Below are 288358 nucleotides of genomic sequence, written 5' to 3'. Positions count from 1 at the left end.
CACCAATACTTGGAGAGAACAATGAAAAATTAACATTTTATGACCTTATCTCTTCTATATCCCACTGAGAGAGTAATTTATTCTACTGGCTGTGTTAATACAGCTTGGCCTTGAGGCCCAAAACTTTCAGGATGGGTGGGGATACCACAGGCTAAATAAACTATGTCACATGCCAAAATAATGGTAATGGAAATACTTGTAAACAATTTAGTACACTCCAGCAGGTAAAGTGGATTATTGGGAACAAATTAAAGGGGGGACATTTTTTGAGTAAACTGTCCCTTTAAGGCCCTTTACATCAATAAGTGGTAAGAACTGACCAAAGTTTTACAGATCATGTCCGCTCCGGAAACTGGGAAAACTTTATTTGGATGGATGAAAAGCAGGTAATACACAGCTGATCTATGGCCGTTCGACAACAGGTAAATTGAAGCTTGACTCGTGCTGCAATGTTTGAATAATCTCCTATCACTACGGTCACACTGTGATCCATCAGGCATGTACTGCTTCTTTCAAGTGATTGAAAAGAAGTGTTTGAAAGCATAGAAGTGATACGTTATTTGTGCTGAATTAACCTGTTTGTTAGTTATTACGGCATAGTGCTGTGCCTGCATGAACTTTCTATTTTCCAATGTGGATTACAAATATGCATCAGTTGGGATTGTGTTTTTTTTATAATGGATCCGGATAACGGACTTCTTTAAGGACTGATTACAGAGTATCTGTATACAAGGGTTGTTATACTTTTATGCAGAGTTTTGATGTGATGTTGCTATAATCAAATATATTATTCTGTTATAAATGTACTACCTTGTTTTTTTTTTCTCTTTTTTCACCTATGGCAATGTTCATTACTTATGAGTTATAGTCTGTTGCTGGAACATAGGGGTCCTTTTTCTCTTTATAGTTTTATATGGGACATTGACCCCTACCGTGCACTACAAAAAAGTGTATCCTATTAAGGAACACTATATTTTTTGTATAGACTCTCATATATTTACACTAGTAGTGCTGGCACATTGTTCTTTATATATATATTTACATATATAAATACATATATCTATAGTGTACATATATATATATATATATATATATATTTATATATATAAATATATATTGCAAACTGTCTATACCAGCTATTAGATTTTTAGGGCTCATAAGGGAGCATAGGATAAAGCACAAGTTTACATTTGACATGTTTAATGTCCCTTAAAGGTATTTTAGCACTCTGTATACATTACACATATTAGTGTGATTCATGAGTTTGAACTGTCACACTGAAGTTAGACACGACTAATGGAATCATGATCTTCTTATGATAATGTATGAACATGGGAAAGAAAATCACTTAAACCTGAACTAGAGTTAAAAACACAATGGCCCCTATTTAAGAAAGGTCTTGCGGACCTGATCTGACACTGCGGATCAGGTCCGCAAGACCTCGCTGAATGCGGAGAGCAATACGCTCTCCGTATTCAGCATTGCACCAGCAGCTCATAAAAGCTGCTGGTGCAACGCCGCCCCCTGCAGACTAACAGCCAATCAGCCGCCAGCAGGGGGGGTGTCAATCAACCCGATCATACTCGATCGGGTTGATTTCTGGCGATTCCTGTCCGCTGCTTCATAACTGCTGTTTCTGGCGAGTCTAAAAAATCGCCAGAAACACGGGCCCTCAAGCTCCTTACGGATACATTATCATACTTATTACATTGGAATAAAGAAAGCGTTCTTTGCATTTCACTTTAAGTATTATAATAATATTATTAATATAAGGCTGCATAGTTTAGATTAATAACTTGCTGTAACAGACTTTTGTATCCTGTTCTTTCAATGAAAACCATTAAAGAACTGGCTTAGCTCTGAGATTTATATGGAATATGAAAACACTTAATAATACAAACCCTGCACAAAGAATATTCTTTTGATAACTCACATAAAGTGACCTACAAATAGGTTTTAAAGTAAAAATCCAGACTTTTAACTTATTTTCAAACAAAAGATTAGGTTTATAATTGCTATAAAAAATGCAGTACCTTTCAAAGTAATATTAGATTATAATAGACATTATCCAATTGTAGAAGAAAATATGTCAAATAAAAGGCATTGGGCTCCTGCAAGTAATTAATCTGTGCTCAACATTTTTACCATCGCACGCCCAGTGTTATTATAAGTGTAACAGTACATTTAAAGTTATTTTTTTGATGTGTTTGTGACACTTTTTTGACGCATTCACATTTACTTTAAAATGGGTGGAATTTAATTTGCATGCAAATGGTGACAAAAAAACAATTTTAGCAATTGTGACAGAGACCTATGTGGCGCTCTTATTGTTTTGTACTACTAATCTGCACCATACAATACAAGTTGACACAATTTTTCCAACTCAAAGCAAAGAGACTGTAACCTCATATTTAGAGTAAATAAAAAATGGTGGAAATTTGTTTTCTCTCTTATTATATATTTATCTACATTACATCCTTTATTTTGCCTCTTGGCTCACAAATCCAAAAATATTTACTATCTGGCCCTTTTACAGAAAAAGTTTTCCGACCCCTGGCTTAGTTGACTGTCTTCTATTGCCTCAGCTTAAAGGGATGCAAACATTTCTGTCACCCTTATAAAAGTGCAGCATTTAAAGGGATAGTCAAGTCCACATTTTTTTTTCATGATTTAAATAGGGCATGCAATTTTAAACAACTTCCCAATTTACTTTTATCACCAATTTTGCTTTATTCTCTTGGTATTCTTAGTTGAAAGCTAAACCTAGGAGGTTCATATGCTAATTTCTTAGACCTTGAAGACTGCCTCTAATCTGAATAAATTTTGACCACTAGAGGGCATTAGTTCACATGTTTCATATAGATAACATTGAGCTCATGCATGTAAAGTGACCTAGGAGTGAGCACTGATTGGCTAAACTGCATGTCTGTCAAAAGAACTGAAATAAGGGGGCAGTCAGCAGAAGCTTAGATACAAGATAATTACAGAGGTAAAATGTGTATTATTATAACTGTGTTGGTTATGCAAAACTGGGGAATGGGTAATAAAGGGATTATCTTTCTTTTTAAACAACAAAAACAGAATTTATGTTTACCTGATAAATTACTTTCTCCAACGGTGTGTCCGGTCCACGGCGTCATCCTTACTTGTGGGATATTCTCTTCCCCAACAGGAAATGGCAAAGAGCCAGCAAAGCTGGTCACATGATCCCTCCTAGGCTCCGCCTACCCCAGTCATTCGACCGACGTTAAGGAGGAATATTTGCATAGGAGAAACCATATGATACCGTGGTGACTGTAGTTAAAGAAAATAAATTATCAGACCTGATTAAAAAACCAGGGCGGGCCGTGGACCGGACACACCGTTGGAGAAAGTAATTTATCAGGTAAACATAAATTCTGTTTTCTCCAACATAGGTGTGTCCGGTCCACGGCGTCATCCTTACTTGTGGGAACCAATACCAAAGCTTTAGGACACGGATGAAGGGAGGGAGCAAATCAGGTCACCTAAATGGAAGGCACCACGGCTTGCAAAATCTTTCTCCCAAAAATAGCCTCAGAAGAAGCAAAAGTATCAAACTTGTAAAATTTGGTAAAAGTGTGCAGTGAAGACCAAGTCGCTGCCCTACATATCTGATCAACATAAGCCTCGTTCTTGAAGGCCCATGTGGAAGCCACAGCCCTAGTGGAAGGAGCTGTGATCCTTTCAGGAGGCTGCCGTCCGGCAGTCTCGTAAGCCAATCTGATGATGCTTTTAGTCCAAAAAGAGAGAGAGGTAGAAGTTGCTTTTTGACCTCTCCTTTTACCAGAATAAACAACAAACAAGGAAGATGTTTGTCTAAAATCCTTTGTAGCATCTAAATAGAATTTTAGAGCGCGAACAACATCCAAATTGTGCAACAAACGTTCCTTCTTCGAAACTGGTTTCGGACACAGAGAAGGCACGACTATCTCCTGGTTAATGTTTTTGTTAGAAACAACTTTTGGAAGAAAACCAGGTTAGTACGTAAAACCACCTTATCTGCATGGAACACCAGATAAGGAGGAGAACACTGCAGAGCAGATAATTCTGAAACTCTTCTAGCAGAAGAAATTGCAACCAAAAACAAAACTTTCCAAGATAATAACTTAATATCAACAGAATGTAAGGGTTCAAACGGAACCCCCTGAAGAACTGAAAGAACTAAGTTGAGACTCCAAGGAGGAGTCAAAGGTTTGTAAACAGGCTTGATTCGAACCAGAGCCTGAACAAAGGCTTGAACATCTGGCACAGCTGCCAGCTTTTTGTGAAGTAACACAGACAAGGCAGAAATCTGTCCCATCAAGGAACTTGCAGATAATCCTTTTACCAATCCTTCTCGAAGGAAGGATAGACTCTTAGGAATCTTAACCTTGTCCCAAGGGAATCCTTTAGATTCACACCAACAGATATATTTTTTTCCAAATTTTGTGGTAAATTTTTCTAGTTACAGGCTTTCTGGCCTGAACAAGAGTATCAATAACAGAATCTGAGAACCCTCGCTTTGATAAGATCAAGCGTTTAATCTCCAAGCAGTCAGCTGGAGTGGGACCAGATTCGGATGTTCGAACGGACCTTGAACAAGAAGGTCTCGTCTCAAAGGTAGCTTCCATGGTGGAGCCGATGACATATTCACCAGATCTGCATACCAAGTCCTGCGTGGCCACACAGGAGCTATCAAGATCACCGACGCCCTCTCCTGATTGATCCTGGCTACCAGCCTGGGGATGAGAGGAAACGGCGGGAATACATAGGCTAGTTTGAAGGTCCAAGGTGCTACTAGCGCATCTACTAGAGTCGCCTTGGGATCCCTGGATCTGGACCCGTAGCAAGGAACCTTGAAGTTCTGACGAGAGGCCATCAGATCCATGTCTGGAATGCCCCACAGTTGAGTGATTTGGGCCAAGATTTCCGGATGGAGTTCCCACTCCCCCGGATGCAATGTCTGACGACTCAGAAAATCCGCTTCCCAATTTTCCACTCCTGGGATGTGGATTGCAGACAGGTGGCAGGAGCGAGTCTCCGCCCATTGAATGATTCTGGTCACTTCTTCCATCGCCAGGGAACTCCTTGTTCCCCCCTGATGGTTGATGTACGCAACAGTCGTCATGTTGTCTGATTGAAACCGTATGAACTTGGCCCTCGCTAGCTGAGGCCAAGCCTTGAGAGCATTGAATATCGCTCTCAGTTCCAGAATATTTATCGGTAGAAGAGATTCTTCCCGAGACCAAAGACCCTGAGCTTTCAGGGATCCCCAGACCGCGCCCCAGCCCATCAGACTGGCGTCGGTCGTGACAATGACCCACTCTGGTCTGCAGGAGGTCACCCCTTGTGACAGGTTGTCCAGGGACAGCCACCAACGGAGTGAGTCTCTGGTCCTCTGATTTACTTGTATCTTCGGAGACAAGTCTGTATAGTCCCCATTCCACTGACTGAGCATACACAGTTGTAATGGTCTAAGATGAATGCGCGCAAAAGGAACTATGTCCATTGCCGCTACCATCAAACCTATCACTTCCATGCACTGCGCTATGGAAGGAAGAGGAACGGAATGAAATATCCGACAAGAGTTTAGAAGTTTTGTTTTTCTGGTCTCTGTCAGAAAAATCCTCATTTCTAAGGAGTCTATTATTGTTCCCAAGAAGGGAACTCTTGTCGACGGAGATAGAGAACTCTTTTCCACGTTCACTTTCCATCCGTGAGATCTGAGAAAGGCCAGGACTATGTCCGTGTGAGCCTTTGCTTGAGAAAGGGACGACGCTTGAATCAGAATGTCGTCCAAGCAAGGTACTACAGCAATGCCCCTTGGTCTTAGCACCGCCAGAAGGGACCCTAGTACCTTTGAGAAAATCCTTGGAGCAGTGGCTAATCCGAAAGGAAGCGCCACGAACTGGTAATGCTTGTCCAGGAATGCGAACCTTAGGAACCGATGATGTTCCTTGTGGACAGGAATATGTAGATACGCATCCTTTAAATCCACCGTGGTCAAGAATTGACCTTCCTGGATGGAAGGATTGTTCGAATGGTTTCCATTTTGGACGATGGAACCTTGAGAAACTTGTTTAGGATCTTGAGATCTAAGATTGGTCTGAACGTTCCCTCTTTTTTGGGAACTACGAACAGATTGGAGTAGAACCCCATCCCCCGTTCTCTTAATGGAACAGGATGAATCACTTCCAGAAGATAACCTTGGGAGACTATTTCTAGCGCCCAAGGATCCAGAACATCTCTTGCCCAAGCCTGAGTGAAGAGAGAGAGTCTGCCCCCCACCAAATCCGGTCCCGGATCGGGGGCCCGCATCTCATGCTGTCTTGGAAGCAGTGGCAGGTTTCTTGGCCTGCTTTCCTTTGTTCCAGCCTTGCATAGGTCTCCAGGCTGGATTGGCTAGAGAAGTAATACCCTCCTGCTTAGAGGACGTAGCACTTGGGGCTGGTCCGTTTCTGCGAAAGGGACGAAAATTAGGTTTATTTTTGGCCTTGAAAGACCTATCCTGAGGAAGGGCGTGGCCCTTGCCCCCAGTGATATCAGAGATAATCTCTTTCAAGTCAGGGCCAAACAGTGTTTTCCCCTTGAAAGGAATGTCAAGCAATTTGTTCTTGGAAGACGCATCCGCTGACCAAGATTTTAACCAAAGCGATCTGCGCGCCACAATAGCAAACCCAGAATTTTTCGCCGCTAACCTAGCCAATTGCAAGGTGGCGTCTAGGGTGAAAGAATTAGCCAATTTAAGAGCACGAATTCTGTCCATAATCTCCTCATAAGAAGAAGAATTACTAATAATCGCCTTTTCTAGCTCATCGAACCAGAAACACGCGGCTGTAGTGACAGGGACAATGCATGCAATTGGTTGTAGAAGGTAACCTTGCTGAACAAACATCTTTTTTAGCAAACCTTCTAATTTTTTATCCATAGGATCTTGGAAAGCACAACTATATTCTATGGGTATAGTGGCGCGCTTGTTTAGAGTAGAAACCGCCCCCTCGACCTTGGGGACTGTCTGCCATAAGTCCTTTCTGGGGTCGACTATAGGAAACAATTTTTTAAATATGGGGGGAGGTACGAAAGGTATACCGGGCCTGTCCCATTCTTTATTAACAATGTACGCCACCCGCTTGGATATAGGAAAAGCTTCGGGGGGCCCGGGGCCTCTAGGAACTTGTCCATTTTACATAGTGTTTCTGGAATGACCAGATAATCACAATCATCCAAATTGGATAACACCTCCTTAAGCAGAGCGCGGAGATGTTCCAACTTAAATTTAAAAGTAATCACATCAGGTTCAGCTTGTTGAGAAATTTTTCCTGAATCTGAAATTTCTCCCTCAGACAAAACCTCCCTGGCCCCCTCAGACTGGTGTAGGGGCCCTTCAGAAACAATATCATCAGCGTCCTCATGCTCTTCAGTATTTTCTAAAACAGAGCAGTCGCGCTTTCGCTGATAAGTGGGCATATTGGCTAAAATGTTTTTGATAGAATTATCCATTACAGCCGTTAATTGTTGCATAGTAAGGATTATTGGCGCGCTAGATGTACTAGGGGCCTCCTGTATGGGCAAGACTGGTGTAGACGAAGGAGGGGATGATGCAGTACCATGCTTACTCCCCTCACTTGAGGAATCATCTTGGGCATCATTTTTACTAAATTTTATATGACATAAATCACATCTATTTAAATGAGAAGGAACCTTGGCTTCCCCACAGTCAGAACACAATCTATCTGGTAGTTCAGACATGTTAAACAGGCATAAACTTGATAACAAAGCACAAAAAACGTTTTAAAATAAAACCGTTACTGTCACTTTAAATTTTAAACTGAACACACTTTATTACTGCAATTGCGAAAAAGTATGAAGGAATTGTTCAAAATTCACCAAAATTTCACCACAGTGTCTTAAAGCCTTAAAAGTATTGCACACCAAATTTGGAAGCTTTAACCCTTAAAATAACGGAACCGGAGCCGTTTTTATATTTAACCCCTTTACAGTCCCTGGAATCTGCTTTGCTGAGACCCAACCAAGCCCAAAGGGGAATACGATACCAAATGATGCCTTCAGAAAGACTTTTCTATGTATCAGAGCTCCACACACATGCAGCTGCATGCCATGCTGTTCTCAAAAACAAGTGCGCCATACCGGCGCGAAAATGAGGCTCTGACTATGATTAGGGAAAGCCCCTATAGAATAAAGTGTCTAAAACAGTGCCTGCCGATATTATTTTACAAAAAATACCCAGATTAAATGATTCCTCAAGGCTAAATATGTGTAAATATGATCGATTTAGCCCAGAAAATGTCTACAGTCTTAATAAACCCTTGTGAAGCCCTTATTTACTGTCTGAATAAAAATGGCTTACCGGATCCCATAGGGAAAATGACAGCTTCCAGCATTACATCGTCTTGTTAGAATGTGTCATACCTCAAGCAGCAAAAGACTGCTCACTGTTCCCCCAACTGAAGTTAATTCCTCTCAACAGTCCTGTGTGGAACAGCCATGGATTTTAGTGACGGTTGCTAAAATCATTTTCCTCATACAAACAGAAATCTTCATCTCCTTTCTGTTTCAGAGTAAATAGTACATACCAGCACTATTTTAAAATAACAAACTCTTGATTGAATAATAAAAACTACAGTTAAACACTAAAAAACTCTAAGCCATCTCCGTGGAGATGTTGCCTGTACAACGGCAAAGAGAATGACTGGGGTAGGCGGAGCCTAGGAGGGATCATGTGACCAGCTTTGCTGGCTCTTTGCCATTTCCTGTTGGGGAAGAGAATATCCCACAAGTAAGGATGACGCCGTGGACCGGACACACCTATGTTGGAGAAAATTCTGGTGTTGACTGTCCCTTTAAACGTATCCATTTTTGGCTGAAAATATAAAATATGAAGTAAAGCTGTCTAACTTTGAATTAATATACCAATATAATATGTGCCCCTTTATATGTCCCTTTACTTATTAACCCCTTAATGACCGCAGCACTTTTCCATTTTCTGTCCGTTTGGGACCAAGGCTATTTTTACATTTTTGCGGTGTTTGTGTTTAGCTGTAATTTTCCTCTTACTCATTTACTGTACCCACACATATTATATACCGTTTTTCTTGCCATTAAATGGACTTTCTAAAGATACCATTATTTTTATCATATCTTATAATTTACTCTAATTTTTTTTATAAAATATGAGGAAAAAATGGAAAAAAAACACACTTTTTCTAACTTTGACCCCCAAAATCTGTTACACATCTACAACCACCAAAAAAATCCCATGCTAAATAGTTTCTAAATTTTGTTCTGAGTTTAGAAATACCCAATGTTTACATGTTCTTTGCTTTTTTTGCAAGTTATAGGTCCATAAATACAAGTAGCACTTTGCTATTTCCAAACCACTTTTTTTCAAAATGAGTGCTAGTTACATTGGGACACTGATATCTTTCAGGAATCCCTGAATATCCATTGACATGTACATATTTTTTTTTAGAAGACATCCCAAAGTATTGATCTAGGCCCATTTTGGTATATTTCATGCCACCATTTCACCGCCAAATGCGATCAAATAAAAAAAATTGTTCACTTTTTCACAAATATTTTCACAAACTTTAGGTTTCTCACTGAAATTATTTACAAACAACTTATGCAATTATAGCATAAATGGTTGTAAATGCTTCTCTGGGATCCCCTTTGTTCAGAAATAGCAGACATATATGGCTTTGGCTTTGCTTTTTGGTAATTAGAAGGCTGCTAAATGCCACTGCGCACAATATGTGTATTATGCCCAGCAGTGAAGGGGTTAATTAGGGAGCATGTAGGGAGCTTCTAGGGTTAATTTTAGCTTTAGTCAACCCCAAGTATTGATCTAGGCCCATTTTGGTATATTTCATGCCACCATTTCACCGCCAAATGCGATCAAATAAAAAAAAAAACGTTAATTTTTTCACAATTTTAGGTTTCTCACTGAAATTATTTACAAACAGCTTGTGCAATTATGGCACAAATGGTTGTAAATGCTTCTCTGGGATGTCCTTTGTTCAGAAATAGCAGACATATATGACTTTGGCGTTGCTTTTTGGTAATTAGAAAGTCGCTAAATGCTGCTGCGCATCACACGTGTATTATGGCTAGCAGTGAAGGGGTTAATTAAGTAGTTTGTAGGGAGCTTGCAGGGTTAATTTTAGCTTTAGTGTAGATATCAGCCTCCCACCTGACACATCCCACCCCCTGATCCCTCCCAAACAGCTCCCTTCCCTCCCCCACCCCACAATTGTCCCCGCCATCTTAAGTACTGGCAGAAAGTCTGCCAGTACTGAAATAAAAGTTTTTTTTTGTTTTTTTTTAAAAGAAAAAAAAAAAGCATATTTACATATGCTGTGTTTAGGATCCCCCCTTAGCCCCCAACCTCCCTGATCCCCCCAAAACAGCTCTCTAAGCCTCCCCCTCTGCCTTATTGGGGGCCATCTTGGGTACTGGCAGCTGTCTGCCAGTACCCAGTTTGCACACAAACAAATGTTTATTTTTTTTTATCTTTTTCTGTAGTGTAGCTTCCCCCCCCACCCCCCCACAGACCAACCCCCACCACATAAATGTCACCTAAAGTTTTTTTTTTTACATTCTAGGTCCCACTTTTATTTTGTTTTGGGACACATTTTTCTGTAGTGTAGCGGTTCCCACCCGCTCCCTCCCCGTGCACGCGCCCGCCCCCGCGCCCGCGCGCGCTCCCGGACTCCCCCGCCCACGATCCCGCCCCCTCCACATGACCAGGGCCATCAATGGCCGCCACCCAGCTCCCACACCGGCTCCCACCCACCAACGATACCGGCCATCGATGTCCGGTGCAGAGAGGGCCACAGAGTGGCTCTCTCTGCATCGGATGGCCGTAGAAGGTTATTGCAGGATGCCTCCATATCGAGGTATCACTGCAATAACCGGAAAGCAGCTGGAAGCGAGCAGGATCGCTTCCAGCTGCTTTCCACACCGAGGATGTGCAGGCTACGTTCTCAGGCATTAACTGCCTTTTTTCTGAGGACGTACCCTGCACGTCCTCGGTCATTAAGGGGTTAATTCAAAATTAGCTATTAAATTACCTAAATCTCAATATAAGTTTAAAAAACATACAACCATTTGTTATGCATTGCCAAGAGGGGTTTGCATGCAACCCGCTTAAAGTGACAGTCTACACCAGAATTGTTCTTGTTTAAAAAGATAGATAATCCCTTTATTACCAATTCCCCAGTTTTGCATAGCCAACACTGTTATGTTAATATACTGTTACGGTTGCCTCCAGGCTGGCTGGAAGTTGGACCGTAGAAAAGGATGCTCCTAGCGCTCACCAAAGAATCATCAGCACCATAGTCAGCAATCCCTGTAGTGATATTAGCTGAAGCTGTCCCCTACAAACATGAGTCAAAGCTGCAAGTTAGAGGGACAGAAAATAGGTCTGATGTGCTGGAGCACACAGCCTCCTTTTTATTGAGGTTACATGCAAACAGGACACTCTCAGGGGGAGGCATAAAATCCCCCATCACACATTTGATATTAGATAGAGAGACACTCCCTTTGACAGGCCACAACATTTACTTCAGCAGATAACATTACACACAATAAAACAATGCAGTCCACCTTATCAATACTAGTCTGATTAGACAATGGGAAAGTTGATCACTAAACCTAATTAGAGCTAATCCCAGCAGACTTGTATGTAGAATAGGTTTCTTGAAGCTGAACAAAATTTAACTCTTAATGGCACACAATGAAACTGAACCAAGTGGGAGAAAGCCAGGGACAAGTCATTTCACAGGTCTGGGGACATAGTCTTAAAGGGGGCATTGTTCACCAGAGTCACAATATGTCCCCAGACGTTTCCCAAAGGGCCACACACACCCAACAAAAGTCAATATACTCTCAGGGGCACAATCTTCCAGGGGCCATAGTCATGAGGAAGGAGGCTGGCAAATAGGCTTCTCCAAAATCCAGGGAAGCAGGGCAACCTTCCATTTAAAGGGCCAGTCACAAATAGCAGTTTGTAACATATCTCCCCTTTTGGAGGGAGACTAACAAGGCACCTGACCTTCTGTCGGTCAGTGCCTAAGTTAGTCTCGCAACCCACCCACAAATAAACACTAGCAGCAAAGCAGCCCCCCCACAACAAGTAGCACTGGCCTGTAGGTTCCAGGTTATAGGATGAAAGTGTAGCATCCTCTGCCTTCCTGGCGCAGCTGTGCAAATAGCTGATGGTACTTGGGGGGCAGAGGCCAGCGGCACTCTGCCCTGGTGCCAGCGCTTCTGCTGGGGTGAGGGGTTTGCAGGCCAGTCCTGTAACAAGGGGGTCTGTAGGGCAGAGGCCAGCAGCGTTCTGTTCTGATGCCAGCTCTTCTGCTGGGGGAATTGGGGCATAGTCCTGCCCGGTAGCAAAGGGAACGTGGGGGTCAGTGGGGGTTAACATCTCCACTGTTAACCCTGGGCCCAAGTTAGGAGTTAGCTGGGGAGGGGGAGATTGGCTTACCTCCTCCTCCTGATACTCCGGTGGCCGTTGGGAAGGGAGGTCGATGCTCTCCGCTTACTGTGGAACATGCTGCGGCTGGGGAGAGAGACCGGTTGTCTCCTCTCCCTGGAAGGCACACTCCGGCTGGGGAGGGAGGTCGATGCTCTCCCCTCCCTGTAGCTGGGTCTGTCGCTGGGGATCTGGGCCGCCTGCCCAGCATCCCTGTAGGGCCGGTAGAGAGACTGCGGTCCCATCTCCACCTGCCTGCTGGGGGTCCTCCCAGGACCAGTCTATGAGGCCTGCTGCCTCTGGTATCTCTGGCTGGGGAAGGGGACTGGTTGTCTCTTCCCTCTGCACGGTATACTGCCGCTGGGGAGGGAGGTCGCTGCTCTCCTCTCCCTGTAACTCTGGCTGCCGCTGGGAAGGGAGGTCGTTGCTCTCCGCTCCCTGTGACTCACTTTCTCGCTGGAGACCAGGTGTCCAGACCCTCAAACTCCACAGTTGGCGCTCAAAGGCTCGTGCCGCTTTGTTCTCCGTATCCAATTCCCGGATGATGCGACTGACTACCTCCTGTGCAGGGTCTGGACCATATAGGACTAGCCGCCTCTTTACCTCTGGAACGAAATCCGCGCCCTCATAGCGACGGATCAGGTTGAGGTGCTCTTCACAGGGTTCTGAATAGTGTCTTGTCAGCTCCATGCTGCTGTAGGTAGGGACGCTGCGCAGTGGCTAGCGTTGCCCTCAATTACTCTCCTACGATACCAGTGCTGTTGTGGTGCTGCTCCTTGCGCTAGGACGCCAATCCCACCGCTGCCGCCAAATGTTACGGTTGCCTCCAGGCTGGCTGGAAGTTGGACCGTAGAAAAGGATGCTCCTAGCGCTCACCAAAGAATCATCAGCACCATAGTCAGCAATCCCTGTAGTGATATTAGCTGAAGCTGTCCCCTACAAACATGAGTCAAAGCTGCAAGTTAGAGGGACAGAAAATAGGTCTGATGTGCTGGAGCACACAGCCTCCTTTTTATTGAGGTTACATGCAAACAGGACACTCTCAGGGGGAGGCATAAAATCCCCCATCACACATTTGATATTAGATAGAGAGACACTCCCTTTGACAGGCCACAACATTTACTTCAGCAGATAACATTACACACAATAAAACAATGCAGTCCACCTTATCAATACTAGTCTGATTAGACAATGGGAAAGTTGATCACTAAACCTAATTAGAGCTAATCCCAGCAGACTTGTATGTAGAATAGGTTTCTTGAAGCTGAACAAAATTTAACTCTTAATGGCACACAATGAAACTGAACCAAGTGGGAGAAAGCCAGGGACAAGTCATTTCACAGGTCTGGGGACATAGTCTTAAAGGGGGCATTGTTCACCAGAGTCACAATATGTCCCCAGACGTTTCCCAAAGGGCCACACACACCCAACAAAAGTCAATATACTCTCAGGGGCACAATCTTCCAGGGGCCATAGTCATGAGGAAGGAGGCTGGCAAATAGGCTTCTCCAAAATCCAGGGAAGCAGGGCAACCTTCCATTTAAAGGGCCAGTCACAAATAGCAGTTTGTAACATATACTTTTTTACCTCTGTGGTTACCTTGTTACCTTATTTCAGTTCTTTCGACAGACTTGCATTTAAGCCAATCAGTGCTGACACATAAATAACCCCAGGGAAAATTAGCATATGCCCTATTGAAATCATGAAAGTTTAATTATGACTAGACTGTACCTTTAAGCAGAAAACTCATTGGCTTATACTCACTGGCTTATAGGTACTTCCTATATATGATGAGCATTAACAGAAGCTACCTTTTAACCAGTGAACTTTAACAGGAAGTACCTATCACACAATTAGTATTAGCAGGAAATGCCTACTAACCAGTTGGAATTAATTGTAATTACATGACTGATACAGGCTGGGTTCGTTGTGCAATTGTGCCATTATAAAATGCTTTAATATTTTAGAATATTTTCTTTTTGCAATTTATGTCCCTTTACTTATTGATACAGACATAGCTATTAAATTACCTAAATCATTAAATTGAACCTGCCATGCTATAACGCAAAGAAGCACAGTTTGCTATAAGAACATCATTTCTCCAACATAGGTGTGTCCGGTCCACGGCGTCATCCTTACTTGTGGGATATTCTCTTCCCCAACAGGAAATGGCAAAGAGCCCAGCAAAGCTGGTCACATGATCCCTCCTAGGCTCCGCCTACCCCAGTCATTCTCTTTGCCGTTGTACAGGCAACATCTCCACGGAGATGGCTTAGAGTTTTTTAGTGTTTAACTGTAGTTTTTATTATTCAATCAAGAGTTTGTTATTTTGAAATAGTGCTGGTATGTACTATTTACTCAGAAACAGAAAAGAGATGAAGATTTCTGTTTGTATGAGGAAAATGATTTTAGCAACCGTCACTAAAATCCATGGCTGTTCCACACAGGACTGTTGAGAGCAATTAACTTCAGTTGGGGGAACAGTGTGCAGTCTCTTGCTGCTTGAGGTATGACACATTCTAACAAGACGATGTAATGCTGGAAGCTGTCATTTTCCCTATGGGATCCGGTAAGCCATGTTTATTACGATCGTAAATAAGGGCTTCACAAGGGCTTATTAAAACTGTAGACTTTTTCTGGGCTAAATCGATTCATTATTAACACATATTTAGCCTTGAGGAATCATTTTATCTGGGTATTTTGATATAATAATATCGGCAGGCACTGTTTTAGACACCTTATTCTTTAGGGGCTTTCCCAAAGCATAAGCAGAGCCTCATTTTCGCGCCGGTGTGGCGCACTTGTTTTTGAGAGGCATGGCATGCAGTCGCATGTGAGAGGAGCTCTGATACTTAGAAAAGACTTTCTGAAGGCGTCATTTGGTATCGTATTCCCCTTTGGGCTTGGTTAGGTCTCAGCAAAGCTGATACCAGGGACTGTAAAGGGGTTAAAGTTCAAAACGGCTCCGGTTCCGTTATTTTAAGGGTTAAAGCTTCCAAATTTGGTGTGCAATACTTTTAAGGCTTTACGACACTGTGGTGAAAATTTGGTGAATTTTGAACAATTCCTTCATGTTTTTTCGCAATTGCAGTAATAAAGTGTGTTCAGTTTAAAATTTAAAGTGACAGTAACGGTTTTATTTTAAAACGTTTTTTGTACTTTGTTATCAAGTGTATGCCTGTTTAACATGTCTGAACTACCAGATAGACTGTGTTCTGAATGTGGGGAAGCCAGAATTCCTATTCATTTAAATAAATGTGATTTATGTGATAATGATAATGATGCCCAAGATGATTCCTCAAGTGAGGGGAGTAAGCATGGTACTGCATCATTCCCTCCTTCGTCTACACGAGTCTTGCCCACTCAGGAGGCCCCTAGTACATCTAGCGCGCCAATACTCCTTACTATGCAACAATTAACGGCTGTAATGGATAATTCTGTCAAAAACATTTTAGCCAAAATGAACACTTATCAGCGTAAGCGCGGCTGCTCTGTTTTAGATACTGAAGAGCATGACGACGCTGATAATAATATTTCTGAAGGGCCCCTAACCCAGTCTGATGGGGCCAGGGAGGTTTTGTCTGAGGGAGAAATTACTGATTCAGGGAACATTTCTCAACAGGCTGAACCTGATGTGATTGCATTTAAATTTAAGTTGGAACATCTCCGCATTCTGCTTAAGGAGGTACTATCCACTCTGGATGATTGTGACAAGTTGGTCATCCCAGAGAAACTTTGTAAAATGGACAAGTTCCTAGAGGTGCCGGGGCTCCCAGAGGCTTTTCCTATACCCAAGCGGGTGGCGGACATTGTTAATAAAGAATGGGAAAGGCCCGGTATTCCTTTCGTCCCTCCCCCCATATTTAAAAAATTGTTTCCTATGGTCGACCCCAGAAAGGACTTATGGCAGACAGTCCCCAAGGTCGAGGGAGCGGTTTCCACTTTTAACAAACGCACCACTATACCCATAGAGGATAGTTGTGCTTTCAAAGATCCTATGGATAAAAAATTAGAAGGTTTGCTTAAAAAGATGTTTGTTCAGCAAGGTTACCTTCTACAACCAATTTCATGCATTGTCCCTGTCGCTACAGCCGCATGTTTCTGGTTCGATGATCTGATAAGAGCGGTCGATAGTGATTCTCCTCCTTTGGAGGAGATTATGGACAGAATCAATGCTCTCAAATTGGCTAATTCTTTCACCCTAGACGCCACTTTGCAATTGGCTAGGTTAGCGGCTAAGAATTCTGGGTTTGCTATTGTGGCGCGCAGAGCGCTTTGGTTGAAATCTTGGTCGGCTGATGCGTCTTCCAAGAACAAGCTACTTAACATTCCTTTCAAGGGGAAAACGCTGTTTGGCCCTGACTTGAAAGAGATTATCTCTGATATCACTGGGGGTAAGGGCCACGCCCTTCCTCAGGATCGGCCTTTCAAGGCAAAAAATAAACCTAATTTTCGTCCCTTTCGTAGAAACGGACCAGCCCAAGGTGCTACGTCCTCTAAGCAAGAGGGTAATACTTCTCAAGCCAAGCCAGCTTGGAGACCAATGCAAGGCTGGAACAAGGGAAAGCAGGCCAAGAAACCTGCCACTGCTACCAAGACAGCATGAAATGTTGGCCCCCGATCCGGGACCGGATCTGGTGGGGGGCAGACTCTCTCTCTTCGCTCAGGCTTGGGCAAGAGATGTTCTGGATCCTTGGGCGCTAGAAATAGTCTCCCAAGGTTATCTTCTGGAATTCAAGGGGCTTCCCCCAAGGGGGAGGTTCCACAGGTCTCAGTTGTCTTCAGACCACATAAAAAGACAGGCATTCTTACGTTGTGTAGAAGACCTGTTAAAAATGGGAGTGATTCATCCTGTTCCATTAAGAGAACAAGGGATGGGGTTCTACTCCAATCTGTTCATAGTTCCCAAAAAAGAGGGAACGTTCAGACCAATCTTAGATCTCAAGATCTTAAACAAGTTTCTCAGGGTTCCATCGTTCAAGATGGAAACCATTCGAACTATTCTTCCTTCCATCCAGGAAGGTCAATTCATGACCACGGTGGATTTAAAGGATGCGTATCTACATATTCCTATCCACAAGGAACATCATCGGTTCCTAAGGTTCGCATTCCTGGACAAGCATTACCAGTTCGTGGCGCTTCCTTTCGGATTAGCCACTGCTCCAAGGATTTTCACAAAGGTACTAGGGTCCCTTCTAGCTGTGCTAAGACCAAGGGGCATTGCTGTAGTACCTTATTTGGACGACATTCTGATTCAAGCGTCGTCCCTTCCTCAAGCAAAGGCTCACACGGACATAGTCCTGGCCTTTCTCAGATCTCACGGATGGAAAGTGAACGTGGAAAAGAGTTCTCTATCTCCGTCAACAAGGGTTCCCTTCTTGGGAACAATAATAGACTCCTTAGAAATGAGGATATTTCTGACAGAGGCCAGAAAAACAAAGCTTCTAGACTCTTGTCGGATACTTCATTCCGTTCCTCTTCCTTCCATAGCTCAGTGCATGGAAGTGATCGGGTTGATGGTAGCGGCAATGGACATAGTTCCTTTTGCGCGCATTCATCTAAGACCATTACAACTGTGCATGCTCAGTCAGTGGAATGGGGATTATACAGACTTGTCTCCGAAGATACAAGTAAATCAGAGGACCAGAGACTCACTCCGTTGGTGGCTGTCCCTGGACAACCTGTCACAAGGGATGACATTCCGCAGACCAGAGTGGGTCATTGTCACGACCGACGCCAGTCTGATGGGCTGGGGCGCGGTCTGGGGATCCCTGAAAGCTCAGGGTCTTTGGTCTCGGGAAGAATCTCTTCTACCGATAAATATTCTGGAACTGAGAGCGATATTCAATGCTCTCAAGGCTTGGCCTCAGCTAGCGAGGGCCAAGTTCATACGGTTTCAATCAGACAACATGACAACTGTTGCGTACATCAACCATCAGGGGGGAACAAGGAGTTCCCTAGCGATGGAAGAAGTGACCAAAATCATTCTATGGGCGGAGTCTCACTCCTGCCACCTGTCCGCTATCCACATCCCAGGAGTGGAAAATTGGGAAGCGGATTTTCTGAGTCGTCAGACATTGCATCCGGGGGAGTGGGAACTCCATCCGGAAATCTTTGCCCAAGTCACTCAGCTGTGGGGCATTCCAGACATGGATCTGATGGCCTCTCGTCAGAACTTCAAAGTTCCTTGCTACGGGTCCAGATCCAGGGATCCCAAGGCGGCTCTAGTGGATGCACTAGTAGCACCTTGGACCTTCAAACTAGCTTATGTGTTCCCGCCGTTTCCTCTCATCCCCAGGCTGGTAGCCAGGATCAATCAGGAGAGGGCGTCGGTGATCTTGATAGCTCCTGCGTGGCCACGCAGGACTTGGTATGCAGATCTGGTGAATATGTCATCGGCTCCACCTTGGAAGCTACCTTTGAGACGAGACCTTCTTGTTCAGGGTCCGTTCGAACATCCGAATCTGGTTTCACTCCAGCTGACTGCTTGGAGATTGAACGCTTGATTTTATCGAAGCGAGGGTTCTCAGATTCTGTTATTGATACTCTTGTTCAGGCCAGAAAGCCTGTAACTAGAAAGATTTACCACAAAATTTGGAAAAAATATATCTGTTGGTGTGAATCTAAAGGATTCTCTTGGGACAAGGTTAAGATTCCTAGGATTCTATCCTTCCTTCAAGAAGGATTGGAAAAAGGATTATCTGCAAGTTCCCTGAAGGGACAGATTTCTGCCTTGTCGGTGTTACTTCACAAAAAACTGGCTGCTGTGCCAGATGTTCAAGCCTTTGTTCAGGCTCTGGTTAGAATTAAGCCTGTTTACAAACCTTTGACTCCTCCTTGGAGTCTCAATTTAGTTCTTTCAGTTCTTCAGGGGGTTCCGTTTGAACCCTTGCATTCCGTTGATATTAAGTTATTATCTTGGAAGGTTTTGTTTTTAGTTGCAATTTCTTCTGCTAGAAGAGTTTCAGAATTATCTGCTCTGCAGTGTTCTCCTCCTTATCTGGTGTTCCATGCAGATAAGGTGGTTTTACGTACTAAACCTGGTTTTCTTCCAAAAGTTGTTTCTAACAAAAACATTAACCAGGAGATTATCGTACCTTCTCTGTGTCCGAAACCAGTTCCAAAGAAGGAACGTTTGTTGCACAATTTGGATGTTGTTCGCGCTCTAAAATTCTATTTAGATGCTACAAAGGATTTTAGACAAACATCTTCCTTGTTTGTTGTTTATTCTGGTAAAAGGAGAGGTCAAAAAGCAACTTCTACCTCTCTCTCTTTTTGGATTAAAAGCATCATCAGATTGGCTTACGAGACTGCCGGACGGCAGCCTCCCGAAAGAATCACAGCTCATTCCACTAGGGCTGTGGCTTCCACATGGGCCTTCAAGAACGAGGCTTCTGTTGATCAGATATGTAGGGCAGCGACTTGGTCTTCACTGCACACTTTTACCAAATTTTACAAGTTTGATACTTTTGCTTCTTCTGAGGCTATTTTTGGGAGAAAGGTTTTGCAAGCCGTGGTGCCTTCCATTTAGGTGACCTGATTGCTCCCTCCCTTCATCCGTGTCCTAAAGCTTTGGTATTGGTTCCCACAAGTAAGGATGACGCCGTGGACCGGACACACCTATGTTGGAGAAAACAGAATTTATGTTTACCTGATAAATTACTTTCTCCAACGGTGTGTCCGGTCCACGGCCCGCCCTGGTTTTTTTAATCAGGTCTGATAATTTATTTTCTTTAACTACAGTCACCACGGTACCATATGGTTTCTCCTATGCAAATATTCCTCCTTAACGTCGGTCGAATGACTGGGGTAGGCGGAGCCTAGGAGGGATCATGTGACCAGCTTTGCTGGGCTCTTTGCCATTTCCTGTTGGGGAAGAGAATATCCCACAAGTAAGGATGACGCCGTGGACCGGACACACCGTTGGAGAAAGTAATTTATCAGGTAAACATAAATTCTGTTTTTTGATAGTACCCTTTAAGGTGCGAACATTCTCAATACAACTTTAAAACACATACAAAAGAACATTTCATACTGAAAATAATCAAAAAGATCCTCAGAAGTATTTGAATGTTAGTTACCAATTTGTTATGCATTGCCAAGAGGGGTTTGCATGCAACCCGCTTAAGCAGAAAACAGCAAACTTAATAAGGAAATTATATAACCTTATTCTGGGGTTAATGATGAATTCTCCTGAGAGACTCTTAAAAGGAAAATCGAGCAGAATGCTTTAGTTTGCTATGAGTGACATAAACCTGTCTTTTTAGCCTCAAGCGTGTTGTAATGGAAACCTCAACGCACTGGATTCATGTAGCATGTTCAGTTTGACCTATTCAACACTGACATTACAATTCTAACATTTTAGGTATACTTACTTGACTCCAATTATCAAAGTTCAGTAAGGAAAAATATTATGTACTGTACTAGACCTGACAAATGATTCCCCAGATATGATGTGAATATTATCAATAATTAATAGCTTTTTCAGTTTTTAAATATTTTATGCTACAACAGCTTGAAATATTTCAGAAGCACAGATTATTGTAGAAGAACGGCATATGTTAGGTACATTTTTACTCATCTCCCATATTAGAATTTCCATATGTGCACTATAAAATATATTCACTTCTTTAAATGTTATTTTATAAAAGAATGTGTGTGCCTATTCACATAGAGGGCTAGATTACAAGTGGAGAGCTAATGGCGCGCGATAAATAACCAGCCATTACAAGTGGCTGGTTATTGCTACCGCAAGCTCGCAGTAGCAATTAGCGCTTACAAAATTAACCAGAGATCAGGGGCCCGATCCGATATGCAGCGTTGCCTGCAAAAGCCGGCGACGCCGAAATTTGCGCTGATTTGGTATCACATATACGGCGTAACATAGAAGTTATGCCCGTATATTTCTGCCTTCGCCCGTAGTTTTTTGGGCCATAGGCAGGTATACCAAACCAGCGCAGTTTGGTATCCAATATACAGCGTAAGGACTTACGTGGCGAAAATTGAGAAATCTTACTCCATTTTCACCTCGCCACAAAATGCAGCCATAGTAAGCCTTACGCTGTCTATTGGAGCCCCGTAACTCCCTAAACTACCTGCTAAATAAACCTAACACCTAACGCATGCGCAATGTCTATCTACCTGTCAACCGCGATCCCCCGCCGCAATCCCTAATAAAGTATTTAACCCCTAAACCGCCGCTCCCGGACCCCGCCGCCACCTACAATAAAAGTACAACCCCCTAATGTGATCCCGCAAGCTCGCAGTAGCAATTAGCGCTTACAAAATTAACCAGAGATCAGGGGCCCGATCCGATATGCAGCGTTGCCTGCAAAAGCCGGCGACGCCGAAATTTGCGCTGATTTGGTATCACATATACGGCGTAACATAGAAGTTATGCCCGTATATTTCTGCCTTCGCCCGTAGTTTTTTGGGCCATAGGCAGGTATACCAAACCAGCGCAGTTTGGTATCCAATATACAGCGTAAGGACTTACGTGGCGAAAATTGAGAAATCTTACTCCATTTTCACCTCGCCACAAAATGCAGCCATAGTAAGCCTTACGCTGTCTATTGGAGCCCCGTAACTCCCTAAACTACCTGCTAAATAAACCTAACACCTAACGCATGCGCAATGTCTATCTACCTGTCAACCGCGATCCCCCGCCGCAATCCCTAATAAAGTGGACCCCGCCGCCACCTACAATAAAAGTACAACCCCCTAATGTGATCCCCCTACACCGTCGCCAGCTACATTACATACCCCCTAAAGTGAGCCCCTACCCCGCCGCCATCTACCTTACCTACCCCCTAAAGTGAGCCCCTACCCCGCCGTCATCTATCTTACCTACCCCCTAAAGTGAGCCCCTTACCCTGCCGCCATCTATCTTACCTACCCCCTAAAGTGAGCCCCTTACCCCACCGCCATCTACCTTACCTATCCCCTAAAGTGAGCCCCTACCCCACCGCCATCTACCTTACCTACCCCCTAAAATGAGCCCCTACCCCGCCGCCATCTATCTTACCTACCCCCTAAAGTGAGCCCCTTACACCGCTGCCATCTACCTTACCTACCCCCTAAAGTGAGCCCTTACCCCGCCGCCATCTACCTTACCTACCCCCTAAAGTGAGCCCCTTACACCGACGCCATCTATTTTAAAAATATTAACCCCTAATTTAATCCCCCTACACCGCCGCCAGCTATATTAACTATATTAACCCAAATTATATTAGGGTTAATATAATTAATATAGTTATTATATTATATATATTAACTATATTAACCCTAATTATATTAGGGTTAATATAGTTAATATCGTTATTATATTATATATATATTAAGTATAATAACCCTATCTAACTCTAACATCCCTAACTAAATTATTATTAAAATAGATCTAATTAATATTAATATTATTAATTAAAATATTCCTATTTAAATCTAAATACTTACCTATAAAATAAACCCTAAGATAGCTACAATATAATTAATAATTAACTTGGCATTTATTTTAACTAGGTACAATAGCTATTAAATAGTTAATAACTTTTTAATAGCTACCTAGTTAAAATAATTACCAATTTACCTGTAAAATAAATCCTAACCTAAGTTACAAATACACCTACACTATCAATAAATTAAATAAACTACAAATATCTAAACTAAAATTCAATAAAATAAACTAAACTAAATTACAAAAAAAACAAACACTAAATTACAAAAAATAAAAAAATATTACAAGATTTTTAAGCTAATTACACCTATTCTAAGCCCCCTAATAAAATAATAAAGCCCTCCAAAAGAAAAAAAATTCCCTACCCTATTCTAAATTAAAAAAGTTCACAGTTCTTTTACCTTACCAGGCCTTAAAAGGGCCTTTTGCGGGGCATGCCCCAAAGAAAACAGCTCTTTTGCCTGTAAAAAAAAAACACAATACCACCCCCAACATTACAACCTACCACCAACATACCCCTATTCTAAACCCACCCAAACCCCCCTTAAAAAAACCTAACACTAACCCCCAGAAGATCTCCCTACCTTGTCTTCACCCAGCCGGGCAGAACTCTTCATCTGATCCGGGCGATGTCCAATCAAGCGGCAGTGAAGTCTTCTTCCATCCGGGCGATGTCTTCAATCAAGCGGCAGTGAAGTCTTCTTCCATCCGGGCGATGTCTTCAATCAAGCGGCAGTGAAGTCTTCTTCCACCCGGCGAAGTCTTCAAGCAAAGCAGCATCTTCAAACTTCTTTCTTCGCTCCTCCGCCACGGAGCATCCATCCTGCACAAAGACTGAACTAGGAATGAGGTACCTCTGGCTGATTGAATCAGCTAATCAGATTGAACTTGAATCTGATTGGCTGATTCAATCAGCCAATCAGATTTTTCTACCTTAATTCCGATTGAATCAGCCAATCAGATTCAAGTTCAATCCGATTGGCTGATTCAATCAGCCAATCAGATTTTTCTACCTTAATTCCGATTGGCTGATAGAATCTTATCAGACAATCGGAATTCGACGGACGCCATCTTGGATGACGTCATTTAAAGGTACCTCATTCCTAGTTCAGTCTTCGTGCAGGATGGATGCTCCGCGGCGGAGGAGCGAAGAAAGAAGATTGAAGATGCCGCTTTGCTTGAAGACATCGCCGGGTGGAAGAAGACTTCACTGCCGCTTGATTGAAGACATCGCCCAGATGGAAGAAGACTTCACTGCCGCTTGATTGAAAACATCGCCGGATGGAAGAAGACTTCACTGCCGCTTGATTGAAGACATCGCCAGATGGAAGAAGACTTCACTGCCGCTTGATTGAAGAGATCGCCCGGATGGAAGAAGACTTCACTGCCGCTTGATTGGACATCGCCCGGATCGGATGAAGAGTTCTGCCCGGCTGGGTGAAGACAAGGTAGGGAGATCTTCTGGGGGTTAGTGTTAGGTTTTTTTAAGGGGGGTTTGGGTGGGTTTAGAATAGGGGTATGTGGGTGGTGGTGGGTTGTAATGTTGGGGGTGGTATTGTGTTTTATTTTTACAGGCAAAAGAGCTGTTTTCTTTGGGGCATGCCCCGCAAAAGGCCCTTTTAAGGACTGGTAAGGTAAAAGAACTGTGAACTTTTTAAATTTAGAATAGGGTAGAGAACATTTTTTATTTTGGGGGGCTTTATTATTTTATTAGGGGGCTTAGAATAGGTGTAATTAGCTTAAAAATCTTGTAATATTTTTTTTATTTTTTGTAATTTAGTGTTTTTTTTTGTAATTTAGTTTATTTTATTTTATTGAATTTTAGTTTAGATATTTGTAGTTTATTTAATTTATTGATAGTGTAGGTGTATTTGTAACTTAGGTTAGGATTTATTTTACAGGTAAATTGGTAATTATTTTAACTAGGTAGCTATTAAATAGTTATTAACTATTTAATAGCTATTGTACCTAGTTAAAATAAATGCCAAGTTACCTGTAAAATAAATATAAACCCTAAAATAGCTACAATGTAATTATTAATTACATTGTAGCTATCTTAGGGTTTATTTTATAGGTAAGTATTTAGATTTAAATAGGAATATTTTAATTAATAATATTAATATTAAGTAGATCTATTTTAATAAGAATTTAGTTAGGGATGTTAGAGTTAGATAGGGTTATTATACTTAATATATATAATATAATAACGATATTAACTATATTAACCCTAATATAATTAGGGTTAATATAGTTAATATATATAATATAATAACTATATTAACTATATTAACCCTAATATAATTAGGGTTAATATAGCTGGCGACGGTGTAGGGGGATTAAATTAGGGGTTAATATTTTTAAAATAGATGGCGGCGGTGTAAGGGGCTCACTTTAGGGGGTAGGTAAGGTAGATGGCGGCGGGGTAGGGGCTCACTTTAGGGGGTAGGTAAGGTAGATGGTGGCGGAGTAGGGGCTCACTTTAGGGGGTAGGTAAGGTAGATGGCGGCGGGGTAAGGGGCTCACTTTAGGGGGTAGGTAAGGTAGATGGCGGAGGGGTAGGGGCTCACTTTAGGGGGTTATAGATTTAATATAGCTGGCGTCGGGGTCCGGGAGCGGCGGTTTAGGTGGTTAATACATTTTTTATTGTTAGGATAGTGAGGGGGGATAGCGGATAGAGGGTTAGACGTGTCGGGCTATGTTTGGGAGGTGTGTTAGACGGGTGATTTTATAACTTTAGTCAGGTTTAGTAGGCGCCGGCAGTTTCTAAAGTGCCGTAAGTCACTGGCGACTCCAGAAATTTGTACTTACGCAGATTTCTGGACATCGCTGGTTTGTCAGACTTACGGCACTTTAGCATCTGACGGCGCCGTATATAGGATAGCTCGAGTTGCGAGCTGAAACTGCGGGCGGCGGGGGTTCCCTCGCTTGCGCCGAAAACTACGATCTTTATCGGATCGCGACGCTGATCTCTGGTGAATTTTTTAAATCTCCCCCAAATGCCCCCAAAGTACAGTGTATTTTATAAAAAAAATAAAAATTGTTGCATTTTTATTTTTTAATAAAACAACTGCACTAGGCAGTATTTGGGGGTAAAGTTGGAGGGTGTGGATTGTTAGAAAAAACTGAAAAGTGCCTTTACATTGCGGTCTATGGGAACTGTGTGTTCCCAGTAAATATATATGTATATGCTAGCTTATATACATACATATACACATATTGACACATAAATATATATGTATATGCTAGCTTATATACATACATATACACATATTAACACATAAATATATATGTATATAGCTTATATACATACATATACACATATTAACACATAAATATATATGTATATAGCTTATATACATACATATACACATATTAACACATAAATATATATGTATATGCTAGCTTATATACATACATATACACATATTAACACATAAATATATATGTATATAAGATAGCTTATATACATACATATACACATATTAACACATAAATATATATGTATATGCTAGCTTATATACATACATATACACATATTAACACATAAATATATATGTATATGCTAGCTTATATACATACATATACACATATTAACACATAAATATATATGTATATAAGATAGCTTATATACATACATATACACATATTAACACATAAATATATATGTATATGCTAGCTTATATACATACATATACACATATTAACACATAAATATATATGTATATGCTAGCTTATATACATACATATACACATATTAACACATAAATATATATGTATATAAGATAGCTTATATACATACATATACACATATTAACACATAAATATATATGTATATGCTAGCTTATATACATACATATACACATATTAACACATAAATATATATGTATATAAGATAGCTTATATGCATACATATACACATATTAACACATAAATATATATGTATATGCTAGCTTATATACATACATATACACATATTAACACATAAATATATATGTATATGCTAGCTTATATACATACATATACACATATTAACACATAAATATATATGTATATAAGATAGCTTATATACATACATATACACATATTAACACATATATATGTATATGCTGGCTTATATACATACATATACATATATTAACACATAAATATATATGTATATAAGCTAGCTTATATACATACATATACACATATTAACACATAAATAAATATATGTATATGCTAGCTTATATACATACATATACACATATTAGCACATAAATATATATGTATATGCTAGCTTATATACATACATATACACATATTAACACATAAATATATATGTATAGGCTAGCTTATATACATACATATACACATATTAACACATAAATATATATGTATATGCTAGCTTATATACATACATATACACATATTAACACATAAATATATATGCATATGCTAGCTTATATACATACATATACACATATTAACACATAAATATATATGTATATGCTAGCTTATATACATACATATACACATATTAACACATAAATATATATGTATATGCTAGCTTATATACATACATATACACATATTAACACATAAATATATATGTATATGCTAGCTTATATACATACATATACACATATTAACACATAAATATATATGTATATGCTAGCTTATATACATACATATATACATATTAACACATAAATATATATGTATATGCTAGCTTATATACATACATATACACATATTAACACATAAATATATATGTATATGCTAGCTTATATAAGCATATGCATATATATTTATAATTTGCTGCTATCGCTGCGTGACTTACCCCCCCCCCCCCCGCTTCGCTGCACTTAATTTCTGTGCCGTGAATGACGGCATCAAAACAAAGCTCTCATTGGAGCCTATGGAAGCAAGCTCGCGTTCGCAGTGCTGACAACTTGTAATACCAAAAAGAAAGCGATATTTAGCGCTCCACTTGTAATCTGGCCCAGAATGTTCAATTAAACTATTAATATTTTTTCTATAATAAAACAACAAGGCAATGGCCTAGATTTATAGAAGTTTGTGAGGTTGTAGAGAAGTCTTGCTGTAAAGGCAAAATCATGTTCAAAATTCACTGAGCATTGATTTAACTATCTATTCCAGTGTTTCATAAGTGGTTGTTTGTTCCATTAACATTTATAGGTGTGTGTGAGCTTTCCAATACAACAGTGTTTCCAAATTCCAGCCCTCAAGTATCCCTAACATGCCAGATTTTCATTATATCTGTACTAGAGCACAGATGAAATAATCAGCTCTCAACCATTAGCTGATTATTTCACTTGTGCTCTAGTGAAAATCTGGCCTGTTAGGAGTACTTGAGGACTGGAGTTGAGAAACACTGCAATACATGTAGGGATGCCACTTTGGCCATGTTTTCCTAGATACTTATGAGTTATGCATGCTGCAGGGTAAGCAGGGGGGAACATGTATTGAGTCTCTGGACATCACACGAATAGTGGTGGTGATCAGCACAATACATTTTCCTTCCTGCACACCCTTCAGCATGTGTAACTTGTAAGTGTACAGGAAAACATGACCGTGGAGGCAATCATAAAAGTATGATATCTCATACATCAAACGTGAGTCTAGTTTAGAAATATCATAATAATAATGACAACAGCAACAATTAGAAAACACTTTTGCAAAACAGTTCAAGTAAATGTTTGTGGTTGTAAAATATTTGAATGTCTGTTTTGTTATGGTAAAGTAGTTTTACTGGATAGAAATAAAAGTGTCTCCAGTGGCCAGTTGTGGGCAATCTAGAGGCATGGGGGCCGATTACCGCAGGCTCGCCGGAAACAGCAGTTATGAAGCAGCGGTCTTAAGACCACTGCTCCATAACTGGTCCGCTGCCTCTGAGGCTGCGGTCTGCAATCCACCGATCCTATACGATCGGGCTGATTGACGCCCCCTGCTAGCGGCCGTACCATGCAGCATATCATGTCGGACAGACATTGATAATTCAGCCTCATGGTTGGGATTTTTCATCTATTCTACAGCCCAACATGCTGAATTTATAAAGACTCTCTTGCCCCTGCAAAGTATCCCGTCTCATAGTCATGTCTCGCTATTTCCAAACTGACGTTTTGTTTATTTTATATTATTTTTCTTTAGCTCTTTTTTTTTTGTATATGACTATTTCTTTCATGTAAGCGGCAAGAGTCCATGAGCTAGTGACGTATGGGATATACATTCCTACCAGGAGGGGGAAATGTTTCCCAAACCTCAAAATGTCTATAAATACACCTCCCACCTCACTCATACCTATTCTAGGGCTCTCTGTAATTGGTCGCAGAGATTCATCTCTGCCTCCCTTTGCAGATCGACATTATACTCCTCTACCATTACCTCTGCTGATATGTTTCAGTACTGGTTTGGCTGTCTGCTATATGTGGATGGGTGTTTTCTGGTAAGTATATATCATTTTTTAAGACACTCTCAGCTATGTTTGGCACTTTATCTTATAAAGTTTTAAATGTATATTGTATATATTTGCCATGAGTAAGGTCTGTGTATTTCCCTTTGCAGTCTAAACAGTTTCAGCTTGGGAATTATGTTTATGGGAGTTTTAGGCTTACCTGGGGTTCCATTTAATTATAACATGAAGTCTTTTTTTTTTTTAAATTTCACGGCTTAGGCTTGTGATGACGCAGAATGTTACTTTTTATTGCAACATTTTTGTTGCGAAGATTTTTGGCGTGAAGTCGCGTCTGTTATGACACGAGTCGCATCATTTATCTTTGGCGGCAAAAGTTTTTTGCTCTGCATTTGTGCCGTTTTTGGTGCCTTAAATTTGTTATATAAGTCTCTCCCTCTTTTTGCTCTCTGCTCTCGTTTGATCTTAGAAGGCTAGGTTGCTTGCTTTTGATTTTACTTTTGTATACAATTTTTATCATAAACATTTTTTCACATTCCTGAAACTGCTATTTGAGGAAATTGGATATTTTGTTTAAATGTTAATTTTACTTTTTTGTTACATTTTGCAAGATGTCTCAGACTGATCCTGCCTCTGATGTTACTGTAGGAACTAAGATGCCTGAACACAATTCTTCCAAAGCTAAGTGTGTATGTTGTAAATTAGCTGATCTTACTTCTTCAGCTCAAAAATGTGGCACTTGTTATGAAAAACTATTACATACTTATAATGTTTGTATAAGTACAAATACATTTACTGTTTTTTTAAAAAAAATATATATATATATTTTATTAAACCATATCACAAGACATAAGAAAGAAAATGACATACATTTCATGTCCATAAAACAGATGACAAATTATGATATGTTAATACAGAAACAATAAGTAATTATATGAACCACCGAAAAATAAATGTAAACTGCATGTCTTCCAAGAATTAATCTCAATTCGGAAATGTTTCAAAGTTTCTAACACCAATACAGAGCAATTCCTGTATATATTATCCCAATCTCTTTTGGTACTATCATGCCTGGGAACCATACACATTTTTCTTTTATCCCCCAAAAACATAAAATAGACAACAAAAATAATAAATATATATGCATAACCATAAATGATAAATAAATCACTCCATCCCTCTATACCATTACTTTTTTTAACACAGTCTTCAAATTATTATGTTACTGATGAAGCTGGTATCCATGAAAGAGGAAACACACCAGTTTTAGCAGCTGACATAAATGGTTTGGTGTTGAATAATGGAGATAATAACTGTTTTTGAATCACCAATGTTTGAGCTTTGATCAATTGTAACCATTTGGGTCTTATTATCATTTAATAAATTAATATTCTGAGTCTCAAACGTAATATGTTGTAGGAGGGTACTTATAAAATTAGTAAAACTGGGTGGAGAAGTATCCTTCCACTTCTTCAATATCATGTACCGCATTATCATTATCATTGTACAATAGCTATGGTAGTAGTTCGGCCTAATAATTGCCGAATCCATCAGAAAAAAAATATATCTACCATTAATCTTGAAATGATCCGAAAAAAGTTTGTTGTACCAAAATTTAATTTGGACCATAATAGTGATATTTTTGGACATTTCCAGAATATATGTAGAATATCTGCTTTATCTAGATGGCATTCAGAACAGTAAAAATCATTATTTGGAAAGAATTTTGCCAATTTAGAGGGAGAGAAATAGACATTGTGAATCAGTTTGACATGTGATTCTTTCCAACCAATGGGAATTGTAAGTTTTTGTATAAATAAAACTGTGTCTAATATTAATAGAGTCCACTGCTGGAAAATGCAATACCCAGAAAGCTTGAATTTTATTTAGATATAACTGAGCCTGTTTAGAAAGCAAAATATCATACAATAACGATATAGAACATTTGCCTACAGAAAATTTCCTGATAGATAGATTGATCTCGGACCATCGACACAGTAGCTCAATTTTCCAAATTTTAGAATTAATAAAATTACGTATCTGAAAATATGTGAACAGATCATTCCTAGATATTTGAAACCTACGAATAAGGTTATTAAAGTATAGTAAATGTCCGGTAGGAGAGAAGAATTGATGCAGATATATCAACTCCTTTTGGGACCATGATTTAAAAACTGCTTGTTGGATTCCTGGTATAAATTCTGGATTCCCACATATTGGAAGAAGGGAAGAACATTTATATATTCCCAGGTTGGAACAAATCTTCTGCCATGCAATGATAACATTCTTAAAAGTTATTACATTTGTTAGAATACTAGGGAGATTCCCTATTGTACAATGCAAAATTGCCTTGAGGGAAAATGGTGAAATTATTTCAAATTTACTAAGATTCGTTAGCCAGTCCATAGTGGTCCTGGCTAACGTTACAAAACTGTACAGATTAATATCTGGAAACGGCAGCCCAGCATTCTCTTTTTTTTTAGTAAGTTTTGCTATTGATATGCAGGCTTTTTGCTTTTTCCATAAAAATTGTGAACAAATTGAATACAATTTATTTATTTGCTGTTTAAAAATAAAAAGTGGTAAATTCTGTAACAAATACAGTATTTGTGGAAATATAATTGTTTTAATCAAGGTAGATCTGGCTGACCAAGAAATGGGAAGATCCATCCAGTTTTTAAGATCTGAGATAGATTTACTAAAAACCTGTGGAAAATTCATCTCATACCAAAATTTTGGATTCTTATGAAGTTGTATCCCCAAATATTTTATATGATCTGTTGTTTTAAAAGGATGATGTAAATAGCTATATGGCTTCTTCATTATCCACATCAATTTTCTTTCCCCCAGATTGATCTTATAGCCTGAAATCGAGCTAAAGATAGTGAGCATGTCTAATAATAAAGGTATTGATTTTTTTGATTTTTCCAAGAAAACCAGTAAATCGTCAGCATACAATAATATTTTAATCTTTTCAGTACCAATTTTCAGCCCTATCAATTCAGACCGAAGCCATATAGCGAGGGATTCTATAGATATATTGAACAATAACGGGGAAAGGGGACATCCTTGACGAGTCCCACAACCTAATAAAATTCTAGCTGAGGGGTTACCATTAATCAATAGATAGGAATAGGGATTTGTATATAGTTTCTGAATAAAACCTACAAAACTACCAGTGAATCCAAACTGGAGTAATGAATCTAGCAGGTGATTCCAAGAAATGGAGTCAAAAGCCTTTTCTGCGTTTAATAACAGCAGAGCTAGATCTGTGTCAAACATCTTCTTTTTATTGGATTTTGTAGGTAATTGTTGAGGGAATGTATTCCAAAAATAATCCAAAATGACTTCCACTTTACGCAAGTTTAAAGACATATTCCTTCCCTGTATAAAGCCCGTTTGATCAGGATGACAAATACATCTACTGTTAAACCTCCACAGTCTAATGTACATGATATTCCTGTAGATATTAAAGATTATATGGCTGCAGCCATAGCCATAGCCATTCTGCCTTCAAATAAACGTAAAAGGTCTCTCCTTACTTCTCATAAATCTGATGAAGCCTGTATTGATCATCTGCATACTGAAGTATCTTCTGCTGATGAGGATTTCTCTGGCTCAGAGGATCCTACTTCAGAGTCTGAAATTGATAAATCAACCTTTCTTTATAAGATTGAATATATTTGTTCTTTATTAAAGAAAGTATTGTTTACTTTGGATAGTGAGGAATCTAGTCCTCTTGATAACAAGAATAGCAAACATTTGAATTCTGTTTTTAAAACATCTGAGGTTGCTCCTGAAGTTTTTCCTATTCCAGATGCTATCTCTCATATGATTACTAAGGAATGGTCTAAACTTGGTGCTTCTTTTAACCCTTCTTCTAGGTTTAAAAAGTTATATCCTTTACCTGTGGATAATTTAGAGTTTTGAGAAAAAGTCCCTAAGGTTGATGGGGCTATTTCTACTTTGGCCAAATGTACTACTATTCCTATGGAAGATAGTACTTCTTTTAAGGATCCTTTAGATAGGAAGATTGAATCTTATCTTAGAAAAGCATATTTACATACTGGCTATATTCTTAGACCTGCCATTTCTATGGCTGATGTTGCTGCTGCTTCAAATTTTTGGTTGGATAGTTTAGCTCAACAGTTAATAGATCCTGAATTGTCTAGCATTGTTCTTTACTTCAACATGCTAATCCTTTTATTTGTGATGCTATATTTGATGTCATTAAGATTGCTATTAAATCTATGTCTTTGGCTATTCTTACTAGAAGAACTTTATGGTTTAAATCTTGGAATGCTGATATGGTGTCTAAATCTAGATTACTATCCTTATCATTTCAGGGTAGTAATTTATTTGGTTCTCAATTGGATTTTATTATCTCCACTATAACGGGGGAAAGGTAGTTTTTCTGCCCCAAGATAAGAAATCTAAGGGTACATTTAAAGCTCCCAATCGTTTTCGTTCCTTTCATCAGAATAGAGAACAAAAAAAACTCTCCTTTCCCTAAGGCCTCTGGCTCTAATTGCAGACCATCTCCAAATTGGAATAAATCCAAGCCTTTCAAAAAACCTAATCCAGCCCCTAAGACTGCATGAAGGTGCGGCCCTCAATCCAACTGATGGGGGGCAGATTGAAATTATTTCAACACATTTGGACAGTCTCTGTTCAAAACCAGTGGATTCAGAATATTGTTTCTCAAGGGTATCAAATAGGTTTAAGAATAAGACCTCCCATGGGAAGATTATTTCTTTCTCATGTTCCAACAAACCCTGTGAAGGCTCAGGATTTTTTCGCAAATGCGTTTCAGACCTGGAGCTTTCAGGCTGATTGTTCCAGTTCCTCTGCAGGAACGGGGTTTGGGTTTTTATTCAAATCTATTCATTCTCCCAAAGAAAGAAGGTTCGTTCAGACCAATTCTAGATCTTAAATTTCTAAATCGTTTTTGAGTCCCAACTTTCAAAATGGTGACTATAAGGACTATTCTGCCTTTTGTTCAGCAAGGTCATTTCATGTCCACAATAGACTTACAGGACGCTTATCTTCATATTCCGATTCATCCAGACCACTATCGGTTTCTTAGATTCTCTTTTCTAGACAAGCATTACCAATTTGTTGCTCTTCTGTTTGGCCTAGCGACAGCTCCGAGAATCTTTTCAAAAGTTCTAGGTGCCCTTCTATCTGTAATCAGAGAGAAGGGTATTGCGGTGTTTCCTTATTTGAATGATATCTTGGTACTAGCTCAATCTTTTCATTTAGCAGAATCTCACATGAAACAACTAGTGTGGTTTCTTCAAAGACATGGTTGGAGGATCAATTTACAAAAGAGTTTCTTGATTCCTCAGACAAGGGTCACCTTTTTAGGTTTACAGATAGATTCAGTGTCCATGACGCTTTCTCTGACAGACAAGAGACGAATGAAGTTAGTTTTAGCTTGTCTAAACCTTCAGTCTCTATCATTCCCTTCAGTGAATATGTGCATGGAAGTTTTAGGTCTCATGACTGCAGCATCGAACGCTATCCCCTTTGCTTGTTTTCATATGCGGCCTCTACAGCTTTGCATGTTGCACCAATGGTGCAGGAATTAAACTCAGATATCACAACTGATATACTTAAATCCCAGCACTCAACTCTCTCTGACTTGGTGGTTGGACCATCACCTTATTTTTCAAGGGGCCTCATTTGTTCGTCCTACCTGGACTGTGATCACAACAGATGCAATTCTTACAGGCTAGCGAGCTGTCTGGGGGGTCTCTGACAGGACAAGGGGTTTGGAAACCTCAAGAGGTGAGGTTACCAATCAATATTTTAGAACTCCGTGCTATTTTCAGAGCTCTTCAGGCTTGGCCTCTATTGAATACAGAACTTTACATTCCTTTTCAAACAGACAATATCACAACTCACAGTCCTTCAGCAATGAAAGAAGTATCTTGGATACTTTCTTGGGCGGATCCAACTCTAGTCAAATATCTGCGATTTATATCCCAGGTGTAGACAATTGGGAAGCGGTTATCTCAGCCATCAGACTTTACATCCGGGGGAGTGGTCTCTCCATCCAGATGTGTTTTTTCATCTTGTACAGATGTGGGGTCTTCCAGAAATAGATCTGATGGCCTCTCATCTAAACAAGAAGCTTCCCAGATACCTTTCCAGGTCCAGGGATCCTCAGGCAGAGATGGTGATATCCAAGATCATAATGGAACAATCTCATGTGTTTCTGATAGCACCAGCATAGCCTCACAGGTTTTGGTATGCAGATCTTGTCCGGATGACCAGTTGCCAGCCTTGCCTTTTCCTTTAAGGCCAGATATTCTGTCTCAAGGGCCGATTTTTCCATCAGGATCTCAAATCTCTAAATTTAAAGGCATGGAAATTGAACGCTTAATGCTTAGTCATAGAGGTTTCTCTGACTCAGTGATTAGCACTATGATACAGGCTTGTAAGTCTGTTTCAAGGAAAATTTATCATTGGGTTTGGAAAACCTATATTTCATGGTGTTCCACCTATATTCCTGGCATTCTTTCAGAATTTCTAGGATTTTACAGTTTCTTCAGGATGGTTTGGATAAGGGGTTGTCTGCAAATACTTTGAAAGGACAAATTTCTGCTCTTTCTGTCTTATTTTATAGAAAAATTGCTAAACTTCCTGACAAACTTCTCCTTGGAGTCTCAATTTGGTTTTAAAGATTTTGCAGGCTCCCCCTTTTGAGCATATGCATTCTTTGGACATTAAACTACTTTCTTGGAAATTTTATTTCTTTTGGCTATCTCTTCTGCTTGAAGAGTTTCCAAATTGTCTGCTCTCTTTTGTGAGTCTCCTTATCTGATTTTCCATCAAGATAAAGCTGTTTTGTGGACTTCATATACATTTTTACCTAAAGTTGTGAATTCTAACAACATCAATAGGGAAATTGTTGTTCCTTCCTTGTGTCCTAATCCTAAGAATACTCTTGAAAGGTCTCTATATTCTTTGGATGTGGTAAGAGCGTTGAAATAATATGTTATGGCTAGTAAAGATTTCAGAAAGACTTCTAGTCTATTTGTTATTTTTTCTGGTTCCAGGAAAGGTCAGAAAGCCTCTTTCATTTCTTTGGCATCTTGGTTGAAACTTTTGATTCACAAAGCTTATTTGGAGGCGGGGCAGTCTCCGCCTCAGATAATTACAGCTCATTCTACTAGATCAGTTGCCACTTCTTGGGCTTTTAAGAATGAAGCTTCAGTTGATCAAATTTGCAAAGCTGCAACTTGGTCTTCTTTGCATACTTTTACTCAATTTTACCATTTTTATGTGTTTGCTTCCTCTGAAGCAGCCTTTGGTAGAAAGGTTCTTCAGGCAGTTTTCTCAGTTTGATTCTAATGCCTTTTTTTTATTTTTTTTAAAGAAAACTTAATTATTTTGGATTTAATTTATCAGTGGATTTAGCTGTTGTTATTTTATCCCTCCCTCTCTAGTGGCTCATGGTTTTCCACATCTTGGGTATTATATCCCATACGTCACTAGCTCATGGACTCTTACATGAAAGAAAACATAATTTATGTAAGAACTTACCTGATAAATTAATTTCTTTCATAGTGACAAGAGTCCATGAGACCCACCCTATTTTTTGTGGTTATGATTTTTTGTATAAAGCACTATATTTTTTCAAGTTCCTTTTTTGTATGATATACATTCCCATACGTCACTAGCTCATGGACTCTTTCCACCATGAAAGAAATTAATTTATCAGGTAAGTTCTTACATAAATTATGTTTATGTAAGTGAACAGTTACCAGATAAATGCAGCTCCATTAATTAGAGCAGGTACAAATCTGCGCTGCATATTCATTTTACAAAAGAGTTTGAGTCTAGGTCAGTATTTCATGTAATTTTTTGCTGGGTGACGTTATGAAGTAGCTGGGTGGGAGCAGTGTAATACTTTGCAATATTATATTTTCTTTTAATTAGAAATGTTTCTTAAGCAACCCAACTTACAAATTAATTGCATAAGAAAAGATAAAAAATTTTAATGATAATTTGTGCAACAAAGTGAAAACAAGTTAATATTAGCTAATTTTAGTTAAATATTGGCTTAAATTTTAGCTGGTTGGTCAGTAAAATCAGGCAGGTGGTGTGTTCATTCTTGTATGATTAAGATAGAGCATGTAATTTTAAGACACTTAGGCCTAGATTATGAGTTGTGCGTTAGCCTTAAAAAGCAGCGTTAAGAGGTCCTAACGCTGCTTTTTAACGCCCGCTGGAATTACGAGTCTTCCAGGTACAGGTGTACCGCTCACTTTTTTGGCCAGACTCAGAAATACCGCAAATCCACTTATGTCAATTGCGTATCCTACATTTTCAATGGGACTTGCATAGCGCCGGTATAACGAGTCTGACCAAAAGTGAGCGGTAGACTCTCTCCTTTCAAGCCTGGTACCACAAATAAAAGTCAGTAGTTAAGAGTTTTACACTACAACGCCGTAGCATAAAACTCTTAACTAAAGTGCTAAAAAGAACACTAACACCCACAAACTACTTATTAACCCCTAAACCGAGGCCCCCCCACATCGCAAACAGTAAAATAAATATTTTAACCCCTAATCTGCCGAACCGGACATCGCCGCCACTATAATGAACATATTAACCCCTAAACCGCCGCACTCCCGCATCGCAAACACTATTTAAATATTATTAACCCCTAATCTGCCGTCCCTAACATCGCCGCCACTTACCTACATTTATTAACCCCTAATCTGCCGCCCCCAACGTCGCCGCCACTATAATAAAGTTATTAACCCCTAAACCTAAGTCTAACTCTAACCCTAACACCCCCTAACTTAAATATAATTTAAATAAATCTAAATAAAATTACTACAATTAACTAAATTATTCCTTTTTAAAACTAAATACTTACCTATAAAATAAACCCTAAGATAGCTACAATATAACTAATAGTTACATTGTAGCTAGCTTAGGGTTTATTTTTATTTTACAGGCAACTTTGTATTTATTTTAACTAGGTACAATAGTTATTAAATAGTTATTAACTATTTAATAACTACCTAGTTAAAATAAAGACAAATTTACCTGTAAAATAAAACCTAACCTAAGTTACAATTACACCTAACACTACACTACAATTCAATTAATTACCTAAATTAAATACAATTAATTACAATTAAATAAAATTATCCCCCCTTAAAAAAAACTAACACTAACCCCCTGAAGATCACCCTATCATGAGCCGTCTTCACCCAACCAGGCCAAAGTCCGCAACAAAGCCGGGAGAAGTCTTCATCCAACCAGGCAGAAGTGGTCCTCCAGACGGGCAGAAGTCTTCATCCAGACGGCATCTTCTATCTTCATCCATCCGGCGCGGAGAGGGTCCATCTTCAAGACATCTGACACAGAGCCTCCTCTTCTTTCCACGGCCGACGACTAAATGAAGGTTCCTTTAAATGACGTCATCCAAGATGGTGTCCCTTCAATTCCGATTGGCTGATAGAATTCTATCAGCCAATCGGAATTAAGGTAGAAAAAATCCTATTGACTGATGCAATCAGCCAATAGGATTGAAGTTCAATCCTATTGGCTGATCCAATCAGCCAATACGATTGAGCTGGCATTCTATTGGCTGTTCCAATCAGTCAATAGAATGCTAGTTCAATCCTATTGGCTGATTGCATCAGCCAATAGGATTTTTTATACCTTAATTCCGATTGGCTGATAGAATTTTATCAGCCAATTGGAATTGAAGGGATGCCATCTTGGATGACGTCATTTAAAGGAACCTTCATTCAGTCATCCGCCGTGGAAAGAAGAGGATGCTCTGTGTCAGATGTCTTGAAGATGGACCCGCTCCGCGCCGGATGGATGAAGATAGAAGATGCCGTCTGGATGAAGACTTCTGCCCGTCTGGAGGACCACTTCTACCCGGTTGGGTGAAAACGTCTCCCGGTAAGGTGATCTTCAAGGGGTTAGTGTTAGGTTTTTTTAAGGGGGTATTGGGTGGGTTTTAGAGTAGGGTTGGTTGTGTGGGTGGTGGGTTTTAATGTTGGGGGGGGAATTGTACTTTTGTTTTTACAGGTAAAAGAGCTGATTACTTTGGGGCAATGCCCTGCAAAAGGCCCTTTTAAGGGCTATTTGTAATTTAGTGTAGGGATGGGCTTTTTTTTTATTTTGGGGAGGCTTTTTTTATTTTGTTAGGGGGATTAGATTAGGTGTAATTAGTTTAAAAATCTTATAATTTCTTTATTATTTTCTGTAATTTAGTGGGTTTTTTTGTACTTTAGTTAATGATAGTAATTTTATTTAGATTTATTTAAATTATATTTAAGTTAGGGGGGTTAGGGTTAGACTTAGGTTTAGGGGTTAATATGTTTATTATAGTGGTGGCGATGTTGGGGTGGCAGATTAGGGGTTAATAAGTGTAGTTAGGTTGCGGCGACATTGGGGGCGGCAGATTAGGGGTTAATAAATATAATGTAGGTGTCAGCGATGTTGGGGGCAGCAGATTAGGGGTTTATAAGTATAATGTAGGTGGCGGCGATGTCCGGAGCGGCAGATTAGGGGTTAATAATATAATGCAGGTGTCGGCGATGTCGGGGGCGGCAGATTAGGGGTTAATAAGTGTAATATTAGGGGAGTTTAGACTCGGGGTTCATGTTAGGGTGTTAGGTGTAGAAATAAATGTATTTTCCCCATAGGAATCAATGGGGCTGCGTTAGGAGCTTTACGCTGCTTTTTTGCAGGTGTTAGGTTTTTTTTCAGCCGGCTCTCCCCCATTGATTCCTATGGGGAAATCGTGCACAAGCACGTTTTAGCAGTTCACCGCTAACGTAAGCAGCGCTGGTATTGAGGTGAGATGTGGAGCAAAATTTTGCTCCACGCTCACTTTTTTGTGGCTAACGCCGGGTTTGTAAAAACCCATAATACCAGCACTGTCTGTAAGTGAGCGGTGAGCATAAACAGCCTCTAACGCAAAACTCGTAATCTAGGCGTTAATTTGCTTCAATTTTAAAATGTGCTTCGTTCTTTTGGTATCCCTTGTTGAAAAAGAATATGCACATAGTCTACACTAGTGGGATTTGCTGATTGTTGTCTGCACATATTTGTCTCCTGTGATTGGCTAACTAGATGTGTTCATTTAGCTGCCAGTATTACAGTTACAATGAAGAGAGACCATTTGGATACATGAGTTGAATACTCTTGTTCCAAATTGTCTCAATGTAGCTCTTGATTTAGCGGCATTTCAATAAGTTCAGTGAGGATCAAGATGTTATTAATTATCATAATTCTATTACTAAGTTTCAATATTTCATTTTAATTCAAATATGTAGAGATACATAGGGATAATTTTGAACAGTTTAATTTAAACCTGTATACATATTATAATGTTTTAGTATTTTTAGGTGAAGAAAATTAATCTTCCATTAAACTTTATTTATAGGAGAAAAGGGTTTGATACAAAGATAGTTATATTTGAATTGGTTAGACATATACTGCAATTTTTTAATACTATTGTCTGCATTGCAATATATATTGTGTTTTCCATTTTGAATGTATGACATATGGTATATTTATATGTAATTTTAAAATAGATACATTGGGGCATATGTATCAATACGTATTGCTCGCCGTATTCAGCAAGGTCTGGTGGACCTGATCCGCAGTGTCGGATCAGGTCCGCCAGACCTTAAAGGGACACTGTACCCAAAAATTTTCTTTTGTAATTCAGAAAGAGCATGCAATTTTAAACAACTTTCTAATTTACTCCTATTATCAATTTTTCTTTATTCTCTTGCTATCATTATTTGAAAAAGAAGGCATCTAAGCTTTTTTTTTGGTTTCAGTACTCTGGACAGCACTTTTTTATTGGTGGATGAATTTATCCACCAATCAGCAAGGACAACCCAGGTTGTTCACCAAAAATGGGCTGGCATCTAAATTTATATTCTTGCATTTCAAATAAAGATACCAAGAGAAAGAAGAAAATTTGATAATAGGAGTAAATTAGAAAGTTGCTTAAAATTTCATGCTCAATCTGATTCATGAAAGAAATTTTTTGAGTACAGTGTCCCTTTAATAACTATGGGCCATTGTGTACTTATTTTATTATATTGAGGGAAAATACCACTAAAACCACTAGATGGCAAATCCGTATTGTTATATATTGAACTCCAAACGATTCACAGAACGTAACTTTTCTTGAGAAAGTCTGACCGGGTGTTCTGTCGAAAACTCCAAGAAATCAAAAAGTCCAAGAGGACGTCACTTCTATTTTCACTGTTTGGTTTTGCCTCTATCTTGGTGTCGCCCCGCTGATCCTCTGGCATCCACCCCAAGGGAACCTTGGGAAATGAGGTTTACAAGGGGGCTTTACCCCCCTTGAATCCCCCAGGTGGAGACAAAATAGATAGTGAAAATAGGCGATTACAGTGCCTATCTGATTGGTCCATTTCTCAGTGAGTGACAGGATGCACAACCAATCAGTTGTATGGAATCACCGGAAGTGACGTCATCTTGGACTTTACGATAGAACACTGGCTGTCAGAAGAAATGAGTAGAAAGCCATTCTGTTTTGCCTAAGCGGAGGTCTATGTGTCTACCTACGTCATCACCAACGTGACTCCCCACCGGAAACAAGTAATCATTGCAGTGATAGATGACAAACGGATGGGAGTTAATACTGACTTTGGACTAGTGGGGGTTTATTGTGGACAAGGAAGAATCTTCAGACTTGAAGTAAAGCAGAGATTTCTGCTGAGATGCTTGATTTTTTCATTATTAGGGGAGTGCAATTTTTTAGCGTGTGGAAGCGATATTTATATTAAAGAATTTTACCTTGAATCAAAGTTGCGCTTGTTGGGCTTTTGTCTTACAGTTGTCTTTGCTACACTGGTAGAAATAGTTGAAATAGATCTACCTTACTCTGAGCAGCACTTCGTACAAGAAATACAGTGATTTGGACTTAACACTGGAAGATCTGTCAAGTATTGTTCTGTTTTCATCTATCAGAATGTTTGGTGATTTTATTGGTGTATATTGAGAGCACAGATCTTTACAATTTGCATTTAAGGATTATTGATATGGATTTTGATTTTATACCTATATTATTTATTTGTTTTTTTTTATATTGGGTATATATTTTTGAGGAGTGGTATAAATACTTAGAACATCTACTTTTTATTTTATGTTATTAAGTTCCATTTTTTATAAGCGCTTTTAATAACTTATTTGCTGAATAATGAAGCAAAATTGATCATAGAAGTAAATTGGAAAGTTGTTTACAATTGCATGTTCTAGCTGCTTGTGCAATGTTAAATACTGAGATCACGGGTGAACACGTTTGCGTTAGCTAACACTGTCTGTCTGACTGTTTATAAATGCTGGCCTAAATTGAAGTAACTTTGAAATTAGTCAGAATTTTTTTTAACCTCATTTGAAATTTATAAACAGAAAAGTAAAACAGCAACTTACTGGGAGTCAGGTATGCGTGAAAACAAGGACTCTGCCAAACATCCCCCAGTCACAATGAAACAAAATTGATGTCCACAGCACGGTAATCCTTCTTAATCTTTTATTAAGCACAGATTTAGAAAAAAAGCGATGTTTCGAGTAAATTAACTCTTAATCATGCTTGTTTCAAAGTATTCTGTTACACTTTTAAAAAACATTCAGTTTTGCGCGAAACTGAATGTTTTTTAAAAGAGTGTAACAGAATACTTTGTAACAAGCATGATTAAGAGTTAATTTACTCGAAACGTCGCTTTTTTTTTTGTCTGTGCTTAATAAAAGATTAAGAAGGATTACCGTGCTGTGGACATCAATTTTGTCTCATTTGAAATTTAATGTTACTATATTGTCTTTTTTAGTATACATTTGTTGATTATACAATGCTAATGTATTTAATAGTTCTTTAAAAAATACTGCCAGCTAACTAGCATTTAGTTAACAAGAATTAAATAAATATCAGTCATAAGAAATAAGAATTCATAACATGGTATGTTTACAAAGTAACAAGCATAAAGGAACACCAAAGCGGAAAATGTTCTGAAAGACAAACAATATAAAGAACATATACATATACTTGCAGTATGTAGTATATGCTTACTGGCATCACTACTAGAAAGCTAAAAGTACAATATTTATTCCCTCACAAATAGTATCCACCCTTTAAAGAAAGTGATTGTAAAGTTTAATGATTTAAAGCCCAGTATTTAAAAACAATCTTAAAAACAGGGGCACTTTAAGTCATTAAAGTGAAGGTCAATTTCAGGCCAATGGACTACTGACATCTATTGAATAACATATCATTCTAGTCGCTAACTTTATATTTGTCTTTACATTTTGTTGCATATAATTTTTATTAACGATTTTACATATATAATAACAGTTTGGATAAACACACCGTCGTTTCATAAAACAAAGGAAAACAAAAGTTCTCTAAAATTACAGTACATTGTATGTTCATCTGAATTAACAGAAAATAAATTGTTTTAGGGGGGTGGGGAATCCAGACCAGATAAATTGAATAAATCTTATCACATAGTACATAAATAAATGCAAATAGAAGGAAAAGTGAAAGGAAATAGAATAGGGGAAGTGTGAAATGAGAAAAGAAAAAAGAAAACCTCTCTGCATAAGGTTCAAATATTTTTTACTTTCTATAGACCCTTCTACTAGTTATGCTCTACATCCGTAAATTCGCCAGGGCTGGACACAAGAAGGCCAATAGGACCAAACACAAATGAAGCATCTCTCAGCATTAACTTGCTCTTTGTTCCCAGATAAAAATGACGTTAAGTATTAAGTCTTTTTTGCCCGCTAAACTAAAGTGTCTTTTTTCTAAGCACAGGACATGGTTTAATTCGGCCTCCCATTGTTGAAATGTGGGAGGATGCTGTTGTTTCCAGAGTCTAGGTATAATGCGTTTGGCACAGGTGAGCATTAGTTGTAATGTTTTTTTGCAATAAGCGCATCCCATATTGGGAATATGGTTAAGTAAAATCATGGGGGCTGTAAGGGTAATTTGTGTGCTCAATGTGAGATTGAGACATTGTTCTAGCTGGGACCAAAATGCCAATAGCTTGGGGAAGGACCACCATATATGAGAGGGTGCACCAACCTCTCCACATCGCCTCCAGCAACCAGAATTAGCCCCTGGAAATATCTCATGTAGTTTTTGAGGAGTAAGATACCAGCGTGATAGGATTTTATAATTTAACTCAGCTAAGGACAGGGAGACAGAGGAGGAGTGAGTCAGGCGGAAGCCTCGCTTCCAAGTATCTCTTGGGAATTGGGTCTGGAGTTCCAGCTCCCATTTATAGGTGTATGTAGGCATTTTATTAGGAACTGAATTCTTGAGGATCTTATATGATTGTCTTTACATTTTATATTTTATAAAAAATTATATTTTATAATACTCTCTATGTGCAGTCCGACTCCTCCCCTCAACCACTTCCTTATTCTTCAGTAGTGTCTGTCAAAAGCTTGTGCACAATGTATATATAATGTTCAAGGATATATGCTTCACTAGTTAGAAGTTTCCATTTATACTTACATTTTGATACCCCCTTAAAAGTTATATAGTTCTAGACCTGAGAGGTCTACTAAAAAGACCTGCATCAAGGGGTCCCTCGACACCACAATTTTTATTTTCAATATTATCTTTTGGCACATATAAGTGAAGTTAAATTAGATGATATTATCATTATCCAAAAAAAAAAAAAAAAAAAAGAGGTCCGTTAGTAGAGACCCATGAGTGGTCTCCTTAGTCATAAATGTCCACCTATAGCGTGAATAATTCCAGTTATTTCTAGAGGTCCAAAAGTGGCCTCTTGCTTCATGCAGGTGGTCTCTAGATGACATACTTTACCTATATTACTCACATGATAGTTGTATTTTCTTATTTGTATTTCTCATGTTTTATTCGTTGTTTACCTAACATTACTCCATGTGATGTATGTTTTGCTTTTACATTGTTGTATGTCTTTGAAGAAACCTCAATAAAATATTTAAAAAAAAAAAAAAAAAAAAGCTTGTGCACAATATTACCAACAAACTGTGCATGCGTATGTGCAGCCGAATCGCGCATGCGTCAAATGCGATCAAATAGTTTGAGTTATTGACAAATTATAAGTTAAAATATTCAGTGCAGGGTATATTCCATATCGGCAAACATAATTACAGCAGAGTTATCAAAAGATTGCTGTAACTTACATTTAGCGCGATCGTTCTGAGTAACAATATGTAGCCAATTAACAAGCAGGAAGCGGAATATGCATGTGCGTCTCATGAACGAGCATGACAGATGTATGACACTATTGACGGACTAATGCATGCGCATAACTTAGTGATGACATTGCAAAAAAAGGGGCTGAACGCCCGGGGGGGGGGGGGGGGGGAACAGACATTGGAGAATTGAATCTTGCATTGCTGTCAATCAATGTAACCAAGATGGCGGGTGGACGAAGAAAGTGTAACGGGGGATGAATAGAAGGTAAAATATTGACTGTAGGATTCAAAATTATGCAAAATGATGAATGAACATCAACATAATTTGTAATCAGCTGCAGATTGGCGTGAGCGAGTCACCCGGACTTGACCTTCACTTTAAACTTTACAATGACACTTCTTTTTTAAAATACTTACCATTTTGTTACGGTAAACAGACTGCCAATCCTCCACCCGAATATTCTTCTGTATTTAGCATATCAATGACGAATCAAGACTTCCTCCAATCATTGCGTGCCCCACAAGCTGGATGCCAAAGGGGGCACGCAACGATTGGAGGAAGCCAGATTCATCATCGATATGCTCAATACAGAAAGCGATGTGGGTGGAGGATGGGCATTATTTGTTTACCGTAATAAAATGCTATTTAAAAAACGTAGCGTCATTGTAAAGTTTAATTACTTAAAGTTCCACTGTTTTTAAGATTATTTTTAAATACTGGGCTTTAAATAATTTATGGAAATCTAACTTTTTTGGGACATCTGCCTTTTTTTGTGGACATACGTTTTGGGTGTTTTTAGAAGATTGCATAGAAAAACTTATAGAATTGGGTGTGTAGATCCTCTGTAATGTACCTGTTTCATATATTGACAATTCAATTCTTGTTTTCTCTAATGCTTTAATAGTTCTTGCGTAAGTGAAATATTTCAACACCTCTAGCAATGATGACATTTAGTTTAAATGTGTAGAGGTAGTAAGATGTCACTTACTTGAGTTGTCTCTCTGTGTAAGATAGTTGTCTCATTTTTTAATGTTTCTATTTATCTTAAAGGGACACTGAACCCAAATTTTATTTTTCATGATTCAGATAGAGCATTCAATTTTAAGCAACTTTCTAATTTGCCCCATTATCAATTTTTCTTCATTCTCTTGCTATCTTTATTTGAAAAGCAAGAATGTAAGATTAGAAGCCGGCCAATTTTTGGTTCACAACCTGGGTGGTCTCTGCTGATTGGTGGATAAATGCTGTCCAGGGTTCTGAACCAAAATTTGTCTGGCTCCTTAGCTTAGATGCCTTTTTTTCAAATAAAGATAGCAAGAGAATGAAGATAAATTGATAATAGGAGTAAATTAGAAAGTTGCTTAAAATTGCATGCTCTATCTGACTCATGAAAGAATTTTTTTTGGTTTTGTATCCCTTTAATTTTGAAATTTATGTACAAAATAATTTTTCGATATAATATATACTGAATGTACCTGAGTACCTTGAAGTACTAATAATAAAAAAAAAAGGTGGGAACTGGTTGTATAATAGGTCAGGAAGGCCTTATCCTAACAATAATTATGTTGAAATTGTTTTTATTAAGGTTTTTCAAAATAATAATGAACATAGTACACAATACATAATCATGTCGTCCTCGTCATCATACCTCCAAATATATTGCTATATCATTGTCGGGAAAGTATACATTTCAATAAAAAAAATGTCTATTAAGCTAATACAATCTAAGTCTTCATTTTGCTCTATTGTTTTGCTGTAAAATGGAGCATAGGAGTTGAAACACAACTTTCACCTAAATAAAACAATAAATGTTACATCATTCCATTAACCAATATTAAATAAGGATTTAGTATTAAATAAGGATTTAGTAAATAACAAGGTCTAGTGAGTGGTTATTGCTAACAATTCTTATAGCATACCTGTGGAGAAGAATTCTCCAACAACCCAAATCTAGTTGGGTGGAGGTACCATTTGAAGGCCACCTTCAAATTGTTTTTCTTTGAGTGAGGCATTTTGTGAAAACAAGAGGCCATTAGTCAAATTAGTGATCCATGTCCTGTTCCCATTTCAAGATAACCTGTGATTTTTGTTCTTTAAGGGTGCTATTGAAGATAGGATACAAGATGGATATTTTCCCCTGATTTGGAATCTTAGATAAGCATAAAGCTTCAAATATAATATTAATTGGGGTCTTAGCAAAGCCCAGGACCTCCTGTACCCTCGACTTCAACTGCAGGTTATGGTACCAAATATTTCTGTCATTAGGGTCAAGGGCCCGGTATTGCTCCAATGATAGGGGTTTGTCCTCTTTTATAGCATCCACTAGTCCCTTATTAGCCCATTTCTGCTGTACCTGTAGGTCTATTGAGGAATTTAGAAGTATAAGAGGTGTTAATTTAGATTTGTCCTGTATTAGGAGGTATTTTACTATTAGTTTGTGCCATAAGAATATTGCGTGTGAAATCACCACGTATTTGCTAGCCAGAGGTTGGCTGTAGCTTCTCTGAGGTATATAGAAGTGTGAGAATTGGCGCTGATACCTACCCCAAGCCGAGTACTAATGCTTCTAGTTCTTCCTTCATCACTCTTGGCATAGTGCTCAATACCAGGAAGCGATCCCGGCCCTCGGATTTATCCTTGTCTCTTTTCTGTGAAGGAATATTGTATAAGCTAGTGTAATAATCTGCAAACGTCTTCGCAATACAAAGGGGATCGTTTGTGTTGCTATTATCTGGGAGTTGGAGCTGTGGGACCGTAGTGTGTCTAGTTAGTTCTTTGAGCTTATTGGCTAACATTTTATCAGGTTTATTTCCAAAGATATAATAGTGAGTGTCTATTATTTTTATAGATCTGGCTGCCTCCTTATTCAGCAGCTGATCAATTTAATCATTCAGCTGTCAAAGTTTTGTTAACATTTTCTTATTTGTGTAGCGTGTAAGTTGGGATCTAACTGTTTCTGCCTCTAGTTATAATTGTGATAATTTAGCTTTGTTTTGTTTATTCTGTTTACCTGATTCTGCCATTAGAAAGCCTCTAACATAAGCCTTCAAAGCTCCCCATACGTGAATCGGGTTAGTGGTGCTGCCTACATTAATGTTTATAAATTCCGTTATGTGTTGCTGGAGTTTTTGTAGGATAACAAGGTCGTGTGGTAGTGGTGTTGAGTGACCAAGATTTGGTTCTGCAAGGGTTAAGAACCCCGGATAGGGTGACTCCCACTATTGAATGATCGGACCAGGGACAATTTTTAGAGTTGATTAAAAGGGGGACCAATAATTGACTCATAAAGATGTAATCTATTCTGGATTGTGATAGGTGCATCAGTGAAAGGAGTGTAGTCTCTAGCTCTCCCGTTTATTGCTCTCCAGCAGTCAACTAGATTATGATCTAGGGAAAAGTCTTTTAGAGTGTTATGAGAAGGTCTGGAAGAGTCTGGTGCCCCTGTCCCCTTGGTAGTTCGGTCTAATTTGTGATCCAATGTTAGATTAAAGTCACCCCCTAAGAGAGACTTGTATCTTTTCCATTGTGTTAATTGTTTACTTACTTTGGTCAAAAAAGCTGACTGATGCTCATTAGAAACGTAAATGTTGGCTATGAGAATTGGAGTATTCTGAATTAAACCCCTGATTAATAGAAATTGGCCCTCTTTGTCTCTAATGACTTCTTCCTCCCTAAAATTTAGAGAAGAATGAAGAAGAATCGTCACCCCACATTTTTTCGAGCCACTAACAGCATGGTACTGAGTCGTATATAATTTGTCCCAGTACTTTGGGGTGTATTCTTTCATAAAATGGGTTTCCAGTAGTAGGACTATATGGGCTTTTAAGACTTTGTACATGGTAAAAGCTTTTTTCCTTTTGAGTTCAGAATTCAGGCCTCGAACATTGTGTGAAATAATTTTAATAGACATTATGCTGGTGCGAGAGAGGGCTTAGCGGAAGAGTTCCTGGAAATATTAGTGTTTAAGGGAAAACAAGAGATGCTCTGATTACCATCTAGCTGGAGGTGTAAAATGTGGGAACTCATACTGTGCACTTGTGGTGTAGAACCCCGACCCACCTCACCCACAAGCTGCTCAGCTGAAAGGGAACTGCAAGACTCAAGTTTCATCTGCAATGAAGACAAAGTATTAATTGCTGTGGGTATGTGACATACAGATCAGTGAGGGACAACTGAGTGACGACAAACAAAACAATATTAGTAGAGCAAGTATATAAACATAATAACTAAAAACAAACAAAAACATATAAGCATCCATAAATGTGTTAGGCCTCCTAATCCAGAACAACCGGGAGGTTTAAAGGGTTGAAAGGCCCCAGTAGTCTTGAAGCACACTACAACACTGTATGAAATCTTAAATCAAGTGACTGAAAAGTAGGGGTAGGAGAGGTTGGGGTGGCTTAGGAGGGAAGGGAGGAAAGGAAGGGAGGTGAGAGGGGGTGAGGGGGTAGGGTGGGAGGGGACATTAGCTCCTGAGAAAAATACGGAGACTGTTAGGATAGAGGTGGTATATGGGTTACCACTCAACAATAACTAAATCTAACCAACAGTATAATTATGTTAGCAAACATGTAAGCGCTTCAATCATATCTTACACTAACACGTAGTAAGAGTATGTTAACCTTTATCGTAGCCAAATCTATAAACTCAATTTAAATACATAACCATAAACTAAGATCAAGAGTGTTCATTTTTCTGCCAAGAGGGATTTGATTTGAGTGTAGACTCTCTTAATATCCTAAGTAGGATAGCGTGATGCTCCTTGTGGATAGTCCCTATAGTTCAAGTTATGGATGTTTCCTCTTCGGGAGATGAGTCGGGAGTCTTGTCGGCATTTTGACTTTGCTTAGTTTTTTCATTTTTCCTAGATTTTTTAACTGGTGTCCATTCTCGTTGAAAAGCTTGTCTGTGAGCATTCATGTTTAGTGGAGTGCTGGGGGGTCAAATTGAATCTGTAAACGTTGTAACATAGCGATGCCCTCTGACAATGTCGCACATGAGTAGATAACATTTGAGTGGTTAAATACAAGTTTAAATGGAAAGTTCCAACCGTATTTTATTTGAGCTTTAGCAAGAGCTAGTGTGATAGGCTTAAGTTCTCTACGTTTCATCAACGTAATGGGGGCAATATCTGCAAAGATCTGTATAGAGTGGCCTTCGAATTCAATGGTCTGCCTCGCTCTAGCCTCTTTAAGGATGAGTTCTTTTATATGAAAATAATGGAGTTTAAGGACAATGTCCCTGGTAGATGATTGTTGAGGCTTAGATAGAGCCCTATGTACCCTGTCCATAAGGAACATGTCGAGTACAATGTCCGGAACAAGTTGGTGGAAAAGGTTCGACATGGCCTCCTGCAGATTTTTATATGATTCCGGTAGGTTTATGATGCAGAGGTTAAATCTGTGGGATCGGTTTTCAATATCTTCAATTTGTTCTACGAGTTTACTGATGTATTCAGTGTGCTCCGATAGAGCAGTTTGGATTTGAGGGATATCTTGTTTTAGATCGGACAGCGCAATTTTAAATTCTTCCTGAAACAAAGATTTTATCTGCAACAAAAGCTCTTTATTTTGGGAGTCTGTGATACTTGTGGTCGGGATTTCAGTAGCACTTGCATTCAGGGTATCACTATGTGATGGGGAACCCCTATCTTGTTTGTGTTTCATTTGCGACTTGTTAAGGCATTCCTTTACTGTTTGTGTTTTGTTCTTCATTTTGTCTTTTGATGATAATAAGCAATCTCTTGAAGGAGTGGCGGGGTATAAGGATGGCAGTAATTGTTGGTAGAATGATCTCAGGAGCTAGTTGAATACTGCTGTGTGCCTAAGAACACATAAGGCTGCAGTGTGTTATTATTATTCCATTATTGGAAGCTATTGGGTGAATTGGGACCTGCAACTCCCACCCCCACCCCCCCAGCTTACATATCTTACACCTTCAGTGCAGATGATAAAGGGGATCTTAAGTATAGGAGGTGCTCACTAATACCTGATTAACAATTCCCTTGCTTAGATACTGTGGAGCCTTGAATATGGCTCCTGAGACTGCTCCCAAATTGCTGCTACGTAAACAGCACTTTCAGGCCCAAGAGTTAAAGATGTTGTCTGCAAGGCTCTACAAGGGAATTCCAGTGGGCTATATGTTATTAGCTACATGTATTAATTTGCTTCAATTTAGTTTATACAGAACAGAGTCCTAACTTAAAGGGACATTAAACACTTTGAGATGGTGATATAAAATGATAAATTGTATATAATAAAACAACTCTGCAATATACTTTCATTATTTATTTTGTCCTCTTTGCCTGTAATTCCATTCTGAAATTGTGAGCTTTTCAGTTCCTGTTAGAAATGGAAGTGCAGAACACTGTTAAATCCAGCACAACCATTGGCTGCACACTCTAGTGACCTATTTATAACTGACCCTAATTGGCCACAGCAGAGAAGGTAACACAAGTTACAACATGGCAGCTCCCATTGTTTTATAGACACTAAAACTTTACACTAATTTTGTCACTTTTTGAACAACTAATGAAACTTTAAAAAAATACATCTACATGTTAGTCAAGGACTAATCTTTTCTTTGAATGCATCATTCTATCTAGCATGTATTTAGTGTTTAATGTCCCTTTAAGTTATATTGTAACTGCAGGCTCCGCAAAAGAAAGGTTTCACTTTAAATAAATATGCAAACAGTGTCTCTTAAAATGGCGTCTTTTCCCGCCAACTGTGAACAAGCTCCGAATGTATTTTTTATGTGGCAGAGGGTACTTTTGGGGTCTGCTCTTTTCACAGGGATTCCACCTCAGAAGGGCCGGCACGTAGATGTGACCGGAGTGAGCCCTGGTGCTATTAGACCCGGTCTTACCGCTCAGTGATGTCAGGTCTTGGAGTGGATTCATTCTCCCGGTGAGCGTAGATGTTACCTGCAGACTTACGGCGTCCAGACCTCCGTTCACAGATGTGAGGGGATTCCTGCTAGGAGAGGATATTGCTCCCAGAACACCGGTATCCCATCCAACTGCCGGAGCGGAGCCCCAACCCTTTGACGGTGGCGGGTAGCTCAGAGGATCTCAGTGATGCCGGTTAGACATGAGGGCTAGTGGACTGCTCTTTACAGCTTATAAATAGACCTCAGTGTTAGCTGAATCCCTTTAGGATGTAGAATTTTGCTCTAACTAACGAGTTATTTGATCTTATTTATCAGCAAGCCGGAGCTCCTCAAAAACACATCTTGCTCCAACGGCTGCTGGGCACGTCCCCCATCCTAACAATAATTATAAAGAGTTACAACTAATTTAAGAGGGGGGGGGGGGAACATAGCCCACACATCAGTAGAGTGAAATGTAGGGCAAAGACCACGAGTGAGGAGATGGGTGGGACACTAATACTGTTATCAATTTAAGAAATAGAACAGAAATTATTCCTAGGATATATATATATATATATATATATATATATATATATATATATATATATATATATATATTTATATACACATATACACTCACAATTTTATAGTAAAAAAAAGAGATGGCTGAGTTAAATTAAATGCAATTGTGGTTACGAAATGGACCACTAGGTAGAGCTGTTGTATCATTGAAAATCATCCTTTCTTCAAGTTATTAGCTCTTATTTGGAGTGCATATTGTGGGTATGAAACAATAATAATATATGGATGGTTCAAATGAAACTGCTAAACCCTATTCACTCTCCTAACACTGAAAATGAGTAACCAAACCTTCATCAAAAAATGCGGCATCAGTCTTTATAAAATACATCATTCACATAGATTTGTCCTGTAAGCCTTTTTGCTGGAAAAATTAGAAGTGGTAGTTGAGACATAACATTTTAAACATGTGTATGGGCATATATGTATATATTTGTGTGTGTGTATATGTGTGTACGTGTGTATATATGTTTGTATGTATGTGTATGCGTGTTTATATATGTGTGTGTGTGTATATATGTGTGTATGTATGTATATACATATATACACACACACTCATATACACACATACAGGGAGTGCAGAATTATTAGGCAAGTTGTATTTTTGAGGATTCATTTTATTATTGAACAACAACCATGTTCTCAATGAACCCAAAAAACTCATTAATATCAAAGCTAAATAGTTTTGGAAGTAGTTTTTAGTTTGTTTTTAGTTATAGCTATGTTAGGGGGATATCTGTGTGTGCAGGTAACTATTACTGTGCATAATTATTAGGCAACTTAACAAAAAACAAATATATACCCATTTCAATTATTTATTTTTACCAGTGAAACCAATATAACATCTCAACATTCACAAATATACATTTCTGACATTCAAAAACAAAACAAAAACAAATCAGTGACCAATATAGCCACCTTTCTTTGCAAGGACACTCAAAAGCCTGCCATCCATGGATTCTGTCAGTGTTTTGATCTGTTCACCATCAACATTGCGTGCAGCAGCAACCACAGCCTCCCAGACACTGTTCAGAGAGGTGTACTGTTTTCCCTCCTTGTAAATCTCACATTTGATGATGGACCACAGGTTCTCAATGGGGTTCAGATCAGGTGAACAAGGAGGCCATGTCATTAGATTTTCTTCTTTTATACCCTTTCTTGCCAGCCACGCTGTGGAGTACTTGGATGCGTGTGATGGAGCATTGTCCTGCATGAAAATCATGTTTTTCTTGAAGGATGCAGACTTCTTCCTGTACCACTGCTTGAAGAAGGTGTCTTCCAGAAACTGGCAGTAGGACTGGGAGTTGAGCTTGACTCCATTCTCAACCCAAAAAGGCCCCACAAGCTCATCTTTGATGATACCAGCCCAAACCAGTACTCCCCCTTCACCTTGCTGACGTCTGAGTCGGACTGGAGCTCTCTGCCCTTTACCAATCCAGCCACGGGCCCATCCATCTGGCCGATCAAGACTCACTCTCATTTCATCAGTCCATAAAACCTTTGAAAAATCAGTCTTGAGATATTTCTTGGCCCAGTCTTGACATTTCAGCTTGTGTGTCTTGTTCAGTGCTGGTCGTCTTTCAGCCTTTCTTACCTTGGCCATGTCTCTGAGTATTGCACACCTTGTGCTTTTGGGCACTCCAGTGATGTTGCAGCTCTGAAATATGGCCAAACTGGTGGCAAGTGGCATCTTGGCAGCTGCACGCTTGACTTTTCTCAGTTCATGGGCAGTTATTTTGCGCCTTGGTTTTTCCACACTCTTCTTGCGACCCTGTTGACTATTTTGAATGAAACGCTTGATTGTTCGATGATCACGCTTCAGAAGCTTTGCAATTTTAAGAGTGCTGCATCCCTCTGCAAGATATCTCACTATTTTTGACTTTTCTGAGCCTGTCAAGTCCTTCTTTTGACCCATTTTGCCAAAGGAAAGGAAGTTGCCTAATAATTATGCACACCTGATATAGGGTGTTGATGTCATTAGACCACACCCCTTCTCATTACAGAGATGCACATCACCTAATATGCTTAATTGGTAGTAGGCTTTCGAGCCTATACAGCTTGGAGTAAGACAACATGCATAAAGAGGATGATGTGGTCAAAATACTCATTTGCCTAATAATTCTGCACTCCCTGTATATACATACACACACACACACACATGTATATGCATGTACGTGTATGTGTGTATATGCATGTATGTGTGTGCAAAAGACGTTCCTTCTTAGGAGGATTAGGACACAAAGAAGGTACAACAATTTCCTGATTAATGTTACGATCAGTAACAACCTTAGGAAGAAAACCTAGTCGTGCGTGAAACTACCTTCTCTGCATGGAAGATAAGATAAGGAGCAGAACACTGTAAAGCCGAGAGTTCAGATACTCCACGGGCAGAAGAAATAGCAACAAGAAATAAAACCTTCCAAGATAATAACTTAATATCTATGGAATGCATAGGCTCAAAAGGAGCCCCCTGTAAAACAGAAAGAACCAGATTAAGACTCCACGGGGGAGCAATAGGCTTAAAAATAGGTCTGATCCTGACCAAAGCCTGACAAAAAGATTGAACGTCTGGAATATCAGTCAGATGTCTGTGTAACAGAACCGACAAGGCCGAAATCTGACCCTTTAAAGAGCTGGCCGATAAGCCCTTCTCCAATCCTTCCTGGAGAAAGGACAAAATTCTGGGAATCTTAACTTTACTCCACGAGTAACCTCTAGATTCACACCAATGGAAATATTTACGCCAGATTTTATGGTAAATCTTCCTAGTCACTGGTTAGCGAGCCTGAACTAAGGTCTCAACAACCGCATCGGAGAAACCTTGCTTGGATAAAATCAAGCGTTCAATCTCCATGCAGTCAGCTGCAGAGAAGCTAAGTTCGGATGAAGGAAGGGACCTTGAATGAGAAGATCCTTCCTCAACGGAAGTTTCCAAGGTGGTAGAGATGACATTTCTATCAGATCCGCATACCAAATCCTGTGAAGCCACGCAGGAGCTATAAGAATCACCGGAGCTCTCTCCTGTCTGATTCTCGCGATGACCCGAGGAAGGAGGGCACACGGTGGAAACAGGTATGCAAGACTGAAAGACCAAGGAACTGCCAGAGCATCTATCAGTTCTGCTTGAGGATCTCTGGATCTTGATCCGTATCTTGGCAGCTTGGCATTCTGGTGATACACCATTAGATCTATTTCCGGTAGAACCCATTTGAGGACAAGACTGGTAAATACCTCCGGATGAAGTTCCCACTCACCCGGATGGAAGGTCTGTCTGCTTAGAAAATCCGCCTTTCCCGCATCCAGACCTGAGCGAATAAGGACAGTTTGCCCCCTACCAGGTCCAGACCTGGATAGGGGGCCCATCCTTCATGCTGACTTGGATTCAACAGAAGGTTTCTTAGCTTGTTTGCCTTTTGCCCATTGAAAGGGTCTCCCAGAGGGCTTTGGTTGGGAATAGGCACCCTCCTGGCTAGAGGAAGTTGACAAGGAATTTCCTTTGAAGTTTCTGAAGGAACGAAAATTGTTTTGTCGTCCCTTTTGTCTGTTCTTCTTATCCTGGGGAAGGAGATGACCCTTACCTCCAGTAATGTCAGAAATAATTTCCTTCAAACCTGGTCCAAACAAAGTCTTTCCCTTATATGGAATAGCTAGAAGCTTGGACTAAGAAGAAACGTCCACAGACCAGGGCTTTAGCCACAAAGCTCTGCGGGCTAATATGGAAAAACTCAAACTTTTACCAGATAACTTGGTAATCTGCAAGGAGGCATCTGTAATAAAGGAATTGGCCAATTTCAAGGCGTTGATCCTATCCTGGATCTCCTCCAACGGAGTCTCTGATCTGAAAGATTCAGATAGAGCATCAAACCAGTAAGCAGCGGCACTAGTCACTGTGGCAATGCATGCGGCCGATTGTAAAAATAGGCCCTCGTGTACGTAAATCTTTTTAAGTAACACCTCTATTTTCTTATCCATAGGATCTTTGATAGCACAACTATCCTCTATGGGAATAGTAGTATGTTTGGCTAGAGTGGAGTTTGCCCCCTCCACCTTGGGAATCGTCTGCCAATCTTCCTTAATAGCATCCGCTATAGGAAACATCTTCTTAAAAGTAGGGGACGGAGAAAAAGGAATGCATGGTTTGTCTCATTCCTTAGCAATAATCTCCGAAGTTCTTCTAGGAACTGGAAAAACATCTGAGAAAGAAGGAACTTCAAAATATCTGTCAAGTTTACCCAGCTTCTCAGGGGCCACGACTACTGAGGAGTCGCAATCATCTAGAGTGACTAAAACCTCCCTGAGCAACAGACGGAGGTGTTCTAATTTAAATCTGAATGATACCACCTCAGAATTAGTTAAAGGGGTGGTATCGGACTCAGAAATTTCACCTTCTGATAACATCTCCATACCCTCTAGCTCAGCTCTCTGGGAGGGTACATCAGAGATCGCCACTAATGCATCAGAGACTTCACTGATCCCATTAGTATCCCTCCTTTTACGCTTGCCCTGTAACATTGGAAGAGCTGACAAAGCATCAGAAATTGTAGATGACATCAGGGTAGCTAGGTCCTTTAAGGAGACCTGCGAAGGGGTAACAGTACAGGACGCTGCTTGCGCGGGCATTAAATCTTGGGACATTTGAGGAGAAAGATGCAGCATACTGCGAAACTCATCAAGAGACTCCTGGTAAGTACCCGCCCTAGAAAGGTTTTGCACATGTAAAATATCTTTGTAACTTAGAGCCCTCTCAACACACGAGGGACAGAAAGGGACTGGTGGTTCAACATTGGCATTCAAGCACATAGAACAGTTGTTAGATTGCATGGCTTCCATGTCTAACTCCATAACAGAAATCAAAACACAAATAATAAAAAACGTTTTTGTTTTTTTGATTACTTGTATAAAATAATTTTGTAGGGCTACACCTAATAAAAATAAGCCGTAGACTAATTTAATGGGAGAGAATTTTGAATGCAAAAAACCCCTTTGCCAAAAAACGGTACTGTGCCTTTAAGAAATAAACCGGTAACAATTTTTTTCTGCTCAAATACAATAATAGCCCAAAAAAATGGAAGATTTGTATTGAAAAACTTATAAAAACACCTCTACACCTCAGCCGCACTGCTGAGGTGCCTACCTGCCCCACTGACAAACCGGAGCTCTGAAGAAACGATCCGGAACTCTGCCACACTCAATTCTGCAACCGCATGCCTATTCTGTGAAAAAAAGCCATGCGGTTGCAGAAAAAATGGAAGAACTTTTGCTCCGGAGCTGAAGGACTGCACACTGAAGCAGGAAACAGCGCGGGAGACGAAGCCCCGCCCCTCATGGACGTAATTGCAATTGCAAAATGGAGCCAAAATAAGTTAACAATTTAAACACCACCAAGAACCACATGTGCAAAATAAAAGTTATCCTTTTATTCTCCTCAGCCCTTGCCTGTAAATAAAGCTGTCTAAATATACTCTCTAACTTAGAGAGTGTCTTGCCCCAGCATAAACTCTACTGAGGGTACCCCAGTCAGATTATGCCCACATGGATAGAAAAGTGCTGACTTTATTCTGAGTCTCCAATCAAGAGAAAAAAAAGTTAGCACTTACCTTATATGCTGACCGACAGCAGGCCAACCCATCTGGTGTAAGAGGTCTTCTGCCTCTCAGAGCCTTGTTGAGACTGATTAGCCTGAGTTCTTACTGTTCCTTAGGCTGTCAGAATTAGGGCAGCGCAATAACATAGGAGGCGCATTGAGAATTATGTCCCACTAGTTCGTATCGCTTTAAAGCCACCAATTGCTCTACTGTAGAGATTGATCAGGTCTAGGCTACACCCTGGAGCAAAGCAGCACTCACTGGCACTACTTTGAAAATAAAAAACTCTTGATTGAAGAATCTTTTCTAACACCTCACTTTGCCATCTCCTATCACTAATGCAGGCAAAGAGAATGACTCGGTTGGGAGGGAAGGGAGGAGCTATTTAACAGCTTTGCTGTAGGTGCTCTTTGTCGCCTCCTGCTGACCAGGAGGTGAATATCCCATAAGTAAGGAAGATGATCCGTGGACTCGTCATGTCCTTAAGAGGAAAGCTGCATCAGTCTTTATGAAATTTGTCATTCACATAGATTTGTCCTGTAAGCCTTTTTGCTGGAAAAGGAGCAGTGGTAGTTGAGATATAACAGTGTGTATGTGCTTATATGTATATATTTGTATGTGTGAGTATATATGTGTGTATGTGTATATGTTTATGTGTATACGTGTGTGTATGTATATATATATGTGTGTGTGTATATATGTGTGCATGTCTATATGTGTGCATATGCGTGTACGTGTGTGTATTTATGCGTGTATGTGTATATATGTTTATGTGTGTGTGTATATGTGTTTACGTGTGTGTATATATGTGTGTATATGTGTGTGTGAATATATGTGTGCATGTATATATGTGTGTGTGTATATACGTGTGTATATGCGAGTATGTGTGTATATATGTGTGTATATGCGTGTACGCGTGTGTATATATGCGTGTATATGTGTGTGTATATGTGTGTGTGTATATATGTGTGCATGTCTATATGTGTGCATATGCGTGTACGTGTGTGTATATATGCGTGTATGTGTATATATGTTTATGTGTGTGTGTATATGTGTTTACGTGTGTGTATATATGTGTGCATGTATATATGTGTGTGTGTATATACGTGTGTATATGCGAGTATGTGTGTATATATGTGTGTATATGCGTGTACGCGTGTGTATATATGCGTGTATATGTGTGTGTATATGTGTGTGTGTAGAAATGTCACATGACTCCTCTTCCACACACACAGATATAATTTTTTACAATAAAATACAAGGAAATGAGGTATATATGAATAAACCACAAACAAATCCAAAGTAGGAGGACAGCACATATTTCTCCCGGGGGGGGGGGGGGGCACGGAAAGAGACTAGCCAAGTCTCAATAGCATATCCAAAATACAAACTGTTTCCAGCCACCAGTTTCTTAAAAAAAACGACCTTTATTCTTATAGCAGGGTCCAAGGGTACAAACAAACAGACAACAATTCAAGCCTGCAATAGGCTCTTAGTTATGTAATCCGCCATGACATGACTAAGAGCCTATTGCAGGCTTGAAACTTTGTTTGTTTGTACCCTTGGACCCTGCTATAAGAATAAAGGTCTTTAAAAAAAAAAAACTGGTGGCTGGAAACAGTTTGTATTTTGGATAAACCCCAAACACAGCAATATTTTATATGTGTTTACCCCCACAGGTTGGACAATCTGTCATTGTCTGGTCATGATGGTATTTGCGGGTCACACAATGCCCTCCCAAAAGCTTTACCTAAGCTCCCTCTCTTTATTCCAAATTTCCACATGTATATTTTGCACAACCTAGCATTAATCTTACCCCTTGGCTTTCATTAACATAAAAATCAATAATCTTATCTCTTTAGCTGCTAACACATGTAAACAGAAGTGATTTGACCCCTTGACTGCCACCTCTTCTTTCTGCTTCATATTTCTAATGTGTTGTGGCATAGAAGACCTTCTACATTTAGCTAACATACACAGATTTTAAAAAAACTGGATATTTAAAGGGACACTCAATCAAAATGAAACTTTCATTATTCAGATAGAGCATGCCATTTTAAACAACTTTCCAATTTACTTCCATTAAACTTTTTGAGTCACCAGCTCCAACTGAGCATGTGCAAGAATAAGTGTGTATGCATTTGTGAATGGCTGATGACTGTCACATGGTACGTGTATGCATTTGTGATTGGCTGATGGCTGTCACATGGTACAGGAGGAGTGGAAAAAGACATAACTTTTAAAATTGTCAGAAAAAAATCTACTACTCATTTGAAGTTCAGACTAAGTGCTATTGCATTGTCTTGTTATCTTGCATTTGTTGATTATGCAAATCTACTGTGTTGACTGGTCCTTTAAGTGTCCAGTATTTTTTTGAATATTTTACTGGACAGCCTACTTTACTGGACAGCTTACTGGACTGTCCAGTTTAATACTGCATTGTTTCTAAACCGTGGTCCTCAAGTACCCCCAACAGGCCAGGTTTTCATTATAGCTGAACCAGTGCAGAGGTAAAATAATCAGCTGATGGGTGAGAGCAGGTTAATAACCATGGTTACTGATCAGCTGATTACTTCACATGTGCACGGGTTCAGATATAATGAAAACCTGGCCTGTTGGAGGTACTTGAGAACCATGGTTGAGAAACACTGGAATACTGGACACCTGGCACCCCTACCACCAACTCATTTTGTCAGCTCCCTCATAACAGCAAAAAATTTACAGGTAACATTACTGTGTGTATGATACATTGATAGGATTAGGGCAAGAGTTTGGATTAGGATGTTCTCATTTGCAATGCCTTTAAAACCTCATCAAAGGGTTTATAAATAATGATTCCCCACCCATCCACCACTTAACATAGCACTGCCCGTTTGTCACTTGCAACCATAGATGTGAGCAGCATGATGCGCTAGGGTGTGCACCCAGAGTAATTCTGCTAATTATTATATTATATTATTTCTAGAATTATTAGATAATATATATTAGTGCCTGGGTAAACAACTGTGTATGTGTGTGTCTATTTATTCTAGTTAAATCTTGTCAGGTGATGTACATATGTATATTCACATACAATGGGCATATTTGGTTTCTAGATGTCTTTATATGAAAAATACTTTGATTAATGTGTGTTAGGGTAAATTTGTTAGTGTAAATAAAACACCCGGGACAGATATCAACTGCGTAGGGGCAGGAGCTACCCACACACAAAATACAACCCATGAGTGTAATTAATATCTCGAAACACAATTTGACAAATCTAGAACACAGGGTTTTATCACTAGGTTTAAATTTTGCCCCCTCTGCTACAATTGATCTTTTCCAAACATGAATGGACATCAATGGTCTGATCCGAAATTTGACCCTCAAAAAACATTTTACAAAGAGGATTTATGAACCAGCTGTCCAGCCTGAAACCTATACCTCAGGGTATTTGAATGAAGTGGATGTAGCAAGATCGCTCCCTTTAAGTGAATTATGTGACCTCAATAGTTTGGAAAGCCTGTAAGAAGTGGGATGCATTTCACAATTAGATAGAGAAAAATCTTCAGTAAACCTCCCCAATTTTAAACGGCCATCTAGATTCTATCCTATACAGTATAGGGGCTCCCTACTAATGACTTTCCTAAAGAGGGTAGAAAAAGATCTCACTGATCTAGCATATACAGATAATACGGCCAACCACTCCCATAAGGGTAATTTATTATGGAAAGAAAAACAGGCCCTCAGAAACCTTCAGTCTAATAAAAATATCATAATCAGGGCAGCTGATAAGGGGGTAGTAATGGACCGTGCATGGTTCATGAGAGAAGCCTGGAGACAATTAGAAGATACATCACAATATGCGGTATTACAGGGTGACCCTATGGTAAAATACAGAAGAGAAATTAGCCATCTGATAGATGAGGGCAGTGACCTGGGTATTTTCAACCAGGATACAGACTCTTTTTTATTGGTGGATCAACCTGTGATACCGATATTCAACCATTTACCCAAAGTGCATAAGTCACTTGAAAATATGACTGGCAGGCAAATCGTAAGTGGAATAGGATCTCTCACAGAACCACTTTCCCAATGGCTTGATGAGATATTGTACCCCTTAGTGGAAAGTCTATACTCCTATTTAAGAGATACCAAAGAGCTGCTGGTATTAATGCCAAACATGAAATGGGATGAGAGCTCAGGGTGGCTTACTATTGATGTAAGGGCTCTATATTCATCAATCCGTCATGAGGTGGGTTTAAAAGCTATTAGATTTTTTCTAGAGAGATCTCAAAAATGGTGTCCATCTTTCTGTAAATACATTTTAAGAGTTACCCTGTTTCTTCTAATCCACAACTATTTTTCTTTTGAGGGTAAATTCTACTTCCAGAGATGTAGGACAGCGATAGGGGCCAAATTTGCGCCCTCATACGCCAACCTTTTTATGGGTTGGTGGGAGGTGTCCCACATCTATGGAGATAGAAACCGATTTAGATCATGCATGTCTTTTTATAGGAGGTAGCAAAAGGCGGAGGTGTTCAAGTTTAAATCTGAAGGACATGACATCCGAATCTGTCTGGGGTAATGCACTTCCTGAAAGTTCCCCCTCAGACAGAAACTCCCTACCCCCCAATTCAGAGCCCTGGGAAGGTATATCGGAGATAGCTATTAAGGCATCAGAAGTTGCAGGGACCACGTGGGCCTCTGTCTTGCTACGTTTGCCTTGTAGCACTGGCAACTTAGATAAAACTTCTGTAAGAGTGAATGACATGATTGCAGCCATATCCTGCAGAGTAAATGACGCAGACGCCGTTGAAGAACATGGCAGCGCTTGCGCGGGTTGTTAAAGGCTGTGACGCTTGGGGAGAAAAGTGCGGTCTACCCTCAATCTCATCAGTCTGAGGAGAGTCATTAGACGTATCTTTATTAAAGAAAATTTGCTCTTTACACTGTAAAGCCCTCTCAATATATGGGGGACAAAGTGTAACAGGGGGTTCCACAATGGCATTCAAACACATAGGGCATGTACTCTGTTCAAGGTCATCAATTTTTTACAACCTGAACAGAGAGTAATTTTGGTCAAAAACACTGATAATATGATTATCGTACTGTATCTTTAAGAAAACACTGATAATATAAATATCTTACTGGAGGTATATTATTTGATGTTTTACTTTGTGAATTTAATGTATTTTTGAAAATATACACTTATTTCAAATCTGATGACTGCAACACACTCCAACAAAGTTGGGGCAGTCGAATGTTTACCACTGTGTAACATCAACTTTTCTTTTAATAACACTTATTTAGTGTTTGGGCACTGAAGACACCAGCTGCTTAAATTTAGCAAGTAGAAAATTCCCCAATTCATCTATTATGTATGTTTTCAGCTGTGCAACTGTACGGGGCCTTCGTTGCCTTCTTTTGCGCTTCATAATGCGCCACACATTCTCATTCAGAGACAGGTCAGGACTGCAGGCAGGCCATGCTAGCACCAGCACTTTCTGCCTATGCAACCAAGTGCTTGTAATCCGGACAGATCATGGTCTGGCATTGTCCTGCTGGAAAATGCAGGACGTCCCTGGAAAAGACGATGTCTGGATAGCAGCATATGTTGCTACAAAATCTATACATATCTTTCTGCATTAATGGTGCTCTCACAGATGTGCAAGCTAACCATGCCATGGGTACTGACACCCCCCCCCCATACCATGACAGATGCTGGCTTTTGGACCTGATGCTGATAACCGCTTGAATGGTCCTTTTCATCTTTGACCCAGAGAACACTACAGCTATTTTTTCCAAAAACTATTTGAAATGTTGACTCGTTAGACCACAAAACACAATTCCACTGTGCTACTGTCCATCTCAGATGAGACCGAGCCCAGAGAATTCGCCGGCTCTTCTAGACAGTGTTAATGTATGGCTTCTACTTTGCACAGTAAAGCCTTAACTTGCATCTGTGGATGCAGCAGCAAATGGTGTTGACTGACAAAGATTTACTAAAGTGATGTCTGAGGGATCTGAGATCATGCGCATTCAAAAGTGGTTTTCAGCCTTGCCCTTTATGCATCGAGATTTGACTGGATTCCTTGAATCTTTTAATTATATTTTGCACTGTAGAAGGTGAAATGCCCAAAATCCTACCGATTTGTCTTTAGGGAATGTTGTTCTCAAAGTGTTGGATTATTTACTGATGCATCTGCTAGATTGGTGAGCCTCGGCCCATCCTTGCTCTTGAAGGACTATGCTTTTTTTGGAGGCTCCTTATATACTATGATTACACGATTGCCTCAACTGTTTCACATCACCTTCTTATTTCAATTGTCAAGTCACTAATATTCCTAAATTGCCCCTGTCCCAACTTTTTAGGAAAGTGTTGCAGTCATCAGATTTGAAATGAGTCAATTGAGTTTTTTAAATGACTCTTTTTGTTTGTTTTTTTGCATTCTCCATACTGTCCGAACTTTTTCAGAATTGGGGTTGTGTGTGTATTTATATATATACACAGTATATATATAAATATATATGTGTGCGTTTGTGCAACTTGTTGGGTGTTAGCATGCAAGCTAGAATGATAATTAGTGCTCCCCTTAACGGCCGAGGACGTGCCAGGTACGTCCTACAAAAAACTACCCTTAACGACCAAGGACGTGCCTGATACGTCCTCTGGGGTTTGAAGCTCTGGAAGTGATCGTGATCGCTTCCAGACGCTTCAAGGGTATTGTAGTGATGCCTCAATATTGAGGCATCACTGCAATCCCCTTTTTTACCCACCGATGCACATGATGTAAAAATGTATAGGAAGGATGGACACAGAGGGGGGAATAAATGGTTTTGCAAGGGATCTGGGAGGGGAATAGGGTATTGAGTGGGGGGCAGCTACACTACAGAAAAGTTTTTTTCTTCTTAAATATATAAATAAAACACATTATTTGGGGCATATTGGGTACTGGAAGACAGCTGCTAGTACCCAAGATGGTGGCAAATAGGTAGAGGGGGAGGGTTAGAGAGATGAATGGGGGGGGATCCATTACTGCAGACTGAATTAAAAAAAAAAGCCTTTTATTTTAGTACTGGCAGACTTTCTGCCAGTACTTAAGATGGCAGTGACAATTGTGAGGTGGGGGAGGGAAGAGAGCTGTTTGAGGAGGGTCAGGGAGGGATCAGGGGGTGGGATGTGTAAGGTGGGAGGCTGATCCCTACACTAAAGCTAAAATTAACACTGCAAGCTACCTAAATAACCCCTTAACTGGGCATAATACAAATGTGGTGGGCAGAGGCATTTAGCAGCCTTCTAATTACCAAAAAGCAATGCCAAAGCCATACATGTCTGCTATTTCTGAACAAAGGGGATCCCAGAGAAGCATTTACAACCATTTGTACCATAATTGCACAAGCTGTTTGTAAATCATTTCACGGTGCGCAGCGACATTTAGCGGCCTTCTAATTACCAAAAAGCAATGCCAAAGCCATATATATCTGGTATTTCTGAACAAAGGGGATCACAGAGAAGCATTAACAACCATTTGTACCATAATTGCACAAGCTGTTTGTAAATCATTTCAGTGAGAAACCTAAAGTTTGTGAAAAAGTGAACAGTGTTTTTTATTTGATCGCATTTGGCGGTGAAATGGTGGCATGAAATATACCAAAATGGGCCTAGATCAATACTTTGGGTTATATATACATGTCAATGGATATTCAGGGATTCCTGACAGATATCAGTGTTACAACGTAACTATCGCTAATTTTGGGGAAAAAAAGTGCTACTTGTATTTATTGACCTATAACTTACAAAAAAAAGCAAATAACATGTAAACATTGAGTATTTCTTTTGGTGGTTGTAGATGTGTAACAGATTTTGGGGGTCAAAGTTAGAAAAAGTGTTTTTTTCCCATTTTTTATCATATTTTATATATTTTTTTATAGTAAATTATAAGATATGATGAAAATCATGGTATCTTAAGAAATTCCATTTAATGGCGAGAAAAACGGTATATAATATGTGTGGGTACAGTAAATGAGTAAGAGGAAAATTACAGCTAAACACAAACACTGCAGAGATGTAAAAAACATAATTTATGTAAGAATTTACCTGATAAATTAATTTCTTTCATATTAGCAAGAGTCTATGAGATAGTGACATATGGGCTATACAATCCTACCAGGAGGGGCAAAGTTTCACAAACCTCAAAATGTCTATAAATACACCCCTCACCACACCCACAATTCAGTTTAACAAATAGCCAAGAAGTGGGGTGATAAAGAAAGGAGTAAAAAGCATCAACAAAGGAATTTGGAAATAATTGTGCCACCATAAAAGGGGTGGGCCTCATGGACTCTTGCCAATATGAAAGAAATGGATTTATCAGGTAAATTCTTACATAAATTATGTTTTCTTTCATGTAATTGGCAAGAGTCCATGAGCTAGTGACGTATGGGATATCAATACCCAAGATGTAGAACTCCACTCAAAAGTCACTAGAGAGGGAGGGATAAAAATAAACAGCCATTTTCCGCTGAAAAAATAATCCACAACCCAAAATAAAAGTTATTCTTATAATGAAAAGAAAAACTTAAAACATCAGCAGAAGAATCAAACTGAAACAGCTGCCTGAAGAACTTTTCTACCAAAGGCTGCTTCTGAAGAAGCAAATACATCAAAATGGTAGAATTTAGTAAATGTATGCAAAGAGGACCAAGTTGCTGCTTTGCAAATCTGATCAACTGAAGCTTCATTCTTAAAAGCCCACGAAGTGGAGACTGATCTAGTAGAATGAGCTGTAATTCTCTGAGGTGGGGCCTGACCCGACTCCAAATTAGCTTGATGAATCAAAAGCTTTAACCAAGAAGCCAAGGAAATAGCAGAGGCCTTCTGACCTTTCCTAGGACCAGAAAATAAAACAAATAGACTAGAAGTCTTCCTGAAATCTTTAGTAGTTTCAACATAATATTTCAAAGCTATCACCACATCCAAAGAATGTAAAGACCTTTCCAAAGAATTCTCAGGATTAGGACACAAGGAAGGGACAACAATTTCTCTACTAATGTTGTTAGAATTCACAACTTTAGGTAAAAATGTAAATGAAGTCCGCAAAACCGCCTTATCCTGATGAAAAATCAGAAAAGGAGATTCACAAGAAAGAGCAGATAGCTCAGAAACTCTTCTGGCAGAAGAGATGGCCAAAAGGAACAACACTTTCCAAGAAAGTAGTTTAATGTCCAAAGAATGCACAGGCTCAAACGGAGGAGCCTGTAACGCCTTCAAAACCAAATTAAGACTCCAAGGAGGAGAAATTGATTTAATGACGGGCTTAATACGAACTAAAGCCTGTACAAAACAGTGAATATCAGGAAGTTTAGTAATCTTTCTGTGAAATAAAACTGAAAGAGCAGAGATTTGTCCCTTCAAGGAACTTGCAGACAAACCCTTATCCAAACCATCCTGAAGAAACTGTAAAATTCTAGGAATTCTAAAAGAATGCCAAGAGAATTTATGAAAAGAACACCATGAAATGTAGGTCTTCCAAACTCAATAATAAATCTTTCTATAAACAGATTTACGAGCTTGTAACATAGTATTAATCACTGAGTAAGAGAAACCTCTATGATTTAGTACTAAGCGTTCAATTTCCATACCTTCAAATTTAATGATTTGAGATCCTGATGGAAAAAACGGACCTTGAGACACCAGCAACACAAACGATTGTTCCATGATGATTTTGGATATCACTCTTAGAAGAACTAGAGGCGGGAAAATGTAAGCAGGATGATAACACCAAGGAAGTGTCAACGCATCCACTGCTTCCGCCTGAACATCCCTGGTACCTTGACAGGTATCTGGGACGTTTCTTGTTTAGATGAGAGGTCATGAGATCTATCTCTGGAAGAGCCCACATCTGAACAATCTGAGAAAACACATCTGGATGGAGAGACCACTCCCCTGGATGTAAAGTCTGACGGCTGAGGGGGCGGAGCCAACTGCAGTGCTGGCCGGACGTGTCTTGGTGTAGCTCCCGGGCCCAAGATCCTAATCCAGGGGTCTATTCATGTATTACAACATCCCTTTATTACCTAAACCTATGCAGATAGCCCCAGGAACTGTTATATTGCTCCTATTTCCTTTTTAAGGGTCCGGTGAGACTGCACAGGTCACTATAGCTGGCCTATACCGAGGTGTTATGAGAGGGAGCCGCCATATTGAGAACACTATCCTTTGGCCTTCTGAACACTTATCTAACATGGCGATTGAATCTATATTTCCCACAATTTCCACCCCAGCTCGCAACAAGAGTATCACGGCCTGCTTTTTGGAAGAGCTGCGGCTCTTACTTGAACACCACCATGCTTCCTTGGCTGACAAACTATATGTTGCGCTTAGCAAAGATGGCGCTTGCCAACTTCGACAGCCCGATTGTACTGAGCCCGTCTTGCCTGAATGTGGAGGGGGTGACGCTAAGGGGCCCCGGCGCTCACCCCCTGCCTGTAACACAGCTCGAGATGGTGGCGCAGCAAAAGAGCCGGGTCATCTTTGTTTTCCAGAGGCTAGAAGGGAGGTAAACTCTGCCGCGGCTATGGACGCCCCTTCACCTGCTAGTATAACCCTGCCTGAAGCTTTCACGCCGGTCTTGACGCCAGGCCATGGCAGCGGGTCTTTGAAGCTACACAATGCAACTTTGGATATAGTTTTAGACTCACCGCATGCTCTCCTACATGCCTTGGGACAACACTCACCGACTCCATTACAGGATGGTGCAACACCCTACATAATCTATTCCCTGTTGAGTCATTGGGCTCCTGATGGCAGGCCACAAGCTGTGAGGGTTTACATATATGCCCTGCTGAGACATTGGGACCCTGGTGGTAAGCCACAAGTTTGATAGGGTGTACATATATACTAGCAGATGTCCCTCTGGAGCACTTCAAAGTGTGGCGCTACTGTATATGCCTTGCTGCCTACTAACTGCTGATTAACATACTGGACATACCGCCATATAGATAAGTTTGCCTTTAATCTGCACCTGTCTTCTTGCCATATGGAGATCCTGTCTTTTACTGAGCAAAGCTTGGTTTTTCATATTGCTGCCCTATTATGTGAAGCATTACTATATATCTTGTACACTTCTGTGTTTACTTTTGGTAGCAAATTAAGATGGAAATGCTCTTCTTTTATATTAATCATTTATTGCAATTGAAGTTTTTCTAGCTCATTTTATTTTATATTTTATGATGGCGGGTTGAAGGTGTTTGCTGTCAATTGTATATTCTCTATGTGCATACTACATATGTATTTTCGCTATGAAGAAAAATGTAGGTTTAACTGTAGTGGCATTACACTATTCTGCTCATTTCTTTGCTGGATATGAAGCTCGGACACTGTCCACATTTATATATTGACTGGCAGGTGAAAGACGTAAGTTTCTGGGTAGCACTCAGCTCTATATGTCTAGATGGACTATGTTGGTGTGATGTCATATTATGGTCATTTAAGGCTGTTTAGTATACATGTTATTTGCTATGCGCTATCTACTGTCCTATGCCAAGTTATTATATAGATATAAGACAGCCCATATACCTTAGCTATGCACACATAGTCCATTAAATGTTGTCCTGCCCCCTATGGCTGGGGGCTGAACCCCCTTCATCTACAGTTCGCCAATTCCACAACTTCGCCACACAGATAGGATCAAGGCTACCCCCTCTCACACCTCTGTTACTTTCTTATTTTTAGTATGCCATTCCCTCCCCCCCACATAATGTACCTTCCTAATTGGAAGAGCTACTTAAGCGGTTTAGCTTATTTGTACCGCAACCTTCTATTTTGCAAGTATTATTGTGATATTTTTCTATTTCATTTGCGCTAGCTTTCTTTTTTGCCTTAATAAGAGGTATGTATTGTGCATCGCTAAATCTTTCTGAGATCAACTGGTTGAGATTATATTTCTAAGAGTATATTAGATGTTGGGAAAAATATTTGAAAATGTCCTAGTTTCCTAGCACCAAAAAATGGAAAACTTGAGGTTTATTCTCACTGTATGTTTACTACTTTGATATGCAACAAACTGAACCCTATGTGAAGAAATAGCGGTTATTGTAACTTCTTTACTTTTATGTCATTTTTTGTTGTAATGCCTTTATACCTCAATAAAAATATTTAAAAAAAAAAAAAGTCTGACGGCTGAGATAATCGGCCTCCCAATTGTCTACACCTGGGATATGCACCGCAGAGCTTAGACAGGAGCTGGATTCCGCCCAAGCAAGTATCCGAGATACTTCTTTCATAGCTTGGGGACTGTGAGTCCCACCCTGATGATTGACATATGCCACAGTTGTGATATTGTCTGTCTGAAAGCAAATGAATGGTTCTCTCTTCAACAGAGGTCAAAACTGAAGAGCTCTGAGAATTGCACAGAGTTCTAAAATATTGATTGGTAATCTCGCCTCTTGAGATTTCCAAACCCCTTGTGCTGTCAGAGATCCCCAAACAGCCCCCCAACCTGAAAGACTTGCATCTGCAGTGATCACAGTCCAGGTTGGTCGAACAAAGGAAGCCCTTTGAACTAAACGCTGGTGATTTAACCACCATGTCAGAGAGTGTCGAACATTGCGTTTTAAGGATATCAACTGTGATATCTTTGTATAATCCCTGCACCATTGATTCAGCATACAAAGCTGGAGAGGTCTCATGTGAAAACGAGCAAAAGGAATCACATCTGATGCTGCAGTCATGATGCCTAAAACTTCCATGCACATAGCCACTGAAGAGAATGACTGAGACTGAAGGTGCCGACAGGCTGCAACCAATTTCAAACGTCTCTTGTCTGTTAGAGACAGAGTCATGGACACTGAATCTATCTGGAAACCTAAAAAGGTGACCCTTGTCTGAGGAATCAAGAAACTTTTTGGTAAATTGATCCTCCAACCATGTTTTTGAAGAAACAACACTAGTTGATTTGTGTGAGATTCTGCAGAACGTAAAGATTGAGCTAGTACCAAGATATCGTCCAAATAAGGAAATACTGCAATACCCTGCTCTCTGATTACAGAGAGTAGGGCACCTAAAACCTTTGAAAAGATTCTTGGAGCTGTTGCTAGGCCAAATGGAAGAGCAACAAATTTGTAATGCTTGTCTAGAAAAGAGAATCTCAGGAACTGATAATGTTCTGGATGAATCGGAATATGAAGGTATGAATCCTGCAAGTCTATTGTAGACATATAATGTCCTTGCTGAACAAAAGGCAGAATAGTCCTTATAGTCACCATCTTGAAAGTTGGTTCTCTTACATAACGATTCAAAATTTTCAGATCCAGAACTGGTCTGAATAAATGTTCCTTCTTTGGGACACTGAATAGATTTGAATAAAACCCCAGACCTTGTTCCTGAAAAGGAATCAGCATGATTACCCCTGAAGACTCCAGGTCTGAAACACACTTCAGGAAAGCCTGAGATTTTACTGGATTTGCTGGGATACGTGAGAGAAAGAATCTTCTCACAGAAGACTCTGAATCCTATTCGATACCCTTGAGAGACAATGCTCTGAATCCATTGATTTTGGACAGAATTTATCCAAAAATCCTTGAAAAACCTTAATCTGCCCCCTACCAGCTGAGCTGGTTTGAGGGCCACACCTTCATGCGGAATTAGGGGCTGACCTTGCTTTTTTTAAAAGGCTTGCATTTATTCCAATTTGAGGAAGGTTTCCAATTGGAAACAGATTCCTAGATTTTTGTTCCTTATTTTGATGAAAGGAACGAAAACGGTTAGAAGCCTTAGATTTACCCTTAGGTTTTTTATCCTGAGACAGAAAAAAAACCTTTCCTCCAGTAACAGTTGAAATAATAGAATCCAACTGAGAACCAAATAAATTATTACCTTGGAAAGAAAGAGATAATAATCTAGACTTAGATGTCATATCAGCATTCCAAGATTTAAGCCATAAAGCTCTTCTAGCTAAAATAGCTAAAGACATGGATCTAACATCAATTTTGATAATATCAAAAATGGCATCACAAATAAAATAATTAGCATGTTGCAGTAAGCGAACAATGCTAGATATGTCAGAATCCAATTCTTGTTGCGCTAAATTCTCCAACCAAAAAGTTGATGCAGCTGCAACATCAGCCAAAGAAATTGCAGGACTGAGAAGATGACCTGAATATAAATAGGCTTTCCTTAGATAGGATTCAAGTTTCCTATCTAAAGGATCTTTAAAAGAAGTACTATCTTCCATAGGAATAGTGGTACGTTTAGCAAGAGTAGAAATAGCCCCATCAACTTTGGGGATCTTTTCCCAAAACTCTATAGAAATTGCTGGTAAAGGATACAATTTTTTAAACCTTGAAGAAGGAATAAAAGGTGTACCTGGCTTATTCCATTCCTTAGAAATCATATCAGAAATAGCATCAGGAATAGGAAAAACCTCTGGAGTAACCACAGGAGGTTTAAAAATAGCATTTAAACATTTACTAGTCTTATTGTCAAGAGGACTAGCTTCCTCAATATCCAAAGTAAGTAACACTTCTTTTAACAAAGAACGAATATACTCTATTTTAAACAAATAAGGAGATTTGTCAGTGTCAATATCTGAGGAGGGATCTTCTGAATCAGATAGATCCTCATCAGAGGAGGATAAATCATTATGTTGTCGGACATTTGAAATTTCAGCAACTTTACGAGACGTTTTAAAAGACCTTTTACGTTTATTAGAAGGCGGAAATGCAGACAAAACTTCTGAATAGAATCAGTAACAAATTCTTTAAAATTCATAGGTATATCATGTACATTAGAAGTTGAAGGAACTGCAACTGGCAATGTACTATTACTGATGGATACATTCTCTGCATGTAAAAGTTTATCATGACAAATATTACAAATGACATTCGGAGATATAATTTCCACAATCTTGCAACAAATGCACTTAGGTTTGGTAGAACCAATGTCAGTCAGCAAAGTTCCAACAGATACTTCTGAGGCAGGATCAGATTGAGACATCTTGCAAATTGTAAAAGAAAAAACAACATATAAAGCAAAATTATCAATTTCCTTATATGACAGTTTCAGGAATGGGAAAAAATGCAAATAGCATTGCCCTCTGACATAAAAAAAGGCAAGAGGCTAACAGCAATGGGGTATAAAACTAATGTAAAATTTGGCGCCAAGTATGACGCACAACGAAATCTGGAAATGACACACTTGCATCACTAACGACGCAACCGTGTGTAAGGCTTCCGCGTCAACTACGACGCTGGAAATGACGAACTTGCGTCAACTAACCTACTTTTTGCGCCCAAAAAATTTTTGCGCCAAGAATGACGCAATAAAGTATAGCATTTGGTGCACCCGCGGGCCTAATGCTGCCCGCAATTTTGTAAGAAAAAAGTAGTCAAATTGAAAAAAAAACACTAAACCCCAGGTAAGAAAAAAAATATTTCTAAATATGCTTATTTCCCAAATATGAAACTGACAGTCTGCACAAGGAAATACATGAACCTGACTCATAGCAAATATAAGTACAATACATATAGAACTTTATATAAAAGCATAAAGTACCAGACCATAGATGGGGTGTCTTAAGTAATAAAAAACATACTTACCAAAAAAGACACCCATCCACATATAGCAGATAGCCAAACCAGTACTGAAACAGTTATTAGTAGAGGTAATGGTATATGATAGTATATCGTCTATCTGAAAAGGGAGGTAGGAGATGAATCTCTATGACCGATAACAGAGAACCTATGAAATAGACCCCCGTTAGGAAAATCATTGCATTCAATAGGTGATACTCTCTTTACGTCCCTCTGACATTCGCTGTACTCTGAGAGGAATCGGGCTTCAAAAAACCTGAGAAGCGCATGTCAATGTAGAAATCAAGCACAAACTTACTTCACCACCTCCAGAGGAGGCAAAGTTTGTAAAACTGAATTGTGGGTGTGGTGATGGGTGTATTTATAGGCATTTTGAGGTTTGGGAAACTTTGCCCCTCCTGGTAGGATTGTATATCCCATACGTCACTAGCTCATGGACTCTTGACAATTACATGAAAGAAATAGCCCTTGTCCCAAACAGTCAGAAAATGGAAAAGTGGTCTGGTTAGTAAGGAGTTAATCTAGCCCTAAATTAGAGGTAGGATCCAGGTCATTCTCAGTAAAACAAATGGTTTATGTGTATTTGTAAAATGTGTGTTTCTGTAAGTTAGATTTAGCAGGGTCAGATCAGTCCCTCTTTTTATTATAACTCTCTAAGTTCAAAGATCTTCAGGGCACTTATTTATTTATAAAATATTTTACCAGGAAGGATACATTGAGATTTCTCTAGTTTTCAAGTATGTCCTGACAACGGGAAGCTTTTAATGCTATGGCTGGAGTTTCTGATTTTGAGCTGGAAATCTACAGGTTAATCTTTAAATCAACAAACCCCCCCCCCCCCCCCTTTGACGTGCAATTTTTGACCAAGTGAATGAAATATATATGCACTTTATTCTTAAGTGTAGTCAAACTTGGAAATGTTGTAAAGGTAGTAACAAACAAACACAAACACACTAATACACTGAAACACACTCACACATAAGGATTCACATATAGACACTCTAGCAGACACGCAAAGAAATACACAAACACACTCAGACACCCACACAGACACTCAGCGCTTGTTTACATTGACCTGAGAAGTAATGAGGTAGACTACAGTTCTGTCAAAAAATAAATTTTACAAGACAAAATATGGAGTTCTGATGATCTTTTTGTCAAGGAAGATGCCAATTATGTGATGACAACAGCATGCAGTGGCTAAAAGGAAGGGCCCTGAACTGCATTAACAATAATGTAAAGGTTAAGTGGTGGATTGGTGACTTCCCGGAAAAAGGTCTCAATAGTCTCAAAGTCTGTAAGAAAGATGTGAGTAATCAGATGTAAGGTCAAAATGTAATAAAAAAGAAACAGACAATGGACACACACACACAAACTCAAACTTGCACCTACACCCAATCAAACACCCACAGACAGCCTCAGAAAACACACAAAGACATACACACACACAAAGAGACACCCAAAGAAAAGATAGGACATACACACAGACACCCATGGAAAACACACAAAGACATACATACACACACACCCTTACTGAGACATCCACACAAAACACATTAAGATATACACACATCCACACAGAGACAACTACAGAAAACACACAAACATATGCACACACACACACTCACAGAGACACCCACAGAAAATACACAGACATATGCACACACCATCACAGAGGCACCCACAGAAAACACACAGACATATGCACACACCCTCACAGAGACACCCACAGAAAACACAGACATATGCACACACCCTCACATAGGCATCTATAGAAAACACACAGAAATACATAGACATACACACCCACAACCTCACAGAGACACCCACAGAACATGCACAAAGACATATGCACATACTCTCACAGAGACATCCACAGAAAACACAGACATACACACACACCCTCACAGAGACATCCACAGAAAACTCACAAAGACATACACGCCCACCCTCACAGAGGCATCCACAGAAAATACACAAAGATATACACACACACAAACACACACCCTCACAGAGACATCCACAGAAAATGCACAAAGAAACACGCACACACCCTAACAGAGGCATCCAGAGAATATGCACAAAGACATACACACACACCCTCACAGAGACATCCACAGAAAACACACGACATACGCACACACCCTCACAGAGACTTCAACAGAAAACACAGATATACATATACACGCACTCTCAAAGAGACATCCACAGAAAATACACAAAGACATACATACACACCCTCACAGAGACACCCACAGAAAATGCACAATGACATACGCACACACACCCTCACAGAGACAGCCACAGAAAATGCACAGACATACACACCCTCACAGAGACATCCACAGAAAATGCACAAAGACATACACACACACACCCTCACAGAGACATCCACAGAAAATGCACAAAGAAAGACACACACCCCCTCCCAGAGAGACCCACAAAAAATACATACACACTCAAAGAGACACCAACAAAAGCACAAAGACATAAACACAGACACCCACAGAAACGCTAACAGGAGGTAACATTTCTGCACATTGCCATCCCCAAATCAACAGTGTGTGACATGCATGATAAAAAATAGCATAAATTAAGAGATCACTTTTCAAAGAATCATATTTGTAAATACTTCTGTGAATTCAAAATGGCACATTAATGATCTGTCAGAATGGGTAGATAAAGAAAAGTACTTTTAAAAGGTTTTCCCATCTGTCAGATGTACTTATAGATTTTGAAAATCCTGTACTCTATATGGTCTTGGTGGAACCATAAGCTGTGTTACTCAGTCTCATACCATTAGATCTGGTTAAATGAAGGATTTAGGCTTGTTTGTATGTATTTCAAAATTAAGTCAGCTGTAGTGTAAACGGAACAGTGTAAAGTTAACCTGTCTCATTTCAAACACTGAGCAATCTTAGCCTGAGAGCATACCATTTTATGCAGATGTAAAAATCTTAGATAAAATGACTCCTGGCATCTGGAAAGTCCTTGCATAAAGGGGCAGTAAACTGGAATGTAATTAATATATATATATAAAAATAAAAAAATCATATCTGCCAAAAGGGCACCTACCATTTGTGTATTGATAAGGAAACATTTCTGGAGTCACCCCTTTCACCCCCTGATGGTGGCCCTGCATTCTAATACCCTGCACCCAGGCCGCCTACTTCAAAACTTATTTTTTGTGAGCTAACAGTTTGAACTGTTCTTCAATTGGTGCTCTAGCCGTAAAGCACTTTTTTTGTAGCTAGAGCGCTGATTGTACATTTTAAACCATCAGCTCACTAAAAAATATGAGTTTTGAAGTCCGTCGCTGGAGCGCACAGTATTAGATTAGCACGGCTAGATTAAAAAGTAAGTTACATCACATCTTCATTAGAAGTGATCAGTCCCTGTAAAATATTGCTTAGATTCTGTACCTGGGTTTAAAGCATGTCAAGTTTATAATCACTTTAAATAGGTCTTTGGTAAAGCTTCTGGTATCCTTGTTATCATTCATACTTTGATCTGTTACTATCAATGCTTTCTTCAGATCCATAACAAGCATTTATTTGAAAAACTGTGAAAACTTGAACTGCATGATCTCTTGAATTGAAGAACAGTATTATCTCTTTTATGTTAAATTTGAACCAGTCACACTCAACAGAAGAGTCAGTAGCTTTATGGCTACCAAAAGCACTTGATAAACGCTGTATTAGTTTTGCATTTTAAAATAACAACACATACCATGAACAACATAACATAGATATTTGATCTGTCTCAGAAAAAGGTTAATAAATCAGCTACATATTTAATAAAAATTTCCTAAAGATTTGTTTGTGTTTGAACAATATACTGACTGCTTTGAGGTTTAAACTTTTAGCAAAATGCTCAAATCTGCCAAACAAGCTGCTGCAAAGTGCAATGAAAGTTTGCAAAATAAGTAGAAAAGCTGTTTGTATTAAAGTGTGTAAATAATGTGTATACATTAGTTGCAATAATGTTGTGTTCTGTCATAATAAAATGCCATGTCCTTCTTCATACATGTTTAGTGGATGTGTGTGTGTGTGTGTGGAGGCGCAGTAGCTCCCTGAAATTAGTTTTTGCAGATTGGGATGTCGATCTGTTAGTGTGTGTGGAGGCGCAGTAGCTCCCTGAAATTAGTTTTTGCAGATTGGGATGTCGATCTGTTAGTGTGTGTGGAGGCGCAGTAGCTCCCTGAAATTAGTTTTTGCAGATTGGGATGTCGATCTGTTTTAGTTAACCATTCAGCCACCAAAGTTTCCTTAGACTCAACAATGTTCCACTCTGTTTTGCTGAGTTACTGGTGGCAGCGAAATTCTTTGTTTGCTGGTGATTCTGTTGTCTTGCCTTCTTCATGGACTCCAGCATTCTACCCATGGCCTTCTCCTTCATGAGTTGTATTGTCTTTCTAACATAATTTTTTTTTCTCTCAGAACCTCTTTTCTTTCACTGCATCTTTGATGTCCTGTTAATTTAGTTTATAATTCATGGACTCTTTAAGGGACATTTCTTGTTAATATTTTCAAGAGATACCATCCAGTAAAAAAACATTGACTCCTTCCATTTGTTGAGCTTGCTGTCTTTAAACCTCTGATTAAAAAAAGGGCCCAATAGTAAAAACCACTGGTTGCTGCCATGCCATAATTACAGGCCTTTATTTGTGTTGTTGGTAAACTTTACCAGTGTCATACTTATCTGCTTTGCTCTGTGCGCACTGTAGAGTTCAGGTGTGCTGCTGATCTGGCACGCTGTTGGCTGATCGTGCTGTGTAGCTTTGGGCACACTGTTTTCATAGCGTGGTCAGTTAATAGCAGGAGCGATGTGTGGGCACTGTATGCTTCTTGTCCAGGTGCACAATGGTTTTATTGTGAGCACGCTTTCTCAGATGCAGATTTTGAGCGTTTCTGCCTTCTGGTTTCTTAAAGTGATTGTAAACTTTAGCTAATCAAATGCCATATATGTAATCATTGAAATTAAAAAAGTATGTGAAGACCTTTTTTTATCTTTTAAACTAGTCATGAAAAGGGTTAAATCCATGCCTATAGTAATGCCTCTTTTACAGTTATGCCGGCCCACTGGGATGGACTCTTTTTTGTTTATTAAAATTCAAATGAACATCCAATCAGTGTGTGTTTCATATGACAGTCTTCAAGTCCAGCCCTTTGAAAGCATGAAGAGAGAGGGTATGACTGCTATCTATGTCACAACCCAGCAAAAAGAGGAAATGAAGAAGGGCGGAGGAACAGAAGATACCAAGTAGGATTATAAATCTTTTATTATAAAATATATACGCCTAGATTTAGAGTTCTGCGGCCAAAGGGGTGCGTTAGCTACGCTGGCTTTTTTCTGGCCGCACCTTTTAAATACAGCTGGTATTTAGAGTTCACAGAATGGCTGCGTTAGGCTCCAAAAAAGGAGTGTAGAGCATATTTACCGCAACTTCAACTCTCGATACCAGTGGTGCTTACGGACGCGGCCAGCTTCAAAAACGTGCTCGTGCACGATTCCCCCATAGAAAACAATGGGGCAGTTTTGAGCTGAAAAAAAACCAATCAGCCAATCAGATTGAGCTCGCATTCTATTGGCTGTTCCGATCAGCCAATAGAATGCGAGCTCAATCTGATTGGTTGATTGGATCAGCCAATCGGATTGAACTTGATTCTGATTGGCTGATTCCATCAGCCAATCAGAATATTCCTACCTTAATTCCGATTGGCTGATAGAATCCTATCAGCCAATCGGAATTCGAGGGACGCCATCTTGGATGACGTCATTTAAAGGAACCGTCATTCGGCGAGTAGGCGTCGGTTGAAGAGGATGTTCCGCGTCGCTTGGAAGAAGATGGCTCCACTCCGCTCCAGAAGAAAGAAGATTGAAGATGCGGCTTGATAGAAGACTTCATCCCGATGATGGACTTCCGACTTCAGCCCGATGATGGATTTCTTCAGCCGCCGCTTGGATCCAGACTTCAGCCCGAGGATGGACGTCACTCTTCAGCCCCCCGCTTGGGCTTGGACCAACACTTCCAAGGACCGATCGGTGAACCTGGTATGGTGAAGATAAGGTAGGAAGATCTTCAGGGGCTTAGTGTTAGGTTTATTTAAGGGGGGTTTGGGTTAGATTAGGGGTATGTGGGTGGTGGGTTGTAATGTTGGGGGGGGGTATTGTATGTGTTTTTTTTACAGGCAAAAGAGCTGAATTCTTTGGGGCATGCCCCGCAAAGGGCCCTGTTCAGGGCTGGTAAGGTAAAAGAGCTTTGAACTTTTTAAATTTAGAATAGGGTAGGGCATTTTTTTATTTTGGGGGGCTTTGTTATTTTATTAGGGGGCTTAGAGTAGGTGTAATTAGTTTAAAATTGTTGTAATATTTTTCTAATGTTTGTAAATATTTTTTTATTTTTTGTAACTTAGTTCTTTTTTATTTTTTGTACTTTAGTTAGTTTATTTCATTGTATTTATTTGTAGATATTTTATTTAAATAATTTATTGATAGTGTAGTGTTAGGTTTAATTGTAGATAATTGTAGATATTGTATTTAAATAATTTATTGATAGTGTAGTGTTAGGTTTAATTGTAGATAATTGTTGGTATTTTATTTAATTAATTTATTGATAGTGTAGTGTTAGGTTTAATTGTAACTTAGGTTAGGATTTATGTTACAGGTAATTTTGTAATTATTTTAACTATTTTAGCTATTAAATAGTTCTTAACTATTTAATAGCTATTGTACCTGGTTAAAATAAATACAAAGTTGCCTGTAAAATAAATATTAATCCTAAAATAGCTATAATATAATTATAATTTATGTTGTAGCTATATTAGGGTTTATTTTACAGGTAAGTATTTAGATTTAAATAGGAAAAATTTATTTAATAAGAGTTCATTTATTTTGTTAGAATAAAATTATTATTTAATTTAGGGGGGTGTTAGGGTTAGGGTTAAAATTAGCTTTAGGGGTTAAAAAATTTATTAGAGTAGCAGTGAGCTCCGATCGGCAGATTAGGGGTTAATACTTGAAGTTAGGTGTCGGCGATGTTAGGGAGGGCAGATTAGGGGTTAATACTATTTATTATAGGGTTATTGAGGCGGGAGTGAGGCGGATTAGGGGTTAATAACTTTATTATAGTAGCGGTGCGGTCCACTCGGCAGATTAGGGGTCAATAAGTGTAGGCAGGTGGAGGCGACGTTGTGGGGGGCAGATTAGGGGTTAATAAATATAATATAGGGGTCAGCGGTGTTAGGGGCAGCAGATTAGGGGTACATAGCTATAATGTAGCTGGCGGCGGCGTGCGGACGGCAGATTAGGGGTTAATAAGTGTAGGTAGCTGGCGGCGACGTTGTGGGGGGCAGATTAGGGGTTAATAAATATAATATAGGGGTCGGCGGTGTTAGGGGCAGCAGATTAGGGGTACATAGGGATAACGTAGTTGGCAGCAGTGTAGGGAGCGGAAGATTAGGGGTTAAAAAATGTTAGTGTACTTTAGAGCACAGTAGTTAAGAGCTTTATAAACCGGCGTTAGCCCAGAAAGCTCTTAACTACTGACTTTTTTCTGCGGCTGGAGTTTTGTCGTTAGATTTCTAACGCTCACTTCAGCCAAGACTCTAAATACCGGCGTTAGAAAGATCCCATTGAAAAGATAGGATACGCAATTGACGTAAGGGGATCTGCGGTATGGAAAAGTCGCGGCTGAAAAGTGAGCGTTAGACCCTTTCCTGACTGACTCCAAATACCAGAGGGCGGTAAAAACCAGCGTTAGGAGCCTCTAACGCTGGTTTTGACGGCTACCGCCCAACTCTAAATCTAGGCCATAGTCATTTAAAAAAAAAAAAAAAAGTATGAGGTTTTGCTTGTACACTAATATATTTTTAATTGCAACATTCTTAAAAGGACACTAAACCCATTTTATTCTTTAATGATTCAGATAGAGCATACAATTTTAAGCAACTTTCTAATTTACTACTATTATCAATTTTCTTTATTCTCTTGCTATCTCTAATTGAAAAGCAAGAATGTAAGTTTAGAAGCCGGCCCATTTTTGGTTCACAACCTGGGTTGTCCTTGCTGAATGGACAGCACAAATAAACAAGTGCTGTCCAGCGTCTGAGCAAAAATTGTCTGGCTCCTTAGCTTAGATGCCTTCTTTTTCAAATAAAGATAGCAAGAAAACAAAGACAATTTGATAATAGGAGTAAATTAGAAAGTTGATTAAAATTGCATGCTCTATCTGAATCATGAAGAAAAAAAAAATTGGTTTTAGTGTCCCTTTAAAGTTTGAAATTTACCATTAATTTATCCATGGCTGTAGCTATCAAGCAATGATGCCTGGACTAACAGATTTACAAGTAGCTCAGAGAACATCTCTACTTTATACACCACAATTCTGTGACATCATCCAGGAGAAAGGTTGTGAACATAATATATAGAGCCCTTTGCAGATAAATTTGGGTGGTACACATGCATTTGGAGGTGTATAGCACCCCTCTGCACCCCCATAAAACTGCCTCTGTTCATGACAGTTTTATGGAATCCCTCTGTGGTTCTGTAAGATCCATATAAAATTTACACAATACAAACTGATCTACACTTTATTTAAAAAATGAAACACAAGATTACATAAATACATATAGCAAGACTCTAAATTCCTATAAACAGATTCATGAAGAATTTGCAGAATCAATATTATAGGCCCTATCTGATTCACACCTACATCCATGTGAATATTTATTCATATCTTCCAATATGTGGCATAATATTGTACAATAATCATACAATTATGGGTCTCTTGACAATATAAAAATAATAATGATAAAAATAATAATAAAAGATACAGTACTGGTCTGGTGTAAAAAGGTGTTCATGTTAATAGTGAGTAGAACTGCTTAGATATTTATTAAATTACCACTCAGACAACAAACACGTGGTCTGCTATTGCAGTTGAAGTGTTTCAGTTATTTTCCCATATTAGGTTAGATTACAAGTGGCACGCTAATGATAGCGTAGGATGTGATAAGCAATATCACTGGACAGTGCAAACATTAGCACACAACATGATATTGTCAAGTCCATGGTAAGAACCATTTACAAGAGAAGAGTTAGGGAGGCCAACATTGCTCTAGCACAACCTATACTTTAAATGAAGATCACATCCACACTAAATAGAGCTCATTTTAGATTGTAAGTTCCCACGGGAACAGGGCCCTCAATTCCCCCTGTATTTGTTTGTTAAACTTTGTCTGGTGTCTTTTATATTGTATTGTACTGTACTTTTATCTTTGTACCCATGGACAGCGCTGCGGAATCTGTTGGCGCTTTATAAATAAAGAATAATAATAATACATTTTACAAGTTTAAAGTTATAGGTTGTGCTTGAGATTTTAAAAGGGTTTAAAAAATGATATGGTATATGGCAAGGAGTTTCACAGGAAATGCCTTTAATGTGTGTGTATATATATATATATATATATATATATATATATATATATATATATGTCTAAATATGTGTATGTATACATGGTTGTATATGTGTATACATGTGTGTTTATATATGTAAATATGTATGTGCACACATATACACATATAAACACATGTTAACACATATATAGACATATACACTTTTGAGTCCTTCTTTATATATATATATATATATATATATATATATATATATCCTACAGATCATTTTGTATCTGTCTTGCGTCAGATAGTGGAAGGGGCATTATTACTTCTAAAGTGGCAGATAGCCTTATACCGGAATGCCCTGTGTCCCTGGAATACTGGGGCCACCGTTTCTTTGATTCAGCCCCACCTCATTCCCCTCTCGGGTCGCTCTGGTCGGACCCTTGCTGTAGGGGTAGCGGGAGGTGCTGTTCTGAGGGTTCCTACAGCCTGGATCCATTTGGACTGGAAAACCGACGCCCGCAATGTAGAAGTGGAGGTTATGCAAAACATCCCTGCCGAGGTCCTGTTGGGAAACGACCTCGGCCACCTTGTTTCCGCCTTTTTGAGGAATACCTCTTGGGATACCTGCCCTGTGACTACCCGCCAGCAGGCCAGATGCCAAGCCACCTCACCAACTCTGGGGACCCAGGTAAGATCTACTGCCCCGACTCCTACCTTACCCCGACTGCCCGTCCCCACTAAACCCGAACTTGCCGACACCCCCTCGTGGGAACCCCCTTCCGACCTCACCAAAGAGACCTTGAGCGACCCGACCCTGGCCCCTTACCGAGACCGAGTAGGTGATGACGCCCAGGTTCCAGTGGGAGGGTGAGCTCCTGTACCGGATCTCCAAGAGGAGAAAAGGATCGGTGCCCAAACGCCAGCTGGTTGTACCGAAGAAGTTTCGGTCCAACCTGCTGAAAATAGGGCATGACATTCCCTGAGCCGGCCACTTAGGAAAGCAAACCTTTTTCTGGCCAGGCATTACAGCCGATATTAAGGAATACTGTAAATCCTGTGAGGTTTGCCAGAAGGTAGGAAAGACGGGAGACCATATGAAAGCCTCCCTCCATCCCCTGCCCATTATTGATGAACCCTTTAGCCGAGTAGCAGTAGACATCGTGGGGCCATTAGCTCCGCCCAGCCCCTCAGGAAAGAAAAAAGAAATGGGATGTATAATATCTGTGGCAGCAGGGAATAATGCACACCTAATAAACGTTTCGTCCCCAGGAAACAGTTATGAGAGATTACATATATACAGGTTGTAGGTGGTGCAATAGATGCTAATTCCCACTGTTAAGAGAATATTACAGTAATAATAAAAAGGATGTATATACATATAAAATACAATCAGATAATGACTGATCTATAACTAATAATGCGTTCAAACACTCAATAAAATTAAATACATAAGTTTATTAATGTGGTATAAACAGTAAAATTGAATATATAAGACACAGGTGTCAGCATTAAAAGTAAATTTATGCTTACCTGATAAATTAATTTCTTCTATGGTAAGACAAGTCCACGGATTCATCCTTTACTTGTGGGATATTATCCTCCTGCTAACAGGAAGTGGCAAAGAGCACCACAGCAGAGCTGTCTATATAGCTCCTCCCTTAGTTCCACCCCCCAGTCATTCGACCGAAGGTACAGGAAGAAAAAGGAGAAACTACAAGGTGCAGAGGTGACTGAGTTTAAATCCAAAAAATATAATCTGTCTTAAAATGACAGGGCGGGCCGTGGACTCGTCTTACCATAGAAGAAATTAATTTATCAGGTAAGCATAAATTTACTTTTCTTCTATAAGGTAAGACGAGTCCACGGATTCATCCTTTACTTGTGGGATACAATACCAAAGCTACAGGACACGGATGAACGGGAGGGACAAGACACATGGTTAAACAGAAGGCACCACTGCTTGAAGAACTTTAGAACTTTTCTCCCAAAAATAGCCTCCGAAGAAGCAAAGGTATCAAATTTGCAAAATTTGGAAAAGGTATTAAGCGAAGACCAAGTTGCAGCCTTCCAAATCTATTCAACAGAAGCATAATTTTTAAAAGCCCATGTGGAAGCCACCTCTCTAGTAGTGAGCTGTAATTCTTTCAGGAGGCTGCTGTCCAGCAGTCTCGTATGCCAAACGGATGATGCTTTTCAGCCAAAAGGCAAGAGAGGTAGCCGTAGCTTTTTGACCTCTACGTTTTCCAGAATAGACAACAAACAAAGAGGATGTTTGACGGAAATCTTTGGTCGCTTGCAAGTAAAACTTCAAAGCACGAACCACGTCCAAGTTGTGCAACAGACGCTCCTTCTGAGAAGAAGGATTAGGACACAGAGAAGGAACAACAATTTCCTGATTGATATTCCTATTATTAACAACCTTAGGAAGGAATCCAGGTTTGGTACGCAAAACCACCTTATCAGCATGGAAAACAAGATAAGGCGAGTCGCTTTGCAATGTAGATAGTTCAGAAACTCTTCGAGCCGAAGAGATAGCAACTAAAAACCAGAACTTTCCAAGATAGAAGCTTCATATCTATGGAATGCATAGGTTCAAACGGAACCCCTTGAAGAACTTTAAGAACTAAATTCAAACTCCATGGCGGAGCAACAGGTTTAAACACAGGCTTGATTCTAACTAAAGCCTGACAGAACGACTGAACGCCTGGAACATCTGCCAGACGTTTGTGCAGTAGAATTGATAAAGCAGATATCTGTCCCTTTAAGGAACTAGCTGATAGCCCCTTCTCCAATCCTAGGAAAGGACAAAATCCTAGGAATCCTGATCTTACTCCATGAGTAGCCTTTGGATTTGCACCAATAAAGATATTTACGCCATATCTTATCATAAATTTTCCTGGTGACAGGCTTTCGAGCCTGAATCAAGGTATCTATGACCGACTCCGAGAAACCCCGCTTGGATAAGATCAAGCGTTCAATCTCCAAGCAGTCAGCCACAGAGAAACTAGATTTGGATGCTGGAACGGACCTTGAATCAGAAGGACCTGTCTCAGTGGCAGAGTCCATGGTGGAAGAGATGACATGTCCACCAGGTCTGCATACCAAGTCCTGCGTGGCCACGCAGGTGCTATCAAAATCACCCAAGCTCTCTCCTGTTTGATTCTGGCAATCAAACAAGGAAGGAGAGGAAATGGTGGAAACACATATGCCAGGTTGAACGACCAGGGTACTGCTAGAGCATCTATCAGTACTGCCTAAGGATCCCTTGACCTGGACCCGTAACAAGGAAGTTTGACGTTCTGACGAGACGCCATCAGATCCAATTCTGGTGTGCTCCATTGCCGAATTAATTGTGCAAACACCTCCGGATGGAGTTCCCACTCCCCCGGATGAAAAGTCTGACGACTTAGAAAATCCGCTTCCCAGTTCTCCTGTCCTGGGATATAGATTGCTGACAGATGGCAAGAGTGAGTCTCTGCCCATTGAATTAATTTGGTAGCCTCTATCATCGCTAGAGAACTCTTTGTTCCCCCCTGATGATTGATATATGCTACAGTCGTGATATTGTCCGACTGGAATCTTATGAATCTGGCCGACGCCAGCTGAGGTCACGCCTGAAACGCATTGAATATCGCTCTCAGTTGTAGAATATTTATCGGGAGGAGAGCCTCTTCCTGAGTCCACAAACCCTGTGCTCTCAGGGATTTCCAGACTGCACCCCAGCCCAATAGGCTGGTGTCCGTCGTTACTATGACCCACGCTGGCCTGCGGAAACACATTCCCTTGGACAGATGATCCTGTGACAACCACCAAAGAAGAGAGTCTCTGGTCTCTTGGTCCAGATTTATCTGAGGAGATAAATCTGCATAATCCCCATTCCACTGTTTGAGCATGCATAGTTGTAGTGGTCTGAGATGCAAGCGAGCAAACGGAACTATGTCCATTGATGCTACCATTAAGCCGATTACCTCCATACACTGAGCCACTGATGGCCGAGGAATGGAATGAAGAGCTCGGCAGATGGATAAAATCTTTGATTTCCTGACCTACGTCAGAAAAATTTTCATGTCCACCGAATCTATCAGAGTTCCCAGGACTGGAACTCTTGTGAGAGGGATAAGTGAACTCTTTTTTACGTTCACCTTCCACCCGTGAGATCTTAGAAAATCCAACACAATGTCCGTGTGAGACTTGGCTAGTTGGTAAGTCGACGCCTGCATTAAGATATCGTCCAGATAGGGCGCCACAGCTATGCCCCGCAGCCTTATAACCGCCAGAAGGGACCCTAGCACCTTTGTGAAAATTCTGGGAGCTGTGGCCAACCCGAAGGGAAGAGCCACAAACTGGTAATGCTTGTCCAGAAATGCAAACCTGAGGAACTGATGATGATCTTTGTGGATAGGGATGTGTAGATACGCATCCTTTAAGTCCACGGTGGTCATATATTGACCCTCCTGGATCATTGGCAAAATAGTCTGAATGGTCTCCATCTTGAAGGATGGGACTCTGAGGAATTTGTTTAGAATCTTGAGATCCAAAAATTGGTATGAAGGTTCCATCTTTTTTGGGAACCACAAACAGATTGGAGTAGAACCCTTGCCCCTGTTCTGTTTTCGGAACTGGGCAGATCACTACCATGGTATAAAGGTCTTCTACACAGCGTAAGGGGAATCTCCCCCTTGGGGGAGAATCTTTGAAATCCAGAAGATACCCCTGGGTTACTAAAGCCCAAGAGTCCTGAACAACTCTTGCCCAAGCATGAGCAAAGAGAGAAAGTCTGCCCCCTACTAGATCCGGTCCCGGATCAGGGGCTACCCCTTCTTCTTCTTCTTGGTCTGTTTAACCTTGTTCCAAGTCTGATTAGGTCTCCAGACTGACTTGGATTGAGCAAAATTCCCCTCTTGTTTTGCGGCAGGGGAAGAGGAAGAGGGACCACCTTTGAAGTTCCGAAAGGAACAAAAATGATTTTGTTTGGTCCTTATCTTATTTGTCTTACCCTGAGGAAGGGCATGGCCTTTTCCTCCAGTGATGTCTGAAATGAACTCTTTCAGTTCACGCCCGAATAGGGTCTTACCCTTGAAAGGGATGGCTAACAGCTTAGCTTTTGATGACACATCAGCAGACCAGGACTTAAGCCATAACGCTCTACACGCTAAAATGGCAAAACCTGAATTTTTCGGCGCTAATTTAGCTAGTTGAAAAGCGGCATCTGTAATGAAAGAATTAGCTAGCTTGAGAGCCCTAATTCTATCCAGAATATCATCTAATGGGGTCTCAACCTGAAGAGCCTCCTCCAGAGCCTCGAACCAAAAGGACGCTGCAGTAGTTACAGGAACATTGCACACTATAGGTTGGAGAAGAAAACCTTGATGAACAAATATTTTCTTCAGGAGACCCTCTAATTTTTTATCCATAGGATCTTTGAAAGCACAACTGTCCTCAATAGGTATAGTTGTACGCTTAGCCAGGGTAGAAATAGCTCCCTCCATCTTAGGGACTGTCTGCCACGAGTCCCGCACGGTGTCTGATATGGGAAACATTTTCTTAAAAGTATGAGGGGGAGCGAACGGAATACCTGGTCTATCCCACTCCTTAGTAACAATGTCCGAAATCCTCTTAGGGACCGGAAAAACATCAGTGTAGGCAGGAACCTCTAGAAATCTGTCCACTTTACACAATTTCTCTGGAACTACAATAGGGTCACAATCATCCAGAGTCGCTAAAACCTCCCTGAGCAATAAGCGGAGGTGTTCTAGTTTAAATTTAAAAGCCGTCATATCTGAGTCTGTCTGAGGGAACATATTTCCTGAATCAGAAATCTCTCCCTCAGCCAGCAAATCCCTCACCCCCAACTCAGAGCATTGTGAGGCAACATCAGATATGGCTAATAAAGCGTCAGAGGGCTCAGCGTTTGTTCTCACACCAGACCTACTGCGCTTCCCCTGCAACCCAGGCAGCTTAGATAAAACCTCTGTGAGGGTAGTATTCATAACTGCGGCCATATCTTGCAGGGAAAAAGAATTAGACGCACTAGAAGTACTTGGCGTCGCTTGTGCGGGCGTTAATGGTTGTGACACTTGGGGGGAATTAGATGGCATAATCTGATTCCCTTCTGACTGAGAATCATTCTGCAACATACTTTTAGTAGCTAAAATATGATCTTTGCAATTTATTGACCTTTCAGTGCATGAGGGACACATTCTAAGTGGAGGTTTCACAATGGCTTCTAAACATATTGAACATTGACTTTCCTCAATGTCAGACATGTTGAACAGGCTAGTAATGACTACAAACAAGCATGAAAACACTTTATTTAGTGAAAAAAATAACAATCTTAAAAAACGGTACTGCGCCTTTAAGAGAAAAAAAGCATACAAGTTCTGCAAAACAGCTTTAAAATGCACCAAATTTTAATTTTTTTTGCAAACAGACACAATATATGTAGTTAAGATTGCCCCACAAGGAATTTTAACATTTAACCCTTTGATGTGCAAACCGGATTGAAATTAGGCTTAAATCCGGAAAAATAAAAACCCCTCAGCACCTTGCCACAGCCCTGCTGTGGCCCTACCTGCCCTCAGGGATAGTAAATATGGGGTTAAAGCTTCGATTTGGCCCAAAACATTCACCAGGGCCCTCAGGAGTTGGAGCTTGCTGCTTGCTAAGAGAAAATAACTGCGTATCTGAGGCGCGAAAATAGGCCCCGCCCATCTCACTCGATGTCTCTACAGCCTCAAAGAACCGCACCAGAGTGGTTTTCAACTAGCCATGTGGGTTCTGAGACCCAAAAAAATAAGCCAAGCCAAAGTGTACCCTCAATAAAGTTGCCCAAAACGTTATTGCCCACAAAACGTTAAACAGCACTCCCAGTTCATAAAACGTTTGCCCACAACATTTACAACTCAGTGTCAACCATTTTTGTAATTATCCCCTTATGCAAGCTTAGTAATGCCCTTCTTATTAGCTCTTAGGATTACTGCTTACCCTCATGGGGATACTGTCAGCCTTTCTGAAATACACAGTCTCTCCAGAAAAATATGCTGAACATACCTCACTGCTGCAAAGCATGAAAACGTTCCTCACACTGAAGTTTCCTGTACTCCTCAGCCTCTGTGGGAACAGCACTGGACCTTAGTTACAAATGCTAAGATCATCATCCTCTAGGCAGAAGTCTTCATCCATCTGCTGCCTGAGAGTAAATAGTACACACCGGTACCATTTAAAATAACAAACTCTTGCTTGAAGAAATTAAAAACTAATATTTTATCACCTCTTTCACTTTGCCCTTCTTAGTACTTAGAGTAGGCAAAGAGAATGACTGGGGGGGTGGAGCTAAGGGAGGAGCTATATAGACAGCTCTGCTGTGGTGCTCTTTGCCGCTTCCTGTTAGCAGGAGGATAATATCCCACAAGTAAAGGATGAATCTGTGGACTCGTCTTACCTTATAGAAGAAATATGTACTAAAATGTCAGTTAATAACATGTATAAAACTACAGACATACGATCTGGTAAATACCGTTATAGATCTGTGCCTGTACAATGAATATTGCCTAAGTGGATAGCTTAATAAACTATTACAATATAATAAATGATGATGACATATACGTCTAAAATGTGCATACGAAGTGACTAATAACTTAACGTTGTTAATGGTTACTATGTAACTAGTGATCATAGAATATTCAGATGTATATAAAATAGATGCCAATGTCTTTGGAAGCAAAAAGCGTACAACTTTGTTAATATTATACATGTGCAATTTCAAAGTGTGGTGCTCTTATGCACAACCTTCAGCAGTTAATGCCCAATCAAAGTACCTGAATATCTTTGTCTTCGGTCGTTCCGTTTCTTAGAGAGTACTCACAATGCACTGTGGTTTATCAGGACTCCGATCCTCAAGAAGATAGTCAGTACTGAACTTAATAGTGTGATTTGTCCATCTTTCCGGAGTTAATGGTGTGTTGAAATAGTGATCTTATTTTGATGATCTCCAGATGATGTTGTCGTTTGTCAGCCTGAAGTCGGTATCCGGCTAGTCTCCGTTCCTTCCTTGGGTGGTCTTTACGTTCAGCCCCTAACAAAATAATGAAAAAGTCCAGCAAACACGGTATAAATATTGGGTGCAAACTATAACAGGGCACTGCACAACCCTGTATCCATATGCAAAGTTCTGAAAAAGAATAGCAGCACTCCAAAAATGATAATTACTAGTCCTTTATTGTAGCCAAAAGCACAAGTGAAGCAGCATGCTTCACTTGTGCTTTTGGCTACAATAAAGGACTGGTAATTATAATTTTTGGAGTGCTGCTATTCTTTTTCAAAACTTACGTTCAGCCCCTATCAGTCACCGGCTAGCCACCAAACTTCCCTTTATTAGGATGAAATGCTTGCTTAGTCTCTGGTCTTGTCGGGTTAAGGTATACTCCGCTCTCTTCGTGATCCTGTGTGTCGGGTGATCAGGTTTCTACGTGTTTCGGCTTGGAAGCCTTTTTCTTCAGGCTGACAAACGACAACATCATCTGGAGATCATCGAAATAAGATCACTATTTCAACACACCATTAACTCAGGAAAGATGGACAAATCACACTATTAAAGTCAGTACTGACTATCTTCTTGAGGATCGGAGTCCTGATAAACCACAGTGCACTGTAGATTCTGGGGACCGAGAGCTTTAAAATGACACCCTGGAAGTGCCACCGCTCCCCCGGGATCACCCCAAAAACCGCCACCCCTGGGTACTGGGAATCTGTAGGACTATGGCTAATATGGCCGGCGCCAGCCTGTCTGGAGGGGCGGGAATGGCGGGAAAACTGTGGCATTGTCTCATGTCTTATCAAGATCAGTTGTATATATAAAAGATGTGTGTTTGTCCCATTAAAGTCAGTTCTTATTTCACCTGAATGCTAGTCTGTCTAGTCATTTAGGTGGGCTCCTGCTAGAATCACTTTCCTGTGCTACATAGCAGCTTGTTCCAGGCAGCGGAAGGACCCCTTTGGCGGAGCTACCCAGTCGGGGTAGCCGGGGATCCTTCACACCCTGTGATGCCCATCTTTCACTATTTGCCGAAATTACATAAAAACACCATTAAACCTCCAGGCCGTCCCATCGTGGCGGGCATAGGTTCCCTTAATGAAAATATTTCCAACCTAGTGGACAGATTTTTACAGCCCATTGTTACAAACTTGCCTGGATATTTGAAAGATACAACAACAGAAATCAAACAAATTGAGTGTATTGAATGGAAGAACTCTCATAGGTTCATGACAATTGATGTATCAACATTGTACACATCCATTCCTCACACTAAGGGCCTTAATGCTTTGGAACACTTTTTATACACTTCCTCTTTATACGATGATGACACAATACAATGTTTGTGTTTAACTGTGGAGTATTTACTCACACACAATTTTTTTCTTTTTGAGGGTCAACACTATCTCCAAAGATGTGGCACAGCCATGGGCGCCACGTTTGCGCCATCCTATGCGAACCTCTATATGGGGTATTCTGGGAGCTGTGCCACATCTTTGGAGATAATAATCCTTTCAGACACAACATTATTTATTTTAGAAGATATATAGATGATCTCTTAATAATATTGGATGGGGATGATCATCTTGTTTCATAGTTTCACAAGTATTTTAATACAAATTATTTCAATCTTTCTTTTACTCTTGAACACAATGTCACACAAATTAACTTTTTGGATATCACCCTTTTTGCACGTTCTAAATCTATAGTTGAACTCTATAGAAAAGCCACTGCAGGCAACACTATTTTACACTACACTTCCTGTCACCCCCAACACACACTTCAATCAATTCCCTTTGGGCAATACATACGCACAAAAAAGAAATTGTACCCAAGAAACAAGCTACCAGAGAAATGCAGAAGCCACTCAACAAAGATTAGAACTTGTGGCTATAGTACCAAATTACTAAATACAGCTAAACAACAAGTTGATTGTATACCAAGAAAGAATTTATTACAATACAAAACAAAAAAATAATAATTTTAACACCAAACCCACTTTCATTACCACATAAAGCAGGGACTATACTAAAAAAGGAAATTTCATGCAGAGCTGTCTTCCAATCCTCAAAAGTGACAAAAATTAAATGTAATTTCATCTAAAGGTTGTAACTTTACCACTAGAAAGGCTAAAACACTCAGAACTATTCTTTACCCCTCTATGTTACCTTAATAGAAACAAAATTCCTGGCTCTCCACACGAGTAGGTTGTTATAAATGTAATGGCAACATATGCAAAACTTGCAACTACATTAAAACAGGCACATTTGAATCAACGATAACCAAGGGAAAATATGACATAAGAAACAACATAACTTGTAATACAACACGTCATATACTTGTTGACATGTAAAGGTTGTGATAAACAATATGTAGGCCGTACTAAACGTGTCCTAAGAGACAGAGCTCTTCAACATCTTAGAGACATTAGTAAACCATAGTAACACCCCCATAGCTAAACATTTTAGATATGAACATCAATCATATGATATGTTTTTACAAATACAAGGTATTGATCATATTCCAAAGCCCAGGAAGGGGGGGGTGACAGGGAGAGGTTGTTGGATCAAAAAGAGGTACTGTGGATCTTTAAACTTCAATCTAAACACCCAGATGGTTTAAATTCCATTATGGATGTGAATTTGTTTTATTGAAGTAAATTTTTCATGTTTTTGGTTTTCATTAGAGGTTGCAGGGAAAGATAGGAATAAGAAATAACAATGGAGAAAAAATGTTTACGAATTTAATTTATTTTGTTAAAAGTATTCCCAATATAATGCTGCAATGTATCTTCCCCCTTTTCTCTCTTTTTTCCCCTGAGATTGTTGATTCTCTTGGATATGTACATATGTAAAGAAATTGATTATGATAATTACAATATATATATATATATATATTAAGTCCATATATAATGGCTGTTTTCTATACAGCCATTAGTCATATAAAGTTGTACCTTTAAATGTAATTGAATCAGGTGTCTCATTAGAGACCCTTGGCTTTAAATAGTGGACTTGTTGGAGTCTGTGTGTATGCCAGTGAACAAGGGATAGGCCCGAAACATGTTTGGCACTCTTTTTCACCAGACCACAGAATTTTTCTAAATGATTTTATGTTTTTTTTTTTTGTATTTTTAACGTGGTTTAAAATAAATGCTATTTTGTATTACTTTATATACAGGGCTTTCTTGGGGGGGGGGGGAGGTGCAGGTACTCTTTGATAAGAATGGGCATTCAAATGCCTCGTTAGCAAATAAATGTGGAAAAAGGCGGCTGCTCGCGGCATTTGGTCTTTTTGGAGCTGGTCATTTTCTTGTAAGAGTGCAGCACACTATAGATGCTGAATAACCGTCCAAATGCCCATGCCTACTTATTGATGTATAATACATCATTATATTGTGCTAATAGTATCTACAATGTATGTTTACATACATTACAAAGTGTACTTACATTTGAGGAAAACAATTCCCTTGTCAGCTCTCCCCCTCTCATTTACACAGCCCCCACCTTAACCACTTACCCGAACTCCCTCACTCAGCCCCCTACTTACCCTCTCAGCTCCCCTCACTCTCGTACCCACACAGCCTCTTCCTCATGCTCTTAGCTCCCCTATTCCTCACAAACAACCCCTTTCTCACCCTCTCAGCCCCCTCTCCATTATTCACAATTTCTCCTCACCCACAATCACAAACAGCTTATCCTTTCCCTCTCAGCCCCCTCTCACATGCATAGCCCTTCTTCCTTGTCTTCTCTAAGCTCCCCTCACTCTCTTACACACAAAGCCCCTTCCTCACCCTCATAGCTCCCCTATTCCTCACACACAGCCCCCCTCCTCACCCTCTCAGACCCCCCTCTCCCTCATTCACAATTGCTCCTCATTATCAATCACAAACAGCTTATCCTTTCCCTCACATCTCCCCTCTCCCTTACACACTGCCCCCTCCTTCCACTCTTAACCTCTCTCTCCCTCACACAACCCCTTCTCCCTCTCTCACCCTCATGCACCAGCCCTCCTCACAATCTCAGCTTCCCTCACTGACAAACAGCCACTCCTTTCCCATGTAGCCTCCCTCTTTTCACACAACTCCCTTCTCACCCTCTCCGTCCTCTCTTCTGTCGTACAGCGCCCTTTTCACCCTCACAGATACTCCCTCACACACAGACCCTTCCTCACCTTCTTAGCCCATTTTCCTTCACAGACCTCCTCCTTACTCTAGCAGGCACCATCTACCACACACAGCCTCATCCTCAACCTTTTTAGCACCACTCTCCCTCACACACAGCCCCATTCTCTTAGCACCTTTTATCTCACAGATCAGATTCCTTAACCTTTCAGCATTTACCTCACCCATTCAGCTCACCTCTTCTTCACAAAGGCATTCCTCAACCTCTTAGCCCCCACCTCAGCTATCCACTCCCTCATAAACATCCCCTTCCTTCTCTCAATCACAAATAGCTTCTTCTTAACTTCTTAGCCCCCTCTCCCTCACATGCAGCCTCCTTCTTATTATTTTGGCCTCCTTCTCCCTCACATGGGGCTTCTCACCCTCTCAACCCCCTTTCCCTCATGCTCACGCTCCCTTTCTCCCAAACACCTTTTCCTTACACACTCAGCATCCTTCTCCTTCACACAGCTACAATCTTATCCACACAGCCTCTCTTAAACCCCTTTATCCACCTTTCCTCTCAGCATCCCACTCCCTCATGCAAAGTCCCCTCTTTTAGCCTCCCTCCCTGACGCATAACTACCCTCACCCTCCCTCCCACACAGCCCCCACTTAACCCTCACAGTCTCCTCTTCATCCATTCAGCTTTCCTCACAAAAAGCCCCCTCCTCACCCTTTAGCCTCCCTCCCACACCCTCTTAGCACTTCTCTACCTACCTTACTCATGCCTTCCCTCAGCCCTTCTCACCCTTTCCCTTACACAGCCTTCTCCTCATCCTCTTAGCCAAATTCTTTCTCACACAACCCCCTTCTCAGCATCTCTCTCCCTCACAAAGCTCCCCCTAACCCTCTCAGCCCTCCCCTCCCTCACACCCATCCACTTTCTTAACCTCTCTCCCTCACATACAGCTCCCCCTTACCCTCTAAGCCCTCCTTTCCCTCACAAAAAAAAAATCCTTAACCTTTTAAGGGCTCCTTCCTTTTAAACACAGAGCTCCCTCCCAATCCTCACTAAACCTTCTCAACCTTAGCACACACTCAGACAAACGTTGGCTCATGTTAGCTGTCAAGAGCCTCCTGTATCAAACACAGCCGATACTCACATCAGCCACGGCTCCCATCATGGGCCACTCCTGTACTGGTCTACTCCCGCTTCCATCCAGGGCCCCTCCTACTCTCATTTAGGGTCAGCTCCTCTCATGGGCCCTCACACTTCCACCCTCCTGTCTATTTGCCCTCTAACTTCCATCCTGGGTTGCTCAGGTTCTGGGTCCCTGTCACTCCACTTCTGGACCCTCCCGCTCCTCTCCTGGGGTCTCTGGGTTCTTCCCACATAGTAGTGGGTCTGATCGCACCTGCTGGGCTCCACTGAGTGACAGTGCTCCTGTGCTTGGTTGCACCATGGAAGTTCTGCCACTGGGAAGGAAAGATAGGAAGAAAAGATAGGGAGGGGAAGTAGCAAGAACTACTTTAGAACATTAGGACCCATGTGAACTATTAAGGAGCATATACTCCAGTATCTATAAAGATAATGAGCAAACATAGGTATGGTAGCTAGACAATGAGTAGTCTCTCTACTGTATTGTGAGGTTAACCTACTCCAATGCAGTGAATCATCTCCATGCTCTGAAGGTAGCACAATACCTGATAATACCAGTGGTAATGTCCTTAGTAGCAGATATTTATGATAAACTAGCATACTCAGGGTGATTAACTAGAGGAGGCGTAAACAAGTAAGACAAGTCACAAAACTACAAACTGACAAACCACTCGCTTAATAGAAGTGACTTCCTCAGAGATGACTCAATAGGGAAACCTTAAATAATACATTTAAACAGGAATATTTGTTTATAGTCTAAATATGGACAGCAAGATAAAATTGGCACCTGGGCGTTATAAATAGTTGTCTCATATTTAGAGGCAGGCATGTCATAGGTTATCATCCTTTGTTGGGAAGGTGAATCATAATAACAGATCTTAAACCAGTTAGCACTGCAGTAAGTTCAGATAAGTAATAGCAATGGAACCAAGTGTCCAGGTACCCTTTTTAAGTAAGTTAACACCATTGATTTTAATCAATATCTAGCTTAGCAAGTCCTGCAAGTGTATTCAAGCTTCCAACCTTGAAATAGGAAGTCAGTTGTACGAGGCAGGAGTGAAGCTTGTGAGTTTTAAGCAACTGTCTTAGTAGAAGCCTCCTATTCAAGATAGCCGATAAGTGACTGCATTGGCTTTTAGTTGTAGGTACCGGAGCGGCATTCGCTACTCATGGGCGGGAAATCCCTCTGTAGACTGGGCCACTCTGACTGCTGAGGTATTTCACTATTAAAACCTATCGAGGGGTCTTTGAGGCTAGATTTTTGGTTGCAATGCGAGGGAAGACTGGGTTTACCACAGAGGTCCCTTCTGTCTCCTGGGTGGACAGCAAGCCCAAAATGGATCTCTGTTTTCCCACACACTTAGTCTGCTCCTCTCCAGGTCCACCACTCTGCAGTCATCTGGTGCAAACAAACCAAGGTTTGTCAGGTGCCTGGTTATGTGTCCCGAGTAAGTTTCAGGAAGTGAGCATGGGGAAGTGTGCCATTATTTATGCTGAACTGTATACCTACTTACACGAAGCACCCCAGGAGCTGCTATTGGTCTAAGTGAGTGCACTGATTCTGGATACTACTTATATCTGTATATACAATATATTTCTATAGCTGTATATATATATATATATATATATATATTATTTTACAAAAAAAAATCAGATCTATATAGAAATATATACAGTATTTTAAAACAGAATTAACATTTTCTTCCATGTGAAAAACAAAGGAATTTAAAGTATTCCTAACGCACCTTCGGCTATAACGCGGTTGATCTAGCGCAGTGTCGGGTTAGCGGAAGAGTGATAACTAAAGGTTTTTGCTGAGCCCCTTTGAAGTCTATTGGGAGAGGGATTAGCATGGTCACTATATAAGAAGTCCTAAAGTTAGTGTGCCTGAGTCTTTTGCTCTTTTGTGTTTTTTTAATATACATGTGGAGAACAAAGCTTCTGTGAGTATGAAAGGGACAGGAAACCCCAACATTTTATTTCATGATTTGGATAGAACATACAATTTTAAACAACTTTCCAATTTACTTCTATTATCAAATTTGCTTAATTTTCTTGTTATCCTTTGCTGAAGGAACAGCATTGCAATACTGGCAGCAAGCTAAACACAACTAGTTAGCCAATCACAAGAGACACATTTGTGCAGGCACCAATCAGCAGCTCCCACAGTGTAGGATATGTGCGTATTCTTTTTCAATAAGGGATACCAAGAGAATGAGGCACTATCTGAACCATGCAAGTTAAATTTTTACTTTCTTATCTCTTTAAGACCTAACTTTTGGCATGCTCTGCAGCAGGTCATCAGCAGTTGCAGGGAAGAGAGATTGTCAGTAGGTAACAAAGCAAAGGAAGACATACTAGAGTCCAATTCCAAGCAGGGTCTGACCAGGTGTCTGTATGCTGTGATGCCTGGAATATATAGAGAACACAATATAGGGATTTGAACATGACTACGCTTGAGACATAAATGTTTTTTGTCAAAATAGTATCTTGTCTGATGCTCTTTCAGCCATTATATTTTTGCAGAAAGACTCTACTAGTAAACACATTGTGTGTGTGTGTGTGGGGGTTAAAAACAAAGCATTGAAAGATAATTTTTACATTATACTGTCCCTTTAACAAAAATCATGATAAAAACATTCTTATTATATGGCAACTTATTTTTTTTTGTAAAGATATGTTTAGCAGAGTTTGTTTAATGGGTTGCTTCGTCTAATATTTAATTAACATTTAAATCATGTGGGTGTAGAACATAGACTTGGATCTGATGTGGTCATTGCTGTCTGGAGTTTCAGAGCATTTAGGTTTCTCCCCTAAACCGGGTAGACAGACAGTATTTCTGTCTAACTCTAATTTGCAGCCATATAGATAATCATTTTCAAAATTTTCTCATATTTCTACAAAATTACAAAGAAAGAATCTTCTAATGAAGTATAACACTACACCACGTACACGTATGACACAGGTATCCCAGCTTCACGCCGGTGATGACGTATTCACTCTTCCTGTCAACCCTCCGCGGAAGTGACAGTTAGTTGCCATAGTAACTCTTAGCGCTCAGGAAGATGGCTGCTCAGGGAGTGGATTGTGCAGCAGGGATACAGCATGGCAGTGCTTGTGTCTTTCTGCAGCCATCGGTGGTTACAGGGGGCCCAGAATTGTATAAGCCGCAAGATACAGATATTGGTTTTCATCGGTATTATACTAAATTATGTAGCCTTCGGCCCTCAGACTCTGAGAGCTTCCGTACAGAAATAAACCTCCTCTTGGACCAGCTTATCTCGCAGGACTACGTACCTGGAGCCGCTGAAGTGCGGGAGGAGGTAAATAGATAATAAATATCATGTGTTCAACACATTAGGGTTAAATGGACAGTGTAGTATAAAGATATTTATCACTTAATGTGTGTCCAATGACTTTTTATACCAGCTGCAGAGTATAAAATATATGATAAATTGCTTCTTTAGTTTTATTTTTGTATGAAAATGGTTTTGTCCTTTGAACCCATAACCTATTAAAATGGGTTGAGCTTACAGGGAAAACAGAAATCGTTATTTTGTCACTTTCTGTACACACACATACTTTATATTGTCTCTGTATAGACAATATAAAGAGGTATGCGTGTGTACAGAAAGTGACAAAATAACGATTTCTGTTTTCCCTGTAAGCTCAACCCATTTTAATAGGTTATGGGTTCAAAGGACAAAATCATTTTGATATACAAAAATAAAACTAAAGAAGCAATTTATCATATATTTTATACTCTGCAGCTGGTATAAATAGTCATTGGAAGACCCCCAATACTTAGAGCAATTTAAAATTAAAATGTTATTACTTACCTCTCCTAACCCCCTTTGGAAATTTACTTTTTTGCTGGCTATGTTTTGACCGTGCACTACTGTGTATTTAACCCCTGCAAACTGGTTAAACACACACTCAAATTTCTGCTGATCCAATCAGCAGCGCTAGTTACACATCTGAGTTGATTGGATCAGCAGTGGGTTCCACTCGAAATTAGCAATGCTCTACAGGTCTACACTTCCCCTAGCAATGAAAGAAGTGTCTCTAATACTTTCTTTGGTGGAATCCAACTCTTCTAATCACTGCGATACATATACCAGGTGTAGACAATTGGGAAGCGAATTATCTCAGCCGGTGTTCTGGTAAGAGGGCGAACTTTGTAAAAGAGTGAACCATGTCATTTCCTGTGACGTTTCATCAGCTGTTTCAAACATTTTGGAGCTAATGCGCATGCGTGCCAGCGTCATCACATACCTGGCCGCATACGTCACTGCTAAAATATTAAGTGATGTGAAATTCAGGAACCCTTTATAGAGCGCATGCGTGTGATTTTGTATCACAAATGGTGCGCTTATGGAAAGCTGTTTATTCGGCAATATTCTTGGGTATTATATCCCATCAGTAACTAGCTTGTGGACTCTTGCCACCTATATGAAAGAAAACATAATTTATGTAAGAACTTACCTGATAAATTAATTTATTTCATGGTGTCGAGAGTCCACGAGACCCACCCATTTTTTGGGGGTTATGATTTTTTTTTTTGTATAAAGCACATTATTTATCCTGTTCCTCTTTTATATGCTTTTACTCCTTATACACCTCACTAACTTGGCTATACGTTAAACTGAGGTATGAGTGAGGTGGGAGGTGTATTTATAGGCATTTGAGGTTTGGGAAACTTTGCCCCCTCCTGGTAGGAATGTATATCCCATCAGTAACTAGCGCGTGAACTCTCGCCACCATGAAAGAAATTAATTTATCAGGTAAGTTCTTACATAAATTATGTTTTTTTTAAAATACTCATAAAACAGAGGCACTTTCATTCATTAAACTTTACATTTAAATACCTACCTTTTACCTTATGACAGCAGACCGGCGATTTTCCTCCCACAGCTCCTGCTGCACAGCAATGACAAATCCGGCTTCCTCCAATAATTGCGTGCACCACAAGGCGTCCAACCCGTGAGGCCACGCAATGATTGGAGGAAGCCGGCTTCGTCATCGATATGATAAGTACAGCATGAGAAGCGTGTGGAGGTTCGCCTGTCTGCTGTCATAAGGAAAAAACATAATTTATGTAAGAACTTACCTGATAAATTCATTTCTTTCATATTGGCAAGAGTCCATGAGCTAGTGACGTATGGGATATAGAATCCTACCAGGAGGGGCAAAGTTTCCTAAACCTCAAAATGCCTATAAATACACCCCTCACCACACCCATAATTTAGTTTAACGAATAGCCAAGTAGTGGGGTGATAAAGAAAGGAGTAAAAAGCATCAATAAAGACATAAATCATAACCACCATAAAAAAGGGTGGGCCTCATGGACTCTTGCCAATATGAAAGAAATGAATTTATCAGGTAAGTTCTTACATAAATTATGTTTTCTTTCATGTAATTGGCAAGAGTCCATGAGCTAGTGACGTATGGGATAGCAATACCCAAGATGTGGAACTCCACGCAAGAGTCACTAGAGAGGGAGGGATAAAAATAAAAACAGCCATTTTTCGCTGAAAAATTAATCCTCAACCCATAATATAAGTTTATTCTCATGAATGAAAAGAAAAAACTTAAAACATAAGCAGAGGAACCAAACTAAAACAGCTGCCTGAAAAACTTTTCTACCAAAAACTGCTTCCGAAGAAGCGAATACATCAAAACGGTAGAATTTAGTAAATATATGCAAAGAAAACCAGGTTGCGGCTTTGCAAATCTGATCAACTAAAGCTTCATTCTTAAAGGGACACTAAAGGCAGAATAAAACTCTTCTTTAATCGATATATTCATATTTAACAATTATATATGTAAAGCACTTACTGTGTCATATTATTACCGTTATTGAGATATGCTTCTGTAAAATTTTATTGTTTTCCAAACCCACTGCTCTCAGTTTCTTTAGCAGACACGAATCAGCTACGATAACCTGAGTTATCAAAATGTCGGTATTCATCTGTAATGCGCATGCGTGATCTTATGAAATCGTCATATGATATGTCACTCTCCTTCTATACATCAAGTGCAGTCTCAAAGGTACATTCTGCGCATTCGCGCAGGTTACTGAAATGCAGTGCGCATGCGCACAGTGACGAAATGGGCATATAATGTTATGCGTGTAAATATATCGTGATTGGACATAGTTACCGCAATGCAGTGCGCATGCGCACAGTGACGAAATGGGATTATAATGATATGCGTGAAAATATATTGTGATTGGACATTCGTTTGGGTAGTGAAAGGCCCATAATAGGGGGTTTGGCTTCGGTGACATCAGAATCGCAATATAAAATATAATTTTATTAGTGTTGGAGACTTCGTTTTCGTGTATAAGTAGGTAAGTGCTGAAATAGTAACTTTGGTGCTACGAATCTGATTATCTAATACCGCTTAAAAAAGTAAACTTTTGGAATCCTTTAAAAGCCCACAAAGGGGAGACTGATTTAATAGAATGAGCTGTAATTCTCTGAGGCGGGGCTTAACCCGACCCCAAATAAGCTGAATGAATCAAAAAGCTTTAACCACGAAGCCAAGGAAACGGCAGAAGCCTTCTGACCTTTCCTAGAACCAGAAAAGATAACAAATAGACTAGAAGTCTTCCTGAAATATTTAGTAGCTTCAACATAATATTTCAAACTCTTACCACATCCAAAGAATGTAAGGATTTCTCCAAAGAATTCTTAGGATTAGGACACAAGGATAGGACAACAATTTCACTATTAATGTTGTTAGAATTCACAAACTTAGGTAAGAATTTAAATGAAGTCCGCAAAACTACCTAATCCTGATGAAAAATCAGAAAAGGAGATTCACAAGACAGAGCAGAAACTCTTCTAGCATAAGAGATGGCCAAAAGGAACAACACTTTCCAAGAAAGTAGTTTAATGTCCAAAGAATGCATAGGCTCAAATGAAGGCGCCTGTAAAGCCTTCAAAACCAAATTAAGACTCCAAGGAGGAGAGAATGAATTAATGACAGGTTTGAAACAAACCAAAGCCTGAACAAAGAGTGAATATCGGGAAGCTTAATGGGTTTATAATCCCTTTAAGTAATCTTTCTGTGAAATAAGACAGAAAGAGCAGAGATTTGTCCCTTCAAGGAACTTGCAGACAAAACCTTATCCAAACCATCCTGAAGAAACTGCAGAATTCTAGGAATTCTAAAAGAATGTCAAACGAATTTATGAGAACACCATGAATATAAGTCTTCCAAATTCGATAATAAATTTTCCTAGAAACAGATTTATGAGCCTGTAACATAGTATTAATCACTGAGTCGGAGAAACCTCTATGACTAAGCACTAGGCGTTCAATTTCCATTCCTTCAAATTTAATGATTTGAAATCCTGATGGAAGAGGCCAAGATTGGCAACTGGACATCCGAACAAGATCCGCATACCAAAACCTGTGAGGCCATGCTGGAGCTACCAGCAATACAAATGACTGTTCCATGATGATTTTGGATATCGCCCTTGGAAGGACTAGAGGCGGAAAAATATAAGCAGGCTGGCAACACCAAGGAAGTGTCAATGCATCCACTGCTCCCGCCTGAAGGACCTTGGACCTCGACAGGTACCTGGGAAGTTTCTTGTTTAGATGAGAAAACACATCTGGATGGAGAGACACTCCCCCGGATGTAAAGTCTGACGACTGAGATAATCCGCTTCCCAATTGTCTACACCTGGGACATGTACCACCGAAATTAGACAAAAGCTGGATTCCGCCCAAGAAAGTATTCAAGATACTTCCTTCATAGCTAGGGGACTGAGTCCCACCCTGATGATTGACATATGCCACAGCTGTGATATTGTCTGTCTGTGAACAAATGAACGGTTCTCTCTTAACAGAGGCCAAGCCTGAAGAACCCTGAAAATTGCACGGAGTTCCAAAATATTGATTGATAATCACGCCTCTTGAGATTTCCAAACCCCTTGTGCTGTTGGAGATCCCCAAACAGCTCCCCAACCTGAAAAGACTTGCATCTGTTGTGATCACAGTCCAGGTTTTACGAACCAAAGAGGCCCCTAGAACTATACAATGGTGATCTAACCACCAAGTCAGAGATAATCAAACATTGGGATTTAAGTATATTAATTGTGATATCTTTGTATAATCCCAGCACCATTGATTCAGAAATACAAAGCTGGAGAGGTCTCACATGAAAATGAGCAAAGGGAAGTACATCCGATGCTGCAGTCATGAAACCTAAAACTTCCATGCATATGGCTACTGAAAGGAATAATAGAGACTGAAGGTTCCGACAAGCTGAAACCAATTTAAATTGTCTCTTGTCTGTTAAAGACAGAGTCATGGATACTGAATCTATCTGGAAACCTAAAAAGGTGACCCTTGTCTGAGGAATCAAGGAACTTTTTGGTAAATTGATCCTCCAACCATGTCTATGAAGAAACAACAGTAGTTAATATTCAAGTGAAATTCTGCAGAACTTAAAGACTGAGCAAGTACCAAGATATCGTCCAAATAAGGAAACACCACAACACCCCAATCTCTGATAACAGAGAGTAGGACACAGAGAACCTTGAAAAGATTCCTAGAGATGTCGCTAGGCCAAAATGGAAGACCAACAATTGGTAATGCTTGTCTAAAAAAGAGAATCTCAGAAACTGAAAGCAATCTGGATGAATCAAAATATGAGGATATACATCCTGTAAGTCTATTGTGGGCATATAATGCCCTTGCTGAACAAAAGGCACAATAGACCTTATAAACACCATTTTGAAAATTGTTACTCATACATATCGATTCAAATTTTTTTAGAACCAAAACTGGTCTGAATGAATTTTCTTTCTTTGGGACAATGAATAGATTTGAATAAAACCCCAGACCCTGTTCCTGAAACGGAACTGGCATGATTACCCCAGATAACTCCAGGGCTGAAACACACTTCAGGAAAGCCTGAGCCTTAACTGGGTTTGCTGGAATGCGTGAGAGAAAAAAACTTCCCACAAGTGGTCTTACCCCACTTCTGTACCCCTGAGAGACAATCTCTGAATCCAATGATTTTGGACCAAATTGATCCAAACATCTTAGAAAAATCTTAATCTGCCCCCTATCAGCTGAGCGGGAATAAGAACCGCATCTTTATGCGGATTTGGGGGCTGGCTTTAATCTTTTAAATGGCTTGGATTTATTCCAATTTGAATAAGGCTTCCAATTGGAAACAGATTCCTTGGGGAAGAATTAGATTTCTGTTCCTTATTAAAGAACGAAAATGGTTAGAAGCTTTAAATTTACCATTAGATCTTAATCTTGAGGCAAAAAAACTCCCCCCCCCCAGTAACAGTTGAAATTATTGAATCCAACTGTTGAACCAAATAATTTATTATCTTGGAAGGAAAGAAAAAGCACTCTCGACTTAGAAGTCATATCAGCATTCCAAGATTTAAGCCACAAAGCTCTTCTAGCTAAAATAGCTAAAGGCCTAGGTTTAACATCAATTTTGATAATATCAAAAAATGGCATCACAAATAAAATTATTAGCATGTTGAATCAAGTTAACAATGCTAGACAAATCATGATCTGATACTTGTTGCGTTAAAGTTTCCAACCAAAAGATTGAAGCAGCTGCAACAACAGCCAAAGATTGCAGGCCTAAGAAAAAGACCTGAAAATAAATAAACTTTCCTTAGATAAGATACAAGTTTCCTATCTAAAGGATCTTAAAAGAAATACTATCTTCCATAGGAATAGTAGTACGTTTAGCAAGAGTAGAGAGAGCCCCAACTTTGGGGATTTTTTCCCAAAACTCCAATCTAACTGCTGGCAAAGGATGCAATTTTTAAAACCTTAAAGAAGGAATAAAAGAAGTACAAAGCCTATTCCATTCCTTAGAAATCATATCAGAAATAGCATTAGGAACTGGAAAAACCACAGGAGGTTTTATAAACAGAATTTAAACGTTTACTAGTTTTAATATCAAGAAGACTAGTCTCCTCAATATCCAATATAATCAAAACTTCTTTAACAAAGAACGAATGTACTCCATTTTAAATAAATAAGTAGATTTGTCAGTGTCAATATATGAGGAAAGATCTTCTGAATCAGATAGATCCTCATCAGAGGAGGATAATTCAGTATGTTGTCGGTCATTTGAAATTTCATCAACTTTATGAGAAGTTTTAAAAGACCTTTACATTTATTAGAAGGCGGGATGGCAGACAAAGCCTTCTGAATAGAAACGGCAAAAAATGGTTATAATTTCACAGGTATATCTTGTACATTAGATGTTAAAAGAACAGCAGCAGGCAATGTACTATTACTGATGGACATATTCTCTGCATGTAAAAGTTTATCATGATAACTTATTACAAACCACAGCTGGAGATATAATCTCCACAAAATTACAACAAATGTACTTAGCTTTGGTAGAACTGTTATCAGCCAGCAGGATTCCAGCACTGAAACAGGATCATATTGAGACATCTTGCAAATGTAAGAGAAAAAACAACATATAAAGCAAAATGATCAATTTCCTTGTATGGCAGTTTCATGAATGGGGGAAAAAATGCAAACAGCATAGCCCTCTGATAGAGAAAAAAAGGAAAGAGGCATATAGGAATGGGGTTTAAAATAATGAAAATATTTGGCACCAAGTATAACGCACAAACAAACAGAGATTTTTTTTTTGGCGCTAACAACATCCGGAAATGATACACTCGCATCATTAAAGACGCAACTTTATGAAAGGGCTCAGTGTCAACAAAGACGCCGGAAAAGACGAATTTGCGTCTTTGAACGTAACTTTGCGCCAAAAATGACGCAATATAGTTTGGCATTTTGCGCCCTCGCAAGCCTATTTCTGCCCACGAATTTAAAAAGACAGTCAATTGAAAAAAGACTATACCCCAGGTAAGAAATAAGTTTTCCTAAAAAATGCATTTCCCAAATATGAAACTGACAGTTTACAAAGGGAAATATACTGAAACCTGAATCATGGCAAATATAAGTACAATACATATATTTAGAACTTATATAAATACATAAAGTGCCAAACCTTAGCTGAGAGTGTCTTAAGTAATGAAAGCATACATACCAAAAGACACCCATCCACATATAGCAGATAGCCAAACCAGTACTAAAACAGTTCTTTAGTAGAGTATATCGTCAATCTGAAAAGGGAGGTAGGAGATGAATCTCTACGACCGATAACAGAGAACCTATGAAATTGATCTCCCGTGAGGAAAACCATTGCATTCAATAGGTGATACTCCCTTCACATCCCTCTGACATTCACTGTACTCTGAGAGGAATCGGGCTTCAGCATGCTGAGAAGTGCATATCAATGTAGAAATCTAGCACAAACTTACTTCACCGCCTCCATAGGAGACAAAGTTTGTAAAACTGAATTGTGGGTGTGGTGAGGGGTGTATTTATAGGCATTTTGAGGTTTGGGAAACTTTGCCCCTCCTGGTAGGATTGTATATCCCATATGTCACTAGCTCATGGACTCTTGCCAATTACATGAAAGAAAGGTAAGTATTAAAAAAACCCAAAAAAAAACATGCTTAAATGAAAAGTTTAATGAATGAAAGTGCCCCTGTTTTTGTGAGTATTTTTAAAAACCGAGCACTTTCTAATTAAACTTTACATTCCCTTTAAAATTGTGACCCCTTGTTTTGGCATCATTTTTTGGGGAAAATGCTTTCAGCTTCCACTTTATTAAGTCACTTCATATATTTAAAGGTTTCTATCATGTCACCTCTTTTCCTTCTCTCCTCTAAACTATACATGTTTAGGACATAGAGTATTTCTTTGTGTATTTTATATTTTAGACCATGTACCATTTTAGGTACAAAAAAGAGAGAGAAGTTTGACAGTACCCAGCACTCACAAAACACTATATAGTAACAGTATGCATTGAAAACCGGATTGTGTCCAGAACTGGTTATTAAAACGTAACTTTTACTAATGATAGGATAAAATAATAAAGGTTGGTAAATAGTACCAAATGTGTAACATAAATATGTGAGACATACATTTAAAACTTAGATTAAGAAACAGATCAGGACTGTGTGTGTGAGACTTCAAAAACAGAATTACTTCTCTGGGTAATAGTTCAAATACACCGTAACCCTCAGGGCTCAGAGAATACACGGATTGCTCTAAAGCTAATCTAAAAAGGGGATTGACCCCAACAACATTACCTAATCTGAGCAATACTGGTACCTAGAGCAGGAGAGGAAACGGTTTATAAATGACTGATTAAGGAAGGCAATTGCCACATCAATATAAGCTTAGAAAAGTCCCAGGTAAACACAAATTAGCAAGTCTCATGCACACAGACAAGGCCTGATGTACATTTCGCCGCTAGCGCGGCTTTCTCAGAGGCTAACCAGAGTCAGGGCCCCAACCCAGTATTTGTATCGTCATTGACCAATAGAAATTGGTTCTAAGCACACACCTCTAGATGCAGCCTATCACAAGAGGCTTAATGTAATTGGTTAAAGATTCATCACATGATCGTATCAAGCAGGTGTCAGGATAGTAACATGTTGAAACAATTTTGTGATATAAGGTATTAGATATTTGCTACATTGTTTCAAAATCAAGAATAGGTGTCAGGAGCATTGAAAGATGACAGCAACCGTTCCATCCCAACATGATTTACTTAACTCGATTGTAATTTTCAATCATGCAGGTCTAGCTTAATCAGAATTGTCACTCCCACCTGGTCAAAGATTAATTCTATCCCCCAATTGGATTCGAAAGTGTCTTACAATACAAAAATCTGTGTTTATTACCAATAACAGATTTTCATTCACACCTTTCAACACACATATAATGAGATTCATCCTTCCTATGTCACACATAGGAGAATCCTCAATTGATGCATAAATCCTCTCCATGTATGTTGATAGAAAATTTGATTATGTTTTTCCAAAAACGATCATAAGAGAATGATGTTAACATCCTTCCTATATCACACGAAGGTGAATACTCTATTGATGTAGAAAAATAAATAAATAAAACCTCTCCATGTATATTGATAGAAAATGTAAATTTATTTAAGCTGTAATTGCGTTTTTCAAAAAACGATCATGAGAGAATGATGTCAAAAATCATTCACAAATTGACTTAAATAAGACACACTCTTCTTATCTGTCAGAGCAAAGAGTAATGTTAACACGAATAAGTATATTGACTCTATTGAGACGGAGTCTTCTTGTGTGTCCCTAGTAGATTAAGTGCATAAAATAGCTTGATATTAAAAATCTATATGTAAGATTTATGAATAATATCACGTAATGCGTATCACATTTCGAATAGCGAATCAAAAAAGGGGGGGGACATTGTTTGCAATATTTCAGCCAATATTATCACTATAGTGCAGATCCTGCCCATTAGTGGATTAACCAAATTTAATTGCGTTTTTCAACAAATGATAATAAAAGAATAATGTCAACACTAATCCACCAATTGACTTAAATTGAACATACTATTCTTATTTATAAAAGCAAAGAGTATTGTTTCTTATGCCTCTCTATGTATATTGATAGAAAGTTTAAATTTTGCGTTTTTCAAAAAACGATCATTAGAGAATGTCAAAACTCATTCACAAATTGACTTAAATCAGACACACTCTTCATATCTGTCAGAGCAAAGAGTAATGTTAACACGAATAAGTATACTGTATTGACTCTATTTTAACAAAATCTTATTGTGTGTCCCTAGTAGATTAAGTGCATAAAATAGCTTGATATAAAAAATCTGTATGTAAGATTTATGAATAATTTCACGTAATGCGTATCACATTTCAAATAGCAAACCAAAAAAGGGGGGACATTGTTTGCAATGTTTCAGCCAATATTATCACTATAGTGCAAATCCTGCCCATTAGTGGATTAACCAAATTTAATTGCGTTTTTCAACAAACGATAATAAGAGAATAATGTCAACACTAATCCACCAATTGACTTAAATTGAACACACTATTCTTATTTATAAAAGCAAAGAGTATTGTTATGCAATCATAAGATGAAATATGCTAAAGTGTATCTCTTATTACAGTGGTTATAGTTTTAATTTATTTTGTACTGTAATTTCCCAAACGTCATCTGCTACAAGTATAGGACTATCATTCGTGCCAGTATGGTAGTTTATCCCTATATGGGTTGTTACAATAGTGTTATTGTTCCTTCTGTCATGGATTATTGATCTATATGCACATAAAAAGTCACCTATTGTTCATTTACAGGAATGCCGCAAATCCATCCTGTTCGTTAATCCCATTGGGTGTAAGGGTATTAAGCCAAAAAATCCAGTGGCATTCAGATTGGAGCAGCATTTGTTCTATATCTCCTCCTCTTATGCCTGGTTTTATAACCTGTAATGCAGAAACTTTTAGTCGTGGTCTAGGACCATGTTTCTTTAAGTAATGTCTTGCTACCGGAGTAAGTGTTTTATTTTTACCTATATCAGTAATGCAATTTTTAATGCTATTGATATGTTCACCTATTCTGGTGCGTAGTTCTCTGGTCGTAATACCCACATATCTCAAACCACATTCACACAGTAAACAGTAGACCACATTTTTGGTCCTACAATTAGCGAAACCAAGCATCCGTTTGGTTCCAGCACGTGTAGAAAATTCTCTTTCATCATGTATATATTCGCAGAAGCTACATGAGCCACAAGCATAAGTTCCACTTAATCTTTTGGTACTTGGTTTTTTCCTAATATAATGACTCTGTACCAGTTTGTTCCCTATTGTTGGTGCTCTGCGCCAGCTGGTGTTAATTCTTTGGCCTATACATTTAGCCAAAACTGGATCTGATTTCAAGATGTTAACATGTTTATTAAGTATCTCATGAATGTGCTGATGTTCTGAGTTGTAGGTTGTAACAAATCTTACAGTATCATCAAGTTTTGTGTTTTTCTTTTTAGGTATGAGTAAGGAGTCTCTTGAGGTTCTTTTGGCACGTTGGATTTTTCTTGTGTAACCTCTCTCCTTCAGACGCAATTTGAGCAATTTGAGCTCTTTCGCTCTTTTCATGAAAACAGCATCATCTGTACAATTCCTCCTGATTCTGAGGAATTCCCCAGTAGGAATTGCTCTTTTAGTTTGTGTAGTATGACAGCTGTCATACTGTAGCAAATAATTTGTTGCTGTCTTTTTTCTAAATAGATCAGTTTTCAGCATATTTCTCTCATCTTTATAGATCATGACATCCAAGAATTCAACTTCGGACTCACTTGTATTATAGGTCAATCTTAAATTTAGATCATTAGTATTTAAAATTGATATGAATTCTTTGAATTTATTTATGCTGCCTGTCCAGATGATAAACAAATCATCTATATAGCGACTCCACATGCTTATGTACTGTGTGTACTGTGACATATCCTCTCCAAAAACTATTTCACGCTCCCACCACCCCAAATAGATGTTCGCATATGTGGGGGCACAGCTAGAACCCATAGCGGTCCCCTGTGTCTGTAAGTAAAATCTATAGTTGAATACAAAGTAATTGTGTTTGAGGACAAAGTGTAATAATTTTATTATAAAATCATTACGTTCTTTTTTGTCATTAGCTTGCATGTCCAAGAAATATTTGACTGCATCACAGCCTTTGTCGTGTTTGATAGATGTATAGAGTGACTCGACATCACAGGTTATTAATAGAGTTTCTGTGTCAACTGTTATGTCATTTATTTTCCCAAGTATGTCCATTGTGTCCCTGGTATAGGAAGGGAGGGAAGTCACTATATCTCGTAAATATAGGTCAAGAAATCTACTCGCTTGTTCACATAGACTCCCTATACTCGAGACTATAGGTCTGCCTGGTGGTTTTGTTCTATTTTTGTGAACCTTAGGTAAGAGATATAGTGTTGCAATTTTCGGATTCTTTACATCTAAGAAGCAATATTCCTTTTGACTGATAGTGCCGTTCATTTTGGCTTCTGTTATTAAGCTCTTATAATTTGTCAGGAATTGAATTGTAGGGTTTGAGAATACCAATTTATAACATTTCTTATCACTAAGTTGTTTGTTAGCCTCCTGTATATACTCCTCCTTGTCCCAGATAACTACATTCCCCCCTTTGTCTGACGCCTTAATCACCACATCCTCCCATGTTTTAATTTCTAGGAGTGCTTCATTTTCTGCCTTCGTCAGATTGATAGTTTTCTTGTCATCACTAATTCTCAAAAAGTCTGTCATGACCATATTTAGGAATACCTGTAAAGGTGCTATTTTGTTAATACTTGGCATGAATTTAGATTTTATTCTAAGTTTCTTATCCAAAGTAAAGCCTGTTATATAGGAAGGATGTTAACATCATTCTCTTATGATCATTTTTTGAAAAACGCAATCAAATTTTCTATCAACATACATGGAGAGGATTTATGCATCAATTGAGGATTCTCCTATGTGTGACATAGGAAGGATGAATCTCATTATATGTGTGTTGAAAGGTGTGAATGAAAATCTGTAATTGGTAATAAACGCAGATTTTTGTATTGTAAGACACTTTCGAATCCAATTGGGGGATAGAATTAATCTTTGACCAGGTGGGAGTGACAATTCTGATTAAGCTAGACCTGCATGATTGAAAATTACAATCGAGTTTAGTAAATCATGTTGGGATGGAACGGTTGCTGTCATCTTTCAATGCTCCTGACACCTATTCTTGATTTTGAAACAATGTAGCAAATATCTAATACCTTATATCACAAAATTGTTTCAACATGTTACTATCCTGACACCTGCTTGATACGATCATGTGATGAATCTTTAACCAATTACATTAAGCCTCTTGTGATAGGCTGCATCTAGAGGTGTGTGCTTAGAACCAATTTCTATTGGTCAATGACGATACAAATACCGGGTTGGGGCCCTGACTCTGGTTAGCCTCTGAGAAAGCCGTGCTAGCGGCGAAATGTACATCAGGCCTTGTCTGTGTGCATGAGACTTGCTAATTTGTGTTTACCTGGACTTTTCTAAGCTTATATTGATGTGGCAATTGCCTTCCTTAATCAGTCATTTATAAACCGTTTCCTCTCCTGCTCTAGGTACCAGTATTGCTCAGATTAGGTAATGTTGTTGGGGTCAATCCCCTTTTTAGATTAGCTTTAGAGCAATCCGTGTATTCTCTGAGCCCTGAGGGTTACGGTGTATTTGAACTATTACCCAGGGAAGTAATTCTGTTTTTGAAGTCTCACACACACAGTCCTGATCTGTTTCTTAATCTAGGTTTTAAATGTATGTCTCACATATTTATGGTATACATTTGGTACTATTTACCAACCTTTATTATTTTATCCTATCATTAGTAAAAGTTACGTTTTAATAACCAGTTCTGGACACAATCCGGTTTTCAATGCATACTGTTACTATATAGTGTTTTGTGAGTGCTGGGTACTGTCAAACTTCTCTCTCTTTTTTGTACCTATATATCTATCAGACAGTCAGCACCCCCCTTCTCCTACACTTCACCAGTGATACTAACTGGTATATAATGAATACTGAATAGATTATATATCTACTATTATTTCAGCATACTATATTATGAAGGGGTTGATATTTGCTTAAACTAACACCATTGCCACTATTTCCATTTACCATTTTAGTAGCCCTCCTTTGGACAGTAATAAAGTGATTGTCCTGCACATGTTAGATGTACGCTCCCATACAAGTCCCAGCACATGCATCCTGATTTGATGCTTTAATTCCCTTTACAACATGGGTTACACATCCCTTTAACAAGAGTGTAACAGCCCTCCAATTATGAAAGTCTTGATTTGTAATATTGGTTTTAGTGCTTTTATGAACAGGTTTTTTGTTTCCACATATAGTAGGGAACATATCAGTGCAAAATTACATGTTCCATTTTTTTAGATCATGTCAGTTTTGCTGTACTCTCATTAGAACTCTATGTTTAATCCCTGAAAAGGGTTTAAACGCACAGGTAAAATCCTTCCTGGGATCCGCAGAGAACTGCTGGTCCCACACAGGAAATAGCCAGTGAGCCAGTCATCAGTGGCAGTTGTGCAGCCCTGCCAATCACTTGCTATGTACATGTTTGCGGCTCTCAATGGGGACTTTACTTATGTCTTTAACCACTTTGTGGGGATTAAATGCCTTGGGTTCAAGTGTGAGTAGTCCAAAAATGTTATGCTCTAACATATTAGTGCATGTCATATTTGTCCTACAGTATCTCTTTAAGTATATGCTATCTGATTAACATATACTCATTACATTACTTGTATTGTGTGCTTTATATAATTAAAGAGATACTAAACCCAAATTTTTTCTTTCATGATTTAGCTAGATCATGCATTTTTAAGCAACTTTCTTATGTACTCCTAATATTTTTCTTCATTCTCTTGCTATCTTTATTTAAAAATCAGGAATGTAAACGTTTAGGAGCCAGACCATTTTAGGTTCAGCACCCTGGATAGCACTTATTGGTGGCTACATTTAGCAAACCAATAAGCAAGGATAAACCAGGTTATGAACCAAAAATGGGCTGGCTCCTAAGCTTTACATTCCTGTTTTTTTTTTTAAAATAAAGATTGCAAGAGAACGGAGAAAAATTGATAATAGGAGTAAATGAGAAAGAGCATGCAATTTTAAGCAGCTATCTGAATCATTAAAGAAAACAATGTGGGTTCAGTGTCCCTTTAAGTATATCCTATCTGATTAACATATATGTATTACATTACTTGTATTGTGTGCCTTATATCATTAAGTATATCCTATCTGATTAACATATATGTATTACATTACTTGTATTGTGTGCCTTATATCATTAAGTATATCCTATCTGATTAACATATATGTATTACATTACTTGTATTGTGTGCCTTATATCATTTTCTTTTTCTTTTAGGAGGTTTGTGCTTTACTTGTTCAAGCATGTCATCTTGTTCATCTCACCCAGGAACATCTTGTTAGCAAAGTGTGTCAGCTTATCCATTATTTGCTCAACAGACTTCAGGTAAATAATTGTAACAGTATTTGTAAAATATTCTATAGGCAAAAAACAAAACAAAACACATTCATCTTAGGTAACTGGGATCATGTGCTCCAAGCCTTGTGTCACGATTAATATATAGCATTGAAGATATATTGTACTAAATTATTTTCTACTTTTCATATAATAGACTGCAACATGTTAAATTATCTTCCAGTAAAATGTGAAGCAACCCTGTTTAAAGGGATATGAAAATGCATTCAATGATTGCACCATTTTCTTATTGCTTGTATTTAACTGTTTTTAAACCCCTCAAAGGGACTTACATTAAACACCACTTGCTGTTATGTAAAAGTTATTTTCCCACACTCCCTAGCAAAGCCAAAGGGGAAATCTAACCCTTGATTTCAGAATGCTGCAAAATTGCAAACTGCCTAAACAAGCTATTTGATTTTGAAGTATTTTGAAAACCTAGCTTACAGGACACATTTGCTTTTTGGCCTCCTTTAGGTAGCGTGGGGCAAGCACAATTCCTTTTTGTGTTTTAAAAAAAAAAAAGTCTTTAAAGGGACACTGAACCCAAATTTTTTATTTTGTGATTCAGATAGAACATGCAATTTTAAGCAACTTTCTAATTTACTCCTGTTATCAAAGTTTCTTCCTTCTCTTGCTATCTTAATTTGAAAAAGAAGGCATCAGCTTTTTTTTTTTTTTTTTTTTTTTTTTTTTTTTTTTTTTTTTTTTTTGGTTCAGTACTCTGGACAGCACTTTTTTTTTATTGGTGGCTGAATTTATCCGCCAATAAGTAAGATGGGCCGGCATCTAAACTTACATTCTTGGATTTTAAATAAAGATACCAAGAGAATGAAGAAAATGATAATAGGAGTAAATTAGAAAGGTGCTTAAAATTTCATGCTCTATCTGAATCACAAAAGAAAAAATTTGGGGTCAGTGTCCCTTTTAAAGTGATGGTAAATCCTAGAGTTTCAAAAACGCTAGGATTTACCATCACTAAAAATAATTAATCCGTTAAAAAAAATATTAATAAAAAATAAATAAAACTGATGAAAATTGTGCCTTTATTTTGTCAAGGCTTCACTGCTTAGCTAAGGGGCTCTGAAGGCCCATGGCACTGCTCATTTTTTCAATGAGGTAACGATTCCATCTCTTAGCCAATTGGCACTATTAATTCAACTGCACTTATCCATCTAGATAGGGTACTAGGTATAGTAAATAAACCTGCTTGTAATTTGTTTGCATTGGAATATGTTTGCTTCTATTGTAGAAAAACAACAAAGCAATGTTAAAGCAATACTAATGATTGCTGTAAGCCATTTTGCTATCAATTACTGATTGGAATCTCCTCTAATTTTGATAACATTTGCAGTCATATATGTATGAACAGTTTTAACCCCTTAAGGACCAGCGCTGTACCCTGTACGATGCTGCTGTCCTGGGCCTCTCTCTGCCCCGATCTCGCCACTTTTAGCGAGTGTGGCAGTGCAGAAATAGACTTGCAGAGAGAGGCACTTTGTGTCCCTCTCTGCCATAGGGTAGCGGTGGTGCAGATAGTTGGTGGTGTGGGAGGGTTAGGAGGGAGGCGGGTGGGTGGCTCCATCGCTGCAGGGGGGTGGGAGGGGAGGGAAAGTGTGGGACCGCTACACTACAGCAAAAATCAATGCTAAGAGGGAGGGGCAAGGAGGGGAATAGAGGGTAGGGGAAATGATCTAGGTGGGGCAGGTGGTGTAAATGAGTGGGGGCAGCTACACTCCTGAAAAAATGTTTTTTTTATTTGATTAAATAAAAAGGAAAAATGATAGGAAACTGGGTACTGGCAGACAGCTGCCAGTACTTAAGCTGGCGGAAATTAGTTAGAGGGGGAAGGATTAGAGAGCTTTTTGGGAGGGATCATGGAGGTGGAAGTTAAGGGTGTAATCATACACTGAAGAAAATAATAATTAAAAAAAAAAAGTGCTAAAACTGCACACTAACAGACTGCCAGTACATAAATGTTATAGCCAAGTATCAGAGTCCACAGCACAAATATGATGAAAAATATATTTTCTTTATTGTAACTTCAACTTGGCACAATATGCATATGACGTTAATCTTGCATAATTGAAACAGAATACTATCCCTCTTATGTACACTCTGTTTCGCGCCATTCAGGAAATCATTACATTTTCTGATCTGTTATTGCCACCTACTGGTAGGAACAAACCATTACAAAGCATATTCAACATTGATAAATTGCATTTTCTACAATAATAAAATACATGTTTCTTTTGCATAATTTTCAATCCAATTTTGATACTTATACTAGAATAAGTTATAATATAATTTAAATTTTATCTATACACTATTGACAAGGATTACTCTTTGACCACTACATTGTATATTAGACCTATTATATTTATTTTTCAAGAAGACAGACCGCTTGGTAAATTGGCCCCATTGTGTTAAGCTCATATCTAGTACATTTCTCTTTGTTTTCTCCAACATTGGTGTGTCCGGTCCACGGCGTCATCCTTACTTGTGGGATATTCTCTTCCCCAACAGGAAATGGCAAAGAGTCCCAGCAAAGCTGGTCACATGATCCCTCCTAGGCTCCGCCCACCCCAGTCATTCTCTTTGCCGTTGCACAGGCAACATCTCCACGGAGATGGTTAAGAGTTTTTTGGTGTTTAAATGTAGTTTTTATTCTTCTATCAAGTGTTTGTTATTTTAAAATAGTGCTGGTATGTACTATTTACTCTGAAACAGAAAAGGATGAAGATTTCTGTTTGTAAGAGGAAGATGATTTTAGCAGACAGTAACTAAAATCGATTGCTGTTTCCACACAGGACTGTTGAGATGAAGTAACTTCAGTTGGGGGAAACAGTTAGCAGACTTTTCTGCTTAAGGTATGACTAGCCATATTTCTAACAAGACCATGTAATGTTGGAAGGCTGTCATTTCCCCTCATGGGGACCGGTAAGCCATTTTCTTAGTTAAATATAAAAGAATAAAGGGCTTAAAAAAAGGGCTTAAAAACTGGTAGACATTTTTATGGGCTAAAACGATTGCTTTATTGGGGCATATTATGCAGATTCTAGCTAATAATTGGCATTATAATCTTGGGGAACGTTTAAAAAACGGCAGGCACTGTGTTGGACACCTTTTTTAGTCTGGGGGCCTTTCTAGTTATAGACTCAGCCTCATTTTCGCGCCATTACTGCGCAATTGTTTTTGGAGAGCAAGGCATGCAGATGCATGTGTGAGGATCTAAGAATCACTGAAAAAGCTTATAGAAGGCGTCATTTGGTATCGTATTCCCCTCTGGGCTTGGTTGGGTCTCAGCAAAGCATATAGCTGGGACTGTATAGGGGTTAAATTTGAAAACGGCTCCGGTTCCGTTAATTTAAGGGTTAAAGCTCTGAAATTTGGTGTGCAATACTTTTAATGCTTTAAGTCTGCTCCAGTGAAGTCGGGTGAGGACAAAAAATGATAATCCAAATGCGACAGACCAATAAGTGTCTTGCAGTGAAAAGTGGTCTAAAATTATATAAGTGAATCCTAGTACTCCGGTAAAAAATGTGTGAAATTTGGGGATTCAAAAGTGAAGATGTTGAAAAAAAGAGAAAAAGAGTGAGGATGTAGAAAAAACTTTTTGGTGTAAAAAGGTAAAACGATATAATTCCACAGATTAAACAGTCAGTAATAGTCTGTGTGCAAAATTTACAAAACACCAATCCGTTGAAAAAAAGTCATAAAATACAAAAAATACAAAATATAATAAATCCAAGTGTAAGTCAGAGTAGGAGACTTGGGGTGCTGGCTCCTTAGTGCAGCGTGAAGCGAAATTGAGACAACGGTCTCAACAAGTGTGGGGAAAAAACTTCAGAGTGTATGAGAGGAAATCGTCAATCAAAAACCTGTGGAAAAAGCAAATAACAACAATGTGCAGAAAATCAAAAACAATCAACTAAGATTGAAATTAAACTCACCAGTACTGGTCTACGTGTTTCGGCCCTATATAGGCCTTTATCAAGACTGGTTGTACATGTATACTGGCGATCTTTTATAGCGTTCACGCTATGAGGACCCGGATGTAGGAAATTACTCATCACTTCCGGTTTTTTGTCGTGTTACGATATCTAAATGGAATACTTTCCAAAGTGTGTTCTTTTTTCTACCTTTAAGATCCTTTCCTACCATGTTGTCTAAATATTGTAAAGACCCGTTAGTAGGTGGTATATACAGAATATGTACAGATTAGCCTCCGTTCGTGCAGTGACGTCACTTCCGGTCGGCGTGAGACTGCCTTGATATGCAGTGTATTCTAATGTTTTTAGCTGATGATCAGGTGCACTTAGTTGGTGCTTACTACTATTTAGTAAATAACCATTGATTCTAAACAAAAGTTATAATTTTGTGAAATTTTGGTGAATTTTGAACAATTCCTTCATACTTTTTCACATATTCAGTAATAAAGTGTTTTCAGTTTGAAATTTAAAGTGACAGTAACGGTTTTATTTTTAAACATTTTTTGTGCTTTGTTGACAAGTTTAAGCCTGTTTAACATGTCTGTACCATCAGATAAGCTATGTTCTATATGTATGAAAGCCAATGTGTCTCCCCATTTAAATTTATGTGATAATTGTGCCATAGTGTCCAAACAAAGTAAGGACAGTAATGCCACAGATAATGATATTGCCCAAGATGATTCCTCAAATGAGGGGAGTAAACATGATACTACATCATCCCCTACTGTGTCTACACCAGTTATGCCCACACAGGAGGCCCCTAGTACATCTAGTGCGCCAATACTTATTACCATGCAACAATTAACGGCTGTAATGGATAACTCCATAGCAAATCTTTTATCCAAAATGCCTACTTATCAGAGAAAGCGCGATTGCTCTGTTTTAAACACTGAAGAGCAAGAGGACGCTGATGATAACTGTTCTGACATACCCTCACACCAATCTCAAGGGGCCATGAGGGAGGTTTTGTCTGATGGAGAAATCTCAGATTCAGGAAAAATTTCTCATCAAGCTGAACCTGATGTTGTGACATTTAAATTAGAACATCTCCGCGCACTGCTTAAGGAGGTGTTATCTACTCTGGATGATTGTGACAATTTGGTCATTCCAGAGAAATTATGTAAGATGGACAAGTTCCTAGAGGTTCCGGTGCCCCCCGACGCTTTTCCTATACCCAAGCGGGTGGCGGACATAGTAAATAAAGAGTGGGAAAGGCCCGGCATACCTTTTGTTCCCCCCCCTATATTTAAGAAATTATTTCCTATAGTCGACCCCAGAAAGGACTTATGGCAGACAGTCCCCAAGGTCGAGGGGGCGGTTTCTACTCTAAACAAACGCACTACTATTCCTATCGAAGATAGTTGTGCTTTCAAAGATCCTATGGATAAGAAATTAGAGGGTTTGCTTAAAAAGATTTTTGTACAGCAAGGTTACCTTCTACAACCAATTTCATGCATTGTTCCTGTCACTACGGCAGCGTGTTTCTGGTTCGAGGAACTAGAAAAGTCGCTCAGTAAAGAATCTTCGTATGAGGAGGTTATGGACAGAGTTCAAGCACTTAAATTGGCTAACTCTTTTGTTTTAGATGCCGCTTTGCAATTAGCTAGATTAGCGGCGAAAAATTCAGGGTTTGCTATCGTGGCGCGCAGAGCGCTTTGGCTAAAGTCTTGGTCAGCGGATGTGTCTTCCAAGACAAAATTGCTTAACATTCCTTTCAAAGGTAAAACATTATTTGGACCTGATTTGAAAGAGATTATTTCAGACATCACTGGGGGAAAGGGCCACGCCCTCCCACAGGATAGGTCTTTTAAGGCTAAAAATAAGCCTAATTTTCGTCCCTTTCGCAGAAACGGACCAGCCTCTAATTCTGTATCCTCTAAGCAAGAGGGTAATACTTCACAACCCAAAGCAGCCTGGAAACCAATGCAAGGCTGGAACAAGGGTAAGCAGGCCAAGAAGCCTACCACTGCTACCAAAACAGCATGAAGGGATAGCCCCCGATCCGGGACCGGATCTAGTGGGGGGCAGACTTTCTCTCTTTGCTCAGGCTTGGGCAAGAGATGTTCAGGATCCTTGGGCGCTAGAAATAGTTTCTCAAGGTTATCTCCTGGAATTCAAGGAACTACCCCCAAGGGGAAGGTTCCACAGGTCTCAATTATCTTCAAACCAAATAAAGAGACAGGCATTCTTACATTGTGTAGAAGACCTGTTAAAGATGGGAGTGATACATCCAGTTCCAATAAGAGAACAAGGAATGGGATTTTATTCCAATCTGTTCATAGTTCCCAAAAAAGAGGGAACATTCAGACCAATTTTGGATCTAAAGATCCTAAACAAATTTCTCAGGGTACCATCGTTCAAAATGGAAACTATTCGAATGATCCTACCTACTATCCAGGAAAATCAATTTATGACTACCGTGGATTTAAAGGATGCGTACCTACATATTCCTATCCACAAGGAACATCATCAGTTCCTAAGGTTCGCTTTTCTGGACAAACATTACCAGTTTGTGGCACTTCCATTCGGATTAGCCACTGCTCCAAGGATTTTCACAAAGGTACTAGGGTCCCTTCTAGCGGTTCTAAGACCAAGGGGCATTGCAGTAGTACCTTACTTGGACGACATCCTGATTCAAGCGTCGTCCCTGTCAAAAGCAAAGGCTCATACGGACATCGTCCTAGCCTTTCTCAGATCTCACGGATGGAAGGTGAACAAAGAAAAAAGTTCTCTGTCCCCGTCAACAAGAGTTCCCTTCTTGGGAACAATAATAGATTCCTTAGAAATGAGGATTTTTCTGACAGAGGTCAGAAAATCAAAACTTCTAAGCTCTTGTCAAGTACTTCATTCTGTTCCTCGTCCTTCCATAGCGCAGTGCATGGAAGTAATAGGATTGATGGTTGCAACAATGGACATAGTTCCTTTTGCACGAATTCATCTAAGACCATTACAACTGTGCATGCTCAGACAGTGGAATGGGGATTATACAGACTTGTCTCTGACTATTCAAGTAGATCAAAAGACCAGAGATTCACTCCGTTGGTGGCTGATCCTGGACAATCTGTCACAGGGAATGAGCTTCCGCCGACCAGAGTGGGTCATTGTCACGACCGATGCCAGCCTAGTGGGCTGGGGCGCGGTCTGGGAATCCCTGAAAGCTCAGGGTCTATGGTCTCGGGAAGAGTCTCTTCTCCCGATAAACATTCTGGAACTGAGAGCGATATTCAATGCTCTCAGAGCTTGGCCTCAACTAGCAAAGGCCAAATTCATAAGGTTTCAGTCAGACAACATGACGACCGTTGCATATATCAATCATCAGGGGGGAACAAGGAGTTCCCTGGCGATGAAAGAAGTGACCAAGATAATTCAATGGGCGGAGGATCACTCCTGCCACTTGTCTGCGATCCACATCCCAGGAGTGGAAAATTGGGAAGCGGATTTTCTGAGTCGTCAGAATTCCATCCGGGGGAGTGGGAACTCCATCCGGAAATCTTTGCCCAAATAACTCAATTATGGGGCATTCCAGACATGGATCTGATGGCGTCTCGTCAGAACTTCAAGGTTCCTTGCTACGGGTCCAGATCCAGGGATCCCAAGGCGACTCTAGTAGATGCACTAGTAGCACCTTGGACCTTCAACCTAGCTTATGTATTCCCACCGTTTCCTCTCATCCCCAGGCTGGTAGCCAGGATCAATCAGGAGAGGGCCTCGGTGATCTTGATAGCTCCTGCGTGGCCACGCAGGACTTGGTATGCAGACCTGGTGAATATGTCATCGGCTCCACCATGGAAGCTACCTTTGAGACAGGACCTTCTTGTTCAGGGTCCATTCGAACATCCGAATCTGGTTTCCCTCCAACTGACGGCTTGGAGATTGAACGCTTGATTTTATCAAAGCGTGGGTTTTCAGATTCTGTAATAGATACTCTGATTCAGGCTAGAAAGCCTGTAACTAGAAAAATTTACCATAAAATATGGAAAAAATATATCTGTTGGTGTGAATCTAAAGGATTCCCATGGAACAAGATAAGAATTCCAAAGATTCTATCCTTTCTACAAGAAGGTTTGGAGAAAGGATTATCTGCAAGTTCTCTAAAGGGACAGATCTCTGCTTTATCTGTTTTACTTCACAAAAGACTGGCAGCCGTGCCAGATGTTCAAGCATTTGTTCAGGCTCTGGTTAGGATCAAGCCTGTTTACAGACCTTTGACTCCTCCCTGGAGTCTAAATCTAGTTCTTTCAGTTCTTCAAGGGGTTCCGTTTGAACCCTTACATTCCGTAGATATTAAGTTACTATCTTGGAAAGTTTTGTTTTTGGTTGCAATTTCTTCTGCTAGAAGAGTTTCAGAGTTATCTGCTCTGCAGTGTTCTCCGCCCTATCTGGTGTTCCATGCAGATAAGGTGGTTTTGCGTACTAAGCCTGGTTTTCTTCCGAAAGTTGTTTCCAACAAAAATATTAACCAGGAGATAGTTGTACCTTCTTTGTGTCCGAATCCAGTTTCAAAGAAGGAACGTTTGTTACACAATTTGGACGTAGTCCGTGCTCTAAAATTCTATTTAGAGGCTACTAAAGATTTCAGACAAACATCTTCCTTGTTTGTTGTTTATTCTGGTAAAAGGAGAGGTCAAAAAGCGACTTCTACCTCTCTTTCCTTTTGGCTTAAAAGCATTATCCGATTGGCTTATGAGACTGCCGGACGGCAGCCTCCCGAAAGAATCACAGCTCACTCCACTAGGGCTGTGGCTTCCACATGGGCCTTCAAGAACGAGGCTTCTGTTGACCAGATATGTAAGGCAGCGACTTGGTCTTCACTGCACACTTTTGCCAAATTTTACAAATTTGATACTTTTGCTTCTTCGGAGGCTATTTTTGGGAGAAAGGTTTTGCAAGCTGTGGTTCCTTCCGTTTAGGTGACCTGATTTGCTCCCTCCCTTCATCCGTGTCCTAAAGCTTTGGTATTGGTTCCCACAAGTAAGGATGACGCCGTGGACCGGACACACCAATGTTGGAGAAAACAGAATTTATGCTTACCTGATAAATTACTTTCTCCAACGGTGTGTCCGGTCCACGGCCCGCCCTGGTTTTTTAATCAGGTCTGATGAATTATTTTCTCTAACTACAGTCACCACGGTATCATATGGTTTCTCCTATATATATTTCCTCCTGTCCGTCGGTCGAATGACTGGGGTGGGCGGAGCCTAGGAGGGATCATGTGACCAGCTTTGCTGGGACTCTTTGCCATTTCCTGTTGGGGAAGAGAATATCCCACAAGTAAGGATGACGCCGTGGACCGGACACACCGTTGGAGAAAGTAATTTATCAGGTAAGCATAAATTCTGTTTTTGCAACTTCTTCCTATCTGCACCATTTCTTTGTAGTTTTAAAGTATCTATAATTTGCCATTTTAGCTGGATTATTTGATATCCCTGTTCTAAAAAGTGATTGGCTACTGGTGTCTAAAAATCTTAATTTCCAATATTCAATCTGTGTCGTCTCATGCGTTCTCATGATTTACATGTAGATTCCCCTTTGTAAATTTTATATATATACAGATTCATAGGTTAACAGAGTATTCCTTGTCAGTAGTATACAGATAAAATTTAAATTATATTTGAACTTTTTCTAGTATAAGTATCAAATTAGATTGAAGATGTTGCAAAAGAAACGTGTATTTTATTATTGTAGAGAATGCAAATTATCACTGTTTAATATGCTTTGTAATGGTTTGTTCCTACCAGTAAGTGGCAATAACAGATCAGAAAATGTAATTATTGCCTGAATCGTGCGAAATAGAGTGTACATAAGAGGGATAGTATTCTGTTTCAATTATGCAAGATTAACGTCATATGCATATTGTGCCAAGTTGAAGTTATAATACAAAAATATATTTGTCGTCATATTTGTGCTGTGGACTCTGATTCTTGGCTATAACATTTCAATACTGGCAGATGCCCTGTCTACATCGGTACTACAGTTCATAAGGAGAAGCTGTTGCAAATTTGTAGTACCTAAGATGGGGGTGACCAGTGGGGGTGAGGGAGGGAAGAGAGCTGTTTGAGAGGGATCAGGAGGTGGGAAGTGTCAGATGGGAGGGTAATCTCTACACTAAAGCTAAAGTTAACCTTACAAGCCACCTGATTAACCCCTTCACTGCTAGGAATAATAAAAGTGTAGTGTGCAGCTGCAATTAGTGGCCTTCTAATTACCAAAAAGCAATGGCAAATCCTTATGTCTGCTATTTCTGAACAAAGAGGATCCCCGAGAAGCTTTTACAATAATTTGTGTTATGATTGCACAAGTGGTATGTAAATAATTTCATTGACAAACGTAAAGTTTGTACACAAAAAAAAGTCAACTTTTTTTTTTAAATTTTTTTAATTTGATCACATTTGGGAGTGAAATAGTGGCATGAAATTTACCAAAATGTGCCTAGATCAATACTTTGGGTTGTCTACTAAAAAAAAAAAAAAAGTATAGTTTTGATGGGTAAATCTAAAAATAAAAACCAAGGCTTTATTTCTGTTTAAATTTAATAATGACATAAATACTCTTGTCTTTTGGTGAAGTTTTAGTCTAAAATACCTGGTCCTTAAGGGTTAATAGAACCTATTTTTATATAGTGCTTTTCATATGCATCATACACATGATCTGTATTTGGAACATAGTAGCAATACTGTTTGACAAAGCACAGACTGGGCAGAGTGAGATTGCACCTTGGGTGGGTACAATCCTATATGATGGGCTATTAAGCCCCATCTATTTCCAGTTGAGCCCTTTGTATTTTAGTTGTGATAATAGATTTGTCTTTACAAAACAATATGCTATTCTTTATTAAAGTCTATCACACAATATATTTGTGCCTTTATAATAATAAGGCAATCTGCTATTTATACTAACTGGAATAATGCAACTGTCGAGTGGCTCCTTTATCTGGAGTATGACTTGCATCAATGTCTTTTGATGTTAAATAACCTGTGATGATGTTTGCCTTTGGTGATAGGTTATTGTTGATGAACGCAATCTGGATTTTCTGCTCTCATTTTCAATTTCTGCTCTGAAGCAATGCAGCTCCTGGACCCATGCTGATATTCTTCAGGCTTTGGCAGCTTTAGTTTATAACAATGCACCAAACTGCCAGAAGGTAAGCTGTACTATTTTTGTACTGGGTTATTTAAATTATACATTGTTATAGTCACTAACGCTTTACACTTTATTTAAAGGGACACTCGAGTCAAAATAAAACTTCATGATTCAGATACAGCATCCAATTTTAAACAACTTCCAATTTACTTCTATTAACAAAATGTGCACAGTCTTTTTAATATTTACACTTTTGGAGTCACCAGCTCCTACTGAGCATGTGCAAGAGTTCACAGCAAATACGTATATGCATTTGTGATTGGCTGATGGCTGTCACATGATACAGGAGGAGTGGAAATAGACATAACTTTGCAATTTATTTAAATAAAATCTACTACTCATTTGAAGGTGAGACTAAGTGCTATTGCATTTGTTGATTATTGACTGGTCCTTTAAATCCTTACAGCTTGATGTCAGAATATTGTTTTTTCCACTCTGTAATATTTGTGATGACTGTTTGGTACATTACACATTTTAAACTTGCCAAATTAATGTTTAAACAAGAACTTTAGGGATTTTTACCAATTTATATATTTAAAAGGATACTAAACTTAAGCTTGTTCTTTCATGATTCAGATACAGCAATTTTAAGCAACTTTGTAATTTACTCCTATTATCATTTTTTTCTTCATTCTCTTGCTATCTTTATTTGAAAAGCTGGAATGTAAAGCTTTGGAGCCTGCTTTTTTTAGGTTCAGCACTCTGGATAGAGCTTTCTTATTGGTGTCGCTTTTTGGTGCTGGACCAAAAATGGGCCGGCTCCTAAGCTTTACATTCTTGCTTTTCAAATAAAGATGGCAAGAGAACGAAGGAAAATTGAAAAAAGGACTAAATTAGAGCATGCAATTTTAAGCAACTTTCTATCTTAATCATTAAAGAAAAAAATCTGGATTTAGTATCCCTTTAAAATGGCATGCTATATCTGAATCATTAAAGTGAATGTAAATTTTGATGCAAAAGTGCTCGGTTTTCTTTCATGTAATTAGCAAGAGTCCATGAGCTATTGACGTATGGGATATACATTCCTACCAGGAGGGGCAAAGTTTCCCAAACCTCAAAATGCCTATAAATACACCCCTCACCACACCCACAAATCAGTTTTACAAACTTTGCCTCCTATGGAGGTGGTGAAGTAAGTTTGTGCTAGATTCTACGTTGATATGCGCTCCGCAGCAGGTTGGAGCCCGGTTTTCCTCTCAGCGTGCAGTGAATGTCAGAGGGATGTGAGGAGAGTATTGCCTATTTGAATGCAGTGATCTCCTTCTACGGGGTCTATTTCATAGGTTCTCTGTTATCGGTCGTAGAGATTCATCTCTTACCTCCCTTTTCAGATCGACGATATACTCTTATATATACCATTTCCTCTACTGATTCTCGTTTCAGTACTGGTTTGGCTTTCTACTACATGTAGATGAGTGTCTTGGGGTAAGTAAGTCTTATTTTCTGTGACACTCTAAGCTATGGTTGGGCACTTTTAAAGTTCTAAATATATGTACAGTATTCAAACATTTATTTGCCTTGACTCAGGATGTTCAACGTTCCTTATTTCAGACAGTCAGTTTCATATTTGGGATAATGCATATGAATAAATCATTTTTTTCTTACCTTAAAAATTTGACTTTTCCCTGTGGGCTGTTAGGCTCGCGGGGGCTGAAAATGCTTCATTTTATTGCGTCATTCTTGGCGCGGACTTTTTTGGCGCAAATTTTTTTTTCTGTTTCCGGCGTCATACGTGTCGCCGGAAGTTGCGTCATTTTTGACGTTCTTTTGCGCCAAAAGTGTCGGCGTTCCGGATGTGGCGTCATTTTTGGCGCCAAAAGCATTTAGGCGCCAAATAATGTGGGCGTCTTTTTTGGCGCTTAAAAAATATGGGCGTCACTATTGTCTCCACATTATTTAAGTCTCATTATTTTGTGCTTCTGGTTGCTAGAAGCTTATTCACTGGCATTTTTTTCCCATTCCTGAAACTGTCATTTAAGGAATTTGATACATTTTGCTTTATATGTTGTTTTTTCTATTACATATTGCAAAATGTCCCACGTTGAAGCTGAGTCAGAAGATACTTCTGGAAAATCGCTGCCTGGTGCTGGAGCTACCAAAGCTAAGTGTATTTGCTGTAAACTTTTGGTATCTGTTCCTCCAGCTGTTGTTTGTACTGTTTGTCATGACAAACTTGCTAATGCAGATAATATTTCCTTTAGTACTGTTACATTACCTGTTGCTGTTCCGTCAACATCTAATATTCAGAGTGTTCCTGATAACATAAGAGATTTTGTTTCTAAATCCATTAAGAAGGCTATGTCTGTTATTCCTCCTTCTAGTAAACGTAAAAAGTCTTTTAAAACTTCTCATTTTTCAGATGAATTTTTAAATGAACATCCTCATTCTGATACTGATATTGGTTCTTCTGATTCAGAGGATTCTGTGTCAGAGGTTGATGCTGATAAATCTTCATATTTATTTAAAATGGAATTTATTCGTTCTTTACTTAAAGAAGTCCTAATTGCATTAGAAATTGAGGATTCTAGTCCTCTTGATACTAAATCTAAACGTTTAGATAAGGTTTTTAAATCTCCTGTAGTTATTCCAGAAGTATTTCCTGTCCCTGGTGCTATTTCTGAAGTAATTTCCAGGGAATGGAATAATTTGGGTAATTCTTTTACTCCTTCTAAACGTTTTAAGCAATTATATCCTGTGCCATCTGACAGATTAGAATTTTGGGACAAAATCCCTAAGGTTGATGGGGCTGTCTCTACTCTTGCTAAGCGTACTACTATTCCTACGGCAGATGGTACTTCCTTTAAGGATCCTTTAGATAGGAAAATTGAATCATTTCTAAGAAAAGCTTACTTGTGTTCAGGTAATCTTCTTAGACCTGCTATATCTTTAGCTGATGTTGCTGCAGCTTCAACTTTTTGGTTAGAAGCTTTAGCGCAACAAGTAACAGATCATAATTCTCATAGCATTATTATTCTTCTACAACATGCTAATAATTTTATTTGTGATGCTATCTTTGATATCATTAGAGTTGATGTCAGGTATATGTCTCTAGCTATCTTAGCTAGAAGAGCTTTATGGCTTAAAACTTGGAATGCTGATATGTCTTCTAAGTCTACTCTGCTTTCCCTTTCTTTCCAGGGTAATAAATTATTTGGTTTTCAGTTGGATTCTATTATCTCAACTGTTACTGGAGGGAAAGGAACTTTTTTACCACAGGATAAAAAATCTAAAGGTAAATTTAGGTCTAATAATCGTTTTTGTTCCTTTCGTCACAACAAGGAACAAAAGCCTGATCCTTCATCCTCAGGAGCGGTATCAGTTTGGAAACCATCTCCAGTCTGGAATAAATCCAAGCCTTTTAGAAAACCAAAGCCAGCTCCCAAGTCCACATGAAGGTGCGGCCCTCATTCCAGCTCAGCTGGTTGGGGGCAGATTACGTTTTTTCAAAGAAATTTGGTTCAATTCCGTTCACAATCTCTGGATTCAGAACATTGTTTCAGAAGGGTACAGAATTGGCTTCAAGATAAGGCCTCCTGCAAAGAGATTTTTTCTTTCCCGTGTCCCAGTAAACCTAGCGAAGGCTCAAGCATTTCTGAAATGTGTTTCAGATCTAGAGTTGGCTGGAGTAATTATGCCAGTTCCAGTTCTGGAACAGGGGCTGGGGTTTTATTCAAATCTCTTCATTGTACCAAAGAAGGAGAATTCCTTCAGACCAGTTCTGGATCTAAAAATATTGAATCGTTATGTAAGGATACCAACATTCAAGATGGTAACTATAAGGACTATCCTGCCTTTTGTTCAGCAAGAGCATTATATGTCCACAATAGATTTACAGGATGCATATCTGCATATTCCGATTCATTCAGATCACTTTCAGTTTCTGAGATTCTCTTTCCTAGACAAGCATTACCAGTTTGGGTCTCTACCGTTTGGCCTAGCTACAGCTCCAAGAATTTTTACAAAGGTTCTCGGTGCCCTTCTTTCTGTAATCAGAGAACAGGGTATTGTGGTATTTCCTTATTTGGACGATGTCTTGGTACTTGCTCAGTCTTCACATTTAGCAGAATCTCATACGAATCGACTTGTGTTGTTTCTTCAAGATCATGGTTGGAGGAACAATTTACCAAAAAGTTCATTGATTCCTCAGACAAGAGTAACCTTTTTAGGTTTCCAGATAGATTCAGTGTCCATGACTCTGTCACTAACGGACAAGAGACGTCTAAAATTGATTTCAGCTTGTCGAAACCTTCAGTCACAATCATTCCCTTCGGTAGCTTTATGCATGGAAATTCTAGGTCTTATGACTGCTGCATCGAACGCGATCCCCTTTGCTCGTTTTCACATGCGACCTCTTCAGCTCTGTATGCTGAACCAGTGGTGCAGGGATTACACAAAGATATCTCAATTAATATCTTTAACACTGATTGTACGACACTCTCTGATGTGGTGGACAGATCACCATCGTTTAGTTCAGGGGGCTTCTTTTGTTCTTCCGACCTGGACTGTAATTTCAACAGATGCAAGTCTGACAGGTTGGGGAGCTGTTTGGGGGTCTCTGACAGCACAAGGGGTTTGGGAATCTCAGGAGGTGAGATTACCGATCAATATTTTGGAACTCCGTGCAATTTTCAGAGCTCTTCAGTCATGGCCTCTTCTAAAGAGAGAATCGTTCATTTGTTTTCAGACAGACAATGTCACAACTGTGGCATACATCAATCATCAAGGAGGGACTCACAGTCCTCTGGCTATGAAGGAAGTATCTCGAATTCTGGTATGGGCGGAATCCAGCTCCTGTCTAGTTTCTGCGGTTCATATCCCAGGTATAGACAATTGGGAAGCGGATTATCTCAGCCGTCAAACGTTACATCCGGGCAAATGGTCTCTTCACCCAGAGGTATTTCTTCAGATTGTTCAAATGTGGGGACTTCCAGAAATAGAGCTGATGGCCTCTCATCTAAACAAGAAACTTCCCAGGTATCTGTCCAGATCCAGGGATCCTCAAGCGGAAGCAGTGGATGCATTGTCACTTCCTTGGAAGTATCATCCTGCCTATATCTTTCCGCCTCTAGTTCTTCTTCCAAGAGTAATCTCCAAGATTCTGAAGGAATGCTCGTTTGTTCTGCTGGTAGCTCCAGCATGGCCTCACAGGTTTTGGTATGCGGATCTTGTCCGGATGGCCTCTTGCCAACCGTGGACTCTTCCGTTAAGACCAGACCTTTTGTCGCAAGGTCCTTTTTTCCATCAGGATCTCATATCCTTAAATTTAAAGGTATGGAGTTTGAACGCTTGATTCTTAGTCAAAGAGGTTTCTCTGACTCTGTGATTAATACTATGTTACAGGCTCGTAAATCTGTATCTAGGGAGATATATTATAGAGTCTGGAAGACTTATATTTCTTGGCGTCTTTCTCATCATTTTTCCTGGCATTCTTTTAGAATTCCGAGAATTTTACAGTTTCTTCAGGATGGTTTGGATAAAGGTTTGTCTGCAAGTTCCTTGAAAGGACAAATCTCTGCTCTTTCTGTTCTTTTTCACAGAAAGATTGCTAATCTTCCTGATATTCATTGTTTTGTACAAGCTTTGGTTCGTATAAAACCTGTCATTAAGTCAATTTCTCTTCCTTGGAGTTTGAATTTGGTTCTGGGGGCTCTTCAAGCTTCTCCGTTTGAACCTATGCATTCATTGGACATCAAATTACTTTCTTGGAAAGTTTTGTTCCTTTTGGCCATCTCTTCTGCCAGACGAGTTTCTGAATTATCTGCTCTTTCTTGTGAGTCTCCTTTTCTGATTTTTCATCACGATAAGGCGGTGTTGCGAACTTCTTCTTTTAATTTTTTTACCTAAGGTTGTGAATTCTAACAACATTAGTAGAGAAATTGTGGTTCCTTCATTGTGTCCTAATCCTAAGAATTCTAAGGAGAGATCATTGCCTTCTTTGGATGTAGTTAGAGCTTTGAAATATTATGTTGAAGCTACTAAGAATTTCCGAAAGACTTCTAGTCTATTTGTTATCTTTTCCGGTTCTAGGAAAGGTCAGAAGGCCTCTGCCATTTCTTTGGCATCTTGGTTGAAATCTTTAATTCATCATGCTTATGTCGAGTCGGGTAAAACTCCGCCTCAAAGGATTACAGCTCATTCTACTAGGTCAGTTTCTACTTCCTGGGCGTTTACGAATGATGCTTCGGTTGATCAGATTTGCAAAGCAGCAACTTGGTCTTCTTTGCATACTTTTACTAAATTCTACCATTTTGATGTGTTTTCTTCTTCTGAAGCTGTTTTTGGTAGAAAAGTACTTCAGGCAGCTGTTTCAGTTTGAATCTTCTGCTTATAATTTCAGTTTTTTTCATTTAATCTTTATTTTTGGGTGTGGATTATTTTTCAGCGGAATTGGCTGTCTTTATTTTATCCCTCCCTCTCTAGTGACTCTTGCGTGGAAAGATCCACATCTTGGGTAGTCATTATCCCATACGTCACTAGCTCATGGACTCTTGCTAATTACATGAAAGAAAACATAATTTATGTAAGAACTTACCTGATAAATTCATTTCTTTCATATTAGCAAGAGTCCATGAGGCCCACCCTTTTTTTGTGGTGGTTATGATTTTTTTGTATAAAGCAGAATTATTCCAATTCCTTATTTTTTATGCTTTCGCACTTTTTTCTTATCACCCCACTTCTTGGCTATTCGTTAAACTGATTTGTGGGTGTGGTGAGGGGTGTATTTATAGGCATTTTGAGGTTTGGGAAACTTTGCCCCTCCTGGTAGGAATGTATATCCCATACGTCACTAGCTCATGGACTCTTGCTAATATGAAAGAAATGAATTTATCAGGTAAGTTCTTACATAAATTATGTTTTTAAAAATTTGATTATAAACAGGGGCACTTTAATTTATCAAAATTTACATTTCACTCGTTGTGAAAAAATACTTAACTTTTAATCTTGACAGCCGCTCCAGCTTCCCCTGTTCGTCACAAAGTCATTTCTGACATCAGAAATGATGGATCGGTCATCCTCCAATCATGGCTTCCCCCCAGGGGGAATCAGTGTCTGATTCGAAAGCCGTGATTAAAGGAAGCTGGATTCTTCATTTTAGACCCAGGAAGAGACTTTGCAATGGGCGGAGGAAGCTGGAGCTGCTGTCAAGTTTAAAAAGGTAAGTATTTTTTCACAACGAGTGAAATGTAAATTTTGATGAATTAAAGTGCCCCTGTTTTTAATCAAATTTTTAAAAAACGTGCACTTTAGCATCAAAATTTACATTCACTTTAAGGAAAAAATTGGGTTTAATATCCCTTTAACATTTTTTCCATATTTGTGTGTGTATGTATGTTTTATATTTACATTTCTAAAATTCAGGGGCAAAAAGATTTTACTTAACGTTAAAGGGATAGGAAAGTCAAAATTAAAATTGTGTGATTCAGATAGAGCATATGATTTTAATATACTTTTAAATTCACTTCTATTTTCAAATGTGCTTTGTTCTTGTGGTATCCCATGTTGAAAAAAAGAATTCACACACATCCTACGCTTGGAGGAGCTGCTTCTAATTGGTGCCTGCATACTTGTGTTCAGCTAGCTGCCAGTAGTGCAATGCTGTTCCTTCAGCAAAGGATAACAAGATAATGAAGCAAATCTTATCCAAATCCCTGAAAGAAAAAAAATGGTGTTTCCTGTCCCTTTAAGTGTTAAAAAGGTTCAAAATTTAAAAAATTAAAAACTTCCTGTCCCCAGAAAAAATTAATCATATATTGTACTTTAGCTAGTTGATGGACTTGTTGTGCATTTTGAGTCTTTGCTTTAACCCCTTAATGACACAGACATACCGAGTGCATCACTTGCCCTTAAAAGGTTTTCAACCCTGTGGTAACGCAGGTCTCGCTGAAAGCAGCGAGACATGCTATAACTACGTACTGTTTAACCCCTTAGAGTTAAAACGACAGCGGCTATCATTAAAGGGACAGTCAAGTCGAAAAAAAACTCATGTTTCAAATAGGTCATGTAATTTTAAACAACTTTCAAATTTACTTTTATCACCAATTTTGCTTTGTTCTCTTGGTATTCTTTTTTTTTTTTTTTATTTATTTATTGATAACGTACACACATTCATCTTGTTACAAGCCTTGAAACAAGATTACAAACAATATTGTTTACAGCGGAGAGACAAATGTTAACAAATTAAATAGCACTTAAGCCAATGACAATAATTTGTAAGTGGGAAAAAAAAAGAAAAAAGAAGCACAGCTTAAAAATAAAAAGTACAATGATGTCTCAAGGGGGTGAGACCAAGGAAAGTTATAGCTTGTGTGTCACGTAATTTGAGTTTATCCAAAGAATATATAAAGCTAATCTCTATAAGGACGTAAATACATAGATATCTGTCCTAGGTTTAAACATAATTTTAAGTGATGTCACTACGGGGGGGGGAGGGTAGGGGAAAAACAAAAAGAAGGAAGACACAGAAAAAAGAAGAAAGAGACCGAAAAAGAAAAGAAAAAAAAACAAAAAAAAAAAACTGCATTGCCCCCCAACCCACTCTGCTCCTTCACTATTCAACCCAGGCTGCTGGGTATCTGCCCGCATTAATCAATTCAAGCATGTAGGCCGATTGGCTAAGGGGCTTAATTAACTGCTGCTGTGCCTGAACAGGAAGTGACAATATTACTAGGCCCCATTTTTCTAAGAATCTCTTTATATGAGCGTCATTATACTTAGATATTGCATATTGTTCCACCATACATTGTTTCAATACATCTTTTTTAAATTTTATGAAAGAAGGGAGGTGGGAGAGCTTCCAAGATGTCAGAAGCGCATTCCTAGCTAATAGAATTACAGTATTAATTAGCTTATAGTTCTTCTGCTGTTGTGAAAATTCAACTAAGAAAATGACCATTTGGGCCTCTAGCCTAATTTCTACATCTAATATTTTATTCAACCAGAACTGTATTTTCAGCCAGAACTGATGAACTTTGGGGCATAACCAGATACAATGTAAGAGATTTGCTTGTTGAGCCTGACATTTCCAACATCCAATATCTTTTCTATACCATTTAGACAATTTGTCAGGGGTAATATATGTAGCATAAATCATTTTTAAGTGCCTTTCGCGCCATGCTAGGGCATTTCCTGTTTTATTCAACAAGTTCAGGCTTACTTGGATTTGTCGAGGCCTAAGCTCTGGAAAGGTATTATTCCAAATAGATACTATTTTCTCCAGTTGGGCCTCGTGTTTAGGGAGCGACATCAACCGGTAGAATGAAGAAATTGACGAGGCCCCGCTAGTATATTGGTTCATTAAGCTCCTTAACGGGGGATATGTCCAATTCGAGCCGAATTTAAGTTTAAGATCTGTAATGTAATGCTTTATTTGCAAATACGCAAAGTGATCGGTTTGAGGAAGCTCATACTCTGCTCTGATGTCGAGGAATGATCTAATTATTGTACTGGGAGTAACTAGCTGTTTTAAAGAGGTCAGCCCTTTCAATTTCCACCTCTCAAAAACCTTATATGTGAAGCCTGGAGCAAATCCTGGGCATCCCTGAATTGGGAGATATTCCGAAACAAATGGGATTGTACCAATTTCTACACAGAACTTCTGCCATGCCAGGATCACATTTTTAAACGTCGGCATTTTAGCAATTAGCGGAGGCAGTTGTGGAATTGGGCAATGTAGGAGAGCTTTTAAGTTAAATGGGTGGACAAGGTTTGCCTCCCCAGCAGAAACAGTAAAAAATTCTTTCTCTGAAATCCAATCAGCCGCCAGTTTTGCGATTGAAGCAATATTATAGTGGGTAATATTCGGGAAAGCAAGGCCCGCCGAATCTTTAGAAAATGATAATGCACTTAAAGCAATTCGAGGTCTTTTCCCTTTCCAGAGGAATTCATTAGATGATCGGTTAAATAATTTTATGTCTGTCTTATGTAAAAGTAAGGGAATATTTTGAAGAAGGTATATTAACTTAGGTAAAAGTATGATTTTAATAAGCATTATCCGTGCTGAAAGAGAAATAGGAAGCAAGGCCCAGTCATTCAATTTCTGCTTACAATAATTAAAAAATTTAGCATAATTCAACTCATACCATTCGTGAGAAGATTTTGACAGTGTTATTCCTAGATATTTTATTTGAGTAACTTCTCTAAATGGGTGATCTAGTGCATGGCAGGCAGTTCTGTGTATCCATAGTAGTTCGGATTTTTGAAGATTAATTTTGTAGCCAGAGAAAGACGCAAATATTTGCACTGACTCTAATAGCTTAGGAAGGCTTTCTTTTAGCCCAGATAGGAAAAGGAGTAAGTCGTCCGCATACAGGGCAAGAACATATTTTTGATTGCCAATCTGGATACCTTCTAGCTGTTGCCTAAGGAAAATCGCCAATGGTTCTAATGATATATTGAAGAGGATAGGCGAAAGGGGGCATCCCTGCCTAGTACCTCTCTGTAAAATAAAGCGATCCGTAATAGTACCATTGATGAAGATTGCTGAGGATGGACTGTTATAAATAGCCTTAATCAAATTTATGAAATTTCCGAAAAAGCCAAACTTTTCCAGAGCCACAAAAAGATGGTCCCAGCAGATATAGTCGAAAGCCTTTTCGGCGTCGACTGATAGGATAGCAGCATCTTCTTTTTTTAGTACTTTCTTATTATTCCGCAGGTAGTCCAGAACCAGCATAACCTTACGAATGTTTTTTGTCGGGCTTCTCCCCATCATGAAGCCAGCCTGATTATCATGTATAATATTATTTAAATGGGGAGCCAATCTTTTTGCAATTATGGACGTAAGAAGTTTATAATCAAAGTTTAATAAGGAAATAGGTCGATATGAAGAAGGAATTTCAGGATCTTTTTCTTTTTTAAGAACTAAAGCTATATTAGATGTCGCGAAGTACTGGGAACATGGGATATCTGCGGAAAAATAAGAATTAAATAGCTTATGTAAGATAGGAGCTATTTGATCTGTAAGGATCTTATAGAATTCGGCAGGGAGCGAGTCGGGGCCGGGGGCTTTATTAAGTTTGGCATTTGTAATACCAGTAAGAATTTCTTGTATAGAGATCGGAGCATTAAGTTGATTAATTATCTCCTGTGGGAGTTTAGGTATCTTAACATTCTCCCAGAACCTCTCTTTTGATTCTATATTGGGGGGTTCAGCTTTATAAAGATTTTTAAAGAAGTCTATAAACGTATGTTGAATGTCTTGGTTGGAGGTAAATCTGTTTTTCCCAGATCTAATTGCAGTGATATAGTTAGACGATCTCTTTTTAGTGATTTTAACGAGATATTTTGCTGCTTTCCCTGAGTAGCCACCATAAAGTGATTTCTTTCTAATATCTTCAGATATCATTTGTTGTTTAAGAAAGATATCCCTTTGTGTTTTTAAGTTTGTATATTTTTCTCCAAGCTTTTTGGAGGGAACAGCTATGAACGCGTTGTATGCGTTCCTCACACTATTAGAGAGTTGGATTTCTTTCTGTAAAATTTTTTTTTTAAGGGCACACATGTAAGCCTTGATCTCCCCACGTAGCACAGCCTTTCCAGTCTCCCAGAGTATTTCTGGCTTGTCCTTATAGTCATGGTTATAACTCTCAAATTCCCTCCATTTGTTAGCTAACCAATTTTGGAAATGAAGATTACTATGTAAATGGTTGGGAAAGAAGAAATTGTTATTCGGTCTGGGTGTGAGGGATTTAGAGTTGAGTTCTAAAGCTATCACCGCGTGGTCAGAAAGAACTATATCTTTAATATCGGCCTTTACCTCCTTACCACTTAAGTTTTCAGAAATTAAAAACATGTCTATGCGCGACAACGCTTGATGTCCTTTGGATAGACATGTGAAAGCTTTAACATCTGGGTTCAGGCTTCTCCAGATGTCATATACACCTACTTTGTGACAGAATTTTTGTAGTGTTCGTGTTTTCTTAGCTCGCATAGTGCTTTTAGATCTACTTAGTCTGTCTAAGTTGGGGAACATTGTTAAATTGAAATCCCCTCCAATCACCAGATTGCGTCCGCTGTATACTATTAATTCTGATGCTAAGTCCTCCCAAAACCTGACATCAGGTTGGTTGGGGCCATAAATGTTACAGAGAATAAAAGAGCTCTTCTCTATTTCAATGTCAAGAATTTGATAACGGGCCTCTGGATCAATTTGGCTCTTATTTATTTTATATTTTAAATTTTTGTTAATCAATATTGCCACTCCTTTCTTCCTAGCCTGTGACGGGGCAGCGACCACCTCCCCCACCCATCTAGATTTGAGTTTGTCAATTTCATGGCTTTTTAGATGAATCTCTTGAAGCAGAGCTATGCCAGGCTTATGTGATCCCAATAATTTTATTACGGCTTTCCGTTTGATAGGTGAAGTAATTCCACCTACGTTCCAGGAAAGAATTTTGATCGACCCTATGTCCGAGCCAATTTTACTAAGATATTGCAAAACATTTTATAACCAGCCATCAATTTATAAAGTAAAAAGCAATCACAGGCCATAAGATATATTAAAGCAAGAGGGCAGAGGGGTGGGAAGGATGCAGAAAAAAAAAAAAAAAAAAAAAAAAAAAAAAAGAATTAAAAAGGAATAAAGGAAAACAGGCCCCCCCCCCCCGTTTACATACCAAAAGTAAAAATACATCTTTACATACATACTCTTGAAAAAATCTTCTTTTCAACAATAATTTTACAATAAAAAAATTACTCATGTTCCAACATAAAAATGACTTCAGTCAATCAAACCAATCCTTAACATTCAAGGGATACCATTATCTAAACAAAACTTCTGCGCTTCTACAGTATTATTTAGTATACTTGTTTGACCCTCAATAATCATGATTAATCTTGCCGGATAGACAAGCCTAACATTATAGTTTGCTTTCAAAAGTCGAGAACAAAAGGGAGACATTTCTTTCCTCTTATTCGTAGTTTCGGAGGAAAAATCTTGAAAGATTAATACTTTTTGTTGCTCTAATATTAATGGATTAGCTTTTCTGTAGTATTTAAGAATATTAATCTTGTCCTGGAAGTTTAGCATTTTAACCAATATGGGTCTGGGTCTAGTAATACCTTCAGAATTTTGCCGTCGTGGGCCCACTCTGTGAGCTCTTTCAATAATCATTGGTATCGGGGGGGCTGGCATTTTTAATAATTGAGGGAGTTTAATTGAAATGAAATCAACTAGATCTGAATATTCTGTAGTTTCGGGAAGACCAATAATTCTTAAATTGTTCCGCCGCGAGCGGTCTTCTAGGTCCTCTAATTTGGCTTGTAATAGAGCTATTTGAGACCGAGATTCTTTATTGGACTGCTCACATTTATATAGTCTATCTTCAGAGTCTGAAATTCGAGTCTCAATTTCCTCCAATCGAGCTGTAAACTGCCTCACTTCCAGAACAATATTATTTATATCTTGTTTGATTTCTTGTTTAACAACCTCTAATTGCGGGGAGATCATCCTTGAAATCTGCTCAACTAAGTTCTCTTGGTATTCTTAGTTGAAAGCTAAACCTAGGAGGTTCATATGCTAATTTCTTAGACCTTGAAGGCCGCCTCTAATCTAAATGCATTTTGATAGTTTTTCACCACTAGAGGGCATTAGTTCACGTGTTTCATATAGATAACATTGAGCTCATGCACGTGAATTTACCTTGGAGACAGCTCTGATTGGCTAAAATGCAAGTCTGTCAAAAGAACTGAAATAAGGGGGCAGTCTGCTGAGGCTTAGATACAAGGTAATTACAGAGGTAAAACGTGTATAATTATAGCTGTGTTGGTTATGCAAAACTGGGGAATTTGTAATTAAGGGATTATCTAACTTTTGAAACAACAAAAATTCTGGTGTTGACTTAAACTTTAAGGGGTTAAGGAAAACTAACATTAAACTTATTTTTTTTTAATATGCACCTCATATCATATGTCAGCAATTAAGCATTTTAAAAATATGTACAGTAAAGATATTTTAAGATAATTTTACACTGGAATTTGTTAGCAGAATTTACTTGACTTTTTTTCAACAACGATTGGTGGGATTCGAATTCCTGCTTTCCATTGCTGTGGGCAGCTAGGGAAAGATATAAATGAGCATATACTCTGATCTAAGCAATTCAATCTCACCATACACAAATATGATTGAGGTAATGCAGCTTCTCTCGGGGGAGTGGAAAATATAGGGATATTCAAGAGCAAAAGCATGGACATTAAATAATGAATGTGCATTACAAAGTTGTTTATTTGTTTTAATTAAATCTTCTGTGAGGGATTGAGATTTGAGTTTAGTGTCCCTTTAAAGGGACATGAAACCCAACAATTTTCTTTCATGATTCAGATAGTCATTTTATCTTGATTTAATAAATGTGCTTAGTTCTCGTGCCATTCTTTGTTGAAGAAGATGTCTAGATAGCCTGCATGTGTCTGGAACACTACATGACAACATTTGTGCCACACTGCTGCCATCTAGTGTTCTTGAAAATGTCTAACAATTGATTTATTCTTGCAAAACTGTTGCCATCTATTTCTCCAGATGTGCACACTCCTCCCTGCTTTTTAACAACAAGTTAATTTAATATCAAGTAAATTTGATGTAAGAAATAAATTGGATTTTTACCATTTTTTACACTATCGGAATCATGAAATAAAACATTTTAGTCTCTTTAAATGCACTATATTACAAAATTGTTCTTTCGACTTTGATATTTGACCTAATACTACTTTTGGAATTGGTATCTGCCCTAACATGACCCTTTCAAATTATGGCCATGTTGCCATTTGTTTGAAGCAAATTGACCTATTAGCCATCTAAGCAGGCACTAAAAGCTTACACCATATTTGATTGTTTTGCAGTATCTTCCTGAGTTGTTGGGACAACATGGGATCTTGGTACAGTTATGTCATCCAAGTCAGTCAAACCCAGATCTGTTGAGAGCTGCAATCCATAGCATGGCCAATCTTTGCCTTAGGTAAGTATATTTCAGCATTAATTAAAGTTGTAGTAGTCAAAGTATCACAAATATTGCAGATCTGAGCAGTTTATAATTCATACCAAGAATGATAATTTATTTCTTTGTTGAAAATACTTTAAATACTTCTGTTACATTGTTGTCATATTTAATGTTGTCATATTTAATCTCACGTGAATGGTTAAAGGGACACTGAACCCAAATTTTTTCTTTCATGATTCAGATAGAGCATGACATTTTTAAGCAACTTTCTTATTTACTCATATTATCAAATTTTCTTTGTTCTCTTGCTATCTTTATTTAAAAAGCAGGAATGTGATGCATAGGAGCCGGCCCATTTTTGGTTGAGAACCTGGGTTATGCTTTCTTATTGATGGGTAGATGTAAGCCTCCAATAAGCAAGCGCTATCCATTGTGCTAAACCTAAAATGGGCTGACTGCTAAGATTCACATTCCTGCTTTTTAAATAAAGATAGCAAGAGAACGAAGAAAAATTGATAATGGGAGTAAATTAGAAAGTTGCTTAAAATTGCATGCGCTATCTGAATCATAAAAGAAAAATATGGGTTCAGTGTTCCTTTAAACTGATATACATGTTAGCTTTCATACATTCAAGTTATCCAACTACTGAATTCAGGTACAAATCCCTAAATCCTGGAATTCCAAAATCCAAACTTATTCTGAAATCCATACTTTTTAATTTAATATTTGTTTTTACAATTATCAAAAATTACTATTTTCCCCACATGCAAGACACAATCCTCTCTTGCCTGTGTCTTTGGTTTGTTTTTTTGTGTTCTAAAATGCAAATAACAGTCTATATTTATTTAAAACAATAAATATTGCCATTCTGATTACAGCACTGTACTATCGTTCTGAAGGTACTATGTATACTATTAAAGATATAAAACTATAGTTGACATATATAAGCTGTATTATGAAATCTAAATATTGCCTAAATGACATAAGATATTATTGTTGTTGTAAAGTTTCATGAATAAGTACCCGGTTTTTAAAAATACTATTAAAACAGGGGTACTTTCATTCATGTAACTTTACATTGTAGTGTTTTTTTTAAATACTTACCTTTTTCTCTAGCAAACACAGCCCGCGATTCTTTGCCCGCAGCTCCACTTCAATGACGAAACTGGCTTCCTCCAATCACGGCGTGGCCTCGCGAGATGGATGCTCTGGGGTGCACGCCATGATTGGAGGAAGCCGGTTTCGTCATTGCTGAGGTAAATACAGACGAACTGCGGGCGGAGGATTGTGGTCTGTGTTTGCTAAAGAAAAAGGTAAGTATTTTTAAAAAAAAAAACCTGCTGCAATGTAAAGTTTCATGAATGAAAGTGCCCCTGTATTTTAATTTAAAGGGACAGTCAAGTCCAAAAAAATCTTTCATGTTTCAAATAGGGCATGTAAATTTTTTTTTTTTTTTTTTTAAAATCTTTTATTTATGACCAAGACATAATAACAAAGAACACTGTGCATATAGTTACACCTCACAGGGCGAGAGAAAAAAAAAAAAAGGAAAGATCTGTTAATACACAGTTTTACATTATAGTTTAGGTATACAATTTTTATAAAAGCAGCATGCTCTGATACTGGTTCACTATATTCAGAACGAATGATATGCAAATATATGCATCTTAGATATAATATGTACATAACTATTTTATTCGAGACATGCTTAGATCCACAAAAAATAATGCTCATCGTATACGATTTATATAACCACATTGTTGGATTTCTCCAACATTGGTGTGTCCGGTCCACGGCGTCATCCTTACTTGTGGGATATTCTGTTCCCCAACAGGAAATGGCAAAGAGTCCCAGCAAAGCTGGTCACATGATCCCTCCTAGGCTCCGCCCACCCCAGTCATTCTCTTTGCCGTTGCACAGGCAACATCTCCACGGAGATGGTTAAGAGTTTTTTGGTGTTTAAATGTAGTTTTATTCTTCTATCAAGTGTTTGTTATTTTAAAATAGTGCTGGTATGTACTATTTACTCTGAAACAGAAAAGGATGAAGATTTCTGTTTGTAAGAGGAAGATGATTTTAGCAGACAGTAACTAAAATCGATTGCTGTTTCCACACAGGACTGTTGAGATGAAGTAACTTCAGTTGGGGGAAACAGTTAGCAGACTTTTCTGCTTAAGGTATGACTAGCCATATTTCTAACAAGACCATGTAATGCTGGAAGGCTGTCATTTCCCCTCATGGGGACCGGTAAGCCATTTTCTTAGTTAAACATAAAAGAATAAAGGGCTTCAAAAAGGGCTTAAAAACTGGTAGACATTTTTCTGGGCTAAAACGATTACTAGGCATATTATGCAGATTCTAACTAATTATTGGTATTATAATCTTGGGGAACGTTTAGAAAAACGGCAGGCACCGTGTTGGACACCTTTTTCAGATGGGGGCCTTTCTAGTTATAGACAGAGCCTCATTTTCGCGCCATTAATGCGCAGTTGTTTTTGGAGAGCAAGGCATGCAGATGCATGTGTCAGGAGCTAAGAATCACTGAAAAAGCTTATAGAAGGCGTCATTTGGTATCGTATTCCCCTCTGGGCTTGGTTGGGTCTCAGGAAAGCATATAGCTGGGACTGTATAGGGGTTAAATGTAAAAACGGCTCCGGTTCCGTTAATTTAAGGGTTAAAGCTCTGAAATTTGGTGTGCAATACTATTAATGCTTTAAGACACTGTGGTGAAATTTTGGTGAATTTTGAACAATTCCTTCATACTTTTTCACATATTCAGTAATAAAGTGTTTTCAGTTTGAAATTTAAAGTGACAGTAACGGTTTTATTTTAAAACGTTTTTTGTGCTTTGTTGACAAGTTTAAGCCTGTTTAACATGTCTGTACCATCAGATAAGCTATGTTCTATATGTATGAAAGCCAATGTGTCTCCCCATTTAAATTTATGTGATAATTGTGCCATAGTGTCCAAACAAAGTAAGGACAGTAATGCCACAGATAATGATATTGCCCAAGATGATTCCTCAAATGAGGGGAGTAAACATGATACTACATCATCCCCTACTGTGTCTACACCAGTTATGCCCACACAGGAGGCCCCTAGTACATCTAGTGCGCCAATACTTATTACCATGCAACAATTAACGGCTGTAATGGATAACTCCATAGCAAATCTTTTATCCAAAATGCCTACTTATCAGAGAAAGCGCGATTGCTCTGTTTTAAACACTGAAGAGCAAGAGGACGCTGATGATAACTGTTCTGACATACCTTCACACCAATCTCAAGGGGCCATGAGGGAGGTTTTGTCTGATGGAGAAATTTCAGATTCAGGAAAAATTTCTCATCAAGCTGAACCTGATGTTGTGACATTTAAATTTAAATTAGAACATCTCCGCGCACTGCTTAAGGAGGTGTTATCTACTCTGGATGATTGTGACAATTTGGTCATTCCAGAGAAATTATGTAAGATGGACAAGTTCCTAGAGGTTCCGGTGCCCCCCGACGCTTTTCCTATACCCAAGCGGGTGGCGGACATAGTAAATAAAGAGTGGGAAAGGCCCGGCATACCTTTTGTTCCCCCCCCTATATTTAAGAAATTATTTCCTATAGTCGACCCCAGAAAGGACTTATGGCAGACAGTCCCCAAGGTCGAGGGGGCGGTTTCTACTCTAATCAAACGCACTACTATTCCTATCGAAGATAGTTGTGCTTTCAAAGATCCTATGGATAAGAAATTAGAGGGTTTGCTTAAAAAGATTTTTGTACAGCAAGGTTACCTTCTACAACCAATTTCATGCATTGTTCCTGTCACTACGACAGCGTGTTTCTGGTTCGAGGAACTAGAAAAATCGCTCAGTAAAGAATCTTCGTATGAGGAGGTTATGGACAGAGTTCAAGCACTTAAATTGGCTAACTCTTTTGTTTTAGATGCCGCTTTGCAATTAGCTAGATTAGCGGCGAAAAATTCAGGGTTTGCTGTCGTGGCGCGCAGAGTGCTTTGGCTAAAGTCTTGGTCAGCGGATGTGTCTTCCAAGACAAAATTGCTTAACATTCCTTTCAAAGGTAAAAACCTGATTTGAAAGAGATTATTTCAGACATCACTGGGGGAAAGGGCCACGCCCTCCCACAGGATAGGTCTTTTAAGGCTAATAATAAGCCTAATTTTCGTCCCTTTCGCAGAAACGGACCAGTCTCTAATTCTGTATCCTCTAAGCAAGAGGGTAATACTTCACAACCCAAACCAGCCTGGAAACCAATGCAAGGCTGGAACAAGGGTAAGCAGGCCAAGAAGCCTACCACTGCTACCAAAACAGCATGAAGGGATAGCCCCCGATCCGGGACCGGATCTAGTGGGGGGCAGACTTTCTCTCTTTGCTCAGGCTTGGGCAAGAGATGTTCAGGATCCTTGGGCGCTAGAAATAGTTTCTCAAGGTTATCTCCTGGAATTCAAGGAACTACCCCCAAGGGGAAGGTTCCACAGGTCTCAATTATCTTCAAACCAAATAAAGAGACAGGCATTCTTACATTGTGTAGAAGACCTGTTAAAGATGGGAGTGATACATCCAGTTCCAATAAGAGAACAAGGAATGGGATTTTATTCCAATCTGTTCATAGTTCCCAAAAAAGAGGGAACATTCAGACCAATTTTGGATCTAAAGATCCTAAACAAATTTCTCAGGGTACCATCGTTCAAAATGGAAACTATTCGAACGATCCTATCTACTATCCAGGAAAATCAATTTATGACTACCGTGGATTTAAAGGATGCGTACCTACATATTCCTATCCACAAGGAACATCATCAGTTCCTAAGGTTCGCTTTTCTGGACAAGCATTACCAGTTTGTGGCACTTCCATTTGGATTAGCCACTGCTCCAAGGATTTTCACAAAGGTACTAGGGTCCCTTCTAGCGGTTCTAAGACCAAGGGGCATTGCAGTAGTACCTTACTTGGACGACATCCTGATTCAAGCGTCGTCCCTGTCAAAAGCAAAGGCTCATACGGACATCGTCCTAGCCTTTCTCAGATCTCACGGTTGGAAGGTGAACAAAGAAAAAAGTTCTCTGTCCCCGTCAACAAGAGTTCCCTTCTTGGGAACAATAATAGATTCCTTAGAAATGAGGATTTTTCTGACAGAAGTCAGAAAATCAAAACTTCTAAGCTCTTGTCAAGTACTTCATTCTGTTCCTCGTCCTTCCATAGCGCAGTGCATGGAAGTAATAGGATTGATGGTTGCAACAATGGACATAGTTCCTTTTGCACGAATTCATCTAAGACCATTACAACTGTGCATGCTCAGACAGTGGAATGGGGATTATACAGACTTGTCTCCGACGATTCAAGTAGATCAAAAGACTAGAGATTCACTCCGTTGGTGGCTGATCCTGGACAATCTGTCACAGGGAATGAGCTTCCGCAGACCAGAGTGGGTCATTGTCACGACCGACGCCAGCCTAGTGGGCTGGGGCGCGGTCTGGGAATCCCTGAAAGCTCAGGGTCTATGGTCTCGGGAAGAGTCTCTTCTCCCGATAAACATTCTGGAACTGAGAGCGATATTCAATGCTCTCAGAGCTTGGCCTCAACTAGCAAAGGCCAAATTCATAAGGTTTCAGTCAGACAACATGACGACCGTTGCATATATCAATCATCAGGGGGGAACAAAGAAAGTGACCAAGATAATTCAATGGGCGGAGGATCACTCCTGCCACTTGTCTGCGATCCACATCCCAGGAGTGGAAAATTGGGAAGCGGATTTTCTGAGTCGTCAGACATTCCATCCGGGGGAGTGGGAACTCCATCCGGAAATCTTTGCCCAAATAACTCAATTATGGGGCATTCCAGACATGGATCTGATGGCGTCTCGTCAGAACTTCAAGGTTCCTTGCTACGGGTCCAGATCCAGGGATCCCAAGGCGACCCTAGTAGATGCACTAGTAGCACCTTGGACCTTCAACCTAGCTTATGTATTCCCACCGTTTCCTCTCATCCCCAGGCTGGTAGCCAGGATCAATCAGGAGAGGGCCTCGGTGATCTTGATAGCTCCTGCGTGGCCACGCAGGACTTGGTATGCAGACCTGGTGAATATGTCATCGGCTCCACCATGGAAGCTACCTTTGAGACAGGACCTTCTTGTTCAGGGTCCATTCGAACATCCGAATCTGGTTTCCCTCCAACTGACGGCTTGGAGATTGAACGCTTGATTTTATCAAAGCGTGGGTTTTCAGATTCTGTAATAGATACTCTGATTCAGGCTAGAAAGCCTGTAACTAGAAAAATTTACCATAAAATATGGAAAAAATATATCTGTTGGTGTGAATCTAAAGGATTCCCATGGAACAAGATAAAAATTCCTAAGATTCTATCCTTTCTACAAGAAGGTTTGGAGAAAGGATTATCTGCAAGTTCTCTGAAGGGACAGATCTCTGCTTTATCTGTTTTACTTCACAAAAGACTGGCAGCTGTGCCAAATGTTCAAGCATTTGTTCAGGCTCTGGTTAGGATCAAGCCTGTTTACAGACCTTTGACTCCTCCCTGGAGTCTAAATCTAGTTCTTTCAGTTCTTCAAGGGGTTCCGTTTGAACCCTTACATTCCGTAGATATTAAGTTATTATCTTGGAAAGTTTTGTTTCTCCAACATAGGTGTGTCCGGTCCACGGCGTCATCCTTACTTGTGGGATATTCTCTTCCCCAACAGGAAATGGCAAAGAGCCCAGCAAAGCTGGTCACATGATCCCTCCTAGGCTCCGCCTACCCCAGTCATTCTCTTTGCCGTTGTACAGGCAACATCTCCACGGAGATGGCTTAGAGTTTTTTAGTGTTTAACTGTAGTTTTTATTATTCAATCAAGAGTTTGTTATTTTAAAATAGTGCTGGTATGTACTATTTACTCAGAAACAGAAAAGAGATGAAGATTTCTGTTTGTATGAGGAAAATGATTTTAGCAACCGTTACTAAAATCCATGGCTGTTCCACACAGGACTGTTGAGAGCAATTAACTTCAGTTGGGGGAACAGTGAGCAGTCTCTTGCTGCTTGAGGTATGACACATTCTAACAAGACGATGTAATGCTGGAAGCTGTCATTTTCCCTATGGGATCCGGTAAGCCATGTTTATTAAGATAGTAAATAAGGGCTTCACAAGGGCTTATTAAGACTGTAGACTTTTTCTGGGCTAAATCGATTCATTATTAACACATATTTAGCCTTGAGGAATCATTTAATCTGGGTATTTTGATAAGATTATATCGGCAGGCACTGTTTTAGACACCTTATTCTTTAGGGGCTTTCCCAAATCATAGGCAGAGCCTCATTTTCGCGCCGGTGTTGCGCACTTGTTTTTGAGAGGCATGACATGCAGTCGCATGTGTGAGGAGCTCTGATACTTAGAAAAGACTTTCTGAAGGCGTCATTTGGTATCGTATTCCCCTTTGGGCTTGGTTGGGTCTCAGCAAAGCAGATACCAGGGACTGTAAAGGGGTTAAAGTTAAAAACGGCTCCGGTTCCGTTATTTTAAGGGTTAAAGCTTCCAAATTTGGTGTGCAATACTTTTAAGGCTTTAAGACACTGTGGTGAAATTTTGGTGAATTTTGAACAATTCCTTCATATTTTTTCGCAATTGCAGTAATAAAGTGTGTTCAGTTTAAAATTTAAAGTGACAGTAACGGTTTTATTTTAAAACGTTTTTTGTACTTTGTTATCAAGTTTATGCCTGTTTAACATGTCTGAACTACCAGATAGACTGTGTTCTGAATGTGGGGAAGCCAGAATTCCTTCTCATTTAAATAAATGTGATTTATGTGACAATGACAATGATGCCCAAGATGATTCCTCAAGTGAGGGGAGTAAGCATGGTACTGCATCATTCCCTCCTTCGTCTACACGAGTCTTGCCCACTCAGGAGGCCCCTAGTACATCTAGCGCGCCAATACTCCTTACTATGCAACAATTAACGGCTGTAATGGATAATTCTGTCAAAAACATTTTAGCCAAAATGAACACTTATCAGCGTAAGCGCGACTGCTCTGTTTTAGATACTGAAGAGCATGACGACGCTGATAATAATGGTTCTGAAGGGCCCCTAAACCAGTCTGATGGGGCCAGGGAGGTTTTGTCTGAGGGAGAAATTACTGATTCAGGGAACATTTCTCAACAAGCTGAACCTGATGTGATTACGTTTAAATTTAAGTTGGAACATCTCCGCATTCTGCTTAAGGAGGTATTATCCACTCTGGATGATTGTGACAAGTTGGTCATCCCAGAGAAACTATGTAAAATGGACAAGTTCCTAGAGGTTCCGGGGCTCCCAGAAGCTTTTCCTATACCCAAGCGGGTGGCGGACATTGTAAATAAAGAATGGGAAAGGCCCGGTATTCCTTTCGTCCCTCCCCCCATATTTAAAAAATTGTTTCCTATGGTCGACCCCAGAAAGGACTTATGGCAGACAGTCCCCAAGGTCGAGGGAGCGGTTTCCACCTTAAACAAACGCACCACTATACCCATAGAAGATAGTTGTGCTTTCAAAGATCCTATGGATAAAAAATTAGAAGGTTTACTTAAAAAGATGTTTGTTCAGCAGGGTTACCTTCTACAACCAATTTCATGCATTGTCCCTGTCGCTACAGCCGCGTGTTTCTGGTTCGATGAGCTGGTAAAGGCGGTCGATAGTGATTCTCCTCCTTATGAGGAGATTATGGACAGAATCAATGCTCTCAAATTGGCTAATTCTTTCACCTTAGACGCCACTTTGCAATTGGCTAGGTTAGCGGCTAAGAACTCTGGGTTTGCTATTGTGGCGCGCAGAGCGCTTTGGTTGAAATCTTGGTCAGCTGATGCGTCTTCCAAGAACAAGCTACTTAACATTCCTTTCAAGGGGAAAACGCTGTTTGGCCCTGACTTGAAAGAGATTATCTCTGATATCACTGGGGGTAAGGGCCACGCCCTTCCTCAGGATCGGCCTTTCAAGGCCAAAAATAAACCTAATTTTCGTCCCTTTCGTAGAAACGGACCAGCCCAAAGTGCTACGTCCTCTAAGCAAGAGGGTAATTCTTCTCAAGCCAAGCCAGCTTGGAGACCAATGCAAGGCTGGAACAAGGGAAAGCAGGCCAAGAAACCTGCCACTGCTACCAAGACAGCATGAAATGTTGGCCCCCGATACGGGACCGGATCTGGTGGGGGGCAGACTCTCTCTCTTCGCTCAGGCTTGGGCAAGAGATGTTCTGGATCCTTGGGCGCTAGAAATAGTCTCCCAAGGTTATTTTCTGGAGTTCAAGGGGCTTCCCCCAAGGGGGAGGTTCCACAGGTCTCAGTTGTCTTCAGACCACATAAAAAGACAGGCATTCTTACATTGTGTAGAAGACCTGTTAAAAATGGGAGTGATTCATCCTGTTCCATTAGGAGAACGGTTTTGCAAGCCGTGGTGCCTTCCATTTAGGTGACCTGATTTGCTCCCTCCCTTCATCCGTGTCCTAAAGCTTTGGTATTGGTTCCCACAAGTAAGGAGGACGCCGTGGACCGGACACACCTATGTTGGAGAAAACAGAAAAACCGCCCTGGTTTTTTAATCAGGTCTGATATTTTATTTTCTTTAACTACAGTCACCACGGTATCATATGGTTTCTCCTATGCAAATATTCCTCCTTAACGTCGGTCGAATGACTGGGGTAGGCGGAGCCTAGGAGGGATCATGTGACCAGCTTTGCTGGGCTCTTTGCCATTTCCTGTTGGGGAAGAGAATATCCCACAAGTAAGGATGACGCCGTGGACCGGACACACCGTTGGAGAAAGTAATTTATCAGGTAAACATAAATTCTGTTTTTTGGTTGCAATTTCTTCTGCTAGAAGAGTTTCAGAGTTATCTGCTCTGCAGTGTTCTCCGCCCTATCTGGTGTTCCATGCAGATAAGGTGGTTTTGCGTACTAAGCCTGGTTTTCTTCCGAAAGTTGTTTCCAACAAAAATATTAACCAGGAGATAGTTGTACCTTCTTTGTGTCCGAATCCAGTTTCAAAGAAGGAACGTTTGTTACACAATTTGGACGAAGTCCGTGCTCTAAAATTCTATTTAGAGGCTACTAAAGATTTCAGACAAACATCTTCCTTGTTTGTTGTTTATTCTGGTAAAAGGAGAGGTCAAAAAGCGACTTCTACCTCTCTTTCCTTTTGGCTTAAAAGCATTATCCGATTGGCTTATGAGACTGCCGGACGGCAGCCTCCTGAAAGAATCACAGCTCACTCCACTAGGGCTGTGGCTTCCACATGGGCCTTCAAGAACGAGGCTTCTGTTAACCAGATATGTAAGGCAGCGACTTGGTCTTCACTGCACACTTTTGCCAAATTTTACAAATTTGATACTTTTGCTTCTTCGGAGGCTATTTTTGGGAGAAAGGTTTTGCAAGCCGTGGTGCCTTCCATTTAGGTGACCTGATTTGCTCCCTCCCTTCATCCATGTCCTAAAGCTTTGGTATTGGTTCCCACAAGTAAGGATGACGCCGTGGACCGGACACACCAATGTTGGAGAAAACAGAATTTATGCTTACCTGATAAATTACTTTCTCCAACGGTGTGTCCGGTCCACGGCCCGCCCTGGTTTTTTAATCAGGTCTGATGAATTATTTTCTCTAACTACAGTCACCACGGTATCATATGGTTTCTCCTATATATATTTCCTCCTGTCCGTCGGTCGAATGACTGGGGTGGGCGGAGCCTAGGAGGGATCATGTGACCAGGTTTGCTGGGACTCTTTGCCATTTCCTGTTGGGGAAGAGAATATCCCGCAAGTAAGGATGACGCCGTGGACCGGACACACCGTTGGAGAAAGTAATTTATCAGGTAAGCATAAATTCTGTTTTTCTTAATCTTATTAATCGGGTTTAATTCTAATATTTTATATGTTTTGGGATCACTCAATATTCTGTTTGTTTCTGTTATGTAATTAGTTTTATTCATAATTACAACCCCCCCACCCTTATCTGCTGGCTTTATAATTACATCTTTATCTTTTTGTAGTTTGTCTACAATTTCTTTTGTCTTTTTTTGATAAATTAAAATTGGGCCTCGATTTTTTTTAGGGTTGAATTCTTTTAGATCTTTTGTGGACCATCTTTTCAAAGGTTTCTATGTTGGATCCTTTAGCATATGAAGGGTAGAATTTGGATGTGGGTCTAAGGTTAGTATAAGTTTTCTTATCGTCATTATCTGTTATAATTTTAGGGAATTTTGATGGATTTACCTGTCTTTCTATGGGATTCCTCAAAAAATAGCGTTTCAGTGTTAACTTTCTGATGAATTGTTTTACATGAATATGGGCATTGAATTTGTTCAGAGTAGTAGTTGGCGCAAAAGATAAACCTAATGATAATATCCCTTTTTCATCATTATTCAATTCTTTATTGCTCAAGTTGAAAATACCTGTTACCAGTAGTTATCTCACTCTCTTTGCCTCTCCTTCTATTCTTTCCTCCTCTTTGTCCTCTAATTGTCTTTTTCTTAGATTTAATGGAGTGTAAGTTCTCTCTCTTTTTTTCTAGAGCTGCAAGGTTCTTTGAAGTGCCCTCCCTTGGAGGGCTGTTGCCTAAAAAAATCTTTCTCATTATTGATTATCCCGATCTCACATTCATTATCTAAGGTTGCAAATCTATTGTTGGTTTCTATATGCCAACTGTCCATCCTAGATCTATTTCTCCTATTGTCATAATATTCATCATTTGAGTCGTAATATGAATTTCTTGATTGTCTTGTATTTTGCCAATAATTATGATTATTGTGATTTCTATTCTCATAATATTGAGACCTATACCCATTCCTATATGTATCCCTAAAATTTAGGGGCATTCTGTTACCGTAATAGTTTTCAGAATTTTCTTGGTATTTTCTATTCTGATAATTAGGATTGCGACGGTATTGTTGAAAAGGAACCTTATATCTATGTGTCCCATAATTAGAACGATCTCTCCAGTTGGTATTAGACTGATATTGCTCAGGGTATTGTGTATTATAGGCATTCTCATGCTGACCACTTTGTATGTTTCTATTCCCATATGTCTCAAAATTTCTTTTTTGGTGTATTAGGTGGTATATGACCTCTAGAATGTTGTCTATTAATATGTTTATGTTTTTCCCAATCATCTGATTGTGTTGTTTCTTTATTAGCATTCTCAATTTTATCTTTCAATTCTTTGGTTTGTTCCAATACAGGTAGTCCCTTGATATTACATATGGATCTGTAGCAATATGTAATTGATGTATGCCCGCTCTTTGTTAATAAGAGCCAGTTTTCCATTTTTCCCATGGCCCAACTCCAGCCTACCCTTCTAACCAATTCTGAAATATAATGTCTTAATTGCAGGTATGCGTAAAATTTGTTGTTTGCTAGATTGAATTCACTCTTCAGTATGTTCTCACACAGTTTATGTCTGCCCTGACAATTTGGTGAACTTTCACTAGACCCCTAGAAGACCATTTGTTAAAAATAGCAGCGTTCAGGCCTGGGCAGAAGTTAGGATTGCCCTGTATAGGTAAATACTGTGAGGTGCTACACTTAACTTTTAAAAGACTTCCTATCTTCCACCATGCTTTGATGGGATTTAGCATAGTTTTAAAATTCTTGATTTCGGGCGGGAGTAATTTAGGCTCACAGTGGGCCAATCCTACAGGGAGAAAAGGGTGGCAGATATTTTCGTCTAGTTGATTGTTGGTCGCATAGTTTTTGGAGAGAAACCAGTCTGTCACCGTTCACGCAAGGAAAGCGAGGTTATAAGCTCTTATATCTGGCAAGGACAATCCTCCAAATTCTTTACCTACTGAGAGTTTAGGTATTGAGATTTTTGATCTCCTTCCCTGCCAGATAAAATTTCTAATTGCTGAGTTAAAAGACCGAATATCTTTTTCAAACATCATTATAAAAGTTTAGGAAGAAGGACCATCTTAAATAACGCAATTCTCCCGGAAAGTGAGATTGGTAAATTTAACCAGACTTTCAGTTTCTCTCGGATCAAGGAGAGAATTGGCGTTACATTCATTTTATATAGATCTGAGGGATTAACTGGAATAATAATTCCCAGGTATTTGAATGATTCAATTACCTCTTTGAATGGGCAATCACTTAATGAATCCTTTTTTTTTCTGAGCCACAGAATCTGATTTAGATGCATTTATTTTGTATCCGGAGAAAAACCCAAACCTGGTTATTATATGCATCAGTTTGGGTATATTCTTCTTTGTATTTGAAATATAAAGAAGGATATCATCCGCATAAAGCGCAATTTTTATTTCATATTTAGATATTGTGACCCCTTGGAGAGACTGTCTGATCCTTATTGCCAAAGACTCAAAGCTATGTCAAAGATGAGAGGAGATAGGGGACAGCCCTGTCGTGTACCCCTGTAAATTCCAATATCTGATGATAAAAAATGATTGATTATTAGTTGTGTGTGGGGATTTTCATATAGATTTTCTATAAAATTTAGAAATTTGCCTGAGATTCCGAATTTTGCCAAGGATGTAAATATATGGCTAAAGTATACCGAGTCAAAGGCTTTCTCAGCGTCAATTGCAATTATTGCAAGGTCTGAGGTGTCCCCTATCTCCTCCCCGGCAGCTGTCTTCCGGGAGAAATATTCTGTTATTGCTAGTACTTCTCTGATCTTAGAAGCCGAGTTGCAATGTTTAAGAAAGCCGGCTTGATCGCTATGGATGATGTGAGCGAGACCGCTTTGAAGTCTATTTGCTAATATTGAGGCTAAGATTTTATATTCAGTATTCAGAAGAGCTATGGGCCTATAAGACTCTCTTTGGGTTGGATCTTTCCCCCCTTTAAGCAATAATCTTGTATACGAAGCCGTAAAACTAGATGGTCTATTTTTACCATCTATAAAATATTCGTTAAATAGCTTGCAGAGATATGATACCACTTCAGAGGCTAAAATTTTATACACTTCATTAGGGAGCCCATCTGGGCCTGCCGCTTTATTAGATGCTAATTAAAGGATCGTTTTGCTAACTTCTTCCTCTGAAATCGGTTTGTTCAAATTAGAGATTATTTCCTCAGAGACTGTGGGACAGGTTATTTTGCTCCAAAATTCTTGGGACTGATCCAGATCCGCAATTCTAGCGGAATAAAGATCTTTATAGTATTTTGTAAAACTCTCCAGGATATCCTCAGATTTTGTGAGAATGATCCCTTCTTGTTGTATTCTATCTATAAATGAGGGCTTTTTTTCTCCTTTGAATAACCTAGCCAGTAGTTTCCCGGATTTATTACCGAATCGATACATTTTTGCCTGAAATCTGAGATCTTTTTGAGTTTCAGTGAGCGATGTCAAGGCATCTCTTTCTTTTTTGGCTTTAATATATTTGGCCCAGTTAAAAGGTGACTTATATAAGAGAAAATTGTTGTATGAGTTTGTGACAAAATTGGTAGCTTGCTTTTCTCTGTTTTTCATAATTTTAGTTAGTTTGGCTGCATACGCTATTATTTCTCCTCTGATGACTGCCTTAGCAGCGCCCCAAAAGATTTCCGGTCTGTCTAAATATTCTGCGTTAAATTGAGTGAATTCTTTGAATTTGTCATTTAGATATTTTTTAAATTTTGCATCATTAGCCAGATGATAAGGGAACCTAAATCTCGGGGGGGGGGCTGTTTTTAAACTATTTAAATGTATCTCAAGAAAAATGGGAGCATGATCTGAAATGATTATGGGTTTAATTCCTGTTTTTATATTCTTTGAACAAAGTCTCTCGTCAGCTAGAAATAGATCTATTCTGGATAAAGTTTTATGTACCCTAGATAAGCAAGTATAGTCTCGGACATCCGGGTTTTGTATCCGCCAAATGTCTTTGAGCAACAGATTCTGGAAGAGGCTCTTAAATATTTTTGTTTCTAGTTTGTCCTTTTTAGCCTTTAGTTGTCTACTGCTATATCGCAGTCTATCCAAAGGAGATTGTGGGGCCATGTTAAAGTCCCCTCCTGTTATCAAAAACCCTTCTGTGAAAGACAAAATAGTGGATTGCATTAAGTTCCAAAACTCGTAATCCAGTTTGTTAGGTGCATATAAATTACACAATGTATATATTTGTTTGGCTATACGGATTTTTATTTTTACAAATCTCCCCTCTGGGTCGGCCCTTGTCTGGAGTATCTCATATTCTAGTCTTTTGCCTAGCAGTATTGCCACCCCTTCCTTCTGACACTAGGTGAGGCGATAACCTCTTTTATCCAGGAGCCTTTTAGTTTCATTACTTCTAAATTTAGATGTGTTTCTTGCAGAAAGATGATATCTGTCTGTAGTCTTTGCATGTGTGAGACTATAGCTTTTCTTTTTATAGGAGCTGAAATTCCTCCCACATTCCATGATATTAACCTAAACTTATCAAGTGGTTTCGCCATATTTCTTTATCCGCTTAGAGTGGACAGAACAAAAAGATAATGAAGTGTGGGAGGGGGGAGAGAGAGGGAAGAAGAGAAAAAAAGTAAATTTTATATATATATATATATAATAAAAAAAATAAAAAAAAGAGGGGGGGAGGATTGAAACTCTATTGTAAGATGGAGGACAACCAACTCCTCCTTTTTCCCGCTGTCCCAAAAGGGATCTCTTTCCAAAAATTGTGATTTTAATATGATGACCCTATTATGCTTATGTAGTAAATTATGAGAGAAAAAAAACAGTATTACAAAGACCGGAATTATTCCTATACTCTTAAATTTGAACTGTATGACCTTACTGGGAGAAGCTTATCCTACTAACTCTACTTCAGTAAATAACCTTTCTGCCTCATTGGCATTGTCAAAAAAATGTGTGTTATCTCCAATGACTACTTTGAGTTTGGATGGATAAATTAGCGTTGCCTTGTAACCTTTTTGAATGAACTTTGTACATATAGGTGCTAAGTCTCTCCTTTTTTATGGAGGTTTCTGCTGAGTAATCCTGAAACAATAAAATTTTAGCACCATCTATATTGATAGGTTGCTTTTTTCTTTACTGTTGCATTATAAAGACTTTGTCTAAATAATTCAAAAGCCGAGCAATAACTACCCTAGGCTCCTGTTTGTTTTATTATCGTCAAAGGGAGGACCAATTCTGTGGGCTCTTTCAATTATTATCTGTGTATTTGATATTTCCAATAGTTGACCTAGGGTTTCTGTTATAAATAGCGTTAAGTTTTCAAAAAAAATTTCCTCTGGTATACCAATTATCCTTATATTATTTCTTCGTGACCTATTTTCTAGGTCTTCTAGTCTGAGCTGCATTTTTAGTAGCTTAGTTCCTGCGTCTTCTAATTTAAAGCCTTGGGCCGCTGACACCCTCTGCTCTGCCTCTTGCAGTCTGTTTGAAAATTGCCTGACTTCCTGAGATAGTCGATCTATATCGAGTTTTATTTCATTTCTTAAGGTATCAAATTTAGGAGTCAAGGCTTCTGATATATTGGTAACCAAATTTTGTAGATTCAGTACCTCGCTCGTTAGATTAGGGTTGGTTGCAGAGTGTACCTCCGCTAGAGGCTCAGCAATACCTTTCGATTTCTTGTCTCTATGTCTGCCTGTCATGCTTGGAGATATAGTCTTAGAAGAAGTATTAAGAAATGTATCCATGTGCCAAATGTGCGTGTGTAGAAGACGCTTATTGGGGGGAATACCCTTAGATAGTGAGTGATAATATTAAGATAGGAGAGTGAATGAGAAAGAAAAAGAAAAAATAGAAGTGACTTATGAGTGTGAAGTTAAGGGGCATGTAATTTTAAACAACTTTCCAGTTTACTTTTATCACCAATTTTGCCTTATTCTTTTGGTATTCTTAGTTGAAAGCTAAATCTAGGAGGTTCATATGCTAATTTCTTAGACCTTGAAGGCCACCTCTAATCTGAATGCATTTTGATCGTTTTTCACCACTAGAGGGCATTAGTTCACGTTTTTCATATAGATAACATTGAGCTGATGCACGTGAATTTACCATGGAGACAGCTCTGATTGGCTAAAATGCAAGTCTGTCAACAGAACTGAAATAAGGGGGCAGTCTGCTGAGGCTTAGATACAAGGTAATTACAGAGGTAAAACGTGTATAATTATAACTGTGTTAGTTATGCAAAACTGGGGAATTGGTAATTAAAGGGACATAATACTCATTTGCTAAATCACTTGAAACTGATGCAGTATAACTGTAAAAAGCTGACAGGAAAGTATCACCTGAGCATCTCTATGTAAAAAAAGAAGATATTTTACCTCACATTTTCTTCAGCTCAGCAGAGTAAGTTCTGTGTAAAATGTTGTAAAAAATAAATAAATTAAGAAATGAGCGCCAGCCAATCATCATCAGCAGTGCTGAGGTCATGAACTCTTTTACTGTGATCTCATGAGATTTCATAGTAAACTTCCTTTACCTGATTGGTGAAATAAGATGAGTGTGCACGAAAGCTCGCTCCTTCCACTGTCCCAGGACAGACATACTGATTTACTGCTTAGAAGTCCTTTACAATGGGATGTGGCTACTGAGGAATTTTTTAGGTAAAATTATCTTTCTTTTTTACATAGAGATGTTCAGGTGATATTTTCTAGTCAGCTTTTTACAGATATACTGCAGCACTTTCAATTGTTTCAACATGTGGATATCATGGCCCTTTAAGGGATTATCTATCTTTTTAAACAACAAAAATACTAGTGTTGACTGTCCCTTTAATAGTATTTTTAAAGACCGGGCACTCCTTCATGAAACTTTACATTCACTTTAACACTTGGTTCCACCCTCTCTCCCAACTGTCCCATTTTGAAGATGCAAATATTCAAAAATCCAAACTATTTTCCGGAGCCAAGTAATTTGGATAAAGGGTTTTCTATACATGTACTTGGCTACAGTACCTATTGTATAGTTCTGCTTATCTATATTTTGTTAAGACTTTTTACAGCTGTTGCTGTTAATTATTTGTTCCCACTTAGATGTGGCTAAAATATTACTTGCATGAATTCATCAAATAAGTCCTTTTATCACTGCACTAATCTTAAATTCTAGAAAGCTAAAATGAATTTAGTCAATCACACTCATTCAGATTCCTACATTGTTATAGGCCAGTTCCAATTTCAATTTATAAATGTGTATTAAATACATTTTATGAATGAAAAATATCCTGAGTGGTGTTTGTTTTCCTATAGTGGATACTTTATTTATTCTGACAAACTGCCTTGCTATTTTTAGCCTTCGTTTAGAGACATGAACACAATTTCTTTCTTTATTTCTTATATAATCAATAACACTCAAGGTGTAAATAGGGGCGCTATCAGTTCAATATATATGATAGATATACAATATATTCTATTAAATACAGTGCGGTTATGACAGATTTGTTATCAATATACAGTACATGGCAAGAATAGTTAATATAGTATCATATAGTACATATAGCTGGTAACATACATATAGTCCAAGTAGTATATGGTATAGTATGACACACAGAAAGGCTGCTCTCCTCAAGGTATAGGCCGTCCACAAGAGTACTCTAGAAAAGATGGAGAAGGCGCCACATAGTATAATTCTGCAGAGTAAATGAGATTGTATAATAAGGAAAAGGTACTCTCACATTTGATATAGCACTGTGACGTAGTGCAAACTAGACAGACCAGATCCTTAGAGTTGTCCGGTATAACTCTCCTCTGGGTATATAACACACAGGGCTTAGATATAACATTTCAGATGCCTCTTCTCTTGCTGATGGTTCTAGAAAATATAGTACAACTGCCACATAGCATAAAGGTATATCAATTAGCAAAAGAAAGGATAGTATACACTCACATGAGGTATAGCACTGTAATGTAGTGCAATCTATGCGGACCAGATCCTCAGAGTTGTCCGGTATAACTCTCCTCTAGGTGCAGGATATTCTCAGCTTGCAGGTGACTCTTCACTTGCAGTGTAGGATATAGTGGATCCCTCCTACCTGCTAGGGACTATTATACACCATCAAGGGATAGATAAAGGTCACCCAATATAAAAAGGTAGCAAGTAACATAAAAACAAGTGTTTTTATTAGACACAGTTTCACAGCAACGCGTTTCTCAGTATTACTACTGTTTCCTCGGGCTGATACCTGGTGTTTGTTTTCCTATAGTGGATACTTTATTTATTCTGACAAACTGCCTTGCTATTTTTAGCTTTCGTTTAAAGACATGAAACACAATTTCTTTCTTTATTTCTTGTATGGTTCAGAGCATACATAAAATAAAATCTACAATTTACTTCTGTTGCCAAATTTACTTTGTTCTCATGATATTCTTCGTTAAAGAGAATACCTAGGTAGGTAGTGGGCACATATCTGGAAACCTATAGGGCAGCAATTTGGCCAGAATGCTTTTAAGCACAAAATGGCAACAGTATTTTCTACAATGTATAACATTGTTGAAAGTATTTTGATAAACTGCTGCTATATAGTGCTCCAGATATGTGCACGCTCCTGAGTCTACCTACTTGCTTTTCAGCAAGAGAACAAAGTAAATTGATAATGGAAGTGCACTCTATCTGAATCATGAAATACATTTACTGCAGTCATTTTGTACGACAAATGTGCTGTTTGCAGGATTCCTGTCTTCACCATATTCTGTATGTTTTTAGTGTACCTGGACAACCTTACTTGGAAGAATCCTACAAAGCCATTTGTTTTAACGCTTTTATAACTGTTCTCCAGTCTTCTAAAAACGCCTCTGTGGATGAAATTGCAGCTTGTACAGTAAGTGTATAATATAACTGTTACATTTGATGTTTTAAATCTAAGTTCGATATTTTCTTTAAAGGGACATGAAAGTCAAAAGAAAACATTGGCGATGCAGAAAAAGCTTGCAATTTTAAGAGTTTTCAATTTGCTTCTAATATCAGATTTATTTTGTTCTATTGTTATTCTTTGTTAAAAAAACCCAGACTAGCTTGGTGATTGGGCACATACATTTTCCTCTTGTCAGTTGTTAACCAGATGTGTTCAAACTGCATCCAATAGTGCACTGCTGCTGTGAAGATGAGTTTACCTATGTGTTTAATTCATTTGCAGGGGTTAAACACAGTTATATTTAGGCAATCATGTTCTAAAACAGTGCATAATTTTTCTTAATGTGCTTTTATGTCCCTTTAATAAGTATGTCGTTCGTTTTAGGCATAAAGGAGTTTTAAAACTTAAAGGGATGGAAAGATCAAAATAGAAATGTGCATGGGTGTATTTAAATTTTAAATAGAAGCAGTTTTGCAATATACTTCCATTAGCAAAAATGATTCTAGTAAAAGTTGTTACTGTTTCTTTAAGTGGCATTCAAACCACACACCTTCTCAAAGAGTCAGCAGTGGATTTTATGGCACAAATGAACTTTTTGCTGACACTATACACACCACCACTAGCTCGTGTGCAATACTGAATTCCGGCAACGGTGAGCTGCGGTGGACAGGGGCGCGTTAGTGCTCCCCTGTCCGCCTAAGCTTGATAAGTCATCCCCATTTTTTTAGCAAAGTTGTACTGTTTTGCAGTTTCTTATCTGATAATCTCTTCTGAGGCCATTTAGGGACAAATGTATAACTATGGCAGGCCTGCCATCTGCACTTGCAATTTTTAGAATTGGAAAACTCTAAAATAGTTTTAAAGAATGAAGTTAGAGGAAGGAGGGGGTCAAAGTAAATAATAAGTGTATTGCAAAGTTGTTTTACAATGCATAATTAAACATTTTATTGTACAATCTCAAACCGTTTATTGTGCACTTTGGTGTGTCCGGTCCACGGCGTCATCCTTACTTGTGGGAATATCTCTTCCCCAACAGGAAATGGCAAAGAGTCCCAGCAAAGCTGGCCGTATAGTCCCTCCTAGGCTCTGCCCACCCCAGTCATTCTCTTTGCCGTTGCACAGGCAACATCTCCACGGAGATGGTTAAGAGTTTTTTGGTGTTTAAATGTAGTTTTTTATTCTTCTATCAAGTGTTTGTTATTTTAAAATAGTGCTGGTATGTACTATTTACTCTGAAACAGAAAAGGATGAAGATTTCTGTTTGTGAGAGGAAGATGATTTTAGCAGACAGTAACTAAAATCGATTGCTGTTTCCACATAGGACTGTTGAGATGAAGTAACTTCAGTTGGGGGAAACAGTTAGCAGACTTTTCTGCTTAAGGTATGACTAGCCATATTTCTAACAAGACTATGTAATGCTGGAAGGCTGTCATTTCCCCTCATGGGGACCGGTAAGCCCTTTTCTTAGTCAAGCAAACAGAATAAAGGGCTTAATATGGGCTATAAAACTGGTAGACACTTTTATGGGCTAAATCGATTGCTTTATTTGGGCATTTTATACATGTTTATGCTGATAATTCACATTATAAACTTGGGGAACGTTTTTTAACGGCAGGCACTATGTTAGACACCTTTTCCAGTCAGGGAGGGCCTTCCCAGTTGTAGGCTGAGCCTCATTTTCGCGCCATTACTGCACAGTTGTTTTTTGAGAGCAAGACATGCAGATGCATGTGTGAGGATCTGAAAGTAGCTGGAAAAGTTTCTAGAAGGCGTCACTTGGTATCGTATTCCCCTCTGGGCTTGGTTAGGTCACAGCAAAGGCTATAGCTGGGACTGTATAGGGGTTAAATTTGTAAACGGCTCCGGTTCCGTTATTTTAAGGGTAATTTTTGAACAATTCCTTCATACTTTTTCACATATTCAGTAATAAAGTGTTTTCTGTTTAAAATTTAAAGAGACAGTAACGGTTTTGTTTTAAAACGTTTTTTGTGCTTTATTGACAAGTTTAAGCCTGTTTAACATGTCTGTGCCTTCGGATAAGCTATGTTCTATATGTATGAAAGCCAATGTGTCTCCCCATTTAAATTTGTGTGATAATTGTGCCATAGCCTCCAAACAAAGTAAGGACAGTACTGCCACAGATAATGACATTGCCCAAGATGATTCCTCAGATGAGGGGAGTAAACATGATACTACATCATCTCCTACTGTGTCTACACCAGTTTTGCCCACACAGGAGGCCCCTAGTACATCTAGCGCGCCAATGCTTATTACCATGCAACAATTGACGGCTGTAATGGATAACTCCATAGCAAATATTTTATCCAAAATGCCTACATATCAGAGAAAGCGCGATTGCTCTGTTTTAAACACTGAAGAGCAGGAGGGCGCTGATGATAATTGTTCTGTCATACCCTCACACCAATCTGAAGGGGCCATGAGGGAGGTTTTGTCAGATGGGGAAATTTCAGATTCAGGAAAAATTTCTCAACAAGCTGAACCTGATGTTGTGACATTTAAATTTAAATTAGAACATCTCCGCGCACTGCTTAAGGAGGTGTTATCTACTCTGGATGATTGTGACAACTTGGTCAGTCCAGAGAAATTATGCAAGATGGACAAGTTCCTAGAGGTTCCGGTGCGCCCCAACGCTTTTCCTATACCCAAGCGGGTGGCGGACATAGTGAATAAGGAGTGGGAAAAGCCCGGCATACCTTTTGTTCCCCCCCCTATATTTAAGAAATTATTTCCTATGGTCGACCCCAGAAAGGACTTATGGCAGACAGTCCCTAAGGTCGAGGGGGCAGTTTCTACTCTAAACAAGCGCACTACTATTCCTATCGAGGATAGTTGTGCTTTCAAAGATCCTATGGATAAAAAATTGGAGGGTTTGCTTAAAAAGATTTTTGTACAGCAAGGTTACCTTCTACAACCCATTTCGTGCATTGTTCCTGTCACTACAGCAGTGTGGTTCTGGTTCGAGGAACTAGAAAAGTCGCTCAGTAGAGAGACTCCATATGAGGAGGTTATGGACAGAGTTCACGCACTTAAGTTGGCTAACTCTTTTATTTTAGATGTCGCTTTGCAATTAGCTAGATTAGCGGCGTAAAATTCAGGGTTTGCAATCGTGGCGCGCAGAGCGCTTTGGCTAAAGTCTTGGTCAGCGGATGTGTCATCCAAGACAAAATTGCTTAACATCCCTTTCAAAGGTAAAACTCTATTTGGACCAGAATTGAAAGAGATTATCTCAGACATCACTGGGGGAAAGGGCCACGCCCTTCCACAAGATAGGCCTTTCAAGGCCAAGAATAAGTCTAATTTTCGTTCCTTTCGCAATTTCAGGAACGGACAGGCCTCTAATTCTGCATCCTCTAAGCAAGAGGGTAATGCCTCACAACCTAAACCAGCCTGGAAACCGATGCAAGGCTGGAACAAGGGTAAGCAGGCCAAGAAGCCTGCTGCTGCTAACAAAACAGCATGAAGGAGTAGCCCCCGATCCGGGACCGGATCTAGTAGGGCGCAGACTCTCTCTCTTTGCTCAGGCTTGGGCAAGAGATGTTCAGGATCCCTGGGCACTAGAAATAGTTTCTCAGGGTTATCTTCTGGAATTCAGGGAACTACCCCCAAGGGGAAGGTTCCACATGTCTCACTTATCCTTAAACCAAATAAAGAGACAGGCGTTCTTACATTGTGTAGAAGACCTGTTAAAGATGGGAGTGATACACCCAGTTCCAATAAAGGAACAAGGAATGGGATTTTATTCAAATCTGTTCGTAGTTCCCAAAAAAGAGGGAACTTTCAGACCAATTTTGGATTTGAAGATCCTAAACAAATTTCTCAGGGTACCATCGTTCAAGATGGAAACCATTCGAACGATTCTACCCACTATCCAGGAAGGTCAATTTATGCGTACCTACATATTCCTATCCACAAAGAACATCATCAGTTCCTAAGGTTCGCCTTTCTGGACAAACATTACCAGTTTGTGGCCCTCCCATTCGGGTTAGCCACTGCTCCAAGGATTTTCACAAAGGTACTAGGGTCCCTTCTAGCTGTTCTAAGACCGAGGGGCATTGCAGTAGTACCTTACTTGGACGACATTCTAATACAAGCGTCGTCCCTGTCAAAAGCAAAGGCTCATACAGACATCGTTCTGGCCTTTCTCAGATCACACGGATGGAAGGTGAACATAGAAAAAAGTTCTCTGTCTCCGTCAACAAGAGTTCCCTTCTTGGGAACAATAATAGATTCCTTAGAAATGAGGATTTTTCTGACAGAGGTCAGAAAGTCAAAACTTCTAAGCACTTGTCAAGTTCTTCATTCTGTTCCACATCCTTCCATAGCGCAGTGTATGGAAGTAGTAGGGTTGATGGTTGCAGCAATGGACATAGTTCCTTTTGCACAAATTCATCTAAGACCATTACAACTGTGCATGCTCAAACAGTGGAATGGGGACTATACAGACTTGTCTCCAATGATTCAAGTAGATCAGAAGACCAGAGATTCACTCCGTTGGTGGCTGACCCTGGACCATCTATCCCAGGGAATGAGCTTCCGCAGACCAGAGTGGGTCATTGTCACGACCGACGCCAGTCTAGTGGGCTGGGGCGCGGTCTGGGAATCCCTAAAAGCTCAGGGACTATGGTCCCGGGAAGAGTCTCTTCTCCCGATAAACATTCTGGAACTAAGAGCGATCTTCAATGCTCTCAGGGCTTGGCCTCAGCTAGCAAAGGCCAGATTCATAAGATTCCAATCAGACAACATGACGACCGTTGCGTATATCAATCATCAGAGGGGAACAAGGAGTTCCCTGGCGATGAAAGAAGTGACCAAAATAATTCAATGGGAGGAGGATCACTCCTGCCACCTATCTGCGATCCACATCCCAGGTGTGGAAAACTGGGAAGCGGATTATCTGAGTCGTCAGACATTCCATCCGGGGGAGTGGGAACTCCACCCGGAGATCTTTGCCCAACTAACTCAATTATGGGGCATTCCAGACATGGATCTGATGGCGTCTCGTCAGAACTTCAAGGTTCCTTGCTACGGGTCCAGATCCAGGGATCCCAAGGCGACTCTAGTAGATGCACTAGTAGCACCTTGGACCTTCAACCTAGCTTATGTATTTCCACCGTTTCCTCTCATTCCCAGGCTGGTAGCCAGGATCAAACAGGAGAGGGCCTCGGTGATCTTGATAGCTCCCGCGTGGCCACGCAGGACTTGGTATGCAGACCTGGTGAATATGTCATCGGTTCCACCATGGAAGCTACCTTTGAGACAGGACCTTCTTGTTCAGGCTCCATTCGAACATCCAAATCTGGTCTCCCTCCAGCTGACGGCTTGGAGATTGAACGCTTGATTCTATCGAAGCGTGGGTTTTCAGATTCTGTGATAGATACTCTGGTTCAGGCCAGAAAACCGGTAACTAGAAAGATTTACCATAAAATATGGAAAAGATATATCTGTTGGTGTGAATCCAAAGGATTCCCATGGAATAAGATAAAAATTCCTAAGATTCTCTCCTTTCTACAAGAAGGTTTGGAGAAAGGATTATCTGCAAGTTCTCTAAAGGGACAGATCTCTGCTTTATCTGTCTTACTACACAAAAACAGAATTTATGCTTACCTGATAAATTACTTTCTCCAACGGTGTGTCCGGTCCACGGTGTCATCCATTACTTGTGGGATATTCTCCTCCCCCACAGGGAAAAGGCAAGGAGAGCACACAACAAGAGCTGTCCATATAGTCCCTCCCAGGCTCCGCCCCCCCAGTCATTCGACCGACGGTTAGGAGAAAAAAAGGAGAAACTATAGTGTGCCGTGGTGACTGTAGTGTATAGAGAAAGAAATTCTTCAAACCTGATTAAAAAACCAGGGCGAGCCGTGGACCGGACACACCGTTGGAGAAAGTAATTTATCAGGTAAGCATAAATTCTGTTTTCTCCAACATTGGTGTGTCCGGTCCACGGTGTCATCCATTACTTGTGGGAACCAATACCAAAGCTTTAGGACACGGATGAAGGGAGGGAGCAAATCAGGTTACCTAAACAGAAGGCACCACGGCTTGCAAAACCTTTCTCCCAAAAATAGTCTCCGAAGAAGCAAAAGTATAAAATTTGTAGAATTTGGACAAAGTGTGCAGAGAAGACCAGGTCGCTGCCTTACATATCTGATCAACAGAAGCCTCGTTCTTGAAGGCCCATGTGGAAGCCACAGCCCTAGTAGAGTGAGCTGTGATTCGTTCAGGAGGCTGCCGTCCGGCAGTCTCGTAAGCCAATCGTATGATGCTTTTCAGCCAAAAGGAAAGAGAGGTAGCAGTAGCTTTTTTGGCCTCTCCTCTTGCCAGAATAAACTACAAACAGAGAAGACGTTTGTCTGAAATCCTTTGTTGCTTCTAAATAGAACTTTAAAGCACGGACTACATCTAAATTGTGTTACAAGCGTTCCTTCTTTGAAACTGGATTCGGACACAAAGAAGGCACAACTATTTCCTGGTTAATATTCTTGTTGGAAACAACCTTTGGAAGGAAACCAGGTTTAGTACGCAAAACAACCTTATCTGAATGGAACACCAGATAGGGCGGATTACACTGCAGATCAGATAATTCATAAATTCTTCTAGCAGAAGAATAGCAACAAAAAACAGAACTTTCCAAGATAACAACTTGATATCTATGGAATGTAAGGGTTCAAACGGAACCCCTTGAAGAACTGAAAGAACCAAATTTAGATTCCAGGGAGGAGTCAAGGGTCTGTAAACAGGCTTGATCCTGACCAAAGCCTGAACAAAAGCTTGAACATCTGGCACAGCTGCCAGTCGTTTGTGTAACAAGACAGATAAAGCAGAAATCTGTCCTTTTAGAGAACTCGCTGATAATCCCTTATCCAAACCTTCTTGGAGAAAGGAAAGGATCCTAGGAATTTTAATCTTACTCCATGAGAATCCCTTGGATTCACACCAACAGATATATCTTTTCCATATTTTATGGTAATCTTTCTAGTCACAGGTTTTCTGGCTTGTACCAGAGTATCTATCCCAGAATCCGAAAATCCACGCTTAGACAAAATCAAGCGTTTAATTTCCAAGCAGTCAGCTGGAGAGAAACTAGATTTGGATGTTCGAATGGACCTTGTACTAGAAGATCCTGTCTCAAAGGTTTCAGAGCGGCAAGGAGAATGACTGGGGGGGCGGAGCCTGGGAGGGACTATATGGACAGCTCTTGCTGTGTGCTCTCCTTGCCTTTCCCTGTGGGGGAGGAGAATATCCCACAAGTAATGGATGACACCGTGGACCGGACACACCAATGTTGGAGAAAGACTGGCAGCTGTGCCAGATGTTCAAGCATTTGTTCAGGCTCTGGTTAGGATCAAGCCTGTTTACAGACCTTTGACTCCTCCCTGGAGTCTAAATCTAGTTCTTTCAGTTCTTCAAGGGGTTCCGTTTGAACCTTTACATTCCATAGATATTAAGTTACTATCTTGGAAAGTTTTGTTTTTGGTTGCTATTTCTTCTGCTAGAAGAGTTTCAGAGTTATCTGCTCTGCAGTGTTCTCCGCCCTATCTGGTGTTCCATGCAGATAAGGTGGTTTTGCGTACTAAGCCTGGTTTTCTTCCAAAGGTTGTTTCTAACAAGAATATTAACCAGGAGATAGTTGTACCTTCTTTATGTCCGAATCCAGTTTCAAAGAAGGAACGTTTGTTACACAATTTGGACGTAGTCCGTGCTCTAAAATTCTATTTAGAGGCTACAAAAGATTTCAGACAAACATCTTCTTTGTTTGTTGTCTATTCTGGTAAAAGGAGAGGTCAAAAAGCGACTTCTACCTCTCTTTCCTTTTGGCTTAAAAGCATCATCCGATTGGCTTATGAGACTGCCGGACAGCAGCCTCCTGAAAGAATCACAGCTCACTCCACTAGGGCTGTGGCTTCCACATGGGCCTTCAAGAACGAGGCTTCTGTTGACCAGATATGTAAGGCAGCGACTTGGTCTTCACTGCACACTTTTGCCAAATTTTACAAATTTGATACTTTTGCTTCTTCGGAGGCTATTTTTGGGAGAAAGGTTTTGCAAGCCGTGGTGCCTTCCGTTTAGGTAACCTGATTTGCTCCCTCCCTTCATCCGTGTCCTAAAGCTTTGGTATTGGTTCCCACAAGTAAGGATGACACCCGTGGACCGGACACACCAATGTTGGAGAAAACAGAATTTATGCTTACCTGATAAATTACTTTCTCCAACGGTGTGTCCGGTCCACGGCCCGCCCTGGTTTTTTAATCAGGTCTGATGAATTATTTTCTCTAACTACAGTCACCACGGTACCATATGGTTTCTCCTATATTTTTCCTCCTGTCCGTCGGTCAAATGACTGGGGTGGGCGGAGCCTAGGAGGGACTATATGGCCAGCTTTGCTGGGACTCTTTGCCATTTCCTGTTGGGGAAGAGATATTCCCACAAGTAAGGATGACGCCGTGGACCGGACACACCGTTGGAGAAAGTAATTTATCAGGTAAGCATAAATTCTGTTTCTTTTTAAATCACAGCATAAAATGCTTTATTTTGTTTGATCATTTTATTTTCAAAAATATTTCTGTATTTTTCATTAAGTTTTTAACTCCTGCAGTGGATTAAATACATAGTTAAAGTTTTGCTTCTGTGCCACTCCAGATTGTGAAACAGCTGGTGAGAAAATAAGAAACACAGCATACATGTACAGTATATGCCCCAATCACTGGCTGTATACTACTCTGCAGCAAAATGTTTGACTATGGGCTAGATTATCTATTTGCTGACGGACATGGTTTACATGTTGTGAACTTGTCCCCATTTCATTGTGGGATGCATTTGTTCCCCATATTTAATGCCGCCCCCCTGCTCTTGCAGGGCTTTTCAATCACCCCAGTCAAATGAGTCTGGGGTGATTGTCATCCTCCAATTCTAAGTTGGAGGGAGAGAGTTGTAGCGGTTTAAATTGCTGCGTCATATATATCAAATGAGCGAGCCTGCAACGGTTAGTGGCATTCGCCTTGTGATTAATAACCCACCATGTGTTTAATCTTTTTACAGGAAATAAAAATTAGCAAAAATCTATTTCAAAATAAAATGCTAAGAAAATAGAACATTTTATTTTTACACTGGAAGGTAAAGGTAGTTTTTCAATGTTTGGGGAAAAAAAAAAAGTTTTTCTTGTATTGTAAAATTTCATCTTTTTTTTTCTCCCCCCCCCAAGCTGCTTCAGAATTCATTAAAAGGGATACAGTCTATTTTAAATGGTGGCAAGATGAAACTAAAGGAGACTGATCAACTGGGGACGCTGCTTGCTGTGCTGAAGGTATTTGTTTTATATAAATTTTAAAGTAAGTTGGGAACATATATTAGAATTCTGTCACATTTAAAGGGACACTGAACCCAATTTTTTTCTTTCGTGATTCAGATAGAGCATGCAATTTTAAGCCACTTTCTAATTTACTCCTATTATCAATTTTTCTTTATTCACTTGTTATCTTTATTTGAAAAAGAAGGCATCTACGCTTCTTTTTTGGTTCAGAACTATGGACAGCATTTTTTTTTATTGGGGGATGAATGTATCCACCAATCAGCAAGAATAACCCAGATTATTCACCAAAAATGGGCCGGCATCTAAACTTACATTCTTGCATTTCAAATAAAGATACCAAGAGAATGAAGAAAATTTGATAATAGGAGTAAATTAGAAAGTTGCTTAAAATTGCATGCTCTATCTAAATCACAAAAGAAAAAAATTGGGTTCAGTGTTCCTTTAACTTCCTGCTTAAAGGGACACTGAACCCAATTTTTTTCTTTCGTGATTCAGATAGAGCATGACATTTTAAGCAACTTTCTAATTTACTCCTATTATGAAATTATCTTCATTCTCTTCATATCTTTATTTGAAATGCAAGAATGTAAGCTTAGATGCCGGCGCATTTTTGGTGAACAACCTGGGTTGTCCTTGCTGATTGGTGGATAAATTCATCCACCAATAAAAAATTGCTGTCCAGAGGTCTGAACCAAAAAAAAGCTTAGATGCCTTCTTTTTCAAATAAAGATAGCAAGTGAATGAAGAAAAATTGATAATAGGAGTAAATTAGAAAGTTGCTTAAAATTGCATGCTCCATCTGAATCGCGAAAGAAAAAATTTGGGTTCAGTGTCCCTTTAATCTGCTTTTATTATATATCCTCTCATTTATTGTTTCAGCTAAACATTTTTAACCCTCGATAAGCTTTTTATTTTCAGTTCTCCTGTTGCTTTCTCCCCATAATATGAAGCCTATAAGATATTTGTATCAATTTTTTTGTTGTTGCATACATTGCTGGTTTCATTTATTCTTCCTGTTTTGTTAATGTGTTTCTTTAATTGAGTTAAAATGCTACAGGCATAAATTTGAAGCAGTGTTTGATTTTCATACTGGAACCACAGGCATCAGCAAAGCAATAAACTTACCAAGTCATCGTGAATTGTTTTATTTAGTAAATAATCTGATTGTGAAAAATCTAAATTCTCCTATCTCCTCATTTATTAATCAGACATAAAAATCAAATATAAAATTCTGGAAGATTTTTGTAATGTGCTTTTAGTTTGCAAAAAAGCTTCTGAGAAATAAGTTAAAGGGACACTGAACCCAATTTTTTTCTTTCGTGATTCCGATAGAGCATGCAATTTTAAGCAACTTTCTTATTTACTCCTATTATCAATTTTTATTCGTTCTCTTGCTATCTTTATTTGAAAAGACAGCACGTTTTTATTGGTGGATTAATTTATATACCAATCAGCAAGGACAACCCAGGTTGCTCACCAAAAATGGGCCGGCATCTAAACTTACATTCTTGCTTTTCAAATAAAGGTACCAAGAGAATAAAGAAAATTTGATAATAGGAGTAATTTAGAAAGTTGCTTAAAATTTCATGCTCTATCTGAATCACGAAAGAAAAAATTTGAGTTCAGTGTCCCTTTAACCCTTTGAGTGCTAATGACGGCTCTGAGACGTCCGTTTCCCACCCTGGTGCTAATGACTGCTCAGAGCCGTCTTTTTTTTTTCTTTCTATTATTGCATTTACTTCATTCTCATGGTATTCTTTGGTGAGCATATCTATGTGGTGATAAATAAATAATATTTCGGTTTATAATATTGTTCTGTTGCAGATTGCTAATGTACCTAAAGATACTTGTAAATAAAAAAAAAATATACTCAATATATTTTTTTTAGATAGGGTTATGTGAATATAAACGCTCTAAGAACTTAAAGGGCCATTAAATACAGTAGATTTGCATAATTAAAGGGACAGTCTACAAAAAAATGTTATTGCTTTAAAAGATAGATAATCCCTTTATTACCCATTTCGCCAGTTTTGCATAACCAACACAGTTATATTAATATACTTTTTACCTCTGTGATTACCTTGTATCTAGGCATCTTCTGACAGCCCCCTTATCACATAACTGTGACTATTTAAAATCTATTAAGTTGCATTTAGTACTGTGTTTTGCTAACTTGTAAATAACTTCTCTGGTGTGAACACATAGGCCTAGATTTAGAGTTCGGCGTTAGCCGTGAAAACCAGCGTTAGAGGCTCCTAACGCTGGTTTTAGGCTACCGCCGGTATTTGGAGTCACTCAAAATAGGGTCTAACGCTCACTTTTCAGCCGCGACTTTTCCATACCGCAGATCCCCTTACGTCAATTGCGTATCCTATCTTTTCAATGGGATCTTCCTAACGCCGGTATTTAGAGTCGTTTCTGAAGTGAGCGTTAGAGCTCTAACGACAAAACTCCAGCAATTTAATTAATTTATTGATAGGGTAGTGTTAGGTTTAATTATAACTTAGGTTAGGACTTATTTTACAGGTAATTTTGTTATTATTTTAACTAGGTAACTATTAAATAGTTCTTAACTATTTAATAGCTATTGTACCTGGTTAAAATAATTACAAAGTTGCCTGTAAAATAAATATTAATCCTAAAATAGCTATAATATAATTATAATTTAAATTGTAGCTATATTAGGATTTATTTTACAGGTAAGTATTTAGCTTTAAATAGGAATAATTTATTTAATAAGAGTTAATTAATTTCGTTAGATGTAAATTATATTTAAGTTAGGGGGGTGTTAGTGTTAGGTTTAGACTTAGCTTTAGGGGTTAATCCATTTATTATAGTAGCGATGAGCTCCGGTCGTCAGATTAGGGGTTAATAATTGAAGTTAGGTGTCGGCGATGTTAGGGAGGGCAGATTAGGGGTTAATACTATTTATGATAGGGTTAGTGAGGCGGATTAGGGGTTAATAACTTTATTATAGTAGCGCTCAGGTCCGCTCGGCAGATTAGGGGTTAATAAGTGTAGGCAGGTGGAGGCGACGTTGAGGGGGGCAGATTAGGGGTTAATAAATATAATATAGGGGTCGGCGGTGTTAGGGGCAGCAGATTAGGGGTACATAAGGATAACGTAGGTGGCGGCGCTTTGCGGTCGGCAGATTAGGGGTTAATTATTGTAAGTAGCTGGCGGCGACGTTGTGGGGGGCAGGTTAGGGGTTAATAAATATAATATAGGGGTCGGCGGTGTTAGGGGCAGCAGATTAGGGGTACATAGGGATAATGTAAGTTGCGGCGGTTTACGGAGCGGAAGATTAGGGGTTAATAATATAATGCAGGGGTCAGCGATAGCGGGGGCGGCAGATTAGGGGTTAATAAGTGTAAGGTTAGGGGTGCTTAGACTCGGGGTACATGTTAGAGTGTTAGGTGCAGACGTAGGAAGTGTTTCCCCATAGGAAACAATGGGGCTGCGTTAGGAGCTGAACGCTGCTTTTTTGCAGGTGTTAGGTTTTTTTTCAGCTCAAACAGCCCCATTGTTTCCTATGGGAGAATCGTGCACGAGCACGTTTTTGAGGCTGGCCGCGTCCGTAAGCAACGCTGGTATCGAGAGTTGCATTTGCGGTAAAAATGCTCTACGCTCCTTTTTTGGAGCCTAACGCAGCATTTTTTTGGACTCTCGATACCAGAGTTAATTTTATGGTGCGGCCAGAAAAAAGCCTGCGTAGCGTTAACAGCCCATCTACCGCCAAACTCCAAATCTAGGCCATAGTTATCTATATGGCCCACATGAACTAACAGTCTCCTGTTGTGAAAAGCAAATACAAAAGCATGTGATTAAGAGGCTGTCTATAGAGCCTTTGAAACAGGCAGAAATTTAGAGGTTTAAATGTTTTAAAGTATATTAATATATCAATGTTGGTTTTGCAAAGCTGGAGAATGGGTAGTAAAGGCGTTATCTATCTTTTTAAACAATAACAATTCTTGCGTAGACTGTCCCTTTAACAAGTATATAATAAAAAGACCATGCAATAACAATGCAATAACACAGTTACAAACTAGTGTACGAATACACTGTGAACTTATGCACACTTGTGTGAAGCTGGTGTCATGGTGGATTTAAAGGGACAGTCAAGTAAAAAAAAAAACTTTCATGATTTAAATATGGCATGTAATTTTAAACAACTTTCCTATTTACTTTTATTACCAATTTTGCTTTGTTCTCTTGGTATTCTTAGTTGAAAGCTAAATCTAGGAAGGTATATATGCTAATTTCTTAGACCTTGAAAGCCACCTCTAATCTGAAAGCATTTTGACAGTTTTTCACCACTAGAGGGCGTTGGTTCATGTGATTTATATAGATAACATTGAGCTCAGGCACGTGAAGCTCCTAGGAGCAAGCACTGATTGGCTAAAAATGCAAGTCTGTCAAAAGAACTGAAATAAGGGGACAGTCTGCAGAGCCATAGATACAAGGTAATCACAGAGGTAAAAAGTATATTATTATAACTCTGTTGGTTATGCAAAATTGGGGAATGGGTAATAAAGGGATTATCTACCTTTTTAAACAACAATAATTCTGGTGTTTACTGTCCCTTTAATTTGAAGACTCAATTTAAATCATGGTTTTCTACATAAAGGTTTCTCTTTTTAGAATAATAATTTTCTGATTATTTTTCCATTTATAGTAGACAATTACTGATTTGGTTATCTACAATTAGATATACATAGGTAGATCATTGGAATGAATGAGATTATTGGGAGGTGAACTCTCTCCAGTTTAATAGGTTAATCATTCATATTTTTAGCTGTACTTTATTGGATGGAGAAAAATAACCATTACCGTAATAATAATTTAAATAGTTTTATATAACTAAAACGATAAAATTATAGGTTTCACTTTTATTCTTACTCCTTGCCCCTCCCTCCTCACACTTAAGTCATTGTGCAGATCAATCCCACTCCAAACAATCTTCTTTTCATTGAGCTTTTTGAAACTTAGTAAGGGATTTCTTCTGTGTATACAGAATTGCAAGGGAACAATGGCATTAAAGGGACAGTAAAGTAAAAAATGTACACAGAAGTGGGAAGGCAGAAGGGGGACAATCCTACTGACGAGTATAAATGATAGCACACACTGCAGAGCCACCCCCCTGTATTCCTGCCCGATAACGGGAAACGTCTGCTTCAGGTGCCAGGGATGGTCTCTACTGTGTTGAACAACTACTCAAAAAAGGGGAGTCTTTCAACAGGAAAGAACTTTAAAATTGCATAAACACGTTTCGGCAGTTGCGGCCTTTCTCAATATGGTAAAGTATACTGACAAGCAGAGTGCCGCGACTAACCGCCTTATATACCCACCAGGCTCCTATAATGACCAATCGCATGTAGCTTCATGAACACACCCCTTCAAGAACCAATAGATACTGGTCTATGTACAAGTCATATGTTGCTTCCGATTGGCTAACGGACTATACAGTTTGTCCAATAGTTCTTTGTTTACATTCAGAAGTCATGTATGCTATTCAAAAATTCACATTGACAGCTCAGGGAGGTTTATATATTTGCGAATGTCACGTAGAGAAACTATTAGTAATATAAGGTGATTGCGGCTAAAATATTCAAAAGTGCACCATATTTCCTTAAGACCTACTGTTAAGTTATGTGAGCTACATAGTAACAATGTATGTGGGCAAAAAAGTTACCTTCTAGCACATAACTAAAAATTAATAATATAGGCTAAAGGGACAGGTTTTTAAAAAACAAAAAACACTTATTGTGAGCATAGCTAATTGCTTACAATAGGTAAAAAAAAACTACTATTCTTAGAAAGGATTATATTGAAACCAAACCCATTAATTCATTTCAACTGTAATATACAAATTAGATTCTTCTCCTATTATAATTCTCTCACATTATATGTAAGACACCATGCAAGAGCTAAATAGAGAAAGATTCCAAATGTTAGCTTGTATATGGTATATTCATAGTGAATTCATGGGATATGTAGCCTAATCTTATTATACATTTGCAGAATGCCATGTACATAACATACATTCCCAATATACACAGATGTCTATCAATTTTATAACAACCCCTATACCTAAATACATATAACACTGAAGTTAATGGTAAAATTGGTCCCATTATTTCAAATGATGCAGTATGTCTATCAATTAATCCTAAATGTGATGCCATAGTACATGAAATCCTAAATATGTATGCATAGTATATTGTCCTCACTAATTCGTGGTGCACATTTGAATAAAAGGGGGTTAATAAGACATATATATCAATGTGAGGTTAGTCGTGTACTACACATCCTTATACACAACAGTGTTAATTTCGTCGACTAAAACTAGACTAAAAAGAGTAGAAAACTAAAGAAATTCTGATGACTAAAATACGACTAAAACTAAAATGGCATTTTAGTCAAAAGACTATGACTAAAACTAAATCAAAATGACATTTTAGTCAAAAGACTATGACTAAAACTAAATCAAAATTTGCTGACAAAAATATTTTATGCAAGGTGTTATAGTCAATCCATATCAAATTACTGCACTTTTGTCAAATTTTCAAAACTTAATTTTATTACATTTTAAGATAAATAATGAGTTTGGAAGTTCTAGAGCAGTGCTAATATTATTGCCGAAAATTTTTCGAATCTGTGAACAATCAGTTGATTCTTCCTATAGAAATAAGCATAACCCACGAGTATGGGTTTAAGTTATGCTGTGCCTGTGCTAGCTGCAGAAATGTGATACTTGTTTTAATTATTAACAGAGAACTGTTAAAGGTTTTATATTGGGTAATATGTACAATACAGACAATACAGTTTACAGTTTTTCTCCAACATTGGTGTGTCCGGTCCACGGCGTCATCCTTACTTGTGGGATATCTCTTCCCCAACAGGAAATGGCAAAGAGTCCCAGCAAAGCTGGCCATATAGTCCCTCCTAGGCTCCGCCCACCCCAGTCATTTTCTTTGCCGTTGCACAGGCAACATCTCCACGGAGATGGTTAAGAGTTTTTTGGTGTTTAAATGTAGTTTTTATTCTTCTATCAAGTGTTTGTTATTTTAAAATAGTGCTGGTATGTACTATTTACTCTGAAACAGAAAAGGATGAAGATTTCTGTTTGTGAGAGGAAGATGATTTTAGTAGACAGTAACTAAAATCGATTGCTGTTTCCACATAGGACTGTTGAGATGAAGTAACTTCAGTTGGGGGAAACAGTTAGCAGACTTTTCTGCTTAAGGTATGACTAGCCATATTTCTAACAAGACCATGTAATGCTGGAAGGCTGTCATTTCCCCTCATGGGGACCGGTAAGCCATTTTCTTAGTCAAACAAACAGAATAAAGGGCTTAATATGGGCTAAAAAACTGGTAGACATTTTTATGGGCTAAATCGATTGCTTTATTTGGGCATTTTATTCATATTTATGCTAACAATTCGCATTTATAAACTTGGGGAACGTTTATTAAACGGCAGGCACTATGTTAGACACCTTTTCCAGTCAGGGGGCCTTCCTAGTTGTAGACTGAGCCTCATTTTCGCGCCATTACTGCGCAGTTGTTTTTTGAGAGCAGGGCATGCAGATGCATGTGTGAGGATCTGAAATTTGCTGGGAAAGCTTCTAGAAGGCGTCAATTGGTATCGTATTCCCCTCTGGGCTTGGTTGGGTCTCGGCAAAGGCTATAGCTGGGACTGTATAGGGGTTAAATTTGTAAACGGCTCCGGTTCCGTTATTTTAAGGGTTAAAGCTCTGAAATTTGGTGTGCAATACTCTTAATGCTTAACTTTGGTAATTTTTGAACAATTCCTTCATACTTTTTCACATATTCAGTAATAAAGTGTTTTCTGTTTAAAATTTAAAGAGACAGTAACGGTTTTGTTTTAAAACGTTTTTTGTGCTTTGTTGACAAGTTTAAGCCTGTTCTCCGCCCTATCTGGTGTTCCATGCAGATAAGGTGGTTTTGCGTACTAAGCCTGGTTTTCTTCCTAAGGTTGTTTCTAACAAAAATATTAACCAGGAGATAGTTGTACCTTCTTTATGTCCGAATCCAGTTTCAAAGAAGGAACGTTTGTTACACAATTTGGACGTAGTCCGTGCTCTAAAATTCTATTTAGAGGCTACAAAAGATTTCAGACAAACATCTTCCTTGTTTGTTGTTTATTCTGGTAAAAGGAGAGGTCAAAAAGCGACTTCTACCTCTCTTTCCTTTTGGCTTAAAAGCATCATCCGATTGGCTTATGAGACTGCCGGACGGCAGCCTCCTGAAAGAATCACAGCTCACTCCACTAGGGCTGTGGCTTCCACATGGGCCTTCAAGAACGAGGCTTCTGTTGACCAGATAGGTAAGGCAGCGACTTGGTCTTCACTGCACACCTTGGCCAAATTTTACAAATTTGATACTTTTGCTTCTTCGGAGGCTATTTTTGTGCCTTCCGTTTAGGTAACCTGATTTGCTCCCTCCCTTCATCCGTGTCCTAAAGCTTTGGTATTGGTTCCCACAAGTAAGGATGACGCCGTGGACCGGACACACCAATGTTGGAGAAAACAGAATTTATGCTTACCTGATAAATTACTTTCTCCAACGGTGTGTCCGGTCCACGGCCCGCCCTGGTTTTTTAATCAGGTCTGATGAATTATTTTCTCTAACTACAGTCACCACGGTACCATATGGTTTCTCCTATATATATTTCCTCCTGTCCGTCGGTCGAATGACTGGGGTGGGCGGAGCCTAGGAGGGACTATATGGCCAGCTTTGCTGGGACTCTTTGCCATTTCCTGTTGGGGAAGAGATATCCCACAAGTAAGGATGACGCCGTGGACCGGACACACCGTTGGAGAAAGTAATTTATCAGGTAAGCATAAATTCTGTTTTTTTTATATTTTAAAGTTGCACTTCTGTTTGTTTATGAAACTTGGTTTTATTTAATTTTAAGTTTAATTTAGATGTTATATATCACAAGGGCTAAATCTGTGTCTGTATTGCATGTTGTAAACCTTAATACCATAAATAATAAAAGGTGTTATGTTTACTCTGGAGTATATAATCGGTTTGCAAATTATAGAGAAATGCTTAAATAATGCATTACACTTTGACTAAACCCCTACTGGAGATTCAGTTGACTAAAACTAGACTAAAACTAAAACAATTCAGATGACTAAAATACGACTAAAACTAAAATGGCATTTTAGTCAAAAGACTAAGACTAAATCGAAATTAACACTGATACACAACTACATCCCTTAATATAGGCTTCTAAAAAAAAAAATGTTGTTCTCATTCATGCCATGGGGCGTAACGTAATTCAATTTAAATATCCATCTGGCTTCTTTTTTAAGCAGAGCCTGTTCCACATCCCCTCCTCTTATTCCTATTTGTAGGGTTTCCAATCCCCAGCATCTGAACTCACTGGTATTACCACTATGATGTAGGAAATGTTTAGCCACACTGGTGATTTGTTTACCTTTCTCAACATCTTTAGCAGCATTTCTGATATTGCTTAGATGTTCAGTCATTCGTCTACCCAGGCATCTAGTTGTCATGCCCACATATATTAAATCACAGCTGCATGAAACACAGTAAATTACATTAGTTGTTTTACATGTAATGTGATTACTAATATTCCATTTGTTTTGGAACCTGTCCACCATGGTCTTTTTCTTCATCTATTGTTACTATGTAGCTCACTTAACTTAACAGTAGGTCTTAAGGGAATATGATGCACTTTTGAATATTTTAGCCGCAATCACCTTATATTACTAATAGTTTCTCTATGTGACATTCACAAATAAATATATAAACTTCCCTGAGCTGTCAATGTGAATTTTTGAATAGCATACGTGACTTTTGAATGTAAACAAAGAACTATTGGACAAACTGTATAGTCCGTTAGCCAATCGGAAGCAACGTATGACGTGTACATAGACCAGTATCTATTGGTTCTTGAAGGGGTGTGTTCATGAAGCTACATGCGATTGGTCATTATAGGAGCCTGGTGGGTATATAAGGCGGTTAGTTGCAGCACTCGGCTTGTCAGTATACTTTACCATATTGAGAGAGGCTGCACAGCAACGGCCGAAACGCGTTTATGTAATTTTAAAGTTCTTTCCTACTGACAGACTCCCCTTTTTTGAGTAGTTGTTCAACACAGTAGAGACCATCCCTGGCACCTGAAGTCAACGTTTCCCGTTATCGGCCAGGAATACAGGGGGGTGGCTCTGCAGTGTGTGCTATCATTTATACTCGTCAGTAGGATTGTGGTGTGTTTTTTGGGTATTTATAAGGTTAATAAGTATTTCTCTTGTTAAGTGTAGTCAGTCCACGGGTCATCCATTACTTATGGAATATATCTCTTCCTAACAGGAAGCTGCAAGAGGATCACCCAAGCAGAGCTGCTATATAGCTCCTCCCCTCACATGTCATATTCAGTCATTCTCTTGCAGCCTAACTAAAGATAGGTCGCTGTGAGAGGTCTGTGGTGTTTTTTAACTTAGTTTATTTCTTCAATCAAAAGTTTGTTATTTTAAATGGCACCGGAGTGTGCTGTTTGTTCTCAGGCAGCATTAGAAGAAGAATCTGCCTGCGTTTTCTATGATCTTAGCAGACGTAACTAAGATCCACTGGCTGTTCTCATCTGAGGAGTGAGGTAACTTCAGAAAAGGGGAATAGCATGCAGGGCCCCCCTGCAAACGAGGTATGTGCAGTAAATTATTTTTCTGAGGAATGGAATTGACTGAGAAAATACTGCTGATACCAATGTAACGTAAGTTCAGCCTTAAATGCAGTGATAGCGACTGGTATTAGGCTGATGAGTGTGTGTACACTGAATGTATTTTTCTAAGAAATGGAATTGACTCTGAAAATACTGTTAATACTGAAATAATGTATGAGCCTTAACTGCAGTAAAAGCGACTGGTAGCAGGCTTATTAATAACACTTCATAACTTTTAAAATCTATGTTCAAAACGTTTAATGGCATGTTAATCGTTTTTTGTGAGGTACTTGGTGATAAAACTTATTGGGGCATGATTTTTACCACATGGCCATCTTTGTTTTCTGCATAGAAACAGTTATCTGAGCTTCCCCACTGTTGTAATATGAGTGGGAGGGGCCTATTTTAGCGCTTTTTTGCTCAGTAAAAATTCAGTCACAATCTGTCTACTTCATCCTCCATGATCCAGATCGTCCATGATGGTTACAAATCACTTTGCAAGACATGGCTACTGTTATGACAGAAGTATTATCTAAATTGCCAGAATTAAGAGGCAAGCGCGATAGCTCTGGGTTAAGGACAGAGCCCGCGGATGAGGTGAGAGCCATGTCAGATACTGCGTCACAGTTTGCAGAACATGAAGACGGAGAGCTTCATTCTGTGGGTGACGGATCTGATCCAGGGAGACTGGATTCAGAAATTTCTAATTTTAAATTTAAGCTTGAGAACCTCCGCATATTGCTAGGTATTAGCGGCACTGAATGATTGTAACACGGTTGCAATTCCAGAAAAATTATGTAGGTTGGATAGATACTATGCGGTACCGGTGTGTACTGACGTGTTTCCTATACCTAAAAGGCTTACAGAGATTATTAGCAAGGAGTGGGATAGACCTGGTGTGCCTTTTTCCCCTCCTCCCATATTTAGGAAAATGTTTCCTATAGACGCCACCACACGAGACTTATGGCAGATGGTCCCTAAGGTGGAGGGAGCAGTTTCTACTTTAGCTAAGCGTACCACTATCCCGGTGGAGGATAGTTGTGCCTTTTCAGATCCAATGGATAAGAAATTAGAGGGTTACCTTAAGAAAATGTTTGTTCAACAAGGTTTTATCTTACAGCCCCTTGCATGCATTGCGCCTGTCACTGCTGCGGCGGCATTCTGGTTTGAGTCTCTGGAAGAAGCCATTCGCACAGCTCCATTGGATGAAATTATGAACAAGCTTAAAGCACTTAAGCTAGCTAACGCATTTGTTTCTGATGCCGTCGTACATTTAACCAAACTTACGGCTAAGAACTCCGGATTCGCCATCCAAGCGCGCAGAGCGCTATGGCTTAAATCCTGGTCAGCTGACGTGACTTCTAAATCTAAATTACTTAATATTCCTTTCAAAGGGCAGACCTTATTCGGGCCCGGCTTGAAAGAAATTATAGCTGACATTACGGGAGGTAAGGGCCATGCTCTACCTCAGGACAGGGCCAAATCAAAGGCCAAACAGTCTAATTTTCGTGCCTTTCGTAACTTCAAGGCAGGAGCAGCATCAACTTCCTCCGCTCCAAAACAGGAAGGAGCTGTTGCTCTTTACAGACAGGGCTGGAAAGTTAACCAGTCCTGGAACAAGGGCAAGCAGGCCAAGAAACCTGCTGCTGCCCCTAAGACAGCATGAAGAGAGGGCCCCCTATCCGGAAACGGATCTAGTGGGGGGCAGACTTTCTCTCTTCGCCCAGGCTTGGGCAAGAGATGTCCAGGATCCCTGCGCGTTGGAGATCATTTCTCAGGGATATCTCCTGGACTTCAAAACTTCTCCTCCACGAGGGAGATTTCATCTTTCAAGGTTATCAGCAAACCAAATAAAGAAAGAGGCGTTTCTACGCTGTGTACAAGACCTCTTACTAATGGGGGTGATCCACCCAGTTCCGCGGACGGAACACGGGCAAGGATTCTATTCAAATCTATTTGTGGTTCCCAAGAAAGAGGGAACCTTCAGACCAATCTTGGACTTAAAAATCCTGAACAAATTCCTAAGAGTTCCATCATTCAAAATGGAAACTATTCGAACCATCCTTCCCATGATCCAAGAGGGTCAGTACATGACCACAGTGGACTTAAAGGATGCCTACCTTCACATACCGATTCACAAGGATCATTATCGGTACCTAAGATTTGCTTTCCTAGACAGGCATTACCAGTTTGTAGCTCTTCCCTTCGGATTAGCTACGGCTCCAAGAATCTTTACAAAAGTTCTGGGCTCACTTCTGGCGGTACTAAGACCGCGAGGCATAGCGGTGACTCCGTACCTAGAAGACATTCTGATACAAGCGTCAAGTTTTCAAACTGCCAAGTCTCATACAGAGATAGTTCTGGCATTTCTGAGGTCGCATGGGTGGAAGGTGAACGTGGAAAAGAGTTCTCTATTACCACTTACAAGAGTTCCCTTTCTAGGGACTCTTATAGATTCTGTAGAGATGAAAATTTACCTGACGGAGGCCAGGTTATCAAAACTTCTAAATGCTTGCCGTGTCCTTCATTCCATTCCACACCCGTCAGTAGCTCAGTGCATGGAAGTAATCGGCTTAATGGTAGCGGCAATGGACATAGTTCCATTTGCGCGCCTGCATCTCAGACCGCTGCAATTGTGCATGCTAATTCAGTGGAATGGGGATTACTCAGATTTGTCCCCCCTGCTAAATCTGGATCAAGAGACCAGAGATTCTCTTCTATGGTGGCTTTCTCGGCCACATCTGTCCAAGGGGATGACCTTTCGCAGGCCAGATTGGACGATTGTAACAACAGACGCCAGCCTTCTAGGCTGGGGTGCAGTCTGGAACTCCCTGAAGGCTCAGGGACTATGGACTCAGGAGGAGAAACTCCTCCCAATAAATATTCTGGAATTAAGAGCAATATTCAATGCTCTCCTAGCTTGGCCTCAGTTAGCAACTCTGAGGTTCATCAGATTTCAGTCGGACAACATCACGACTGTGGCTTACATCAACCATCAAGGGGGAACCAGAAGTTCCCTAGCGATGTTGGAAGTCTCAAAGATAATTCGCTGGGCAGAGTCTCACTCTTGCCACCTGTCAGCGATTTACATCCCAGGCGTGGAGAACTGGGAGGCGGATTTTCTAAGTCGCCAGACTTTTCATCCGGGGGAGTGGGAACTTCATCCGGAGGTCTTTGCTCAACTGATTCATCGTTGGGGCAAACCAGATCTGGATCTCATGGCGTCTCGCCAGAACGCCAAGCTTCCTTGTTACAGACCCGGGAGCGGTGCTGATAGATGCTCTGACAGCCCCTTGGGTCTTCAACATGGCTTATGTGTTTCCACCATTTCCGATGCTTCCTCGTTTGATTGCCAAGATCAAACAGGAGAGAGCTTCGGTGATTCTGATAGCGCCTGCGTGGCCACGCAGGACCTGGTATGCAGACCTAGTGGACATGTCGTCCTGCCCACCGTGGTCTCTGCCTCTGAGACAGGACCTTCTAATTCAGGGTCCTTTCAACCATCCAAATCTAATTTCTCTGAGGCTGACTGCATGGAGATTGAACGCTTGATTCTATCAAAGCGTGGCTTCTCGGAGTCGGTTATTGATACCTTAATACAGGCTACCTTAATACAGGCCTGTTACCAGAAGAATTTACCATAAGATATGGCGTAAATATTTATATTGGTGCGAATCCAAGAGTTACTCATGGAGTAAGGTTAGGATTCCTAGGATATTGTCTTTTCTACAAGAGGGTTTAGAAAAGGGCTTATCTGCTAGTTCGTTAAAGGGACAGATTTCTGCTCTGTCTATTCTTCTACACAAACGTCTGGCAGAAGTTCCAGACGTTCAGGCTTTTTGTCAGGCTTTAGCTAGGATTAAGCCTGTGTTTAAGACTGTTGCTCCGCCGTGGAGCTTAAACTTAGTTCTTAACGTTCTTCAAGGCGTTCCATTTGAACCCCTTCATTCCATTGATATCAAGCTGTTATCCTGGAAGGTTCTGTTTTTGATGGCTATTTCCTCGGCTCGAAGAGTGTTTGAGTTATCTGCCTTACATTGTGATTCTCCTTATCTGATTTTTCATTCAGACAAGGTAGTTCTGCGTATTAAACCTGAGTTCTTACCTAAGGTAGTTACTAACAGGAATATCAATCAGGAGATTGTTGTTCCATCACTGTGTCCTAACCCTTCTTCAAAGAAGGAACGACTTTTGCATAATCTGGACGTAGTCCGTGCCCTGAAGTTCTATTTGCAGGCAACTAAAGATTTTCGTCAAACTTCTTCCCTGTTTGTCGTTTACTCTGGACAGAGAAGAGGTCAAAAGGCTTCGGCTACCTCTCTCTCTTTTTGGCTTCGTAGCATAATACGTTTAGCCTATGAGACTACTGGACAGCAGCCTCCTGAAAGGATTACAGCTCATTCTACTAGAGCTGTGGCTTCCACCTGGGCCTTCAAAAATGAGGCCTCTGTTGAACAGATTTGCAAGGCTGCAACTTGGTCTTCACTTCACACTTTTTCAAAATTTTACAAATTTGACACTTTTGCTTCTTCGGAGGCTATTTTTGGGAGAAAGGTGCTTCAGGCAGTGGTTCCTTCTGTTTAAGGTTCCTGCCTTGTCCCTCCCTTCATCCGTGTACTTTAGCTTTGTTATTGGTATTCCATAAGTAATGGATGACCAGTGGACTGACTACACTTAACAAGAGAAAACATAATTTATGCTTACCTGATAAATTTATTTCTCTTGTAGTGTAGTCAGTCCACGGCCCGCCCTGTCTTTAAGGCAGATCTAAATTTTAATTAAACTCCAGTCACCACTGCACCCTATGGTTTCTCCTTTCTCGTCTGGTTTTGGTCGAATGACTGAATATGACATGTGAGGGGAGGAGCTATATAGCAGCTCTGCTTGGGTGATCCTCTTGCAGCTTCCTGTTAGGAAGAGATATATTCCATAAGTAATGGATGACCCGTGGACTGACTACACTACAAGAGAAATAAATTTCAGGTAAGCATAAATTATGTTTTTTTACATTTGGTTATGTAATAATTATCATATACCTTATTTTAACATGATGCCAATAAATTAGTATTTAAGCAATAACGTTTTCATTTAGTAGAATTTATTCTACAACTTTACTATTCTATGGGAGTGAGTGCTAATTAAACCCCTTCTTGTCCCCTTCTTCCTTCCCACATCTGTGTACATTATATTTAAAGGGGTAGCACTGAGGTTAGACTTACCTCTTATTCCCTGTTTTTACTTTATCATAGTGCCAATAATATTTCTTTAGTTCAATCAGTAAAGTAAAAAATGTCATGATTCAAATAGAACCTTCAGTTTTCTAATCTGCTTTGTTTATTGTTGAAAAGAATACCTAGATAAGCTCAGGTGCAATGCACTACTGTGAGCTAGCTGCCTGTCACTGTCTCACCCAATGTAATCAGCTAGGTCCCAGTAGAGCATTGCAATCTTTCAACAAAGAATAAGAGAATTTAGCAAACTTGATAAAATAAGTAAATCTGAAAATGGTATGATCTGAATCATGAAAGAATTGTGTGTTTATGCCCCTTTAAAGGGACATTATACACTCATTTTTTCTTTGCATAAATGTTTTGTAGATCTATTTATATAGCCCATAAAGTTTTTTTTTTTTTTTTTAAATAGTTTTGCTTATTTTTAAATAACATTGCGCTGATTTTCAGACTCCTAAACAAGTCCCAAAGTTTTAGGAGAATACCGACGTATACCTACTCCAGCTTGCTCCTGTTTGTGTAAAGGGTCTTTTCATATGCAAAGGAAGGGGGAGGGAGGAGTGTCTTATTTCCCACTTGCAGTGGGTGTTCCAGTAACCTTTTCAATAGAGCTAAACTGGGAGCTTCTAAGTTTTTAGACGTTTTTTTACTGGATTTTTATACCGTTATCTGTGCATATTATTCTTTATAGTAGTGTCTATTACATGCAGTTATATGAACATTGGTGTATACTGTTTCTTTAAGGTCTATTTCTCAACGCTTTATGTTTTATAACATTGTTGCAGTGTAGAAGGGAAATGTTATTTCTACAGACACAAATTTACAGTTTTGAGAACTACAAAACCAATAATATGTGATAATATCTTCTAGACAGAAAAATGCCTAAAATAACTTTACAGAAAACTTTGAAAAACAGGACATTGTGAATGGATTAATGGAATTAATTTGCCAAAAAAATTAAACATTACAGCCTTGAATATATAGCCTCATGCTACAAAATTAAAAACTTAATTCTTATTTCAGTATGAATAACCATTAGATTATAATGTATCTTAAATGGAAAATTATCTTTTAGATAGCTTTTTCCTCAAAAAGCATTTTTTTTTTAAATTACTTAATTTTTTGAGAAGTACTCGTACAACATCACAAATAATCCAGGGTATTGGCAGCATTATTACGCATATTACTGGTGTGATAATTCAATCATATTATGACAAGTAAAATTGAGTTTGTGTGTCCATTACTATAGCTATGAATCCTGTGAAGCAGACGAGCTTCCCTTTTTTTTTTTTTTGCAATTGGAGGGAAAATTCCTCCACTAACCAAACTAAGCTAAAACAATAACAGCATACATATAATACAATCAAACGTAACATAAACATGAGGTATTATGTTACTTGAGAGGCAACACCCGGTATTCTTATAACATAGAAAATTGTTGAGGGGGGAGGGCATTATTATTCCAGAAATTAGATAAACATAAGTTGGGTCCATTAGTTGATTTGTCCTGCGCACTAGGGTCTATTAGTGAAGTAGTGTGGCACTCAAGTTAGGGAGTTTATTCCACATATAGGAATAGTACAAGTCAACACAGCATTTATGAAATAGCAAATAAATAAATCCCTGAGCGATTGAAGTCAGAGCCAGCAGGTCAGGCCCTGGAGAGGGGTCGCATTCGCATATATCTCCGTGTTTTCCAACAAATAGTAGTATTATTTTTCAAAATCAGTCAGGGTTAGTCAGGAGTCACTGTCAATAGTTGGCATGCACCAGCGGCTATGTAAAAAGCATTTTATTTTAAAAAAAAATAGATTTTTATCTATACTGGTGGTTGCCTCAGAATGTGTGCATATAAACAGACTGTGTAAAATTTGATAATGGAAATAAATTGGAAAGTGTGTATGCTCTTTGTGAATCATTAAAGTTTTATTTTGACTTCAGTGTCCCTTTAAAAAAAAAAAAAAGAGGACTAGGTTATTAATTACTTATAATTTGCTTTCCCCCCCATAATTCTTAGCATGTACAAATTACATAGCAATATCTAATAAATAATAAATTCATATTTGTGAATTTTTTTTTAGAAATATATGTTTTATGGACTTCCTGGGCTAAACATAGAAACACCAGTGGTCCTGTATCCAGCACCCCTCCCTCAGTATGATGGCAGATCTCCAATTAAACCAGAGCAATCTGAAAGAGTCACAGTTCGACAAACCGTGGTAAACTTTTTCTTTCTTATCCATTTATTCTATTTTTTTTTTTAATTTTGTTTTCAACAGTAGTGTAAACTGCTAATCTATTCAATTGATCTTTCTGTGTAGAAAACACAAACACTGGAGGGCACCTCCTAGTGTGACTCGGTTTATGTACTAGCCAACATTTATACAGATATCTGTGTACTACTCACAAGTGAGGCAGCGCCAGTGTGCAAGATGACTCAGACTGGGATCTCTGTGTCCTAGCTCACTGATTCGGGTGATGGGATGGTATCGCTCCTACAATCTGCTTGAGGAAACAGCGTGTGATCACTGAGAAACGCGTAGCAATTGTCTAGGGGGATTGTAAACCCCATTTCTCTTGTTAAGTGTATCCAGTCCACGGATCATCCATTACTTGTGGGATATTCTCCTTCCCAACAGGAAGTTGCAAGAGGATCACCCACAGCAGAGCTGCTATATAGCTCCTCCCCTAACTGCCATATCCAGTCATTCTCTTGCAACTCTCAACAAAGATGGACGTAGTAAGAGGAGAGTGGTGTATTATAGTTAGTTTCTTAACTTCAATCAAAAGTTTGTTATTTTTAAATGGTACCGGAGTGTACTGTTTTATCAAAGGCAGCATTAGAAGAAGAATCTGCCTGTGATTTCTATGATCTTAGCAGAAGTAACTAAGATCCATTGCCGTTCTCACATATTCTGAGGAGTGAGGTAACTTCAGAGAGGGAATGGCGTGCAGGTTATCCTGCAATAAGGTATGTGCAGTTAACATATTTCTAGGGATGGAATTTGCTAGAAAAATGCTGCTGATACCGGATTTATGTAAGTTAAGCCTAAATGCAGTGATTTAATAGCGACTGGTATCAGGCTTATTAACAGAGATACATACTCTTATAAAAGTGTAATATAAAACATTTGCTGGCATGCTAATCGTTTTTATATATGCTTTGGTGATAAAACTTATTGGGGCCTAGTTTTTTCCACATGGCTGGCTTTATTTTTGCCTAGAGGCTTTCCACTGTTATAGTATAAAAGTTACAGTTGGTGCAGTTAAAATTACAAACTGTGACATTCAGCTTCCCTCAGCAGTCCCCTGCATGCTATAGGACATCTCTAAAGGGTTCAAAAGGCTTCAAAAGTAGGAGCTGTGGCAGTTGTTATGACTTTTTAAAAAACATATTTTTCGTTTTGTTAATCTGTTTTTTGTATTAAGGGGTTAATCATCTATTTGCAAGTGGGTGCAATGATCTGCTAACTTGTTACATACACTGTAAAAATTTCGTTAGTGTAACTGCCTTTTTTCACTGTTATTTCAAATTTTGCCAAAATTTGTTTCTCTTAAAGGCACAGTAACGTTTTTATATTGCTTGTTAACTTTGTTTAAAGTGTTTTCCAAGCTTGCTAGTCTCATTGCTAGTCTGTACAAACATGTCTGACACAGAGGAAACTACTTGTTCATTATGTTTTAAAAGCCATGGTGGAGCCCCATAGGAGAATGTGTACTAAATGTATTGATTTCACCTTAAACAGTAAAGATCAGTCTTTATCTATAAAAGAATTGTCACCAGAGGGGTCTGTCGAGGGGGAAGTTATGCCGACTAACTCTCCCCATGTGTTGGACCCTTCGCCTACCGCATGAGGGACGCACGCTAATATGGCGCCAAGTACATCAGGGATGCCCATAGCGATTACTTTGCAGGACATGGCTGCAATCATGAATAATACCCTGTCACAGGTATTAGCCAGATTGCCTGAATTGAGAGGCAAGCGCGATAGCTCTGGGGTTAGACGAGATACAGAGCGCGTAGATGCTGTAAGAGCCATGTCTGATACTGCGTCACAATATGCAGAACCTGAGGACGGAGAGCTTCAGTCTGTGGGTGACGTCTCTGAATCGGGGAGACCTGATTCAGAGATTTCTAATTTTAAATTTAAGCTTGAGAACCTCCGTGTGTTACTTGGGGAGGTATTAGCTGCTCTGAATGACTGTGACACAATTGCAGTGCCAGAGAAATTGTGTAGGCTGGATAAATACTATGTAGTGCCGGTGAGTACTGATGTTTTTCCAATACCTAAAAGGCTTACAGAAATTATTAGTAAGGAGTGGGATAGACCCGGTGTGCCCTTTTCCCCACCTCCTATATTTAGAAAAATGTTTCCAATAGATGCCACTACACGGGACTTATGGCAGACAGTCCCTAAGGTGGACGGAGCAGTTTCTACTTTAGCAAAGCGTACCACTATCTCGGTTGAGGACAGTTGTGCTTTTTCAGATCCAATGGATAAAAAATTGTTTATTCAATAAGGTTTTATTTTACAGCCCCTTGCATGCATTGCGCCTGTCACTGCTGCAGCGGCGTTCTGGTTTGAGGCCCTGGAAGAGGCCATCCAGACAGCTCCATTGACTGAAATTATTAACAAGCTTAGAACACTTAAGCTAGCTAACTCATTTGTTTCTGATGCCATTGTTCATTTGACTAAACTAACGGCTAAGAATTCCGGATTCGCCATCCAGGCGCGTAGGGCGCTATGGCTTAAATCCTGGTCAGCTGATGTGACTTCAAAGTCTAAATTACTTAACATTCCTTTCAAGGGGCAGACCTTATTCGGGCCTGGTTTGAAAGAAATTATTGCTGACATTACTGGAGGTAAGGGTCATACCCTTCCTCAGGACAGGGCCAAATCAAGGGCCAAACAGTCTAATTTTCGTGCCTTTCGAAATTTCAAGGCAGGTGCAGGATCAGCTCCCTCTACTTCAAAACAAGAGGGAACTTTTCCTCAATCTAAGCAGGCCTGGAAACCTACCCAGTCCTGGAACAAGGGCAAGCAGGCCAGAAAGCCTGCTGCTGCCTCCAAGACAGCATGAAGGAGCGGCCCCCTATCCGACAACGGATCTAGTAGGGGGCAGACTCTCTCTCTTCGCCCAGGCGTGGGCAAGAGATGTTCAGGATCCCTGGGCGTTGGAGATCATATCTCAGGGATATCTTCTGGACTTCAAAGCTTCTCCCCCACAAGGGAGATTTCACCTTTCAAGATTATCTGCAAACCAGATAAAGAAAGAGGCATTCCTAAGCTGCGTGCAAGACCTCCTTGTAATGGGAGTGATCCATCCAGTTCCGCGGACGGAACAAGGACAGGGGTTTTATTCAAATCTGTTTGTGGTTCCCAAAAAAGAGGGAACCTTTAGACCAATTTTGGATCTAAAGATCTTAAACAAATTCCTCAGAGTTCCATCATTCAAGATGGAAACTATTCGAACCATTTTACCCATGATCCAAGAGGGTCAGTACATGACCACAGTGGACTTAAAGGATGCCTACCTTCACATTCCGATCCACAAGAATCATCATCGGTTCCTGAGGTTTGCCTTTCTAGACAGGCATTACCAGTTTGTAGCTCTTCCATTCGGGTTGGCTACAGCCCCAAGAATTTTTACAAAGGTTCTGCGCTCACTTCTGGCGGTTCTAAGACCGCGAAGCTTAGCGGTGGCTCCTTACCTAGACGACATCCTGATACAGGCGTCAAGCTTTCAAATTGCCAAGTCTCATACAGAGATAGTTCTGGCATTTCTGAGGTCGCATGGGTGGAAAGTGAACGAAGAAAAGACTTCTCTATCTCCTCTCACAAGGGTTTCCTTCCTAGGGACTCTGATAGATTCTATAGAAATGAAAATTTACCTGACGGACTCCAGGTTATCAAAACTTCTAAATGCTTGCCGTGTTCTTCACTCCATTCCGCGCCCCACGGTGGCTCAGTGCATGGAAGTAATCGGCTTAATGGTAGCGGCGATGGACATAGTGCCATTTGCGCGCCTGCATCTCAGAACGCTGCAATTATGCATGCTCAGTCAGTGGAATGGGGATTACACAGATTTGTCCCCTCTACTAAATCTGGATCAGGAAACCAGAGATTCTCTTCTCTGGTGGTTATCTCGGGTCCATCTGTCCAAAGGTATGACCTTTCGCAGGCCAGATTGGACCATTGTAACAACAGACGCCAGCCTTCTAGGTTGGGGTGCAGTCTGGAACTCCCTGAAGGCTCAGGGTTCATGGACTCAGGAGGAGAAACTCCTCCCAATAAATATTCTGGAGTTAAGAGCAATATTCAATGCTCTTCTAGCTTGGCCTCAGTTAGCAACACTGAGGTTCATCAGATTTCAGTCGGACAACATCACGACTGTGGCTTACATCATCCATCAAGGGGGGACCAGGAGTTCCCTAGCGATGTCAGAAGTCTCCAAGATAATTCGCTGGGCAGAGACTCACTCTTGCCACCTATCAGCGATCCATATCCCAGGAGTAGAGAACTGGGAGGCGGATTTTCTAAGTCGTCAGACTTTTCATCCGGGGGAGTGGGAACTCCATCCGGAGGTGTTTGCTCAATTGGTTCTCCGTTGGGGCAAACCAGAACTGGATCTCATGGCGTCTTGCCAGAATGCCAAGCTTCCTTGTTACGGATCCAGGTCCAGGGACCCAGAAGCGGCACTGATAGATGCTCTAGCAGCGCCTTGGTTCTTCAACCTGGCCTATGTGTTTCCACCGTTTCCTCTGCTCCCTCGTCTGATTGCCAAAATCAAACAGGAGAGAGCATCAGTGATATTGATAGCGCCTGCGTGGCCACGCAGGACCTGGTATGCAGACCTAGTGGACATGTCATCCTTACCACCATGGACGCTGCCTCTGAGACAAGACCTTCTAATACAAGGTCCTTTCAATCATCCGAATCTACTTTCTCTGAGACTGACTGCATGGAGATTGAACACTTGATCCTATCAAAGCGTGGCTTCTCCGAGTCAGTAATTGATACCTTAATACAGGCACGAAAGCCTGTCACCAGGAAAATTTACCACAAGATTTGGCGTAAATATCTTCATTGGTGTGAATCCAAGAATTACTCATGGAGTAGGGTTAGGATTCCCAGGATATTGTCCTTCCTCCAAGAGGGTTTGGACAAAGGACTATCAGCTAGTTCTTTAAAGGGACAGATTTCTGCTCTGTCTATTCTTTTACACAAGCGTCTGGCAGAAGTTCCAGACGTTCAGGCATTTTGTCAGGCTTTAGTTAGAATTAAGCCTGTGTTTAAACCTGTTGCTCCCCCATGGTGCTTAAACTTGGTTCTTAAAGTTCAAGGGGTTCCGTTTGAACCCCTTCATTCTATTGATATCAAACTTCTATCATGGAAAGTTCTTTTTCTGATGGCTATTTCCTCGGCTCGAAGAGTCTCGGAGTTATCTGCCTTACATTGTGATTCTCCTTATCTGATCTTTCATTCAGATAAAGTAGTTCTGCGTACCAAACCTGGGTTTTTACCTAAGGTGGTTTCTAACAAGAATATCAATCAAGAGATTGTTGTTCCATCATTATGCCCTAATCCTTCTTCAAAGAAGGAACGTCTTTTGCATAATCTAGACGTAGTCCGTACATTGAAGTTTTACTTGCAGGCTACTAAAGATTTTCGCCAAACATCTCACCTGTTTGTTATTTACTCTGGACAGAGGAGAGGTCAAAAGGCCTCGGCAACCTCTTTCTTTTTGGCTTCGGAGTATAATCCGTTTAGCATATGAGACTGCTGGACAGCAGCACCCTGAAAGAATTACAGCTCATTCTACTAGAGCTGTGACTTCCACGTGGGCCTTTAAAAATGAGGCTTCTGTTGAACAGATTTGCAAGGCTGCGACTTGGTCTTCGATTCATACCTTTTCAAAATTTTACAAATTTGATACTTTTGCTTCTTCGGAGGCTGTTTTTGGGAGAAAGGTTCTACAGGCAGTGGTTCCTTCCGTTTAAGTTCCTGCCTTGTCCCTCCCATCATCCGTGTACTTAAGCTTTGGTATTGGTATCCCACAAGTAATGGATAATGGATGATCCGTGGACTGGATACACTTAACAAGAGAAAACATAATTTATGCTTACCTGATAAATTTATTTCTCTTGTAGTGTATCCAGTCCACGGCCCGCCCTGTCCTTTTAAGGCAGGTCTAAATTTTAATTAAACTTCAGTCACCACTGCACCCTATGGTTTCTCCTTTCTCGGCTAGTTTCGGTCGAATGACTGGATATGGCAGTTAGGGGAGGAGCTATATAGCAGCTCTGCTGTGGGTGATCCTCTTGCAACTTCATGTTGGGAAGGAGAATATCCCACAAGTAATGGATGATCCGTGGACTGGATACACTACAAGAGAAATACATTTATCTTGTAAGCATAAATTATGTTGTTTTTAACAATTGTTTTTAATTGTTTTAAATGAACACTTTTACCACTGCAAGCACGTGTCTGAGTCGGAAGGGAGAGGTTAGGAGCGATACCATCCAATCAACCGAATCAGTGAGCTTTGGACACTGAGAGATCCCAGTCTGCATCATCAAGCACATTGGCGCTGCCACACTTGTGAGTACATAGATATCTGTTTAATGTTGGCTAGTACATAAACGGAGTTACACTAGGAGGCGCCCTCTGGTGTTTGCGTTTTCTACACAGAAAGATTGATTGGTTCACAGAAGTTTTAAGGAGAAGAGTGGCCCAGTGAAGCTTACACATTCCTATCTCCTAATAAAGGGACATACTACATAGTGGTGATTTAGCTACTGCATAGCTTGGACTTCTTCACATGGATTGGTATTGATGTCAATAATAGAAATTACTGTGGACAATGTAATATAAGATTCATTGGCCCATATTTATCAAGCTCCGTACGGAGCTTGAAGGGCCGTGTTTCTGTTGAGTCTTCAGACTCGCCAGAAACACAAGTTATGAAGCAGCGGTCTAAAGACCGCTGCTCCATAACCCTGTCTGCCTGCTCTGAGCAGGCGGACAGGAATCGCCGGAATCGAATACGATCGGGTTGATTGACACCTCCCTGCTGGCGGGCGATTGGCCGCGAGTCAGCAGGGGGCGGCGTTGCACCAGCAGCTCTTGTGAGCTGCTGGTGCAGTGTTAAATGTGGAGAGCGTATTGCTCTCCGCATTTAGCAAGGTCTTGCGGACCTGATCCGCAGTGTCGGATAAGGTCCGCAAGACCTTTGATAAATTGGGGCCAATGTATTAATATACGGTATGCAATGTCTGAATTTTTTATATAACTTTATAATTTTGTTTATTTTATTTAGATTATCATTTACAATTTTTAATTTATTTATTCACTTTGTCTATATATTTTTGGATTACCAAGTAGAAATCTTTTTTGGAATTATTCATTACTTATCTAATATAAATGTGAATATCTTGATATATATTCAATTCCAATTGATAAGCTCTGTATTTAGATAGCGCCCCCTGGCCATCATCACAATATTGTTTTGGTATATGATAAATTATTTGTGAGACTGCTACTAGTGACAGATTTCTATAGACTTATATGTATGCATAAGACTTTAGCCTAATTTGCAGGGACTAGCAACAGGCTTTTTAATAACACTTAATTAATTTAATGTTAAACGTTTTTTGCTGGCATGTAAAATCGTTTAATTTTCTGAGGTACTGGGTGAAAAAATGTTTTGGGCACTAATTTTTTTCCACTTGGCAGTCGTTTTATTTAATTTATGACAGTTTACTGATCTCTCTCACTGTTGTGTGTGAGGGGAGGGGCCTTTTTTGGCGCTTTTGCTACGCATCAAAAAATTCAGTCAGAAGTTTATTGTCTTCCCTGCATGATCCGGTTCATCTCTACAGAACTCAGGGGTCTTCAAAACTTGTTTTGAGGGAGGTAATCACTCACAGCATAGCTGTGAGATTGTAGTTGACTGTGATAAAAAACGTTTATTTCTGTATTTTTTTTCTGCTATCAGGGTTAGTTATCCTTTGCTAATGGGAGCAATCCTTTGCTAAAATTGTGTTTTTTACAAATATTTGATGCTATAACTTTTCAGTTTATTAATTTTCAACTGTCATAACTTTTTCTGTGCTTCTTATAGGCACAGTACGTTTTCATATTATAGTAAATTACTTGAAAAGTATTTCCAAGTTGCTAGTTTATTTGCTAGTGTGTTAAACATGTCTGATTCAGAGGAAGATATCTGTGCTATATGTGCTAAAGCCAAAGTGGAGCCCAATAGAAATTTATGTACTAACTGCATTGATGCTACTTTAAATAAAAGTCAATCTGTACAAATTGAACATATTTCACCAAACAACGAGGGGAGAGTTATGCCGACTAACTCGCCTCACGTGTCAGTACCTGCATCTCTCGCTCGGGAGGTGCGTGATATTGTAGCGCCGGGTACATCTGGGCGGCCATTACAAATCACATTACAGGATATGGCTACTGTTATGACTGAAGTTTTGGCTAAATTACCAGAACTAAGAGGTAAGCGTGATCACTCTGGGGTGAGAACAGAGTGCGCTGATAATATTAGGGCCATGTCAGACACTGCGTCACAATTTGCAGAACATGAGGACGGAGAGCTTCATTCTGCGGGTGACGGTTCTGATCCAAACAAACTGGATTCAGATATTTCAAATTTTAAATTTAAGCTGGAAAACCTCCGTGTATTACTAGGGGAGGTGTTAGCGGCTCTGAATGATTGTAACACAGTTGCAATACCAGAGAAAATGTGTAGGTTGGATAAATATTTTGCGGTACCGTCGAGTACTGACGTTTTTCCTATACCTAAGAGACTTACTGAAATTGTTACTAAGGAGTGGGATAGACCCGGTGTGCCGGTCTCACCCCCTCCGATATTTAGAAAGATGTTTCCAATAGACGCCACCACACGGGACTTATGGCAAACGGTCCCTAAGGTGGAGGGAGCAGTTTCTACTTTAGTTAAGCGTACCACTATCCCGGTGGAGGATAGCTGTGCCTTTTCAGATCCAATGGATAAAAAGTTAGAGGGTTACCTTAAGAAAATGTTTGTTCAACAAGGTTTTATATTGCAACCTCTTGCATGCATTGCGCCTGTCACGGCTGCAGCAGCATTTTGGTTTGAGTCTCTGGAAGAGACACTTGAATCAGCTCCATTAGATGAGATTACACACAAGCTTAAAGCCCTTAAGTTAGCTAACTCATTTATTTCGGATGCCGTAGTACATTTAACTAAACTTACGGCTAAGAATTCCGGATTCGCCATTCAGGCGCGCAGAGCACTGTGGCTAAAATCCTGGTCAGCTGACGTTACTTCTAAATCTAAATTGCTTAATATACCTTTCAAAGGGCAGACCTTGTTCGGGCCCGGGTTGAAAGAAATTATCGCTGACATTACAGGAGGTAAAGGCCATGCCCTGCCTCAAGACAGAGCCAAACCTAAGGCTAGACAGTCTAATTTTCGTTCCTTTCGTAATTTCAAAGCAGGAGCAGCATCAACTTCCTCTGCACCAAAACAGGAAGGAGCTGTTGCTCGCTACAGACAAGGCTGGAGACCTAACCAGTCCTGGAACAAGGGCAAGCAGGCCAGGAAACCTGCTGCTGCCCCTAAGACAGCATGAATTGAGGGCCCCCGATCCGGGAACGGATCTAGTGGGGGGCAGACTTTCTCTCTTCGCCCAGGCTTGGGCAAGAGATGTCCAGGATCCCTGGGCGTTAGAGATCATATCTCAGGGATACCTTCTGGACTTCAAATCCTCTCCCCCAAAAGGGAGATTTCATCTGTCAAGGTTGTCAACAAACCAAATAAAGAAAGAGGCGTTTCTACGCTGCGTACAAGATCTTTTATTAATGGGAGTGATCCATCCGGTTCCGCGGTCGGAACAAGGACAAGGGTTTTACTCAAATCTGTTTGTGGTTCCCAAAAAAGAGGGAACTTTCAGGCCAATCTTGGATTTAAAGATCCTAAACAAATTCCTAAGAGTTCCATCGTTCAAAATGGAAACTATTCGGACAATTTTACCCATGATCCAAAAGGGTCAGTACATGACCACAGTGGATTTAAAGGATGCTTACCTTCACATACCGATTCACAAAGATCATTACCGGTATCTAAGGTTTGCCTTTCTAGACAGGCATTACCAGTTTGTAGCTCTTCCATTCGGATTGGCTACGGCTCCAAGAATCTTCACAAAGGTTCTAGGTGCTCTTCTGGCGGTACTAAGACCGCGAGGAATTTCGGTAGCTCCGTACCTAGACGACATTCTGATACAAGCTTCAAGCTTTCAAACTGCCAAGTCTCATACAGAGTTAGTACTGGCATTTCTAAGGTCGCATGGATGGAAGGTGAACGAAAAGAAGAGTTCTCTCTTTCCACTCACAAGAGTTCCCTTCTTGGGGACTCTTATAGATTCTGTAGAAATGAAGATTTACTTGACAGAATACAGGTTAACAAAGCTTCAAAATGCATGCCGTGTCCTTCATTCCATTCAACACCCGTCAGTAGCTCAATGCATGGAGGTGATCGGCTTAATGGTAGCGGCAATGGACATAGTACCCTTTGCACGCCTACATCTCAGACCGCTGCAATTGTGCATGCTAAGTCAGTGGAATGGGGATTACTCAGACTTGTCCCCTACTCTGAATCTGGATCAAGAGACCAGAAATTCTCTTCTATGGTGGCTTTCTCGGCCACATCTGTCCAGGGGGATGCCATTCAGCAGGCCGGACTGGACAATTGTAACAACAGACGCCAGCCTACTAGGTTGGGGCGCTGTCTGGAATTCTCTGAAGGCTCAGGGACAATGGAATCAGGAGGAGAGTCTCCTACCAATAAACATTCTGGAATTGAGAGCAGTTCTCAATGCCCTTCTGGCTTGGCCCCAGTTAACAACTCGGGGGTTCATCAGGTTTCAGTCGGACAACATCACGACTGTAGCTTACATCAACCATCAGGGAGGGACAAGAAGCTCCCTAGCAATGATGGAAGTATCAAAGATAATTCGCTGGGCAGAGTCTCACTCTTGCCACCTGTCAGCAATCCACATCCCGGGAGTGGAGAACTGGGAGGTGGATTTCTTAAGTCGTCAGACTTTTCATCCGGGGGAGTGGGAACTTCATCCGGAGGTCTTTGCCCAAATACTTCGACGTTGGGGCAAACCAGAGATAGATCTCATGGCGTCTCGACAGAACGCCAAGCTTCCTCGTTACGGGTCCAGATCCAGGGATCCGGGAGCGGTTCTGATAGATGCTTTGACAGCACCTTGGACCTTCGGGATGGCTTATGTGTTTCCACCCTTCCCGATGCTTCCTCGATTGATTGCCAGAATCAAACAGGAGAGAGCATCAGTGATTCTAATAGCGCCTGCTCTCTGAAGCTGACTGCTTGGAAATTGAACGCTTGATTTTATCAAAACGTGGTTTTTCTGAGTCAGTTATTGATACCTTAATACAGGCTAGGAAGCCTGTTACCAGAAAGATTTACCATAAGATATGGCGCAAATACTTATATTGGTGCGAATCCAAGAGTTACTCATGGAGTAAGGTTAGGATTCCGAGGATATTGTCTTTTCTACAAGAAGGTTTAGAAAAGGGTTTATCCGCTAGTTCCTTAAAGGGACAGATTTCAGCTCTGTCCATTCTTTTACACAAACGTCTGTCAGAAGTTCCGGACGTTCAAGCTTTTTGTCAGGCTTTAGCTAGGATCAAGCCTGTGTTTAAAACTGTTGCTCCACCATGGAGTTTGAACTTAGTTCTTAATGTTTTACAAGGTGTTCCGTTTGAACCCCTTCATTCCATTGATATCAAGCTGTTATCTTGGAAAGTTCTGTTTTTAATGGCGATTTCCTCGGCTCGAAGAGTCTCTGAGTTATCTGCTTTACATTGTGATTCTCCTTATCTGATTTTTCATTCAGACAAGGTAGTTCTGCGTACTAAACCTTGGTTCCTACCTAAGGTGGTCACTAACAGGAATATCAATCAAGAGATTGTGGTTCCATCTTTGTGTCCTAATCCTCCTTCGAAGAAGGAACGTCTGCTACACAATCTAGATGTAGTCCGTGCCCTGAAATTTTATCTACAGGCAACTAAGGATTTTCGACAAACGTCTTCCCTGTTTGTCGTTTATTCTGGTCAGAGGAGAGGTCAAAAAGCTTCGGCTACCTCTCTCTCTTTTTGGCTTCGTAGCATAATACGGTTAGCCTATGAGACTGCTGGACAGCAGCCTCCTGAAAGAATTACAGCACATTCTACTAGAGCTGTGGCTTCCACTTGGGCCTTTAAGAATGAGGCTTCTGTTGAACAGATTTGCAAGGCTGCAACTTGGTCTTCTCTTCATACTTTTTCCAAATTTTACAAATTTGACACTTTTGCTTCTTCGGAGGCTGTTTTTGGGAGAAAGGTTCTTCAGGCAGTGGTTCCTTCCGTATAAAGAGCCTGCCTGTCCCTCCCGTCATCCGTGTACTTTAGCTTTGGTATTGGTATCCCAGAAGTAATGATGACCCGTGGACTGACCACACAACAAAATTTATGCTTACCTGATAAATTCCTTTCTCCTGTAGTGTGGTCAGTCCACGGCCCGCCCTGTTTTTTATGGCAGGTAAAAAATTTTTGAATTATACTCCAGTCACCACTACACCCTTTGGCTTCTCCTTTCTCGTTGGTCCTTGGTCGAATGACTGGAGGTGACGTAGAGGGGAGGAGCTATATAGCAGCTCTGCTGGGTGAATCCTCTTGCACTTCCTGTTGGGGAGGAGTTAATATCCCAGAAGTAATGATGACCCGTGGACTGACCACACTACAGGAGAAAGGAATTTATCAGGTAAGCATAAATTTTGTTTTTCAAATTTCAGTTATAGAAAATTTGGTAAAATAAATAATGAAAGTGCATTGCATTGCACGCAAGCGATAGCGGGTTTATTGCGGCTGTTTGCAAACGTGTCAGCGCTATTATAACAAGTCTAAAGTAAGCGCAATCGCTTGAGCACAATTTAAGTTACGCGCGTTGGAAAAGCACAACCTGAGAGCTTTGGTTAACTGTTTCGCGAAATAGAACATATGCCACCATGTGAACAACACTAGAATGTGAAATATTCATATTTTCATGTTGGGTTTAGAATATGCAGTCCAGTTTGCGAACGAGTAAGGTGTTAGGTTTTTTTTTGCCACTTTTCTTGCTTTATTGACTTCTATGGGGGAATACATTAACGCGCACGTGATATTCTAACTTTGGCCTTTTGTGCACATTAGGTTAGCACGTGAGCAAACTGTAATACACGCGTTGCCCAGCTCGCGCAAAAAGCTTACTCCTAGTGGAGTTAGCGCGCAAGCTGAAGCATTAAATACCGCTCCACTTGTAATCTGGTCCTTTATGGGGAATTATTTGATAATGATTTTCACATTTTTTTTGTTGTTGACGATTGATTACTAGTTATTATTTTAGATGTCTAATAGAAAGCTGTTATATACAGATATTCTACAATATCAACAACTTCCACTAAGCTTTGCATAAAAGTTGTTTGTTTCTTATTTATTTATTTTAATTGTTAAAATGCATTATTTTTCCAATCAGAACAAAAAGAAGAAATCCAGAGGTAAACAAAGAAGAGGTCAGCAAGAAGAAGAAAGCAAAGACGAGTTAGAAAATGAAATAGACGGAATATTACCAAGCATGGAAACCCTAAACGTTTCTGCAGCAGATACACAGTACAGTCCATATTTAGGACCACAGATATCTCCTTTCAAGAATCGGCTAGGAGGAAAAGACAGTTTCAGAAAGATGAACAGCAGTGATTCTGAATATTCTGATACAGAAGGGGGTCTGCAGAATAAAATAAGGTCAGGACTTTAATTCTGCCTTTTTTTATTTAGATGTTGGGAGATAAATATTTTTATTCTCAAATATTATAATTCGCATTTAGTTAAACAAAGTCTGGGGTCAATTACAGTCCCGTAGAAAAACATATCTAATGATTTTCAATAGAAAAACCCCTTTTAAACTCTGAAGCTTTTTTTATAAATCATTTGCTAAGTTTTTCTAAAGGATTGTGATCAACCTCTGGGTGTTTATATATATATATATATATATATATATATATATATATATATATATATATATATATATATATATATATATATATTAGTCCTAAAGCCTGTGTACACGGGCCATTTTTTGCAGTACAGCGGTTCTCTATTTTGCTCTCTCTGCCCCCTCTCTTTTGCTCTTTCTTTCCCCCTCCTCTTCTGCTCTCTCCCCCCTCTCTCTCTCTTTTGCTCTTTCTCCCCTCTCTTTTGCTCTCTCTCTCTCCCCCCTCTCTTTTGCTCTCTCTTTTCCTCCCTCTCTTTTGCTCTCTCTCTCTCCCCTCTCTTTTGCTCTCTCTCTCTCCCCTCTCTTTTGCTCTCTCTCCCCTCTCTTTTGCTCTCTCTCCCCTCTCTTTTGCTCTCTCTCTCTCTCCCCTCTCTTTTGCTCTCTCTCTCTCTCCCCTCTCTTTTGCTCTCTCTCTCTCCCCTCTCTTTTGCTCTCTCTCTCCCCTCTCTTTTGCTCTCTCTCTCCCCCCTCTTTTGCTCTCTCTCTCTCCCCCTCTTTTGCTGTCTCTCTCCCTCTCTCTTTTGCTGTTTCTCTCCCTCTCTCTTTTGCTGTTTCTCTCCCTCTCTCTTTTGCCGTTTTTCTCCCTTTCTCTCCCCCTCTCTTTGGCTCTCTCTAACCCCCCTCTTTTGCTCTCTCTCCCCCTCTGTTTTGCTCTCTCTTCCCCTCTCTTTTGCTCTCCCCCCCCCCCTTTTGCTCTCTCTCCCCCCCTCTTTTGCTCTCTCTCCCCCCCTCTTTTGCTCTCTCTCCCCTTTCTTTTGCTCTCTCTCCCCTTTCTTTTGCTCTCTCTCCCCTTTCTTTTGCTCTCTCTCCCCTTTCTTTTGCTCTCTCTCCCCTTTCTTTTGCTCTCTCTCCCCTTTCTTTTGCTCTCCCCCCCCCCCTTTTGCTGTTTCTCTCCCCCTCTTTTGCTCTCTCTCTTTCTCCTTTCTTTTGCTCTCTTTCCCCCCTCTTTTGCTGTTTCTCTCCCCCTCTTTTGCTCTCTCTCTTTTGCTCTCTTTCCCCCTCTCTTTTGCTCTCTTTCCCCCTCTCTTTTGCTCTATCTCTCCCCCTCTCTGTTTGCTCTCTCCCCCCTTTTTTTGCTCTCGCCCCCCTTTTTTTGCTTGCTCTCTCCCTCTCTTTTGCTCTCTTTATCCCCCGCTCTTTTTCTCTCTCCCCCTCTTTCTTTTGCTCTCTTCTCCCCTCTCTTTCTTTTGCTCTCTTCCCCCCTCTCTTTTGCTCTCTCTCCCCCTCTCTTTTGCTCTCTCTCCCCCTCTCTTTTGCTCTCCCTCCCCCTCTCTTTTGCTCTCCCTCCCCCTCTCTTTTGCTCTCCCTCCCCCTCTCTTTTGCTCTCCCTCCCCCTCTCTTTTGCTCTCCCTCCCCCTCTCTTTTGCTCTCCCTCCCCCATTCTTTTGCTCTCCCTCCCCCATTCTTTTGCTCTCCCTCCCCCTCTCTTTTGCTCTCTCTCTCCCTCTCTTTTGCTCTCTCTCTCCCCTCTCTTTTGCTCTCTCTCTATCCCCTCTCTTTTGCTCTCTCTCTATCCCCTCTCTTTTGCTCTCTCTCTATCCCCTCTCTTTTGCTCTCTCTCTATCCCCTCTCTTTTGCTCTCTCTCTATCCCCTCTCTTTTGCTCTCTCTCTATCCCCTCTCTTTTGCTCTCTCTCTATCCCCTCTCTTTTGCTCTCTCTCTATCCCCTCTCTTTTGCTCTCTCTCTATCCCCTCTCTTTTGCTCTCTCTCTATCCCCCCTCTTTTGGGCTCTCTCACGTCCGCACGGCCCCGCCCGCGTTACGCCTGTGTCACGCCCGGCCCCGCCCCCTGTCACGCCAGTCGGTCCCAGATGCCAGGATGTTAGTCTGTTGAAGGCCAGGTGTGTTTGACCTCGTGCAGTCTCTGGCCTTTTTATATTATAGGATATCTTTTTCTGTGGTGTTACAGTTCTTCTTTGTGTAGGGCACAAGTATAAATCCTTTCATACACGCACAGGGAGGCAGTCTACAGAACATATTACTGATGTTCAAGGGGTAGGGGATCACCATTGCTCACAATGACCCCTTTCTCTATTTTATAAACTGTGAAGGTGACATGGGCCCTGTAAGGGTCCCAACCCCAGGTAACCCAAACTACCTGGTGGTGTGTGTTACCAATTATGTACAGACATGGTTTTGCTCACCACTCTTATCTCTGAGGAATTAAAGGGACAGTAAAGTCAAAACTATTGATAGAGCACAACATTTTAATAAACTTTCCAATTTAAGTTAGCAATGTTGCTTGGTTTTCTTGGTATCCTTTGTTAAAGAGTGATCGTAGGTGAGAACAGGAGTGTAAATTTCCCAATCAGTGTTACCACTCCGGAATCCTAGGATGCGCACAGTCCCACACGTTGTATCCCTTGGAATTCAGAAAGAAAATGTCCAAATGTTCCCAAAGATAGTGTTATTAGGAAACTATAGTGGCCGCTCTTCTCAAAACCATGCACAAGATGATCTAAAACAAAGAGAAATAAAAAGAAGACGCCTCTTGGAGCAATCAAATTTCACAATGTAGAATTATTTCCTCTATGTGGCAAATAATATACTCACTAGTGGAGCAGCACCAAATGTGCTGATTGAAGCAGACTGAGATCTCACATTGTCTCAGCTCACTGAACCAGGGTGTGGAGTCTGCTACTCCCAGCTGGGCTCAATCAGCTTCACAGGAATAATGATGTGAACACAAATGATTTTAAACAAATAAAACACCATTTATTAAAAGCATGTTAAAATCTTGTAGAGCTGATAAGCAAATCTAGCTCTTAAAACAGGTATGCAACGCGTTTCTTAGCCTTGCTGGCTGTTTCCTCTGGCATATTAAGGCTGAGAAACGCGTTGCGCACCTGTTTTAAGAGCTAGATATGCTTATCAGCTCTATAAGATTTTAAGTTCCTCTTTGCATACTTTTTCCAAATTCTCCAAATTTGATACTTTTGCCTCGGCTGAGGCCTCTTTTGGGAGAAAGGTTCTTCAAACGATGGTGCCTTCTGTTTAGGTCCTCCTGCCTTGTTCTTCCTCCCTGTTCATTCCGTGTCCTCTAACTTGGGTTTTGGGTGGCAGGCATTTTTCACCCTTGAGAAGAGTCTCTAAACTAAGAGGTAATCGACCAGATAGTGAGACGGTTGGGTCTACCAGAGAGAGTCATCATGGCTTCTCATTTCAACTACAAGCTTCCTCACTATTGTGTCATGTCTCGAGACCCTCAGAGTAGATAGATGCTCTAGTGTTTCCTTAGTCTTTCAATCTCATTTTATCTTGTTTCTCACTTTTATGTTGCTATTCACTATCCAGGGTGATAGACAAAATCAAACAGGAACGTGCATCTGTATTATTGCTCCGGGTTGGCCTTGCAGGATTGGTATGCAGACCTGATTCAGATGTCCTCATGCCCACCTTGTCATCTTTCTTTCAGAAAAGATCTTCTTATTAAGACTTCAAGACTCTGAATGACCCTTGATGGCCTGACAATTTAGTCCTGTTTACAAAGAGGTTTTTCTGATAAGGTGATTGATATCTTTAATACAGGCTAAAAAAAACTGTCACCAGGTGTATCTACCATAAGGTTTGGAAACACATTTTATCCTGGTGTACAACAAAAGGGATGCTGTTGGAAATTTTCTAGAATTCTTTAATTTCTTCTAGATGGCCTAGAGAAAGGTATATCAGCCAGTTCATGTAAAGGTCAGATTTCTGCTTTATCTGTCATATACCACATACAGCATAATGCTGAGCGGCATGCATGGCTATTGGCTAAGAGGTGAAAATATTACCTCATTGAAAAAATAGCGTGGTGGTTACCTGTGAATTTCACTGCTTGGGTATATGATCCCACATGTGATGATCTTGTGGAATCTCACCATCATATGAAAGAAAACATTATTTATGCTTACTTGATACATTAATTTCTTTCATGATGGTGAGAGTCCATGACCCTCACCATTCTTTTTTTTTATTATAGTTGACAGCAAAACTTGTTTCATTTACCTTATTTGACTTTCCTTGCTTTCTAGTCTCCTTCCATTTCTTCGGCCATATGAGTGAGTGATTCTGGGAGAGTAGGCGAGTTCAAAGCTCTGGTTTGTAGTTTTGTCTCCTTCTAGTTAACAGGGGTTGTAATCCCATGAAGAATTTAATTTATCAGGTACGCATACATTTTGTTTTATTTAAATTTATGCAAAGTGGTTATGATAAATTTAAATTATAGGGTCTTAATATCCAGGTCTTTCAACAACAAAAAAAGATGAGGAAAGAAAGTTAGTTTGGAGAAAATATTTTTACACAACTGGCCAGTGTCTTAAAATTATATTTTCAATTTGGAATGTATTATAATGCACCCCTATACTCTGAGTGAAAATCAGTATATGGAGGGTTTGACATATCCTAGTAATATAGAAGCCATGATTTATAGTATTTCTCTTTTTTTAGGGTTGCTCCTAACTTCCAAACAAAATTTTTAACCTCTATTTTAGTATTTTATTGAAGTAAATATGTTTCCTTTTGATATTTCTTGCTTGTTTTAGTATCTTCTTTGGTAGCTTCCCAATGTATCAGATCAATTAAATAAGCTCTTAGAGTCTCAAAAATATAGTCAATAAAGTGTTAGTATAAGTGCTGCAAGATAATATCTTTATTTTTTAGGTCATTTCAAGCAAAAGTTCGACAAGGAGCTTTATCATGCTTTCTATCTACAATAAAATCTATTGAGAAGAAGATTTTTTATGGTTATTGGTCAGCCTTTGTGCCAGATATGCCCGGAATAGGATGCCCTCAGTCGGTTTCGTTGATGACCATTGCTCTTAAAGATCATTCTCCAAAGGTAGCATTTGTCTTTATTTTTTTTTTGTTTAGTAGTTATAAGGGGAACAACGTCTATAAAATAAATATTCAAATTTTGTACATTTTAAAGACATTAAAGTGAAAGTAAATTATTCCTCATTGCAATATATCATAATAATCTATAGGTGAAATATAACATTTTCGCATGTTTTTTTTTCCGTTTACTTCAATCTAATTGTTTATATTTCTATTATTTATTTCCCTACCGTTCTTGGCTTTACTCCTCCCACCCTCCTCTTCCTGGATTTTGTATTCATTACGTATAGAGCGGTCCCACCCGCTCTACACGTAGGCTTGAAATCTCGTTCACGATTTTGTGATCTATTGCGCATGCGCTAATTGGCGATCGGCGTACAAATGCGCATGCAAACTTTCTCATCCCCTATTGAAAACGCGCATGCGTCAAACTGTTTGGCTAGGACGCTGAAAATCTTGGCAGCAAATGATCGTCAGGAATGCGCATGCGCGAATTGTGAACGCGCGACTGACATCACCGTGCTTATTTTGGACTCCGTGCATGAGCATTCGATGCGAGCAGGCTGTGACGTAGCTTTCTGGCCGCCGATCGGCCAGAAAGTCAATTGGTAACTGCAAAAAACGTGACCAGGAAATAAACTGACTCATCTGCAACGGGCTGAATTGAAGATGCCAAAAATATGCGGTTAAATGCGGCGAAAAGGGTATTTATGTACACAATTAAAAAATATCATGAATGAAAGTGCTGTTGTTTTTTAAGGATTTATGTAAATCTGCAGAGCTGAAGAGCTAAGTTTACTTTCACTTTAAACACAACTTTTATTCCCAATAACAGTTAACGCGTGAGCACAATCGCGATTTACGATAGAATGATTACCGCGTTCGCAGAGCTCTGGTTAACTGTGTCGCAAAACAAAAAGTTGCTCAGAAACATATTAAAAATGCATTACAAAGTACAGTTACACACATAATAACACTAATATATATATATATATATATATATATATATTTAATTGTGCAAAAAAGTGATAATGGCTCAAAGATATGAGGTCTCAGGTGTTAGAAAACAAAAGGCAAGCAAAGGGCTTTAACATAGAGTTACATACATGTGCATGTCTAAATATGTATATGTTTATATGTGTGTACATATATATTTATATGTGTATATATGTATTTACAGACACATATAAACACATAAATACATATGTACACAGATATACTGTATATACTTACTTGTAGAAAAAAGAACCCGCACTCACTGGACTTCAAATACAGTAAAACAATTATTTAATGTGTGACGTTTCGGGGACTTGCTCCCCTTCCTCAGACTAACAAACAGTGCAACACAGCAAACCTATAAAAACCATATGCCCCTCCCCTCATGTTTAAAAATTGATATTGATATTTACATAATTTATCGTTGGGAAACAAAGATCATAGCATAACAGCATGACAACTTCACACAGAACTGTCATTCATTGTTTGTTACAAAGTAGCTATTAGCAGAGGCTGCATAGAGCAGCGTTACCCCTGATCAGTACAAATAACAAACATCCTTCAGTGGATAATAAATAGATCCGCGTTCCCAAATAAAATACATAGAAAAATAGAAAGCCAGCATCAGAAACATCTATATACATCAGGCATATGGCAAGGCTAATAGCATTCGCAAGAGCATAAAAATGTATAGTTTCTCTTGTAAGGTGTATCCAGTCCACGGATCATCCATTACTTGTGGGATATTCTCATTCCCAACAGGAAGTTGCAAGAGGACACCCACAGCAGAGCTGTAATATAGCTCCTCCCCTAACTGTCATAGCCAGTCATTCTCTTGCAACTCTCAACAAGCTAGGATGTTGTAGGAGAGAGTGGTTAAATATAGTTAGTTTATTTTCTTCAATCAAAAGTTTGTTATTTTTAAATAGTAACAGAGTTGTGCTATTTTATCTCAGGCAGTAAATAGAAGAAGAATCTGCCTGAGGTTTCTATGATCTTAGCAGGTTGTAACTAAGATCCATTGCTATTCTCACATATGTCTGAGGGGATTACACAGATGAGGTAACTTCAGCGAGAGAATGGCGTGCAGTTTATTCTGCTATCAGGTATGTGCAGTTATAATTTTTTCTAGAGATGGAAAACACTAGAAAATGCTGCTGATACCGGATTAATGTAAGTTAAGCCTGAATACAGTGATTTAATAACGACTGGTATCATGCTTACTCCCAGGGGTAATACCCTTATGATATTGCAATATAAACGTTTGCTGGCATGTTTAATCGTTTTTATATATGCATTGGTGATAAAACTTTATTGGGGCCTAGTTTTTTTCCACATGGCTGGCTTAAATTTTGACTAGAAACAGTTTTACTGAGGCTTTCCACTGTTATAGTATAAAAGCTACAGTTGGTGCAGTTAAAATTACAAACTGTGACATCCAGCTTCCCTCAGGAGTCCCCTGTATGCTAAAGGACATCTCTAAAGGGCTCAAAGGCTTTCCAAAGTCGTTTATTGGGGAAGGTAGGACCACAGCTTGCTGTGGCAGTTGGTTGTGACTGTTAAAAAAACAAACAAACAAAAAAAAAAGTCTATTTCGTTTTTTTGATCCGTTTTTTGAACTAAGGGGTTAATCATGCATTTGCAAGTGGATGCAATGCTCTGCTAGCCTATTACATACACTGTAAAAATTTCTTTGATTTACTGCATTTTTTCACTGTTTTTCAAATTCTGACAAAATTTGTTTCTCTTAAAGGCACAGTACCGTTTTTTATATTTGCTTGTTAACTTGATTTAAAGTGTTTTCCAAGCTTGCTAGTCTCATTGCTAGTCTGTATAAACATGTCTGACATAGAAGAAACTCCTTGTTCATTATGTTTAAAAGCCATGGTGGAACCCCCTCTTAGAATGTGTACCAAATGTACTGATTTCATTTTATGCAATAAAGATCATATTCTGTTTTTAAAAAAATTATCACCAGAGGAATCTGACGAGGGGAAAGTTATGCCGACTAACTCTCCCCACGTGTCAGACCCTTTGACTCCCGCCCAAGGGACTCATGCTCAAATGGCGCCAAGTACATCTAGGGCGCCCATAGCGTTTACTTTACAAGACATGGCGGCAGTCATGGATAAAACACTGTCAGTGGTATTAGCCAGACTACCTGAACTTAGAGGTTAGCGAGATAGCTCTGGGGTGAGACAAAATGCAGAGCATACTGACGCTTTAAGAACCATGTCTGATACTGCCTCACAATATGCAGAAGCTGAGGAAGGAGAGCTTCAGTCAGTGGGTGATGTTAATGACTCAGGCAAGATACCTGATTCTAATATTTCTACATTTAAATTTAAGCTTGAACACCTCTGCGTGTTACTTAGGGAGGTTTTAGCTGCTCTGAATGACTGTGATACCATTGCAGTGCCAGATAAATTTTGTAGACTGGATAAATGCTTTGCAGTGCCGGTGTGTACTGATGTTTTTCCAATACCTAAAAGGTTTACAGAAATTATTAATAAGGAATGGGATAGACCAGATGTGCCGTTCTCTTCCCCTCCTATTTTTAGAAAAATGTTTTCCAATAGACGCCACCACACGGGACTTATGGCAGACAGTCCCTAAGGTGGAGGGAGCAGTTTCTACTCTAGCAAAGCGTACTACTATCCCTGTCGAGGACAGTTGTGCTTTTTTAGAGCCAATGGATAAAAAATTAGAGGTTACCTTAAGAAAATATTTATTCAACAAGGTTTTATCCTACAGCCCATTGCATGCATTGCCCCTGTCACTGCTGCTGCGGCGTACTGGTTTGAGTCTCTGGAAGAGGCTTTACAGGTAGAGACTCCATTGGATGACATACTTGGCAAACTTAGAGCACTTAAGCTAGCCAATTATTTTATTTCTGATGCCATTGTTCATTTGAATAAACTAACGGCTAAGAATTCTGGTTTTGCTATACAGGCGTGCAGAGCGCTATGGCTTAAATCATGGTCAGCTGACGTGACTTTAAAATCTAAGCTACTTAACATTCCCTTCAAGGGGCAGACCCTATTCGGGCCTGGTTTGAAGGAGATTATTGCTGATATCACGGGAGGAAAAGGTTGTGCCCTTCCTCAGGACAGGTCCAAATCTAGGGCCAAACAGTCTAATTTTCGTGCCTTTCGAAACTTCAAGGCAGGTGCGGCATCAACTTCCTCTAATAATAAAAAAGAGGGAACTTTTGCTCAATCCAAGACGGTCTGGAGACCAAACCAGACTTGGAAAAAAGGTAAGCAGGTCAAAAAGCCTGCTGCTGCCTCTAAGACAGCATGAAGAAACGACCCCCTATCCGGTAACGGATCTAGTAGGGGGCAGACTTTCACTCTTCGCCCAGGCGTGGGCAAGAGATGTTCAGGATCCCTGGGCGTTGGAAATTATATCCCAGGGATATCTTCTGGACTTCAAAGCTTCCCCCCCAAAAGGGAGAGTTCACCTTTCACAATTACCTGCAAACCAGATAAAGAGTGAGGCATTCTTACACTGTGTACGAGACCTCCTAGTTATGGGAGTGATCCATCCAGTTCCAAAGGAGGAACAGGAACAGGGTTTTTACTCAAATCTGTTTGTGGTTCCCAAAAAAGAGGGAACCTTCAGACCGATTTTGGATCTAAAGATCTTAAACAAATTCCTCAAAGTTCCGTCGTTCAAGATGGAAACTATTCGTACCATCCTACCACTGATCCAGGAGGGTCAATATATGACTACAGTGGATCTAAAGGATGCTTATCTTCACATTCCGATACTCAAAGATCATCATCGGTTTCTCAGGTTTGCCTTTCAAGACAGGCATTACCAGTTGTAGCTCTTCCCTTTGGATTAGCTACAGCCCCAAGAATCTTTACAAAGGTTCTAGGGTCGCTTTTGGCGGTCCTAAGGCCGCGGGGCATAGCAGTAGCCCCTTATTTAGACGACATCCTGATACAGGCGTCAAACTTCCAAATTGCCAAGTCTCATACGGACGTAGTACTGGCATTTCTGAGGTCGCATGGGTGGAAAATGAACGAGGAAAAGTGTTCTCTATCCCCACTCACAAGAGTTTCCTTTCTAGGGACTCTGATAGATTCTGTAGAAATGAAAATTTACCTTGACGGAGTCCAGGTTATCAAAGCTTCTAAATTCCTGTCGGGTTCTTCATTCCATTCCGCGCCCTTTGGTGGCTCAGTGTATGGAAGTAATCGGCTTAATGGTAGCGGCAATGGACATAGTGCCGTTTGCACGCTTACATCTCAGACCGCTGCAACTATGCAGGCTCAGTCAGTGGAGCGGGGATTACACAGATTTGGCCCCTCAACTGAATCTGGACCAAGAGACCAGGGATCCTCTTCCCTGGTGGCTATCTCGGGTCCATCTGTCCAAAGGTATGACCTTCGCAGGCCAGATTGGACTTTTGTAACAACAAATGCCAGCCTTCTAGGTTGGGGTGCAGTCTGGAACTCCCTGAAGGCTCAGGGATCGTGGACTCAGGAGGAGTCTCTCCTTCCAATAAATATTCTGGAACTAAGAGCGATATTCAAGGCTCTTCAGGTTTGGCCTCAGTTAGCAACTCTGAGGTACATCAGATTTCAGTCGGTCAACATCACGACTGTAGCTTACATCAACCATCGAGGGGGAACAAGAAGTTCCCTAGAGATGTTAGAAGTTTCAAAAATAATTCACTGGGCAGAGATTCACTCTTGCCACCTATCAGCTATCCATATCCCAGGTGTAGAGCACTGGGAGGCGGATTTTCTAAGTCGTCAGACTTTTCATCCAGGAGAGTGGGAACTCCATCCGGAGGTATTTGCACAACTGATTCTCCGTTGGGGCAAACCAGAACTGGATCTCATGGCGTCTCGCCAGAACGCCAAGCTTCCGTGTTACGGATCCAGGTCCAGGGATCCCAAGGCGACACTGATAGATACTCTAGCAGCGCCCTGGTCTTTCAACCTGGCTTATGTGTTTCCACCGTTTCCTCTGCTCCCTCGACTGATTGCCAAGATCAAGCAGGAGAGAGCATCGGTGATTCTGATAGCACCTGCGTGGCCACGCAGGACCTTGTATGCAGATCTAGTGGACATGTCATCCTTTCCACCATGGTCTCTGCCTCTGAGACAGGACCTTCTACTTCAGGGTCCTTTCAACCATCCAAATCTAATTTCTCTGAGGCTGACTGCCTGGAGATTGAATGCTTGATTTTATCAAAGCGTGGCTTCTCCGAGTCAGTTATTGATACCTTAATACAGGCACGAAAGCCTGTCACCAGGAAAATTTACCATAAGGTATGGCGTAGATATCTTTATTGGTGTGAATCCAAGGGTTACTCATGGAGTAAGGTCAGGATTCCTAGGATTTTATCTTTTCTCCAAGAAGGTTTGGAAAAAGGATTGTCAGCTAGTTTCTTAAAGGGACAGATTTTTGCTCTGTCCTTTTGCACTAGCGTCTGGCAGATGTTCCAGACGTTCAGGCATTTTGTCAGGCTTTAGTTTGAATCAAGCCTGTGTTTAAACCTGTTGCTCCACCATGGAGCTTAAACTTGGTTCTTAAGGTTCTTCAAGGAGTTCCGTTTGAACCTCTTCATAGATATCAAACTTTTATCTTGGAAAGTTCTTTTTTTTTTTTTTTTTTTTTGGTAGCTATTTCCTCGGCTCGTAGAGTCTCTGAGCTATCTGCCTTACAATGTGATTCTCCTTATCTGATTTTTCATACGGATAAGGTAGTCCTGCGTACCAAACCTGGGTTCTTACCTAAGGTGGTATCTAACAAGAATATCAATCAAGAGATTGTGGTTCCATCCTTGTGTTACACAATCTGGACGTGGTCTGTGCTTTAAAGTTTTACTTACAAGCTACTAAAGATTTTCATCAAATATCTGCTTTGTTTGTTGTCTACTCTGGACAGAGGAGAGGTCAAAAGGCTTTGGCAACCTCTTTTTCTTTTTGGCTAAGAAGCTTAATCCGCTTAGCCTATGAGACTGCTGGACAGCAGCCTCCTGAAAGGATTACAGCTCATTCCACTAGAGCTGTGGCTTCCACTTGGGCCTTTAAAAATGAGGCTTCTGTTGAACAGATTTGCAAGGCGGCGACTTGGTCTTCGCTTCATACTTTTTCAAAATTTTACAAATTTGATACTTTTGCTTCTTCGGAGGCTATATTTGGGAGAAAGGTTTTACAGGCAGTGGTTCCTTCCATTTAAGTTCCTGCCTTGTCCCTCCCTTCATCCGTGTACTTTAGCTTTGGTATTGGTATCCCACAAGTAATGGATGATCCGTGGACTGGATACACCTTACAAGAGAAAACACAATTTATGCTTACCTGATAAATTTATTTCTCTTGTGGTGTATCCAGTCCACGGCCCGCCCTGTCATTTTAAGGCAGGTAATTTTTAAATTTAAACTACAGTAACCACTACACCCTATGGTTCCTCCTTTCTCGGCTTGTTTTCGGTTGAATGTCTGGCTATGACAGTTAGGGGAGGAGCTATATTACTGCTCTGCTGTAGGTGTCCTCTTGCAACTTCCTGTTGGGAATGAGAATATCCCACAAGTAATGGATGATCCGTGGACTGGATACACCACAAGAGAAATAAATTTATCAGGTAAGCATAAATTGTGTTTTACTCTGCTAGTAGGTTCTAGCTAAGTAAACTATACATTTGTATGCTCTTGCGAATGCTATTAGCCATCCCATATGCCTAAAATATACAGTATATATATGCAGCCTCTGCTTATAGCTACTTTGTAACAAGCAATGAGATTTCTCCAACATTGGTGTGTCCGGTCCACAGCGTCATCCTTACTTGTGGGATATTCTCTTCCCCAACAGGAAATGGCAAAGAGTCCCAGCAAAGCTGGTCACATGATCCCTCCTAGGCTCCGCCCACCCCAGTCATTCTCTTTGCCGTTGCACAGGCAACATCTCCACGGAGATGGTTAAGAGTTTTTTGGTGTTTAAATGTAGTTTTATTCTTCTATCAAGTGTTTGTTATTTTAAAATAGTGCTGGTATGTACTATTTACTCTGAAACAGAAAAGGATGAAGAATTCTGTTTGTGAGAGGAAGATGATTTTAGCAGACAGTAACTAAAATCGATTGCTATTTCCACACAGGACTGTTGAGATGAAGTAACTTCAGTTGGGGGAAACAGCAGTCTTTTCTGCTTAAGGTATGACTAGCCATATTTCTAACAAGACCATGTAATGCTGGAAGGCTGTCATTTCCCCTCATGGGGACCGGTAAGCCATTTTCTTAGTTAAACATAAAAGAATAAAGGGCTTCAAAAAGGGCTTAAAAACTGGTAGACATTTTTCTGGGCTAAAACAATTGCTTTACTAGGCATATTATGCAGATTCTAACTAATTATTGGTATTATAATCTTGGGGAACGTTTAGAAAAACGGCAGGCACTGTGTTGGACACCTTTTGGCCTTTCTAGTTATAGACAGAGCCTCATTCTGGGACTGTATAGGGGTTAAATGTAAAAACGGCTCCGGTTCCGTTAATTTAAGGGTTAAAGCTCTGAAATTTGGTGTGCAATACTTTTAATGCTTTAAGACACTGTGGTGAAATTTTGGTGAATTTTGAACAATTCCTTCATACTTTTTCACATATTCAGTAATAAAGTGTTTTCAGTTTGAAATTTAAAGTGACAGTAACGGTTTTATTTTAAAACGTTTTTTGTGCTTTGTTGACAAGTTTAAGCCTGTTTAACATGTCTGTACCATCAGATAAGCTATGTTCTATATGTATGAAAGCCAATGTGTCTCCCCATTTAAATTTATGTGATAATTGTGCCATAGTGTCCAAACAAAGTAAGGACAGTAATGCAACAGATAATGATATTGCCCAAGATGATTCCTCAAATGAGGGGAGTAAACATGATACTACATCATCCCCTACTGTGTCTACACCAGTTATGCCCACACAGGAGGCCCCTAGTACATCTAGTGCGCCAATACTTATTACCATGCAACAATTAACGGCTGTAATGGATAACTCCATAGCAAATCTTTTATCCAAAATGCCTACTTATCAGAGAAAGCGCGATTGCTCTGTTTTAAACACTGAAGAGCAAGAGGACGCTGATGATAACTGTTCTGACATACCCTCACACCAATCTCAAGGGGCCATGAGGGAGGTTTTGTCTGATGGAGAAATTTCAGATTCAGGAAAAATTTCTCATCAAGCTGAACCTGATGTTGTGACATTTAAATTTAAATTAGAACATCTCCGCGCACTGCTTAAGGAGGTGTTATCTACTCTGGATGATTGTGACAATTTGGTCATTCCAGAGAAATTATGTAAGATGGACAAGTTCCTAGAGGTTCCGGTGCCCCCCGACGCTTTTCCTATACCCAAGCGGGTGGCGGACATAGTAAATAAAGAGTGGGAAAGGCCCGGCATACCTTTTTGTTCCCCCCCCTATATTTAAGAAATTATTTCCTATAGTCGACCCCAGAAAGGACTTATGGCAGACAGTCCCCAAGGTCGAGGGGGCGGTTTCTACTCTAAACAAACGCACTACTATTCCTATCGAAGATAGTTGTGCTTTCAAAGATCCTATGGATAAGAAATTAGAGGGTTTGCTTAAAAAGATTTTTGTACAGCAAGGTTACCTTCTACAACCAATTTCATGCATTGTTCCTGTCACTACGGCAGCGTGTTTCTGGTTCGAGGAACTAGAAAAATCGCTCAGTAAAGAATCTTCGTATGAGGAAGTTATGGACAGAGTTCAAGCACTTAAATTGGCTAACTCTTTTGTTTTAGATGCCGCTTTGCAATTAGCTAGATTAGCGGCGAAAAATTCAGGGTTTGCTGTCGTGGCGCGCAGAGTGCTTTGGCTAAAGTCTTGGTCAGCGGATGTGTCTTCCAATACAAAATTGCTTAACATTCCTTTCAAAGGTAAAACATTATTTGGACCTGATTTGAAAGAGATTATTTCAGACATCACTGGGGGAAAGGGCCACGCCCTCCCACAGGATAGGTCTTTTAAGGCTAATAATAAGCCTAATTTTCGTCCCTTTCGCAGAAACGGACCAGTCTCTAATTCTGTATCCTCTAAGCAAGAGGGTAATACTTCACAACCCAAACCAGCCTGGAAACCAATGCAAGGCTGGAACAAGGGTAAGCAGGCCAAGAAGCCTACCACTGCTACCAAAACAGCATGAAGGGATAGCCCCCGATCCGGGACCGGATCTAGTGGGGGGCAGACTTTCTCTCTTTGCTCAGGCTTGGGCAAGAGATGTTCAGGATCCTTGGGCGCTAGAAATAGTTTCTCAAGGTTATCTCCTGGAATTCAAGGAACTACCCCCAAGGGGAAGGTTCCACAGGTCTCAATTATCTTCAAACCAAATAAAGAGACAGGCATTCTTACATTGTGTAGAAGACCTGTTAAAGATGGGAGTGATACATCCAGTTCCAATAAGAGAACAAGGAATGGGATTTTATTCCAATCTGTTCATAGTTCCCAAAAAAGAGGGAACATTCAGACCAATTTTGGATCTAAAGATCCTAAACAAATTTCTCAGGGTACCATCGTTCAAAATGGAAACTATTCGAACGATCCTACCTACTATCCAGAAAAATCAATTTATGACTACCGTGGATTTAAAGGATGCGTACCTACATATTCCTATCCACAAGGAACATCATCAGTTCCTAAGGTTCGCTTTTCTGGACAAGCATTACCAGTTTGTGGCACTTCCATTTGGATTAGCCACTGCTCCAAGGATTTTCACAAAGGTACTAGGGTCCCTTCTAGCGGTTCTAAGACCAAGGGGCATTGCAGTAGTACCTTACTTGGACGACATCCTGATTCAAGCGTCGTCCCTGTCAAAAGCAAAGGCTCATACGGACATCGTCCTAGCCTTTCTCAGATCTCACGGATGGAAGGTGAACAAAGAAAAAAGTTCTCTGTCCCCGTCAACAAGAGTTCCCTTCTTGGGAACAATAATAGATTCCTTAGAAATGAGGATTTTTCTGACAGAAGTCAGAAAATCAAAACTTCTAAGCTCTTGTCAAGTACTTCATTCTGTTCCTCGTCCTTCCATAGCGCAGTGCATGGAAGTAATAGGATTGATGGTTGCAACAATGGACATAGTTCCTTTTGCACGAATTCATCTAAGACCATTACAACTGTGCATGCTCAGACAGTGGAATGGGGATTATACAGACTTGTCTCCGACGATTCAAGTAGATCAAAAGACCAGAGATTCACTCCGTTGGTGGCTGACCCTGGACAATCTGTCACAGGGAATGAGCTTCCGCAGACCAGAGTGGGTCATTGTCACGACCGACGCCAGCCTAGTGGGCTGGGGCGCGGTCTGGGAATCCCTGAAAGCTCAGGGTCTATGGTCTCGGGAAGAGTCTCTTCTCCCGATAAACATTCTGGAACTGAGAGCGATATTCAATGCTCTCAGAGCTTGGCCTCAACTAGCAAAGGCCAAATTCATAAGGTTTCAGTCAGACAACATGACGACCGTTGCATATATCAATCATCAGGGGGGAACAAGGACTTCCCTGGCGATGAAAGAAGTGACCAAGATAATTCAATGGGCGGAGGATCACTCCTGCCACTTGTCTGCGATCCACATCCCAGGAGTGGAAAATTGGGAAGCGGATTTTCTGAGTCGTCAGACATTCCATCCGGGGGAGTGGGAACTCCATCCGGAAATCTTTGCCCAAATAACTCAATTATGGGGCATTCCAGACATGGATCTGATGGCGTCTCGTCAGAACTTCAAGGTTCCTTGCTACGGGTCCAGATCCAGGGATCCCAAGGCGACCCTAGTAGATGCACTAGTAGCACCTTGGACCTTCAACCTAGCTTATGTATTCCCACCGTTTCCTCTCATCCCCAGGCTGGTAGCCAGGATCAATCAGGAGAGGGCCTCGGTGATCTTGATAGCTCCTGCGTGGCCACGCAGGACTTGGTATGCAGACCTGGTGAATATGTCATCGGCTCCACCATGGAAGCTACCTTTGAGACAGGACCTTCTTGTTCAGGGTCCATTCGAACATCCGAATCTGGTTTCCCTCCAACTGACGGCTTGGAGATTGAACGCTTGATTTTATCAAAGCGTGGGTTTTCAGATTCTGTAATAGATACTCTGATTCAGGCTAGAAAGCCTGTAACTAGAAAAATTTACCATAAAATATGGAAAAAATATATCTGTTGGTGTGAATCTAAAGGATTCCCATGGAACAAGATAAAAATTCCTAAGATTCTATCCTTTCTACAAGAAGGTTTGGAGAAAGGATTATCTGCAAGTTCTCTGAAGGGACAGATCTCTGCTTTATCTGTTTTACTTCACAAAAGACTGGCAGCTGTGCCAGATGTTCAAGCATTTGTTCAGGCTCTGGTTAGGATCAAGCCTGTTTACAGACCTTTGACTCCTCCCTGGAGTCTAAATCTAGTTCTTTCAGTTCTTCAAGGGGTTCCGTTTGAACCCTTACATTCCGTAGATATTAAGTTATTATCTTGGAAAGTTTTGTTTTTGGTTGCAATTTCTTCTGCTAGAAGAGTTTCAGAGTTATCTGCTCTGCAGTGTTCTCCGCCCTATCTGGTGTTCCATGCAGATAAGGTGGTTTTGCGTACTAAGCCTGGTTTTCTTCCGAAAGTTGTTTCCAACAAAAATATTAACCAGGAGATAGTTGTACCTTCTTTGTGTCCGAATCCAGTTTCAAAGAAGGAACGTTTGTTACACAATTTGGACGTAGTCCGTGCTCTAAAATTCTATTTAGAGGCTACTAAAGATTTCAGACAAACATCTTCCTTGTTTGTTGTTTATTCTGGTAAAAGGAGAGGTCAAAAAGCGACTTCTACCTCTCTTTCCTTTTGGCTTAAAAGCATTATCCGATTGGCTTATGAGACTGCCGGACGGCAGCCTCCTGAAAGAATCACAGCTCACTCCACTAGGGCTGTGGCTTCCACATGGGCCTTCAAGAACGAGGCTTCTGTTAACCAGATATGTAAGGCAGCGACTTGGTCTTCACTGCACACTTTTGCCAAATTTTACAAATTTGATACTTTTGCTTCTTCGGAGGCTATTTTTGGGAGAAAGGTTTTGCAAGCCGTGGTGCCTTCCATTTAGGTGACCTGATTTGCTCCCTCCCTTCATCCGTGTCCTAAAGCTTTGGTATTGGTTCCCACAAGTAAGGATGACGCCGTGGACCGGACACACCAATGTTGGAGAAAACAGAATTTATGCTTACCTGATAAATTACTTTCTCCAACTGTGTGTCCGGTCCACGGCCCGCCCTGGTTTTTTAATCAGGTCTGATGAATTATTTTCTCTAACTACAGTCACCACGGTATCATATGGTTTCTCCTATATATATTTCCTCCTGTCCGTCAGTCGAATGACTGGGGTGGGCGGAGCCTAGGAGGGATCATGTGACCAGCTTTGCTGGGACTCTTTGCCATTTCCTGTTGGGGAAGAGAATATCCCACAAGTAAGGATGACGCCGTGGACCGGACACACCGTTGGAGAAAGTAATTCATCAGGTAAGCATAAATTCTGTTTTTGAGTTTAATTTTGACATTCCTATCCCTTTAAAGGAAACATTTGATTTATACTAACAGTGCTAGTATGCCACAAAATAGCTTTTGCAAAAATTCTATTGGCACATTGTTTTTTTTGAGCTTGCGGTATAGGCAAGAAAAAGGGGAGGGGCAGCGTTCTCAGGGGCTGTACCAATCATTGCAAACATGAAATACAGAATCTGCTGACTGGGTGGCTTTTGGCTAAGGATTCCAAGGAGCAATAAAAGAAGGCACTTTTAACTCTACATACTGAAATATGTTACTTTTTAATAAAAGAAAATACACACAAACATTACAAGAAACAATTTTAGAGACTACTAATAGGGGGCACTAACACACACAAAAAGTGTGAACAGCAATACACCATCATAACACATACATTTATGTTCAGGGTTGTAATTGCTTAGCATATTTCCTTTTTTTCTGGGGGACAGCATTATTGAAAAGGAAAAAAAAAACATAAACATATACTCTTGTATATACTGCATTTTTTATTATAAAATGATTTTCAGGTATGAGACTATCTCATGTCCCTTTAATTTTTTTTTCTTCACAGTTATTGTAGGAGATGTGAGGAAGAGTATATTCCAAGCTAACAAATCCAGTGTGCTATGGTTTCGGATTTACAAGCCCTGGTATTTTCCCTATTTGCCTACTGCAATAATGCCAGATGCTATTATTAAATTATTGGTAAACAGATAAAACAAGAGCGCCTAAATTAAAAAATATAATAATAATATTGAGCACTTTAAAATAATACCCTAATTCGGCTGCTATCTATAATGAGAATATAAAAACGGAGAAAGTGACAGCGCCATAACAGTGAATATAAAAAATATTTATTTTGACGTAAGGATGTCACAAACGATGTGTACAAATTTATAGTATACAATAGTGGATAAAAGTGCAGTGAGTCAATATCACTTGACTTTACGGAGTATAATGCATTAAAACAGCAATAAAATACAGACTTAAAGGACCACTCAATGCAGTAGAATTGCAAAATTAACAAGTACATAATAAAAAAGACCAATTTAAAGGGACAGTCAAGTAAAAAAACAACTCATGATTTAAATAGGTCATTTAATTTTAAACAACTTTCTAATTTACTTTTATTACCAATTTTGCTTTGTTCTGTTGATATTCTTAGTTGAAAGCTAAATCTAGGAGGTTCATAAGCTAATTTCTCCAACATTGGTGTGTCCGGTCCACGGCGTCATCCTTACTTGTGGGATATTCTCTTCCCCAACAGGAAATGGCAAAGAGTCCCAGCAAAGCTGGTCACATGATCCCTCCTAGGCTCCGCCCACCCCAGTCATTCTCTTTGCCGTTGCACAGGCAACATCTCCACGGAGATGGTTAAGAGTTTTTTGGTGTTTAAATGTAGTTTTATTCTTCTATCAAGTGTTTGTTATTTTAAAATAGTGCTGGTATGTACTATTTACTCTGAAACAGAAAAGGATGAAGATTTCTGTTTGTAAGAGGAAGATGATTTTAGCAGACAGTAACTGAAATCAATTGCTGTTTCCACACAGGACTGTTGAGATGAAGTGACTTCAGTTGGGGGAAACAGTTAGCAGTCTTTTCTGCTTAAGGTATGACTAGCCATATTTCTAACAAGACCATGTAATGCTGGAAGGCTGTCATTTCCCCTCATGGGGACCAGTAAGCCATTTTCTTAGTTAAACATAAAAGAATAAAGGGCTTCAAAAAGGGCTTAAAAACTGGTAGACATTTTTCTGGGCTAAAACAATTGCTTTACTAGGCATATTATGCAGATTCTAACTAATTATTGGTATTTTAATCTTGGGGAACGTTTAGAAAAATGGCAGGCACTGTGTTGGACACCTTTTTCAGATGGGGGCCTTTCTAGTTATAGACAGAGCCTCATTCTGGGACTGTATAGGGGTTAAATGTAAAAACGGCTCCGGTTCTGTTAATTTAAGGGTTAAAGCTCTGAAATTTGGTGTGCAATACTTTTAATGCTTTAAGACACTGTGGTGAAATTTTGGTGAATTTTGAACAATTCCTTCATACTTTTTCACATATTCAGTAATAAAGTGTTTTCTGTTTGAAATTTAAAGAGACAGTAACGGTTTTATTTTAAAACGTTTTTTGTGCTTTGTTGACAAGTTTAAGCCTGTTTAACATGTCTGTACCATCAGATAAGCTATGTTCTATATGTATGAAAGCCAATGTGTCTCCCCATTTAAATTTATGTGATAATTGTGCCATAGTGTCCAAACAAAGTAAGGACAGTAATGCAACAGATAATGATATTGCCCAAGATGATTCCTCAAATGAGGGGAGTAAACATGATACTACATCATCCCCTACTGTGTCTACACCAGTTATGCCCACACAGGAGGCCCCTAGTACATCTAGTGCGCCAATACTTATTACCATGCAACAATTAACGGCTGTAATGGATAACTCCATAGCAAATCTTTTATCCAAAATGCCTACTTATCAGAGAAAGCGCGATTGCTCTGTTTTAAACACTGAAGAGCAAGAGGACGCTGATGATAACTGTTCTGACATACCCTCACACCAATCTCAAGGGGCCATGAGGGAGGTTTTGTCTGATGGAGAAATTTCAGATTCAGGAAAAATTTCTCATCAAGCTGAACCTGATGTTGTGACATTTAAATTTAAATTAGAACATCTCCGCGCACTGCTTAAGGAGGTGTTATCTACTCTGGATGATTGTGACAATTTGGTCATTCCAGAGAAATTATGTAAGATGGACAAGTTCCTAGAGGTTCCGGTGCCCCCCGACGCTTTTCCTATACCCAAGCGGGTGGCGGACATAGTAAATAAAGAGTGGGAAAGGCCCGGCATACCTTTTGTTCCCCCCCCTATATTTAAGAAATTATTTCCTATAGTCGACCCCAGAAAGGACTTATGGCAGACAGTCCCCAAGGTCGAGGGGGCGGTTTCTACTCTAATCAAACGCACTACTATTCCTATCGAAGATAGTTGTGCTTTCAAAGATCCTATGGATAAGAAATTAGAGGGTTTGCTTAAAAAGATTTTTGTACAGCAAGGTTACCTTCTACAACCAATTTCATGCATTGTTCCTGTCACTACGGCAGCGTGTTTCTGGTTCGAGCAACTAGAAAAATCGCTCAGTAAAGAATCTTCGTATGAGGAGGTTATGGACAGAGTTCAAGCACTTAAATTGGCTAACTCTTTTGTTTTAGATGCCGCTTTGCAATTAGCTAGAGTAGCGGCGAAAAATTCAGGGTTTGCTGTCGTGGCGCGCAGAGTGCTTTGGCTAAAGTCTTGGTCAGCGGATGTGTCTTCCAAGACAAAATTGCTTAACATTCCTTTCAAAGGTAAAACATTATTTGGACCTGATTTGAAAGAGATTATTTCAGACATCACTGGGGGAAAGGGCCACGCCCTCCCACAGGATAGGTCTTTTAAGGCTAATAATAAGCCTAATTTTCGTTCCTTTCGCAGAAACGGACCAGTCTCTAATTCTGTATCCTCTAAGCAAGAGGGTAATACTTCACAACCCAAACCAGCCTGGAAACCAATGCAAGGCTGGAACAAGGGTAAGCAGGCCAAGAAGCCTACCACTGCTACCAAAACAGCATGAAGGGATAGCCCCCGATCCGGGACCGGATCTAGTGGGGGGCAGACTTTCTCTCTTTGCTCAGGCTTGGGCAAGAGATGTTCAGGATCCTTGGGCGCTAGAAATAGTTTCTCAAGGTTATCTCCTGGAATTCAAGGAACTACCCCCAAGGGGAAGGTTCCACAGGTCTCAATTATCTTCAAACCAAATAAAGAGACAGGCATTCTTACATTGTGTAGAAGACCTGTTAAAGATGGGAGTGATACATCCAGTTCCAATAAGAGAACAAGGAATGGGATTTTATTCCAATCTGTTCATAGTTCCCAAAAAAGAGGGAACATTCAGACCAATTTTGGATCTAAAGATCCTAAACAAATTTCTCAGGGTACCATCGTTCAAAATGGAAACTATTCGAACGATCCTACCTACTATCCAGGAAAATCAATTTATGACTACCGTGGATTTAAAGGATGCGTACCTACATATTCCTATCCACAAGGAACATCATCAGTTCCTAAGGTTCGCTTTTCTGGACAAGCATTACCAGTTTGTGGCACTTCCATTTGGATTAGCCACTGCTCCAAGGATTTTCACAAAGGTACTAGGGTCCCTTCTAGCGGTTCTAAGACCAAGGGGCATTGCAGTAGTACCTTACTTGGACGACATCCTGATTCAAGCGTCGTCCCTGTCAAAAGCAAAGGCTCATACGGACATCGTCCTAGCCTTTCTCAGATCTCACGGATGGAAGGTGAACAAAGAAAAAAGTTCTCTGTCCCCGTCAACAAGAGTTCCCTTCTTGGGAACAATAATAGATTCCTTAGAAATGAGGATTTTTCTGACAGAGGTCAGAAAATCAAAACTTCTAAGCTCTTGTCAAGTACTTCATTCTGTTCCTCGTCCTTCCATAGCGCAGTGCATGGAAGTAATAGGATTGATGGTTGCAACAATGGACATAGTTCCTTTTGCACGAATTCATCTAAGACCATTACAACTGTGCATGCTCAGACAGTGGAATGGGGATTATACAGACTTGTCTCCGACGATTCAAGTAGATCAAAAGACCAGAGATTCACTCCGTTGGTGGCTGACCCTGGACAATCTGTCACAGGGAATGAGCTTCCGCAGACCAGAGTGGGTCATTGTCACGACCGACGCCAGCCTAGTGGGCTGGGGCGCGGTCTGGGAATCCCTGAAAGCTCAGGGTCTATGGTCTCGGGAAGAGTCTCTTCTCCCGATAAACATTCTGGAACTGAGAGCGATATTCAATGCTCTCAGAGCTTGGCCTCAACTAGCAAAGGCCAAATTCATAAGGTTTCAGTCAGACAACATGACGACCGTTGCATATATCAATCATCAGGGGGGAACAAGGACTTCCCTGGCGATGAAAGAAGTGACCAAGATAATTCAATGGGCGGAGGATCACTCCTGCCACTTGTCTGCGATCCACATCCCAGGAGTGGAAAATTGGGAAGCGGATTTTCTGAGTCGTCAGACATTCCATCCGGGGGAGTGGGAACTCCATCCGGAAATCTTTGCCCAAATAACTCAATTATGGGGCATTCCAGACATCGATCTGATGGCGTCTCGTCAGAACTTCAAGGTTCCTTGCTACGGGTCCAGATCCAGGGATCCCAAGGCGAACCTAGTAGATGCACTAGTAGCACCTTGGACCTTCAACCTAGCTTATGTATTCCCACCGTTTCCTCTCATCCCCAGGCTGGTAGCCAGGATCAATCAGGAGAGGGCCTCGGTGATCTTGATAGCTCCTGCGTGGCCACGCAGGACTTGGTATGCAGACCTGGTCAATATGTCATCGGCTCCACCATGGAAGCTACCTTTGAGACAGGACCTTCTTGTTCAGGGTCCATTCGAACATCCGAATCTGGTTTCCCTCCAACTGACGGCTTGGAGATTGAACGCTTGATTTTATCAAAGAGTGGGTTTTCAGATTCTGTAATAGATACTCTGATTCAGGCTAGAAAGCCTGTAACTAGAAAAATTTACCATAAAATATGGAAAAAATATATCTGTTGGTGTGAATCTAAAGGATTCCCATGGAACAAGATAAAAATTCCTAAGATACTATCCTTTCTACAAGAAGGTTTGGAGAAAGGATTATCTGCAAGTTCTCTGAAGGGACAGATCTCTGCTTTATCTGTTTTACTTCACAAAAAACTGGCAGCTGTGCCAGATGTTCAAGCATTTGTTCAGGCTCTGGTTAGGATCAAGCCTGTTTACAGACCTTTGACTCCTCCCTGGAGTCTAAATCTAGTTCTTTCAGTTCTTCAAGGGGTTCCGTTTGAACACTTACATTCCGTAGATATTAAGTTATTATCTTGGAAAGTTTTGTTTTTGGTTGCAATTTCTTCTGCTAGAAGAGTTTCAGAGTTATCTGCTCTGCAGTGTTCTCCGCCCTATCTGGTGTTCCATGCAGATAAGGTGGTTTTGCGTACTAAGCCTGGTTTTCTTCCGAAAGTTGTTTCCAACAAAAATATTAACCAGGAGATAGTTGTACCTTCTTTGTGTCCGAATCCAGTTTCAAAGAAGGAACGTTTGTTACACAATTTGGACGTAGTCCGTGCTCTAAAATTCTATTTAGAGGCTACTAAAGATTTCAGACAAACATCTTCCTTGTTTGTTGTTTATTCTGGTAAAAGGAGAGGTCAAAAAGCGACTTCTACCTCTCTTTCCTTTTGGCTTAAAAGCATTATCCGATTGGCTTATGAGACTGCCGGACGGCAGCCTCCTGAAAGAATCACAGCTCACTCCACTAGGGCTGTGGCTTCCACATGGGCCTTCAAGAACGAGGTTTCTGTTGACCAGATATGTAAGGCAGCGACTTGGTCTTCACTGCACACTTTTGCCAAATTTTACAAATTTGATACTTTTGCTTCTTCGGAGGCTATTTTTGGGAGAAAGGTTTTGCAAACCGTGGTGCCTTCCATTTAGGTGACCTGATTTGCTCCCTCCCTTCATCCGTGTCCTAAAGCTTTGGTATTGGTTCCCACAAGTAAGGATGACGCCGTGGACCGGACACACCAATGTTGGAGAAAACAGAATTTATGCTTACCTGATAAATTACTTTCTCCAACGGTGTGTCCGGTCCACGGCCCGCCCTGGTTTTTTAATCAGGTCTGATGAATTATTTTCTCTAACTACAGTCACCACGGTATCATATGGTTTCTCCTATATATATTTCCTCCTGTCCGTCGGTCGAATGACTGGGGTGGGCGGAGCCTAGGAGGGATCATGTGACCAGCTTTGCTGGGACTCTTTGCCATTTCCTGTTGGGGAAGAGAATATCCCACAAGTAAGGATGACGCCGTGGACCGGACACACCGTTGGAGAAAGTAATTTATCAGGTAAGCATAAATTCTGTTTTCTTAGACCTTGAAGGCCACCTCTAATCTGAAAGCATTTTGACAGTTTTTTACCACTAGATGGCGTTAGTTCATGTGTTTCATATAGATAACATTGAGCTCAGGCACGTGAAGCTCCTAGGAGCAAGCACTGATTGGCTAAAAATGCAAGTCTGTCAAAAGAACTGAAATAAGTGGGCAGTTTGCATAGCCATAGATACAAGGTAATCACAGAGGTAAAAAGTATATTATTATAACTGTGTTGGCTATGCAAAATTGGGGAATGGGTAATAAAGGGATTATCTACCTTTTTAAACAACAACAATTCTGGTGTTTACTGTCCCTGAACAGTCCCTGTACTCTGAATTTCAAATAAGCAGTAGATATTTTTTCTTACAAATTTACTTTTTCTACCATTTTCCAGCCCCCTGTATCATGTGACAGATATCAGCCAATCACAGACTAGTATACATATACCCTGTGAGCTTGTGCACATGCTCATCAGGAGCTTGTTCCCCCAAAAGTGTGTATATAAAAAGACTGTGTAAAATTTGATAATAGAAGTAAATTGGAAAGTGTCTTAAAACTGCATGCTCTATCTAAATCATAATAGTTTATTTTGACTTGAGTGTCCCTTTAAGAGACAATAACGCTGCTTGCCTGGCCAGGTTCAAATAATCCACATAACTCATTTATGGGCTCCTCCCACAGCAATCCAGCTGCATCTGAGGAAGTGGGAGGAGCCTGGAAACTGTACTTTATTTCTTCTGTTAAGTGTGATCAGTCCACGGGTCATCATTACTTCTGGGATATTACTCCTCCCCAACAGGAAGTGCAAGAGGATTCACCCAGCAGAGTTGCATATAGCCCCTCCCCTCTACGTCACCCCCAGTCCTTCTCTTGCACCCAACGACTAGATAGGATGTGTGAGAGGACTATGGTGATTTTATTTAGTTTATTTCTTCAATCAAAAGTTTGTTATTTTTTAATAGCACCGGAGTGTGTTATTCCTTCTCTGGTAGAGTTTGAAGAAGAATCTACCAGAGTTTTTACTATGATTTTAGCCGGAGTTGTTAAGATCATATTGCTGTTTCTCGGCCATCTGAGGAGAGGTAAACTTCAGATCAGGGGACAGCGGGCAGTTTATTCTGCAAAAAGGTATGTAGCAGTTTTTATTTTCTAACAATGGAATTGCTGAGAAAATCCTGCCATACCGACATTATATCATGTATGTATAATTTACATTTTAGTATTCTGGGGAATGGTACTTCACTGGAATTACACTGTGTATATAAGATTTTAGCCTAATAGAAATACAACAGGCTTTTTAATAATTCTTAATTATGTTAAACGTTTTTGCTGGAATGTAAAATCGTTTTCATTTTCTGAGGTACTGGGTGAATAAAATGTTTGGGCACTATTTTTCCACTTGGCAGTTGCTGGATCTAATTATGACAGTTTTTAATCTCTCTCACTGTTGTGTGTGAGGGGGTGGGACCTTTTTTTGGCGCTTTTGCTACGCATCAAAAATTTCAGTCAAAAGCTCATTGTTTTTTCCTGCATGTTCCGGTTTATCTCTACAGAACCCAGGGATCTTCAAAGCTAATTTGAGGGAAGTAATCTAACAGAGCTGTAAGATTGTAGTTGACTGTGATAAAAAACGTTTATTCTTTAACTTTTTTATGCCTCAGGGTTAGTTATTTCTTGCTACTGGGTACAAGCCTTTGCTAAGTTGCTTTTTGTTTTACAAAGCTGATTGATTTCATCTGTTATATATATTCAGTGCTTTTCAAGCACAGTTCGTTTTTTTCATTGTATTTTACTTGTATAGTATTTCCAAATTGCAAGTTTATTTGCTAGTTTGTTAAACATGTCTGATTCAGAAGATGAGACCTGTACTATTTGTACTAAAGCCAAGGTGGAGCCCAATAGAAATTTATGTACTAACTGTATTGATGCTACATTAAATAAAAGTCAATCTGTACAAATTGAACAAATTTCACCAAACAACGAGGGGAGAGTTATGCCGACTAACTCGCCTCACGTGACAGTACCTGCATCTCCCGCTCGGGACGTGCGCGATATGGCGACGCCAAGTACATCTGGGCGGCCATTACAAATAACATTACAAGATATGGCTACTGTTATGACTGAGGTTTTGGCTAAATTACCAGAACTAAGGGGCAAGCGTGATCACTCTGGAGTGAGAACAGAGTGCGCTGATAATGTTAGGGCCATGTCAGATACTGCGTCACAACTTGCAGAACATGAGGACGGAGAGCTTCATTCTGCGGCTGACGGTTCTGATCCAAACAGATTGGATTCAGATATTTCAAATTTTAAATTTAAGCTGGAAAACCTCCGTGTTTTACTAGGGGAGGTGTTAGCGGCCCTGAATGATTGTAACACAGTTGCAATACCCGAGAAAATGTGTAGGTTGTATAAATATTTTGCTGTACCAACAAGTACTGACGTTTTTCCTATACCTAAAAGACTAACTGAAATTATTACTAAGGAGTGGGATAGACCCGGTGTGCCGTTCTCACCCCCTCCAATATTTAGAAAGATGTTTCCAATAGACACCACCACACTGGATTTATGGCAAATGGTCCCTAAGGTGGAGGGAGCAGTTTCTACTTTAGCTAAACGTACCACTATCCCGGTAGAGGATAGCTGTGCCTTTTCAGATCCAATGGATAAAAAATTAGAGGGTTACCTTAAGAAAATGTTTGTTCAACAAGGTTTTATATTGCAACCCCTTGCATGCATTGCGCCGATCACGGCTGCAGCGGCATTCTGGATTGAGTCTCTAGAAGAGAATCTTAGTTCAGCTACGCTGGACGACATTTCAGACAGGCTTAGAGTACTTAAGCTATCTAATTCATTCATTTCGGAAGCCGTAGTACATTTAATTAAACTTACGGCTAAGAATTCCGGATTCGCCATTCAAGCGCGCAGAGCACTGTGGCTAAAATCCTGGTCAGCTGATGTAACTTCTAAGTCCAAATTACTTAATATACCTTTCAAGGGACAGACCTTATTTGGGCCTGGTTTGAAAGAAATTATTGCTGACATTACAGGAGGTAAGGGCCACGCCCTACCTCAAGACAAAGCCAAACCTAAGGCTAGACAGTCTAATTTTCGTTCCTTTCGGAATTTCAAAGCAGGAGCAGCATCATCTTCCACTACTCCAAAACAAGAAGGATCTGGTGCTCGCTACAGACAAGGCTGGAGACCTAACCAGTCCTGGAACAAGGGCAAGCAGGCCAGGAAGCCTGCAGCTGCCACTAAAACAGCATGAATTGAGGGCCCCCGATCCGGGATCGGATCTAGTGGGGGGCAGACTTTCTCTCTTCGCCCAGGCTTGGGCAAGAGATGTCCAGGATCCCTGGACGCTAGAGATAATATCTCAGGGATACCTTCTGGACTTCAAACACTCTCCTCCAAGAGAGAGATTTCATCTGTCAAGGTTGTCGACAAACCAAACAAAGAAAGAAGCGTTTCTACGCTGCATACAAGATCTATTGTTAATGGGAGTAATCCATCCAGTTCCACGGTCGGAACAGGGACAAGGGTTTTACTCAAATCTGTTTGTGGTTCCCAAAAAAGAGGGAACTTTCAGACCAATCCTGGATTTAAAGATCCTAAACAAATTCCTAAGAGTTCCATCATTCAAAATGGAGACTATCCGGACAATTTTACCCATGATCCAAGAAGGTCAGTACATGACCACAGTGGACTTAAAGGACGCTTACCTTCACATACCGATTCACAAAGATCATTACCGGTATCTAAGGTTTGCCTTTCTAGACAGGCATTACCAGTTTGTGGCTCTTCCATTCGGATTGGCTACAGCTCCAAGAATCTTCACAAAGGTTCTAGGTGCTCTTCTGGCGGTACTAAGACCGCGGGGAATTTCGGTAGCTCCTTACCTAGACGACATTCTGATACAAGCTTCAAGCTTTCAAACTGCCAAGTCTCATACAGAGTTAGTACTGGCATTTCTAAGGTCACATGGATGGAAGGTAAAAGAAAAGTTCACTCGTTCCACTTACAAGTGTTCCCTTCCTGGGGACTCTTATAGATTCTGTAGAAATGAAGATTTACCTGACAGAAGACAGGTTAACAAGACTTCAAAGTGCTTGCCGCACCCTTCATTCCATTCAACACCCATCGGTGGCTCAATGCATGGAGGTAATCGGCCTAATGGTAGCAGCAATGGACATAGTGCCATTTGCTCGCTTACACCTCAGACCACTGCAATTGTGCATGCTAAGTCAGTGGAATGGGGATTACTCAGACTTGTCCCCTTCTCTGAATCTGGATCAAGAGACCAGAAATTCTCTTCTATGGTGGCTTTCTCGGCCACATCTGTCCAGGGGGATGCCATTCAGCAGACCAGACTGGACAATTGTAACAACAGACGCCAGCCTTCTAGGTTGGGGTGCCGTCTGGAATTCTCTGAAGGCTCAGGGACAATGGAGTCAGGAGGAGAGTCTCCTGCCAATAAACATTCTGGAATTGAGAGCAGTTCTCAATGCCCTCCTGGCTTGGCCCCAGTTGACAACTCGGGGGTTCATCAGGTTTCAGTCGGACAACATCACGACTGTAGCTTACATCAACCATCAGGGAGGGACAAGGAGCTCCCTAGCAATGATGGAAGTATCAAAGATAATTCGCTGGGCAGAGTCTCACTCTTGCCACCTGTCAGCAATCCACATCCCGGGAGTGGAGAATTGGGAGGCGGATTTCTTAAGTCGTCAGACTTTTCATCCGGGAGAATGGGAACTTCATCCGGAGGTCTTTGCCAAAATACTTCGACGTTGGGGCAAGCCAGAGATAGATCTCATGGCGTCTCGACAGAACGCCAAGCTTCCTCGGTACGGGTCCAGATCCAGGGATCCAGGAGCAGTCCTAATAGATGCCCTGACGGCACCTTGGGACTTCAGGATGGCTTATGTGTTTCCACCCTTCCCGATGCTTCCTCGATTGATTGCCAGAATCAAACAGGAGAGAGCATCAGTGATTCTGATAGCACCTGCATGGCCACGCAGGACTTGGTATGCAGACCTGGTGGACATGTCATCCTGTCCACCTTGGTCTCTACCTCTGAAACAGGACCTCCTGATACAGGGTCCTTTCAAACATCAAAATCTAACTTCTCTGAAGCTAACTGCTTGGAAATTGAACGTTTGATTTTATCAAGACGTGGGTTTTCTGAGTCAGTTATTGACACCTTAATACAGGCCAGGAAGCCTGTCACCAGAAAGATTTACCATAAAATATGGCGTAAATACCTATATTGGTGTGAATCCAAAGGTTACTCTTGGAGTAAGGTTAGGATTCCTAGGATATTGTCCTTTCTACAAGAAGGTTTAGAAAAGGGTTTATCTGCTAGTTCATTAAAGGGACAGATCTCAGCTCTGTCTATTCTGTTACACAAACGTCTGTCAGAAGTGCCAGACGTTCAGGCTTTTTGTCAGGCTTTAGCGAGGATTAAGCCTGTGTTTAAGACTGTTGCTCCACCATGGAGTTTAAATCTTGTTCTTAACGTTTTACAGGGCGTTCCGTTTGAACCCCTCCATTCCATTGATATAAAGTTGTTATCTTGGAAAGTTCTATTTTTAATGGCTATTTCATCGGCTCGAAGAGTCTCTGAATTATCAGCCTTACATTGTGATTCTCCTTATTTGATTTTTCATTCGGATAAGGTAGTTCTGCGTACTAAACCTGGGTTCTTACCCAAGGTAGTCACTAATAGGAATATCAATCAAGAGATTGTTGTTCCATCTTTGTGTCCAAATCCTTCTTCAAAGAAGGAACGTCTTCTGCACAATCTGGATGTAGTTCGTGCCCTAAAATTTTACTTACAGGCAACTAAAGAATTTCGACAGACGTCTTCCCTGTTTGTCGTTTACTCTGGTCAGAGGAGAGGTCAAAAAGCTTCTGCTACCTCTCTCTCTTTTTGGCTTCGTAGCATAATACGTTTAGCCTATGAGACTGCTGGACAGCAACCTCCTGAAAGAATTACAGCTCATTCCACTAGAGCTGTGGCTTCCACTTGGGCCTTTAAGAATGAGGCCTCTGTTGAACAGATTTGCAAGGCTGCAACTTGGTCTTTGCTTCATACTTTTTCCAAATTTTACAAATTTGACACATTTGCTTCCTCGGAGGCTATTTTTGGGAGAAAGGTTCTTCAGGCAGTGGTTCCTTCTGTATAAAGAGCCTGCCTATCCCTCCCGTCATCCGTGTACTTTTGCTTTGGTATTGGTATCCCTGAAGTAATGATGACCCGTGGACTGATCACACTTAACAGAAGAAAACATAATTTATGCTTACCTGATAAATTCCTTTCTTCTGTAGTGTGATCAGTCCACGGCCCGCCCTGTTTTTTAAGGCAGGTAATTATTTTTAAATTATACTCCAGTCACCACTACACCCTTGGTTCCTCCTTTCTCGTTGGTCCTTGGTCGAATGACTGGGGGTGACGTAGAGGGGAGGGGCTATATGCAACTCTGCTGGGTGAATCCTCTTGCACTTCCTGTTGGGGAGGAGTAATATCCCAGAAGTAATGATGACCCGTGGACTGATCACACTACAGAAGAAAGGAATTTATCAGGTAAGCATAAATTATGTTTTTATTGCGGTTTTAATGCATTATACTCTGTAAAGTCGAGTGATATTGACTCACTGCACCTTTTTCCACTACTGTTTACAATAATTTGTGCACATCATTTGTGACATCCTTATGTCAAAATAAATACTATTAAATTATGAATTGTGTGGGCCATGATGAGAAATGTTTCCATGTGTCCATACCAAATGTCTAATGTATTATAACATCATTTATAGATTTAAAAGTATGAGGTTTTTTTTTTTAAACACGTTTATATATCTTTATAGCTATATGTACATTTTTCTAACTAATAATTATTGTCTGTGCTCATTTTCAGACCCGGGCTTGTGCCCTCCAGGTTCTATCTGCCATTCTGGATGGATCAAAACAGTTTCTTTCTGTTGCTGATGACGCAAGTGATCACAAACAAGCTTTTACTCCGTTCTCTCTTTCTCTTGCCTTAAGTATAAGAGAGCTTCACCGATGCCTTCTGCTAGCATTAGTTGCAGAGTCGTCTTCTCAGACACTTACACAAGTGATCAAGGCAAGTTTGGTTGTTCATTATACATACTTTAAAATACTACAAACAATATTACTTGAAATTACGTGTGGGAAAAAAATAGTTTGTTTAACTTCACACGTTGATTTGTTCTTTGTAGACTATATGTATTAGGTAGATTTAAAGGGACAGTCTAGTCAAAAATAAACTTTCATGGTTCAGATAGGGCATGTCATTTTAAACAACTTTCCAATTAACTTTTATCATCAATTTTGCTTTGTTCTCTTGATATTCTTAGTTGAAAGCTAAACCTAGGTAGGCTCATATGCTAATTTCTTAGCCCTTGAAGGCCGCCTCTTTTCTGAATGCATTTTGACAGTTTTTCACCACTAGCGGGCATTAGCTCATGTGTGCCATATCGATAACATTGTGCTTACGCCCGTGGAGTTACCTAGAAATCAGCACGAATTGTCTAAAATGCAAGTCTGTCAAATGAACAGAAATAAGGGGGCAGTCTACAGAGGCATAAACACAAGGTAATTACATAGGTAAAAAGTATATTAATATAACCATGTTGGTTATGCAAAACTGGGGAATGGGTAATAAAGGGATTATCTATCTTTTTAAGCAATAACAATTCTGGTGTAGACTGCCTCTTTAATTAGACTACAAAATATTAACAGCAGTATGTATTTTATTATAGTTTATTAAAGGGCTCTGTCACTTGTACATAAGTAAGACTTGTTTAATAGAAAGTGGAAATCCCTTTATTACCCATTCCCCAGTTTTGCACAACCAACACAGTTATATTAATACACATTTTACCTCTGTGATTACCTTCTATCTATGCTTCTGCAAACTGCCCCCTTATTTAAGTTCTTTTGACAGACTTGCCTTTTAGCCAATCAGTGCTGACTCCTAGGAAACTTCACTTGCGTGAGCTCAATGTTATCTATATGACACACATGAACTAATGCCGTCTAGTAGTCAAAATGCATTCAGATTAGAGACAATCTTTCAGATTAGAGGTGGCCTTCAAGGTCTAAGAAATTAGCATATGAACCTCATAGGTTTAGCTTTCAACTATTGTTAGCTCGAGGAGCATAAACACGATCATGAGATTGCAGTGTTTTTTTATGCTCAAATCTATATTAAAAGTGGGGCGCTGTTAAAACTACTGCAAATTTGTTTGCGCAAGCTTGGGGTAATTTTACGCTTCCCATATTTCCTATGGGTGGCGTTGAGCTGCAATGTCCGCTCGTATTACAAGTTGAAAGTAAATGCGAACGCTCAAACGCAATCGCATTTAACACTCAAGCTTTTTATGCGAAATACCCCACTACTCTTAACCCCTAAACCGCCACAACCTCCACTGCAAAATACCCACTAACATCTAACCCCCTATGTTACCCCCCAAAAAAGTAAAAAAACAAACAAAAAACTTACAGTACCTTAAGAAATAAAATATCTTACCATACCTTACCTTAAAAATAGGAACACCTTACCTTAAAAATAAACAAAAAAAACTAACCTTACCTGAACTATAAAATAATCTAACATTACACAAAAAAACCTACTATTACAGAAAAATACAAATTACCAAAAATAAAAAGACAGTTATGCTTATTCTAAAACCCCACTTAAAAAAACACCTCAAAAACCAAACAAAAAAACCTATAATAACACTGATGCAGCAATAGCCCATACAAGGTTTTTTTTTTTTTTTGTAGGGCATTGCCCTAAAGTGACTTAGCTCTTTTTCAAATAAAAAACAAACAAAAACACACTAATCTACAAGTAACCCCCCCCCCCCCCCCCAATAAAAAAGGCTATCTAAAAAACAACTGTAAAATTTGCCCTGGAAAGGTAATTTGGCTGCAAAGAGCAGAAGTCGAGTGAAGTTAGCGTGCAGTAATTACCGCTTCACTCGTTATCTAGCCCTTAATCTGCAAGCATTATCTTACCTTTCCTGTATGTTATGATTTTTTTTTTTACTTCTGTATTGACTAATACGTTTATGTTGTGAATTGATGCAAGGCAATGTCTGCAACATCTGTACTTCATTTTTAAGAAAGCATGTCTGATCCTAAAATATTTGGTTTCACAACAAAAGAATATAAGATGGTCCATTTATTATTCTATAATTTTGTGTAAGATTAACATAAATTGTGGACTATGCTACTGTAAAAATGTCTGTTTGGGTTGACTGTATTTTTTTTCCTTCAGTGCCTTGCAAACTTGGTATTAAACGCACCTTACCATCGGTTAAAACCAGGGCTGCTTACAAGAGTTTGGAGCCAAATAAAACCTTATATTCGCAACAAAGGTTTGCATTGCATGTTTAATTTTTACTTTTCCAGCATGGAACATTGCTATGTTACTTATTATTTTACACATACATACACACACACACACATATATATATATATACTGTGTGTGTGTGTGTGTGTGTATATGTATGTATATATATATATATATATATATATATATATATATATATATACACATACACACACACCTACATACATATATACACACACACACATACCTACATATATACACACACACACACATACCTACATATATACACACACACACACATACCTACATACATATATACAAACATATATATACACACACACATATCATTTTCTTGGCACCTTTTCCTCTTTTCCTATAATTCAAGTCTGCAGTTAGATGCCAAAAAGTTGACAAAAGTGGTGGGCGTAGTTTGACTAATGAATCTGCAGCAAACACGATTCTACTATAGTTTAGACTTTACTAATATGTTTATGTGTTGGAAGACTGCAGAAAAATGTTGTAATTATAAGGTGTTGACGGTCGCCTTAAAGGGACAATGTATTTTAAAATATTCTCCCTTTCAATTTGTCCTTAACTGTCCATTTTACCTGCTTGGCTGCTTTAACATGAAAATTTGTGTACAGTCATTTTCTTTATCTTTATTTTGTAATTTCAAATGTCTGCTTTTGCTGGTGGTATACCAACCTATACTAAAAAATTCAGTACCCACGTTTTTTGTTATAGAGAGCTATGTAAATCTAGCCAGCAGAAAAAAATATATATTAGGGAGGTTGGGGGTATGAGAGATAATAAAATGTTAATTTCTTTCCTAAGACATGGAGTCCACAACATCATTCCAATTACTAGTGAGATATTCAACTCCTGACCAGCCGGAGGAGGCAAACAGCACCCCAGCAAAGCTGTTAAGTATAACTTCCCTTACCCATAATCCCCAGTCATTCTCTTTGCCTCTGTCAATGGAGGTTGTGCAAAGTCGGTGTCTGAAGATAATTTGTCCTTTTATGGGTATTTTTCCCTGCAAGCAAGCTAGTGGAGTCTAGCTGTGTCCAGGTCAATCTCTTGAGTAAGAGTAGTGGTGGCTTTTAGCAGTTAGAAGGCGGTGAGGTAGTCCTTACTTTACTTCCAACAAGTTTGCTACCCCTTTGTTGAAATCCAGGGTTGGTAACTCTGATCCTTCTCTTCCTACAGGTCCATGACAGGGATCGCAGTACCTGCAACCCCTATGTAGCTGCTTTCTGCCCTGTAGCCAGATCCACAGGTAAGCTTCTCTTCCTTTCTAGGTTAGAAAGGACAGCACTCAAGAGGTTAAACCTCCAGTGGATCTCATTATGGGTCAGAGTTACCCTACTGTCTTGGGGTACAGTGTTAGGGCAGATTTTTATTGGGTCATGGATAATAGTTGGCACTTTAGGTATGAGGATGAGAGACTTTAGGGGTTAATCTCCTTAATTCTTGGCAGTATATGTGGCTTATTAATGTTATATTGCAACATATTTGGGAGTTTTTATCGTTGCTGGATTTCAATTTTCACCAGCAGTGGGAGCTGTTTTTATTAGCTTATACCGCCGTGGGAACAAACGGCTTTTAAAAGCTTATGCAGCAGTTTGTTTTTTTCGTGCCAGTATGTGTGGCGCAGTTTCTGTTCCCGACCGCTCATGTGTCCTCCGCTCTTCCAGTTTTACGGAGCGGACTTTTGTGAGCTCAGAAAGCCGGTCTGCAGTTTGAAGAGAGGTGTCAGCTTTGTTATTCGCCGATTGGACTATCTTCAGTGGCTCTGGATTTGTTCACCTGACAGTTCAGACCTTCTGCTTGCTAGTGGGATTTTAACACTGGTCCGGTAGGAACTTAAGATAGTTTGTCTAAAATATTAATGTAAATTAACTTCACTCTTCATTATTTACTATTTTTACAATAAAGAAAGTAAAATATTTATTTTCAATTTTTTATTTTCTTTCTAATGACACGGTGAGTCCACGGATCATCTAATTACTATTGGGAATATCACTCCTGCCCAGCAGGAGGCGGCAAAGAACACCACAGCAAAGCTGTTAAATATCACCTCCCTTCCATCCAACCCCAGTCATTCTCTTTGCCTACGTTAGAGCAAGGAAGTGGTAAAGTTAGGTGTTAGAAAGAAGATTCTTCAAGCAAGATTTTATTATTTTTCAGCAATGCAAGATTGTTCTGCTTTGTCCTAGGGTGTAGCCTTAGTCCATATCAGTCTCTTCAGTAGAGCAGTGGTGGCTTTCAAGCAATGGGAACTTCTGGGGTACAATCCTCACTACGCCTCCCATGTATTTAATGCTGCCCTAACCGTGCAAGCCTGAGTAAGATTGCTCAGTCTTTGTTTTTATCCACAGGTCCATGTGAGGGAACTGGCCTCTCAAACCTAGTGAGCTGCTGTGCTGCCTGGTAGAAGTCTAAAGGTAAGTGGCTAACTTTATTTTTTTCTGGGACACATTGCAGAAAATAAAAGGATGGCACTTTAAAATAAGATAGTGGGACAAGAGACATTCGCCTATTGTTGGGGGGATCGTTTTATTAATGGCAGCAATAGCAGGCACTGGGGACAAGGAGACTCTTGGCTCAGTAGGTGGTGGTTTTGTTGTTGCTTTACTCCCGACGGCTTTAGTAATACATTTAGCCGAACGGGAGGTTAAAGTTATTACAGCCACGATGGGCAGGGTTAGCTGAGGCATCAATTTTTGTTGCGCGCCTTTTTCCTCCTACACTTCTTGTGTTCCGGAGTGGAGAAATAGCTTTGTCACAGATATAGCAGCGTTGCGGTTACTGGACTACAATTTACAGAAAAATAGAAGTTCAGTCCGGTTTATCTAGCAGAATACTCACTCCGTTTTGCAGTCAGGCAGGTAAGCACCTCAGCAAAGCTAAGCTGAGGTGTAGAGGTTGTCCGGAGTGTTTTTTTGGGATACTTTATTGTTTTTATTGCAGAAAAATAAAGAAGGAACAGTAACGTTTTTTTTTGTGGGTTATTTTCTAAATATAATATCCGTTTGTTTATCTATTTATTCTGTTTATTGGTGAATAAAGATGGATCAAGAGGCCCTGCAAGATGTTACATGTTCTTTATGTTTTGATGCTAATGTAGAACCACCAATCCTTTTCTGTTCCTTATGTATTGAGAGAACTTTGCATTACAGGGATAGACTTTTTTCTGAGCCAACTTTGTCTAGGGCGGATGCTGTTCAGGAGTCTTCTGACAATGTTCAAGATATGCCGCAGCTTTCTCCTCAAGCGTTCCAAAATGTATCGTCCACACAGCCAGTGCCCTGCGCTTCCTCTCTTACTCCACCTGGAGTTACGTTGCAAGACATCGCTTCCCTTATGTCCTCAGCGGTATCTGATGCGTTGTGTGCTTTTCCCATGCTGCAGGGAAAGCGCAAGAGGAAATGTAAACAATCAGTGAGTAAGGTTGCTGACACAGTCATGGCTATTTCAAATGTCTCCTCCCAGAACTCTGAGGAGAAAGATAAATCGGTAGCATCTGAGGGTGAAATCTCAGACTCAGACAGTGGAATTCCTTCTGCTGATACTGAAGTTGTATCTTTCAGGTTTAAGCTTGAACACCTCTGTTTGTTACTTAAGGAGGTTTTGGCTACCCTGGATGACTCCGACACTACTGTTGTAGTCAATCCTAAGAAGTCTAGTAAACTAAACAAGTACTTTGTTGTACCTTCCATGGTGGAGGTTTTCTCTGTACCATATCGAGCTACAGAGATTATTGCTAAAGTATGGGAGAGACCGGGTATCACTTTTTCTCCATCCCCTATATTTAAGAAGATGTTTCCTATAGCAGACTGTATCAAGGAGTCTTGGCAGACGGTCCCTAAGGTGGAAGAGGACCACTAGTCCCATAGAGGATAGTTGTTTCTTTAAAGATCCAATGGATAAGAAGTTGGAGGAGTTGCTCAAGGAGATGTATGTACACCAGGGTTTCCAATGGCAACCTGCGGTGTGTATTGCTACCGTCACTAGTGCAGCGGCATACTGGTTTGATGTGTTGTGTGATTCTATTCGGACAGACACTCCCCTCGAAGAAATCCAGGATAGGATCAAGGTCCTTAAGTTGGCCAATTCCTTTATTACGGATGCTTCCCTACAGGTTATTAAGCTGGGAGCAAAGATTTTCAGGTTTGCCGTACTGGCCCGCAGAGCCTTATGGTTAAAATCCTGGTCTGCTGATGTGTCTTCTAAGTCTAAGCTTTTGGCGATTCCTTACAAGGGTAAGACCTTGTTTGGGCCGGGATTGGCGGAAATTATTTCTGATATTACGAGAGGATAAGAGGAATAAGCAGAAAGGACGGCAGAGTAATTTTCGTTCCTTTCGAAACTTCAAGGGTAAGCCCTCCTCTACCAAGCAGGAACAGTCCAAGCCTTTCCTGAGGTCCAACTAGTCTTGGAACAAGGGAAAGCAATCTAAGAAGTCCGCAATTGACTCAAAGTCAGCATTAAGGGACTGCCCCCAATCCGGGACAGGATCTTGTAAGGGGCAGACTTTCTTCAGGTTTGGGTTCGGGATGTTCAGGATCCCTGGGCGGTGGACATCGTGTCCCAGGGATACAAACTAGAATTCAAAATAAATGCGTTCCCAGAGATACAAACCTGATCAAAAGAGAGTCTTTTTGCACTGTGTTCGGGACCTTTCAGACCTGGGAGTGATAGTTCCTGTTCCAATGCAGGAACAGGGTCTGGGGGTTTACTCCAATCTGTTCGTGGTTCCCAAAAAAGAGGGAACCTTCAGACCAATTTTAGATCTCAAGAGTCTAAACAAATTCCTCAGAGTACCGTCCTTCAAGATGGAAACTATTTGTCCCATTCTTCCCTTAGTTCAAGAGGGTCAGTTTATGACAACGGTAGATTTAAAGGACGCATACCTTCATGTTCCAATCCACAGGTATCATCACAAGTTTCTGAGGTTCGCATTTCTAGACAAACACTTCCAGTTTGTGGCTCTTCCTTTCGGCCTTGCCACAGCTTCCAGAATATTTTCAAAGGTTCTGGGATCCCTGTTGGCGGTGCTCCGGTTCCGGGGTATTGCAGTGGCGCCTTATCTGGATGACATTCTGATTCAGGCACCATCCTTTCAACAAGCAAACTCCCACACGGAGATGTTATCCTTCCTGCGATCTCACAGATGGAAGGTGAATTTGGAAAAGAGTTCCTTAGTTCCAACTACAAAGGTAGTGTTCTTGGGAACCATAATAGATTCTATATCAATGAAAATATTTCTGACAGAAGTCAGGAAATCAAAGATTTTCGATTCTTGTCTGGCGCTTCAGTCCACTTCTCGGCCATCAGTGGCTCAATGTATGGAAGTGATCAGTCTGATGGTAGCTGCCATGGACATCATTCCGTTTGCCCGTTTCCACCTCAGACCACTGCAGTTATGCATGCTCAGGCAGTGGAACGGAGATTATGCGGATCTGTCTCCACGATTAAATCTGGATCAGGAGACAAGGGATTCTCTTCTTTGGTGGTTGTCTCAGGATCATCTCTCCCAGGGAACCTGCTTCCACAGACCCACCTGGGTGATTGTGACAACGGACGCAAGCCTACTAGGATGGGTAGCAGTCTGGGGCTCTCTAAAAGGCTCAGGGGACATGGACTCAGAAGGAGTCTGTTCTACCCATAAACATTCTGGAGCTGAGAGCAATCTTCAATGCTCTTCTGGCCTGGCCTCAGTTAGCTTCGGCCCGGTTTATCAGGTTTCAGTCGGACAACATAACTTCGGTGGCTTACATCAACCATCAGGGGGGAACTCGGAGTTCCTTGGCCATGACAGAGGTAGCCAAGATAATTCAGTGGGCGGAGAACCACAACTGCTGTCTGTCTGCGATCCACATTCCAGGAGTGGACAACTGGGAAGCGGATTTCCTGTGCAGACAGACTTTTCACCCGGGGGAGTGGGAACTCCATCCGGAAGTGTTTTCTTTTACAAGATATGACGAGTCCACGGATTTTATCCTTACTCATGGGATATCGCCTCCTGGTCAGCAGGAGGAGGCAAAGAGCACCACAGCAGAGCTGTATATATAGCGCCTCCCTTCCCTCCCACCCCAGTCATTCTCTTTGCCTGTGTTAGTGATAGGAAGAGGTAAAGTGAGGTGTTAGTTTAGATTCTTCAATCAAGAGTTTATTATTTTAAAAGTGGTGCCTCTGAGTGCTACTTTGTTATAGGGTGTAGCCTAGACCAGATCAGTCTCTTCAGTACAAAAAGAGAAGCATTTGGTGGCTTTAAAGCAATAGGAACTGGTGGGACATAATTCTCACTGCGCCTCCTATCCACATTTGTTGCCCTATTCCAGATAGCCTAAGCTCCTTTAACTCAGGCTTATCTTCGTTCACAGGGCTATGGGAGGGAGAAGACCTCTGTAAACCTGCTGGACGGCCATGCTGTCGCACAGCATTTCAGGTAAGTGCTGACTTCTTAATTCTGGGGACAAAGCATTCTCTCAGAAGACGTGAGCACTACATCGCATTCATTCACATATTAAGGGCTGGATTCAGAAGGGCTCTTTTTGTGATGTGACTGGGGATGTCTACACTGGGGCTGGAAACAGTGTTATTACTCCAGGCAGTTGTTTTATACAATTCTGCCAACCGGGACACGGGTAGTTTTTTTTTTATTGTGGAGCAGGGTTGTTTGTCAGTTTTCCGGTAGAACACATATACAACTACTGGCGCAACTCTACATTTCCGATATCGGCATTTTATTACAAAGGCGGATCGGGAGGTATGTTTGTTTTTTTTTTGTTTTTTTTTTAGACTCGGCTCCATTTTTACTCAATTTGCCGCCCGGGAGTTAAGGCCAGTTACGCCCACGATGGGCGGGCTCTAATGTGTTGATTCTCCGGCGGCTCCATTTTTACTCTTTGCCACCCGGTAGTTAAGGCCAGTTACGCCCATGATGGGCGGGGCTCTAATGTGTTGATGCTCCGGCGGCTCCATTTACTCCTTGCCGCCCGGGAGTTACGGCCGGTTACGCCCACGATGGGCGGGGCTTTAGTGTGATGCTAAACGAGGGCTTCATTTTTATCCATTTGCCGCCAAGGAGTCCCTGTCGGATACGCCCACGATGGGCGGAGATAGGCGGGTCCTTTTGTGCAGTGCGGGTTCACGTTGTGATTTCAGCTCTGCAGTGTGATTTCCCTATCTTAAATTGGGGTTTCTCCCTAAGGTGGTGTCGGATCGAAACATTAATCAGGAAATTGTTGTTTCTTCTTTTTTTCCTAATCCTTCTCATAAGGAACGTCTTTTGCATAACTTGGATGTTCTGCTCGCTCTAATGTTTTACTTACAAGCTACTAAAGATTTTCAGCTTTCTTCTGCCCTGTTTGATGTTTTCTCTGGAAAGCGTAAGGCTCAGAAGGCCACTTCTACTACTCTGTCTCTCAGGTTGAGAAGTTTGATGCTGGACAGCAGCCTCCTGAGAGAATTACGGCTCATTCCACTAGGGCTGTCTCCTCTTCTTGGGCTTTCAAAAATGAAGATTCTGTGGAACGAATTTGCAAGGCGGCAACATGGTCCTCTCTGCATACTTTTTCCAAATTCTACGAATTTGATACTTTTGCTGAGGCTTCTTTTGGGAGAAAGGTTCTTCAAGCGGTGGTGCCTTCTGTTTAGGTCCTCCTGCCTTTTTCTCTCTCCCTGTTCATTCCGTGTCCTCTAGCTTGGGTATCGGTTCCCTCTAGTAATTGGAACGACGTTGATTACCTGATAAAAAAAATTATTTCCGGACATGCAGAGTCCACGACCCTGCCCTCTTCTTTATTGTAATTTGGCAGTTTTTTTTTTAGTAAACCTCAGGCACCTTTTCACCCTTGTGTTTCTTCTTTCTCCATTTTCCTTCGGCTGAATGACTGGGGATTATGGGTAAGGGAAGTCATACTTAACAGCTTTGCTGAGGTGCTCTTTGCCTCCTGCTGGCCAGGAGCTGAATATCCCACTAGTAATTGGAATGACGTTGTGGACTCTCCATGTCCGGAAAGAAAGACATTTATCAGGTAAGCATAAATTTTGTTTTTCAATTGTTCTTTCTAAGTACTGGGCTTTGGTATAAGAGATAAGATAAGGAAGTATTTGTATAAAAGTGATAAGGTCTAATTTCACTGCAAGCTCAGTACAGTTTGGATGTGGCTTCAAAGAACAAAACCATCTATTTCATATAGAAAATAAACCTAGAGGAGCAGTTTATCATAAATAATCTGCTGCTGGTATTAACAATTCATTTGAAACTCATTAAAAGTAAACCAATTTTAACACTGACCCTTTAAGACTGATGCTTTTGCACAAATTCTTATTTCTTTCCAATGGCATGGAGAGTCCACATATCCATTAAATTACTAGTGGGAATTCAACTCCTGGCCACCAGGTGGAGACAAAGAACACCCCAGCAAAGCTTTAAGTATCCTCCCACTTCCCACAATCCCCAGTCATTCTTTGTCTGTGTACATCGGGTGGAGATGCGAAGATGGTGTGTGAAGATATTTAATCCTTTAATGAGTAGTTTCCCTGCAAGCAAGGATTGAGGCTACTGTGTCCATGTCAATCTCAAACCTAGGATTCGATGTCTACCCCACAGCTGAGAAGAAAGAAGACTTCTAACAGTGAGACTTGTATATCTGCCCTCATGGCTTGTGGCCTAATAGTAGCATATTGGGGGTGAAGGGACTTTTTCTTTTATGATCAAGTTTAAAGGGGGTGTTTTTGTTTTAACCCTGTGGTGTCAGTATTATTCCGGAGAGAGCTTGGTGTGTTTTGGTTAATAATTTTGATAGACTGTGTTTACGTATTTGAGGTCATGTGACAATGCGCTTTTTGAGCATTCCTTATGGTCCTGGTCCCCTTTCACAGATTTTATATACCTCATGGGGTTTGTCTCTGTAGACCGGTATACATTTCTTTCGGCTCAGTATCAAAAATCGGTATTGTTCTTTCATTTTATCTCTGCCGTACATTTTGAGGATACCTTGGTGCTTGCCGCCATCTAGTGGCGACTGATGGGATTTTTTTTTTTTTTCCTCATTGCTCTACTTTTCTGTCGTTAGCCTCCTTTTTAGTGCAGTGATCTGTTTCATTTGCCAATGTGGTGGCATGAACATATGTACTCTGAGTACATATGTACTTGAGTTCAATGTAAAAGCTCTATTTTATATAGCTCAGTAGGCTAAAACTCTGGTATTTGTACTCTGGTTTTGCTTCCAAGTACTGTTTATTTATACTCAATTTATATGTTAAGTATGGGCATGAGGATATCCTTTTAAAAAAAATTATGGTAACCTAATAGGCATTCCAATATTTATTGGTGGACTTTTAGGTATTTTTAAACTTATATGTTTGTGCCGTTTATTTTTCTGTGCTTACAGAAACTATCTGGGATATCTTAGCCTTTGCTGCCATCTTGTGGTAGTTTATGGTAGTTTGGCTTCTGCAGATATTCTTTCTTTACAGGAAAGAATAAGTTATGTAATTATACTTTTCTGCTACGCAGATGGGATACATTCCTCTGGTTTAGAGGTTATTCCTGGTATTGGTATCAAGTTATACCTTTTTCCTGGCATTAGCGTACAAGATAATGTTATCTTATTTTTGTACAGGGACCGTATATTATCTCTCTTATTTGAGTTGATTTTTACCTGAGGTCCGATGTATATCATATGTATATATATACTACTACTAGTCTCTCGAATGTGTGTGTACATTCTTTTCTTCCTGTCTTTTTTTAGATAGGGTTCCTTAACCCCTTAAGGACCAGACAATTTTTCAATTTCTTACCCTTAAGGACCAGGGCTATTTTTACATTTCTGCAGTGTTTTTGTTTAGCTGTAATTTTCCTCTTACTCATTTACTGTACCCACACATATTAAATACCATTTTTCTTGCCATTAAATGGACTTTCTAAAGATACAATTATTTTCATCATATCTTATAATTTACTATACTTTTTTTTTATAAAATGTGATGAAAAAATGGAAAAAACACACTTTTTCTAACTTTGATCCCCAAAATCTGTTACACATCTACAACCACCAAAAAACACCCATGCTAAATAGTTTCTAAATTTTGTCCTGAGTTTAGAAATACCCAATGTTTACATGTTCTTTGCAAGTTATAGGGCAATAAGTACAAGTAGCACTTGGCTATTTCCAAAGCATTTTTTATTTTTTAAATTAGCGATAGTTACATTGTAACACTGATATCTGTCAGAAATCCTTGAATATCCCTTGACATGTATATATATTTTTTTTAGTAGGCAACCTAAAGTATTGATCTAGGCCCATTTTGGTATATTTTATGCCACCATTTCACCGCAAAATGCGATCAAATAAAAAGAAAATCATTCACTTTTTCAGAAATTTTAGGTTTCTCACTGAAATTATTTACAAACAGCTTGTGCTATTATGGCAAAAATGGTGGTAAATGCTTCTCTGGGATCCCCTTTGTTCAGAAATAGCAGACATTTATGGCTTTGGCATTACTTTTTGGTAATTAAAAGGCCGCTAAATGCTGCTTCGCACCACACTTGTATTATGCCCAGCAGTGAAGGGGTTAATTAGGTAGCTTGTAGGGATCATTTTGATCTAGGCTCATTTTGGTATATTTCATACCACCATATTACCGCCAAATGCGATCAAATAAAAAACTTTTTTTTTACAAACTTTAGGTTTCTCACTGAAAGGGGGTTAATTTAGGTAGCTTGTAGGGTTAATTTTAGCTTTAGTGTAGAGATCATCCTCCCACCTGACACATCCCACCCCCTAATCCCTCCCTGACCCCTCTCAAACAGCTCTCTTCCCTCCCCCACCTCACAATTGTCACCACCATCTTAAGTACTGGCAGAAAGTCTGCCAGTACTAAAATAAAAGGCTTTTTTTTTTAATTTATATTTTTTCTACAGTGTTGGATCCCCCTTAGCCCCTAACCTCCCTGACCCCCCCCCCCCAACAGCTTGCTAACCCTCCCCCCTCTACCTATATACCGCTATCTTGGGTACTGGCAGCTATCTGCCATTACCCAGTTTGTTAAAAATGTAGGCACAGGATCCGGAAGTCCCTGCAGCGATGGACCGCCCACCCGCCTCCCTGCTACGGCTCCCACCTACCAACGATCGGCGCTAACGCTGCCCTCTCTGCATCGGTAACTCTGCAAATCTATTTCTGCAGAAATAGTGCAATCTCGCTAACAATAGCGAAATTGCGGCAGAGAGAAGCCCAGGACTGCAGCGACGTACAGGATACATCGTTGTTGCTTAATGACCAGCATCGTACAGGGTTTGACACTGGTCGTTAAGGGGTTAATATTTCTCATTTAAGAGGGTTTTTAAGCCTAGAACTGTTGCATTTTGACCTATTTTCTTATTTCTTTTTTATCTGTAATGGAGTCTACCGCCACTCAGCCCTGAATGCTCCCTATCCTGCCTGATCTCGGACGTTAAGCAGGGCCAGGCCTGGTCAGTACCTGGATGGTAGACAACCTGGTACGGTAGGCTCTTATCTGCACATAAAGTGTTTCATTCAAGAGTGAGAAATTTGGATCTGAAATGCCTTTATTAATTTCTAGGGTTCCGTCCTTCAAATGGAGACTATTCGTTCTATCCTCCCTTTAATCGGGAGGGTCAGTTCTTGTCTACCATTGACCTGAAGGACATGTAGCTGCATGTTCCTATTTTCAGTGAACATTTCCAATTCCTTCAGTTTGTTTTTTGGACAAACTCTTCAACATTTGTAGCCTTTCCTTTCGACTTGCCTCTGCCCCTCAAATCTTTACAAAAGTTCTAGGGGCTCTTCTAGCAGGGGCTAGATCAGAGATTCTCGGTGGCTCTGTACTTGGAATGTTGGTTCAGACACTATCTTTTCATTTAGTAAGATCTCATACAAATCTTTGTTGTTGATTCTCCATTCACACGGGTGAAAGGTGAATATGGAGTCCCTTGGTGCTGAATTCCGGGGTATGTTTTTTGGGGATGATCATTGACTCGTTCTCCATGAAGGTTTATCTTGACGGAGGCCAGCAACTCCAGTCTCTCTGTCCGTCGGTCAGTGGTTCTGTGTCCGGATGCTTTGGTCTGATGGTCCATGGATCATCCTCCTTTTGCTTGTTTACATCTGAGACCTCTATACTTATTCATGCTCAGACAATAGAACGGAGATCTCTTGGATCTCTCCCAGAGGATAGTTCTAGATTCCCAGACGAGAGATTCTCTTTCCTGGTGGATCGCCCAGGATCCTCTGTCCCAGGGCACATGTTTTCTGGGACCATTTTGGGAAATTGTGACCTCATTTGCCAGCCTGCCCGCCTGGAGAGCAGTTGGAGGTTCCTTAGGAACTCAGGGACTTTGGTTCAGGAGGAGTCCTCTCTCCCAATTATTATCTTAGAGGCTTGGACTCGACTGAATTTGGTTCGGTTTATCAGATTTCAATCGGACATCGTATATTCGGTGGCATATATCATCCATGGGGAGAATTGAAGGAGGTGACTCGCATTCTTCAGTGGGCAGAGTCTCACAATTGTTTTCTTTCTGCCATCCTCATCCCAGGGGTGGTCATCTGGGAAATGGATTATCTAATCAGGCAGACTTTTTATCCAGGGGAATGGGCTCTTCTTTTGGAATGATAACTCTCAGGTAGGGAGTTCCGGAGTTGGTTCTGATGGCGTCTTGTCTAACACCAAGCTTCCTAATTACGATACGAGATCAAAGATCTGCAATCCGCTCCGATCGATGATCTGGCAGTTCATTGAGACTTTGGTCTCGTGCACCTGTTTTCTCTGTTTGCCTTTCTTCCTTGGGCTCGTATCTAACAGGAGCGGGCGTCAGTGATTTTATTCGCCCCTGCATGGCCGCATAGAATCTGGTTTGTGGACCTGGTGAAGATATCGGCCCTTCCGTTTTGAAAGTTGCCTCTGAGGAAGGACCTTCTTCTTCAGGATTCATTCGTCCCTCCTAACCTAGATTCTCTGAAGCTGACTGTTTTGGGATTGTTTGCTTAGTCTTGTTCAGATGTGGGCTTTTCAGTGAAGTTTTTGATATGATGAATCAGACTAGTAAACTAGTATGGTATGGCATAAATACCTCTATTGGTACACATCTAGGGGGTTCTCTTGGAGTTCCCCAAATGTTGTCTTTTTTTCAGGAGGACCTGGAGAAGGGCTTGTCAGTCAGTACTCTGGAGGGTCAGATCTCGTCCTGGTTGATTCTTTTGCATAATCGTCTGGCGTTTTTTTTACCAGATGCTTAATCCTTTGTTCAGGCCTTCGTGAGAATAAGGCCTGTGTTTTAGTCAGTTGCTCCTCCATGGAGCCTTAACCTTTATTCTTAGGGTTCTTCAACAGGCTCTGCTAATACCTATGCTTTCTGTTGATTTTAAAATGTTCTTGGAAAGTTTTGTTTCTTCTTGCTGCTTTCCTATGCTCATAGAGTCTCAGAGTTTTTGGCTCTACAGTGTGACTTTCCTAATCTTATATTTCATGCGGATAAGGCGGTCCTTATTTCTAATTCTGGATTACTTCCTTAACCTCTAGCTTGGATATTGGTTCCCACTAGTAATTGAATGGATTTGGGGACTCTCCATGCCATTGGAAAGAAAACAAAATGTATACTTGCCTGGTAAATTCTTTTCTTTCATGCCATGGAGAGTCCACGACCCGCCCTTAATTTTTTACGATGTCTTTTCTCATTTTCTAAACTTCAGGCACCCCTATACCCTTTGGGTCCTCTTCTCTTTCCATATTTCCTCGACTGGATGACTGGGGATTGTGGAAAGTGGGAGGATACTTAAAGCTCTGCTGGGGTGTTCTTTGTCTCCACCTGGTGGCCAGTAGTTGAATTCCCACTAGTAATTGAATGGATTTGTGGACTATCCATGCCAGGAAAGAAAATAATTTATCAGGTAAGTATGCATTTTTTTTTTTTTTTTGTCTAAAATATTAACCAATTGGAAAAATGCTGTAACTATTCCTCCTTTTTTTTTTTTTTTTTTTTTTTTTTATATAAATCAGATGTCAATGTTCGTGTTTCTAGCCTTACATTACTGGGTGCTATTGTATCAGCTCAGAATCCTTTGCCAGAAGTACAGCTGCTTTTACAGCAACCAAGTGACTCTTTATTGTCAAGCAGTGGCTCTTCTACCCCAAGTCTATTCAGTGATGCAGAATTGTGGAGAAAAGAACCTTCTCTAGATTTAGAAGGGAAAAATGGACTCGGTTCTGGCGACTCCGAACAGTGTTGGCTTATACGCTTGTGCATTACATTGGTGGTTAAACCAAAGGAAGACAGTTATTCTGACAGTGATGTTAGTTCTTCAACTGCAGTCCTATATGAGCCATCTCCTGTACGGCTAGAGGCACTGCAGGTAATTTAAACAACTGGGCAAATTGTGGTTTATTGATTTTACAACTTAAAGGGACATGAAAGCCACATTTTTTTTCTTTCATTGTTTTTACAGAGCATTCTCTAAATTTTCTAAATTGCTTTATTTTTTTGGATATCCTTTGCTGAAAAGCATACCTTGATAGGCTCAGTAGCTGTTGATTGATGGCTGCACATAGATGCCTCGTGTGATTGGCTCACCCGTTTGCATTGCTATTTCTTCTACAAAGGATATCTAAAGAATGAAGCAAATTAGATAATAGAAGTAAATTGGAATGTGGTTTAAAATTGTATTCTCTATCTGAATCATGAAAGAAAAATCTTGGGTTTAATGTGTCTTTAAACTAATCATATTAAAATAATGTTTTTCTCTTGTTAGGTGTATCCAGTCCATGGATCATCCATTACTTGTGGGATATTCTCCTTCCCAACAGGAAGTTGCAAGAGGATCACCCACAGCAGAGCTGCTATATAGCTCCTCCCCTAACTGCCATACCCAGTCATTCTCTTGCAAGCTCTCAACATAGCTGGAGGTAGTAAGAGGAAAGTGGTAAAATATAGTTAGTTTTTTCTTCAATCAAAAGTTTATTGTTTTTAAATGGTACCGGAGTGTACTATTTTATCTCAGGCAGCATTTAGAAGAAGAATCTGCCTGCGTTTTTCTATGATCTTAGCAGAAGTAACTAAGATCCACTGCTATTCTCACATATGTCTGAGGAGTGAGGTAACTTCAGAGGGAGAATGGCGTGCAGGGTATCCTGCAATAAGGTATGTGCAGTTAAGTTTTTCTAGGGATGGAATTTGCTAGAAAATGCTGCTGATACCGGATTAATGTAAGTTAAAGCCTAAATACAGTGATTTAATAGCGACTAGTATCAGGCTTGCTATCAGAGGTATATACTCTGATTAATGTGCAATATAAAACGTTTGCTGGCATGTTTAATTGTTTTTATATATGCTTTGGTGATAAAACTTATTGGGGCCTAGTTTTTTCCACATGGCTGGCTTTATTTTTGCCTAGAAACAGTTTCCTGAGGCTTTCCACTGTTATAGTATAAAAGTTACAGTTGGTGCAGTTAAAATTACAAACTGTGACATTCAGCTTCCCTCAGCAGTCCCCTGCATGCTATAGGACATCTCTGAAGGGCTCAAAAGGCTTCAAAAGTAGGAGCTGTGGCAGTTGTTATGACTGTTTAAAAAACATATTTTTCGTTTTGTTAATCTGTTTTTTTGTATTAAGGGTTTAATCATCCATTTGCAAGTGGGTGCAATGTTCTGCTAACTTGTTACATACACTGTAAAAGTTTCGTTAGTTTAACTGCCTTTTCTCCAACATAGGTGTGTCCGGTCCACGGCGTCATCCTTACTTGTGGGATATTCTCTTCCCCAACAGGAAATGGCAAAGAGCCCAGCAAAGCTGGTCACATGATCCCTCCTAGGCTCCGCCTACCCCAGTCATTCTCTTTGCCGTTGTACAGGCAACATCTCCACGGAGATGGCTTAGAGTTTTTTAGTGTTTAACTGTAGTTTTTATTATTCAATCAAGAGTTTGTTATTTTAAAATAGTGCTGGTATGTACTATTTACTCTGAAACAGAAAAGAGATGAAGATTTCTGTTTGTATGAGGAAAATGATTTTAGCAACCGTTACTAAAATCCATGGCTGTTCCACACAGGACTGTTGAGAGGAATTAACTTCAGTTGGGGGAACAGTGAGCAGTCTTTTGCTGCTTGAGGTATGACACATTCTAACAAGACGATGTAATGCTGGAAGCTGTCATTTTCCCTATGGGATCCGGTAAGCCATTTTTATTCAGACAGTAAATAAGGGCTTCACAAGGGCTTATTAAGACTGTAGACATTTTCTGGGCTAAATCGATTCATATATTACACATTTTTAGCCTTGAGGAATCATTTTAATCTGGGTATTTTTGTTAAATAATATCGGCAGGCACTGTTTTAGACACCTTATTCTCTAGGGGCTTTCCCTAATCATAGGCAGAGCCTCATTTTCGCGCCGGTATTGCGCACTTGTTTTTGAGAAGCATGACATGCAGTCGCATGTGTGAGGAGCTCTGATACATAGAAAAGACTTTCTGAAGGCGTCATTTGGTATCGTATTCCCCTTTGGGCTTGGTTGGGTCTCAGCAAAGCAGATACCAGGGACTGTAAAGGGGTTAAAGTTAAAAACGGCTCCGGTTCCGTTATTTTAAGGGTTAAAGCTTCCAAATTTGGTGTGCAATACTTTTAAGGCTTTAAGACACTGTGGTGAAATTTTGGTGAATTTTGAACAATTCCTTCATACTTTTTCGCAATTGCAGTAATAAAGTGTGTTCAGTTTAAAATTTAAAGTGACAGTAACGGTTTTATTTTAAAACGTTTTTTGTACTTTGTTATCAAGTTAAATGGAAACCATTCGAACGATTCTTCCTTCCATCCAGGAAGGTCAATTCATGACCACGGTGGATTTAAAGGATGCGTATCTACATATTCCTATCCACAAGGAACATCATCGGTTTCTAAGGTTCGCATTCCTGGACAAGCATTACCAGTTCGTGGCGCTTCCTTTCGGATTAGCCACTGCTCCAAGGATTTTCACAAAGGTACTAGGGTCCCTTCTAGCGGTGCTAAGACCAAGGGGCATTGCAGTAGTACCTTACTTGGACGACATTCTGATTCAAGCGTCGTCCCTTCCTCAAGCAAAGGCTCACACGGACATAGTCCTGGCCTTTCTCAGATCTCACGGATGGAAAGTGAACGTGGAAAAGAGTTCTCTATCTCCGTCGACAAGGGTTCCCTTCTTGGGAACAATAATAGACTCCTTAGAAATGAGGATTTTTCTGACAGAGGCCAGAAAAACAAAACTTCTAAACTCTTGTCAAACACTTCATTCCGTTCCTCTTCCTTCCATAGCGCAGTGCATGGAAGTAATAGGTTTGATGGTAGCGGCAATGGACATAGTTCCTTTTGCGCGCATTCATCTAAGACCATTACAACTGTGCATGCTCAGTCAGTGGAATGGGGACTATACAGACTTGTCTCCGAAGATACAAGTAAATCAGAGGACCAGAGACTCACTCCGTTGGTGGCTGTCCCTGGACAACCTGTCACCGGGAATGAGCTTCCGCAGACCAGAGTGGGTCATTGTCACGACCGACGCCAGTCTGATGGGCTGGGGCGCGGTCTGGGGATCCCTGAAAGCTCAGGGTCTTTGGTCTCGGGAAGAATCTCTTCTACCGATAAATATTCTGGAACTGAGAGCGATATTCAATGCTCTCAAGGCTTGGCCTCAGCTAGCAAAGGCCAAGTTCATACGGTTTCAATCAGACAACATGACGACTGTTGCGTACATCAACCATCAGGGGGGAACAAGGAGTTCCCTGGCGATGGAAGAAGTGACCAAAATCATTCAATGGGCGGAGACTCACTCCTGCCACCTGTCTGCAATCCACATCCCAGGAGTGGAAAATTGGGAAGCGGATTTTCTGAGTCGTCAGACATTACATCCGGGGGAGTGGGAACTCCATCCGGAAATCTTTGCCCAAATTACTCAACTGTGGGGCATTCCAGACATGGATCTGATGGCCTCTCGTCAGAACTTCAAGGTTCCTTGCTACGGGTCCAGATCCAGGGATCCCAAGGCGACTCTAGTAGATGCACTAGTAGCACCTTGGACCTTCAAACTAGCTTATGTATTCCCGCCGTTTCCTCTCATCCCCAGGCTGGTAGCCAGGATCAATCAAGAGAGGGCGTCGGTGATCTTGATAGCTCCTGCGTGGCCACGCAGGACTTGGTATGCAGATCTGGTGAATATGTCATCGGCTCCACCATGGAAGCTACCTTTGAGACGAGACCTTCTTGTTCAAGGTCCGTTCGAACATCCGAATCTGATCTCACTCCAGCTGACTGCTTGGAGATTGAACGCTTGATCTTATCAAAACGAGGGTTCTCAGATTCTGTTATTGATACTCTTGTTCAGGCCAGAAAGCCTGTAACTAGAAAAATTTACCACAAAATATGGAAAAAATATATCTGTTGGTGTGAATCTAAAGGATTCCCTTGGGACAAGGTAAAGATTCCTAAGATTCTATCCTTTCTTCAAGAAGGATTGGAGAAAGGATTATCTGCAAGTTCCTTGAAGGGACAGATTTCTGCCTTGTCTGTGTTACTTCACAAAAAGCTGGCAGCTGTGCCAGATGTTCAAGCCTTTGTTCAGGCTCTGGTTAGAATCAAGCCTGTTTACAAACCTTTGACTCCTCCTTGGAGTCTCAACTTAGTTCTTTCAGTTCTTCAGGGGGTTCCGTTTGAACCCTTACATTCCGTTGATATTAAGTTATTATCTTGGAAAGTTTTGTTTTTGGTTGCAATTTCTTCTGCTAGAAGAGTTTCAGAATTATCTGCTCTGCAGTGTTCTCCTCCTTATCTGGTGTTCCATGCAGATAAGGTGGTTTTACGTACTAAACCTGGTTTTCTTCCAAAAGTTGTTTCTAACAAAAACATTAACCAGGAGATAGTCGTACCTTCTTTGTGTCCGAAACCAGTTTCGAAGAAGGAACGTTTGTTGCACAATTTGGATGTTGTTCGCGCTCTAAAATTCTATTTAGATGCTACAAAGGATTTTAGACAAACATCTTCCTTGTTTGTTGTTTATTCTGGTAAAAGGAGAGGTCAAAAAGCAACTTCTACCTCTCTCTCTTTTTGGATTAAAAGCATCATCAGATTGGCTTACGAGACTGCTGGACGGCAGCCTCCTGAGAGAATCACAGCTCATTCCACTAGGGCTGTGGCTTCCACATGGGCCTTCAAGAACGAGGCTTCTGTTGATCAGATATGTAGGGCAGCAACTTGGTCTTCACTGCACACTTTTACCAAATTTTACAAGTTTGATACTTTTGCTTCTTCTGAGGCTATTTTTGGGAGAAAGGTTTTGCAAGCCGTGGTGCCTTCCATTTAGGTGACCTGATTTGCTCCCTCCCTTCATCCGTGTCCTAAAGCTTTGGTATTGGTTCCCACAAGTAAGGATGACGCCGTGGACCGGACACACCTATGTTGGAGAAAACAGAATTTATGTTTACCTGATAAATTACTTTCTCCAACGGTGTGTCCGGTCCACGGCCCGCCCTGGTTTTTTAATCAGGTCTGATAATTTATTTTCTTTAACTACAGTCACCACGGTATCATATGGTTTCTCCTATGCAAATATTCCTCCTTAACGTCGGTCGAATGACTGGGGTAGGCGGAGCCTAGGAGGGATCATGTGACCAGCTTTGCTGGGCTCTTTGCCATTTCCTGTTGGGGAAGAGAATATCCCACAAGTAAGGATGACGCCGTGGACCGGACACACCGTTGGAGAAAGTAATTTATCAGGTAAACATAAATTCTGTTTTTTCACTGTTATTTCAAATTTTGGCAAAATTTGTTTCTCTTAAAGGCACAGTAACGTTTTTTTTTTATATTGCTTGTTAACTTGATTTAAAGTTTTTTTCAAGCTTGCTAGTCTCATTGCTAGTCTGTATAAACATGTCTGACATAGAGGAAACTCCTTGTTCATTATGTTTAAAAGCCATGGTGGAACCCCATAGGAGAATGTGTACTAAATGTATTGATTTCACTTTAAACAATAAAGATCAGCTGTTATCTTTAAAAGAATTATCACCAGAGGATTCTGACGAGGGGGAAGTTATGCCGACTAACTCTCCCCACGTGTCGGACCCTTTGACTCCCGCTCAAGGGACTCACGCTAAAATGGCGCCAAGTACATCAAAGACGCCCATAGCGATTACTTTGCAGGACATGGCGGCAATCATGGATAATACCCTGTCAGCGGTATTAGCCAGACTGCCTGAATTCAGAGGAAAGCGTGATAGCTCTGGGGTTAGACATAATACAGAGCGCGCAGATGTTTTAAGGCCCATGTCTGATACTGCGTCACAATATGCAGAAGCTGAGGAAGAGCTTCAGTCTGTGGGTGACGTCTCTGACTCGGGGAAACCTGATTCAGATATGTCTACTTTTAAATTTAAGCTTGAGAACCTCCGGGTGTTGCTTGGAGAGGTTTTAGCTGCTCTGAATGACTGTGACACAATTGCAGTGCCAGAGAAATTGTGTAGACTGGATAAATACTACGCGGTGCCGGTGTGTACTGACGTTTTTCCAATACCTAAAAGGTTTACAGAAATTATTACTAAGGAGTGGGACAGACCCGGTGTGCCGTTCCCCCCCCCCCCCCCCCCCCTCCTATTTTTAGAAAAATGTTTCCAATAGACGCCACCACACAGGACTTATGGCAGACGGTCCCTAAGGTGTAGGGAGCAGTTTCTACTTTAGCAAAGCGTACCACTATCCCTGTCGAGGACAGTTGTGCTTTTTCAGATCCAATGGATAAAAAATTAGAAGGTTACCTTAAGAAAATGTTTATTCAACAAGGTTTTATCCTGCAGCCCCTTGCATGCATTGCTCCTGTCACTGCTGCTGCGGCGTTCTGGTTTGAGTCTCTGGAAGAGGCCTTTCAGACAGCTACTCCATTGACTGAAATACTTGACAAGCTTAGAACACTTAAGCTAGCTAATTCTTTTGTTTCTGATGCCATTGTTCATTTCACTAAACTAACGGCTAAGAATTCTGGATTCGCCATCCAGGCGCGTAGGGCGCTATGGCTTAAATCTTGGTCAGCTGACGTGACTTCAAAGTCTAAATTACTTAACATTCCCTTCAAGGGGCAGACCCTATTCGGGCCTGGTTTGAAGGAAATTATTGCTGACATTACTGGAGGTAAGGGTCATACCCTTCCTCAGGACAGGGCCAAATCAAGGGCCAAACAGTCTAATTTTCGTGCCTTTCGAAACTTCAAGGCAGGTGCAGCATCAACTTCCTCTGCTACAAAACAAGAGGGAACTTTTGCGCAATCCAAGCCGGCCTGGAAATCTAACCAAGCCTGGAGCAAAGGCAAGCAGGCCAGAAAGCCTGCTGCTGCCTCTAAGACAGCATGACGGAACGGCCCCCTATCCGGCAACGGATCTAGTAGGGGGCAGACTTTCTCTCTTCGCCCAGGCGTGGGCAAGAGATGTTCAGGATCCCTGGGCGTTGGAGATCATATCTCAGGGATATCTTCTGGACTTCAAAGCTTCCCCCCCACAAGGGAGATTTCACCTTTCGAGATTATCTGTAAAACAGATAAAGAAAGAGGCATTCTTACGCTGTGTGCAAGACCTCCTAATAATGGAAGTGATCCATCCAGTTCCACAGATGGAACAAGGACAGGGATTTTATTCAAATCTGTTTGTGGTTCCAAAAAAAGAGGGAACCTTCAGACCAATTTTGGATCTAAAGATCTTAAACAAATTCCTCAGAGTTCCATCGTTCAAAATGGAAACTATTCGGACAATCCTACCTATGATCCAGGAGGGTCAGTACATGACCACAGTGGATTTGAAGGATGCTTACCTTCACATACCAATTCACAAAGATCATCATCGTTTCCTAAGGTTTGCCTTTCTAGACAGGCATTACCAGTTTGTGGCTCTTCCCTTCGGGTTAGCTACAGCCCCAAGAATTTTTACAAAGGTTCTGGGGTCTCTTCTGGCGGTCCTAAGACCACGGGTCATAGCAGTGGCCCCTTATCTAGACGACATCCTGATACAGGCGTCAAACTTCCAAATTGCCAAATCTCATACGGACATAGTGTTGGCATTTCTGAGGTCGCATGGGTGGAAAGTGAACGAGGGAAAGAGTTCTCTATCACCCCTCACAAGGGTTTCCTTCCTAGGAACGTTAATCGATTCTGTAGAAACGAAAATTTACCTGACGGAGTCCAGGTTATCAAAGCTTCTAAATTCCTGCCGTGTTCTTCACTACATTCCGCGCCCTTTGGTGGCTCAGTGCATGGAAGTGATCGGCTTAATGGTAGCGGCGATGGACATAGTGCCATTTGCGCGCCTACATCTCAGACCGCTGCAATTATGCATGCTCAGTCAGTGGAATGGGGATTATACAGATTTGTCCCCTCTGCTAAATCTGGATCAAGAGACCAGAGATTCTCTTCTCTGGTGGCTATCTCGGGTCCATCTGTCCAAAGGTATGACCTTTTGCAGGTCAGATTGGACAATTGTAACAACAGATGCCAGCCTTCTAGGTTGGGGTGCAGTCTGGAATTCCCTGAAGGCTCAGGGATCGTGGACTCAGGAGGAGAAACTCCTCCCAATAAATATTCTGGAGTTAAGAGCAATATTCAATGCTCTTCTAGCTTGGCCTCAGTTAGCAACCCTGAGGTTAATCAGATTTCAGTCGGACAACATCACGACTGTGGCTTACATCAACCATCAAGGGGGGACCAGGAGCTCCCTAGCGATGTTAGAAGTCTCCAAGATAATTCGCTGGGCAGAGACTCACTCTTGCCATCTATCAGCGATCCATATCCCCGGTGTAGAGAACTGGGAGGCGGATTTTCTAAGTCGTCAGACTTTTCATCCGGGGGAGTGGAAACTCCATCCGGAGGTGTTTGCTCAATTGGTTCATCGTTGGGGCACACCAGAATTGGATCTCATGGCGTCTCGCCAGAACGCCAAGCTTCCTTGTTACGGATCCAGGTCCAGGGACCCAGAAGCGACGCTGATAGATGCTCTAGCAGCACCGTGGTTCTTCAACCTGGCTTATGTGTTTCCACCGTTTCCTCTGCTCCCTCGACTGATTGCCAAAATCAAACAGGAGAGAGCATCGGTGATCTTGATTGCGCCTGCGTGGCCACGCAGGATCTGGTATGCAGACCTGGTGGACATGTCATCCTTTCCACCTTGGCCTCTGCCTCTGAGACAAGACCTTCTACTACAAGGTCCTTTCAATCATCCAAATCTAATTTCTCTGAGACTGACTGCCTGGAGATTGAACGCTTGATTTTATCAAGGCGTGGCTTCTCCGAGTCAGTCATTGATACCTTAATACAGGCACGAAAGCCTGTAACCAGGAAAATCTACCATAAGATATGGCGCAAATATCTTCATTGGTGTGAATCCAAGAATTACTCATGGAGTAAGGTTAGGATTCCTAGGATATTGTCCTTTCTCCAAGAGGGTTTGGATAAAGGATTATCAGCTTGTTCTTTAAAGGGACAGATTTCTGCTCTGTCTATCCTTTTGCACAAGCGTCTGGCAGAGGTTCCAGACGTCCAGGCATTTTGTCAGGCTTTGGTTAGAATTAAGCCTGTGTTTAAACCTGTTGCTCCTCCATGGAGCTTAAACTTGGTTCTTAAGGTTCTTCAAGGAGTTCCGTTTGAACCCCTTCATTCCATTGTTTTTGATGGCTATTTCCTCGGCTCGTAGAGTCTCTGAGTTATCAGCTTTACAATGTGATTCTCCTTATCTGATTTTCCATACAGATAAAGTAGTTCTGCGTACAAAACTGGGTTTTTACCTAAGGTAGTTTCCAACAAGAATATCAATCAAGAGATTGTTGTTCCATCATTGTGTCCTAATCCTTCTTCAAAGAAGGAACGTCTTTTACATAATTTGGACGTAGTCCGTGCTTTAAAGTTTTACTTACAAGCGACTAAAGATTTTCGTCAAACATCTTCCCTGTTTGTTGTTTATTCTGGACAGAGGAGAGGTCAAAAGGCTTCGGCAAGCTCTCTTTCTTTTTGGCTTCGGAGCGTAATACGCTTAGCCTATGAGACTGCTGGACAGCAGCCCCCTGAAAGGATTACAGCTCATTCTACTAGAGCTGTGGCTTCCACCTGGGCCTTTAAAAATGAGGCTTCTGTTGAACAGATTTGCAAAGCGGCGACTTGGTCTTCGCTTCATACCTTTTCAAAATTTTACAAATTTGATATTTTTGCTTCTTCGGAGGCTATTTTTGGGAGAAAGGTTCTACAGGCAGTGGTCCCTTCCGTTTAAGTACCTGCCTTGTCCCTCCCTTCATCCGTGTACTTTAGCTTTGGTATTGGTATCCCACAAGTAATGGATGATCCGTGGACTGGAAACACCTTACAAGAGAAAACATAATTTATGCTTACCTGATAAATTTATTTCTCTTGTGGTGTATCCAGTCCACGGCCCGCCCTGTCCTTTTAAGGCAGGTCTAAATTTTAAACTACAGTCACCACTGCACCCTATGGTTTCTCCTTTCTCGGCTAGTTTCGGTCGAATGACTGGATATGGCAGTTAGGGGAGGAGCTATATAGCAGCTCTGCTGTGGGTGATCCTCTTGCAACTTCCTGTTGGGAAGGAGAATATCCCACAAGTAATGGATGATCCGTGGACTGGATACACCACAAGAGAAATAAATATATCAGGTAAGCATAAATTATGTCTTTTTGTTTTTCCCCCTATTTATTAGGTACTAGCACACCTTGTGAAAGGATATTTTAATATGGCACAGAGATATTTACTAGAGCTGGCAGAAGTAGCATGTAAGTGCATGGAAGAGACAGACGCATCCATTCAGCTGCATGGTGCAAAGGTATCAGATTTTCTTTTTTTATTTAATACATGAACAATTGTTAATGTCTGTGCACAACTCAATATTTTTATTAGTTCTTGTTGATGCACAGAGACAAGCACTTCCAAACCAGAAGAGAGAGAGTGCAATTTATTTATTCAATACTGGAACACTAAAAAAAAATACATTTGACACATTTTTTGTTTATCCTGTTTAGACACATAGAAAATATGTTTTCCATTGTTTTAATGTTAGTGTTTAAAGGGACAGTCTACTCCAGAATTTTTAATGTTTAAAAAGATAGATAATCTCTTAATTACCCATTCCTTGGTTTTGCATAACCAACACGGTTATATTAATACACTTTTTACCTCTGTGATTACCTTGTATCTAAGCCTCTGCAGACTGCCCCCTTATCTCTGTACTTTTGACCGACTTGCATTTTAGCCAATCAGTGCCCTCTCATAAGTAACTCCACAGGCGTGAGCACAATGATATCTTTATGGCATACGTAAACTGACGCCCTCTAGCTGTGAAAACTGTCAAATGCATTCAGATAAGAAGTAGCCTTCAAGGGCTTAGAAATTAGCATATGAGCCTACCTAAATTTAGCTTTCAACAAAGAACACCAAGAGAGCAAAGCAAAATTGATGATAAAAGTAAATTGGAAAGTTGTTTAAATTTACATGCCCTATCTGTATAATGAAAGTTTAATTTTGACTAGACTGCTCCTTTTAAACAAATTAGCTAGAATCTTCATTAATTGATTGAATTCAAGAGCAGAATTCAGATATTGTACAGATAAGTACTACTTATTTATGCAATTTTGTTAGGAATCTGATGATATACTTCAGTACAGCTCTGTTTTCAGAAAGCTACATTTGTGGTGAACACCTTCCATTAGAAAAAGCTTCTGAGGTGATTTTGTTGCCATTTTAAAGGGACATGAAACCCAAACATTTTCTTTCATGATTCAGACAGAAGATGTGATTTTAAACAACTTTCCAAATTGCTTCTATTATCTAAATTGCTTCATTCTCTTGGTATCCTTAGTTGAATAGCATATCTAGGTAGGACCAGGAGCAGCAATGCATTACTGGGAGTTAGCTGCTGATTGGTTGCTGCACAAAAATACCTCTTTTCATTGGTTCACCTGATGTCTTCAGTTAAGATCCCAGTAGTGCATAACTGCTCCTTCAAAAAAGAATACCAAGAACATGAAGCAAATTGGATAAAATAAGTAAATTGTAAAGTTGTTTAAAATCACATGCTCTATTTGATTCATTAAAAATAATAATTTGAAAAATGTTGGGTTTCATGTTCCTTTAACGCATTTCTTGCGTGAGTTATCATTAGACATTTAGCCATATTTTATTGCTCAGTTGTATATACTTTACTAGTTTATTTCCGTGTTTCCTTTTGGCTTGGGAATACTCTCAAAATAATCATACACATAAAGTTTAATACGAGTTGTTAGATAATATAGCTCTTTAAACTGAATTTATATACCTAGAACTATTTTTACAGCTTCTGGAAGAGTTGGGCACAGGAATAGTACAGCAACAGAAACCAGACTCTTTAGTTCCTGTTAATCAGCGAGTTCCTGTCAGTCAGGTAGGTTTTCTACAAAAAGAATATTCATTTTATTTTATAGTAAATTAACATAACTGGCATGTCGAGTTAGCAACAATTAATTCATGCAGATGCTATAACATAATTTAAAGTGTTGAAAAGTACAACGGAAATAGGTTATTTCAGGGGAATTACAGTTTGTTTGATTCTATATTTTAAATTTTGGTAGAATGCTTCAGCCTTTTTATTTATTTATTTTAAAAGCCAATATTGTCACCACATGTACAACCATGGTACCAGTATCATCAGGCACATGGTGTCCTTACAAAAAAGAAAAAATGGGTAAAGCAGTGAACTGGACAAACAAGCAAAATCCATTGCAACAAATCCAATGGGGGAATCTATCCATGATAAAACAGTATGAACTAATATACGTTTCTAAATATATAATGCAAGCAAAGCTTACCTGCAAAAATGTTTGTTTTACCCTCATTAACCCCTTTAATTCAGGCATAGATTTGTTTGCAGCAAGCTCCCTCCTGGGCATTTCCATATATGGAAGGTGCTATCCAGGCCATAGCTTCTGCAGAATGCACGCGGTAGGGGGCAGAGTCACTTGGCACCTGACTAAAGCAGTGCACAGCATAATGACATTATTCCCATGGAAACGAGCAAGCCTCTTGGCAACAAACAATAGCAGTACCTACTGTCACTCTTCAACCCCCCTTGCTTAAGTAATTATCCTCATGACACTGATAAGCATCCACCATCAATACTGAATCATTTCTTTTTTATGTGGGTGACCTGTAACTCAAGCTTCACCTATAATTTTAGATGCATTGGAATTAAGGACACAAGAAAAACTAGGGTTGTTTAGCACATGAGAAACATCTGGTCTTTTTCTTCACAAAATAATAACAAAACATCTTTTTATTTTCTTTCCTGGCATGGAGAGTCCAAAAGTTCATTCATTACTGTTGGGAATTCAACACCTGGCCACCAGGAGGAGGCAAAGACACCCCAGCCAAAGCTATAAGTATCCCTCCCACTTCTCATACTTGGACAAACAGAATACAGTGGCGCTTACCAGCTTCTTGGGACATGTGTAGAAGGCAGCTTGTCTTCAGCGTTAGCACCGGTCTCTATGCACTTCCTCCTCTTCCTGGGAGCCCAAACAGAGTGCCTACGTCAAAGCACCAAAGTTTCTATGCAGCAACAAAATTCTTCTGGGCATCACCTGATGTAGAGGTGTAACAGACTTGCGGGGTCATGCTGATATGTTAAAAAATAACTTTTATTGCGAGTACAGCTTTGTTAAAACAAACGAGCCTACGGCTCAAAACAGCATATCCCGGGTCACAGCAAGGCAAAAAATCCAGACATGTTTCGTGTGGGTCTACCACACTTGTTTACTGCTCACTTCTCATACTCCCCCAGTCATTCAGCCGAGGGAATAAGGAAATGTAGGAGAAACACTAGGTGTATAGAGGTGCCAGAAGATTAGGAAAAAATGTCACCTTAAAAACAATAGGGTGGTTTGTGGACCTCTCCATGCCAGAAAAGAAAATAATTTATCAGGTAAGCATATTTTTTTTTCTTTTTTCTAATGGCATGGAGAGTCCACAAATTCATTCATTAGTGTTGGGAATCCAATACCCAAGCTAGAGAGGACACAAAATTAACAGGGAAGGTATTAAGGCAGGCAGATCTAAACTGAAGGCCCCACCGCTTCAAGCAATTTTCTCCCAAAGAAAACCTCAACTGAGGCAAAAACATCAAACTTGTTAATTTAGAAAAAAAGGACCAGGTAGCCGCTTTACAGATTTGATGCATAAATGCTTTGTTCTAAAAAAGCCCAAGAGAGGACACAGCACGGGCAGAGTGAGCTGTAAACCTCTCAGGAGACTGTTGACCGGCTTCCTCATAAGCTAAACAAATGACACTCCTCAGCCAAAATGAAAGGGTAGCCGCAGTGGCTCTATGACCTTTGCGCTTACCGGCGTACACCACAAATAAGAAAGTAGATTTTTCTAAAATCCTTGGTAGCATGGTGATAGAATTTCAAGGCATTCACCACTTCCAGGATGTGCAACAGATGCTCCTTTAGGGAAAAGAGGATTAGGACAAAAGGAAGGAACTACAATCTCCTGATTGATATTGTGATCAGAGACCACCTTAGGTAGAAAACGAAAATTGGTACTCAGGACAGCCTTATCTGCATGGAAAACCAGATAAGGGGAAACACACTGTAAGACCGAAAATTCACTTTCCAAGATAAAAGTTGAAAATCAACAGAATGCATAGGCTCAAACGGAATCTGGTGCAGAATCTGAAGAACAAAATTAGGGCTCCAAGAAGGAGCAATAGGATTAAACACAGGCCTGATGCTAAACAGAGCCTGAACAAAAGACTGAACATCCGGAAGATTAGCCAATTTCGTGTGTAGCAAGATAGGAAAAGGCAGAGATCTGACCCTTAAAGGGACATAATACTCATATGCTAAATCACTTTTAACTGTAAAAAGCTGACAGGAAAATATCACCTGAGCATCTCTATGTAAAAAAGGAAGATATTTTACCTCACAATCTCCTCAGCTCAGCAGAGTAAGTTCTGTGTAAAATGTTATACTCAGCTGCTGCCCAGATGCAGGTAAAAGAAAAAAAAATGAACAAATGAACAGCAGCCAATCAGCATCAACAGTGCTGAGGTCATGAACTATTTTACTGTGAACTCATGAGATTTCACTTAACTCTCATGAGATTTCATAGTAAACTTCCTTACACTTAATAGGGAAATAAGATGAGAGTGCATGAAAGCTCACTCCTGCTGTCCCTGGACAGACATACTGATTTGCTGATTAGAAGTCCTTTACAATGGGATGTGGCTACTGATGAATTTTTGAGGTAAAATATCTTTCTTTTTTACATAGAGATGTTAAGGTGATATTTTCTAGTCAGCTTTTTACAGCTATGCTGCATCACTTTCAAGTGTTTCAACATTTGGGTATTATGGCCCTTTAAGAGAACTGGTAGACAAAAACCTTTCTCCAACCCCTCTTGGAGAAAAAACTGTATCTGACAAAGTCTCCCCTTGTGCATAGGGCTAGAAAGGGAAGTTGCACTTAGTGATACATTCGAAGAGACGCAGGCTAACGATCTTGGATCAGGGTAACAAAGATCCAGCATTCAATCTCCACGCAGTCAGTCTCAGAGAATCTAGATTTTGGAAAGAAAACTGACCTTGAAGTAGATGGTCCACTCTCTGAGACAACCTCCATGGAGAAGAGAATGACATCTTCACAAGGTCTAAGTCCTGCAAGGCCACACTGGAGTAATTATGAGCACCGATGCCCTCTCCTGCTTGATGCAAGCTCTGACCTGGAGAAAATTAGCCAAACGGAGGAAAAGAAAATAAGATTAAATCTCCAAGGAATGCGTCCACCGATACCGCTTGAGGGTCCGTCAACCTCGACCTGTATCTGGGCAAATTGGAAGAGAGACGAGAGGCCATGAATCTGCCTCCCAAAAAATGACAATTGCAGGTCTCCGCCCGCTGAACAATGCAAGAGACCTCCTTCATTGTCAAGGTGCTCCTTGTTCTTCTCTGATGACAGACAGAAGCCACAGTTGTTATGTTATACTACTGGAAAAGTTAAGGCCACGCCGTCAGAGCATAGAAGAGGAATTTGAAAAAGATGTGAAGGTAGATTCTTCCAGATATCAGAGTCCCTGAGCCTTTAGGGAACCCCCAGATCGCACCCACGACTATCTCAAAAGGCACGTGCCTTAAATGGATGATCTTGACAAAGCCACCAGGAGAGAGATTCTCTCGTATGGTTGTCCAGGACGAACTGTAGGGTAAGGATGGAAAAGTCCAAGAAAACTAGCATGATGCCCACTATTTCATGCATTGTTCCACTGATGGTCATGTAGAAGACCGAAGGTCAAGGCAAGCCTAGAAGAGTCTGACTGTCGGATCCATCAATCTTCATGGAAATCAAATCTATTATTGTACCCAGAATACACACCTTGGGGTTGTTAACCAGGGAACTCTTGCCTAGGATTATCTTCCACCCAAAGTCTTGAGAGACAAGAGAATGTGAGAGTGGAATCTAGCCAAAAGAAAGAACCTGAACCAATATATCTTCCAAGCAAGGAACCGCTGCAATTCCTCGCATTCTGCCACTGTTAGAAGCATTCCTAACACTCTCCTTAAAGCCGAGGCCAGACCAAATGGCAGGGCTACAAATTGAAAATGTTTGTCCAGAAAGTCAAACCTCAGAACCTTAAAAGATCAAAGAGAATCGGAACATAAAGGTATGTGTCCTTCAGGTCTATAGAGGTCATGAACCGACCCTCTTTAAGAATTGGAGAATGGGTCTGATAGTCTCCATCTTGAAGGACGGAACCCTGAGAAATGAGACTAGACACTTTAAGTCCCAAATTGGACGAAATGTTCCCTCTTTCTTGGGACCACGAAAGGATTGATAAAAAAAAAACTAGGTCCCACTCAGAAAAGGGAACCGGAAGAGTACCCACTGAAATGCAAGTCAAAATTTCAGATAAAATACCCTCTAAATAAGAGATAACCAAGATCTCATGCTAGAGAATAAAGACACACATAGGATAAGAGTTTGCGGAACACAAACATTGTAATGCTGACAAAGATTCAAAACTGAGAACTCAGTCATGTCAAATAATATAATTACACACTGGTAATAATAATAAGCTTCAGATATGCACATATTCTAAATATATGCTTTTGCATCTTGAATGTTTATGCTCACAATATATAGACCGAATGTATAAATAGAGAGAGCCTTCTAGACAGCAAAGAACACATAATGAACAGGGATATTGTCAGTTTCATCCCAACTCTGTCACTGCCCTTCCATATCCTAAATTACAGGATATGGATATTACGGAATCATCATAAGGGGCTAATGAGGATTCGAACTGGCGGCCCTGCTCTAGGTCATGTGGTCTACCGCTGTACCCCATATCTTGTAGAAAAAAGTATTATCCCCAAAGGGGAAATGTATGTACCATTGCTCAGCAATAAATATACAATGAAAAAAAGGGTAACACAGACAGGGTTACTAAATCAGCCTTATGGACAAAAGATTTATGTGTAAACTCAGGGAATGTATAAAACCCATCTGAGTAAGACTATGCATAGAGAAAAAAAAACAATGGATAAGATCAAAAACTGATAAATCAGCCAACGAAGTATCACCACAGGCAAATATGAATGGGAGAACTCTGGATGCCAGAATAAAGCATCAGAGAACAGATAAATTGCATAAAGCTATAGTATATATCTTAAATAAAATGCCTAAGAAAAAATGTCAAAACAACTGGCATAAATAAAAACAACAGAGGAGGGACCAAGTACTATGTTGCAGTACACAAAAGTAGAAATATGCAGTCTTAATAGCATAGATATACATCCTTAAATGATTAGGTAATCCCACAAGGTTGTTTTAAAAGTTCTTTGTTGGCTTAGCCACTGCAGAGCTTTGTGTCCCATCCATTAACCCCCACCAGATACATACCAGGGAATCCCTGTAGATAGAGAAAAAAACACACCTGTTCTAAGCTCTGAGAGGAACTTAAGCGGGAATAAACATAGAATTATTCACACAGAGAATCTTACGAAAAACAGTGGAATACATACAAAAGATAATTAACTGTATGAAAAGCAGTATTGTAAAGGCTTAAACACATAATAGTGCACAAACGATATGGGACAAAAATAAATAAATAGCTGGGTCACACATACGGGGGGAAAAGGGAGCATTGAACACTATTCTCTTTCAAAATATCGGCAGATAGAATAGCAAGATCTAGTACCAACAACAGAGCTGGCAAAATCGCGCCAAACAGACCTGTGGAGGGAACATTAACCCCACCCCTGCTGGTCTCAAACATTTTCCAATCCCTATAGAACGGAGATGAGGAATAAGATCTGCAGACACACAGTCTAAGAGCACACTGACCCCTTCGCCTTCCACTACGGTACTGCTCCGAATGGAGCTGCGCTGCCTGCTCTAAACTCTGAACAGAAAAAATGGCGCATCACAAGCTATGATCACATAAGCCCCTAAGGACACGAAGGAGATGAGCGCTGCAACAGCTGGCTGTGGGTCTCCCGTAGACAATAATAGCAATGTGGCTGCCACGTACCCTTGTTAGATTCAGGGGAAAGCACCACAGATTTGTATGTGCATTGTAAAGATAAGGCTCTACAAATATAAGTGGCCGTATGTCGTGCTAGTGCCCATTAATGCTAGTGTGTACCATGAATGCTAGCATGAAAATATAAGGCTCCACAGATTTAAGCATCCGTATGCTGTGATAGTGGCCGTGTATGGGAGCGTGGTAATATAAGGCCCTACAGTTTGCCGCTTTTGCGGCCGTGAGAGCTAAGTGTACATATCAACCCTCTCTGATATCAACCCTCTCTGAGAGAAAAAAACAGCCTGCTCCAGTTCAACAATAAAGGCAAATGCCACACCAGAACCGGAGCGCTAGGGTCCTTAACAGTAAGGGAAAGCAAAAAAACCCTGAAGGAGCTTTATATTCCTCAGATGGCCAAACATAGAAGGAATACTGCAACAGATACCCTCCACAAAGAAAAAGGGACTTACTCTGAGGCTAACCATGATTCTGGAGTGCATTCTTACTGCTATACCCCGAATCTTGCCTTTGCAGGAGCATTAGACTCCTTACGGCTCATAGGCCATGAAATATCCTGACCCCAGGATATATAATCTCTCTCAGACCCCCTAGGAGGGAATTTAGGTGCCATTAGGTCACCATCCACTGAGTCCCTTGCACAGGTCCCCTATAAGGGAAAAAATACAAAAGGACTTACCCTCCAGGGTCTCTGCTGTGGACCAGTCACAGCACTTCCAGGTCTGAAAGCTTCATCCAACTTCTGAAATAGACCTGAGGTAGAAAGGAAAGCAGTGTAAGCAAACACTGGTTGCCAGGTGGGGGTGTTAGCACAGATTGTTGGAAGAAGGACAGAGAAAATCCCTGCAACATCCAGCAGCTAACAGCTACCAATACTCTAACTAAGAGGTTTACATGGGCACAGCATTAACCCCAGTCCTACTCATTAAAGGACTTAAATCCAAATTTCTTCTGAGCACCATCTTCACCTTCCTCCAAGTTATAGAGGCAAAGAATGACTGGGGGAGTATGGGAAGTGGGAGGAATACTTATAGCTTTGGCTGGGGTGTCTTTGCCTCCTCCTGGTGGCCAGGTGTTGAATTCCCAACAGTAATGAATTAATTTGTGCACTGCATGTCCCTGTACATTACTAGTACTTGCTGAAATTAGATAGGTATTGTAAGAGGTGAAATTCTATAAACTTTAAGAGTTAAGGGGGTATAAATGTGTAAAAAGATAATGGTTTAATGTGTTGGTGCATGTTATTACTGAGCTTTCATATAACTGTTAAGCTTCTGTAAACACATCAATAAATTCAGCTCCATAGCTGCAATGCATTACATCTGTTCTGCTAATGACATGAAGCATATGCGTGTAGCCACCAATAACCAGCTAGCTTCCAGTAGTGCATTACGGCTTCTGAGTTTGTCTAGGTATGCTTTTCAATAAAGGATACCAATAGAGCAAAGCTTATGTACTGGGACAAGCAGCATTTGATGTAAATCCATAAAAAATGGTATTAGGAGTCTGCATCTGCTTACGTCATGGCAATGAAATACAAATATCTTTATTACTTTGCTCTTTCTGTTCATGTCTTGTCCAGTGAGCAGCCATTCTTAAATAACAATGATGTTCCCTCCCCCCCCCCCCCCCCCCGTTATTTTTCAGGCTGTAACATTTTGGAACCTGATACTAAATGGACCTCTTCCAGGAGCACTGCAGAATGAACAGCATCCTACTCTTCAAACTAGTGCCTGTGATGCTTTGTCATCTATTTTGCCAGAGGCTTTCAGCAAATTGCCAGTAAGTAAAGAAATCTTACACTTTTTATAAAAGATTTAACCCCTGTAATTATCTAAGGGGTTAATTACATATCTACAGTCAGTTCCAGAGCAGCAATGTACTGCAGGTACAAATTCCAAAATACAAACTTATTCTGAAATCCAAACTTTTTTATTTCATATTTAAAAAAAAAAAATTATCAAAAATTACTGTTTCCCCGCATTTAAAGCCGTCTTCTCTGTCTGTATCTTTGTTTTTGTTTTTTTGTTTTTTAGGTGTTCTAAAATGTACATAGTAACATAGTAGATGAGACCAGAGTCCATCGAGTTCAACCTATACAAATCTAAAATACTTACAAAAAGCTCCAGTTAAACTTAAATAATCCCACTAAAAGGTGAACCATTTAATACTAGCAATCATATCCATGAATTTTGTTTCTAGACAGAAATGTATCCAAGCAATTTTAAAAATGTATCTAGGGTATTGGCATTCACTACCTCATTTGGTAATGAGTTCCACAATTTTATTGCTCTTACAGTGAAAACACTTTTCCGTTGCAGGAGATTAAATCTCCTTTCCTCCAACCTTAAATTCTGACCTCTTGTCACAAACAATTTTCTTGGAATAAACAGAGCTTCTGCCATCTCTGTATATGGGCCTTGAATATATTTTTATAAAGTAATCATGTCACCTCTCAAGCGCCTTTTTTCTAAAGAAAACAGACCCAGTTTGGCTAGCCTCTCCTCATAGCTTAAATTCTCCATTCCCCTTATTAGCTTTGTGGCCCTTCTTTGAACTTTTTCTAGTTCTGCAATCTATTTTTTTTGCGATCGGTCCCCAGAACTGAACTCCATACTCAAGGTGAGATCTTACCAGGGATTTATATAGTGACATAATTATGCTTTCCTCCTTGAATCAATGCCTCTTTTAATACATGCTAGTATCTTATTCACCTTTGTAGCTGCTGCCCTGCATTGTGCACCCATCTTTAGCTTGTTATCTATTACTACTCCCAAATCCCTTTCCTCCTCTGTTTGGCTAAGTCTTGTCCCATTTAAATAATATGTTGCCTGCTTATTTTTACTTTCAAAATGTAGTACCTTGCATTTTCCTGTACTAAATCTCATTTTCCATTTACCTGCCCATACTTCTAATTTTTGCAGATCCCTTTGTAATGAAAGTTCCTCCTGCTCTGACCTAATGACCTTACTTAACTTAGTATCATCTGCAAAAATAGAGATGTCGCTATTTAATCCTTGCTCCAAGTCATTTATAAAAAATATTAAAAAGAACAGGGCCCTGTACTGATCTCTGGGGGACTCCACTTATTACCTTTGTCCAATTTGAGTATGATCTATTCACTACTACTCGTTGCTCCCTATCTTTTATCCAGTTAATTATCCATGAGCTAACATTTTCAGCTATTCCCAGTCCCTTAATTGTGTGCATTAATCTCTCATGTGGCACTGTATTAAACGCCTTTGCAAAATCTAAGTATATCACATCAACTGATTCCCCTTTATCTATATTTTTACTTCCTAATAGAATCTAATTAATTAGTTTGACATGATCTATTTCTCATGAAACCGTGCTGATTTGAACTCATAATCTTGTTTACATGAATGTGCTCATCAATATAATCCCTTATAATCCCTTAAAATATCTTCCCCACTATTGATGTCAGACTAACTGGTCTATAGCTTCCTGGATCATCCCTGCTTCCCTTTTTGAAGAGTGGCACCACATCAGCTTTACGCCAATCCTGGGAGTAATGGAGTAAACTATCTTTCTGATGGCACTGTGTATACAAAAGTATTAAAAATGATATAAAACTACATTTATAAGTGATTTTATGACGTAAATATTGCCTCAATATCATAAGATATTGTTGTCTACACTTGGTCCCATCCCCTCTCCAAACTGTCCCATTTTAAAAATGCAAATATTCTGAAATCCAAACCTTTTTCAGTCCCAAGCAGTTTGAATAAAGGATTTCCTACCTGTACAAAGGATACATAGAGAATGAAGTAAATTTAAAATAGCATACATTGGAAAGTCTCTAATTTTGACTTGTATATCCTTTTAAAAAACATCTCGCCACTGCTGTTGTAAAAGAATATCCAGAGTTTTTCTTATACTCAAAAAAAAAAAATTGTATTCAATAGCTCACTGAACCAAATACTTTTCATACATGGTTCTATAATTATTTCAGAATGACCGGCAAATATTGTGCATTACAATGTTACTTGGACTGAACCACAGTGAAAATCCTTTGGTAAAAGCCGCGGCTGCACGAGCTCTGGGTGTATATATCCTGTTCCCTTCTCTTCGGCAGGTTGGTATTCTACTTTGTCCTTCTTGCTTTTAGTCTGTTGGGAAACATTTTTTATCTTCTTTGAAACCTCCTATTTGTGCATCAGTAAAATGTTTTAATTTCATAAATTAAAATGGTCTAAAGAAAAACATGATGCAGGCTCATCTAACATTGCACACATGTAATCTTGTTTTGTTAATGGGGCATTGTACTGTGCAATTGTCTCCCCTTTAATGTGTTCCTAATGATCCATTTTACCTGCTGGAGTATATTAAGTTGATCCTAAATTGCTCTTTGACTTTATTTTGTCATTTGAAATAGCTGTTTTTACCAGTTGAAACATCTACCTGTACTGAAAAAATGAATACTGCAGAATTCTCTGTGTAAAAGTTATGTAAATGAGTGTGTGCACAACAGGAATAAACCTCTCAGTAGGGAACAGGACAGAAAGAGACCATTTGAAAGGGTATTCCTGCAACTGCTTTGAATACAATGAACTCCTATCAGTTGCTTATACATAGTCCTTATAAAGGGACCTCCTGATGCAAAAATGGCGTGCATTTTTGGCATTACTGACTCTAGCTTAACAATTTTTGCATTCTTGCTCATCACATTTTGATTTCCTAATGATATGGGCATATGTAGTAGTAGGAGGAGGAAAATATTATATTAATATGTATATTAAAATTATAATAACAATACTCAGATTTAAAAAATAAATTATTTTAAATCTATCCAACTGTCCCTTTAAACCAAAATAATCATAGCATCACGAGAATAATGCATATTTTTTTCTTTTGTAGAATGTTATGTTTGTTGCTGACACAGCAAATGCTATACTGATGTCACTTAATGACAAGTCTCCAAATGTCCGTGCTAAAGCAGCTTGGTCCTTGGGTAACCTTACTGACACCCTGATTGTTAACATGTGAGTATTGTGATTGTTCTAATTTATTTACCCGTTTTTGTTGTCCAGTTATTTGTCAACAAAATACATTGCGAATAATTGCTTTCATTTACAGGGAAGCTTTGGGATACAGCTTTCAAGATGAGTTTTCAGATATGCTACTTCTAAAAATGCTACGGTTAGCAACTGAGGCTTCGAAAGACAAAGATAAGGTATGGCGGTTTTTAAAATTCCCCTGAAATTCCAAAATAAAATGTTCCGTTTTTGTTTGAGTGTATTGCTTGTTATTCCCTTGCCCGCTTTGCTTCGAACTTAAAAGAAGCACACATCCTATACAATCACAATCCTATACACCTATGTAGTGTATGAATGTGCATTGCGTTTTACACGTGTGCAAAAGGAGGATAAGAGGAAGTATCTCACTTATTCTGCACAGTTAATTAATAATAATGTTTTAAATATTTTATACTCAGAGCCACATTAGTTTATGATCTCCACTCTATAACTAAAGTAAGTGCAAAAAATAATGTTACATAATTCTGCACATAGGAATTTTGTAACATTATCTTTGCGACAGGTTTAAAAATCTAAAGATTTTAGAGATTTTACCCCTCAAAGTTGAACTTACCTGGTCTCCTCTCCTGAATCTTCTGATCGTGTCTTCTTTTTCAAAAGCGCTTTGTGGGCGTGCTTATTACAGCCCGCCCGATCTCGCTATTGAACTGAATGTAGTGCGTTCCCGCTACCAGACCAGAGTGGGAACATACTACATTCAGTTCAATAGCTTGATCTGGCGCACTGTGATTAGACAGCACGCCTGTGATGCACTTTTGAAAAAGAAGATACGATCAGAAGATCCAGGAGAGGAGACCAAGTAAGTTCAACTTTGAGGGGTAAAATCTCTAAAATCTTTAGATTTTTAAACCTGTCACTAAGAAAATGTTACATAATTCTGCACTACTGTCCCTTTAATACATATTTCTCCTGTTAAGTGTGGTCAGTCCACGGGTCATCATTACTTCTGGGATATTAACTCCTCCCCAACAGGAAGTGCAAGAGGATTCACCCAGCAGAGCTGCTATATAGCTCCTCCCCTCTACGTCACCTCCAGTCATTCTCTTGCACCCAACGAATAGATAGGATGTGTGAGAGGACTGTGGTGATTATACTTAGTTTTATACCTTCAATCAAAAGTTTGATATTTTATAATAGCACCGGAGTGTGTTATTCCTTCTCTGGTAGAATTTGAAGAAGAATCTACCTGAGTTTTTTCTATGATTTTAGCCGGCGTAGTTAAGATCATATTGCTGTTTCTCGGCCATCTGAGGAGAGGTAAACTTCAGATCAGGGGACAGCGGGCAGATTAATCTGCAAAGAGGTATGTAGCAGCTTATTATTTTCTGACAATGGAATTGATGAGAAAATTCTGCCATACCGATATAATGTAAACTCAGCCTTAAATGCAGTAGCAGCAACTGGTATCAGGCTGTCATGTATGTATATTTTACACTTCAGTATTCTGGGGAATGGCACTTCACTGGAATTATACTGTATGCATAAGACTTTAGCCTAATTTGCAGGGACTAGCAACAGGCTTTTTAATAACACTTAATTTATTTAATGTTAAATGTTTTTTGCTGGCATGTAAAATCGTTTAATTTTCTGAGGTACTGGGTGAAAAAATGTTTTGGGCACTATTTTTTTCCACTTGGCAGTCGTTTTATTTAATTTATGACAGTTTACTGATCTCTCTCACTGTTGTGTGTGAGGGGGAGGGGCCTTTTTTTGGCGCTTTTGCTACGCATCAAAAAATTCAGTCAGAAGTTCATTGTCTTCCCTGCATGATCCGGTTCATCTCTACAGAACTCAGGGGTCTTCAAAACTTGTTTTGAGGGAGGTAATCACTCACAGCAGAGCTGTGAGATTGTAGTTGACTGTGATAAAAAACGTTTATTTCTGTATTTTTTTTCTGCTATCAGGGTTAGTTATCCTTTGCTAATGGGAGCAATCCTTTGCTAAAATTGTGTTTTTACAAAGATTTGATGCTATAACTTTTCAGTTTATTAATTTTCAACTGTCATAACTTTTTCTGTGCTTCTTATAGGCACAGTACGTTTTCATATTATAGTAAATTACTTGAAAAGTATTTCCAAGTTGCTAGTTTATTTGCTAGTGTGTTAAACATGTCTGATTCAGAGGAAGATATCTGTGCTATATGTGCTAAAGCCAAAGTGGAGCCCAATAGAAATTTATGTACTAACTGCATTGATGCTACTTTAAATAAAAGTCAATCTGTACAAATTGAACATATTTCACCAAACAACGAGGGGAGAGTTATGCCGACAAACTCGCCTCACGTGTCAGTACCTGCATCTCCCGCTCGGGAGGTGCGTGATATTGTAGCGTCGAGTACATCTGGGCGGCCATTACAAATCACATTACAGGATATGGCTACTGTTATGACTGAAGTTTTGGCTAAATTACCAGAACTAAGAGGTAAGCGTGATCACTCTGGGGTGAGAACAGAGTGCGCTGATAATATTAGGGCCATGTCAGACACTGCGTCACAATTTGCAGAACATGAGGACGGAGAGCTTCATTCTGTGGGTGACGGTTCTGATCCAAACAAACTGGATTCAGACATTTCAAATTTTAAATTTAAGCTGGAAAACCTCTGTGTATTACTAGGGGAGGTGTTAGCGGCTCTGAATGGTTGTAACACAGTTGCAATACCAGAGAAAATGTGTAGGTTGGATAAATATTTTGCGGTACCGTCGAGTACTGACGTTTTTCCTATACCTAAGAGACTTACTGAAATTGTTACTAAGGAGTGGGATAGACCCGGTGTGCCGTTCTCACCCCCTCCGATATTTAGAAAGATGTTTCCAATAGACGCCACCACACGGGACTTATGGCAAACGGTCCCTAAGGTGGAGGGAGCAGTTTCTACTTTAGCTAAGCGTACCACTATCCCGGTGGAGGATAGCTGTGCCTTTTCAGATCCAATGGATAAAAAGTTAGAGGGTTACCTTAAGAAAATGTTTGTTCAACAAGGTTTTATATTGCAACCTCTTGCATGCATTGCGCCTGTCACGGCTGCAGCAGCATTTTGGTTTGAGTCTCTGGAAGAGACACTTGAATCAGCTCCATTAGATGAGATTACACACAAGCATAAAGCCCTTAAGTTAGCTAACTCATTTATTTCGGATGCCGTAGTACATTTGACTAAACTTACGGCTAAGAATTCCGGATTCGCCATTCAGGCGCGCAGAGCACTGTAGCTAAAATCCTGGTCAGCTGACGTTACTTCTAAATCTAAATTGCTTAATATACCTTTCAAAGGGCAGACCTTATTCGGGCCCGGGTTGAAAGAAATTATCGCTGACATTACAGGAGGTAAAGGCCATGCCCTGCCTCAAGACAGAGCCAAACCTAAGGCTAGACAGTCTAATTTTCGTTCCTTTCGTAATTTCAAAGCAGGAGCAGCATCAACTTCCTCTGCACCAAAGCAGGAAGGAGCTGTTGCTCGCTACAGACAAGGCTGGAGACCTAACCAGTCCTGGAACAAGGGCAAGCAGGCCAGGAAACCTGCTGCTGCCCCTAAGACAGCATGAATTGAGGGCCCCCGATCCGGGAACGGATCTAGTGGGGGGCAGACTTTCTCTCCTCGCCCAGGCTTGGGCAAGAGATGTCCAGGATCCCTGGGCGTTAGAGATCATATCTCAGGGATACCTTCTGGACTTCAAATCCTCTCCCCCAAGAGGGAGATTTCATCTGTCAAGGTTGTCAACAAACCAAATAAAGAAAGAGGCGTTTCTACGCTGCGTACAAGATCTTTTATTAATGGGAGTGATCCATCCGGTTCCGCGGTCGGAACAAGGACAAGGGTTTTACTCAAATCTGTTTGTGGTTCCCAAAAAAGAGGGAACTTTCAGGCCAATCTTGGATTTAAAGATCCTAAACAAATTCCTAAGAGTTCCATCGTTCAAAATGGAAACTATTCTGACAATTTTACCCATGATCCAAAAGGGTCAGTACATGACCACAGTGGATTTAAAGGATGCTTACCTTCACATACCGATTCACAAGGATCATTACCGGTATCTAAGGTTTGCCTTTCTAGACAGGCATTACCAGTTTGTAGCTCTTCCATTCGGATTGGCTACGGCTCCAAGAATCTTCACAAAGGTTCTGGGTGCTCTTCTGGCGGTACTAAGACCGCGAGGAATTGCGGTAGCTCCATACCTAGACGACATTCTGATACAAGCTTCAAGCTTTCAAACTGCCAAGTCTCATACAGAGTTAGTACTGGCATTTCTAAGGTCGCATGGATGGAAGGTGAACGAAAAGAAGAGTTCTCTCTTTCCACTCACAAGAGTTCCCTTCTTGGGGACTCTTATAGATTCTGTAGAAATGAAGATTTACCTGACAGAAGACAGGTTAACAAAGCTTCAAAATGCATGCCGTGTCCTTCATTCCATTCAACACCCGTCAGTAGCTCAATGCATGGAGGTGATCGGCTTAATGGTAGCGGCAATGGACATAGTACCCTTTGCACGCCTACATCTCAGACCGCTGCAATTGTGCATGCTAAGTCAGTGGAATGGGGATTACTCAGACTTGTCCCCTACTCTGAATCTGGATCAAGAGACCAGAAATTCTCTTCTATGGTGGCTTTCTCGGCCACATCTGTCCAGGGGGATGCCATTCAGCAGGCCGGACTGGACAATTGTAACAACAGACGCCAGCCTACTAGGTTGGGGCGCTGTCTGGAATTCTCTGAAGGCTCAGGGACAATGGAATCAGGAGGAGAGTCTCCTACCAATAAACATTCTGGAATTGAGAGCAGTTCTCAATGCCCTTCTGGCTTGGCCCCAGTTAACAACTCGGGGGTTCATCAGGTTTCAGTCGGACAACATCACGACTGTAGCTTACATCAACCATCAGGGAGGGACAAGAAGCTCCCTAGCAATGATGGAAGTATCAAAGATAATTCGCTGGGCAGAGTCTCACTCTTGCCACCTGTCAGCAATCCACATCCCGGGAGTGTAGAACTGGGAGGCGGATTTCCTAAGTCGTCAGACTTTTCATCCGGGGGAGTGGGAACTTCATCCGGAGGTCTTTGCCCAAATACTTCGACGTTGGGGCAAACCAGAGATAGATCTCATGGCGTCTCGACAGAACGCCAAGCTTCCTCGTTACGGGTCCAGATCCAGGGATCCGGGAGCGGTTCTGATAGATGCTTTGACAGCACCTTGGACCTTCGGGATGGCTTATGTGTTTCCACCCTTTCCGATGCTTCCTCGATTGATTGCCAGAATCAAACAGGAGAGAGCATCAGTGATTCTAATAGCGCCTGTATGGCCACGCAGGATTTGGTATGCAGATCTAGTGGACATGTCATCCTGTCCACCTTGGTCTCTACCTCTGAAACAGGACCTTCTGATCCAGGGTCCCTTCAAACATCAAAATCTAATTTCTCTGAAGCTGACTGCTTGGAAATTGAACGCTTGATTTTATCAAAACGTGGTTTTTCTGAGTCAGTTATTGATACCTTAATACAGGCTAGGAAGCCTGTTACCAGAAAGATTTACCATAAGATATGGCGCAAATACTTATATTGGTGCGAATCCAAGAGTTACTCATGGAGTAAGGTTAGGATTCCGAGGATATTGTCTTTTCTACAAGAAGGTTTAGAAAAGGGTTTATCCGCTAGTTCCTTAAAGGGACAGATTTCAGCTCTGTCCATTCTTTTACACAAACGTCTGTCAGAAGTTCCGGACGTTCAAGCTTTTTGTCAGGCTTTAGCTAGGATCAAGCCTGTGTTTAAAACTGTTGCTCCACCATGGAGTTTGAACTTAGTTCTTAATGTTTTACAGGGTGTTCCGTTTGAACCCCTTCATTCCATTGATATCAAGCTGTTATCTTGGAAAGTTCTGTTTTTAATGGCGATTTCCTCGGCTCGAAGAGTCTCTGAGTTATCTGCCTTACATTGTGATTCTCCTTATCTGATTTTTCATTCAGACAAGGTAGTTCTGCGTACTAAACCTGGGTTCCTACCTAAGGTGGTCACTAACAGGAATATCAATCAAGAGATTGTGGTTCCATCTTTGTGTCCTAATCCTTCTTCGAAGAAGGAACGTCTGCTACACAATCTAGATGTAGTCCGTGCCCTGAAATTTTATCTACAGGCAACTAAGGATTTTCGACAAACGTCTTCCCTGTTTGTCGTTTATTCTGGTCAGAGGAGAGGTCAAAAAGCTTCGGCTACCTCTCTCTCTTTTTGGCTTCGTAGCATAATACGGTTAGCCTATGAGACTGCTGGACAGCAGCCTCCTGAAAGAATTACAGCACATTCTACTAGAGCTGTGGCTTCCACTTGGGCCTTTAAGAATGAGGCTTCTGTTGAACAGATTTGCAAGGCTGCAACTTGGTCTTCTCTTCATACTTTTTCTAAATTTTACAAATTTGACACTTTTGCTTCTTCGGAGGCTGTTTTTGGGAGAAAGGTTCTTCAGGCAGTGGTTCCTTCCGTATAAAGAGCCTGCCTGTCCCTCCCGTCATCCGTGTACTTTAGCTTTGGTATTGGTATCCCAGAAGTAATGATGACCCGTGGACTGACCACACTTAACAGGAGAAAACAAAATTTATGCTTACCTGATAAATTCCTTTCTCCTGTAGTGTGGTCAGTCCACGGCCCGCCCTGTTTTTTATGGCAGGTAAAAAAAATTTGAATTATACTCCAGTCACCACTACACCCTTTGGCTTCTCCTTTCTCGTTGGTCCTTGGTCGAATGACTGGAGGTGACGTAGAGGGGAGGAGCTATATAGCAGCTCTGCTGGGTGAATCCTCTTGCACTTCCTGTTGGGGAGGAGTTAATATCCCAGAAGTAATGATGACCCGTGGACTGACCACACTACAGGAGAAAGGAATTTATCAGGTAAGCATAAATTTTGTTTTTATATATACTTATATGCCTATATTTATTTGATACAATCTTATCCTTATAGGCTCAGTGTATAGATGCTAAAGAGCATTTCTATCCTTTAATAGGTTTCCAATTATCCATTTTACCTGCTTGAGTGTATTAACTTTCGGCTAGATTAAGAGTTTTGCGGTAAGGTAAAAAAGCAGCGTTAACAGGTCCTAACGCTGCTTTTTCACTACCGCTGCTATTACGAGTCTTGCAAGTTTAGGGGCCCCAACTTACGTAAACTTTGTAAACCCTTTTTTCTATGGGACTTCCATAGTGCCGGTATTACGAGTCTGTCCTGAGAGGACAAAAAGTGAGCGGTACACCCTCTACCTCCAAGATTTCTAACGCATTCTAAAGTCAGTAGTTATGAGTTTTACACTACAAAGCTGTAGCATAAAACTCATAACTTAAGTGCTAAAAAGTACACTAACACCCATAACTACCTATTAACCCCTAAACCGAGGCCCTCCCGCATCGCAAACACTATAATAACATTTTTAACCCCTAATCTGCTGCTCCGGACATCACCGCCACTCTCCCAGTAACTGAATCTTCGTGGGTTAGTGTTAGGATTTTTTTAAGGGTGTATTGGGTGGATTTATTTTTTAGGTTAGGGCTTTGGGCCTGCAATAGAGCTAAATGCCCTTTTAAGGGCAATGCCCATCCAAATGCCCTTTTCAGGGCAATGGGGAGCTTAGGTTTTTTTAGTTAGGATTTTATTTGGGGGGTTGGTTATGTGGGTGGTGGGTTTTACTGTTGGGGGGTGTTTGTATTTTTTTTTACAGGATAAAGAGCTGATTTATTTGGGACAATGCCCCGCAAAAAGGCCCTTTTAAGGGCTAATGGTAGTTTTTGTTTAGGCTAGGTTTTTTTTTATTTTGGGGGACTTTTTTATTTTGATAGGGCTATTAGATTAGGTTTAATTAGTTTAAAGATCTGTCATTTGTTTTTTATTTTCTGTAATTTAGTGGGTTTTTTTTTGTGATTTAGCTAATTTAATTTACTTAATTGTATTTAATGTATGTAATTTATTTAATTGTAGTGTTAGGTGTTAGTGTAACTTAGGTTAGGTTTTATTTTACAGGTAAATTTGAATTTATTTTAGCTAGGTAGTTATTAAATAGTTAATAACTATTTAGTAACTATTCTACCTAGTTAAAATAAATACAAACTTGCCTGTAAAATAAAAATCAACCCTAAAATAGATACAATGTAACTATTAGTTATATTGTAGCTAGCTTAGGGTTTATTTTATAGGTAAGTATTTAGTTTTAAATAGGAATAATGTAGTTAATGATAGTAATTTTATTTAGATTTATTTAAATTATATTTCAATTAGGGGGTGTTAGGGTTAGGTTTAGGGGTTAGTGGCGGTGACGGATTAGGGCGGCAGATTAGGGGTTAATAAGTGTAGGTAGGTTGCAGGGACATTGGGGGAGGCAGATTAGGGGTTAATAAATATAATGTAGGTGTCTGCGATGTTGGGGGCGGCAGATTAGGGGTTAATAAGTATAATGTAGGTGGCGGTGATGTCCGGAGCGGCAGATTAGGGGTTAATAAATATTATGTAGGTGGTGGGGATGTTGGGGGCAGCAGATTAGGGGTTAATAAGTATGATGTAGGTGGCGGCGATGTCCGGAGCGGCAGATTAGGGGTTAATAAATATAATGTAGGTGTCGGGGACGGCAGATTAGGGGTTAATAAGTGTAAGATTAGGGGTGTTTAGACTCGGGGTTCATGTTTGGGTGTTAGGTGTAAACATAAAATGTGTTTCCCCATAGGAATCAATGGGGCTGCATTACTGAGTTTTACGCTACTTTTTGGCAGGTGTTAGAGTTTTTCTCAGCCAGCTCTCCCCATTGATGTCTATGGGGAAATCGTGCACGAGCACGTACGACCAGCTCACCGCTGACTTAAGCAGCGCTGGTATTGGAGTGCGGTATGGAGCACAATTTTGCTCTACGCTCACTTCTTTCCTTTTAACGCCGGGTTTGTAAAAACCTGTAATACCAGCACTGTAGGAAAGTGACCGTTGAGGAAAAACTGCTCATTAGCACCGCACAGTTCATAACGCAAAACTCGTAATCTCGTCTTTTTTTTTTTTTTTTTTTTTTTACACAAATAACTCATTTACCATTTGTCATATGAAATAGCTGTTTTTACACCACCTATAGTAAAAATGTCAATACTGCAATAATGGCTACAGAAAAGCTATGTAAACAAGATGCATCAGAAAAGGCAGAGAGAGGGCCAAACCATTTTTAAAGGCATTTCCTGTACCTGCTTTAATCTTTTACCGCCGTTATGCCATTGTATTCCGTCCAAATGGCGCTGGGCTTTAGCGCCATTAGGACGAAATACAATGTCATAGTCGTCGGATGTCCTGAAGCCAACTGCGCTTCCTGGATTTAATCGCGGTCTGGAGGGCATTCCTAGCGTCATAGGGACGCCCCCCCCCCGACCCGATCCCTTAATTGAAATCTCGCGATCGCATGCACGATTGGGGGATTTCAATTTGTCTACATCGGAACGTTGTTCCAAAGTAGACATTATGACCCTGTCATGAAAGGGTTAAATACAATGTACTGTCTGCTGTTTATTCATTTAATGCTTCTATTTTTTTTTGTAATTGTTGCCCCTTTTGTTTTGTAGGTAAAGAGTAATGCTGTTCGTGCCCTGGGTAACTTGCTGCATTTTCTGCAGCCTTCTCACATTATAAAACCCAGGTTTTCAGAGAGCATTGAAAGCTCTATTCAAGCATTAATTGCAACCGTTCTTGGCAGTGGAACAATGAAAGTGAGGTGGAATGCGTGCTATGCGCTAGGAAATGTATTTAAAAACTCTGCTTTGCCACTAGGTGAGTACTGATATTATATGCGGGTTATGTTATTAAATACATTTGTTTTTACTTAGCTATTTAACCAACAATAAGAAGAAAGAAATGTAGAATTAATTATTCATGTTTTAAAGGTTTTACAAATATAAATATATTGTAAATATACATTCTCTTTATTTTGAACTTTTGAGCCTTTTTTTTAAATTATTCTTGCATTTAAAAAATGGGTCTTAAAAGGATGTGAAACCCATTTTTTTGTATTTAATGATTCAGACAGAGCAAGCAATTTTAAGCAACTTTCTAATTTACTCCTATTATCAAATTTTCTTCATTCTCTTTATTTGAAAAAGCAGGCATGTATAAGCTTAGTAGCCGGTCCGTTTTTGGTTCAGAACCTAGGTAGTGCTTGCTGATTGGTGGCTAAATGTAACCCTGTCTGAATAATGAAATAAAACATTTATGTTTCATATCCCTTTAATTTTCATTAAAGGAACATAAAGGTGCAAAAATATGTAAGAACATTTTATTATTGCACTTCTGCGTGGTTATAATTAACAAAGGGGTTAAAGTAAGCTCCAGCGCAGCAATGCACTACTGGGACCTAGCTAATCTCATTCAGTGAGCCAATAACAAGAGGCATATGTATGTAGCCACCAATAACCATCTAGCTCCCAATAGTATATTGCTGCTTCTGAGCCTATATAGGGATTCTTATCAACCTAGGCTACAAAGAGAATGAAGTAAATTTGATAATAGAAACAACTTGAGGTCTTTTAAAAACGCATACCAAATGTTACCAAACCAATTAAAGGGAGATTAAAAGTAATGGTTTAGAGAGCTCTAAACCATGACTTTTAATCTCCTTTTAATTGGTTTGGTACCCCAATGTAATATGTATTTTTCCATGAGTTGGAATTCAGATTCAACTCCTATATTCATGACCACACAAATGTCTTTTAGGCGAAGCTCCATGGACAGCAGATGCTTACAATGCCCTTACTACTGTTGTAAAATCCTGTAAAAATTTTAAAGTTCGCATAAAGTCAGCAATGGCCCTTTCTATACCGATAAAAAGAGAGCAGTATGGAAGCACTGAACAATACTGTAGCATATGGATCGCCCTTGTTACAGCTTTACAAAACAGCGAAGACACCGAGGATTTTCTTGAGTTCAGGTATTGTGCCAGTCTGCGTGCTCAGATCTGCCAGGCTTTAATACATTTGCTCAGCATGGCATGTCACGAAGACCTGCCATACATTGGAAAAACATTGCAGGAGAAAGGAGAAATGATGCGAAGCTACATTGTGCAATACATAAATGCAGCAGGAGAAGGAGAAGAAATACAGAGAGAAAAAATAGAAAGACATAAAATGCTTCTGCAAGCATTCGATCATATACACAAGATTCGAAAACAACCCGGAGTTGTGAATGTGGTGCTTAAAGTAGATTATTTAGAATCTTTCTTTAAAAGCTTTGAAAAGGAATTTGAAGCTTAGTTGGATTTATTGATAGATGGATTTCCAGCGATCTTCACTACAATGAACTACTATACCTTTAAAATGTATTCTTGGTGAAAAAAAATGACTGAGATATTTTGGACGTAAGCCTTCCTAAAATCCAAATAAGTACTATTAATATGTATTTATTATTTTGGTATACTGGAAGAGAATACTGTACATACCTCATATGTATGTCTTTACAAAAGGGCAGCAAGTTTATCGTGCACATTTTTTATTTCTGTTTTATTTTAGTTTGACAGCTATTCATTCATTCATTTTGCATATTTACTTACTGCCTATTTCATACATTTAAGAAAAAACAACTCATCTACCTTAAAGTGATTGTAAAGTATAATGAATTAAAGCCCAGTATTAAAAAATACTCTTAAAAACAGGGGCACTTTAATTAATTAAAATTTACAAACACGCTTTTTTTTCGTTACGATAAACAGACCGCTGATCCTCCGCTCTCTTCTCCTTCAGTATTTTGCAGATAGGTGATGAATTCGGCTTCCTCCAGTCATCGATATGTAAAATACAGAAGGAGAAGCGGCCGGAGGATTGGCAGTCTGTTTAACGTAACAAAAAGTTAAAAAAATGTTTTAAAAAAGAAGCGTCTTTGTAAAGTTTAGTGAATTAAAATTTCCCTGTTTTTAAGAGGTTTTTTTTTTTTTAATATTGGGCTTTAATTCCTTATACTTTACAATCACTTTAATATGTCTGCAAAAAAAGCCCATAAACGATTTCTTTGTTAACTAGTGGATGTTTACAACATAGAACAAAATCCACAAGAGTTTACGTGTCTAAAAGGACAATTAACAATTACATGAATTTTTTTTTTTAGTTTTTAACCTGCCAACGTTTCAGTACTGATCCTGTGCAGAGAGATAAAATAATAATTAAAATTTGTAAAGGATTAATTTGTGGGTTTTATAATTTTTAATAAAATGTAAGATAATAATGTATTTAATAGCTTATATCTTATTTAAATATCAACTACAGAGTTGATAAAACTGTAATATTGATTTAAGATATCAGGTTTCTTTTTACAGAATTTGGCTTCTTGATTACATAAAGCTTCCTAATAAAATATTTAAACATATTGCATATCCAAGATTTTAGTTTCTAGACAAGAGATCCTCTCACAAGCATTATGTATAACCACTGTGTGCTGCTTTCATCAAATATATATTCTGCAAATATTGAAAAATTCAATTTTTATATATTATTGCAATCAAAAATATCAAATTTGTTAAACATTATATACAATTATTATTTTCTTTAAAGTAAATAAATTATTTTGTTCTAGAGGAATAATTTGTTGGTCTTCTAAAAATGAAATATGAAATAAATATGTGATGTATAACTACCAAGTAAAATTATCATATTTTGACATGCTCCCATTTGTTAGAGCACGTAAGTTTAAAACTATGGAACCTACATTACTGTGTGTTTAAGAACTGTGTGTCCTGAGCAGAAACCGCAGCCCAATCAGAAGCGCTAGTTACACATCTTGTTGTGCGACTTGTACTACTGCTACACAGGTTCTGAGCGGCACTTGTACTGTGTGTTTAACTTCTTTGCATTGGGATAAACACACACAGGGAATTAATTACACCATGTATTTTGTTTCTGACTATAATGGCCCTTTAAGCATTAAACAAAATTCATGTCACCCCTGTAAACTTTTATCTAATTTCCTGTTTGTTTG

The 288358-nt window shown here is 40.0% G+C and overlaps 1 protein-coding gene across 1 annotated transcript; it reads left to right on the top strand.

The window, feature by feature from the left end:
* Positions 1 to 99934: 99934 nt before the first annotated feature.
* On the top strand, positions 99935 to 287964 carry HEATR6 (HEAT repeat containing 6). Its single transcript, XM_053706936.1, has 20 exons — positions 99935 to 100202; positions 115745 to 115852; positions 126854 to 126994; positions 141826 to 141941; positions 161514 to 161628; positions 170885 to 170986; positions 189021 to 189158; positions 202522 to 202787; positions 207679 to 207856; positions 235288 to 235494; positions 237676 to 237775; positions 251788 to 252140; positions 262483 to 262605; positions 264112 to 264198; positions 272001 to 272135; positions 274327 to 274449; positions 275232 to 275356; positions 275451 to 275547; positions 284965 to 285169; positions 286109 to 287964. The coding sequence occupies exons 1-20, from the start codon at positions 99945 to 99947 to the stop codon at positions 286642 to 286644; spliced, it is 3513 nt and encodes a 1170-aa protein (XP_053562911.1). The 5' UTR covers positions 99935 to 99944; the 3' UTR covers positions 286645 to 287964.
* The last annotated feature ends 394 nt before the right edge of the window (positions 287965 to 288358 follow it).

This window comes from Bombina bombina, chromosome 3, assembly GCF_027579735.1.
Source record: "Bombina bombina isolate aBomBom1 chromosome 3, aBomBom1.pri, whole genome shotgun sequence".
Lineage (NCBI taxonomy): Eukaryota > Metazoa > Chordata > Amphibia > Anura > Bombinatoridae > Bombina > Bombina bombina.
The sequence above is the reverse complement of the archived record's forward strand: the minus strand, read 5'-3'. Positions and strand labels throughout refer to the sequence as shown.

Coding starts and splice junctions, on each gene's coding strand:
- HEATR6 (XM_053706936.1), top strand. CDS start 99,945: ATGGCTGCTCAGGGAGTGGATTGTGCAGCAGGGATACAGCATGGCAGT. Junction 115,853..126,853: donor ATTTGCTCAACAGACTTCAG/GTAAATAATTGT, acceptor CTTTGGTGATAG/GTTATTGTTGATGAACGCAA. Junction 264,199..272,000: donor AGCGAGTTCCTGTCAGTCAG/GTAGGTTTTCTA, acceptor GTTATTTTTCAG/GCTGTAACATTTTGGAACCT.